Raw genomic sequence first — 201955 nt, forward strand, 5'->3', positions numbered from 1 at the left:
TAAGGAGAGGCCATGTGGTGTTGTGGTTAGAGTGTCGGACTAGGACAAGATGCAAATCTCCCCTCCCCACCACCACCATAAAGCTCACTGGGTATATGACCTTGGGGCAGCCGCTGCCTCTCATATCAATCACAGGGTTGTTGTGGGAATAACATAGGAAGGCGTAGAACTATGCACCGCCACCTTAAGCTCCTTGGAGGAAAGGTGGAATATAAATAAAGTAATGATTATAATTGGATTGACATTTCATGGAAATCAGGGGATTCCCTGTGGGCAGAGCAAGACACAACTTTTCTTTATACAGGGTGAGACTAGTGATCTGTGTATCTCAGTCTTTTCTTCACTGGCAATAGTTCCTTGAGGTCTGTCGGCTGCTCTCTGAGACTATGATTGAAACAGAAACCCTCTGTGCTGCCCCCACACCCTGGCCCAGGTCCAGTCATGGGCAGTGGACTGCGACTGGCTGTGGGGCATTGGTCTGGGACTGGGCATTGGTCTGGGCATGGGCATGGGTTTTGGACTGGGACTGGGACTGGGTACGAGTCACTTTGCTTCGCCTTTCCCCTCTTCAGGCTGCTGTTCAACAGGCAAAGCTGACTCCTGGTCCATCATGCACAGTGAGAAAGAAATGCAGTGTTGCCACCCAAAGCAAAGTAGAAATGAGAGGGCCCTTGTGAGAACAGGAGGCTGGACTGAATGAGCCTGTTGGCTTGATTTGGCACACCTCCGCTTACATCCATCTCCAGCTGCAGCCTGTTTCTGAATCCCAGTTGTTGGGAACAACCGCACAAGAGGGCACTCAGGTCATGTTTGCGGGCTTCCCCGGTCCTACATGGAGATGCCAGAGACTGAACCTGAGGGCTTTCTTAAGAGTATACCACTGAGTTACAGTCTTCTCCCCTCCCCAAAGAAAATAAGATTCCAGTCTTCCTGGTTGTAAATAAAGGTATGATTTTAAAAAAGAAGCAACAAGCTATTGGTCCATCTAGCGCAGTACTGTCTACACTGACTGGCAGCAGCTCTCTAGGGTTTCAGGATGGGAGTTTTACCTGGAGATCCCAGGGGTTGAACCTGGGACCTGCATACAAAAGCAGGTGCTCCACCCCTGAGCTACTTGCCCTTATCCAAAACTTATGCCACAATAAATCTGTTAGTCTTTAAGGGGCCCATGCAACTGTAATAAAACTGTCTCTGTAAAAGAGGTACCAAAGCTGATGACCTCCAAAGGTCATTCATCGCAAAGTATTGGAAGACACAAGAGCTACCCACCCGGGAAGAATGGCAGATGAAACTGATGGACTACATAGAAATGGCGGAAATGACTGGCAGAATCCGAGACCAGGGAGAAGAGTCGATGGAGGAAGACTGGAAAAAATTTAAAGTATATTTACAGAAATATTGTAAAATTAATGAATGTTAGAAGAATATTGGAATGAAGTTATATGGTTTTAGCAGAAGTGTTATTAAGAATTATATGAATATTAATTGTTAATGTGTTAAAGTGAAAAATTTAAAGTTAAATTGTATTAGGATAAATGACAGAACAAAATTGAAGAAGAGGAAAAGGATTTGTTGAATTAGCAAATTTGAATTAGAATACAAAAAAGGGAGGTGCGAGGGAGTCGAGGAAATAAGCAAATGAAAGATATAGATATGAAAATCGGATGTGTCTAAATGTTTTTGTTTTCTTTATGTTGTATTGTTGTATTGTATTTTTTATTGTTGACGTATTGTTTGTTGAATCTATGTATTGTTTTTCTTTATTGTCTTTCCTTTTATAATTATAAAATATCTAATAAATATTATTTAAAAAACAACAACAAAGCTGATGACCTCCAGATGTTGTTAAACTCTAGCTCCCATCAGCCCCGGAAAACATGGCCAAAGGTCAGGGGTAAGGGGAATTGGAAACTGCCCCTAGGAAATCATCAGTTGAAACAGTAGCTTTTGAAGGGCAATCCCATACATGTATACGGAGAAGTTAAGTTTCAAATCAGTAAAGTGGGACTTGCCCCCATGTAAGTAGCTAAAGAACTGCAGCCTAATTAGCATAAACCTATGCTCCTACTTCAAAGTAGGGCCCACTGTGCTCTATAGTTCTTGTATCTACAATCTTGTTGCTGAGTTTGCTTCTTTCCTTCTCCCTCCCAATCCACTTTCCCTTTGGTGCCATGTCTCTAAAGATAATAATACAGTGGTGCCCCGCAAGACGAATGCCTCGGAAGACGAAAAACTTGCAAGACGAAAGAGTTTTCCGTTTTCTGAGTTGCTTTGCAAGACGGATTTTCCTATGGACTTGCTTTGCAAGACAAAACGTCTTGCGCCTTTTTTTTTTTAAACCGCCAATGCATTCCTATGGGAAACCGTCAATACACATTGGTGCTTCGCAAGACGGAAAAACTCGCAGAACGAATTAATTGAATTAATTTCGTCTTGCGAGGGACCACTGTAAGCTGGAGGAGGTTTTTTTAAAGTGACCCTGATAGCCTTTTTGGCTGAAGAGCAAGATAAAATACCAGTTGGTATTTTGGATTTGCTATATTGGATTTGATCTGATGCCTTGTGTGAATATTGTTTACCTTTTTATATAAACAACGTTTTTATACCTACACCTGTTTTACATGAAGTAAGAGAGAGGTTACAGGAGACACCAACAAACTCAATTCCAGTTTGCTTTCAAACTAAACTCTGAATCACAACAATTTATAATAATTGCATCTATTTTTTTCTGATTTTTTTTTGGGGGGGGGGACAGTCAGTGCATAGAGGAGCACCTCTGTCTGCTACGAGGCTATTATTGTCACTCAGAAGAAACCCAGCTACTTCTGCTGGGATGCACCTGCTTGCTTGTGTGATCAAAGGTTTCAGAAACTGATATTCTGGGTCTCTATATAAGGAGCAGGCAACAGATAATGAGCAATGTCTTCCATTTGAGGTTGACCACAAATACAAAGTCTGTCTGAGTATAGGACCTTCTTGTAGTGGCTATTCAACACTGCAGTGGGCATCACTTGGAAACACAGCACAGTGAAGAAGGTGGCATGCATGGTTCCCCCATTTAATTCCCATGTTAACCCTGTAAGGTAGGTGAGTCACTGCCTAGCTGACTATCCTAAGGTCACCCAGCAAGCTCCATGGCCCATTTTAACCCTGCTCTCCCAAGTCCTAATCCAACACTCTAACCACTTCACCACACTTCCTGTGAAGCACCAGGAAGCATTTTGCTATGGCTCATGTGTGTAAAAGGAGGAGGATGATTTGGGGGCTGCAGTGTGCATGCCAAATATTCTCAAATATAGCATTATGGGTGGTGGTCTCTGGGTTCCACCTCCTATCCGTTTACACGTGTCACAGTGAGCCACATTCCAAAACTGCACCATCTAATATTTTTCAAGGCATCTGGAAGTATACTTGATAATGAGATTACATTAATATTCTTTACGTGAAGGCAAAGTTTATTAATGCTCTTCTTTTTATGAGCTGGACTTCATCATTTTAACCCAAATGCAAATGGACTCATTCTACATGCCTATTCTATAGTTTTGTTTTTAATCTTTTCGTTTCCATCTGTAGTTATAACTGGGTTTTTTTCTGCTTTCTGTGCATTACAAAACGAAATAAGAAAACCTGTACCAAATCTGTACCACAGTTGCATCTCTGCTGCAAAGCCTTAGGATGCTGCACTGAGATTTGAGGAGCTTCACTTGACAGCTTGGCTCAATAAAATAAAATAAAATTCCCCTGGAGCATCAGTTGAGCCCACTCTTGGCGCCTGCGCAATCCCAGCACCAGACTACTGAATCCCCCCCTCCTCCTTGCATGCGCCTTACTGCCGGGCGCATGCGCGCTTCCCAGGTGCTGTCAATTCCTCCCTGGGTCTCCTCCCTTTACTACTCTGAGAGCTACTCGCTTGATTTTGCTGCCGCCGCTGCTGCTTTGGCCATTTTGCTCTGGAGGCAGCAATGAGGTGGTAGCAACAATAGCCACGAGAGGAGGCAACCCAGTAAGCAATCAAATCAAGGGCACAAAGCTCTATTATTGTTGCTATATTGTAGTTTTTGCAAGCTTATGCTCTTTTTGCAAGCGGTTTGGAGGGGTGCTGGCCTCGCTTTTGGGGTGGCAGGCGAAGGACGAGGGGGTGTGGACCCCCCGGCGTTGAATATCGCACCCAGGGCCGGCCCCCTAGTCCACCCGTCGCTGGAGCCATGAGTTGGGGCACGGAGCTTTGGGTAAGTAGAAGCAGCAGCAAGAGGAAGAAATGGGTTGGTGGTCGTGGAAGAGAGGCATGGATTTTTGCAGTGTGTGGGTGGGGGCTATTTCTACATGGCTGAGCAGCAGCATGTGGGGGAGAGGGATTGCATTATTCCTGAGCTGGGGTGGGGGGCGACGAGCGCGTCACTTCATGCATGTCTCCCTCTCACTTACTCACACACACAAAATGCTGGGGGTTTGGATCTGCATGGAAAACTGCGATAAGGTTAGATACAGATAGGCATTCTATTAGAGTTCCAAATCTGCACAGGAAAACAGTGCAATAAAGTTAGGTCTTTATTCTATTGGCAATTTAAGTCTTCCTACAAAATGGTGTGAGAAAGTTAACTCCTCCAAAAATAAAAGCCAACCTCCAGGTTTCGGCTAATATCCGACCTCCTAAGAGTAGACCCATTGGAAATAAGGGGTATAGATAGTTTGGGTCTATTCATTTTAGTGGGTACACTCTTGAATAGGGTTTGTTGGAATGCAAAAGCCGGTCTTTCTATGGCTGGAAGCCAAGTAAGTCTTACATAGAGTAGACCCGTTGAAAATCAATGGACTTACGGTAGTGGTGGAGATTGGGTACAACCCCCTAATAACCACAAGGTTGGTTCGGCGCAGAGCAGACCCACTTGAAATCAGTGTGCTTAAATTAGCCATGCTCGTTTTATTTCAAGGGGTCTACTCTTGAGGAGGGCTAACACTGGATACAAATCCTACGCAGTAAGATAACACAGTAGGTACCAGCAGTACACACACCAAAAATATTAAGGCCAGTTACCTTAAGCTTTTGCCATAAATATGTCCCTGAGTGGGGCCGCAAAGGTATAAAAACATAACATTAAATCAGTTAAAACAATTTGCAAGAAGAGGACCAGGGGAAGTATTTAAAACAAACACTAAAATACATTGATTGCAATGAGTCTACTCTGAGTAAGTCCTTAGATCTCAACAGTAGTTATCTCTGCTCGCCTCTCTACACGCCTTATTCTCTGCCGCCTGAAAATAACGGTTCTCTTCCTCGTGTTCCCTCCTCTGCAATGTAGTGTTTACTAGCTCCTTTTTTCTTTTCTTTTTTACAAAAAAACCCCAGATGTTTCCACAGTTGAGAAAGGGGAAGGGAAAAGATAGCCAGCGAATGAGTATGTGCACACATGTCCGTATTAATTATATGCATAATTAATAATTGCCCTTTGGAATGTCATAATGAATACTGTCGTTAAAAGAACCCAAGCGCTGCGCTAGACTATTCGGAGTAGACCCATTGGAATGTAAGGACTTGAGTTGGTCCTATCACGAGAGATTTCAATAGGTCTACTCTGCGTAGGACTAACATTGGCCGCAACCCCCTCCTCCTCCTCCTCTCCTCCCCCCCCCAAAAAAAAAATATTGCAGCGTTGGTGAAGGTTTGTGAGAGGAGCAAGTGACGTTTCCTACTTAAAAAATAATCATTTGTATTTCTCAACTTGAGGAAGGAAATCTGTGTCATTGCTGTGTTCACCCCCAAGACTGCAATGGAGGGGGGGGAGGGAAGAGGAGGTGTGTTTTATGTCCATGATAAAACAGTTTCCTGGGAGAGGAGTCCTGGTGGTCTCAGCGAAGAAAAGGAAATAATGCATTTCTTTTTTAAAGATTTAAGGCTGGGGGAACAAGGTCAGAAATTGGGATCTTCCTTTCTGATGTGTTTTTGCCTTTCTGTTGCAAGGGTTTAGGATAGCTGAGTTGGTTAGAGAGCAAAAAAGGCAGGCAGTGGCTTTCATGTACAAAATGATCCAGCTTCAAGTACCCTTATAAGAGAGAAAACTGGCTGTGAGGAAACTGGTTTGGAATGGGAAGATCAGACTTGCAGGTTTCTATTTACCTGGTTTCTTGGGACTTGGCAGTTGATCTTGGGAAGTTAGATTGCACCCTTTCTTCCTCTCACCCTAGAATCCAAGATTTGTAGAGTTGGAAGGAACCCCAGGGGTCATCTAGGCCAACCCCCCTGCAATGCATTAGCAGCAAAACATCTCTACCCCTAAACAGCCTCTTCACCACTAACACTGCCACCCCCAGTGCCTTTTATCTGCCCTACAATGCGGGTGGAGAGACCCACTGGCCATGGGACTAACTTGAGGCAGTCAGAGCAATTTCTTACTTTGGTCTACCTTGCAAGGTGATGGTGAGGATAGAATGGGGGAGGGGAATCAGATCCCGCTTTGGGGCTTCCCATTGGGTGCATCTGCTTTGCCACTGTGAGAACAGGAGGCTGGACTAGACAGGGCTTTTGGGACCTGAAACAGCAGCTGGGCTCTTTGGAAAAAAACAGGCGTAAATCCTAAAAAACTTAAAAATATGGTGGAAATTGGAGGTTGCGTCCGGCGCAGTCAACCCATTAAAACTGATGGATGTGGTGAATTTAGGGTCGTAAATGTCAGTGGGTCTCCTCTGAGTAGAACTTGGATGGATTAAACCCAGGATTTTTTTAAAAAAGCAATGCTTAGACATGCCGGCCTTCGAAGATTCAGCTGTGGGTGGGTGTGGGCGTGCGCACATGGACGTATGCGTGTTGGGTGTGCCCTGAGGCTACATTCTGAGACCACTGCAAGCCTTTGTATGAATTAAGGCTCAGTTTGCATAATCAGAATAACAAGTAGCCTTAGAATCAAAGAGTTGGAAGGGACTCATAGGGTCATCTAGTCCAACCCCCCTGCAATGCAGGAATAATGGATATTAGTAGCCTTATCAGAGAAATTCACTGAGGATATTTACCCTGGTCTTTGACACCCATGATAAATATTTTTAAGATCCACCGCTGTTCTTGTGATTTGTCTTAAACTGCTTCTTAATTTTATATTTTGTAGCAGCATGCCCTGGGAGTGTATGGGGAAGATAATAATTTGAATTAATAATAACAATACCCCCTTTTTAAAGGCATCTAAGCCAATGGGCCAATTCAGCATTTTGTGGCAGTGAGTTCCATCAGTTAACATTGCAATTTTTTAAAAAAAAATGTGTGTGTGTGGAGGAATACAATTTGTACTGAGTCGCCAACCTTTCAGCTTCACTGTACGACCCTGTTAGGTTCTGATATTGTGCAAAGGGGGGGAGGGGAAGCTTCTCTCTAACAGCTTCCTCCAACACTCTGCAAACCTAGACTCCTGCCCTTGGGAATCTGCTTGCAATGCCCCCCCTCCACTGGCTGCTATCTTTGCAGCACTCCCTATGGCCTATAGCTGACCACAGTTAGCTAGATCAATTGCAGGGTTGGTGTTATCTAGGGCCCAGGTGTGCTTCCTCAGTTTGGACCTTTAACAAGCCATGCTTGAGCTTATCTTGGTTTTTGGAAGACCTGGAGGCAGGTCCCTTAGAGCAGTGTTCTAAAAAAAGGATGAAGAGTTTTGCAACAGGGATGGGGAAGCTCAATCTCAGGGGCCTAGTGCAGCCCCCTGGACCTCTCTGTCTGGCCCTAATAATTTTCACCAAGCCACAGCCCATACCATTTCACCCTCCTTCATTTTATTTTGCCCTTGAACTCTGTCATTGCCTCCTGCTTGGATGGCGGTACATGTCAGAATGAAGGCTGCTATAGAAAGGTGAAATTCACATCCATTGCTCTCTTTGGCCTTGGACTCCACCCACCAACATGTGGCCCCTGGAAGGTTGCCTGAGAAGAAAATGTAGCCCTTGGTCTGACACATGTTTTCTACCCTTGTTTTTGTTTGTTTTTTACACACTGGAAGAACACGGATGTATGAGCTGAGCATTGTGGGGAATGGCAGAGCAGAACTGTATTAAAGCTTCCTCTTTTGACGAGCAGGTTGGGATTTGTGGGTGCAACAAATAGCTTAATGATAGGTGTTTTAGCTGCGGAGAGCTGGCCAAAGGGAATTTGAGCTGGAGGCCGAGGATGGCATGGCGTTAGCGGGCCTTGTGGCTTACGAGACACAGCAGGATTTCGGAGTTGTGGATGAGTGCCACAATTGCTCCTGAGGCGAAAATGCATTTACTGAATAACTCTGGAAATTGGTCGCGGTATCCCTGCGTCCTTAACAGCCATGCAGTTTCAGGGCCGGTCCAAGACATTTTGCTGTTTGAGGCAGATCAGAAAACGGCGCCCACTACTGCTGCCACAGGCAACTGGAGGCATCCGAGGGAAGCCTCAACACACCGAAGCTGGCAGGGGAGAAAAAAGGAGGCCATTGAGGAACAAGGGGCAGCGGCAGAGGAACTGTCCTGGGATGGCGGCTCCTATCAGCAGCCAAAGGAGAAATGAAGGCAGGCGAGGATGCCCTTCTTTTTCCAGTTATGCCGCCCCTCTCAGCTGTCCTCAGCCTGTGCCTGAGGCAAGTACCTCAGTGAAGTTAATGGGTGGGTCGGCCCTAAGTAGGTCTACAGGTTGATTTGACATGTTGCTGCAGGAGAGATGATAGGCTTCATTTTCCAGGTGAAACAGCTAATTACAAACTTGTCTGTCTCTGGAAATTTCTGTGGTGTGATTCTATACACATGGATGATGCTACGTCTGGCTGTCATTATTGGCTGTCGGGTTGCATGGGACAATCTGGGTCTTGGGATGCAGTGAACTCCATGCTTGCCACAAGTAGCTGCTTTTTCTAACAATGTCCCTGGGAGGCAGGACAGACACTTAACCTCTTGGGATGGACTATGGCTCAGTAGGAGAGCATCTGCTTTGTGTGCAGAACCTGCCGGGCTCAATTCTCAGTGGCATCTCTAGGTGACGTTGGGAACGTTCCCTGCATGCAGTCCTCAAGAGCTGCTGCCAGTCAGTGTGGGCAGTACTGAGCTAGACAGCTTCCTACATTTTGGCTCATTTAGAATTTTAATGACAGCCTAGCATAAGACAGCTTCCTGTGTTCCTAAACCAGTTTTGGGAATTGCAGCCCTCCATGAAACTGTCGGGATCTCAGGTTGTGAATTCTTGATGCAGAGCAGTTCTGAAGCTTTGGACAGGCTGGTTCAGCATCAGCAGAGGGCCCAAGCACCTTATGCCTACTACAGAAAAGCTTCAGGCAATATAGGAACAACATCCCTTTCAATGTATCGAGCAAGGCTTTCGCTTTGAGGAATACCCAACATTTGGCAAGAGTCTGTTCTAGTAAAGCTGAGGCAGGGTGGTGGGGCGGGGAGAAGGATGATTGACATGTGCAGGCAGGATTTTGCAAAGCGGGGAGAGGTAAAATAAGCAGCTGTTTGCAAGTGAAAACAAATCTGAGGTGTTTTGTCCTAATTGAGTAGACTTGATAAGCACAATATGGTAGGAGCAGCTGGGAGCTACATATGCCTTGCAGGCAGTGGGTGTTGACTGAGGTACTTATAATGAGAGAATTGTTAAGAGTAGGAAGAGACCACGAGGGTCATCTAGTCCAGCCCCCTGCAATGTTGGAATCTTTTGCCCAGTGTGAGGTTCAAACACATGACCCTGAGATTATGAGCCTCATGCTATACTGACTGAGCAATGTAGGACTTCTGCATAATAATTTCAACATGTACATTTTTTTTAAGTTTCTAGTCCTCAAGGCTGAGGTACTTCTTCTGCAGGGGAATTTCAACTTGTTCAGTAAAAAAAAATAAGTTTTTAGTCCTGAAGCTTTGAACACACAATGGGTATTCCAAACAGTCAGGAATGAAGTAAATGGGCACCTTGTACTGAGAGTGTAAAAGGCTTTGGGCATGCTCAAAGGTGATAGTTTCAAAAAAAGGTTTGTTTGTTTGTTTGTTTATTCACTTAGTAATATTTATATCCCACCCTTCATTGAAAAAGATTTCGAGGTGGATCACATTCTGATAAAACAATACAAATGGACACGGTTTATAATCTCAAAATATTTTAAGAGTTGCCACGATCACAAAAACATATTTACTGTGAGGCTGGTAGCACTGAAATCTATTCTGATGTAGAGCGCTTTGTTCAATCCTTAATGTAAGATGGATCTCAATATTTTCAAAAGATGCTCAGCTTGCCAAAAAGGAAGTCAAGCATGTTTAACAGCAGAGAAACGTGTCTCCTAAAGGTGCTGTCTCTCGTTGCTGCAAAACTGTGACATCATTCTCAATGTCCTGCTTTACTACAGAACCTCTCCTTATTGAAATGCTTTTCAGCGGTTTGCTGGGGCTTCCTGAGATTAGCATTTTCCTCATTTAGATGTAGCCAGGAGGTAACGCATGCTGCTGTTGCAACAGATAAATCCAATATCGTGGAGGTAAACGTTTTGCAGAAAATGATAATCAGGAAGAAAGGCTCAGAGTGCAAGACTTTCTGCTCTCCCCATTTCCTCTTGTGGTGTGCTGGAAACTCACATAGCCAAGCTGAATGCTTAATTCAGCCCAATTCATGCACTTTATGTTCTATATGCTTATGGCTGCAGATTGCTACAAAGCGTATGAATTTAGGGTTGCCAGTCTACCTGGTATTTTACCAGCCCATGGACAGTTTTCTATTTAAGTTACATTATAGTCCAAAGGCTATTCATCAGGAAATAAGGATTTATTTTAAGTGTTTGATGTGTGCTGAAACTCAGTCTAAGTTTGTTTTCTTAAAAAAATGTATAACCACATCAGTTAGCAAACATGGATACATATGCTATAATGGCATTGTTTTAGTTAAATAAATTGTTTAAATTGTTATTTAAGGAAATGATTATTTTTCTCTTTCCAATAAAGTACAGCAGAAAAGTTGTCCAAATATAAACAGTTAACTTATTAAACCTCACAATAATTTCATAATTATCTGTCTATGTATTTCTAATAGTATAACCAAATCAGTAATTTTTGACATGACTGTAAAAACTACTCTGAAAATTTATTACTCCAAAAATTAAACCTTCATCTAGTTGTAAATATTAAGATTATACCAGCAGGAATGTCTTTCTGTAAAAATAAATAAAAATGATTTAAATCAAATCCACCCTGCCTGAGAGGTTTTTCCAGGTGCTGCCCCTGCATTGTGAGCACCTGTTCTGGGTCCATCCAGATCAGACTTCAGCACAGAGTGTATTTGTTTCGAGGAGATGTTTTGAAATAGATATACCAACCATCACAGGCCCTACAATGGGCAGGTAAGGCCTTGGTGGTTGGCACTGAGCTGCCACAGGGCCTTTTCAGTGGTGGTTCCCCGGTAGTTGAATGCCCTCTCTAGTGAGATGCACCTGTCTCCATAATTATTAACTTTTAGGATGGATTTAAAAACATTCCTGGTTACCCAGGCATTTCGTGCCTGAGGAATACTCATCCCTGGCCGCCTTGAGAATACCACCCATTTACCTTGGCTGGAAGGATGTTTTTTTTTTATTTACTGTAATTGAAGTTATAATGTTTTTAGCTGTGACTCCCTTCACAGAGCTACAATTCTCAGAGTTCCCTGGGAAGAGGAATTGGCTGCTACACCACTCTGGGAACTATAGCTCTGGGAAGGGAGTAGGCATCTCCTGTTCAGCACCCTGAACAAACTACAGCTCCCAGGATTCTCTGAGGGAAGCCATGACAGCTTCAAATGATATGATACTGCTTTAAATGTAAACAGCTATGGCTTCCCCCAAAGAATCCTGGGAGCTGTAGTTTGTTAAGGCTGCTGAGAGGTGTTAAGAGACCCTGGTATTAGTCTCACAGAACTACAATTCCTAGAGTTCCCTGGGAAGAGCAATTGATTGTTAAGCCACTCTGGGAACTGTAGCTCTTGGAGGGGTAAAGGAGTCTCCTGACAATTCTCAGCACCCTTAACAAACTACACTTCCCAATATATATATTTGGGGGGGGGGGAGCCATGTCGGTTTAAAGTGGCATCATGATGTTTTTAAATGTACAGTCATACCTCGGGTTACGAACGCTGTGGGTTGTGCATTTTCGGGTTGCAGACCGCGCCGAACCCGGAAGTACCAGAATGGGTTACTTCTGGGTTTTGGTGCTTGGGCATGCGCAGAAGCGCAAAATGACATCACACACATGCGTAGAAGCACCCAAACACATCATGCACATGCGCAGACACAGCACTTCAGGCTGCGAATGCTGCGGGTTGTGAACGTGCCTCCCGCACAGATCACGTTCGCAACCCAAGGTATGACTGTATGGTGTGATTGTGGCTGATGTTTTCATTTCCAAAATGGCAGCACTCCTCTCCCCAATTTTAGCAACAGTTTCATTGCTAACAGCAGGGATAGGCAACCTAAGGCCCGTGGGCCGGATGCGGCCCAATCGCCATCTAAATCCTGTCTGCGGACGGTCTGGGAATCAGCGTGTTTTTACATGAGCAGAATGTGTGCTTTTATTTAAAATGCATCTCTGGGTTATTTGTGGGACATAGGAATTCATTCATTTTTTCCCCCTTCAAAATATAGTCTGGCCCTCCACATGGTCTGAGGGATGGTAGACCAGCCTGGTAGACCAGGCTGAAAAAGGTTGCTGACCCCTGGCTAACAGCTTCATACCTGGGGAGCAAAGCATGCTTCAACCACCCATTAGTGGACCATTTGCTTGTTTGTGTACTGTGGGTGGCATAGCACCCTCTGGTAGTAGCTGGTGCTTTATATAGCACTCCTCCTAATCTAAATTCATAACAGCAAGCATGACAGATTGTGTGTGGATAGACTTTGCTCGGGGTTCATGCGATGCAATGACACATTATGTCGTTGTGTAGCTGGCTTTGGAGCAGGCGGGGGGAAACATAGAATCCTAGAATGGTAGAGCTGGAGAGGACCATGATTGCCATCTAGTCCACCCCCTTGCAATGCAGGAATCTTTTTGCCCACCGTGGAACTTGAATCCATGACCCTGAGATTAAGAGTCTCATGCTCTACCGACTGAGCTAATCCCAACTGAATCAAAATGATGGAATGAGCCAAAACTTGTTCCCATAGTTCCCCCTAGGCTCAGAAGCATGATCACACCTGGGGAACTCCAGATGCCAACACTACTGCAGTCCGGCAGTGGTGAAAACTGATGTGTGGATAATTCCAGTTATGGCCATGGTGGTGGGGCTGATGTAGTCCAAAACATTTGGAGGGCACCAGGTTGGAGAAGCCTAAGGGCCTGCCCATTGAGCCCACTCTGAAGGCTTCAAGAGAAACCTGTTTTGAGAATAGATCTTCAGCATAAAAACCGCAAAATCTGTTAGCCAAAATTCTGGAAATCCAAGAACCTGACATACATTCAGGAATGGTTAGGGGAGAAATATTAGACAGCGTAGAAATGGAAAGTTTGAGATCATTATGTGTGCTTTTAAAGCTGGGCACAGACTATCTTCTCAGTAAATGGATGGTATTCGACAGTAAATCGAATATCAGAAAGCATCTGGTAAAAAAAAGAAAGGCTTGTTGGTCATTTGTTTTGCCAGAGGAATTATATATTTTTTCTCTCCTGCTCAAAAGTCCCTTGTCCTGGCTCCCCCTGGCCAGCAAAGAACTGTAACTCAAAGCTCCAGTTTTTATTTTGGGGTCAGATCGGTATATGAGGCAAGTGACAGGTTTGCAGGAATCCGCGGGTGCCTGAGGAAGTTGTAGTTAAACGTGAGCTAAGGTGTTGAATCAACAGGTGACACCCCACCCCACCCCACAGGGTGGACATAGCATTTAATAAGGCAAACTGCTGGAGTCCGTGCACTGGGCAGTCAAAAGGGTGGTCCTTCGAGTGGGCTGGCAGGGTGAGAACTGAGTGCCCCAGCACTAGGGTTTTCCTGGTGTAGGGGACAGGTGGGGTAAGGCCAGACACAGCATCATGTGTGCTCTTGGCCCTGCTGGAATGGGCATATCTGAGGGTGCATTAGAAGGGAGATCCCGACTACTTGCCTGCTCTCTCACTCAAGACATCACTGGGATCCTCCCCTGGAACAGACATCTTTTGAGGTTCGGTAGATCCTCCTGATCCAGTGCTGGCCCTAATTATAAAGATCAGAATTACTCACCTTCAGAAAAGCTAAACCTCCAGTGTGTCTCTCTCTGCATGAGTCACTATTCTGGGGGCTTTTCCTGACTGGAAGCAAGGAAGGCCCGGAGCCCTGAATTGTGGAGAGATGCAACGGGCAGCCTAACTTGACAGCGGTTGATAATTGTACTGCCATCAGGGCCATGGAATCAGTCCGTTACATCCTACCTGAAGCCACAACATACCAGAGCTACTCATCGCCACAAGGCTGATAAACCTGACAAGGCCAGAGAATAATCTTATAGCAGCCTTTACATTTTAAACTAATTTCTTACACACACTCCCCACATCCGGTTGTCTGACAGCGCCTTCAGTGTTCTCCTTCAAGCAGTTTTGATAATTAACAGTGTTGAATCAATGATAAATGCTTGACGGTAGGCAGAGTGGTTTTTCCGCTGCACCATTCATTTCCTCTTTGACACCTTACTGATATTTGTTGGTGACATTACAGGTTTCGTAGCGAATAAGACATTCTTCACATGCATGGTCTTAAACACTGAAACGTGTTTAGATTCAGCTCGGTGTGGCCATTCTGCACTGCATCTGTCTTGCAGCAACTGCCGTTGGCGTTTTGGCATGTATTGATCTTGACGCTAGCAGTGGAAGCAGAGGCACCTGCTAAGTGCCTGGTTCTTGGCAGCTATCATCAGTTGAAACTGCATCTTTGCCTGCTTGCTTCTCTACTCTGAACGGATCAGCGAGGCAAGATCCTCCCTGAAGTGAAGCGTTGAACTGAGTTCAGATCCTGCACCGGTTTTGCCTTTGTTTCTGCAACAACTTTTAAGAGTTCTGGTCAAATGTCGTTCTGTTTCCTGAGCTGTCGTTGGCTATTACCAACGTGGATCTTTAAAAAGGTAATCGGTCCTTCCTCGTTTGTGACTGTGTCAGGGCGGAATCTCAGGTAACAGTGCAGTCATTAAATCATAGGATTGCAGAGTTAGAAGGGACCACGAGGATCATCTAGTCCAACCCCCTGCAATGCAGCACTCTCTCGCCTGTGTTAAGTCATCTGGCTGCCCTTCTTCAACAGAGTGCCAGCTGGGGATGATAGGAATTATGTTTATTTAGTTATTTTAAATATTTACCAGTATATGCTGCTTTTTGCCATCTGGGTCTCCATATACAAACATAAACATCAAAGTAGCAGTCATTGGTGCAAATTGGTGCCTCCAGGAATCAAAACTGTTTTAAACTCGAAGGCTGAAACTCGGCAGGGACAGTTCCTGTCTGACTTCAAGTGGGAGGGAGTTCCATAGTGTTGTGGCCACTTCACTGAAGGGGTGACTCCTTGTGCTTCTGGTTGTTCATGTGGGAGGGGGCTTGCTAATAATTAGGGATGGAAGAATTGTCAAATATGGTTTGATTCATTTTCCCAGTCTTAAATTCAGTTATTCATACTTTGCAGCAATTTATTTATTTGTTTTAAATAATCATGAAAATTCAACAGTATTTTGGCGCAGATTTGGACTAATGTGCCCATTTTTTAGCCAACTTCCGTAATATAGTTCATTTTTAACTGTTATTTTCACTAATAACTTCATTTTTATGCACACTTTTCCCCAATTTCTGTAAACATTGGTTACAAAATTTGTATAAATGCAAATTTCAAAAGATGTCTTTGCTTCAGTGATCATAAAGTTCTGGAAAGTGCAAATTTGTAAATGTATGCCTGTATAGGGAAGGCACCTGCCTGATGTCAAGAGGCAGGGAGTTCCGAAGTGTAGGTAGAAGATTGATTGATAAATGTGGAATGAATATTACTAATATGGCATCTATAACCGTGCCAGTTCTGCATATTTTAGTGTTCGCCTGATATACTGTACTCATTTTAGGTATGCAATTTCCGCATTATGTACATTTTTGCAAGCAGATTACCTTTATGGCACGCATGGCCTAGGGTGAGTCCTGAGGGCCACATACAGACCTGAGGTTCCAACTCGCGGTGTCGAAAATACTGAGCTGGATGGACCAATGGTCTGACCTCATAAATTCTTCCCAAAGTTTAATTTACCACCTCAGTGGCCTTAGAAGCTTCTGGAAATTGTAATCCTGTATGATTATTTTATTCTGCTTCTGAACCGGGTACCGATTTCAGCTATTGTTACTGGCTCATTTTAAGTGTGGTTATTCTCTGGCCTGGTAACTTTCCTGAGTCAAAAACCTCTTGCAGGCCTCTCAAGTCTTGACATATTCAAATCTCCAGAAACGTCCTCCACCCTTAGCTCGCTGCGGGGAACTGAGGGAGGCAGGAAGTGGTGGCTACCAGAACCCTCTTTTCAAGCTTTTTTTGTATGCAAGGGTGTTTTCAAGAAAGGAAGCTGTTGCTGCTGTTGCCACTGCTGTCTTTGTCCCTCAGCTCATCCCTCCAATTTCTTATGCTCAGGTATGAGAGATGATGCACTTGAAGTCTAAACACTGCAACCCACAGAACAAAATAGCTGAGGAACAGAAAACAACCCTAAGAATTCCTCCCGAAAGGGGAAATTCTTTGTCAAGCATCTTCTTTTTTTTGAGGGGGGGAGGGCAGAGGAGGTAGTCTACTAGCTAAGAGAGGTGTGTAGGTGTTGCATGGCAGCCAGGCAGAGTGGCAGGATGTTTGTCAGAGTAGCATGTGCCATTCTGAGGGAGTTTCCCCGCCACATGGTTGAATGTCTCTCTGCTCTGCACAAGGCCAGAACTAGGAGAGCCAAACCCTCTCTCTTCAAATTTATGTGTTCTTTTTGTTCAGGTTGCTCAGTTGAGTGTTATCCAGACTTTTCTCTCTGGACTGCGTTGCTTGAGTGACTTCTCTGACATGCATATGCCTGGCAACTCCCTGCTTGCTTCTTACCTCTGGCCGTGCCCATCAGTGGCATATGCCAAGGGCAGACTTTGTTAATATGACACCCTGAGCAAGGACAAAATTTGGCGCCCCCCTAAATATTTCTTAATTTCAGGCCCTTCACCCTCTCACCTTCCATTCTGTGAATGCGCAGCAATGCAATCACCCATCTGATTGAGGCCTAACTTTGAGTATGTGTCTGTATAAAAATAGGCATTATTATTATTATTATTATTATTATTATTATTATTATTATTTAACTACATGCTCCCTTGGTTCAGCGCCCTGTGCAGGGGAATCACTTACAATAACCTAACTCCAGCATTGCATTCGTTCCCTCAGTCCAGAATGTTGTTCATGAGGGAAAAGTCTCCCAAACCTTGTGCAATTTATTTATTAGGTTACCCTCAGGTAAATGGGCAGCAGGTTTTATATATAATATCTAAGTCATTGCTTTAATAGATTTTTGAGATGTTAAGTGGTCTATATATGCTTTAGAATTTGATACACACACCCCCCCAGTCATAGACTCGTATAAGGTAGAGTTGGAAAGGAGGTGAAAGTTTGAGAATCCCTGACAGGAGAGAGAGTGTGTGTGCCCGAGAGAGAGAGAGAGAGAGAGAGAGAGAGAGAGAGACCAGTTCTTTCTCTCTCCCCCCCCCCAGCTGTTTTACGTGTATTATTTCATTAAAAATTGCTTTGCGATGTCTCATGGGAAGTGATTCATGAATGTAATCAGTAACAATAATATTTAGGCCTCTGCTGGGTTTGTTCAGAGATTTGGTAAAGGGAAGGATGGACTGACCAGCTTGGCTTATGTCTCCTCCTGGAAAGGCTGGCTCTGCAGTATTAAGGTGCAGGGGAGGGGGTCAAGGAGCAGTTATCTTGGAAGAGGGGGCTTTTCTCTGGGCTCAATTACCATCTTGGGTTAACAGCTCTTGGCTGAGTCTTTGGGCCACCAGCTTCTCTAGCCAGTAATAATCCCTAGGAAATTCCCTGTGGATTAGTCTTGATGTGTTTAAATTACAGTTCTCACATTGATAGGAGCTCAGTTGTTGTTTGGGGGGGGGTGTTGAAGCAGGCTTATTCAGTGTCTGGTTTTTGTCTTGCAAACTTCTTGCAAACTGTGCTTCCTGCATGTAGAAGACTGGTTCAGGAGGAAGGGTGCAGAGGACTACAGTGTTAATTCCTCTCATTCCCATTTTCGGCATGCAGGGATTTGAACAGTGTGGAGGATCATTCGAAGATGGGATTCCCACAAACTGTAATGGCTACAGTCTAGGAAGGATTCTAGCATAAAGGTCATCTCTTAACCCATTTCTAAATATTGTTGATAGTTTGGAATACATTTTCCTTTTGAATCAGGGCCTCTTAGATATGGTGGGGTTTGATGAAACGTGTGTAGGGCCTATTTAGACTATTAGTGGCTGCTTGCAACAATGGCTATGTTCTTCTTCCACTGTCTGAGGCAGTATGGTCTCTGAACACCAGTTCCTGAGATTCGTAAGTGGGGGGAGTGTTGTTATTGAACTCCTATCCTGCTTGCTCTGACCTGCAGGGATCTTCTTAGCCATGCCAGCTAAGAATGGAGCTTCCATGCTCAAATGCAGTCTGAGCAATAACTATTGCATTGATGTCCTACTTGAGAGTTTCGCATTGGGACATCTCATTGGCCACTGTGAGAACAGGGTGCTGGACTATATGGGCTCCCTTTGGCCGGAATCAGCAACCAGACTCCTCTCATGTTCCTTATGGACCTGATTTGAAGGGGTCTGAGGTCTTGCAAGAATGGTCTGCGTAAGCTGTGTTTTTCTTTTAGGCGGACATGTTTTCTTTTGCCTCATGTGCAGTAGGAGAAAATGGTTTCTCTCCCCAGAACTGCATTGGCACTGTACATCTCCAGTTCTTCTTTAAAAACTATAACCTAAACTAAAATCCATTTAGTTTGCCTACACTGCAGGAGTGGCTGGCGACCCTCAGGACTGGCTGATTGAATATATCATTTAATAATATGAATGAATCAGACTGAAGACCTATTAATCCGGTGACGAACCAGATGTCTCCTTGGAAAACCACAAGAAAGTGGATATGTAAGCAAGTAGAGGGTGCCCCCCCCCTTCGTTCCACATACCAACCCCCTTCCCTGTCTCAGTTTTCCTCCCCACAGAATTTCTCTCCCCCTCACTTTGTCTGGGCCCTGCATCTCTGTCCTTCAGAACCTATTTCCTCTCCATGCCTTGCCAGGGCTGCCAGATGGCCCAGCAGCTCATCACGCTATGTAGTTTGCAGCTCCACCTGTCTGTGGGTAAGCAAACTGCAGCATGACAACATCGTTATGATTTTATATATTAGAGAGTGATATCAGGTGCCAAAGAGCATATCAAAGAGGTGCATCTTCAGCATTCAAAGGAAACTGTATAATGAAGGTGCCAGATGTACCTCTGTGGGGAGGGAATTCCACATCTTAGTGGCTGCCCCAGAGAATGCCCTCTCCTGGGCCACCCCGTCCACCGAGCTTCAGAGGATGGTGGAGTGGTCAAAAGGGCCTCCTCTGATGATCTCGACAGAATGATGATGATGATGATGATTGTAATAGCACAGTCTTACGAAAAAATGCCTTGAACTTCCATCTCTTTAGGAAATGGGTGAGCAAAATGATGTGAGACACTCTCCCCCTCCCCCGCCTTCCCCAGTTCTGAAATATTCTCCTTTTATCTGGAAAAACCAAGCCCTGGAGAAACTGATCTGTTGGGGGCAGGGTATGCTCATTCCCATTCAAGCAAAGGGAGTATTAATGTCCCTTAAGGGCATGTTTGTTGCTCCTTAGATCTCTTAGCTGGGGTAGTTTTATTTGTGGGTAGTGTTGCTTCTTTTAATGCCTTTGGTTTACCAAAGTGTGGAGACGATGGCCCTGTGCTGCACCCCACCCTAAGCTTCTCTGAGGTACTGGGGCAACATTAAAATGGTTTGTGCCTTAATGGGCAAGCTGTAATTAACTCCGAGGTTTCACTTGGGTAAAGATGGTGGTGGTGCAGGGCTAGTGTTTAAAAAATAAATGACCCACAAATGAAAGAGGGGGAGAGGGAGGGAAGAAAGCCTGGGGGGTAGGAACAGTTTGTAGGTCATGCTGCATTTTCATCTTTAGAAAAATGAGGGTTAGTGAGAGAAAGGAGAACATATCCACATAATAGCACTTACGTCGATACACCATGGATGTTCTCATTGTTCTGTTTCCCTGTTTTCTGTAGCTGATCCCACAATAACTACTACGCACACAGTTTCTATGTACAAATAAAACAAGTATGAGCTGAGACGAAATCATGCATTTTAATGTGATGTTTTGTTTGATCCAAGTTTCTGGCCCTTATGGCTGCTTAAAAAAGAGTAAAAATGTGTAGGACGCATCTGTTGAGGCCAAGTGGGGTGATTCATCACGAGATGTTCCTCTCCTCATGCAAATAGCACAGTCCAGTGTGTAAAATAATTTCTTCAGGTTGCAGGAGTCAGTTCCTCTACTCTTCTACACCGTGTTGGGATAAAATTAAATGCACAGTTTTCATTTTCTCTTTGCACACGCTGAACTGCACAACAACCCTGTTCTACCTTTCCCTGCACAAGTAAAAACTGTAAAAATATTTCTTCTTTGCTTTGTGAACCACTAGTGCACGTCAGGATCAGGTTATTTAAGGATTTGCTCTGCAAAAGAATAATCTGACAAAGAATGCTTTTGTTCATCTAAATCCTCTGGAGAAGAAAATCTCAGGAAGTTTGTGAAAATACAAACTACAAAGCACCATTTAGTTACTTTTTGTTGGAAAGCAAGACAGGTGTGTACATTGATATGATCCTCATGCGGATCTTCAGGATTTTTAAAAGCATTTTTCATAAAGTCAACAGTCTCTTTTCTTTAGGAATGTTAACTGGAGAAAGTTCAAGGAGGCAAGATGATAATGACCCCCCTTCTAGCATCCTTTTTTGTTGTCCGTTAATTATGATTTGTGCTCCTGGTGTCAGGGCGTTAATATGCGATGCTGTTAGCACCCACAAAAGCTTCTGGGTGAGCATAAGAAGAGCGCTGCTGGATCAGGCCAGCATCATTTTGTCACAGTGACCAGCCCCCAATGAGAAGCCCCAAAACAGGACCACTCTTCCCTCCTGCGGTTTCCAGAGACTAGCTATGACCATCAAGCCATCAAAGTTGGTGGGCATCCCTGCCTCCTGTGGGAGCGAATTTCACTATTTCACTATGCTCTGCATGAAAAAGTCCTTCCCTTTGTCTGGTCTGAATGTTCCAGCGTTCAGCTTCCCTGGCTGTGCACAAATCCCAGAGTTATGAGAGAGGGAGGAAAACTTTTCTCTGCTCCATGCATAATTTTATAAACGCCTTATCTGTCATGTTGCCACTTACTCATCTTTTCTCTAAACTGAACAGTGCCAAATGTGCCAGCCTTTCCTCTCAGGGCAGTCCCTCCGTCCCCTTGATCATTTTTAGCTTCCCAGAACAGAAGCTATTGTCTTACATCCCCATCCTTGAGGGAGGGAAACAGCCTGAAGGTTGGGGAAAAGTTTTGGAAGGAATCGGTCCAGAGGGTTAGGCATCTCTTGTCTTGCTGCTGATGGATTCTCCAGTGCGTTCAGGTTAAACATCAGCAAAATGTGGAGTGGAGAAGTCATGTCAGCTTAGCGCCTGAACTTGTGGTTTCCTGCAAAGATCTGATCTCTTCCCCCTCTGATATTTCCTGTCCACCCTCAGATTTTGTGTGCATTTGTCCTGTTCCGTTCTTGCAGGGGAGCCTGCAGGGCTAGTGTCACAGTCATCAGGCAGTGAGCAACTTCCTCCAACCAAGGTTAGAGAAGGCTATGGCCTTTTGAGGCTCCTCTTCCTCCCCCCTGTTTTTCCTAGGCTCCCCCCCTTTTATAGAACCAGGGTCCTTAAAGGGCCAATCCACCCTTTCCTGCTTGGAGGCAGGTGCATGTTAGGTGTTCCTTGGCCTCCTTCTGGGATCGTTCCCTGCAGAGTTGGACAGCTGAGGGTAGGTTAGGAGGACCCCAGTTCCTCAGGCCCAGGGATAAGATAATAGAATCGTAGAACTGTAGGGTTGAAAGGGGACCCCTAGAGTCATCTAGACCACCCCCTGCAATGCAGGAGTCTCAGATGACATACATGACAGATGGCCATCCAACCTCTACAGTGGTACCTCTAGTTACGAACTTAATTCGTTCCGGAGGTCCGTTCTTAACCTGAAACTGTTCTTAACTAGAGGCGTGCTTTCACTAATGGGGCCTCTTGCTGCTGTGCCGCCGGCACACGATTTCCGTTCTCATCCTGGGGCAAAGTTCTCAACTTGAGGTAACTCTTCTAGGTTAGCAGAGTTTGTAACCTGAAGTGTTTGTAACTTGAGGTACCACTGTACTTTAAAATCTCCCAGGAAGGAGAGTCCACCACCTCCGGAGGGAGTCTGTTCCACTGCCAAACTGCTCTTACTGATGTGCATGAGGATCCTGACTTACAGTCATACCTCGGGTTACAGACGCTTCAGGATGCGTTTTTTCTGTATACGACTCGCCGAAACCCGGAAGTACTGGAACGGGCTACTTCCGGGTTTCGGCGGTCGTGCGTGCATGCATGTGCAGACGTGCTGCTGCAGGTTGCGGATGCTGCGGGTTGCAAACGTGCATCCCGTATGGATCATGTTCGCAACCCGAGCATCGACTGTAGTTGTATGGACCTTGATACTGTGGGATCTGGTCCATCTGCCCTTGATCCCTCATGTCCCCATATTGGCTCTGCATCTTTTGATTCTGTGTCTCCATTGCTGCTGGAGACTGGAGGCCATTCAGACACTAGCGGAGGAAGGGAGGGGGAGCAAACTGCCCCTGACAGTGTGATCCCGGTGGGGTGCCATTGCAGCTAACCCCCACCCCACCCGCACTGGGTGCCACACCCCTGCAGGCGGCATGCCACGCCCCAGGCCCCCCCCCCGGTGCAGGAGCATGAAGCTCCACCACTGCATTCAGACCTTCTTGAACTTCTTTGCTCCAGTTGGTCAATAGAAGGACTTATTAACTGAGAACTTGGATCTGAGTTTGCACATTTCCTCCTCCTTCCTGATCAGTTTTCTTTTTGTGCTGCATCTTTTTCTTTTTTTAAGAGCATAATTCTGACTCTGCAGCCTCTGACTCTGCATCTCTTAGTTTGCTGCTGGCCTCTGGGCTCATGACGACATTAGGGAATGGCTTTTTATACAGGGTTTTTTGTGTGTTTTGTTGTGTTTTCTTGCTTCATCATTTATATTGTACATTGTCCTGTTGCAAACATGGTTGGAAAGAAAAGAGTTTGTTTTTCCATAGAGGCCCATGCTAGAGGCTTCATTAGTACCTCGTTTACACTGCAGTTTTTATAAATGAAAACAAAAACAACAGGTTGTACCCAATTCAGTCCTACACAGAGTAGGCCCACTGAAATTAATGGATTGAATTGAGCAATATTCATTGTTTTCAGTGCGTCTGCTCTGAAAGGTTGTACTGGCTGCAGCCCAAAGTAATTAAGCACACACTTAGGCAGATGGATAAGCATTTTTGCATACCTTTTATTATCCACAAGCTTTCAACACATCCCAAAATTAACCCTTTCTTTTCCTGTGATCAAAAGCCAAGTATTGCTGGGGAATTTCCAAATGGAATGGTTGGCATATTTCCTCCCCAGTCGATTTAAATATAACTCCTATATAGTATGTTGTACAGTATATGGTTTGTCAGGGTCCCCTTCGTATTCCCCCCACCCCCGGTTTTTTACACTGGTGCATGCTGAAGGATACCATATGGCTGTCCTGGATCAACCATCCAAGTTTGACCTTAATCTGCAGTTAATATTTGTTTTTCGACAGATTTAACACAAATCTGGTTTTGACTTGCCGCATACAATAGAAATTTCTTTTTACTGTGCAGGCAGGGCTAGGCTTGGATTAGTACATATTTTTCTGTGTGTCTCCTTTTTGCTCTGCCTCTAAAAGGTTTTTTAGCTTCAGTTGTGTTGGATAGGGCTCTGGTTTTCAAGATAGGAACACTGGAAGCTGTCTTATATCCCATGAGACCATTGGTTTGTCTAGCTCAATATTTTCTAAATTGTATGGAAAGCAGGTGCCACCTTTCCTTTCAAATAAAGTAAGGTTCTAGTCCTCGTTATTCCATATAAAGAGCTCAATTAAACAGGAACACAGTGAGCTGCCTTAGCCTGAGTCAGACCCCTCGTCCATCCAGCTCAGTATTGTCTGCACTGACTGGCAGTGGCTCTCTTGGGTTTGGGGCAGGGTGTTTTGCTCTGACCTACCTGGAGATGCAATTGGGGCATAAACCAGGGGCCTTCTGCATGCAAAGCAGATGCTCTACCGCTGAGCTGTGGTCCGTCCCCTAAATATAAAGTAAGATTCTAGTCTTCATGGTTCTAAGTGATGGGATATTATAAATAAGAAGCTGGCTTGAGTCAAACCCTTGGTCCATGTAGCTCAGTATTGTCTACACTGACTCCCAGTAGCTCTCTGAGGGTTTCTGGAAGGGAGTCTCCCCCACAGTGTTCAAAATTTGCCAGGCACCAGGTGCGTTCTGCACCTGGCTGTCGGCCACTTGTGACCAAGTGAAGATGCCAGGGCACCACCATCTGGAGATGCATGCCTGGGGATCATTGGGTCCTGACTGTTTCCACACACAAACGACACCCCATCCTGTAGAATTCCATCTGCGACATTTTATCTGCACAATCAGAATGGATTTCAGGAAAACAAAAAGTGGCCCCAATTTGGCACCTAGGCATTCCATTTTGGCGACTGGTTTAAGGAGCCATTTGGCGCCTAGCTAATATATCTGAGTTTCTAGCACTGCTGTCCCAGCCCTGCCTGAAGATACCATTGGAGATTGAACCTAGGATTGATATCATTGGGGATTGAATCTGCAGAGCAGATACTCTACCACCGAGCCACAGCCCTTCCGTGTTCTGCCCCCCCCCACGCCCCTGGTGGCACTGAATTCCCTTTCATTGTCATCCCTGGCATGCCAGTTTTTGAGTACAGTGGTACCTCAGGTTAAGAACTTAATTCGTTCTGGAGGCCTGTTCTTAACCTGAAACTGTTCTTAACCTGAAGCACCACTTTAGTTAATGGGGCCTCCTGCTGCCGCCGCACCACCGCTGCGCAATTTCTGTTCTCATCCTGAGGTTCTTAACCCAAGGTACTATTTCTGGATTAGCGGAGTCTGTAACCTGAAGCGTCTGTAACCCGAGGTACCACTGTACTCTGGTTCTTCACAACTGGGGAGAGTTACTCCAGAGAGAGAGAGAATGTGAGTGTTGTGTCTCTATCTGGCTCTGCTCCACAGCGATATAATATTCTTGCCCAGGATTCGGAAACCATTTTTGTCCTGAGGGCCGTATCCCCTTACATGCAACCTTCCAAGGGCCACAGTAGTAATAGACACATCATTGGAATGGGCAGGCTTATTTGGGGGCAAAATATCTTTTTTTGGGGGGTGCTATAGGAAGACAATGCAAGTGAGATCAGGGGCTGGGGCAATTTTTATGACTTGAGGACCACATTCTGTTCTAAGTAACTTTCTTGGAGCCCATCTCAGTGGTGGGCAGGGCCAGAGGCAAAAATGGGCCAAGCTACATATGCCAGTTTTACTCCTGCACAGTAGGCTAGTTTCTGCAGTTAATTGCATGCCCAGGAAGCAGGAGGCATTAATGTCCAGGAACTATGTCCAGGAAGCAGGAGGCATTCATTATCAGGGTTCAATGACACATCCTCGCCAGGCAGAAACACTCACGGAAGATGCGTGAGTTATGGATTTTTACCCTGCCAATATGCATTAGCACTCTGGGCTTAAGTGTTTCTGAGGCATTTAGTTACAAATCTGAACTGATTCTCAGAACTGCTTTTGCTTGCTTCAGTGGTTTATAAAAGACAGCAGATGGGTCATTGCTCAGTGGTAGGACACCTGCCTTGCCTGCCCAAGGTCTTGTGTTCGATCCTTGGCATCTCCAGTTAGAGCTGAGAAAGACCTGTGCTTGAAAACATGAGAGAAAGAGAGCTGCTGCCAGTCAGAGTGGACAACCCTGGGCTAGGTTGCCTGATCTGGTATAAGGTAGATTCCTGTGTTCCAGGTCAACGTGATGTGGTGTGCAAAGGCCTTGTAATTGCCACCTGCTACTTGTAACACGGGTCACGGGTGGCGCTGTGGTCTAAACCACAGAGCCTAGAGCTTGTTGATCAGAAGGTCGGCGGTTTGAATCCCCGCAATGGGGTGAGCTCCCGTTGCTTGGTCCCAACTCCTGCCAACCTAGCAGTTTGAAAGCACATCAAAGTGCAAGTAGATAAATAGGTACCACTCCGGCGAGAAGGTAAACTGCGTTTCCGTGCACTGCTCTGGTTCACTAGAAGCGGCTTAGTCATGCTGGCCACATGACCCGGAAGCTGTATGCCGGCTCCCTCGGCCAATAAAGCGAGATGAGTGCTGCAACCCCAGAGTTGTTCACAACTGGACCTAATGGTCAGGGGTTGCTTTACCTTAATTGGAAGAACACCAGAAGAGCCTGTTGTTTGGGTTAGCTCAAAGGGGGTCCATCAAAGTCCAGCATCCTGTTTTCACACTGGCCAACCAGATGCCCCAGTGGGAAGCCTGCAAGCAAGACCTGACTGCAACAGCAACTTGACGCTCCACCTTGTGATTCCTAGCAGTTGCTACTCACAGGAATACACTCGTGCCAGGATATTTCCCACCCACCCAGAGCAACTTCTCCATTTCATATGCAGTATGTCAACTAGGTTTCTAGGGTGGCAGCAGGAAGGCTTGTCCTGGCATCTAGGAAGCCTTCTGCATAGGGGAGAGCGGTCAGTTTGGAGAGCCTTTGAACCAGCGCTGTGCATTGTGAAGGGAGCCAAAACATCCTTGATTTTATACATGGACAATGAAAACTGCACACAATATGTCATTTGGTTGCATTTTCTATAGCTGCAATAGGAAGCTATGATGAAACATCTCAGCAGGGAGCTGGGGGTGGAAAATAACTTTACAAGGCAAAAAAAAAGTGTGGTTGCTCTTTTCCACAGAGTGTAGTGGAAGGAATTACCTCTAGGAAATAACCTGTTCTCCAGGACAATTTTTTTTAAAAAAACCATTTGTGTGGGTTGGTGGGGAGCTCACTCAATTTACAATACATAGTGGCTTGTAAATATGAAGGCAAGTTTTATGCAATGCACCAGAAGCAACTCTTGACATGCCTGTTTAGTGAGGCTGGCCTGAGATTCTTTTGGAGTGGTGTTTTATCAATGGCTGTGGAAGCTACAACTCTGAAATAAGGCAGAGACTAAAACCTGAAGGTGGTCGAGCAGGATTGCCTGCCCATGCCCAGTGAACATAAGAAGAGCCTTTTTGGATCAGGCTAGTGGACTGTGTAGTCCAGCATCCTATTCTCATAGCAAACAATCAGATGCCTCAATGAGAAGCCTTCAAGGAGGACCTGAGAACAAGAGCAACACTCTCCCCACTTGTGATTCTCAGCAACTTTTATTCAGAAGCACGCTACCTCCAATAGTGGAAGAACACAAACATCATGGCTAGTGGCCATCAGATAGACTTATCCTCCATGAATTTGTCTAATCTTTTAAAGCCATCCAAGTTGGTAGCCTTCACTGCCACCTGTGAAAGAAGTCCTTTATTTCATTTGTCTTCCAACATTCAGCTTCATTGGATGTCTGTGAGTTTGGGTATTAAGAGAGGGGGAGGGGAAAAAACTCTGTCCACTTTCTCTGTGCTTTGTATAATTTTGTAGACTGTCTATCATGCCTCCTCTTACCTTTTCTCTAAACTAAAGCATCCATGGTATAATAATAATAATAATAATAATAATTAATAATAGTTTTATTTATACCCCACCCTCCCCAACCAAGACTGGGCTCAGGGCGGCTAACACCAGGTATAAAAACAATTGACTAAAATACAACTTAAAAACAAGATTAAAATACAACATTAAAATGAAGCCTCATTTTATGAGTGCACACATGTGCTCCAGGGGAAAGATGCACATGAGCTCAGAGCCACAGTGAACAGCACAATGTCTAACTGTGGAATTAATTTTTGAAATTATCACGATCAGGCTGGAATTCTGGATGAATGGAACTGTGGGCGTTGGGCCAGCCTTGCAAATATCCCTACTAAAGTTACTAGCCTGTATAGTTAATTTGATAGTTTGTTAGGAAACTAGTAGCACAGAAATACAGACGGCTGACCGCTTAGCAAGGGCGGTGGAGCATGCAGGATCCACCTCATACCAAGTGTGTGGGCGACAGGGTGACCAGTCCTCCCTTGGGCAGCCTGCTTGTACTAGCCATAGAAGGAGCCAGCCCATTGAACTGACGGTTCCCCTGTGACTACCAGGCAAGTTGTTAAATGCAAGGCTGAAGCTGGAGGAGCCTTCTCACCCTGATCACTATATTGGACACTTTTGGACTGATTCCCACCAGCAAAACGTTGACAATTGCCTCCCAGCAAATTCAGGTTGCAAAATTAAAATGGATTTGTTGCTTGTGTGTGATAAACCCACTTCCAAAAATCAATTTAAAAATTAGTCTCTTTTGCAGTAAGGTGACAGGAAAATGCTCCAGAAAGTGTGGGAATTCCCTGGGAAAACAGTGTGGCACAATGCTTCTGAAGGCAAGTTGCTGGCAACCATAGGAGGGGAGAGTGCACTTGTGCTTGTGTTCTGGTTGAGGGTTTTGAACTGAGTCATCTGGTTGGCCACTGTGAGAAGAGGATGCCGGACTAGATGGGCTACTGGCCTGTTCCATCAGGCTCTTCTTAAGTTCTTAGATGTTTGTAGAAGCTTTCTAGAATTTAAATCAGGATTAATGTTCAATAAACAGGCTGTCTGGAAGAGATCCTGAGATTTCTATCAGCCCCGAACTCACAGATTGTTCCTGTTGAGAGGCTCATTCTGACAGAAATCCAAGCAAAACTTTGAGCCTTTTTTTTTTTTTATCTCACCAGTTTCGATAGAAGAGCCCAAACAGATGCTTTATGAATTCTTCTGTTGAAATCTCTGGGACTTGTTAGTGCTAAGCTCTGGCTGGATCATAACCTTAATTTTTCTTCCCTAGTTATCCCATGAATTATGATGATTTTTTTTTAAAAAAAACCTCTTAGCATGGAAAACTGCCCCCAGCCGACAGGTGCACTAAACAAAAGCATGTATATATATATGGAGCTTTATTGATGATATCATTAAATATTGATGGTGTCCTATAAGCACAATATCACACATCCATTTGGTTGATGGAGAATTAATTTGGATCGGAGGGTAAGCAACTCTTTCAAGAACCTCCGTCAAGAAAATGGATTTCTCTTCGTTAAGCAAAGGAAGATGTCTCTCTCTATAGCTCCCAACTGAATCTGTCGTTCTAGCAGATGAATTTCAAAAGTGCATACTGGTAGCATGTATAATTTACTGCTCCCGCATATATTGAAAAATAGATGTTCTCAGCTCTGTAAAGAATTTAAAAGGCCTTTGCTTTCAAGGGTTCCTGGAAAGCGAGCAGAGTGTGGATTGCAATCTAGGACATACCCTGATTCCTTCACCCCTCACCCTCCACTGTGGATGCCTTTGTCCCTCTAAAGCAGTGTTCTTCAAGCTTGAGTCCCCAGATGCTGTTGAACTACAACTCCCATCGTCATTAACCATTGGCTAAGCTGATTGGGGATGATGGGAACTGTAGCCCAACACCTGGGGCCCAAGGCTGAAGAACACTGCTCTAGACCAAGGCTGGAGAACATCAGGACTGTGGGCCAAATGCGCCTGCCGAATCTCTCCATCTGGTGATTGGTACACTTCCCTCTTTCCAGACTTTGTGCCCTTGTCTCTGGCTTGCTAGCTTTCTGTATGCAGGGAATACGCTGCTTGTATGGAGGAGCCACCAGCCAGGAGCAAGATTTAGGCTAAGTCACTGCCTTAGTATTGCTGCAACATTTCTAAATGAGCCATGCTTAGTAGTGGTCAAAGCCACAGAGTACAAATGAAAGAACTTGGGTCGGGTGGGGGAAGGCTTGCAAAAATTGTGTAAATTTAATGGATGCATGAGTTCCAGTTAAATTATTCATTCCCCTAGTTGAACAAGTGCCTTTGTCTCCTTTTAATGGGTCAGCATTCTTTGCAAATATTTTCACTTTTTTCTTTCTTTCCCCACCTACCACCATGCATTCATGTATTTATTTCTGTGGGGGACTCTTGTTAACTTCTGTGTTGTTTTTTTGTTGGTTTTTTTAAAAAACCTGCCTAGAGACTTATTTTTGTTTTTTAAGGGGGGGAGGATTTTAGGGTCTGGTGCGGTCTGTGAAAATATGGCTTTGTTGGTTTTAAAAAATCTGCTTTTTTTGTCGCCCTCAAATATCCAAATTTCCTTCCATATCTATCTGTCTATCTATTTATCTATCTATGGATAAACATGAGACATTGGGTTTAACTGGATCCAGCATTACACAAACACTCTTGGAAGTCTCCAGCTCTCTCAGAGACACACAAATGTCCATATTAAATGGAGTAGGCATGTTTGGGATGCTGTTCTACATTTCAGATTAGAATACTGACTCATTCTCCACATCATTCGCCTTGAAGAAGGCAGGGAAGTCAGTGAAACTCAGTCAGTGTAGTGGATAGAGTGCCAAACTAGGACCTAGAAGACCAACGTTCAAATCCCTACTTGGCTATGAAGCTTATTGGGTGTGCTCTTCAGCCAATCACTGCCTCTCCACCTAACCTACCTCACAAGGTTGTTGTTGCAGGTAATAAATGAGGAGGAGGAGAACCTTGAACTCCTTGGAGAAGATGGTGATACATGAATGCAATAAATAAATAGGTTTATAACCACCATGGCTTGCTTTAGTGTTATATGCCCCAAACTCAGAGCTAGCACAGCTTACGGTACCATCTTCTCCTCTGCTGTGGATGCAAGGAAGTGCTTGGAAGACTTTCCTTCCTTTTTCAACTAGCTGGGATTCCTTGTTATTGTCTGAACACTGACAAATGGTGCCTTGTGTTCATTATGGCTTACTTACTGTGGGTTTCCCCAAAGGGGTTGATATTGATGCTCTTTGGGATCAATAGGACAGTGCGCAGGGAGTAAACAAAGACCTAGGAGTCTCAAAGGATGTGCAATGATAGTCCTACTCAGAGTAGGTCCAATGAAATTAATGGGCATGACTAACTTATATCTTAGACCAGCTCTGTTCTACACTGACTGGCAGTAGCTTTTCAAGCAGGAGACATTCCCTACTCCATCTGTAGAATCAATTGGGGATTGTACCTGGGACCTTCTGCAAAGCAGGTGCTCTGGTACTGATCTGCAGTTGTTCCCTGGATTCCTAAATGCTGCAGAATAGTTTGTATACCCTGCTGTAGGGACTCACACAAACACACAGGCAGGGTCTATCTTGGCAAGTTTCAGTACTGCTGCAGCCTTCCCAAAACAAAAGTTTACGCTTTTGTTTATTTCTGCTCCCTAGAGATATCATATGATCTTCTGATGCATCGATGGGTGACGTTTTTTAGTAATTAGCCAGCATGTGCCCAAGGGGAAAAGACACGTAGCTGAATTGTAATGCAAATGATGATGATGTTTTAACAGCTGGTGATATAAAAGGATGCGCTTCATGGGGTGAAGAAGAGAGGGAGAGTTCTTGTTGCGATGTAGGGTCAAATTTAAAGGCTGGCGGCAGCTGTGAGCACATGTTTTGCTTCTGTGGGGTCCCAATTCCAATCTGTGGGTTGAGAACTTACGGAGAGTTTAGCTGCTGGATCAGGCCAATTGCCCATCTAGGCCAGCTTCTCACAGTGGCCTCAGTGGAAAACCAGCAAACAGGACCTGAGCACAAGATCTCTCTCCCTTCCTGCAGTTTCCAGCAACTGGTATTCAGAAGCATTGCTGCCTCCCAAATGCAGAGACGGAGCATAGCCATTGTGGCTAGTAGCCTTCGATAGCCCTTTTCTCCATGAATTTGTCTATTCCTCTTTGAAATTCTGTCTCTTACTCACCTCTTACTCACGTTTTCCCTAAACGAAAATGCCCTGCACTTCCTTCCAGTGTAAAGTATTTGAGGTTCTAAACCTGGGAAAGTTGAAGGGAATTTGGAGACCAGCTGTTAGCCAGCAAAGATGGGACTGGGTGGGACAGGGTGACTATTTGAAGCATTTTTACCTTGATTGTTGCACCTCCAAGTTATGTGCTGCATACATATTCAGGTGCTGAAACCATTAATCCCCCTTCCTGATTTCTTTTCCCATATGAATTTCACAAGCAAAACTTGGAAAGGTGCCTGGGTTTCACACTGGGCTTGCCGTCAGCCATATGGATCCAATTGCGGTAAAAATCGCACACTGTCCAAAACCTCAGTATGTGTAAACCTACTTTATGGGAATCTAACTGCTGTTACTTTTTGGCCAAAAAAAAAAAAAAAGGACGCAGGTGGCGCTGTGGTCTAAACCACTGAGCCTCTTGGGCTTGCCGATCAGAAGGTTGGCGGTTCGAATCCCCACGAAGAAGTGAGCTCCCATTGCTCTGTCCCAGCTCCTGCCAACCTAGCAGTTCGAAAGCAGCCAGTGCAAGTAGAAAAATAGGTACTGCTGCAGTGGGAAGGTAAACAGAGTTTCTGTGATTCTGGTTCCATCACGGTGTTCTGTTGCACCAGAAGCAGTTTAGTCATGCTGGCCACATGACCTGGAAAGCTGTCTGTGGACAAACGCTGGCTCCCTCGGCCTGAAAGCGAGATGAGCGCTGCAACCCCAGAGTTGCTTTTGACTGGACTTAACCGTCCAGGGGTTCTTTACATTTACCTTACTATTTGACAGTTCAGCTCTGAACTATTTGTTCAGTTATGCTTGTGTGAGTGTGTCAAGGAGGCAAGCTTGTGTCCGATTACAAAATTGGGCATCAGACGCCTTTCGACACTGCTCTTGAAAATGTTGCGGAATTGGGTTTGGCTCAGGGATAGAACATCTGCCCTTGCATGCAGAAGGCCACAGGTTCAATCCCCAGTGGCATCTTCAGGTAGGGCTGGGAGAGGCCACTGTCTAAAAGCCTGGAGAGCTGCTGCCAGTCAGTGTAGACAGTACTGAACAAGATGGACCAATGATGTGACTCTGTATTATGCAGTTTCCTATATCTGTATTTGATTCAGTCCTTTATTGAGAATTATAAGAATGAGAGTCTTTTTTGAGGTGAGGAAGGGGGATCACAAAAATTGTGGGTGGTTGCAGTTTAGCAACATCTGGAGGGCCTCAGGTTCACTGTTCTGGTTCTACGGGTTGTGAGATTCGCTTCTTCCAACTTCCGCGTTAGACTTGCATGGTGGAACTGTGTTTGGATGATTGGAGCCATCCTATGTTCCTGGGCTGCAAGAATGTGCTCTTTTCAATATGAAAATGAGTAATAAAATCATACAATTAATTATAAGGTCCCTCTGGAGAAGGTGGGTGGGAAGAATTCAGAGGACTTGTCCTGTGTGCTCCAACACTCAGCATTTAGGAACACTGAAAACACAAGTTGCTTCAGTTTCAAGAGAATGGGGTCCAAGTTCTGTACGAAGGAAAGCAGAATTTTAAGGCACTCCGAAAGAAGGTGCTGGAGCACTTCAAATCATTTGCCCATGCATGAGCACAGATAATTAAGTAGAAAGAACTGAAAGGCAGTACAGGGAGATCTCCAATGCATCCCTTAATTATTATTATTATTATTATTAGTAGTAGTAGTAGTATAACATAATTGTAAGGTTATTGTATGATCTTGGAAGGTTATATAACTTTAGAAGGGGGCATGGCTGTGAGGAGGTGTGGCTGTGGTTATCATGAAGGGACCTTCACTTCCGAATCTGCCACTATACTCCTGGTCCTTGGACTCCAAGGGGGATGGAAAAGCCACTGCAGAAGTGGGTACTTGAGGCAAGTGGCTTGTGCATTATCTCAATGCACAACACATGGGGCGGCACTTAATCCACAGGCCCCACCCCATAAGTAAAACTTTTGACTGTGTTTTGAAACCCCAGACCCTTGTATGGGAATCAGCTGGACTGTGGATTTCTGAAGTGGATGGTTGATCTACTCTGGGACATGATCCTCTCAGATCAGATCAGGCACATCTGCTTTGGAATCAGAAAAGGGTAGACTTCTCTTGTGTACACTGATGATGGCATATTATTAATCCTCCAGCTTCTCTTTCTCCCACATCCTTGATTCTGGAATGAAATGATCTAAATGTGTGATATTTTAGTGTATTTTTGGTTTCTATGGAAGCCGCCCAGAGTGGCTGGGGAAACCCAGCTAGATGGGCGGGGTGCAAATAATAAATTATTATTATTATTATTATTATTATTATTATTATTATTATTATTATATTTAAATTGCCAGCCCCGCAAAGGTGCAAACATATTAGCCAAGTGCCAAAGTGTGCCTCCTGCAAAGTTATGCCATGAAGCCTGAAATGCCTGGTATCGCCTGTTTAAATGGGAGGCTGAGTTTCTCTGTCCAAAAATAGGTTGGAAGGATACTTCCACCTGCCAGTGTCGGCCCTGCAGTGGGCATTTCTGGCGCAGTGGGGCTGGTGATTCTCATGGTTGAGTTCTGCTCACAGGCTTCCCATTCTGCATCTGGTTGGCGGATGTCAGAAGAGGATGTTAGACCTGATGGGCTGCTTTTGGCCTCATCCAGGTTCTTTTTATCCTCTACTTCCACTGCCTCACAATATTAGTTGCTGGTGATCTTGCGGTGAGTAATACAAGGGGCTTGGAATTTCACAGGAAGTGAGGAACGTGCTGTGTGGGTGGGTGAATTTCAGTTCAGTTTGCGATTTAACATGGACCCACCTAAACCTTCCTTTCCAAAACAGCCCCATTCTTCGCTTTAGTTGTGTCGGCACTCAACCACCCATGTTTGCCGTTAGTTGGAACATTACCAATAACCGTGTGTGTGTGTTTATCTGTCTGACGCTTAGAAAGATCCAGCCACTCTTCCCCTCCTTCATCTTGTTCCTTTCCAGTGCAGCCAACCGCATGTACTCCCAGGAGGCCCAAATATGCAGCTCTCATTAACTGAGAACTGCCGACTTAATTAACAGACACGGTTTGTGAAGGAGGAAAAGGTCTTATGACATTAGAGGGAGCTGAGTGGGACAGGAAGCTTTTTTAGGCTCCTTGATCTTCCTGAAAAATACTCCACCACCTCCACCCCTACCCCCGGTTAACTCAGATTTTCTAGGTGCTGCTTTTACAGTACAAAACCTGAAACCATTTCGGCCACAAGTTGAAAGGAAAAGACAGAGGTGTGTCCATCCCTCTTTGGCCTCCGAGCTGCAAAGTGGGTGGGGCTGCTCCTTCCACACCATAACGGCTGTGACCAGGTGTTTCTGCTCAGCCTGCTCTCTACCATTGATGGACAACTTGCCCATTAAGCATAAGGAAGAACATTCTGGCAGCAAGAGCTGTTTGACAGTGGAATGGGCAGCCTCAGAAGGTGCTGGCTCTCCTATGTTGGAGACTGGATTCTGTGGTATCCTCAGGGCCCCTTGACAACCCCCTTCTTAGGGTCCTTTGTCTTTAAAATTTGGACCAGACGTCTCATGAAAAGGGAGACAGCCTTCCCTAAAGAAGGACACATGGCCACTTTGTATTAGGATGTCATGTGAACAGAAAGTCTTCAGAGGGAGTGGTGATGTTCCACCTCAGCTCTGGAATTCCCAAGTGGGGAGAGGGGTGTTGCTCTTGTCCAGGTCTTGTTTGAGGGCTTCCTTTTGGGGTATCTGTTTGGCCACTGTGGATACTGGTGTAGATGGGCCTTTGGCCTGATCCAGCAGAGCCCAGCTCTAGTACAACAAAAGTGGTCCATTTTGGGCAGCAGGTGGTGTTAGGAAGCCCCCGGGCAGGGTGTGAACACAACAGCCCTCCATCTGCGTTTGAAGCTGCTGGGAGACACTCCTTCTGGACGTTGTCGGATGCAAGGCACAGTGGTCGCTGTGACCTGCAAAACTGTAAATGAATACTCACAATAAATCTGATAACCTATTAAAGCTGCCACTAAACTCTTTCTGTCCCCCCCCCCCCTTGCAAGGAGCAGCCCTCTGGAAGCAATTGATCCCTAGTAAGGTCACAGAGCACTTATTTCTGAGGGGAAAATCGCAGCGCTGAAGGCTTGTACCTGACTACATAGACTCATAGAATTGTAGAGTAGGAAGGGACCCGAGGGTCATCACCCTGCAATACACGAATTCTGCCCATTGCCACTCCTGGGTGGTCTCGAACCACCAACCTTCTGGTTAACAGCTAGACTCACTGACCCATTGCACCACATTGAGAGCAGGACTTTGTTTACAAGGTGTTAATCTACTTTTCACCAGAACAAGTAAGAGGTTTCATCTCAGCTATATTCTCCCCTTCTAGATTCCTTGAAGGAAATAAGAGCAGAGCTTTTGCCACCTATCTCTGAATATCAAGGATGGAGGACAGTGGAATAGGGGAAGTGCGTGCTTGCAGCATGCCGTGTTCATCAGCTTCCCGGAGCCCTTTGGCTGTCCCCTGGCGGGAACAGACAACTGGGCAGAGATGAACTTCTTTTTTTGGAAGCGAATGGCTTGGTCTCAAGTGGACTGCAGGTTGCAAGATTAACAGATTGCCTTGGTTGGGGGGGGGCAGAAAATGCAGCTCCCTGATTTGAGGAACCATCAACCTTCTTTACCAATGAAACAGCCTCTCCGTAGCTGTGAAGTGGATTCCAATTGGCAGAGTAACATGTGTGTCCCCCCTCCTTCCCCAGGAATGCCAGCACTGTTGCTATGGCAGCATCTTGAAAACTGCCCTCTTTGTAGTTTAACCCCCTCCCGCCTTTCAAACTGCTGGGCTGGGATTTTTTTCCAGTTTTTTTTTTTTCCTTTTCGTTTTAACCTGCCAGGACTTTCTCTCTCTGAAAACAGCAGTGCTGCATGATGTGATTAAATGAAATTTAACGTAACACAAGAAGCAAGGATGCCCACCAGCTTAGATGGTTTTAGAAGAGGGTTGCACAAATTCATGGAGGAGGAGAGGGCTGTCAAAGGCTATTTAGCAGCAGCTTCATGCCTCACAGCCTGGGATCACCGCTCATTCCTCCTGCCTCCACGCTAGCGGCAGCAGGAGCAATGGTAGCAGCATGGTACCCTGGTACCTCATGCGAGTGTCAGTGCTCCCCAGGTGTGGGGCTGATTCTAAGGCTGGGCGATGTATCTTGGCTGCTTCTCCTCACCTTATTTCCTCCTTTCTCCTTATTTCAGACATCATGATGTCCTGCTATATCACCGTGTTTAGCTGGTTGAAATCTTGATATTGTCCAGCCCTAGTTGCAGACTCTTCTCCCTTGGAGGTTTTTGAGCAGATGATGGATAGCCGTCCATGTGGTTTATGATTTAGTTGTATTTCTTGCATTGCAGGGGGTTGGAATAGATGACCCCTGGGGTTCCTGCCAACTCTGCCATTCTATAATTCTAACCTGGATGGCATTAGAAGAGGATTAGACACAATTCATGGAGGAGCAGGCTATAGATGGCTATGATAGCTCTGCTCTGCTCTCTGCAGTTGGAGGCAGCAATTCTTCTGAATACCAGTTGTGAATACCTGTTGGGGGCTTCCAATAATCATGTGGTTGGCCGCTCTGAGAACTAGCTGCTGGACTAGATGGGCTCCCTTTAGCTTGATCCAGCAGGCTCTTCTTCTGTTCTTATGCTTGGTCAAGAAATTGACCCTTGAAGTTTAGCAATGTTATAGTTTAGCAAGGTGGCCACTTCTCCCGTTATGCAAGACAGGGTTTCACTTTACACTGGAGAGAGATCTCTTGCCTGCAGTGACTCCACTTGCTCTGAAATGTTCTTGTTCCAAAACTCATCCTCTTCGCAAGTGTTACGTTTATGCAAGATTCATGCACCGGTTTTCTCAGTAGGCCTTACTTATTTTCTGCGAATCGGAGGAAGTGGTTTATTTCATAAGCAGCCGCTTTTCAGATGGCTTTAAGAACAAGAAATACTCAAGAAATACTTGCCCCTCTCCTCTCAAGCAAACCAGCATGCAACTTCATCTTTTGACACCAGCTTTATAGTCTAGTGAAAAACAGTGTCATATCAGACAACCGGAATCAACTCTCTCTCTCTTGATTAAGCAGTGTAATATGTAGGACACTGCTGCTCAGATCACCCTAGGTCAGAAGTGAGGAGCCTCTGACCCTCCAGATGTTTGCTGTACTACAATTCCCATCGTCACTAACCATTGACTACAACTCCCAGCATCCCGGGCTGTTGGCTGCAACTCTCAGCATCCTTGACTATTGTTCTGAGGCTGGTGGGAGCTGGAATCCAGCAAAATATGGAGGAACAGGTTCTCACAACCCTCGTCTAGAACAAAGACTTAGATAAGGCTCAATATGCAGTAACTAACCAATAATGCTTGTTTTGTTTTTAGGCAGGGCTATGCCACGTGGGTGGCGCTGTGGTCTAAACCACTGAGCCCTAGGGCTTGCTGATCAGAAGGTCGGCGGTTCGAATCCCCGTGACGGGGTGAGCTCCCGTTGCTCGGTCCCTGCTCCTGCCAACCTAGCAGTTTGAAAGCACGTCAAAGTGCAAGTAGAAAAATAGGTACCACTCCGGTGGGAAGGTAAACAGTGTTTCCGTGTGCTGCTCTGGTTCACCAGAAGCGGCTTAGTCATGACCCAGAAGCTGTACGCCGACTCCCTCAGCCAATAAAGTGAGATGAGCGCCACAACCCCAGAGTCGTCTGCGACTAGACTTAATGGTCAGGGGTCCCTTTACCTTTACCTATGCCAAATGTTCTCCAGTTTCAATTTTAGGGTTGGAAATAAAGATTTCAGCAAGTTATAATTTCCCCCTCAAAAAGAGGTTGCACAGATGTTTAGCTTGCTTGATCCCAGATGTTATGTTACCCTCCCGCTCCCCAGGCCGTTCCTGGTACTTTGGTATAATTCTTTCCTAACTCTCCCACAGCATTCCACCCAGCAAAGCTGCTGCTTTCTCCTCCCTAGACCAGTCACATAGGTGATCCTAGCCAATTCAGGATCCCCAGTGCTCTGTTGCAAGAAGGAGCAGAGGCAGGAACCATGGTCGCAGGCCTCCCGGATTCATATAAGAAGTTCTTCTATTTGCAGGATTTATTTGAAGGATTTTGCAAACTAAACTTCCTTCTGCTGCAGAGAAAATAACTGGGGTCATTAAGAGAGTCAAGATGGCTTCCAGATGGTTCTGTGAACTCAAATAAAGAGATTCTTTTTAGGGAGTATTTCCTAAATTTTGAATGATGAAGCATGATTGGTTTTATGTGCACTTTGAAATTCGTGTCACACCACCAAACCTGGATGGGTTTTGAAAGGCAAATGAAGGCAGCCATGAACCTTCTGCTGTCAGCCCCATATTCTAAAACTCAAATCCCCCCCCAAAAAAAAGTGAGAAGAAGGGAATGTTGTTGGTTAGTATAGCTGACAATGTTTGTAAAATGTTTCCAGTGGTTTTGTCCCAGCCTGGATCTGTCTGAATGTTGCACGAGGGTTTGAGTTTCACATCCCTGGGAAGGTTAATTTCAGAGCACCGTGGAAACATTGAAAGAGATTGCACCAAGCTCTACTGCGGAATCATTTCCCCAAATGGCCTAGGGACTACTGATACTGAATGTTAAAAAGGGGATCTCAGCCACCACACTGGAGAAACTGAAAGAGGCTTTGCATGCGGAAGATCCAGGCTCAGCCTTAGGCATTTACAGGTAAAAGGATCTGGTAGCACCAAGGCTGGAAACTCTAGGCCTGGGGATCTGATGTGACCCTCTGGGAATGCCCCATAGCAACTTCCTTGAGTGTTTTGCCTGACTGGGGTGTCTCTTGCTTGCCTAGATGAAAGGTAGAGAGCAGGGTATGTGCAGAAACTGGCCTACAGTACAATGATAAAATGTGCATTCATTCATTCATTCATTATAAATATTGAATATTATTTCATCACATTTATATCCCGCTTCAAAGCAGTTTACTGAAAAACATTGAAATTATCAGCAAGATAAATTAACTATAATCTAAAGCTTTCGAATAAGGGACGCGGGTGGCGCTGTGGGTTAAAGCCTCAGCGCCTAGGGCTTGCTGATTGAAAGGTCGGCGGTTCGAATCCCCGCGGCGGGGTGCGCTCCCGTTGTTCGGTCCCAGCGCCTGCCAACCTAGCAGTTCGAAAGCACTCCCGGGTGCAAGTAGATAAATAGGGACCGCTTACTAGCGGGAAGGTAAACGGCGTTTCTGTGTGCAGCTCTGGCTCGCCAGAGCAGCGATGTCACGCTTGCCACGTGACCCGGAAGTGTCTCTGGACAGCGCTGGCCCTCGGCCTCTTAAGTGAGATGGGCGCACAACCCTAGAGTCTGTCAAGACTGGCCCGTACGGGCAGGGGTACCTTTACCTTTACCTTTAAAGCTTTCGAAAAGTTAAAATAACAATAGACTAAAACAGATAAAAATTCGCAGCAGCTTTCTAAACATAGGCTTGTCTAAACACAAAATGTTTTAGCAATTGTTGAAAAGAGCAAAGTGAAGGCGGCTGTCTGCTATCAATAGGCACAGAGTTTAAGGCGCTGCCACAGTGAAGTACTGTAGTGCTTTCTTACAAATGAAGTATGGAGATTTGTTGCCACACCGACTTTCATCTCTGGTCCCACCCAGCACTGGGTAACTAGCAGTGGGAAAGACCAGGATAATTGCTGCTGGTCAGAGCAGCCGATATTAGTGTAGATCAGCAGAATACTTTGAGTTGTAGGGCAGTTTCCTGTGTATCTTTTCTCAAAAAGGTATGTATATTAGGCAAAACAGTGTACAAGCCTTAGATGGATTTAGAATGCAGGATGCTTGATTGAAAGGCGAGCAGTATTTTGAGACTTGAGTAAATAATGCCTGGAATCCAAGTGCAGTCTCTGAAGAAGTGGGGGGGTTGAAAAGAGGGCAGCTGAGATCACTTGTTTAGACTGAAGAGTTTTCTGCGTGAGAGATCATGCTAGAGGTCTCTCTGAATTTTTTCATTCCATAAGGAAGCATGATGGTTCACAGGAAGTGCTGCACAGGAAAAGGTGGTGTCACTTGTGCTTTGGAAGCAATGCAGCTACATATTTAGAAAGGATACCCTCGGATTAATTGTTATCCATGCCACTATGCATCTTCTTTATATTGCACTTGTGGCATCAAATCTGATTGGCTGCAGTGATACAAAATGTTCAGCAAATGCTACCAGAATGTTTGCAGTGCAGCTTCTGCAAGGGGAGAGGCAGTTGGCACTTTGGCTGGGATTAAAATCTTGCAGAGTCCCCAAGGGACAGGAGTTCTTGTTTATTTTTTTACCTCCTGGGAACAGCTTTAGTATTAGTGAGAAATTCTAGGAGGTAGGGAAGCCATGGGGCAAGGAGCCTGATGAAGAATAAACTTAAGAGTGTGGAGTAGGCAGCAGACTGATATTTCTCACTGAGGTGATGTATTTGTGTCTATGCTATATTACTCCAGATGTGGCTCACATGTCTGAATGTTCCTCCATTAAAACACACAAATCCCTGCACAGAGAAAATATGAGAGAGAAGTCCAGGCCTAAAGTTCTTTTTGCTGACAGGCTAGCTTTCTATGTGCAGGGATTTTTATGTTTAGATTGAAAGTGCATTCAGACAACTCCAACTACAGCCTGAAGTGGTGGTGAAACAGGATAACCACAGTTTCCAGGGGCTTGGAGCTCATCTTCGTAGACACAATATGGTGCATCATATGAACATAAGAAGACTCTGCTGGATCTGGCCAAAGGAGGCCCATGTAGTGCAGCATCCTATTCTCACAGTGGCCAGCTTGATATACCATGGGAAGCTAGAAGGGGGACTCAAGCATTAGAGCCCCTTCTCTTCCTGTGGTTTCCAGCAATTGCTACTCAGAAGCATGGCTGCCTCTGATTGTGGAGCCAGAGCATAGCCATTCTAGCTAGGAGCCATTGAGAGCCGTAAAGATAAAGGGACCCCTGACCAGTAGGCCCAGTCGTGACCGACTCTGGGGTTGTGGCGCTCATCTCGCTTTATTGGCCGAGGGAGTCGGCGTACAGCTGACGGGTCATGTGGCCAGCATGACAAAGCCGCTTCTGGCGAACCAGAGCAGCGCACGGAAATACCGTTTACCTTCGCGCTGGAGCGGTACCTATTTATCTACTTGCACTTTGACATGCTTTCAAACTGCTAGGTTGGCAGGAGCAGGGACCGAGCAATGGGAGCTCACCCCGTCACGGGGATTCGAACCGCCGACCTTCTGATTGGCAAGTCCTAGGCTCTCTAGTTTAACCCACAGCGCCACCCGCATCCCTATTGATAGCCATATCCTCCACAAATTTGACAAGTCCTCTTTTAAAGCCATCTACATTGGTGGCCATCAATGCCTCCTGCAGGAGCGAGTTCCATACTTTATGAACTCTGTGTGTGGGGGGGGGGGGAATTCCACTTCATCTGTCCTCAATCTTAAAAGATGAGTTATAGTGTCAGGAGAGAGAGAGGAAAACTTTTCTCTATCTGCTTTCCCAATGCCTCACATCATTTTATGAGCTTATATCATGCTGCCCTTTACTCACCTTTCACTAAACCTTAAAGTCCCAAACACTGCAGTCTTTTCTCATGGGAGACTCTTTCCATCCCTCCCAAAATTAATCCCCTAAAGTTTTTTATTTTGCCACCAGCCATCAGTTTTGTGATTTTTAGTGCATCCCTCCCCCTCTTGCTGGCCACAAAGACCGGAGGGGGGGAGGAGAATTTGTGGGTGACTATGAGGTCTGCTCTCCCCCACCTGATCTGCTCTTCCTCTCAGTTTGAGAAACTTTATAAGAAGCATCCGCCTTGCAGCTTCCTCTGAAAGCAGGGAGAGGCTGTGAGTCACACCAGTTACCTTCGTCTCACATAGGGATATATCTTCATCACTTACAGGTCATGGTTACTCATGAGATTCCCTGAGAAAGAGGGAGAGAAATTGCTGAAACGTTTGTTAGGATAGCTGGTGCTCATGGTTATTGGCATTGCACCAAAGCCAGAGATTGCACTGCAATCCTAAAAGCACTTACTCAACAGTAAAGCTGTGATCCTGTATATAGGCTCAACTGGAGGCAAGCTGCATTGAGCTCAACCGAACATCCTTCTGTGCTAGGCATGTACAGAATCGTTCTTGTAAGTCAAACAGTGGGGATTGCATCTAAGATGGGACTGGACCCCAGACAGAGTGTTTATTGGTGATTTCCTTCTTAATGACTGAAAATAAGAATGTCAATTGTGATTTGCACCAAGGCTCATAATGAATTCACTTTCCTTTTCTTTTTTGCTCTGCAGGATCAATTTGACAACCTTGAAAAACACACCCAGTGGGGGATCGACGTTCTGGAAAAGTACATCAAATTTGTGAAAGAGAGGACGGAGATAGAGATCAACTATGCAAAGCAACTTAGGTGAGTCTGTTTGCCAGTTTTGGAAGATTGTTTCATTTCTAGGTTTGGTCATAGGCTATCCTTTTAAAGGTAATTTTGGGTGGTAGCTATTTAGAACTTCAAATTATACTCAGAGTAGACCCATTAATATGAATGTATCTGTATTAGTTACATCCCCTAGTTTTTATGGGTTGTAAAAAAAAAAAAAAAAAACCCTTAAGGATCCCACAAGCATGCTGGTTGCATTCCTCTTAGTAAGGGGTCAGCAAACTTTTTCAGCAAGGGACCAGTCCACTGTCCCTCAGACCTTGTGGGGGGCCAGACTATATTTTGGAAAAAATATGAACGAATTCCTATGCCCCACAAATAACCCAGAGATACATTTTAAATAAAAGGACACATTCTACTCATGTAGAAACACACTGATTCCCAGACCGTCCGCAGGCTGGATTTAGAAGGCGATTGGGCTAGATCCAGCCCCTGGGCCTTAGTTTGCCTACCCATGCTCTTACTCATGGTTAATTCTTCCATTGGCACTCAGAGAATTAAGTTTGCTAATACTATGTAAACAGGGATGGGAAATCTGTTGCCTACAGATGTTGTTGAACTACAACTCCTATCTTTCCTGACTGATGGTCATGCTGGTTGAGGATAATGGGGAGTCCAACTGTAGTCCATGCATTGGTAACTTCAAGACTGGATTGCTGCAGTGCGCTGTATGTGGGGCTGCCCATGGGCCCGGTTTGGAAGCTCCAGCCAGCAGGTGCAGAATGCAGGGGCCAAGCTGTTGATGGGGGCACCTCGCTGACAGCATTCAGCACCCTTGTTGAAGCATCTTGCACTGGCTGGCTGCCTACCCACCACCGAAACAGGTTCAGGGTCTTTGTAATAATTTACGAAGCCCATGACAACTTAAGTCCAGGGTACCGCCTGAACACATTCCTCTCTGAGCATGATCAGTGAGAGCATCACTGGTTGTTTCCTGAGTTGGCGAGGCTAATTTAACAGAAACGAGCATCTAAGCCTTTAGTGTCATTGGCCCTGCCCTGTGGAACTATCTGCCCACTGCAGATTATGCAGGCACCTTCTGTGCCAACCTTTTGAATGCCTGCTGATTTTTTTCCCCCTATTCCATCAGACCACTGCAGGCAGCTAAGAGTACATCTTTCCACAATAGTTTGCTGATTTCTGGCTTTAACTTCTTTTATATAGCTTTTATTATATGGCTTTGTGTTTAATTGTAGTAAAATGCTCTTGTGTGTTTGTGTGTGAATGAACCGCAGTATATAAATCTTTTTATAAATGAAACAAACAGATAAATGAGCAGAATACTGTGGGGCAAAGGGTCCTCATCCCATGGGTACGGGATGCCCTTTTGTGTGATCCAACAAAGTTATTCCTGTGCTACAGCCAATGCAGCCCTCTTGACCGCTGGTGACTGGTGTCCATTGAGACTTGGGCAGAAGGCAGGGAGCCCAGGCAGGAGCCAGAGCCAACTCATTCCCGTTTTGTCCCTCCACCCTCCTTCCTGCTGAGCTGTACAATGGACAGCACTAAGAGGGGAAGGTAAATGAAGCTGACAGGCAGGGCCACGACCCGCTGGACTAGTTGTAAGTAAGAAAGGCAGGTGGGTGGAAGCTGGCTGAGGGCAGACAGGTTGGTGGCACAGCCCTTTCTGTTTGTCCAAATGCATCAACTTCCACTGATCTCAGTCTCCTATGTGCACCAGCTATCCTCTCCAAGCAAGGCCTACTGTTATAAATCTTGTGGGCCTTTTTAAAAGCAGTTTTGAAACCCAAAAATGATCTTTGAGGGAGTTCTTTTTCCCCTGGTAACTTTAATCCCATGGCTAATCTTTCTCATACGCCTCCTAATCTCCTGTGTTTGAGGCAAAGGAGAAAGTAACCAGTCTTTTCTGTTCAAGGTGCATCTGACTGAGGAAAGTCCTGCAGGCTCAGAGTTAATAATAATAATAATAATAATAATAATAATAATAATTTTTATTTATACCCTGCCCTCCCCAGCAAAGGCTGGGCTCAGGGCGGCTAACAAGCAATAATAAAAACAAGTTGAATGAATACAACTTAAAAACAAGATTAAAATACAACATTAAAATATTGAAACATTAAAATATTAAAATGAAGCCTCATCACAGGAGGAGAAAGGAAAAAGAAAAAAGAAAGAGGGGAGGGAATCAAATTGGCTCCGAGCCAAAGACCAGGCGGAACAACTCTGTCTTACAGGCCCTGTGGAAAGAAATCAGATCCTTCAGGGCCCTGGTCTCATGAGAAAGAGTGTTCCACCAAGCTGGAGCCAGTGTTGAAAAGGCCCTGGCTCTGGTTGAAGCTAATCTAACTTCCTTAGGGCCCGGGACCACTAGGGTGTTGCTATTTATGGACCTTGAGGCTCTCCATGGGCCATACCGGGAGAGGCGGTCCCGGAGGTACGAGTTAGTGGAGAGCAGTGTGGAAACTGCAACAAAAAGTTGCAGTATACTTTCGCCTCTTCGAAAGAGCACCCCTCAGGGTTCTTGCCCGCTTAGGAAGGGACTGTGGTGCAGTGATGAAGTGCATGCTTTGCACGCAGGAAGCCTCTGGTTCTGTTCCCAGCATGTCCAATAAGTTAGGTCTGGATGAGGGCCCCCCCCCCTGCAGTCTGAAGTCCTGCAGAGCCACAGCAGTCAATGATACTGAGATAGATGGACCCAGTGGTCAGATTCAAATAATTTAGCTTAAATCAGACCCATGAGGTCTAGGATCTTAACTTTATTTCTAGGGGGAAAGGACTGTTGCTCTGTAGCAGAGCAAATGCTTTGCATACAGAAGGTTCCAAGTTCAACCCCTGACCTCTCCACAAAGTGCTGAGAATGTGCTATTAATATTACCATTGCATTTTACTACTACTACTACTACCACTACTATTAATATATTTATACCCGGTCTGTTGTGGCCTATATCGGAGATAAAACTTGACAGAAATTCAGGAGGCGGGGAGCCATCTTCAGACACAGCTGTCACCTTGCAGCTGAAATCTCTGCAGTTATATGTTCCATCGTTAGGCTCAGGTGCCTCTCTTCAGGGGAATGACCTTGCTGTTCTTCCAACTTGTCCCCATTTAGCAAGGAGCACCATAAAGCACAGCTTGGTCTCCTTGCGTGTTGGGAACAAGGTGAAAGCAAATGTGTTACATATTTATCAGACGAGATGAATTCCTGAAGGTTTAGAGCTGTGAGTGCCTAACAGTGATCACAGGCGGGGAGTGCCGGTAGAAAGGGGACTGAACGTGGGACCACTGAGAAAATAAGAGGTTTGCAGGAGTACGTTTTAAAAATAATTAACATTTAAGGGGGCACTGTGTCAAAAAGCAACATGGAATGTTGACTTTTTGTAAGGCAGGATGGCTTGGAGTCTCCTAGAAGAAGACATAGCTAGCTGGCTGGCTGGAACCCTGATCAGGAGCACCTCTGTTTAATAAGTGAGGACACGCTGCAACATTTTCCTGCTAACTCATGCCTTATGGCACATAATAGTCAGGCAGAACCTCCATTTTCAGCCGTTGTATACATCTGTCCAACAGGTGCAGAAAAAAGGAACAGGAGAGAGGACTTCCGGTCTTGTTTGTTGGCTTTCCAGAGGCATATATTGGAAGCAGGAGGCTGGATTAAGCTGGTCCTGAAATCATAGAGCCGGGAGGGACCCAAAGGGTGATCAAATCCTACCCCCTGTAATGCAGAAATTGCAGGTTCTCTTCATCTGTCTTAGCATGTGGCCAATTTGGGGGGAAATGTTCCTTTCCATCTAGGGGTAAACAAACCTGTAAATTTCAATTTCCCTCAGTATCTCACTCCTCCACCCCACAGCCCCACTCGGTTTCAGTTCTGCACGTGTCTCCAGCAATTTGCAAAAAATCCCTGTGAAGATTCCACAGTGTCTTAGTGTATGAATTTCTCTTAATAAATGCATTCATGTATGCACATCTTTGACCAGTACACACCAATATTACATATGATTGCTTAGGCAAGAGGCAGTGTTGCGTAGCGGTTACGATGTCAGACTAGGACCTGAGAAGGACCAGGTTTCAAATCCTCCACTCAGCCATGAAGCTCACTGGGTGTGACCAGTCACTGCCATTCAGTCCAACCTTCCTCACAGGGTTGTTTTGAGGATTAAAAGAGAAAAGGCAGATAATCATGTTTGCCACCTTGGGTTCCTTGGATATTGGATGCAAATACAATATAACTAAATAGTTTGGTGTAGTGGTTAGAGTGTTGGTCTGGAACTAGGGAGGCCTGGGTTCAAGTCCTCACTTGGCCACGAAGCTCACAGAGTGACCTTGGACCAGTGTCTGTCTCTCAGCCCTGCATGGTCCTTGTGGGGATTAAATGGGGGGGGGGGGAGAGAACCATGCACATCACCTTGAGCTCCTTGGAGAAAAATATGTTCTATAAGTGCAATAAATAAATAAAAACAATGCAATGCGTTTTTGCTTGTCATTTCATGAGCGCATCCTTTTTAATGCAAGCTCTGCCCTAATGTACCATATTTTGTACACTTTGTCTGGAGAGCCACACTACAGAATTCAGTGCAGGGCGGATTTTGAAGTATCATTGTGTTTTGGTTCGTAGGTCAGTTTGAGAAGCACAGATCGGGTAGCTTCTCATTAAAATGCAAAGGAAATAGGATTTCTCTCCCGTTTCGTACCTTCAGCATGACAGCGGCCAGATAATAAGCAGATGAAAATGTGTTCCTGAGGCATCTCCTGGGCATCAGCAGGGAGACGTGCGCACGTGTTTTTGTGCATTCTGGATTTGGGCACCCATCTCACTGGCATTCTCTCTGTGCTCCAGGAGAATTCTCAGGCATATCCGACTTCTTTCCGGAGTGATCTGGCGAGAATGAGGAGAGTCAGCCAAGCAGAACATCGGCCATGCAGGCCTTGAAATCCCTGAAGGGGGTGGGGGTGGGGGGACAAGACCATGTTAGCTCTCCATCTCAGATGCAGCTGCTCCAAACTCAGTTGTGGAGAGGGAGGGAGGCAGCCGCAGATTTCACCATGGGCAAGATGCTGATGAAGGATGGGTTGGGGTGGCATACATCTGCATGGAACAAACAGAGGTGGGGTAGGGAACATAAACGGGACCCACTTGACCCACACACCAGAAGAATAACAATTCTGCATTTGGGGTTGCAGATTCCTGCAGCCTCTATAAATTTACGTGAATGGCACCGGTTTGCATGACTTCTGTTTTGAGGATAACTAGGGATGGGAGATAAATTAAATCTGGCTTTCATTTAAAGGCGAACCTGCATATAATTTGCACTTTCCAAAACAATACGTGAAGTGAAATACAGCCATACCCTTGAGATTCACATAGGAAGCTACCTTATACTGTGTCAGACAGTTGGTCCATCTAGCTCAGTATTGTCTACCCTGACAGGCAGTGCCTCTCCTTGGTTTTAGACAGGAGTCTCTCCCAGCCCTACATGGAGACAGGACATTGAACATGGACATCCACTTGCATGCAAAGCAGAAGCTTGTACCTTCGAGGTATGGTGCTTCTGCATCCAAACTAAAATGAGATTCCGGTCCTCAGGATGCTAAAGAAAGTGGTGATTTAAGTAACGAGCCAGTGGTCCATCTAGCTATTTTTTGCACTGACTGGCAGTGACACTTCAGAGTTCCAGACAGCCCTACCTGGAGATGCCATTGGGAATTGAACCTACGACCTTCTTAACACAAGGCTCTGACACTGAGCTGCAGCCCCACCCTACCCCCTTTGCATTTCTCCAAATTCTGCAAGGTGGTTCTCCAGCCAAGCAGTGTATGCTAAGATATATGTAAAGTCTGCATATAATTACATATAATTAGTGAAAGTAGCATACTAATGTGCACTATATTGGGAGAAATTGCTTTGACCAGCTGAACACCCTTCCCAGTTCCTGGGAAGGTTACTCTTCCCTAAAGGAACTAATCATGTATTTGGTAGCAGGATCCAGTTTTATTATGTTTTTATATGTGTTGGAAGCTGCCCAGAGTGGCTAGGGCAACCCAGCTGGATGGGTGAGGAATTCTTCTTCTTCTTCTTCTTCTTCTTCTTCTTCTTCTTCTTCTTCTTCTTCTTCAAGGACTGTACATTAGGAAAAGCAGCATACAAATGTATTTATTAGGAGAAATTCATACTAAGATTCATGCAGATGAATTTTCACGAGACCTTCTTTGAAATAAGTAAATAAATTAGAAACCAATGTGGAAAAGTTGGCTGGAACTAAACTGGAAAATTGGGAGCCTGAAATGGACAGATATCCATAAGGATAACATTCTGCTATATTATTGTATTATATTATATTATATTATATTATATTATATTATATTATATTATATTATATTATATTATTATATTATATTATTTTATATTATATTCTCTCCTCTCTCTCTCTCTCTCTGTTATTTGTTTTGCTATACAGAGGAAAAGGCAAAGAGTTATGTAGAACACTGAAAGCTGCACATTTTTTTCTTTGGTATCTTACTTTTTACAGTATTCTAAATTGGCAAAACTTATACATCTGAAAAAGCAATTCAAAAGTTGCAAGTTAAAATCACGTGGCAGGTGGAATTACAAAATAACTGGAATTACAAAATGACTCAGTATAAGGTTGCTTCCTATATTCCTATGTGAATCTTCCCCCTCTGATTTTGTACCTTAGTTTCAAATTCTTAAGTGGTGTACTTTTAGTTATATTTTGGTCTGCAGTGTTTTGCCCATCCACTCCTCCAAATGTTGGAAGCAGAAGGAGGTTGAATTGGGTTTAATAAAAATGCATCTGTGGAAATTACTTGGACTTTCCCAGAATTCATTTGCTGTGATTTTGCCACAAGTTAGAGAGCCCAGAAAAAGGGGAGGGGAGTTTTGAAACAAAATTCTCTCCAGTGGAAAAACTTGTGATTTTGTTTGGATATCAGAAATCCTATTGCAAAAGGGGAAATAAAGAATACAAGAGATTTAGAAAGAAGGAAGCAATGCCAAAAAACTTGGTATTGACTTGCTGCAGTTTGGGGATAAAACAGACTTGTGAAAGTAAAACACAACAATGCAACAATTTTTTTTGTACTAAACTGCACAATAAATTCTCCTTTGGCCTCTGCTGTCATTCAAGTTCTTCTTTTAGAGTCTTGTGAAAAGAGAGCTTATTTATGAGCTATCCGGTCTGCATATTTATAAGGTTTGCATCAGTTTCTGGGAAAGTAGAGAGAGGTGGGAGAAAGCTCCTGTAACTTAGAAGGCGAATCTCTGTGCTGAGATTTGGCTGCAAGTTTTAACTTTTGTTGTCGCTTCATGTGTGCTTTTGTATTCAGGGATGCAAGGGGGGGGGGAATTTGGGTGAAATTTCAATTTAATGCAAGCCTACAAAATCTGGACTTCCTGCAATGATTTACAAACTGAAACACTGTAATCTTTCAAAATGCACCTTTCTCTGAGTTTTTCAATGTTGTTCTCCAACAAAAAAAGTGTACAAAAATGTGTATATTATGTGGAAGCATAATAACGTACAAAATGCATTAAAATGGGGAAAGTGTGTGTGCAAAATAAAAGAAAGATGCATGTACATTAGGAGAAATGTGTACTAATGATATAGAAAGGTTGCAAAGAAGTTTTAAATTGGAAAAAATGAGAAACAAGAGAGTAAACAAAATTTATTTTATTTATATCCAAGGAGCTCAAGGTGGTATAAAGATTCTCTCCCTCCTCCTTTGATACCTCCAACATCCCTGTGAGGTAGGTTAGGCTGAGAGACAGCAACTTGACCCAAAATCACCTAGTGAGCTTCATGGCTGAGTAGGAGCTAGAATCTGGGTCTTCCAGGTCCTACCAACACTCTAACCACACCATCACATGCTGACAGGTTTGCAAATCCTTGCAAATTGTGCCATGACCACGTTTGCATTCATGCAGCAGTTTATTCCATACCCCCAACATTTCCCTAACTGTTGATTTCCGCATTACAGTCATACCTCGGAAGTCGAACGGAATCCATTCTGGAAGTCCATTTGACTTCTGAAATGTTTGGAAACCAAGGCACAGCCTCCGATTGGTTCCCGATTGCACAGGCACACCGGAAACAATACCGGAAGCCATGCCAGATGTGTTCGGCTTCCCAAAAAAGTTCGAAAACTGGAACACTCACTTCTGGTTTTTGATCGTTCGGGAGCCAGAATGTTCGACTCCCAAGGCGTTCAGGAGTCGAGGTATGAGTGTATATCTGGGCTTTCCCACAATGTAAACTCCGCCTCCAGAAATCTAGTGGAATACAGCAGAATTTGGTGATCATTTCCATGTTAATTTCGGTGTGTGTGTATCTGTTTGCTGTCCCCTTAACCCAGAAAATCACAGGAGTCAACAGCAATACTGTTCTTTCCTGCCCTTTTTGTGTGTGGGGAGGTAGAATCATGGGGGGAACAGAAGCTGAAATCTGCAGGAAGGGCAGGGGAGCAGTGGCGTTGTTCAGTGACGTCTGTCGCTGTGTCACTCTGCGCCCACCAGTGTGTAAATGAAATTTAGTGTGATGTGCCACCATTCCGTAATGAAACAGGTACTGCAGTGTGAAAGGAACATTAGAAAATAGGACAGAAAATGGGATAATCAGGAAAATTAATGCAATATTTGCTACATCTGAATGCACCCTATATAGAGTACCCTCAGAACAGTTGAAGGGCAGCAGAATAGACTGGATAAAGAACTGAAGGTTTTTTGCCTCTACAAAATATTTATAACACTTGTTAGACTCACTCAGCATACACCTATTGGAATTGATTGGCATGACAGACTTAAGCACGTTAATTTCAGTGGCATAAAGTAGAGCTTAATTGGGTACAGCTGGTGGGTAGAAAATTCACTGGCAATCGCAAATTTCATTTTTATTTATTTTGCTTCTTTTTTAATTATTATTATTTTAGGAACCTTTCAAAGAAATACCAACCCAAAAAGAACTCCAAAGAAGAAGATGAGTACAAGTAAGTTTCCAACGAACCTGTGCATATTCAGCCTCTTTCTAGGGAGCAGCTGGTGATAGATAAATCGGTATTCAATTACATTAATTTGCCCACCACTTTCTGTTATGGCCCCGCCCAACCTTGGCATGCAGCCCCCAGAATGTTGCCCAGACGACAATGTGGCCCTTGGGCTGAAAAATGGTTCTGTCTGAATTCTGCCTTATGCTGAGTCACTCCATTGGCCCGCTCTTCCCCAACGGTACCTCAAGTTCTCAGAGACATGTCTTCCCGCTCTGGGAAATGTGCCAGTTACTGAATCTGGGACCTTCTGTCTGCAGAGTTCAATGTTCTGCCTACTGAACTGTAGACTCTCCACAACCCAACCCCATTTATAAATATCCTTTACGGTCCACACCGGCCGTTGTCTTTGCAGAGAACTCTGGAGAACTTGATTATCTCCAAGGGATAAAGGGCAATGTGTCTTTTAAATTTAATTATTTTTTTTCCTCCTCTCCTTTTAAATGAGTGGTTCGCCTTGCGTTGTTCTGTTTTTTTAGGTATTCTTCCTGCCAGGCCTTCTTAGCCACTTTGAATGAGATGAACGACTACGCAGGACAGCATGAGGTCGTTTCGGAGAACATGACCTCCCAGATCACTGCCGAACTGGCCCGCTACGTCCAGGAGTTGAAGCAGGAGAGGAAAATGGTAGATTCAATTTTCTTCAAATCCCTACCCCAATCCCCTCAATTTGTTTGCGGTCCCTTGCTTCCTGATATATGTACAGTGGTGCCTCGCAAGACGAAATTAATCCGTTCCGCGAGTCTCTTCGTCTAGCGGTTTTTTCGTCTTGCGAAGCAAGCACATTAGCGGATTAGCGCTATTAGCGGTTTAGCGGCTATTAGCGGCTATTAAAGGCTTAAGGGATTAGCGGATTAGCTGCTAAAAGGCTATTAGCAGCTTAGTGCCTTAGAAAAAGGGGGTGGGGAGCGGAAAAAAACCCCCAGGAATCGCAAGACATTTTCGTCTTGCGAAGCAAGCCCATAGAGAAATTCGTCCTGCGAAGCACCTCCAAAACGGAAAACCCTTTCGTCTAGCGGGTTTTCCGTCTTGCAAGGCATTCGTCTTGCGGGGCACCACTGTACTTAAGAGCAGGTGCAGGGAACCAGTGGCCCCCTGGATGCCACTGAACTACAGCTGCAGTCATACGTGACCATTGCCCATGCTTGCTGGAGCTGTTGGGAATCCCAACAGCTACCAGAGGGCTAAAACAGATCCCTGCCCCTGATTCAGAATGGTATCCCTTCCTGTCATGAAGGCCTAGGACAGGTAACAAGAAAACCCTGTACCCTCACTTGATGTAAGGCCCCTGACTGAAGCCAGGCCTGGTTTTTTGTGGCCCTCCAGAAGCTGGAGTCCTGCTGTTACTCACTGGGACGACTGAGGAATCCCTCCCTCTTTCATGTCATGTATGAGAGAGAGGGAGGGAGGGAGTGTAGTGCACAGAGAGAGGGGGTGGCGCGCAGTTGGGGGGTGCAGAGAAATGGGGGGTGCTAGATGGAACCGGCCCTGTGACTTGGCGCAAGGCTGCATACTCTGGCGGCTGGTGCCCACAGCAGCAGCAGCTGGTTTTACAAGGATGCTTAAAGGCTGTAAAGGACTTGCCTCGCCTGGCTTTGGCTGTGGCACTCGAGCTGGTGAATGCTAAAGCAAGCCGTGCTCTCTCTGCTCTTCCAATTCCCACCCCCACCCCCGCACCTTCCCACCCTGCTGCAGCCCTTTTGAGACATAGGCTCTCAGTTGTTCCTTTGCTGTAAGGCATAAATAATGCAGTGGCTCACGCCTTGAGGGCGCCGTGGGAGACAGAGGCTTTTGGTTATGATCTGGATCAGAGGGGGGTTGAGGCAATGAGTGGTTTCAGGTTTCCAGGCAGGATTCTCCTGCCTCTCCTTTCTTTCTTTTTCCTCCTCCTCCATGTAAACGTGCAATTAGCTCGCGGTAGGGTAAAAGGGATGATTACAGGCTGAAATAATAAACCAACTCCGCTACGTAATGCAATATGACACACATATTCTCTCTCAAGTAAACAGTGGCTGGCAGCCGGTAACGATCCAAGGAATCGGATTCTTAGCTGACTTGGATTCCAGTATTTGCCCATCAGTGATACCTTGCAAAGTCCACATTTTTGAATCATAGAATTGTGTATTTGGAAGGGTCACCCGTGGGTCATCCAGTCCACTTTCCATGCAATGCAGGAACCACAGCTAAAGAATCCTGAAAAGATAGCTATCCAACCTCCCTTCACAAACTTCCAATGGAGAAGAGTCCTTACCTTCAGAGGTCATAGAATCATAGAACTAGAGTTGGAAGGCACCCCCTAGCAGTCATCTAGTCCAATCCCTAGTAATGCGGGAACCAAAGCTATTTGTTATCTTCATCTGATTCCTCCTGGCTTCTGGGTGAAGCCAGAAAAGCAACTTTGAAAGGTTTGTGCACCTCTTAGTGGCTGGTTGGGACTGACACAGAGCCCAAATATGGATGGTGAGCACCAGGTGCATTCCCAAGGGTCAACATTTCAGTACCTTTCTCCAGGACAACAGCATCACACGATCCTGGGGACAGATCTCATTCTTCAGCAGCGACAACTGTTGGGGGTCAAACTGTGTACCGACTTCATCCGGAAAGTGAAGGCTCATAGAATGGAATGTTCTTCCGTTTCAAAATAATAAAAAAAATCCCCGCACATAGGAAGAGTAGCATCCCAGGCAGAAGTGGCATCTTGTTGGCCACTGGCCTCATCCAGTGGCCAGACTCTTATGTTCTTCTTGAAAGACTAGGACAATGGTGCAATGATGGGAATGGGTGTGTCCCCCCCCCAAAAAAAATTTTTTGTTGGACTCCAATTCCCATTGGCCCCAGCAAGTATGGTCAGTGGTTAGGAATAATGGGAGTTGTAGTCTAGCAACATCTGAAGGGCCATGCCTTTGCCTCTTCTGGGCTAGACTAAGACCAGAGGTTTGGAGGGCCAGACTCAAATGGTGTGATCTCAGGCAGGCAGGCAAGTTCCAAAGCAAATGAGCTTTAGTCTTCCAGGAACCTATTGCAGCAAGGCAAGTTGCTCAGACCGAAGCCTCTGGTCCCAAAGCTTGCCTTTATAGGGCCTGGTGGATTGCTCAAGTCAAGTTGCTGGACTTGGCTTGCAGCCTAGATGGCACCCTTGAGAAACACAGATTTTCAGCAGAAAAAAATATACCCCAAATAGCACTGGAGGAAAGGCACTGGCATCTAGATCACCACTAGAATCTCTGGTCGAGTCAAAACAGTACCACCCACCTTGTGACGTTTGAATTTGAGTGTGATGCCCTTGCTCATTGCCAGTATATCTGTTGAGTGGGTGGATTGTTGAATCTCTTGCTTTCTGGCTCAGGAATCCACCTTAGGAATTTCATGATAGCAGGCTAATCTCTCCTGCTTTTACTCACACGGGGTTGTACGTATCCAACAAACTTCTCCTCAGAGGAAGTTGAAAGTCAGGGAATCAAGTCCACTGCTTTCAGCCGGGCTGCTCTGAATATGACTGATGTTGGGTTCAGTCCGTGGCACTGTGAGCACTTAACATCATGTCCATGAGAGATGCATGTGGGTGGAGCCAGATATAAAGTGGGTGGGGCAGATTTGAAAAGTGGGCGGGGCAGCCTCTTTTCTCTCTTGCATTCTTACCAACCCCCCTTTCTCTCTCCATCCACACCTGATTTTTCTCTCCTTGTTGCCTACATGGAACTAGGCCTCGGCCTGCCTGAAATTAAGCTCAGGCTAGTCCACCCTGGTTCTAGAATGCCCATCCCAGTGGTCCGAATTCCACCTTGACTACAGCACATGACCCAGTATAACATTTTTTAACGCGTCCCAAGTCTGACCCCGCTGACATAAACAGCACTGGGTTATTAACAACAGAGCAACCGATAGAAAACGTGCCATTGAACATTGTGTCGAGGCCTCATCTGACTGGAAACAGTCAAACGACTAAAATCAAAGGGGCCTTTCTTGAAGACAATAACGTGGAATTCAGCACAGGCCCACAGCTGGGGTGGGGGTGGGGGAGATCTGCGCCATTAGCTTCTTCCCTCTGACGTCTGAGGCCTGCCTGGATTATTGTTCTGACAGGTTTCTTTCCCACATTGCTGGACCAGTTGAGAGAATGGGACAGGAATGCAGAAAATTGTCATTTTTAAAATCATAGCAGCAATTCCAAAAGCTCTTGTGTGGGGACACATTAAAGATTTCAACATCATCATCATTATTATTTATAATAACAAGTGAGCAGAGCATTGCTGTTGAGCCCATGTCCTGCTTGCTGACTTCCTCTTCGAGGCAACTAGTTGGCCACTGTGAGAACAGGGTGCTGGACTAGATGGCCTTTTGTGCTGATCCCACAGAGCTCTTCTTCACTATGGTAGTTAAGAAAGGAGCCTCCATCTTCAAAGTTAGTCTATCTCTGAATACAGTGGTACCTCAGGTTACATACGCTTCAGGTTACAGACTCCGCTAACCCAGAAATAGTGCTTCAGGTTAAGAACTTTGCTTCAGGATGAGAACAGAAATCGTGCTTTGGCGGCGCGGCTGCGGCAGGAGGCCCCATTAGCTAAAGTGGTGCTTCAGGTTAAGAACAGTTTCAGGTTAAGAACAGACCTCTGGAATGAATTAAGTTCTTAACCCGAGGTACCACTGTACTGAAATGAAACCCCCATGTCCAGAGGCAGTCTACCTCAGCAAGAAGGGCAGCCCTACCTGGAGATGCTACCAGGGATTGAACCTGGGACTTCCTTCATGCAAAGCAGACCCTTTACTCTTGAGGTACAGCCTAAAATTAATAACCTAGTCCTCATGGTTCTGAACACAGTGGTACCTCGGGTTAAATACTTAATTCGTTCTGGAGGTCCGTTCTTAACCTGAAACTGTTCTTAACCTGAAGCACCACTTTAGCTAATGGGGCCTCCCGCTGCCGCCGTGCTGCTGGAGCACGATTTCTGTTCTTATCCTGAAGTTCTTAACCTGAAGCAAAGTTCTTAACCTGAAGCAATATTTCTAGGTTAGCGGAGTCTGTAACCTGAAGCGTATGTAACCCGAGATACCACTGTACTGAGCAACAACCATTCACTCAGTCTCTTGCTTGGGGACTTCCCACAATGGTTGACCACTGTGAGAACAGGATTCTGGACTGGATGGTACCTTTTTGACCTGATCCAGTGGCCAAGTCATATTACCTGTGGTTAATACCTGTGGTTAATGAAAGTGAAAGACCCTTTTCAGATGGACCAGAGTGTTTGATCTATTCATCTGTCTGCCGTTGCTGCAGAGGAAGGAGAAACATGGTGAAGGTTATTTCTTAACTGGCTCAAGTCCCAGCGAATCCATTACATGATGAGCAAGTGTCTGTGGAGAAAAGTGTCTCCCCGCCCCACCCCTTTGCGTGCATGGATTGTTCTGAAGACCTTGTACCTGTGATCCCTTTTGCACTGTTGTGTGAAGGGCTTTGATCCAAAAATAGGGAGAATTATAGATGTGGCTGATGAAGAGTAGGCTCAAATGGACCTCAGCTCGTGTGTGTGCATGTAAGGGGAGAGGCAGATGTCATTCCTGTCCCCAGGTAGTTGTCCTTTGCCTATATGACATGGCTACCAGCCACGATGCCTATGCTCTGCCTCCATGGTTAGAGACAGTATTGCTTCTGAAGTAAGAAAACTGGAAACTGCGGGGCGTGGGGAGGGTGCTCTTGTGCTTGAATCCTGGTACTGGCTTTTCCATAATGGGCACCTGGTTGGCCATAGTTAGAACAGGATGCTGGACTTGGTGGACCGCTGGCCTGATCCTGCAGGGTTCTTGTTATCGTCGCATCTCGGTATCCACATTTCCATGAGTGCTGCTGCATATTACCTTCAGGGCTGCCTTGTCCTGTACGTCCCGAGTTGATCAATGAGCTCATTTGTGAAGCAACTATTAGTGACCCCACTTGGGCCAGAAGCGTAACTTGTGCCAACGATAAAGCATGCCCTTCAGTGTCATGGGTCTGACTCTGTGGAACTCCCTCCCACTGGAAGTCAGCCAAGCACCATCCCTGCTAAGTTTGAGGTTAAAAGTTTTTGATTGCAATCCAGTGTGGAGATATGAAGAGCTGCTGCATTTAAGATTAACAGACAAACGATCAGAAACTGAAATTGACAGTCACGACCCATTGACTGGAAAATGCAGGGGTGCTTTGCTTAATTTTGTTTTTCATTTTGATTTTCAAAGAGGTTTGCAGGAAATGTCCATAAATAATCAGCCAAAGTGTTTGCTCCAGCTCCAGCCAAGATTATTCCTCTGTTGACTAGTAAATCCAAACAGTGCCTTGTGGGGACAATTAACCAATTGTTTCTTCAATACAAATGAGGCTTTTTCATTTTTATTTTTTTAATGGGACCTTTCATGAGCAAAATATTTCACATGATCCTTGCTCAATACAGCAGCAGAAGCTGCTCGGTCCTGCCTCACACTCAACCCCCCCCCCCCTGCTTGTTTTGGGATGCATCTATTGCAGTGCTTTATGTTTTGATTTTTTAAAACATCTGCTCCTGTCCAAGGCGGCTCCATCGTTGGGATTGCACCGTGAGTCATTGTGTTTTGCACACGCAGAGAGAGCTCAGCTGATGTCATGCTGGCAGCCGTTATCCTTTTGTGAGACATTGAGTTTGGAGCGGCTTCCTTGTGGGTGCAAAGAAGGACAGAGGGCCTTCTCTGATTGCCTCACTGAAAAGAATTATCATGGAGATTGGAAAGGTTCAGAAAGGGGCAACTGAAATGACGATGGGGATGGTGTGACTTCCCTGTGAGGAAGGGTTGCAGCATTTGGGACTTTTCTGTTTGGAGAAAAGGTGAATAAGAGGCGACATGATAGAAGTTTATGAAATCATGTGTGGACTGGAGAAAGGGGATGGAGAAAAGTTTTTCTTCCTCTGTTATAGCACTTGAACTCATGGGCATTCAATGAAGGTGGGTGTTGGAAGATTCAGGACAGATGCAAGAAAGAACTCATTCACACAGTGCAGTTAAACTATGGAAGACAATGATGGCCGCCAACTGGAGTGGCTCTAAATGAGCATTGAACAGATTCATGGAGAAAATGGTTATCAATGGCTACTTGCCACAGTGGCTACACTCTGCCTCCATAGAGGCAGCTATACTTCTGAATTACCAGGTGCTGGAAAGCATAGGAGGGTAGAGTCCTCTTGTGCTCAAGTCCTGCTTGCAGGCTTCCCATTGGGGCATCTGGTTGGCCATTGTAAGAACAGGATGCTGGACTAGATGGTCAACTGGCCTGATTAAGCAGGCTCTTCTTATGTTTCCTCTCTCTGTGTGTGTGGTCTGCTGGTCCTGAACATGATATACAAAGTTTGGGTGTACATTGCAATTCTGCATGAAGTATAGAATGTAGAACTTTGCTTCCTGACTTCCACTTTTAAAACACTCAAACCCAAGTTTCTGGTGAGCTGCGTAATTTTTCTAGTGATCAAGAGAAGAGCTACACTGACATAGTTTCCATGACTACCAAAGTCAGAGTTATTATTTCCGTCCTCTAAGGAACTCAGTGTGATGGACATAGTTCCTCGCATTCTATTTTATTCTTCACAACAACTCTTAGATGTTGGTTAGGTGGAGAGTGTGCAGTCTAAAGTCCCCTAGTGAACTTCATGGCTGAATGAGGATTTCAACCAAGGTATCTCTTAGGCCTGGGAGATATATCAATATATCGCCCAGGACTGGTATGAGGAGCAGACTGCAATGTTGGCTTCACGCAGCAGTATATCGCTGGTGAAACTACCACCGCTCCTGAGTCCCTCTGCTAGCCAGTTCCTCTACCCCTTTCTGCCCTCATACTGTGCAGAGGGAGAAAAAAGGTGCATCAGTGAGGTACTGATACAACTTGTTCCTCCCTCTGCATCTTTAAACTGCTTGGCTGAGGAGTGTGTGGTTGTCACTCCCCTCAGCTGAGCAGTTAAAGGATCCCCCAGCCTGGCACTGGCTCCCGCTCAGGGCGGTGGGAATGACAATACCAGGGATGGCTCAGCTGGGGATCAGGAGCCTTGTCGCACCCCAGCTGAGCTGTACAAACAAGCCACCTTGTCCCAGCCCACTAGGTGCTAGGGTGAAACCGCCTCAGCTCCCACAGTGAGAGCTGCAGCAATTTCACCCGGTGCCTCACAGGCTGAGGCCAGTGCAGCTTGTCTTTCCAACTTCATGGTATATCGCCAGACCGTGATGTTTGGCTGGTGATATACCGCGATGTTGAAAAGCTGATACTGCCAAGCCCTAGTCTCTCTGGTCCAAATGCAACATTCAAACCACTACACCACACTTCCTTTCAAATGATCATATGCTACCTAGTGGAAACGTTAAATGATAATCCCTTGTCGTGATGGCTTGGCTGGTTAGAGGATAGAGAGAGGTATGAACAAACGGGCCTATTGCACAGAGGTAAAAATTATATTTACTGCTCTGGCCACTTCTGCCTCTGATTGACATGTTGCCTTCAGAATGTGGTCCTGAAGGAACTGTTGCCCTGAGGTTGGAAAAGTGCTTTTTCTCTATGGCAGCAGTCATATTGCCCCACTTTACAGATAGAAAGAAACTGGAAAGTATAAGATCGAAAGGGAGGTGTGTGTCCAACCAGGACTTTCATGGGGTATGAACCACGGATCTTCAAAGTCTGACACACTCAGTGTTTTGGACTACGTTGATATGGAGAGAGCTGATGTCAAGTTTCCAAAATCTGTCATTGTGAGAAACAAACACATTAGTTGCTTACCAACTGATTTTAAACACACTTTACAGTGACTCAACTGAAGAAATCTCTCTGAATATTTAGCAAGGATCTTGGGTATCTGTCGGCTTCCTCTTTGCATTTGAGGCATAAAATAGATTCATCCCTTGAAGGGGATGCTTGATGCAGTTAAAATAAATTCCTTTTAAATGTCCTGTTTGTCTTGAAGCCTCACGAGTGAAGAAATTAGGGCTGTGCACCAGATTTGGCTGAAGGCCAAAGCCCAAACTCGGGCCAGTTTGCAGAGATCCAGGCTTTGGCCAAGTGTTGTGAAAACCCACTGCAGAACCGTTATTGAGCATTACAGTGGTACCTCGGGTTACAAACACCTTGGGTTACAAACACTTTGGGTTACAGACTCCACTAACCTGGAAGTAGTACCTCAGGTTAAGAACTTTACCTCAGGATGAGAACAGAAATCGCACGGTGGCGGCAGCAGCGGGAGGCTCCATTAGCTTAAAGTGGTACCTCAGGTTAAGAAGGGTTTCAGGTTAAGAACAGACCTCTGGAACGAATTGAGTTCGTAACCAGAGGTATACTGTATTGTGCAAGGCATGGAAGAGGTGGAAAGAGAAAATATTTTCTCCATCATAAGAACTCATGGACTAGAATCCATGAAGATGGAGGTTGGAAGATTTCAGGAGACATAAAAGGAAGGATTCTTCACACAGTGCAGAGTTAAACTGTGGAATTCCGAAAGGACACAGTGAAAGCCATCAACTTGGATGGCTTTAAAGAAGGATTGGGCAAATTCATGGAGGAGGAGGAGGAGGAGGCTATGCATGGCTACTAACCATGGTGGCTATGCTCTCCCTTCATTGTTAGAGGAGAAATGCTTCTGAATATGAGTTGCTGGAAACAACAGGAGGGGAAAGGGTTGCTCTTTCACTCAGGTCTGCTTGTGGGTTTCCATTGGGGCATCTGTGATAACAGGATGTTGGGCTAGATGGGTCACTGGCCTGATCCAGAAGGCTCTTCTTATGCTATCTTGGGTTGGAAGTAGAAGCTTGTGCTGAGCACACCTGTTTCCAGCAGAGAAATATGGGTGCACTCAAAATTGATAAGGATTGACCTCTCCACTCACCAGCTCACCACAGGGAGTGCCCTGGAGAGGCAGCATTCAGCAGGATTGGATCACCAGCTGGTGAGCAGAGGGCTCAATCCTGCAGGTTTCCAGGGAGGTGGAGGCACAGCATCTCCTTCCCCTTCCCAATCACATTAATTAGGAGTTTAAAAACCCTGATTAAGCATTAGCCTTGCGAGGGAATGATTTCAGGACTGGATCCAGGTAGATTTGGGTGTTCCCTTGGTCAGGGCAATTTGGGAACCTGGATCGAGTTGGATGGACTGTGCACCATCCGGGGGGGGGAATTGTACCCTTTATTCCTTTCCAAGTGCTTGAAATAATAGCAGTATAGTTTAAACTCTTTAAAGCTTACTATTCCCATCCCTGGGTTTCATCCCCCACTAATCTTTGGTTTTAGTACCTTGTTGCACCATTATTATGATATTGTTTTTAAAAAGCTTTTCTGTGCGGCCACAGAGAAGACTTTCTCTGTGCCCAGACTGGGATTAATCTCTTGTCTCTTACGTATTTCGCAACCTGGAAAAATGAGAATTACAGATCACACTGAATTAAAATATCTTTTGTTTTAGCCAGGCAGCTATTTTAGCTGTGGAAAATGTGAAGTTGCTGGCTCCACTACTCCCACCCCCCGCAGTTGCCTGGAAGGTTTGATATCCAGGAAATTAAGTACAGTAAAACAAAACAGAAGCAAAGGCCCCTGGGATGGTTCATCCACCATTCTGCCCTCATTGCTCCCAGTAACATTTTTGGGAGGTCAGGTTTAAAAGCTGGATACAAGGCGAGGTGGAATGAGGTTGGGCTGGATCTGAGGCTGTGCTTTGGGGAATACCGAGCTCTGAATATGCTTCTTTAAGAAGGATATTGATAAGCTGGAAGGTGTGCAGAGGCGGGCAGCCAAGATGATAAAGGGTATAGAAACCAAGCCTTATGAGGAATGGTTGCAGGAGCTGGATATGTTTAGCCTGGAAAATAGGAAACTGAGAGGAGATGTGATAGCCATCTTACATACATACATCCACGCAACATTTTATTTTTATGCTGCCTTTCCATAGTTGAGGCATGTTCAAGGTGGCTTACAACATGAAAAAACTCTTAAAAGTTGTCATAAATAAAACATACAAACCAAATCAAACAATTTCCACATAAATCATAATAAGATCTAAAATAAAGGTGCAAAAAATTAATAGCAATAATAGCAACAACCCTCCCAACTAAAGCCCCTTAAGTCTGTTCAGCAGCCTCAGCTTTTGTAGCTGGAGTCATTCTGGGCCCCGCCAGGCCAGGTGGGAAAAGGTCTACAAGGCAGGAAGCTGGTCTTCCAAGACTTGGTCTTCCAAGACCAAGTGATATATATCTGAGGGGCCATCACTCGGAAGTCAGAGCAAGCTTTCCCCCCTGCTGCTCCAGAGGGTAGGACCTGAACCAATGGATTCAAATGACAAGAAAGGAGGTTCCAGCTAAACATCAGGAAGAACTAAGTGCTGTTCCACAGTGGAACAGATGGCCCCTGAAGCTGGTGGACTTTGGATATTTTTTCCACAGAGGTTGGGTGACTATGTGCCAGGGATTCGTTAGCTATGCATTGCAGGGGGTTGGACTGAGTGGCCCTTGGGGTCCTTCCAATGCTGCGATTCTAAGTTGCTCCAGCCAAGAACAAGCCGGAGCTGAGACCTTTCTATAGTAGTAGCACCAGTTGCAGCCTGGTTCCTAGCAGTACCCATGTCACAATATGATGCTCCAATTAAAGGGACCCAGTTTTCTCTTGTCATTGCCTACTGGACGCGGGTGGGTTAAACCACAGAGCCTAGGGCTTGCCGATCAGAAGGTCGGCGGTTCGAATCCCCACGACGGGGTGCGCTCCCATTTTTTTTTGGTGCCTGCTCCTGCCAACCTAGCAGTTCGAAAGCACGTCAAAGTGCACGTAGATAAATAGGTACTGCTCTGGCGGGAAGGTAAATGGCGTTTCCGTGCGCTGCTCTGGTTCGCCAGAAGCGGCTTAGTCATGCTGGCCACATGACTCGGAAGCTGTATGCCGGCTCCCTCGGCCAATAAAGCAAGATGAGCACCGCAACCCCAGAGTCGGCCACGACTGGACCTAATGGTCAGGGGTCCCTTTACCTTTTACTGTTACAAAACAGGACAGATAAATGGAAGTCATTCTTTACACCGTGCATAGTTAAACTGTGGAATTTGCTCCTGCAAGAAGCAGTGATGGCCACCAATAGAACATCCTTTTATCATGAAAGCAAGCGTCACATCCACCCCATTTCCCTTGTGTTGGTTCCCCACAAGGGAACCAACACAAGCGAAATCTCGCTTCATAAAACATAGTAATCAGCTAAGCGAATATCCTCCTAAACGTAAGGAAATAAAAAATTACAACTTAAACTCAACTAAAAAGGGGGGGGGGAGTTGTATCCAGTACTAGACCTACTCAGAGTAGACCCATTGAATTCAATGGGCATGACTAGCTTAAGCCTGTTAGTTCCAATGGATATACTCTAACAGGGCTAAGTTAGTCACACCCATTAAATTCTGTAGATCTGAATAGGGCTAGCACCGGATGCAACCCATTAATTCCACATTTATAAATAATGTGATTCCTGCATTGCAGGGGGTTGGACTAGATTATCATTGGGCTCTTGCAATTCTGTGATTGTCAACCAGGCAATGTCCAGGTAAATAAACACGTATATTTCTCTTTCCCATTCTGGGTCTATCTGGAACAGGCCCTTGAGCCTTAGTGTGCTTTGAAAGAAACATTAGCCCTGGAGGAGAGTAGGCGAGCGTGTATTGCAATCCCCCCAGGAGTTGCAGGCGGTGTAAGCTGCCTTACTTTTATCTGCTTAGCAGGTATTAAAATATCCCACAGGTTGATGTGACAGTGAAGCAGCTCCATAGAAGAGGAATTCATATTCAGAATGTATTTTTTCTAATGCTGTATTGGATGTTGGATTTTCCTTTTTTTAAAAAGGAGATAATTATTCTCCATGTGGTAGAAAAGATTGGCACAGGACGGGTGTCATCAGAGTTAATGGGAAACGATGACTTTTTCAGCTCTGCCTGTAATCCAGCTGCATTGCCTTTTATGGCTTCAGCTGGCCTTTAATTGAGTATGGTAACCTGGCTAAGATACTCTGAGTAGATCTACCAAAAATTATGGGCATGACTTAACTGAGACCCAGAAATATCAGAGCACAAGTTAGACAACCCAAAAAATGTTCCCCTTTCCAGTTAGGGCTGGGGTGGCCAATGTGGTGCAACTCCCATCATTCCAGGCTAACATCTGGAGGCAGAGGTGTAGTGGTCTAGGGTCGTAGACCCATTGCTGTTTCTGAAGCTAGGTCCCTGCCTCCTAGAGCTTTCCAATTAATATGTCATTGGAGCCCATCAGAATTGAAAGGAGGCGAGTCAGCCACTGAGTTTGGGCTCCTAGGGTCGCTCTGGAAAAGGTGGGTAGAAAGGACACTTGAGGAGTTGTGTTTGCTCTAAAGCTAAGCGTTTAGGGACATTGAAAACATAAGGGGCTCCAGTTTCAACAGAATGGGGTGCAAGTTCTGTTACATACAATGGAACTTCAGAAGATGGAACTTCATAATATTTCATTTTCCATAATGAAAGTGTTGAAAGAATGAAATACCATGGCCATTAGGTTACCAGTTAAGGTCCTTTTAAACAAATTCTCAGGTTAAAAATAAAGCCATGAGACAATTAAAAATATATGAAAATATATTTGTTCAAGAAAATATAATGACAAAAGGATTAATGTCATATTTGTATAAATCTATTATAGAGGTTCCATTTTGCTCTCAGCAAAATTTGGGAAGCTGTGGGAATTGAACAGGAATTTAAAAATCGAAGAAGAGGCTATGGGTAAAAGCACTATATAAATCTATATGGTCAACAACAAAACAAAGAGCACTTAAAATTTTGCACAACTGGTACAGTGGTATCTTGGTTTTCAAACTTAATCCGTTCCAGTAGTCCATTCGACTCCCGAAACCATTCGAAAACCAAGGCGTAGCTTCTGATTGGCTGCAGGAGCTTCCTGCACTCCATTGGGAGCTGCGGAAGCCGTGTCAGAAATTTGGTTTCCGAAAAACGTTCGCAAGCCGATTTGTTTGGGAGCCAAGCCATTCAAGTACCAAGGTATCACTGTACTTTACATCAAGACGCATATTCTATATAAAACCGAATAGTTATCCCATGTGTTCGAGAGGATGTCCCATTATAAGGACATAGCATATGTGGTGATAGTGTCCAAAAATATAAATATTTTGGTAAAGTGTATTTACAGAAATGTCTTTAATTAAAAGCATTTCCGATTACTTCAGGACTAACTCTACTTCATTTGTATAGTCATGATATGCTGCAAATTAGAAATAAGGAGCTCATAACACATTTATTAACCGCTACAAGAACAACCATTGCCAGGACATGGAAATCATTGCAATTATTAACGGTGGACCAATAGTATAATGCAATTTGGTTAACAGCATTATTGGAAAAACTGACACAAAAATTAAAATTAGCAAGAGGCCAAAAGAAACATGACTGTTTTTATGCAGTTTGGTATTATTTTATTGATTATACGAACAATGAGGCATACAGCAGAACAGTACCTATAGTTTACACTGTAGTTTGACTTGCATGAAGCATGTTTTAATTTTCTTCCTTACTCCCTATAAATTCCTATAAACCCCTATAACTTAACATTGTTATTGATTCAAAAAACCTTTTATTAATGATCAAAAATCTAAGCATATACATTATTAAACATCATTTAACACAACTTGATAACATATTGAGAAACGTTTATCTGAGGGTATACAGTTTTATTTTAAATCTCATTTTGTGTAAGTGTTGCATATCATATGTCTAAATGTGATAAATAAATATAGAGCAAACAGGTGTACATACGTTTTTGTCTCAGTACAGTTCCTTAATAACTCTTTGCTATGGTTTTACAACAGCACTTTCATGACGGCAGAAAAGCTCAGCAGCATATCGAAACTTGCTGGAAGCAGCTTGAATCGGTGAGTTAAAAAAAACAAACCCTCCTGACATTGGTGGGTCTCACACAGGGGTTTCACACAAGGGAGGGTCTCAGACAATCTCCATGAGGTCCAGGAACATTCTTTCCAGAAGAGGCAAGTCAAGTGGATTAGGTGTTGTGCTCCTGAGCCATATCTTATTTTATTAATTCTTTATTTCACTACATTTATATACTGCTTGATTGCAGTTTATGTGAGGAGCAAAACATCAAAATCATAACTGAAAGCCCATTTCAAGCATTCCAAAGATAATTAGTGAAAAGAGATTAAAACGCATAGCTTTCTACATAAGCTTGCTTAAACAAAACATTTTTTTTGAAAAGGGTACAGCAATGCCTGATGTCAAGAGACAGAGAATTCCTTGCTCAAACCTTATTCCCTCCCATTATTGTTATTGTTATTTACATTTGTATCCCACCTTTCCTCCAAGCAGCTCAAGGTGGCTTAGATAGTTTTCCTCCTCCCCATTTAATCCCCACAATCACCCTGCGATGTATGTTAGACTGAGAGGTCACACCCAGCTGGCCCAAACTTCATGGCCTAGTAGACTGGATTCGAACCCTGATCTCCCAGGTTCTAGTCTGGCCACTCTAACCGCTATGCAACACTGCCTTTCCCTTAACAGAGTAAAAGAAGATTTGAAAGGGACTGCAAAGAAGCGGACAGGGCACAGCAGTATTTCGAAAAGATGGACGCCGATATCAATGTAACAAAAGCAGACGTCGAAAAGGTAAACAAAAAAAAAAAATGGAGGCAGGAGATTTTGGAACTTTCTGCGAAGAGGGATTACATGTTATAAACCACTTGGGAGTCGTAGTTCTGTGAGGGAAATACGGGTGCCTCCTATCAACTATCTGCGCCCAGGATTCTTTGGGGGAAGCCATGACTGTTGAAAGTTGTATGATACTGCTGTAAATTGGAATCATGACAACTGTTAGTATATTTTATTGATTGATTGAGATCAAGGTGACGTAAATGCTCTCCCCCTTCTTAATTGATTCCCACAACAACCCTATAAGGTAGGTCAGGCTGAGAGGCAGTGACTGTCCCAGGGTCACCCAGTAAGCTGAACCCTGGTCTTTCCCAACCACTACACCGTACTGGCTGTCAGAACAGAGGTCTTAGCTATCATCTCACTGTCCTCACAGAGACAGAAGTTGCCCCAATGCTGTTTTAAAAGAAAGTCACACACAAGCTTCAAAGCTAACTGAGCTCCCAAACGGACTGAGCACTTGCAAAACAGATAACTTCCAGTATGTGTTGGTTACTGCTGATTTTGAGAAAGCCAGGTCCGTTTCTGGTGATTGCATCCATAGCGCTCCTCTGGGAATTTCGATATTTCAGACATGGCTTGCTAAAAATAGCCAGGGTGCTCTTCTCAGCTAGAAATAAACTGCAACAAGGGCTAATCTCCATAACTTTTCTGGAGGAGCAAATTCCAGAAGGCATGTAGCTGCATTTGTCCCCCTATTAGGAAAGCTTGCAGCATTTGGGACTTATTCATGCAGCAATTAATTAAACTGTGAAGCCTGCTGCCACAGGAGCAAGCATTACTGCCACAGGAGGCAGTAATGGGCACAACTTGGATGGCTTTAAAAGGGGTTGGGCAACCTCATGGAGGAGAGGGCTGTCGATGGACAACCTCCATGGTCAAAGCGGGTGTTGGGGTGCATATGCCTATGTTTTTGTTCAAATTATTCAGAACCATGAGGACTAGGTTATTAATTTTAGGATGTACCTCAAGAGTAAAGGGTCTGCTTTGCATGAAGGAAGTCCCAGGTTCAATCCCTGGTAGCATCTCCAGGTAGGGCTGCCCTTCTTGCTGAGGTAGACTGCCTCTGGACATGGGGGTTTCATTTCAGTACAGTGGTACCTCGGGTTAAGAACTTAATTCATTCCGGAGGTCCGTTCTTAACCTGAAACTGTTCTTAACCTGAAGCACCACTTTAGCTAATGGGGCCTCCTGCTGCCGCTGCGCCACCAGAGCACGATTTCTGTTCTCATCCTGAAGCAAAGTTCTTAACCCGAGGTACTATTTCTGGGTTAGCGGAGTCTGTAACCTGAAGCGTTTGTAACCTGAAGCGTCTGTAACCCAAGGTACCACTGTATTGTGGTTCAATGACCTTCACTAAGGCCCACATTACTTCCCACTGACCATGGAATTTTGACCCCAAAATGGCCAAAAAGAAATATGGAAAACCCTCTGCAAAAGGCAAACAGGGAGGGGGGAAATGCTCTCTCCTCTGTCTGACCTCCCCACCCCCAGTGGTATCTGGTGAAACAGCTGCCACAAACCAGCAAAACATGAAAAAGTAAGGCTTGTTTAAGGCTGCTTATGAGTTTACAGTACTACATGCAGGTCTGCCTGTTTGGATATCTGAATCTGCGATCTATAGGGAGGTTTGGGTACTAATTCCTTGTGTTTGGATATGCGAATTTTCATATAACAAGTGTTTGGATAGCGAGAGCTGCCTGTACATCCCAATATGGACATGCCTTTCCCTTTGTTAAATTCTTGGCTTGCTTGGGATCCAGCAACTAGATACAAACCAGTCTCCTCCTATCTCACCGCATTTCTTTGAAATGCAAAGCGGGGGGGGGGGCACTTTTGCTCCCCACACCCTAAATGTAAGCCTGTGCTGTTCGCTGCCAGCTTTAAACTTGCCAGAATCTCTCCCACCCCCAAATACAAAGCTGGACCACATCAGATTGTCATTCCAAGGAGCATCACAGCTATCAAAACAGTGGCCTGTGTTTGGGCATTTAATTTTGTCAGAAATTATAAATAATGCCAAAGAAACAATTGCTCGTTGTCCAAAATTTCACTGAATATTTTCTAAGATACCAATGAATTGGTCTTATGTATCATCTTGGCAGCTCAAATAGTAATAGCAACTGAATGGAAAGCAGCCCAAAACCTTACACTGACTGCTTGGTGCCACTCAATCTGGAATGTAGCAATAATGGAGAAAACTCTGCATATTTTGAGATTTTGACAAGGACTAGAACCTCCAGGTGCTTTCCACAGGATTTGACATTCCTTTACAACATAGGCAACAGAGCCATTATTTTCAAGGCAGCCCTCGTCAGAAGCCAGGCAAATCTGGAACTAGACTTTCATAATATTTTGTTATGGTTTTTTGCATAATACAATAAAAAATAAACTAAATGAAAACATAAACTGAAAAAAGAAAGGAAAATGCAGAGTCCTCTCTCAAAGGTAGTGCTGAACCCTTGTCACCCACAGAAAGGGGTGGACCTTCCCATATCTCACCTGGGAGCTTTCTTCTCCCAGCCAGTCATCACCTTCATGTGTGTATAATCCCAATAATGGCTCAAAGCAGAGGAAACCAAGGAAAATAAAAGAGAAGAAGGAAGATAAAAATCTGGAACTTAACTTGATAATTTGATAACGCTGGTGTTCTTTACCTAGACTTGGTTATTAACCCCACATGCAACGGACTGTATTCACTCCGCAAGCCTATATTATAGGTTTTTCCATCTTTTAATTAGCATTAAAAAATAAGCACTCTACTTCATTTGAGGTTTCTAAGCAGAGGACCAGGTGGTCACTTGCCATGGATTCTTTAGCTGTGATTCCTTTGTTGTACTAGATAACCCTTGGGCATCCCTTCCAACTCTGCAGTTCTATGATTCCGTGATTTATCTGCTGTTATAACTCTTCTCTGTGTCCTATGTACAGTATAAAATGAAATAAAAATATTATCTATCTATCTATCTATCTATCTATCTATCATCTATCACTGGGGTTCTCCAGGCTTGTGCAACTAGTCATGCCAGTAGCCACTTCTGAATGCTGGGCCAATAAAATAGGAACTACACACAGAGAGAGCTGTATTTGCCTGCCTCCCTTTGGGTGCTTTGCCGTAAGCATGTGATGTGGGGCTCATCCTTACATAATTTGCAAGTGCAGAATAGGACATTGTTTAATCAAGGGACTGCTGTGATAGTTTGGGGGAAGAGGGGGAGGCAAGCAGGAGGAGGGAAGCTTGGAGGGGGTAGTTTAGCAATAACCCAGAAGCCGCTCAGTTTCCAGAGGATGATGCAACAGAATCATTCTCTCTCTCTCTCTCTCTCTCTCTCTCTCTCTCTCGTGTTTATTTAGGAAGTTTTTAGACAGTTGGGAAAAAAGTAGTTCCTTTTTTCTTTTTTTTTTAGGAAGCTGCCTTGAACAGAGTCAGACTGTTGGTTCATCTAGCTCAGTATTCTCTACACTGACGGGCAGCAACTGTCCAGGGTTTCAGGCAGGGGACATTCTCATCTCTCCTGGGACCGTCTGCATGCAAAGGAGATGCACTGCCATTGCCCTATAGTGCTGGAAGGTTCTAGTCCTCATGGTTCTAAAATAATTTTGTTGTCGTTTAGTCGTGTCTGACTCTTCATGACCCCATGGACCAGAGCACAGCAGGCACTCCAGTCTTCCATTGCCTCCCGCAGTTTGATCAAGCTCATGCTGGTAGCTTTGAGAGCACTGTCCAACCATCTCGTCCTCTGTCGTCCCCTTCTCCTTGTGCCCTCCATCTTTCCCAACATCAGGGTCTTTTCCAGGGAGTCTTCTCTTCTCATGAGGTGGCCAGAGTATTGGAGCCTCAGCTTCAGGATCTGTCCTTCCAGAGAGCACTCAGGGCTGATTTCCTTCAGAATGGATGGGTTTGATCTTCTTGCAGTCCATGGGACTCTCAAGAGTCTCCTACAGCACCATAATTCAAAAGCATCAATTCTTCGGTGATCAGCCTTCTTTATGGTGTCTAGCTCAGTACAGATTTTATTTGCTTGGCTCTCTCACCCTCCACATTCCCAAATTCTTCCTGGCCCTGAGACCAGATCTCTTGCTGGCTTCATTCAGAGACGGCTGCTGTTTTTCTCCACCGGCTTGATGACCTACTTTGCGTATTGTCTGAGCCCATTTTTGGAAGTGACACCCTAGCTTGCTTCTCCATGTGTCTGATTACTTTAGTAGAGCGTATATTGTTCCCTTAGGTGTGCAGACACATATTTCTTTGCATCTCTGGGGAGCGCCAACATTGTCCAAAAGTGATGTGTTTGTTTGAATTATATATTTGTTTCTTCTTTTTTGCTTAATTAAGAGCTGTGAGTCATTCCACCTGCCCGAGTGGGTGAATTAAGCGGGGGCGGGGCAAGTTTTTCCTGTGTACATCATCACTCAGTTCATAGTTATAAACTATGGGACTCACTCCCGCCAACCAAGATGGCTTTAAAAGAGCATTGGACAAATTCATGGAGGAAGATAAGACTGTCAGTAGCTGCTAGCCCTGATGGCTATGCTTTGCCTACACAGTTGAAGGCAGTATAATTAATTTAATTAATTGTGTAAACTGCCCTTCACCCAAATATCACAGGGCAGTTCAATAAAAACAAGAACTATGACAGAAACAAACCAATAACCCGCCTCCCGCAAATATATTTAAAATGTTAATCAGCATTCCCCAAACAGGGAGCCACCACAGAAAAGGCCTATTCTCGTGTTGCTTCCCTTCATATATCACATGGAGGAGGTACGCTAAGAAGGGCCTTAGATGTTGATTGCAGGGTCCAGGTCAGTTCATATGGGGAGAGGTGGTCCTTGAGGTATTGCGGTCCTGAACCATTTAAGGCTTTATAGGTCAAAACCAGCACTTTGAATTGGGCTCAGAAACTAATTGGCAGTCAGGGCAGTTGGGCAAGGATCGGTATCATATACTCAAACTATCTTGGCCCAGCGAGCAACCTGACCACCAAATTCTGCACCAGCTAAAGTTTCCCAGCCTCCTTCAGAGGCAGTCCTAAGTATAGCGTGTTGCAATGAATGCTCCTGAGTTGCTTATTTCCCAACGACGCCTCTGATCACCAGGTGCTGGAAGCCAGTGGCAGGCAAATTCTGTTTCCAGTTTTGCCCTTCCTCTGAGTTCTCCAAGGGTATCTGGCTAGACATTGACAGGAGACAGATGGGGGAAGTAGAAGAACGTTTGATCTAACCCAGTATTTAAATTTGCATTTACAGATGAATCTTAACAAAATCACTGTCTCCAAAACAGTAAACCCTGCCTGCAGGTGTCTGGGAATGAACCTGGGACCTTCTGCATGCAAAGCAGATGCTCTGACCCTGAGCTGTCAGCGGGGAGCACACAGCTTCCAAATTGTTGGGGCTGGTGCTTCTCAGGAATCTGCACAGCCCACTTCCTGGCCTTTACGATGGGTGTCTTGGGAAATGTTCCCATCCACCTTAACGCCTCCTCCCCCACATCTGCACTTGGTAAAGTTGAAAGTGCAAACATTTAACTCCAAGAAGTTTGCTTCCTAAACTCTGCTGGAGCGGCAAAAGCTGGCTGGCGGCAGTTTGGGGATATGAGCCTCTCAGCCGTTCTCCTTTTCAAGACCACAGGTTTCAGTTTTGCGTTTCAATTCTTTGCCCATTTTGGGGAAACAGCCTCTCTCTCCCCGGCTCACGAGACTCTCAGAACCTGCCCCCATTTATCTTCCCTTTTTTTCCCTTCGTCACTAGCTCAAAAGCTGCTCCTGAGCTTTGGATATCCTTATTGGGTCACTTGGTTCTTGAAGTTTTTAGAAAGCTGGGGGGTGGGAAGGAAATCTTGCAGGAAGCTGCCTTGAACTGAGTCAGACCATTGGTCCATTTAGCTCAGTATTGTCTGCACTGACTGGCAGCAGCTCTCCAGGGTTTCAGGCAGGAGACCTTCCTAGCCGTTGGGGATTGAACCCAGGGCCTGATGCATGCAAAACAGGTGCTCTGAGCTACGGCTTTCCCCCTGAATGAAGATCTCTGTGCCCCACCTTGAGCTCCTTGGACGAGAGGTGGCGCAAATGGGAGTTAATAAATAAAGCCAAGTCTCTGCTTGCACTGACATTTTAAAAGGGGCGCTCTTAGAAACACAAAGCAGAGTTTGCAATTGAACAGTGAGAAGAACAAGACGGTATTTATAGGAAAGGATGGTTCCTAACAGGAGTTACAGGAAAGGGTGGCTGTTTTTTCTCTCATCAAGCCTCAGTTGGTTAGAGCATGGTGTTTTGATAATGCCAAGGTTGCAGGTTTGATTCCTGCAATGCAGGGAGTTGGACTAGATGATCCTCAGGGTCCCTTCCAATGCTATGATTCTTTGATCACAATCTATGATCACATAGGGAGAGGCTGTAGCTCAGGGGCTGAGCCTCTGCTCTGCATGCAGAAGGTCCAGGTTTAAATCTGCAGCCCTGAAGAACCACTGCCAGCCAGCCCAAACAATCTTGAGTTAGATGAACCAATGGTCTGACTTGGTATTTGGCAGCTTTTTATTTATATCATTAGAAGCCAGCAGCAGTTCTGGGAGCTCCTGACCAGGCATTTAGTGGGTGAGTTTGAGGAGAGGCTCAGAGTGTTTTTCCTCTATTCCAGGGGTCAGCAGACTTTTTCAGCAGGGGGTCGGTCCACTGTCCCTCAGACCTTGTGGGGAGCCAGACTATATTTGGGGGAGGGAATGAATGAATTCCTATGCCTCACAAATAACCCAGAGATGCATTTTAAATAAAAGCACACATTCTACTCATGTAAAAACACCAGGCAGACCCCACAAATAGCCCAGAGATGCATTTTAAATAAAAGGACACATTCTACTCATTTGAAAACATGCTGATTCCCAGACCGTCCGTGGGTCGGATTGAGAAGGCGATTGGGCAGCATGCGGCCCCTGGGCCTTGGTTTGCCTAGCCATGTCTAATCAGACAACAAATATTGAAACTAAACCTCAGGAATAACTTTGTGACGTTCAAAAGTGCCATTCAAAAGTGGAATGGACTACCTTAGAAGGTGGTGGGCTCTCCTTCTTTGGAGGTTTTTAAGCAGGGGTTGATCTGTCATGGAAGTTTTAGTTGAGATTCTTGCACTGCAAGGGTTTGGATTAGATGACTCTTGGTGTCCCAACTCTACGACCATGTGATTCCACTCTGAAACTCAGGCTAAATAGCCTTTCCCTTTTTATGCCCCCCCCCCCCGACTTTACTGACCTGAAAGACATTAAATTGGACTGTCCCCCCCCCCCCTTTTTTTTTTTGTTCCAACACCTTTAAAATGGATCCAAGTCCAGCTAAATATCAGTTTGGCGCTTTCTTCTTGCACTCCCTTTAACAGCAAACTCAAGTTGTGAGGTGCCAATGGAAATAGAGGCAAAACACGATTGGCAAATAAATTTTGGGGTGGAGGGAAGTGTTGTCAGCATGTTCAGGAAAACAAAAGTCTTTACGGAGGAGGAGCACCAAAATTCTCCTCCATGGATTTTGATGGTGAAAAGGTCAAATGCAGTGGGAAGGAACTGCCTTATACTTGTCTGTCTCTAGCTTAGTATTCTCCACACTGTCTGGCAGCAGCTCCCCAGGGTTTCAAGCAGGAGCAATGAGTCACACAGAGCAGCAACAGGGCTGCCTCCCTCTCTCCACCCCTTGCTAGTATTTCTTCAGCATCAATTGAAGCCCAGAGGCAGAGACTGTGCGGAAAAGACAAGGAAGGCCCGGGGCAGGTCCGATGCAGAGAGGCAGCAGGGAACCTCTTCTCTCTGGCTGGTATTTCTGCAATATCAGGAAGCATCTGAATAGTCAAAGAATCACATCCTCTGAAGCCCAGAGACAGGCTGTGTGAGAAAGGCACAGAAGGTACAGGGCAGGGTCCCACGCAAGAGGCAACAGAGAGTGCCTCCTCTGCAGGAAGGCTCCTACTGAGTCGATCCATTCCATGTGATTCAAATGGCTGCTGTCAGCCCGTGCAGAAAATCTTTGCAAAATATTTTCCCCTATCTATCCCTTTTGTTTTAGCATTACCCGAACTCCTGCCTTGGCTAGGATTTTTACACCCTGGAGCCTCCTGTCTTTCTTTTTGTGCAACCTACTTAATGTTTTCTCCCCAGCTCTTCTCCCATCTGTTTCATTTTGGCTCTCTTTCCCTGCTCGCCGCCGGCATCTGAGCTGGGTTTTTCTCCTCCCGCCTGTGGCCCAGATGCCCTCTCTTCCTGTCTCTGCCACAGAGGCCTTTCACCAGAGCCAAAAACGCGTGAGGATAAAGGTGAAGGGAGTGCCTCTGAGCACCTACAGAATTATCAGTTAGAGGCTGCTCCATCGGAGTATGTTGTGCACTGCCCCCCCCCCCCGCCCTCAGCCAGCCCTTATCTACTTGTCTTCTTACAACCACTTAGATACAGCCTTTCTCAACCTGTGGGTCCCCAGATGTTTTTGAACTACAACTCCCATCACCCCTACCTGGAAGGCCAGAGCACAGGGATGATGGGAGTTGTAGTCCAACAACATCTGGGGACCCACAGGTTGGCTTAGAAGGTGACTCTGCCTGCCATTGGCTCTGGCGCCACCTACTGGTGGCCTCCTTGCTTTCTGCACCACCAGCCCCAAGGAGGCTAAAAGTGGGGAGGGCACAAAAGTGAGGAGTGTATGTGTAATTATTAGCATCAGCTAGAGTCTAGGTCCAATAGGGCAGTAGCTGGCTGCAGATTGTAACAGAAACATTTTGCAGCGGCTGGGTTGCCCTCCTCCTTTTCTCTCTCCCAGTTAACCTCCTTCTCTAGGCAGTTAACCTCCCCTGTGACATCCCCAGAGGGCTCCCCTAGGTCTCAGGTTTGGCCCTGAAATCTCAATGCTCCTGACCTGGCAACCCTATGCCCCACCACCCTCAGCCGACCCCCACCTGCCTGCTTTCTTACTTACAACCAAACAGATACATTAGTACCTCGGGTTACAGACTCCGCTAACCCAGAAATAATACCTCGGGTTAAGAACTTTACCTCACGATGAGAACAGAAAGCGTGCGGCGGGGGGCCCCATTAGCTTAAATGGTACCTCCGGTTAAGAACAGTTTCAGGTTAAGAACGGACCTCCAGAACAAATTAAGTTCTTAACCGGAGGTACCACTGTAGCGGCTTTGCCTGTCATTGCCTATGGCTCCACCTACTGGAGGTCTTCCTGCCTTCTGCCCCACCAGCCCAATGAGAGCCAGTCAGTGTTGATAATTATAGTCAACTACCATTTTGCGTGGGGGTTCCGTTCCCCTGCCCCTGTGTGTCGACAGTGCATATAAGCGCCCCTCGTTCCCTCCACCCCCATTCCTCCCTTTTCGTGATATGTTGAGTGACGTTTTGAGTCACTTCCAGGTGTAGCAGACATGTATGATTCTGCATCTTTTGGATGCATATTAATCGGTTTTTGTATTAGATTAATTATCTGGTTGCTACAGTGCTTGTTGTTTGTCTAAGCCACCTTTTTCTCCAGGGAGCTCAAGGTGGCATACGTTGTTCTCCCGCTGCTAGAAAGGGATGTGTGTGTGAATGTGTTCAAATGAACCTACAGTATGGAGGTAAAATTTGCAGCCATTGCTCTACCCACTCTTCCTTCTGGACCCACCCACCACCGGCATGCAGCCCCTGAGCGGGCCGAGCGGGGGCGGTTGCCCAGAAGAGAATGGAAAAGGTTCTCCACCCTGGCTCTCAGGAGTGAGGCTTCTCAAAGGCATCTCAGCAGCAATTCAGAAATTCAGAAATTTGATTTCCAAGCTCAAAGTTAGCTGGACTTTTCCTCCTCCCACTTTTCCAGCAAAAGACTGTGTTGTTGTACCTCAACCAAAAGGCAGCCTGCCAAAACTGTAGTTCCGCCTCCGAGTAGATAAACAAGACAGGGACCGGGAGAGGCAGACACACAGGGAGGCTTCATAAATAAACTAATGATAAAAACAGGCAGGGAGTGGGGGGGAGGAGAGGGTTTCTCCACTCCCGCTGAATCACTCTCTCGGCATCTTTTCCTTTCAGCGTTTGCCCAAAGGTTCTTGGCCCAGCGGCAGAGCACCTGCCTTGCATGCAGAAGGCCCCAGGCTCAATCCCCAGCATCTCCCAAGTACTACTGGCTGAAACCCCTGGAGAACCATTGCCAGGCAGTCTAGATAACACTGAACCTGATGGACCTAAGGCGGCTTCCAATGTTCTGTGCATATTATTGCAACAGTAATAAACAATAGGATAATGAAAACATTTCATATTAATAAAAATGCAATCAAATTGAACATACCACTGGTAATCTATAACAAGGACTAACAATAAAGGGGGACTCACTCTTTGCAGGAGGAATTCCATCACATACCAGCAAATTCAGGTTGCTCAATCAAAGCAGATTAGTTGGTTGCCTTAAAAAATGATTGTTTTATTTTATCTTTAACACTGTTTACAGGAGGTACATGGAACACAACTATGGCAATCCTCCAAAATGTGCACTGTATCCGGCAATCATCATGCACCATGCCAGTGGTATGATACAGGATTAATTCCCCAGGTCACCCAAGTCTCTGAGACTTTTTTCTTTTTATTTTTCCTCCAGGCACGGCAGCAAGCTCAGCTCCGCCATCAGATGGCTGAAGAGAGCAAAGCGGAATACTCCTCCACATTGCAGAGATTCAACCATGAGCAGCATGACCATTATCATACCCACATCCCTAACATCTTCCAGGTGAGAGCCCCTCTAGCGACCCACTTTCTCCATCTCTTAGGTTATGCCCACATCGTGCATTTAAAGCACACAGTTTTCCCCTCACAGAGCTATAGTTCCCAGTGCTCTCAACAAACTACAGTTCCCGAGGGTACCCATGTGTTTTAAGTGTAAGGTGCAGATGTGAACTCAGTGACTTACACTTGGTTTTGCTCTGTAATTGCCTTCTGAGCCGCCACCTCATCAGGGCAATTTATATCTAAGATAATTTAACACACACACACACACATTTTAAAGCAAGACTAAAACCTTAATGAGCAGACACTTATGGTAAAACCCGATTTATCCAGCTGGAAAAGCCTGCGTCCAGCTGAGCCCTACTCAGAGTATACCCACTGAAGCAAATGAACTGGAGCTAGCCATGCCCATTAGTTCCAGTGGGCTTACTCTAAGGAGAATCGACATTGGATCTGTCCCAGTGCAAATGGGCTAACCTAATTGAACGGATTGTCCTTGCAAGGGCTGATGGGAGTTGTAGTCCAACAATGCCCAGCGGGCACCATGTTGGCTATCATTATATATTCAGTTCTATGTGTTGCTTTGCCTGCCACACTCCATGATATTGGCTGTGAGCTGTGGGGTGGGACAGTCCTGGAAGTCTACTGCCTTGAAACATCTAGCCAAGGCCACAGTGGCATGGATATCTGCTGCTGCCCCCTCTAGGGCTCAAGTAGCCCCTTGGTGGTGGTGGAGATCACAGGGTGGCTAGATGAGCCCATAGCTATTGTTCAAGGGAGCTGGATGGTGACATCACCGTTTCTCGTTCCATTGCCACCTCTGTTCTGCAGCTGTGAGATGAGCAAAAAAATTTTTTGCATTGTTATGGGGTGGGTTGGTGTCAGCTGAAAACAGGAACAACACCCCACCCCCACCCCAAAGCATGTGCTCAAATTTGATTTTTCAAGTCTCAGGCCTCAGTGATGTATGAACTGCATCAGATGCATTATCCTTCAAGGCTGAATGTTCGCTGCTGGTGGTTGTTTTTAATTTCACAGACTTAATTCTGTTTGTGAATGCTACCTAATGGCCAGGCTGCAGTGCCTAGCCTGGGAAATATGCTTCTGGGCATGTACAGAAAGGATGCCTTGCAGTCACCTCAGGATGTTGGGCTGCCCAGCTGCCTTTGTTACAGCTGAAATGAGCAATTGTTTTCCCCATTTACAAATAGATTGTTTGCTTGTTTTCCCAACAGTGTGTCATGAAATGATTAAGAACAGCAGAAATGTAAAGTAGGGGCAAGGGGGAACCAAGCAGCTGCATGGAAATCTTCAGAATAAAAGTATTTTCTGAGCTTAAAGATGGACAGATCAATCACCCTTAAATACAGATAAATTTTTATGAGGACTTTTCATTTTTTAATTGCAAACTGATACAAAAATGTGGAAGACTGAACTTAAGACTGGAAGAATGAATGGAACTTTTGTTGTGTATTGAAAAATGATAAACTGAATTGATAGATTCTCCTATCCTAAGTTGATTATTGCCCACTTTGTACAATGGGTTAGATAAATGTAGAAGGGATTAGTTTAGTGTAATGTCTGAGCAGGGAAACCTGGGGCTTATCCTTTTGCCCCACCTTTTGCCCCGTTTTTTTCCAGAGAGAGGTCCGCAATGTAATGCTCTGTGTCTGAGTGTTTGTTTGCCCAGAGCTTTCCCTGCGGAAACCCACTCTTTAAAGCTGAATCAGAGCAAACGCCAATTCTAGTTTCCAGCAGATTGATGTTTGCTCCAATTGAGCTTTAAAGAGCGGGTTTGCGTGGGGAAAGCTCTGGAGCCCAAAAATGGGGATGCACACAGCAGTGCTTTAAATTGCAGACTGCCTGAAAAGAGCAGAGGAAAGTTGTGTGGGTAAGCCCCTGGCTTGCTTCCCCCTAGCAAGGCACGATTGCTAGTCAGCTTTAACATCTATTCGGTTTCAGCAGCATTTCCTTCACCTCTGCAAGAACCAGGCATATTTATTATTTATTCATTTGATTATTTATTTAGAGCATTTGTACCCCCTCTTCAGCCAAAAGGGCTCCCAGGAGTGGCTTATGCACAGTCAATTAAAACAAGACCACCTCTTTCCTCAGGCTTATAATGTATTAAAAAAAAAATGACACAGAAGGGAATGGGCAGGGAGGTCAGAGGAGAAGATCATACCCAAGCACCAGTTCTTAAACACCTGTTCTGACAGTAATCACTTGGCACAGGCTGTAATGTGAGCAAGCTGCCCCACCTCCTGGCTGGGAACCTTAAAAGGAGGAGCTGCTATTTAAGTACCTATTCTTGCTCCCTCTTAACATTTTTGTGCAAAACAATTTGTTGCCTTTAGGGGAGGAAATCGTATGCATTTTAATACTTTTGAAATATTAGTTCAATTTGTATTGTACAGTATTGTATTTGCATGGCTATGTTTGTGTCTGTATTTGTGTTGGGATGCTTGTTTTGGCCAAAAGGTGGCATAGTAATAAATAGTAACATAACATAAGGGACGCGGGTGGCGCTGTGGGTTAAACCCACTTGCTAATCAGAAGGTCGGCAGTTCAAATCTCCGCAACAGGCTGAGCTCCTGTTGCTCGGTCCCTGCTCATGCCAACCTAGCAGTTTGAAAGCACGTCAAAGTGCACGTAGATAAATAGGTATTGCTCTGGCGGGAAGGTAAACGGTGTTTCCGTGCGCTGCTCTAGTTCGCCAGAAGCGAACCACATGACCCGGAAGCTGTACGCCGGCTCCCTCTGCCAGTAAAGTGAGATGAGCGCCGCAACCCCAGAGTCGGCCACAACTGGACCTAATGGTCAGGGGTCCCTTTACTTTTTACCTTTAACATAACATCACAGTTCTGGGGCAGGAGGTGGAGCTGGGCTTGGCTAACGAAATGAGCCCTTCTGAGGTAATCTGATGGGGTGGCTGAGGGAGAAGAGGCCTGGTGCAGCTAGTTCTCCAGCTTATTGTTTAGACAACCAGAAGAAAACCATTGAGTGGGCATTATTATTATTATTATTATTATTATTATTGGAAATCTGGAAAATCTATATAGAAAATCTATCTGTGGCTCCTTCTGGGAATTATGTCATTGCCCTGACTCCAACCCTCTGATGGGTTGAAGTTCAAAAAGAAACATGTTTTTTTGAGTTGGCACTGAGCAACTCAGTGTCCTGATCAGGCTGCAGGTCATAGTCATGGAAATATGTGGCTTTGATTGGCTTCCCCATGCTTTTTCTGCATCCTGTTTTGCTGTGGGGTTAACCCTTTTTTGTTTTTAATTGTCCTGCAAAAGGTATCACCCTTGTTTCTCCTTTTTGCCTCAAATCCTATCGGCAGTCATCACTTGAGTTTGCTATTTTGAGGGAGCGATGACAATGTTGGCCGACCTTGCAGGATTGTTAGGAGGGTTGCAAGCGAGATAACGTACATGAAAAGCTTTTCACGCGTTGAAGCGCTGTATTAATGCCGATTCTTATACTTGCAGAAAATTCAAGAAATGGAGGAGCGGAGGATAATCAGGATAGGCGAATCCATGAAGACCTTTGCGGAGGTGGACCGGCAGGTGATCCCTATCATTGGGAAATGCCTGGATGAGATAACAAAAGCAGCTGAATCCATTGATCAGAAGCATGTGAGTTCAACGTTCAATGTTTCTTTTTAAGAAACACGGCTGCTGAATTCTCTGCCAAATTGGTTTTCAGGGATGCTTGACGGAGAATGGTGATCGGTCTGGACCTGGTTGGCTTTTTCTTTTGTTTTCCCCTATTACTTACATTTTGAAATAAAAACACAGCAGCGGTAAGGTATGACCAGCTTAAAATTAGTGCTTTGCCCTATCCCCAAGTGGAAAATAGGTCTGCCACCAAATTTGATCACTTGCCTCTAGCCTTATACTACTTAAGTCACATACTACCCAACCTACACTCCCTCCCCCCCTTTCTGGCCTCTGCTTCCCCCCTTGTAGCATCTCCAACAAGATGGAGAGGATGACACAGCTGACGAGGACCCCTCCCAGCAGTGACCACCAAGTGAACCTGTGTGGGATCTGCCCCCACCCTCCCCGTTATGCCAGGGGCAGACAAAGATCAATTTGTTCTGGGTTTCTGACTTCCTGTTTTTGACATCTATCCCTTTCTGCTGCAGAAAAGGGACTGGCTATTTTTAGCTCCATTGTAGTGGAAGGATGTTTGGATTGTTGTGGGAAGTATGTAATATGGATTTAAGGGAGGGGGGGAGAGCAATTAAAAAGGAGTTCTAAAGGTTGGGGAATCAGAGGAGGAAGACACCACTGCCCCCAAAACCTCAGAATGTGATTATCATTTGACATGTTTACTCTTTCAGTTTTGATCTCTGACTTTCTCTCTTCCTCTCTCCACCTCTTCCTCCCCCCATGGGTGCCACATGTGGGTGCCACAACTAGCATGCTTGTGGCTGTAGCTCTGCCCTCCACATCCTACTGGGAACAGGATGAAGGAAAAAATAAGATACCCTTGCTTTCCGCGGGGCGGGGGCGCTAAGCAGGAAAACGGTTGTGCCATTCCCTGCCTTTCTGGGAAATTATAACACCTGTGGTTGGGGTGGAGTGGGAGGAAATTCAGTTCAGGACCAGGTTGCATTTAAAAAGTGAATTTTCCTAATTCATACTTTTTGAAAGAGTAAGCAGACTGAAATGCAGTTTTCCCAACCAAGGTTTGTGTGCAAAAATGTAGATATATATACTTGGCAACCTTGCATACAGAAATGTGTATATGAAAATAATTTGCACTAAAATGCTGAAGAATTTTCACAAGGACTTTAAGGAAACAGATGTGGAAATATGGAGAATAAGATTGGAAAAATGAAAAACTGAAAGAAACTGAAAATGACAGATTCACCCGTCCCTAGTAATCAAACTAGTGTCAAACAGCTTTTCAGAATCTCAGGCAGAGGCCTTCAGGTCCATTTACCTGAGGATTACACATGGGACTATGTGCATGCAAAGCATATCCAACAGTTTGGGTCCAGAATATCTCCATCTGATCCCTTATATCCCTGTCTGGTCCCTGAGGTCTTTTGGGTAGTTTTTGTGGTTCAGATTCGCACCTGGTATTCACCAGGACCCGTGCTGCGTTCAGTATTGTGAGCCAAATTTTGTGGACACCCCCCCCCCCCCGAAATGAGAAAAGCTCCCTCGTTGTTAAACTTCCAGTACCTACGGGATATTTTTCTCTTTTTTATTCCTGCAGACATTTGAATGGAATTCTAATGTTTTCACTCATTTTACACTTTCATTGTATTGAGTGTTCTTCACTTAGAGATGTCTGTAACTAATTGGTATGTAAATTGCAGAAATAATTCAAAAATACCACTAAGCCATGAAGCCCTTTTATTGAAACTCATCTTTCTGGGGAATTCAAGGGCTGTGAGATTTCCAAGACAGACAATCCCAGGAGCTTTGAGTTTCCATCAGAGGAGTTTCACGTCACAAACTTTTTTCAAAAAAAGTGAGTAATACTGCATTCTGGCAACTACAATCCTCTGTGCATCATTGGGCTGGTTTGCCAGAAGGTGCTGCTGCTGAGCTGGTCTTCTCTGCTTGAGCACCACTAGTGGCTGGAGTGTGGTACTGCATCATCTAGTCCAGTAGCCATCATGACACAAGTAGACCAATAGGACTCCACCTGGATGTACATAAGCACTCAGACCGGCTCCTCACTTTGAGTTTTTATGAAGGCTGACCTGCTTTCAGTCTGTGAACCTACCGGCCAGCTCTGCCTCCATATTGACTGTGTACAGCGTACTTACTAGTTCTGTCTGGTACACCACTTATCAATGGCATCTTAAAAAAACAAAAAACAAATTATTAGCATTGTTTTCTGTGTTGTCCTGATCGTTTCAGGATTCCAAGTTGGTGGTAGAAGCCTTCAAATCTGGGTTTGAGCCTCCAGGCGATGTAGATTTTGAGGACTTCACCCAGCCAATCAAGCGCACCGTCTCCGACTCCAGCCTTTCAAACTCCAAAGATGGGAAGCCGGAGTCCAGATTCAGCAGCAAGTCCAAGGGCAAGTTGTGGCCGTTCATCAAGAAAAACAAGGTACCGGATTATTTTTTCCCAGATTTCGGCTTAGTTGTGTCAGTAGCTTTGTCGTTTGCTACTCGTGTGTTACTTTGTAATCCCAGCAGTGAAGACTTTTTTCTTCTCTCTTTTCTCTTTCTTTTTCATTAGAAATTAGTTTCTAAGAACTAATAGCTGATGTCTTGTAATTTATTGTAATATTTTTAATTTATTGGATTTTGCTTTAATTTGTAAAGTTTTTTTATGATTTCTATGTACTTCTTAAAAAATATTGTGTTGCTCTTTATTGTTTTTAAAGCTGTTTTCTTCAGCTTGGTTTTGTTTGAGTTGTCATGTCTTTGCCATGGTGGTTTTTAGTTTCCCGTTCAATCCCAAAGAGTTGCTCTCTGCTTTCATTGTCTCATGCTTGCCTGTTGCCCTCTGATCACATCGCTCATCCCTTTCCAGCTAATTAACAACATGCCTGTCTCCTTTACTGCATCCCTGATGCCTGTCTCTCTGTTGCCTTTCCACAACATAACTGAACTCATGGGATGCAACCTTCTTTTTCTTTTTAAAAACCCTCTTGATGAGGTCTTATTATTCCAAACATCTGCTCCAACGTATGTACCAACAATGGCTGTGTGATGCAGTTAGGCCGCTCGCATTTTGCCATGCTACACATCCTTGTGGACAAGGATACGAAAGTTACTAGTCTATAATCTGTTCTTAGCTCATCTGCCCACATGTGTCTGTTAACTCATTGGTTCCACATAAGTGCTAGTTTGCCAGAGCTTTCCTAAATAGCCACGTCTTCCTTGCTCATGGCAGTTGACTTGGGCAATAAGTGTTGGCACACAAGGGCATCAGGCCCCTCCATCTGTGGCCTGGGCAGCAAATGTTTTGGATTACCCTTTGCAACTCATTCCCCATTCATTTACATTTCCTGCCGGCCTTTGTAACTTTATCCCCATTTGTATTTACTGTTTCTCTTTTTTCCCATCGATGCATGAAGGCATGCTGTCCTGAAGTCCCATTGCATTCAGGGGGTGTGTGACTAACAGGATCCTTCTGTCTGATCAGATTCCTTTCCTCCTACCAAGTCCCCTGAAGTTCAAGAGTGGGTTAGAGAGTACGCATTTCTGTCTCCTTGATCCTCCCAGCTTTAGGCTATTAGTCGCAAACAGTGCTATTTCAAACTCCCAGTCTTCAGGGAACCTTTCCCCATGCCAGGGTGTCTGTTTAGAGAAAAGGCAAGTAAGAGGTAACACGATGCAGAAATTAATAAAATTATACGCATGGCACAGAGAAAATGGAGGGAAGGGAAAAAAAATTCTCCTAACACTAGAACTTGTGAGCATCCAATGTAGCTGAATGCTGGAAGATTCAGGACAGATGGAAGAAAGTCCTCCTTCAGGCCGCATAGAGTTAAACTGTGGAACTCCCTTCCACTGGAGGCAGTGATGGCCAACCTGGATGGCTTTAAAAGAGGTTTCCCATGGGAATCTGGTTGACCGCTGTGAGAACAAGAGGCTGGGCTAGATGGGTTCCCTTTAGGCTCTTCTTATATTGGTGAACTTGTGGATATATGTCACAGAATTCCCACTAAGGACTCTGGGAAGTAGTCTAGGGCACACTGTTCACACAGAGCCCTGCCCAGGCCCTTGTGGATGGAGATCACAGCTTCCAGAACACATCCAGCCCCTCTCCTTCCTCCCAGATCTCTTCGAGTGAAGAAGTGTGTGATATTTAGGAATCCCTATTAAGCTTCTAATGGGACGTGGGTGGCGCTGTAGGTTAAAGCCTCAGTGCCTAGGGCTTGCCGGTCGTAAGGTCGACGGTTCGAATCCCCGTGGCGGGGTGCGCTCCCGCTGTTCGGTCCCAGCGCCTGCCAACCTAGCAGTTTGAAAGCACTCCCGGGTGCAAGTAGATAAATAGGGACCGCTTACTAGCGGGAAGGTAAACAGTGTTTCCGTGTGCGGCTCTGGCTTGCCAGAGCAGCGATGTCACGCTGGCCACGTGACCCGGAAGTGTCTTCGGACAGCGCTGGCCCCCGGCCTCTTTGAGTGAGATGGGCGCACAACCCTAGAGTCTGTCAAGACTGGCCCGTACAGGCAGGGGTACCTTTACCTTTACCTTTATTAAGCTTCTAAGAACCAACCTGGGTTTCCTGATGTCGACTGATCCAGCTGGCAGATAACTCCCTCCACACCCACATGGAAACGTGAGCCAAGGAATGGGGGATGAATTCAGTCCTCGTTTTAAATGCAAACTATCAAAAGTTGAGCTTTCTAAAGCAGTATCCAAATGCAGCCATCGTCCGAAATTCATGCCTGCAAATTTTGTGATGTAGTTCTCTGGCTCAAGTAACATGTGTAAAAATGTGTGTGCAGTGGTAAAGTGTGCACGAAAATGCATCAGTCGGTGAAAGTAACATGCGAAGATGCATTATATTAGAATCATAAAGTTGTAGGGTTGGAAGGGGCCCAAAGTGTCATCTAGTCCAACCCCCTGCAATGTAGGAATCACAGCTAAAGGATCCCTGGCAGATTAGGGCAAATTGCTTTGCAAAAAAAAAAAGTATTGTCAGAGAAAATTGCCTTAAAAACCATGTGTGTTAGGATAAATTGAAACTAAAATACTGATGAATTGTCATGACGACCCATTATTATTATTATTATTATTATGATGATGAAAGAAAAAAGTCACAAACTGATTTGGAAATGTACGGAAATGAAAAGATAGCCCCCCCCCCAAAAAAAAACAGAGAAAAGAGAAACACAAAGCAACCAGAATTGACAGATCCACCCATCCCTGCTTGCCCCATCCTCATCTGCCTGCCAGAATTTGATGTAAAGAAATGCACTGAATTATTATTATTTAATCCTTTGAGAAGAAGGGTGGGGTACAAATTTATTTATTTATTTCATTTCATTTATCTCGCACCTTTTCCTCCCAGGAGCTCAAGGGTGCTCTTACATGGTCCTCCCCCTCCTTGTTTAATCCCCATAACAACCCTGTTGGGTAGCTTGGGCTCAGCGGCAGTGACTGGCCCATGGTCACACCCAGTGGGCTTCTTGGCTAGGTGTAGGATTCGAACCATCGTCAACACAGGTCCCAGTCTAGCACTCTTAACCACTGTGACATTCTGGCTCTCGAATAACAAATGAATTAAATAAAATATGAGCTTTCCACAGTTTCATCTTGCCCGCCATCTAAGAATCTCAGCGTCCTGTCATGGCACGTGGGTTTATCCTGTTTGTACCTTTGAGGTGGAGAGAGCTGAGAGGGAGAGGGTGTGTCATTTGCCAAGGCCTCATGGTGAACTTCATAGCTGTATGAGAGATTTGAAAGTGGGGGCCCCTGGTAGCTTTGCCGTATGACTCATCGTGTTTTCCATAGAGGGAATTCGCTTGTACTCCGAGATAACAAGTTCCTGATGAATCCAGTTGTATAATCAGGGCTAGGGAAATGGGCTGTGGAAGGGAATCTCCCAATTTTCTTCGCTTCACCCTCTCATCTTGTTTGCATGTGGCATGATGAGGATTTCTGGCAGCGCAGGGTGGGGGTAGGGAATGCCGTGCATTAACTCTTTGCATTGACCACTTACTAAAACTCATTCCCCCCCCCCCATCACATGCTCCTTTAATAACACAAATCTTTTTTTATTGTTAAAAACAATCACATTCCCAACCCTTGATCCTTCCCTTTATGCAATATATATATATAAATTTTATTTGGGGGCGGGGAGGCGGGGAAACCATGGCTTTTTTTATTTAAAATAAAATGCTTTTGAAACGTTGCTTTTTTGCACTTTTGGGTTCATTTCTGTTTGGTTTTCTTTTGCGGACGTGCTTTCTTTTTCTGGGTTTGTTTTGTAACCGTTTTTTTCCCCTTTTTTAATTCTATCACTTCTCCATCTCTTATACGTAGTTTATGTCCCTTTTAACATCCCCCCATCAGCCCCCTCCTCCGCCCCCTTCTTCTTCTGCCTCACCTTCCGCTGTTCCTAATGGCCCCCAGTCTCCCAAGCAGCAAAAGGAGCCCCTCTCCCACCGCTTCAACGAGTTCATGACCTCCAAACCCAAAATCCACTGCTTCCGGAGCCTAAAACGCGGGGTAAGTTTGCCTCTGGGTGTGTCTCTGTCTGTCTCTTTCTTGGGTACCTAAACTGCACATCCAATCATGACTTCTTTGAGTAACTGAATCTGTTTTTCCTACTGCATCCATCCCCCCCCCCCTTTCTTCCCTGTGCGTCTGTCTATATGTTTTTAATGAATACCATACAAGTTCTCGTCACACACAACCTGCACATTTAAAGCACATGGCTCACCCCCTCTTAAGAATCCTGGGAACTGTACTTTTCCCCTCAACAGGGCCCAGCACCTTCAACAAACTACAATTCCCATGATTTTTTGCGGGGAAGTGCACATTGTATGTACGGAGTGGATGTGACCTCTGAGAAATTTTAAAAAGCTGCTGTCAAAAACCCCCACAATGAAACCACAATGCAAATACGTAGCTCTGGACTGCAGTTGAGTCAACAATCCAAGTGCAGCCAATTTGGAGGGACAACAGAAGGCATGGCATCATGCAGTGATGCAGCCTTTGCACGTCCAGGAGCATTTTTTATTTCTCGTAACACCCTGAACCTTTAATTGGCAGGACTCTGCCATAGAAAATTCCCCAAAGAAGAGTTTGCATGACTTAAAGGCCACATCTTCAGCCAGGCATTTAGAGCACTCCAAACTACCGTATTTTTGCGTGTATAACACGGCCCTGTGTATAAGATGCCCCTTGTTTTGGGGGACTCAAAATTTAAAAAATGGGGGGAGATTGCCCCTGTGAATAAGGACCCCCCCCTTTTAACATTATTTTTTAGTAAAAAAAAGCCTAGTCTTATACATGGCAAAGTACGGTACTTTACGTCATGGCTTCTTCCACTAAAGGATCCTGGGAACTGCAGTTTTTTAAGGGTGCTGCGATTTGTTAGGAGGCTCCTATTCCCCTCCAAAAGCTACAATTCCCAGAGTGGTTTAACAATCCCACTGGGAACTCTGGGAATTGTAGCTCTGGGAGGGAAAATAGGGGTCTTCTAACAACTCTCAGCACCCTTAATAGACCGGTTCCTAGCAGAGACACCACCTTGAATAAAACATTTTGAGGACCCAAATGAGCCTGCCCCCAATCCTAGCAACAGATGGGGTGGAAGGTGCCCACCCACCCCACATTTTATCTCCAAAACAGCTCTGTGAGATTGGTCTCAGAAACAACGACTGGTCCAGGGATATTCTGAATTCTTAAAGTTAAAAAGGGACTTGAACCCAACTCTCCTCAAGCCCAAATTTCTAGGCCTCTGGTTGCCTCCTTGCAGGTGCCCAAAATCAACAAGGGCTGGCTGCAAAATTATGCATTTGCCTGCTTGGGCATTCTTTTAAGACTCGCCTTATTTCTGTGACAGTAAGTTGCTTTTCAATATTGTGTGTTAATGGTTGTAACCTCCCCTGGAAGCCTTGGTGTAAAGGGCAGATTAACAATAACAACAACAACAGGTGGGTAGCTTTTCTCTCCTACTCATCTGAATTAGGTGATTCTAGGTTTTTTGGGTTTTTTTAATGATCAGCTACAGCCGCTTCCTCACTCATTCCGGCAGAGCTCCGGGAACCTGCAGTTTCCATTCTCTCTTTCTCTCTCTGCTCCATTCACAAGGGCCGTAAGAAATGATGTCAGAGGGTTTTGCCCAGTCCCAGTTCCCTTGCCATCCAGCAACCCGTTTACAAGTTTACAAGTTGGGAAACAAAGTCCAAATGTGGAAAAGAAAGAAAAGCAGCAATACCCATCACCGGGGAGGGGGGCTGCCCCCTCAAATATTTTATTGGGGTGAGGGACACAAAGGAGTTGGCAGCTATGTTTCCCAGCATCCTTTGGGAGAAGCCATCGCTGTTTAAAGTGGTATGGTAATGCTTCAAATGTGCAGATATTGCTTTAATGCACCACTTCATTCTTTGGTTTACACCTGATGGACTTCCCCCCCTCCTTTTGACTTGACGTGAGTCAGATCATTCCTGTACTGAGTGGGTGGATTCCTTTGCCACCATGAAAGCAAATTGCCATGAGCCAGACTCTGCCAGTGAACAAAACTGACTCTTCATTTGAATTTTTGTGGTTTTCATTCCGTGGAAGTTCTTGATGTGATTTCCCTTTCCTTCTCACTGTGTAATTAACTCTTCACTTCACACCAGGAATGTTACTTGATCATCACCTTGTTTCATTTTATATATGTGTGTGTGTGCATATAGCCATTAGTAGCCTTTAGTATGTGTAGATATTCCACCGTAATACTCTTGCAATCTAGCTGTAGTGATTCTTTCATCTGTGTTTGTGTACAGTCGGTATATAAGATATATAAATCAAAGTGTTTAGCCTGTGAAATTTTATTTTATGTCCTGGTTTGAATTATTGCAGTTAAATTTCGGTGGGGGAGGGGTTGCCGTTCATACTGTGTACATACTCACTGTTCTTATAAATGGAATGATTTTGCTGATTCATGGGGCTAACTGGGTTCAAAGGGCTGACTTTCCATATTGTGATCTAACAACTCCACAGCACACTCTTGAGTCCCATCCGTGCTGGAAAATATATCCTGGAAATCATGTTCCATCTGGAAAATCATGTAGTCATTCTACTTCAGACCACAAACCCATAATTGAATGTCCTACTGCATCGAAGACTCCCTGCCTGTAGAAAGCTAACAGGGAAGACATTTTTTAATAGGTTTATGCTGGCGTGATAGATGTGTGGATTTTTTGGTATTTAAAAATATATTTATTTACATGGACTTCTCCCTTCTGTGTCTCAGAGTTCTTCTTGACATGCCAAATGGTGAGCTGAATGTACCCTGATGCCTCAGACAAGCTCCAAATTTATGGCTTGCTGTTTCTTAGGAACCTTACGAACAGATGAGCTGTGGAGCATGTGCAGAGGGCGACTTCAGAACAGAGTAGCAGAAAAGGAACCCAGCACGACTTTCCTAACATGTCACAGTACATCAAAGCTGCTTAGAGCTGATTGGGGAACATATCCCTGACTGTTCTCTATACCTCCCCCCCCCCCAAAAAAAAAACCTCTTCAGCACAGAGCTGAGGGTTTATTGGTCTGCTCTGAGTAGGACTAACATTGGCTGCATCCATACATTGTGGGTCATCTGACTCTTTTGCCCCAAGCAGAACCTGGATGGTTGAACACTTGAAGATGCTTTCAACCGCATGCATAATTTCAGGATCTGCTTGCAGCAAAGTCTCTTAACTAGAGCAGAAACACCCCCCCTCCCCACAGTTTTCTTTTGTTTGATGACAAAAAAAAAATCCTGCATGTTACCATGCAGGGAAGATTTGATATTCTATATCCACAGTGGAGTTCTGATTATTTATTACCCCCCCAAGTGATTTGACAATTCTGAGGCTGGAGAGGTGTTTTGGGGATTTTGCACTAACTTCAGTCTTACGTTTCACCCACCAGGAAGGCATTAGAGCTGAGTGGTTAGGTTTTCAGTGTCGATTTTTGGAAATCCAAATCACCAGAATGCGAAAATGCATCAGATTCCTCGCCTGCAAAAAATAAAAGTTTGGTTTGGTTCTACAGCTTCCCCATTTCCCACAAAGATAAAGCACTGTGAGGCCCCAGGCAGAGACATCCTCACAGCTTAGCAAAATGATCTTCTGATCTGTCCATCTCCAGGCACCTGAATTTCCTGCTTTATCTTTTCCAATAACAGGTGTGGCTTTCTGGGTGTCCCTCTGTGGGGTCAGATCCAGGGTAGTCAATGTGGTGCCTTCCAAATGTCCCTGTGGTGTAACCACTGGTCATAGTGGGTTGTATTGAAAGCGGTGCTAAGTCAACCTCCCCCCAACACAACAATTCCCGCTGACTCAATTGGTCTCCCTCTGCACACACTCTGAAACTGATTCTGTCTTTTGCTGGGGGTGGGAATCCTTGTGTTTTTGGGGTGCACAAGTTGGGTTCCACCTGACAGCTGGGAACTGATGGGAGCTGTAGTGCAAACATCTGGAGGGCAGCACATTGGGTACCTCTGCTGTGTTAGATGATAATGTGGACGTCAGACCTAAGCAGAGCTATCTGTTTATTTTTGCTGTAGAAGCAGTAAATGCAGAAGTCTATTTTTCCCCCTTTCCCCTCAACCCCTTTTAATCCATGTGTTTTTCTCTTGCTGACTCAGCAACAGTCACAGTCTTTGTATTTTCACAAAGAGCTCATGAAGAGGACTTTAGGCAAACCCACCTATGCGCTTGAGGCTAGGGAATATGTTGTAAGTCTGTGTTGACAATGTGGCCAGGCTGTACAGTCGCTGCTCCAGTCACCGACCTCATTTACAACATTGCAAGAGGCGGGTAGAAAAGGCGGGCTGTCACTTTGCGGAAAGCTGGCATGTGCAGAATCAAAAAATTTAACTCAAAAACCCCCTCCAAAATAACAAAGCCTTTTTGCAGGCATTGCAGGGACCACGTGAAAGAAGGCTTGCTTTTTATTTTTAGGGTCAGAAGCAGCTCCCTTTGCTTGAACAAAACGGGAGCAAGAATTGGGTGCCAGAAGTGGGGCAGGAAAACCAGGCAGGCAAAAATTGCGTTGCCAGTGGAACTCCATTCAGGTGTGGGAGAGGACAAGCTGGGAGAATAGGCGTGGACTGCAAATCAAGTTTGCAAATTTATGGTGTTGGAAGGCCATGAAGACTATGCTGTTTAGACTTAGGAGCTAAGAATGCTTTTTCAGCCCAGGGGCTGCATTCCCTCATTGGCTGGTGGCTGCAAGCTGCATGCCAGTGGTGGGTGGGGGCCAGGTACAAAAGTAGGTGGAGCAACAGGTGTGATGCATAACTTAATGCAGTCAGCTGTATCAGAGGGTTTCCACGCACCTGTGCCTTCTCCATCCTTTCAAGGACACATTCCAGGCAGGCAAAAGCAGGGCAGGGCCAGTAAGGGGTGTGGCCTGAGGACAGTTCCAAGGGCCAAATAGAAAAGCATAGAGGGCCGTATTCGACCCAACAGCCATCCATTCCTGACTGTGAAGTGTATTCCAGTAGCGCTAAACTATGGTTTAGCATTCATTGCGTGCAAAATGGACCATTGCAACTCTTAAGGTCGCAATCTCCTATACTCTTAAGTTTCAGTGGAGGGGAGGTTGAACTGAACTTGGGTTTACTCAAAAGACATAGTTAGATGGGAATACAAAAATGTAAAATTCTTCTAAATGTTATAGGAAAATGAACTAAACTGCACAGATAACACAGATCAGGTGAAGATTTTGGTCAGGCTTTGACCTGAATAGGCAAGTTGATTTGTTATTATACCATGGTTGCAATTTTATCTATTTTGACAACCGGTGTTTAGCCAATTTTGTTGTTATCTGTAAACTCTGTAAGGATTTTGGTCAGGCTTTGACCTGAATAGATAAATCAATGAGATTCCCCAGTGGGAAGCCCACAAGCAGGACCTCATAGCAGCAGCAACACTCTCCCCGGCCGCGATTCCCAGCAAATGGGTATTTTGAAACATCCTGCCTCCAGCAGTGGCAGTAGAACATAAGAGCAGCCCTGCAGCTGGTTCAAGCCAACGGCCTACCTAGACCAGCATCACAGTGGCCAACCGGGTGTCCCAAAGGAAAACCTACAAGCAGGACCCAGGCATAACAGCAACTCCCACCTCCTGCAGTTTCCAGCAATTGGCATTCAGAAGCATTGTGAATGCTCCAACACTGGACAGTATTATCTTTGTAATTTTATCCATTTTGATTGCATTTTCTTTCTTTCTTTTTTACTTTGGATTAAAATTCTACTTCAATTTCCTATAACGTTTTGAAGCCTTTTACATATTTTTTTAAAAAATCCTACCCAATTAGTCTTTAATTTTAGTTTGGCAAGTGGAAGGTAGCACATCTTTCCTTCCTTCCTTGTTTATTTCTGAGTAGGCATGCCTTGGGTTGATTCCATTAAAAGACAACATATCCATGTCATTTTTTTAAAAAAAAATTAACCTTGACCTAAAGTTTTAAAATACTGTTCTAAAGATGATTGTCCCTAGAGAAAGCAACTTTCTTGTTATTGGTGGGTGTCAGTCTGGGACAGCTTCTTTGAACATGTACATGGCAGTACTAAGCAACTAAGGCCATTATTATTAACACTACTATTAGCAATTTATTACCCTCCCCTGACCCTAAGGTCCCAGGGTGGATTACAACAAATAAAACAACATTTTAAATCAGTTTAAAAACAACTTACAAAGATTATTACAAACAAATTAATCCGGCCACTTCATCAGCTTCTTCTGCTAGGTTCTAAACCTTGCTGGATATGGAATCGCAGGCCTGGAAGGGACCCACAGATACTGACAAACTCCCCCCCCCCCAAAAAAAAAAAACAAAAAAAAAACACAACACCAGTTGTGACAATGAAGAGGGTTCCAGCGTGGTTGGGAGGTCCTTGTGGCTTCCTGTTGCAAACTGCCAATACTGTATATTTGCAACTGGAGATGCTTCACAGGAGGATAAGGACAAGCCTTATAAAGCTAAAAACATTCTGTATTGTTATTATTATTATTATATCAGTGGGCCTCATTTCTTTGAGCTACACTTTAAACTTGGAAAGGGTTCAGAGAGATTTGTCCGAGGCTCTCAAAAGGAACTGTTGCATTGGCAAAACCAGAGACTTGGGGTTGGGGGGGGGCGGGGTAAGGCCTGTTTTGCCCGTTGTAAGTGAGAGTCATCGTTTGTGACTTATCCAATAACACATAGAACTTGCTGGCTTTTTCATGCGCTCTTGTGTGTTATTGACGCTTGTGGCTCTTAGGCTTCCTCCATCTGCTCACCGCAAATGGCTACCTTAGAATCATCCCCAGGATGCGCGCCTGAAAACGATTGACTCCTTTCCCCCTCTTCTGTTCTTTTTTTACATTTCCTAGAAATGTAATTAACTAGTAATCACCACCTCATCAGCTCCCCTGCGCTCCAGAGTCTCCAAAATTGGCTGAGTGAATATCTCAAGGTGTTGTTTTTTAATGACATCCTAAATAATGTTGTAGGGCCTACTGGTCGAAAGGCAGAGTTGAAAGGAAGGACGTATGCTTAACTGATTAATTAACAAAGCCCACCCAATGCAGCAGAAAATTAGGAACAGATGAAATTGACACATGTTACTTCCATAGTGCAGCCTTTTAACAAGGCCTCATAAATTACTACATGCCATATTGGTCCGAATATAAGCTGCACCCCCCCTCCATATAAGCTACATCCTTAAAATGAGATCTCTTAAATCTCATCTTCTTTACTGATGGGAGTGTGATTATAGGCCACACTCAGGTTTTATACAAGCCAGATTGGGGTGGCCTATACTCAGCCCAAATACTATATATGTTGTTTGATTTGAAGGATACATAAGCTTGCCTTTTCCCATCTTCTTTTCACGACATTGTAACTAGACCACCATTGTGCCTATTTTATCAACCGGGATCACCTGAAACAAGGAGTTAGTAGCTTTTTTGCCTAAGGGCGAGAGTCTAGACTGGCTGGTGATCTGAACCAAGAACTCTGAAGATCCAGTATTATATTCTCTATTCTATTCCAGATGTTGTTGGACTCCAACTCCCTGCAGCTCCAGTCACTGTGACCAATGGTTAGGGATGATGGGAGTTGTAGTCCAACATCTGAAGGGCCCTAGATTCTTCACCTCTGGTCTAAGCAGTGGGTTCCTGTTGATCTTTCAAGGAATCACAACGTTCTGCAATATATTTCAGTAGTCACTGCTCTGTCCACATCAGTGTCCTTTGAACTTGGGCTCCCAGAAGTTGTAAGACTACAACTTCCATCGTCCACCCCTACCTTAGCCCAGTGGTTAGGGATGATGGGAGATAAGAGTCCAACAACTAGGAGCCTCAGTTCAAAGAACACTGGTCTATACTGTATTGAGCCCTGACATGTAGACAGTTTTGTTTTTAACCTGGGAATTGGTGAATCATAACAGCTAAGAGACTGACTTCCAAATCTGAAAGTCCCCTTGGTCAAATCTCACGGAGAGCTTATTATTTCTTTATTTCATAAAATCTATATACTGCTTGATTGTTGTTGTTTTCTAAAAAAAACTTCAGTGGTTTACAAAAAAAGGATAAAACAATAAAATTATCACTAATAAAAATTGACAACCATATTTTAAGTCTTTCAAAAAGTTAAAATAACAGTAGACTAGAAACAGATTAAAACTTGCAAGCCGTGCTCTCGCTCTCTCTTTAGCATCAATTTTCCCATCTGCAATATGGGCATAATCATTCTCCATTCCCTTTCAGAGTTTCTATAAAGATTTACAACAAAATAATGTGTGGGGAACATTTAAAAGCTCTATGCAATCTAGTTTTGGTTTTTAAAACGTGCCATAGATTCAGAAGATCAGAAAACAAAAAACATCCCCCTGAGTCATTTGAGGCTTAATATGTTTACCTCGCTGCCCATTTTGGGGGGGGGGGCGCACGTTTTCACCAATTAGCGAATCATGCTGCTTCTGTGGCCATTTGACAAGGCTTGGGTGAGCTTTCCATTAGGCGCTTGGTTGCTGTAGTATCTAGAAACAGACCCAGTCGAAAAGCTCCTCACCTTGATCCCTCCCGTCCCTTAAAAAGCTATAGGCATGCTCTGTGCTGTGTGGCTTCCCATTTGCTGGATTTACAGCAAAATGATAGATAGTGTTTGGTTGGCTGGCCATTGTCTGGCCTTGTGGTAGTCTTGCCTCTAGAAACTCGTTCTTCCGTTGGCGCACGTAACGTTGGCATCCCCGTGCCTTATATCTGACGTAGACTGCTTTTTTTGTAGGCAAGCCGGTTTTCTCCCCTCTCTCGTTACCGCCACTGCCGTCTGTAAAATATGTACGAAATCCTCTCGACTTGTGTCATATGTGGCTCTGCTGAAGTTCACAGGGATGCTAGCATTCTGGCTGGGTGGGTGGGGTGTTAAAAGGTCTGCCAAAATTTTATGGGGCAGGGGTGGAGTAGAGGGAGGAAGCAAGCAGGTGGGTTGGGATCGTGACACTCCCTGCTTCTGCAAAGAGGGCCCTGGATTGTTTCCAGCACAGGCCCATCAAAATGGCATTGCCTCCCCATGATTTCGGGGGGAGGGGGGATTGGTTCTTTTGTGTGTTTCGAATCAATTTGATGGTCCTTTCATGATCCACCCAGGTTCTAATTCCTGGACTGGTGGATTTGTCCTCTCTGTAAGCCTGCCCCATGCCTCTGTATCTATAGTTTTGAGGGACAGGGCCGTAGCTCGGTGAGGACTAGAATCTTACTTCGTTTTAGGGGAGCCACTGTTGTGCAGTGGTGGAGTACATGCTTTGCATGCAGAAGGTCCCAGGTTCGGTCCCTAGCATCTCCAGGTAAATCTTGGAGAGGCTCCTGTCTGAAAACCAAGGGAGTCACTACTGGTCAGTGTAGACAATATTGAGCTAAATGGACCGATGGTCTGACCAAGTTTAAGGCAGGTTTCTATCCTAGCTGATCCTTTTAACTGCAGGTGTCAAGGGATTGAATCTGGGACCTTCTACATGCAAAGCATGCACAACAGTGGTTCACCTAAAATGAAACAAGATTCTAGTCCTCGTCGTTCTGAATTAAGGGCTGATTTAAACAGAAACATAGGAAGCTGCCTTACCCAGAGCCAGACCATTGATCTGTCTACCTGCAGGTTCCAGAAATTAAACCTGGGACCTTCTGCACGCCAGGCAGCTGCTCTTCCGCTGAACTACGGCTCTCCTCTAATAACTGTAGTAGCAGAAACATTTAAAAATGCATCATGTTAGGAAGAGCTGCCCTTTGAAAAGGTGTATATTAGGGGAGTTTGCTTTCCCAAAACCATATATTAGGAGAAATTTGCAGACTAATTTTCTCGAGGACATTTTTTTAAAATTGCAAACGGGTCTAGAATTGTGGAGCATTGAACTTAAGTTTGGATAAACGAGAAACAAAGATATCCTAAAATTCACCAATTTGTCCATCCATACTTGAGACACTTCCTTGTGCTCCCACTCCACCCTCTGATAATGCAGTTAGAATCATAGAATTGGAAGGAACCTCAAGTGTCATCTAGTCCAACTCTCCAATGCAGGAATTGCTTAGCAATCCACTCCAGAATAAGAGGCAAACACTTTTAGAAACGGGCAATAGACGTTTCCCTTGTTCTCAGCAAAACAGCTAAAAGCAATATGTAGTCACTTTTTCACTGTGCACAGCCAAAAGTCAAGCACTTAAAAAATAAAAAATAAAAATTACTTATCCGAGCCTGCAGACAAAACAGCAGGCCGTTGGTAACGTTTCTTACCCAGCTCTCGTGAACTTTTGCACAGATGTGCGACAAACGCAGTGTCCCATTTTCACAAGCCGTGTGAGGAGTGTGTGTGACTGTGTGTATAGACGTGCATCATTTGATTATAACCTTGGAACAGGTCGAAGTTCCACTCCTTCTGATATGCCTTTGTGTTTTTTCCCCCTCTTTCTCTTTCTCCTCCTCTACTTCTCCGTTCTTACATGAAGCTTTCTCTCAAGCTGGTAAGCACAACCGCAGCAAATGTTCTTTCGCGTCTGTGTTTTGCAATCACAATTTTTTGTCCGCGTCAGTTGCAGCCCATCTTGAGCGAGCACCCCTGAAATTAACTCAGATTTTCTGTTGTCTCTTTTCTGTGTGTGTTTTTGTTGTTGTTTTGCTTTGATATTTTATCAGATAACTCTGAATATGCAGGTCTGGAATCTAATGGAGGTGATCCGGTTTTAATGATTATACTGAGCTGCTAAAAAATAATAACTCTTTAATTTTAGTAGTTTAGTACTTTAATTATTAGGTGTGCGGTTTTAAAAAATGCAATCTGAGGTTGTAAAAATGTAGTAGGATTTTTTTTATAAAAAAATATATTTTTCATTGGGTTATCAAAATAGAATGATTTTCAGTGTAACAAGCAATCACATAGCATTATAATTATTTATCTATGATAAAATCAAATGAAGTAAAGATGATTCCTGCTTTGATCTGTTGCTGCATCTGATATAATGCATGAAATATTCATTTAGCCTTGGTTGCAAAGATATTTGGTATCAAAGTAAAAAAAAGAAAGTGTTGGTGGTTCAGTAAATTACAGACAAGAACCCAGATAATTCAAATGGTGTAGTGTGTGTGTGTGTGTGTGTGTGTGTGTATTTTTGTGTGTGTGAAAGAGAGAGATCTCACACTTTCTATGTCAAGTCACAAAGATCCTAAGGTGGAAAGTCTAGATCAATGGATCCCAAACTTTTTCATCCCTCCTCCTTTGGTTCCATGCCCTCATTCCCATGCCCCCTACCCTATAAAAAGCATTATTCAGAATAGTGGTTGGCACAACATGCAATAATAATTAATTGCACATTTATTCAAAATCCAGTTAAAACTGTTTGGTTTAATTAATTCAACACAGCAGATGAACTTTTTTTCAATGATACTAGCTTTTCAAAGTCTGGTAATCATTTAGCAAGGGTCTTAGGTACAACACTTATTTAATTAAGGTATTTCACTTTTCAGTAAATTCTTAACACAATGGGTGGGCTTGATGAAGTGATACCAGTTTCCCAATGTCTGGTTGCAAGTCGCTTAGCAGGAGTCTTAAATCACTAGCTCCAGCTGCCCCTTTGCCTCTTCACATTCCCTAGATAACCCCACTGTTCCCCCAACCAGGGGCAGTACTGCACACCACGGGAACCACTGGTCTAGATTCAAGAACACGCAGCACATATGGATCCTGATCCCAACATGTATTTCTAGCCCCCAGGCCGTTGTGTGGGGAATGGTCAGCCAGCCCTGATACTGAATTTTTTGGGATCCTTGTCTGTTCTTCACTGAGATCAGCTTCAACCACCGCTCTGATAATTCCAGTGACTGGCCACAAAGCATTTCCGTGTTTGGGTGTTGATATTCATTGGTCAGTGGCAAACTACGTTTTTCAGCCTTTACACAATCGTACCTCAGAACAACTAACGCCTTGTAATCAAACACCCATCGATCCCAACTAAAAACGTTAACTCCATTTAATTTCAAAACTAGTAGTGATAGTGGAATGAAGTTTCTTACAGATATTAATCTGAAATCCTGAATCAGATAACAAAGGGTGGGGTTTGCTTCAAGATACGGTGCTGGAGAACCCATAAGCTTGGGGAATACAAAGGTTTTGATCACCATACTATTTATGAGGTTGTTCATTGGATTTTATGCCCTGGCTTTAACCTTGTTCACGACCTTTTCAGCTTGGCCAGAGTCTGGTCATTTAATAATATTAATTGGAATAAAGGCATCTTAGTGGATTAATCCCATGAGCTTTAGTTGCCAATAAATTTGTCTCAACTGAAACTGGTATGATTAAGCAATTAAGCAATTAAATTTGCTTATGAATGAAACTGATGGAGTATTGCCAGCTATTGCATTACTTAGAGCAGACCCACTAAAATGAATGGAGCCGAGTTTGCCGTGTTTATTAATTTCAGTAGGTTTACTCTGAGTAGAACTAAAATAGGATATGAACCAATAGTTCTGATGCAAAGCATGCTTCCCTGGTCCATGCGTCTGCCATCGATGGCATCACCTCAGAAGAGGCACCCACTGCTGATTGCCTCTCAAGAAGCTGATTAGTCTCTCCAGATTACTCTCTCTAGTATTATTATTTTCTTTCTCTCTGTCCTTTTAATAGCAAACTCAAGTGGTGAGGGATGACAGGACGGGAGCCAAAACAGGCCTTCAGGTGGCTCAGGGGAATTCCCCTAGTGTCTCCATACGCACCCTCCAAAAAAAGAAGGAACAAAAATCTTTTAAAACTATATTGTCCTGGATTATCTCTGGATAGACAGGCAAATTAGTCGAAAAGGAGCTGGTGGATTATTTACAGCTAAATAAAAGTACATCCAAACGAACTGGGAGTTATAATCCAAAACATCCAGAGGCTGCCAGGCTGAGGAAGGCAAAAGCAAGTATGTAAAATCAAGAGGTGTTATCACCCCCCTCACACCCCTCCAAGAGGCATTCCTACAGGTCAGGGGCCTGCTCCAGTCCAGCAGAAGGACTGGAGAATGGGGTGGCACAGGGGCAGTGAGAGGCACGGCCTGCAAGGAGTCCCGTGGGCCAGTTGGAGACGACCATAGGGCCAGAGATTCGGCCCACGCACCAGAGATTCCTCACCCTTCGCGTTTACTGTGGGGAACAATGCCCCTGTCACACCGCCTTCATTCTCTGAAAGAAACAACAACAATTGTCTGCCTCCAGCCAGTGGCAGGGCTAAGTGGGCTGTTGTTCTGATGCCAAACTAGAGCAGCGCCTCATCATGAGAGGGTTTCTGTTTTCTTGCCCTAAACAGAGCCACCATTTAAATCAATTTCAGGCTAGGCTATAGCAAGAACGTGCCTGATCACTTCCATCCTTGACGAAACCCTTGCAAGGGGCTGTCCTTCACCCCTTAGACTAGTGAGGACCCTCTGGGTCTCCAAAAACTGGGATATTCCTTGATGGGCCGAAATTTACAGACCTCTCTTTCTCCCTCTCCCCCCATCCCACCTTGCTCCCTCCTCTTTGACCGCTACTCTGGCATGTCTAGGGTGGCGGACCAGAGGACTTCAGCAATCTGCCCCCTGAGCAAAGAAGAAAGAAGCTGCAGCAAAAGGTGGACGAGCTGAACAGGGACATCCAAAAGGAAATGGATCAAAGGTATGTTTGGCAGGAACACAGAAAGAAGAACTTGTGGCTCAGTGGCACTTGGTTTACAATCAGGAGGTCCCAGGACAAAGTGCAGAGGACTGTCCTTGAATCTCCCATTTCTTGGACCCCAGAGCAGGGGAATAAAACAGTTTCAGCCCTGGAGTGGTTCACTTGGCAAGCAAGAGGCATCTGGCAGGGCCGTGGCTGTCTGGGCAGCTTGGTCTTCTGTTCCAGGAACTTCCCTTCTTCAGATGCCCATCCTGCACCCTGGTCACTAGCACACACTCTGTAGAAATGTGCAAGCAGGATTTCTGCCCCCCAGCAAGCTGGGAGATTTCAGAAAGGTGCCAGAAAGCCAGGCCAGTCGCTATCATTTGCCCTAACCTACCTCACTAGGTTGTTGAAGGAAAGGGACCAGCCAAATGCATCTCTGATTATGCTTTGCATTCAGAAGATCCTGGGTTAAATCTCCAGTGGCATCTCCAGGTATGCCCGGGAATGTCCCCTTCATGAAAACTTGGAGAGCCTCAGCTACCAGTCAGTGTAGACAATGCTGAGCTAGATAGACCACCAATGGTATAAGTCGAAATATATTAAAAAATTTAAAAATTGTCCAGTAGCACCTTAGAGACCAACTAAGTTTGTTCTTGGTATAAGCTTTCGTGTGCATGCACACTTCTTCAGATACCATGTACACCATGCACCATCCACGTACACCATGCACATGAAAGCTTATACCCAGAACAAACTTAGTTGGTCTCTAAGGTGCTACTGGACAATTTTTTTTTATTTTTTTTATATATTTCGACTGCGTCAGACCAACACGGCTACCTACCTGAATCGGTATAAGTCAACTTCCTGTGTTCCTGTTTCTTTGAGCCTTTTATTCAGAACCATGAGGACTAGCATCTATCTTTATTTTTAAGAGAAAGGGCCATAATTCAGGGATCAGAGCACCTGTTGTGAAGAGGAATATAAGATAGGAAACTACCTGCTAGCGAAGATGTATCTTTGGGGGCATATCTTGAGCAGACTGGATCTCGCAACACCTCATGATCCCAGCTTTTGGTAGTGGGGGAGTATGCAATTTAATTATTTACTTACATGCTATTTTTATTGCATTTCCATCCCACCTTTTTCTCCAAGGAGTTCAAGGTGGCCTACATGATTCTCTCCCTCATTTAATCCCCACAACAACCCTGTGAGGTGGGCTAGGCTGAGAGGCAGTAACTGACCCAAGGTCACCCAGTGAGCTTCATGGCCAAGTGGGCGCAGAATTTGAACCCTGGTCTTCCAGGTCCTAGTCTGACACACTCTTAATCGCCACATCACCCTGGCTTTCACGCAGATGTGCTCTTTAAATTTTTGTTTTTTGAGGAGCGGGGCGCACTCTAGCCTCCCAGTCCCTGATATGCTTTCTTTGTTCCTTGCAGAGATGCCTTAACGAAAATGAAAGACGTCTACATCAAGAACCCGCAGATGGGAGATGCAGCCAGTGTGGATCTCAAGCTGGCCGAGCTGGCCCAAAACCTGGAGAAGCTGCGTCTGGAAGCCCAGAAATTCGAGGTATGGGAAACAGCTTTGAATTTGAAGACAGCAAAGGGAACAATGATACTTTAGGACAGTGAAGGGAAAACCTGTGACCCCGGGATATTGCTGAACTACATCTCTCATCATCCCTGGACCATTGGGCATGCTGGCTGCAGGGGCTGATGAGAGATGGGGTCCAACAAATGTATAGGGGCGACCAGACCCCTGATCCAAGAAGAGGCATCCTCCTCTCTCATAATGGAATGCCTCATTAGGGACTGGCATTCTTCCACCCCTTGCCTTCCCATTCCCAGTGGGGAACCATGATCCAAGAAGAGGGATTTCCCCTGGAGAGAGGGCCCTAGCTCAGTGGCTAGAGCATCTGTCTGAAACACTGGAGAGTCAATGTGGACAGTAGTGATCTAGAAGCACAAGTGGTCTGAGTATAAGGCAGTTTGCTTTGTTCCTGTGTTACTAGGAACAGTTCACTGTCAGTAAGCCTGTTTGAAGCTGCCTGTTTCTAGCTGGTGCTTGGATTCAAACTGCACCTGTAGACAGGCATTTGCAAATGGAAAGCTTTGGGGTGTCTGCATAAGGAAAACAAGTGTCCAAACTGCTCTTGCAAATAGCAAAGCAGTGCTTGCTGTCAGTCCCACCCACCTGGCCCATGAGTGAGGTCAGAATCCAGCCTAGATGCTGCCATCAACAAGGCCACTTCCCCCTTCAATCTCTGACCTGCCCTGTTAGAAGGAGATCTTAACTATCAGGCTTTCTTTAAAAAACAAAACAAAACATTTTTTATATTAACTTTTCAAATTCTGCAAATTCTTTTAAACAACCGCCAGAACAAATCTCTTACCTCCATTGACTTCCCATCCACCCACGATGTTCTTTTCTTACCTTATAAAGCAGCTATATTACTTACATTTTACCCTTAACTGAGTGTCAGGATTATGTAGGATAAGCTGGCCCCAACCCATTGTGGACTGAGATTTAGTTTCACTCCTTTCCCACCACAGGGCTGGCTAGCTGAGGTAGAAGGCCGGTTGCCTGCACGTACTGAGCCAGCACGCCGCCAAAGCGGGATGTATGAGCCTCAGAACACCTTGACTGTCAACAACTGCGCCCAGGATCGCGAGAGGTACAGTATCTGTATTACACGGTGTCCGTTCAGCAACCTTGGGCTGCCATTTTTGCTCGAGACCCTCTCAGGTTACTTCTGTGCTAAGAATTCGTACCTACACTACCCTCGCATCCCTCGAATCTCAAAAGACACCTAAACACTCATCTCATGAACAATTGCTTGCTTTTATGTGCAGGGAGAATCCAGATGCGATTTCTGCCATTTCCCACACAGCTAGACTGGGGTAGAGGCTCTGCCTGTCCATTTAGAGAGCCAATGGCCACTAGGCTAGCTAGACCACTAAACTGAGCTGATGGTATGAACCAGCCGTGCCAGTTCACTATGGAAAAACATACCACCCCTCCTTTCTGCCCCTCCATTTCTCATGCACAAATTAGGCGTCCCAGAGTAGGGGTAAGAGAGCCTATTGGAGGAGAAGGGCAGCTAGCCCTAATGGCTATGCTCTGCCTCCTCAGTTGGAGCCAGTGATGCTTCTGAATACCAGTTGTTGGAAGGCATAGGAAGGAAGAGTCCTCCTGCGCTCGGGTTCTGGGTTTCCCTTTGTGTCATCTGGCCGGCCACTGTGAGAATAGGATGCTGGATTCAGTGGGCCACTGGCCTGGTGCAGCCCGGCTCTTCTGCTCTTCTGCCCCCCCTGCTTCCAGATACCAGGTGCTGGAACCCCAGGAGGGGAGAGTGCTGCTCTTGTGCCCAAATCCTGCTTGCTGGTTTCCCACAGGGACCTGGTCAGCAGCTGCTGTGAGAACAGGGTGCTTGGCTAGATAGGCCAGTGGTCTGATCCAGCAGGCGCTCCTTATATTCTTACGGGTTGGTAGGACACAGTAGCCCTGTGTGTACCTTAACTTATGTGTATCATGTTCACGGCATCAAGCCAGCTTCAGCAACTGCACTTCCACCAGTTATCAAGCAGACATGATCCTGAGCACAGCAGCTCACTCTCACAGCTCCCAGGAAAACTTCCCAGCAGCTAGTGGCCCTTGGAGGGGAACTCTGGGGCTCTTTTCTCCCCCCATACACCCTGCCCTGAATCTGTTGCCCAAGCAAGACAATTCCCTTCCCTCTCTAGCTTCTGCTACTGCTGTTTCAGCCAGTGCTGGTTCTTACTACACAGCTCCCCCCTCTGGCTCTAGGTGGGAAAGCAGCAGCAGAGTACTAGAGCTTCTTGGCCAATCTTTATATGAGGGATGGGTGGACAAATAAATCTGTCCCTCCCAAGTTATTCATTCTGCAACAATTTCTGCATTCTTTTTTTAAAAAGAAAAAAAAGCTTTTCGTAAATTGAATCGGTATTTTCTTGGGGATTTTTCTTAATAAATCATATTGTTGCATGCCGTTTCAACCAGTATATGTGTTTTTTTGCAAGTGATTTTCCCTGGCGAATTACGTTTTTTGTGTTGCTTTTATCTGCTCTGCTAAATGGTGTACCTGCAAAATACGATTCAGGAAAGGTCGATCATACACGTGACAGGGCGGCAGCCTTGCATGTGGAAGATCCTGGAAGCATCGATCCTAGAAGGATCCCCTGGAAGAACAGGGGAGAGACTCTTTCCTGAAACCATGGCGAACTGCTGCCAATCAGTGTTAGGCAGCACTGAGCCAGATGGATCAATAGTCTCACTAAGTGCAAGGCAGCTTCCAGTACAATTCAACCTTTTATTCTGAACTATGAGGACTAGAATCTTGCCTCGCTGTAGCTCAGCGGTAGTGCAACTGCTTTGCATGCAGAAGGTTCCACCTTCAGTCCCTGGCATCTTCAGATACGGCCGGGGATTACTTTGGGCTGAAATCTGAAGAGCCATTGCTAGTCAGTGTCAAACAATGCTGAGATGGATGGGCCTGTGCCGTCCTTCTTGGTGTAAGGCAACTTCCAAGTCTGCTATATAATGACGCTGGCAGACCAGCGTCGCCTCCTCCCTCCCTGGCCCTCTAAGCCTGTCGCTATAGTTGCTGTGTTTCTTTTCCTGTGTTGAGCAGTCCAGATGGCAGTTACACAGAGGAGCCGAGCCAGGAAAGTGAGGTGAAAGTGCCGGCACCGGAGTTTGACGATGAGTTTGACGATGAGGAACCGCTTCCCACGATCGGGACGTGCAAAGCTCTGTATACCTTTGAAGGTACGTCCCAGATCCCTCAGGGCCAGGTGCAGTTTGTGGCCAAGGGGTCCCACTGTGGCCAGGTGCAGTTCCTGAATGTGGCCAAGGGGTTGCACCGTGGCACGTGCAAACAGACGTGAGGGGGAACCCAGGGACCACCACCCATACCTTTATATTTGAGGATCTTTGGCACATACACAACAGCCCCCAAGTCACACATGTGCCATTGCAAAAAGGCTTCCAGATGCTTCATAGGAAGTGTGGTGTAGTGGTTAGAGTGTTGGATTAGGACCTGGGAGACCAGGGTTCAATGAAGCTGAGTCACTGCCCCACCTCACAGGGCTGTTTTGGGGATTAAATGAGGAGGGAGGGGACCACGTTTGCCATCTTGAACTCCTTGGAAGGAAAGGTGGGATAGAATTGAAATAGATGGTAGATAAATAAATAAATGTTGTGGGTGCTTTTATCGTTTTAAAGAAAAGAAAAAGAGAGAGAGAGAGAGAGAGAAATCCGCGGGAAACACTAGTCCTAATCTGTCAGGGGTTTTGCTTTGTTTTTTTTATCCCCTGTCTCTCAGGTCAGAACGAAGGGACGATCTCAGTCTCTGAAGGAGAAACGCTGTTCGTCATCGAGGAGGACAAAGGCGATGGCTGGACGCGGATCCGGAGGAACGAGGACGAGGAAGGTTACGTCCCAACCTCCTACGTCGAAGTCTTTTTGGAAAAGAATGCCAAAGGTGCAATGACTTACATTTAGCTCGCCTGCCTGGGTCGCTTTCTTTGCTTCTGCAGGGGCTGCCGCGGGCGCTTTTCCTCCACTGCTGTGACGAAAGCCTTTTTGCACCAGGAAAGTGCATTACTCCCTATTCCGAAAGGAGCAGACTTGGGCTTCTCCAAGAACTATGAAAGCTTGGTCAGATGAGAGGGTGTCACAGGGAGAGAGGGGGGAGAGAGAGAAAAAGTATGGGAGATAATTGAGGGATATGCCCCCCCTCAAAACTTTCCTTTCCTGACACAAGAGTTGAAATTGCTCAGAGTTTCGCTCCCTCAAGGCACAGAATGCACGGCTAATTATAGCAGACAGTCACTTGCACTTCTACTTGAGAGTACGCATCATTGTCTGTTTAATGGGGCTTACTCCCTAGTAGGCATGATTAGGGTTGCGGCCTTAATGAATATTTCCGTTCATATCTTCTGCAAGTAGGAAGGTGACATTTGTTTGTTGATTTCATAGTATCGTCTTGGACACAATTGACATACAACTTGTAGGATTTCATCTAAGCTAGCAAAATGTGGCCTATTAAGCCTTTTTCTTTTCTAAATTTTTTTTTGCTTTGGGGGGAGAAGCCTTAGATTCAAGGTCATACATCTTCTGTTCACCTTGCAATCCTGCCATTCAAGTGTGCAGCATCTGAGGATCTCACTTTTTCCTTTTTTTGAGACACAGTTTCTAGCCCTCGTGACCACGGGGGATGCATTTGAAAGCAAGGGAATGGTGTCTTAGGAGAAATGCAGAGGCAGATTGCTGCTGCTAGACAGAGGGGTGGTGGGATGGGGCAAGGGGCTGGACCCCTTCCCTTCTCCACCACTAGCAAAGGTAGGAAAAATTGTGAGCTTCACTGGCTCTTTCTCTGGGAGCTGCTTTTCACCCCACCACAAGAGCACTTAGCTCAGAGATATGGAAAAATGATCTGCCCTGGCAGCAGCATTGTGAATATAAAGTCCGAACGTAGGGTTGTTGCTGTTTTCATTGTTCAACACACACAAAGATGTGTGTCTTTCTTTAATGCACACCGTGGTGACCCGGATGTGTGTTTTTATTTTATTTTATTATTTTATTATTGTGTTGCTGTGGAAAATCATGGGGTTTCTCAGAAGCTTTTACAGCAGTTCCCAAATGGTAAGACTATTTCCTGCCTCCCAGGAAGACAAGCTTGCTCACACCGCTAAGCGATCTTCCCTTGCAGCTTGTAAGAGAACGCCAACCTGTCTTTTCGGTAGAGGGAGTGGCAAGGCCTGGAAAGCCTTGCTGGTGCTCTGTGTGAAAGGGATGTGTGCCCCAGGAATCTTCTACGGCATGTGGCGTTCCACCTGTCATTGGGTTCCTCACACACACTCACCGAATGGAAGAAGGTCCCTGAAGGCAAAGATCCTGAACCCACACCAATCCCTGTAAGTTTGGCTCTGTGCACCTGCAGAAATGGGCACCAGGCAACAGCTTCCTCTGCCACCTCAGCTTCCACTGTTTTGAAATCAGGCGTTAGCTTCTAGCCCTTAAAACTGCAGAGGAAATAGTCAGCAGCAGGAGAGATTTCCAGCAGGTAGGGCATTGTGTGTCCCACATAGGCGTTTTAAACCCTCTGTTGTTCCTAGCTGGAAACAGAACAAAACATGGAAAACAAACGGGTATTTGCAATTTAGTGCAAGATCAGGTTTTTGTGGGGGGGAGCAGAGCTCTTGTATTATTTTGGAGGATGCTTGCAACCTTGACTGATGGAGATCAGAAGTGCTGGAGCAGCACACAGGTGCTGTCTCCGACACTCAAGCCGGCTGGGGAAGTTCTCCGGTTTTGCCACGGAGGGCACCCTGCTCCATGACTCACTGCTAACACGTGTCAACTCCAGAGAGGTGCTCGTGCATCAAGCATCATTGTGCCATACTGTAACCCACCCACCACCACCAAATGGACACCTGGGCCTTTTGCCATAATAACCATGAAGTATTACACCTGCTGATCTAAAGAGGGGACATCTGTCTGAGTCTTATCTGCTTGTCACTGGGGCAGCATTATATGGCCAGGTAGTGGGGAAAGGAGATCCAGCTCCTGCAAAGAGGCTTTTTCCCCAGCCCACCATAAGGCAGGCAAGTGGAATTGGCTGGAGAAGAGTGTTGCATTGCCTCATCTTCAACATTTTAGGGCGAGGGTGGGGGTTTGCTTTCATCCCAGTCTGTGTGCAGATTATGTCTTGTGCAAACTCACTCACCTGCTGTACAGTATTATTGTTGCAAGGCAGACACAGATTTGGAAATGCATCTTTGCCCAAGGTATTATCCTGACCGGGGCAAGTTTTTTCTCAAGGAAACGCCGTCCGCTTTGGGTCTCCTGGAATGTAGATCAGTCTTCCCAGGGAGAAGCCCAGAGACCTTGTAGTACAACCATCACAGTTTGCAGGCATTTTCCCAACAAGTCAGACTCTCCCACTGTTTAAAGGATGCCGATGCACTTTCGAATCTAGGGTGATTTTTTTTAAGTGATTATTTTCATGTTTGCCAAATTATTTTTTTAGATGTTCCTGAGAGCAACTCAATGGCAATTATGTAAAAAGCAACAAGGGCCATTAAGTAGATGAGCCATAGTGTGTATATGATGTAACTTAAACAGATAAAAAAACCTGTTTATGATGTTGAAGTTTCTTTCCTTCTTTTCTGTGTTTTTCCATACTTCCTGCTTCAGAATCAGCATTGTAGGAAAGTCCACCTTCTGAGGTTTGTTAACTCTAGAACTGTTTTTTTATTATAATTATCATTATTCTATTGAGTTCCTTCTCTTAATTATTTCACTATCATTTCCAGCAATAAAAGAAAAAGAACCTTGTTTTTTCTCAGACTTGTGAGATTTTCTTTACGTTATCTGGCCACAGAAATAATTTGTTTACTTTGCCCATAGCTGCTGGAGACCATGGCATGACGCTAGATCACATCACTGCTTGTTCCTCCATAAAGCTGTTCATAGACAGTTGCCAGTTGCTTCCGTTTAAAAGTCGCTTTTCATCTGCCTTAAGAGCTCTCCATTTGCTTCTATCTGCTGGTGCAGAAACCATAGATCGCTTGCTTAAAAAAAAAAAAAAGTTATTTGTGCATGCCACCTTCTTGAATTCAGAATAATTTTCCTTTCAGTGCTTGCTTTAAGACAGTCATTTTATTCGGGGGGGGGGGGGTCCTTCATTTCACACATCCAGAAAATGATCTGTTGATGTTTGAGAGTCTGATTCTTGTCACAAATGTCCCCTGCCTGGAACCCTAGAGTTGCTGCTAGCTAGCATTTCGGACATCACTGAACTGGATGGACTGATGATCTGACTCATTGCGCAAGAGGGCTTTTTAGAATTGCCCACAGAGAGGCTGGCTCCTCTGCAGATGTAACGCATTGCGCCAGAATCAGCAAATCAAGAGGAATCTAAGGTCACATCCATACCACGTTTAAAGTACTCAGATCACTTGGACAGTCATGACTTTCCTCCAAAGAAAACCTGAGAATTGTAGTTTTCTAAGGGTGCTGGGACTTGTAGCTCTGTAAGGGGTCTCCTTACAACTCTTAATCACCCAGAATTCTTTGAGGAAAGCCATGGCTGTTAAAGTGGTATAAGAGCGCTGTAAATGTTGCTAGTAGATGTGACCTAGGACAAATGATAGCGTGATCATTGCCTGAAACTACACCCATCCATTTATTCTACCCCACCACTGATCTATCATTTGCATCAGTGTTGGAATAATAATATGAGGTTCTGTAATAAATAAGAGTATGTCATCAGCAGCAAATAAAACCCAGTTCATAATCAACTGAGTTAGGACTGCACATCTGTACCTTCATGAGAATCTTCCTAAAAAGGATCCCTGGGGAGACAATAATAATAATAATAATGTATTTGTTTTGTTTTCTTAATCCATTTCTGCTTTAGCTCTTCAAGGTACAGTGCCCCTGGGTCTTTGCTTTTTTGAACACCTCCTTCCCCCAAACGTCTCCCAACTTGTGTGTATCTAACGAAATCTCTCTTTTCTTTCTCTCTCTCTCTCTGTTTAGATTCCTAAATGTGTTGGCTGCTGGTAACAAGAGCATCGGGGCGAGCAGGGGCACAGGAGAAACAAATGGTCTGATTTTTTTTTAAGCACCCTGTTTGCACCAGGGTTTTTTTGTGGGTTCCCCTCCCTTTTTTTTTTAAACAACAGCAACAACCCTCCCTCATGTTAGGCTCCCCTCCCTTGAAACGGAGCTATCATTTGCAGAGGAGGAATAAAACTCTTGCCCCAATAGTGGGTGCATTCCATGACTCCCAACATCATCACCCAGTTGCTTGCTAAAACTCTCCAGCATGCCACCTGCTGCATCAAACTAACCCATCCCTCCTCTTCCTCTTACACCATGTGGAGGTTCCACCAGAGTCTCATTTAAATGGAGGACGTAACCAAAAAGCTTCCGTCATGTCCGTGTTGCCCTCTGGTAGAGGCAACAGCAATTTGCTTTGGCTAGCTGACCGCCATTATGTGCCATCTTTGCTCATTCATCCTGACTCTGTTGCTGATAGTTTCTAAAAGGGGGTTTGCAAGGCAAGCTGCCTTTGTTCCCATTTTGTAGATGAGAAACCGAGGCTGAGAAAACACCAAGGTTCTGCTTTCCTCGCAGCCACACACAGGCAAACCCACTTAAGCACAGGGCTTCTAAACCAGGTGTGGGGATACCTTTGGATTTTGTTGAACTACAATTCCCATCATCCCTAGCTACTGACAGTGCTTGCTGGGGGCCTGATAGGCATTGAGTCGTCTTTCAGCAACATCTGGAGGGCCAAAGATTCCCAGCATGCCTGCTCTAGACAGCGGTGATCAGCGCTGAATAGTGAATCAAAACCAGTTTAAAAGTCTTGCATTCAGTTCTGGTTAGGGAGCTTGGCAAGTAGATTGCTGATTTTAATCAGGCCTAAACACTGAAGTAGTTCAATTGAAACCCAGCAGTAACATTATGGGTTGTATCCAATGTCTGCTCTGCTCAGAGTAGACACATTGAAATTAATGAGCGTGGCTAACTTGGATCTATTCATTTCAGCGTGACTTTACCCTAAGTCTGGAGGATCTAACAAGATGGCCCTGGTGGGCCCTATAAGAACAGGATGCTGAACTAGATGCTGACCCAGCAGGCACTTCATATGCTATTACTGCTTCATAACCGGACCTCAGCTAGGAACTCAGGAGGCAGCCGTTGAGGCTAGCTGCCTTCTCTGACTCAGCCTGCCTTGTGCAGAATGGGAATAATAAGTGCTTCCTTAGGGCAAGTTTGGAAGGTCTACGAAGTGCCTATGAGAAAAGGACTGCAGAGATACCACATAATAGTATTTTCATTTTTTAAAAAATTAGAACTTATTTAAATAATATTTAGTGCCACTCACTTCTGTTTCTAATCTTAAGATTGGCAATGTGGGAACAGGGTAGGGGAACTTGTGCCTTCCCATGCTCTGATACATTGTGGTTGGACTCCAGCTCCCATCAGTCCCTGCAGCCACCGTGGCCGATAGGAATGATGGGAGGTGGAGTCCGACAGCATCTGGAAGGTCACATGTCTCCCCATCCCTGATCTAAGCAGCAGAATTCCCTAGTGCATGAGGGGTATGGAAGGGTGTCTCTGTTGAAGAGAGAGAGGGAAGGATGCCTGTTCTTAGATCAGGAGCAAGGAACCTGTGGTCCTCCACATATCTGTTGGACTCCAACTCACATCAGCCCCAGCCAAGGATGGTGGGAGTTGGAGTCCAGGGAAATCCAATGGGTCACTAGCTAGCCATGCTTGCTGTAGATGTTTATGTGGAAGCAAGCCCCATTGTGTTTAATGGGGCTTTTCTTCTAGTTGATATGTCCAGGGTTGTGGCCCTGGTCCTGCAAACAACACCAGGCTGCTGCAAATAAGTGCCAAATCCTGCATGTTAATACTGCAGCGCACTGAGAACACACAGCAGCAAGCACAGCATTGTTCTGTTTTCCCCATTATGCTGTGCTCACTTGTCCTGTCCAGGCGTTGTGTTTCATTAAGCACACATGAAAATATGTGTAGGAAAGAACGTAATGTGTGAAGGGAAGCCCCCACCCACCAAGAAACAAATAAGAAATAGATGGGTTGAGTTGGTATGTGCCAATTGTTCAGATATCTTTTTTTGGGGGGGGGCGGGTTGGAGAAACTGAACACTTCCTAGCATCTTCACAGAGTTCAAGAGAAGTCAGCCCTTGTTCTGAAGGCCTTCCTGAGGTCTAGCCTCTTTCCTTAGTTTTTGCCCTTAGGGACTACATTCCTCACCCTCAACTGCATCCGCAGTGAGTAGGCCATTTCCTCTCATCCCAAGTTTAAATTTTGTCCACATTGTGGTTTTGCCCACTGTCAAGGATTTACTGGAGAGCCCTGAGAGGTGCTTGTTGGGAGGGGCCGGAGTGTGCTCTTGCTCAGCTGACGCTGGAAACCTCGCCATGCACCCCTTTGCAAAACGCCCGCCTACCTGTGCGCCCAAAACCAACACCCACCCCCTGCACGCTTCCAGCCAGTTTTCTGCAGACCTCCGTTTCCACTGCCTCTGGGCCCGCATGCTCGCCCCCTGCTGCCTTGCCTGCACCTGCCTGCCTTTTTTTAAGGTGCCCAGATTTAAACTCTCTGCTGCTGTTCTTAATTTATTTGGTCCTTAGCATCTCAAGAGCTTCCTTTCTGCCCTTCTGCATGCTGTCTCTGCCTGCTCTTGCCTTTATTCTGCTTATATTCCCATACCATGTCGAAACAAAATCGCACTCTTGATTTATCCTTCCCTGCCACCTCAACCCGAACTGGAAGGTCATAGCCCAGCACTTTGGCAATGTAGGTGTTCTGTCTTCAATTCCCTTTTTGGCAATGTGACCGGGTTGATTAACTGAGCAGTAGTTTCATCTGTGTTCACGCTGGACAGCACACCATCATGGGCGGCTGACTGGAAGTGGCTTTCTTGCTGCGTGAAAGATAAAATACTTTGGGTTTTGAGCTCATGCCTTCGTCTCCCAAACACCTGCATTTTGACAGCGGGTGACGGATCACAGATCACACTGAAAGAGCCTGGCCCAGTTCTCATTTAAAAGACCCACGTGCACACACTTGTTACAGAGTGTCTGCCATACATATGAATGGATCGTTGCAGTTAAGATCGTCAGCGCTGGAACTTCCGCGGTGTGGTGCTCATCGATAGAGGCAGTTCGAGACAAACAAGTGTGGCCCGTTCCAGGTAGCGCAAAGAGAAGGTTTCAGACTGAGATTAGGGGACAGATTGATTTCCAAAAGCAACCTATTGTTGGTTGTATTACAGCTGGTCACCTGCAAAATGGGGGAGGGTCTTTGGCTCAGTAGCAGGGCATCTGCTTTGTATGCAGGATGGTCCTAGCTCAATTCCCAGGGTCTCCAGGTAAGACTGGGAAAGATTTCGTTTTGACACCCCGGAGATCCACTGCCAGTCAATGTAAGAAAGAGCAGGGCTAGAGGACCTGGGTCTCCAGCTCCCACCAGTCCCAGCATGGCCAAGGAGCAAGGACAATGAGAAGGCCAACATTCGAAGGGCCAGATGTTCCCCACCCACTGGCAAACTGTTGTATGTGTTCACCCAGCATTGGATGACAAGCGGAAAGGATGAATCAAGTCTGAAGGGGATAAAGCTCTTGTCTACTCTTTCCATGGCAGTGGAAGGGCTGGTGTGTTGGAAAGTTGCATTTGTGGTCCATGTGTGTGCATAGCTGGCCATTTGAACATCATCATAGCATGGGGACAAAAGCCACCAGAAAGTGTGTCATGTTGCTGGAGTAATGTATAGGATGGGCCACACTAAGTGACACCCAGAACCTTTTTTATCTTCCAATATTGTCAGCTGCCCACTACTGTGGGATAGTCAGGGCTGTCCTCACATTGAGATAGACGTGTCATCAGTGGGGAGCAGGAGGCAAAAAGAGTGCAGAAAGTAAAAAAAAGGGGGGGACCCTGTTCACTAGGCTGAATTTCTGGGTGAGGAATGCCCTTGAGCACCAGCGTTCCTGTTCAGGAGGGACGCAGAATACAGATCTCAGCTGCCATAGCATCTGCTTCAACTATATTAATCCAGAGGCCAGCGTCCTGAAAAGCAGCCAAGCTGTGCTGTTTAGTCATGAAATTAAAAAAATGTAGAGTTGGAAGGCACCCAAAGGGTCATCTAGTCCGACTCCCTGCACTGCAGGAATCACAACTAAAGAATCCTGTACGCTCCTCCTTCCCGAGATCTGCAGGAAGACAAAGTGGATATGAAACTTACAGCACCTACAGCTATTTCTGTTGGCAAAGTCTGTAACATCCCTGATCGTCCAAACATGTAAATAAGATGAAGGGATCTTCTTCCCAATTTATGGTGCCACTAATGTAAGAGAAAGTCTGCTTTTCAATAAACAGACATTAGATATAGATAGATATATATATGTTAGGTGGACAGTATATTATTGTCACCCTGTACCAACAATGTCCAAATGATTGCTGTGTCCATGTGGCTACATCACAAGCTGGGGGGAGAATCATTTCTGCCTTTATAACTAGGCTGTGAAAATATGGTTTCCTTGAGTTTCTACAAAGTTGGCAGCTTCTTGGCAAATCTTTGCTACTCTTAAGAACCAAACAGGTAGAAAAAGAAAACATCGAGCCACCTTTGACTAAAGGGTCCTCTCTCTGTTCTACTAGGTGGACATTTCAGGAAATAATTTAGCAGAGGCACTTTTCTCCTGCCTAGGCACAGAATTGGAAGTCAAGAGAGCACCCATGTGGGTTAAGATTTTTCAGACAGCAGCACTAGTTTGTAAACACTATGACCCTGTTCCATGAAGTGTCAACCCCATCCAACTGGGAAATTTGAGGTTTGATACAGCACCAACCATTTTAAAGTAAGGGAACATCACCTAGGGGGAGGTCACCTATTGGCTAGCACCTGTAGCATCCCTACCACATCTCCTGCCTCAACACCTTGCCAGAGAAATTGTGTGTGTGTGATCTGGAGATAAAAATGAAAGCACAGCACACAAAGAAGTAGATGGGACACTTTATTTTAAAAAACTTTTAAAAATTAGATAGCTCTCAAAGGGACAACTGATCCACCCTTTGATTCATTTCAGAACATATCCATAAAGCAAGTTGCAAAGGCAGGGGGGTGATGTATTTGCAAGGGGCTGCTCTTAAAATCATTCCAAAAAGTGCTTATGTCTTCTGTACATCCATGTCAAGACTTCTGGTCCATGCTGCAGGCTGCCACGTGGGTCACTTTGTGACTTTTTCTTTTATGTAGCAAAATAAAAATGTGCAGAGACATTCAGGCCTTAGGTGTCTCCCAGATCCAGAATGGCCCTGGGCTCCTGGAAACCCCAAAGAATATGGGCTTCAGTAGCCAGAACAGCTTTACACAGAAAAGGATTGAGACACTTTGCTAAGATGAAATGAGTGTATTGGTGCTCCACACACACATAAGGAGTTCAAAAGGCACTCTGGAGCACGTACAGAGCTCTGAGGCAGAGCCTCCAAACTTAACCTGAAGCAGATTAATCTAGTTTGCAAAAACTTGTGACCGTCTCATGATTCTATTGAAGAGGAAAAGTTATGATCCTTGCCTCTAAGAAAACAAATCAGCCTTCTCCGCCCTCTGCTCCCATCTCTCTCTTACTCTCCCTTAACATCTGTAAATATACAAAGAGAAAAGAAACATATTTACTGAAAAGTTGTGTTTTAATGCTGAATATTTTTCAAAGTTTCCTGCTGCATATTGACTCCATCGCTCCCTGCCCCCTCATGCTTGAAGTGTCAAAAAAAGATTTTTTTAAAAAAGTAAGCCAAATTATATTTTAACATATAATGTCAAGCACTTTTTTATTATTAAAAAAGAAATGATTTCTGTGTGAGTTTTTAGGCACTGGATTATTTTGCGTAGGTTTCAACAGCATCTTAATGTATGTGTGTGTGTTGTCTCATAACCCCCAAAAGTGTGTAAAAAAAAACCCGACAACAAAAAGGTTCTGGTGTTTGACCCATTTGTTTCTTGATGAAAGAATTCTATCAAATAAAGTGCTTCCATTTGAGAGCAAACACAGGACTTGTTAACTGTGATTTGGGGAAACAAAACACTTTCATCAACGTTTGGCTCTTGGTCCTGCAACACCATCAAGAGATTATCTCTAGCTTTTAGTTAAGCACTGAGCCCCCATTTCAAACTCGGAAGGAGGAGGTCTTCTCAGCCATCAAAGGGGATGGTGATACAGCACACTCTGAATACTGGAAGGTGAAAGCCAGACAAAAGGAATTAACACCTTCACACTGCATTATAGTTGAACTGAACTTCCCGCAAGACACAGTGATGGCCACTGACTTTGGATGGATTTAAAAGAGGACTGGCCCATTTCATGCAGGAGATAAGGCTAGCTATGGCAGCTCAGCTCTGCCTCCCTGATCAAAGGCAGCCATTCTTCTGAATGCCAGTTGCTGGAAACCTCAGGAGGGGAAAGGGCTCTTGTGCCTGGGTCCTGCTTGTAGGCTTTTCACTGGGGCATCTGGTTGGCCACTGAGAACAGGCTACTCAGCTGGAGCCAAGCTAGTAAGGTTTGCAACGGGCAGCTTGCAGCAAAATTTCATGACGGGAAATGATGCCAACTGGGCATGCAGACATAGGCAGTTAAAAGCGAAGGGAGAAAGGGAATAGAGGTGACAACAGAAACCACGTATCTGATGGCCCCCACTTAAAACTCTTTCCCCTCCCTTTCCAGGTGAATGCTTGCTTGTTCCATCAGGCAGGATGCAGAAGTTTGTTTAAAGGGCGGTGAGGGGGTTTGGCCTTGGGGAGGGGGGGTCCCAAAGTCCAGGTGGCAAGGCCTTGGGGCGGGGTACATTTGGCCATTAGAGCCTGATGTTCAGCACCTATCCAGGCAGAGGATAAAGCAAAACCAGAGTGTCCCTCCTGAGGCCAACCTCAGCATTTGGGGGGGGGGGCACTGTGATAGAGAATAAACACATGGACAAGCAAAGCAATATTTACACAGCTTCTGAATGCAAGCGTTTTTTATTGGCTCAACAGTCTTAGCACAAAAGGAAGGAATTTGAGCACAAGAGTTTGACACTCCATAAAGTACTCGGTCTCTTTTAAGGCACCACCCACAGAGCACAAACAGAGGCTGCCCTCGAAAAGGGCATTCCATGGTAAGAGCAGGAATGACACCCCCCACAGCAAGTCATCTCCCCACACGCTCCTCAGGTGCCTAGGAGGATGCTCTTTTAGGCATGTACAGATCCAGGTCAACAGGGAAAGCAGCAACAAAAAGATGGAGAAACTTCTGCAAGAGGGTTCTCTTTAAAAAGAGGCCGAAGTGGTTGCTGTTTGCAGCAGAGGATTTCGTGCTTCCAGAAGGCCACATCTCACTAAAGAGATCTTCATGCTTCTCCCTCCGTTATCTGCTCTTATCCATTCCCATAAACAAAAAATGGTTGGTTTGGAGCAACCCCATTAAAGCCTGGGAGTGGCCAGAGAGGCAAAGAGGTGTGGGGAGGTGAGACTGCACTTGACCAATTACCAACAAAAAACGATGTTGAGGGTACATGTGGCTGGACAGAAACAGAGACTGTGCAAAGCAACCTGAGACAGGACCTCCCTCAAAAAGGTATCTCTCGTCAGCTGCTGAGCAGAAAAATGCAGTAGTGGTTCCTGGAATTGGGGGGGGGGGGCTCTATCTTCACAAGTGTGCCAGACTTGTTGGGCTACATGGTTTTCCCTCAGAAACTGTCCAATCTGTCACCACAGATCAGAACTGTTCTAACGCTGGCCCTCCAGCAGTCTGGATGCAGGAGGCATTTCAGAAAGACAGACACACCCCTGTTCTCCCACAGGAGGAGGGTGGGGCTGCTGGGTTAGGTGGGACAATCCGTCTTCCTTGGTTTCGCAGGCAGCTGCACCCAAACATCAAGTATTGCCCACCTCCCTAGGAAGATGCTTCCAGTGTTCCTGGCTGCACATGCAATCAGGAGTGGGTCGTGCTGTTGTGTGGGTGCGACAAGATTAGTATGGGGTCATCAGGGGCTAATTCATGGGTACCCATTTCCTCAAAATTCCTTCCTTCCACACACCCATTTTCAGGGAGGCCACAGTCAATGGGATGAGAAGAAGCTGATCAGCTGCACTTGTTCTTTATGTGAATGGGATTGTGTTCAAGGAAGGGGTGGGGGACAGGCATCCTGAATCGGAAGGTGGAGTTTTGCATCCTTACAAATAAATAAATAAATCACAATGATGGGATCCACTTTGTGGTTTGAAAGCTCCCCGCCGCCAATACACACCAGAAAGGGGGGGGGGGATTATGTGCAATAGTAGGGGGAATTTTTGTCACTCTAATGCCTCTGGCTGAGAGAGAACATGAGCAACTCCCGACATTACTCTGCTCTGAAAGGTCATCCACCCCACAAACATCTTCTGTGTCTGACTCCAGCAGAACTGCTACATCAACTACTGAAATGGTAGAAATCCAAGAGGAGGGAGGCGGGCAAATTAACAAGAAGAGGGGTGTGGCTATGCTTGGTGCCCAAGGAGCGGGCTAAAAGGTCAGGGCTGCTGAAGGGCCACAAGGCTCGCCAAAGGGAAAAGGACAAATGGGGAGGCCAGCAGAAAGCAGGAAAACTAGTTCTCCAAGCTTCCTCCGAGATCACACCAAGCAGAATGCAGACCTATCCAGTCAGGGACTAGGAAGGAAGGAAGCAAAAACCAGACAAATGCAAATCTGGCAAAGGTGTCTTCCTCTTTCACAGCCGGGCAAAGGCAAGACTTGCAGGGCACTCTCTGGCCTGTGAAGCTGCAAGTGGACACTTGCGAAGCCTCATTGGTGCTAGGCTAGGCATCAAATTTGTGGGGAATTGCAGTCAAATATAGCTAGAAAAACATAGGGCTAGTTAATGCATGAAGCGGTTATTATCATACTACTTTGTTCCTAGACTCAGCTAGGTCACGCCCCTCACCTGGAAGTAAGTTAAGTTTCCTCCTTTGTGAGTTTGCACGGTGAAAGAGAATGAACAGAAATAGGACATGCCTGAGCTTGCTTGCTACAAGCTCAGACTGTGTGCTTTAAGCTATTTCTGTATTTTGTAAACACCCTGTGTTCTTCTTGCTGCTGCATGGAATAACACATGAATCTAACCTTTGGTGTTTTGTAAGTAAAGCATTTATACTTAGTAATGCTGTTTTCTGTCCATTGCAAAGGAGTAGAGAAGGGAAGTGCTGTACATGGCTATAACAGGATATTTAAAAGGTCTAAAAACTTACATCCCTCATGCTTCACTGTGCTGCATGATTCTGTGGTTTTAAACCCAGGGAGGTGTTTCTCTTGCTAAAGTGTGTTAAGTCCTGTGCTTTGGATCTAGGGACCCAGCCAAGTCTTTTATTAATTACTCCGCACAGGTGATCTATATCTATTTTCCCCACAAAATTAACATCGCTTCCTACAAGTGTTAATCACTGTGAACAGGACAAGGTGACAGGTGGCGGGAGCTGTGTTGTATGCTTTTTCAGTTCCAAAACATGAGAGAAAGGGGAACAAAGAAATGCAGAGAGTGTTTGGACTCACTCCCAAGAATGTCCACTTCCCCAAGGGGAAGTCAGGGCTAGCCCAACCTGTCAAGAGCACAGGAAAGAGATCAGAGCTGTGCTTCTTTTTAGAACACAGCTGGGGAACCTTTTTCAGCCTCGGAGCCAAGCTTCCTTCTGGGCATCCTCCTGCCAGCCACTTCCCAGAGATGGGTGAGGCAAATCATTAGGAAGAACTTTTTGAAGGTGAGTTGTTCAACGCTGGGATGGACTACCTTGGAAGGCGGTGGAATCTTCCTTTGTTGGATGTTTTTAAACAGGTTGGATGGCCACCTGTCTGGGATTCATCAGCTGTGATTCCTGCATTGCTGGGGGTTGGACTAGATGACCCTTGGGAACTTTCTAAGTCTACAATTCTATGATTCTATTAAAAGTGGGTGGAGCAATGGGTGCAGAATTTACCTTTGCACAGTAGGCTAATTTCTACAAATGCCCACACACCTCTCTCTATCCTCTGTGCAGGCAAGCAGAAAACCACAGTCAGGCAGTGTTGTACGAAGATGGCTTGATGTGCTGTATGCTGAGGGGGCATAGAGACTATCAATCCATGGTAGTGAACACACTTTGCATGCTCATGGTCCCAGGTTCAATCCCTGGTACCTGAGGTGAACAAAAGGGTCTTAGGTAGCAGGGCTGAGCACCCTGAGCCAGAAGAGTGGATCACGGAGGGGGAACTTGGTAGCCCAACAAGACTCGTAGAATGTAGCTCAGCAGTACAGCATCCGTTTTGTGTGCCGAAGGTCCCGGCTTCAATCCCCAATGGCATCTCCAAGTAGAGCTAGGAATGTCCCCTGCCTGAAACCCTGGAGACCCACTGCCAGTCAGTGTCGGCTATACTGAGCTAGATGGACCAATGGTCTGACATGTTATAAGTAATCTTCCTAAGTTCTTATTCAGTTCAAACCATACAGAACCATGAGGACTTTTATTTTTAGGTAAAATACAATAGCTCCATGGTAGAGCACCTGCTTTGTACACAGGTCTGAGTTCCCAGCTTCTCCATGTAAGTCTCTCCTAGACTCCCTGCCTGAAATTCCCGAGAGCTGCTGCCCATCACTGTAGATCATACTGAGCTAAATGGACCAATGATCTGGCTCGATATAAAAGAAACTTTCTATCTTCCCACTTAATTACTTCATGCTGACTGAACAATTGCACTAGAATCTTTATAGGGGGGTGCAGCTCAGTGGCAGAGCACCAGATTTGCTTGCAGAGGGTCCCAGGTTCAATCCGCAGCAGTATCTCCAAATACGGCTGGGAAAGGGATCCTGCCTGAAACCCCTGGAGAGTCCCTGCCAGTCAGTGTAGACAATAAGGAGCTAGATAGAACAATGGTCTGACTCACTACAAGGCAGCTTTTTATGCTGTGTTTTTTAAAAAAAACTGTTGAAAGGTTTTGGAACAGAGGGGTTTGTTTAAAGAAACTCTTCAGGATTCAGAAACATTCTAAAGGCAGCTTCTTAACTCCCATCATCCATTGACCACTGGAGCATGCTAGCTGGGGCTGATGGGAGTTGTAGTTCAAGAGATGGGGGGCACAGTTGCCCCATCCCTGGAGTAGACTGTAATGGGTCTAGATGGGTAAATGGTGTGACAGAAGGTAAAGCAACTATCCACATGAGCCTAACCTCAGGGGCTCTGGGTGCCCCTGTGCCTCTCCAGTGTACCTTCCCCACATGGTCCATTGTCTCTCAGGCCGCCCGGGTCTCAGCCTCAATCTTCTGCTCCCCGTGCATGTTCTCCACCTCCTGCACCTGGGCCACATTCTGCCGGATGGCAATCTCGGGGCCTCCGCTGTAGATTGTGCTTAAGTAAGTCCACGTCTCCTCGGAAATCTGCCCGTAATCGGCTCCTGCCAAAAAAGCATAGGTAGCGGTAGAGAAAACTCTGATGTGGGCAGGGCAGATCCAAACGGCTTCTGTCAACAGCAAAATTTTCTCACAGCTTTGCTCAAAGCAGTAAAAGCATTATTAAACAGTGGGGAGAATTACTGCTATTTTAACAGACAACTTAAGAGCATTGCAAAAGAGTGTTTATAGTGCTGTACAGGAAGCCTGTGAGGTAGGCTACTACTCTTTCCATGCTGCAAGTTGCAGAAGAGAAGCCCAGAGGGAACTAAGAACACAAGAAGAGCCTGGCTGCTAGAGAAGACCAAAGGCCTGTCTAGTGAAGCACAGCGACCAGCCAGATGCCCCCATGGGAAGCCTGTAGACAGGATCCAACTGCAACACCAACTCTGCCCACTTGTGGTTCCCAGCACCTGGCATTCAGAGGCATCCAGCCTCACTGCTGGATCAGACAAGTGGCCCATCTAGTCCAGCTTCCTGCTCTCACAGAAGTCAACCAGATGCCCCAAAGGGAAGCCCTTATGTAGGACCTCAGTGCCACACTCTTATATGTGTTCCCCAGCAACTGGTATCCAGGAACATACTGGAGGGCTGAACACATCCATCCTGGCTAATAGACACTGATAGCCTTACCCCTCCATGAATTTGTCTAGTCCTCTTTCTAAAGCCACTCAAGGTCCTCTCCCAAGCCCCAGAATTTTCTCCTTTGCTTCAGCTTCACTAAGATCCTGTTTCTTGAGGGAGGCAGACAGAATGGAAAACAGGAAAGGAAGGGGGGAAAGGCTGAAATAGCTGCTGTGAGGAGCCTTACCCTGCTTGACCTGCATGTGACCACTGCCTTTTGCCACAGCAATCTTGCTGTTGTCGATAGGTCCAGGCGGTTCTATGGGAAAAGAAGGAATACTAGTTATCAGGTAGTACAGTTTAAAATTAAATTTGCCATAAAAGGTAAAGGTACCCCTGCCCGTACGGGCCAGTCTTGACAGACTCTAAGGTTGTGCGCCCATCTCACTCAAGAGGCCGGGGGCCAGCGCTGTCCGGAGACACTTCCGGGTCACATGGCCAGCGTGACAAGCTGCATCTGACGAGCCAGCGCAGCACACGGAAACGCCGTTTACCTTCCCGCCAGTAAGCGGTCCCTATTTATCTACTTGCACCCGGGGGTGCTTTCGAACTGCTAGGTTGGCAGGCGCTGTGACCGAACAACGGGAACGCACCCCGCCGCAGGGATTCGAACCGCTGACCTTTCGATCGGCAAGCCCTAGGCACTGAGGCTTTTACCCACAGCGCCACCCACGTCCTAAATTTGCCATAGTTCCATTTATTTATTCATAGCCCACTTTTCCTCCAAGTAGCTCAAGGTAGTGTATACACAGTTCTCCGCCTCTCCCCATTTCATCCTCACAACAACCCTGTGGAGTAGGTTATGCTGAAAGACAGAGGCAGGTTTAGACTGCCAGGCTAGGATATGGCAGACCGGGACTCAAGTGCCATGAAGTTCACGGAGGACCTTGGGCCTAGTCTCCAACTGTCTGCCAAACCATTCCCATCACCTTACATTCATATAAAAGTTTTGTCGTACTGTGACTTTGCCAGAACCACCATACTTGGGCCAGGGGCAGACGGGCTTGCCGGCCTGCCAGTTGGCCATCCCTACTGAATGAGAGAAACCCTCTCCCCTTCTGAGTCACTTCCAAGGCACTTGGTGACAAGCCTGTTCTCTCCCCATCCCTCCTTTTCCACTGCCAACTCTCCTCCCTGCCAGTCTTTACCGTTGTCCTTTCCTTTGACGAACGCCTCCCACTCGCGGAACCACTGCATGCTTATGCAATAGATGACTCCAGGAGACTCTTCAGCCTGGAAGGCCTTGTTCAGCTGATGGGCAGAGGGCAAAGAGGGAATTACTGCTATCGTCATTTGTTTTATGATGGCAGCTAAAGGCAGTGGTGGGTAGAAAAGACCAACACTGCCACCAGCCACCAGCTTTTGTAGGTTAGTTTTCAAATCTTCCTTTTATGCTGAACTGTATTTTTAAGGGCTGGCATAAGCTTCCTTGCAAGCCTCTGGAGCTGAAAGGTTTCTAAGGTTTGTGTCTCCTGCATTTTATGGATTGTATTTTACTGAGCTTGCAGAGATACGGAGCGGATCATTTGCTCTGTCGAAAGTTGGATGTAGACAAGGACAGTGTCAAGGGTGGCTGCAGTTAGACTGTTCCCTCCCCAACCACCAAAGAAGCCCTGGCAGAAGGAGAGTCTGACACCAGCTGCCTGGCCACTCAGTTTTGATTTGTGAGCATATCGCTCCTGGTGTATCTGTTGTGTTTTATGAACGTCCTCAGCTGCTTTGAGGACTTGTCAGAAAGTGGGGTATAAATCTACCAAGCAAACACATGAAATCAAACTGCAGCCACCTTTGGGAAGGAATCCGTTGCTTGCAGCAAATTAACGTGCTGATTCTGAATGACATAAAAAGAGATTGTGTCCGCTGCCAGTCAGCAGAATCCATAACTGAGCCGGAACATTGTTTCGTTTGTTTATTTAATAAAATTTATATACTGCCTGACTACAAAAAAACCCCCTCAAAGCAGTTCACAAAAAATATAAAACGATAAAGTTATCACACACAAAAATTTGCAACAATAATTGGAAAAATTAAAATAACAATAGACTAAAAACAGATTTAAGACTCACATCAACTTTCTAAATATCTGGGCAGGCTTGATTTTAGCAGAGAAGAGCACAGCTTGATATCAATAGGCAGTTGAGTTCTAAAGTTTAGGTGCTGCCACACTAAAGGATTTAGTTGTTACAAATGCAGAATGGGTCTTATGTGGCAGCTTCCAGATCAAGCATAAGGGAAGCCCCACATAAGGTGCAGTAGATGGAATGACACTGACAGCTAGTGGTACTACTTTGTACTCCCACTATGTTTCCCCACCCCAGCAGGCCTATCTGCTGTGGGAGTACCTTGATGAAAGTGTCGATTTCGATCTTCCTCCTCTTGGCCAGGGCTTCGATCTCCACCTGGCACACTGAACACACGTAGAGGTGGTTGACAGCTGGGCCGCCACCGAACCTGAACACAAGAGGAGACTGAAGCATAACCACAGAGGCAATGGGGGAGAAAGACCAAGCACACCAGCACCACATGCCCAAATACTCCAAGTATTTGTGATGCAGACCGCTTTTTAAAAAATAAGAAGACATTCCTTGGGTTCATCCAGGTTTAGTGGAATGTGTGGACCTCCAGAGGCTGTTGGACTCCAATTACTACTAGCCCCAGCCAGCACAACCCAATGGTCAGGGGTCAGGGGAGCCACTAGAGCAGTGTTGAGTCTCTAGAAGTGGGTGGACTTCAACTCCCATCAACCTCAACCAGTATAAGCCAATGATCAGGTTTGATGGGAGCTATAGTCCAGCAACATCTGGAAGGCCAGCAACATCTGGAAGTTTCCCCATTGCTGGCAATCAATTCTGAGGCCATCAGCCACAGAACTGCTATGCGGGTGTAGTACAGCTTTGCAGACCTTTATTTCTCTTATGTTGTGCCTTCTAGTGGCACTTCCCGGAGGGGAAAAGACTAGGCACCTGCCCTATTTGGATTACAATCAGCAGTTCAACATATGAGAGGTTATACTGGAGGAAAGGGAGACAAAAGCAAAAGGGAGAAAAATAGAAACCAGATGACAAAAGCTTCACAGAAAAAATGGGCACCGAGAAGGAATTTGAAGGGACAGAAAGCCTGCATTGTGCTTGTGCTCTTGCCCCAAATGTAAGTTTTCAACTTGCTCTCCACTTACCCTAGGGACTAGGTACTTGATTTTACTAAAACAAAATGAAACAAAACACCCCCACCCCCAAACTTACTCCCCTTACCTGTTGTAGAGATACTCCCAGACGTTCTGGGGTAGAATCACCACCAGGTCATCGATATAATGATATTTATTTGGAGGGATGCCTGCGAGTAAATGAAACAGAGAAGAGGTAATGAAAAACAAGGTAGCTTCTGGGTAGTTGCTAACACACCTGCAGGACACAAGGAACCACACAGGCTGTGCATGTCTGCCACCAGACATTTCAATCGTGTGGCTTCTGAGAGGAAAACTGGCTAGCTACAAGCAGAAGCCAAGCAGATCCCTGCCTCTCAGCACAGCACCAAGTAACATTCCCTCAAGTGCAGCCCTCCCTCCCCCCCCCTCACCTCCATGGGAGCAGAGGAAGGTATGGTTGGTGATGGGGCCTGGCTCCGCAAAGGTGTTGAATTTGTTGAGCCACTCCCGAGAGATGTAGAACTGGAGCAGCCCAGGTTCCTTCATGGTCGCCAGCGAGACCACTTTCTGCCGTTCCCGCACAGCCTCCTCGCTGCTCTTCCTGGAGGAAGATTATGAGGAAAGCGCAGAGGGTGGAGGCGTCAGTATGAAGCAGCAGGAGCCACCACCATGCAGATGATGGGGCTGTTCCATGTTTAATTGCAAATCACGGGGATTCTTTCCTACAATGCTGCCTCATCATAATTATTACTATTATTTAATTACCTGTCCTTCATGCTAGGGTCCAAGGCTGGGTTGCAACAATTAAAATAATACATTAAAAACAGCTGGCAATCATAGAAATAAGCTGGATCCTAGAAACTGAGCCAGACTCTTGGTTCATCTAGCTCAGTATTGTCTACAATGACCAGCAGCAGCTATCCAGGTTTTCAAACAGGAAGTTCTTCTCGGTCCTACAAGAGAGGCCATTGGAGACTGAACCTGGGAATTTCTGCATGCAAAGTAGATGCTCTGCCAGTGAACTATGGTCCTTCTCCTATAAATAAAGTTAAGATTCTAGTCCTCGTGGTTCTAAATAAAGAGCTTATTTAAACAGGAAGCTGCACTATACCAAGTCAGCCCATTGGTCCACCTAACTCATGGTTATCTACAGTGGCTGGAAGCAGCTCTTCAGGATTTCAGACAGGAAGGGAGTCCCCAGGCCAACCTAGAGTTGTTGGGACTGAACCTGGAGCCTTCTGCATGCAGGGCAGGTACTCTGCCCCTTCGCCACTCCACTTTAAGGGGAAAGTGGAATTCACCAAGGAAATTCAAACTTCTAAGTTGGTTTCCATTGCAGATCACTTGCATCCAAGTTAATTTCTATTTCTGCTACCTTGTTCTACTTCTGCATTGTTAAACTTTGTTTTGTAAGTGTCTAAGGACTAGAATTAAATAAATTTGAATCTTCCTCCCAGGGAAACACTCTCTCATCAAGCTCTTCAGACATTTCTAAAAATGCTAGTTTCCCCAGCAAGGGCCAATTACTTTTGAACATCTTACCTGTAGAACAAAACATAGGCCTCTGCATTCTGTACAACTGTTTCGTGGACCTCCGTGACATACTGATCATCAAATTCGTACCATTGGCCATTGATTACGTTCTGGCAATACGCGATGTAGTGCCCACCTTTTAAGAAAGCAAGATTGGAAAGAGTTCCAAGTGAATGACCTTGAATATTGGTATCAAAAAATCATGGCATGTGAAAACAGCACCAAATCTTACATTGGATGTAAGATGCACCACTTACTCTAGATTAGAATATAACTGTAATAGAATATATTTTTTGCACGATTTGAGATTTCAGCCTCAGCTAGAACCTCCAGACACTTTTCAGATAATTTAGCATTCTGTTATTACATATACAACAAAAGCATTTTCAAGACAACCTTCAGAAAAAGCCTGGCAAATCTGGAACTATACTTGATAATCAGATAATGGTAATATTCTTTAGGTGGAGACAACTTTTATTCTCACTTTTTTGTTTCATAACTTGAACTTTGTTATTTTAACCCATGTGTACCTATTTTGGTTTTGTTTTTCATCTTTTAACTATCATCTGTTTTTTAAAAAATAATTCTTATTAAAGATTTTCTTGATTTACCAAAATACGTGCATTGTCTCTTTTTCAGGTTGTAAAGTCTTTTCTACAGATAGGTTACATCTGATATGAGACACTTGTGTTGTATACTGTATAAGGTCAGGGAAAAGGAGGAGAGAGGAGAGGTGGGGTGGTGAACCTTGTATTCTTTTCCATAGTGTACGTGTGGGGTTTTGTGTCAGCATCAAATGGGTAGATTATCCTTCTATTCACTTATTACATTTCCTTGGGAGTAAGAGGGATTAGGAGGTCCCAGGGTGTGGTTGGTTGTCTGTAGTTGGCTGCGGTGAAGTTTGTTTGCACTTGTGAGTGGGGGAGGGATTGTTGAGTCAAGTAAGTCATATTTATTTGTATGCTGTCAGTGGGTTCTTGTTGTCTTGTTGGGCTGTGTATGTGATCATGTCAGTTTCAGTCTGAGTAAGGCTATTTCCCATACGATTTGGTATCAGTGGTCCATGTTCACTCCTGACAATTCTCTCCGCTATCCGGCTATGATGCTTCTGGCTGCTGAGAGTAGGTGGGTTATAAGCTTTTTATAATGTGAGTGGACATTATTATCTTGGCAAATGTTCAGAAGGGCCAGTTCTGGGGTGACTTCTAATACCTGTTCTGTTATTTTGCATATTTCTTGTATGACTGCTGTCCCAAAGGGTTGGATTTTGGGACATTCTTACCACATGTGGAGGTACAGTCATACCTCGGGTTGAAGTAGCTTTGGGATGAATATTTTCGGGTTGCACTCCGTGGCGAACCAGAAGTAAAATGATGTCATGCGCATGCGCAGAAGTGGCGAAATGCGACCCGCGCACGCACAGTCATGTCTTATGTTTACCACAGGATGCAAACGGGGCTCCAGAACGGAACCCGTTTGTATCCAGAGGTACCACTGTATGTGCCTGTAGAAGCACAGTCTCTCCAGCATTTTGGTGAGGTTCCTGGGTGTATCATGGTATTAGGTACTACCTGTAAGTAAGTTTCAGAGTGAGTTCTTTTGGCTGAGATGGATTCAAAGGGAGGTTTAGACCACATTCTAGTCCATTGGGTGGGGTTAATTTCATTGTTGTGCTCCATTGTTCTTTGATTGCATCAAGGCGGGTTGTGGGATTTTGGAGCAGTATTTTGTATATTGTGGATACCATCCCCTTGCTGTGTTCTTCTGCTGTCCAGAGAAGGTTTTCAAAGGTAGACAAGGGCCTAGTGGCTGCTGAGTCTATGGATTGTTTAAGAAGGCATTTACTGTAGTTGGTGATTAGCTAGGGTATTTGTCTTGTATTTCTTGTGTCAATATGAGTTTGTTATTTTGGTAGAAGTCTGCTAGGCAGTGGAGGCCTTTGGTTTGCCTGTTTTTTATCTGGAGGTTGCATGTTGGAATAGTGGGTTGTTATAACTGTTCTCTTTGCTTTATATATATTATAAAATGAAATAGAAAATATTTGCCCCCCCCCAAAAAAAAATCATGGCACATTGCTTTACTAGAAAAGCTCACGAAAAAGGGGGAATGGCCAGGGATCAAAAGCATGCAGGCTAAGTCTGTAGCTACATAGCATTGTTTTATTGAGGATACAAGTCAATGGAAATAGCTGCCCCACACCTGCAGCAAATTATCATTTATGGTTACAGTCATAACTTTTGGTTTGGGAGAAGGGTAGCCTGGAACCTGCTAGGAAGATGCTTATGAATTTGAAATTGTCAACAAGTTAAGGCTTTATTTATCTGCCTGCTCAGTTCTTCCAGGTGATTCTGCAATAGGAGGTGATTTATTTGCAGTGATTCTTGACCTGCCTTTATGTTTTGTAAATTGTTTTGTACTGATTGAAATGGCTCATTTTCACATTTTCAATTTATAAATATTATTTTGGAGGGGGGGGGAGAAAGGGAGATTAACTCACAGGCACTTTTAATAACATAAGAGCCCTGATAGATCAAACCAATCACCCATCTAGTCCAGCAACCTGTTCTCACAGTGGCCAAACAGATCCCCAATTGGAAACCTGCAAGCAGAACCAGAGCCCAAGAGCCTTCTCATCTACTGCAGTTTCCAGCAACTGGCTTTCAGAAGCACTGCTGCCTCCAACTGTGGAGGCAGAGCATAGCCATATTGGCTAGCAGCCATTGATAGCCCCCATCCTCCATGAATTTGTCTAGTCCTCTTTTAAAACCATCCAAGTTGGTGGCCATTACTATCTTCTGAAGGAGCAAGTTCCACAGTTTAACTCCATAATTATCTGGCTAATCTTTATTTACGAGAAGTGCTCATCATACATAACACATAAGTCATTCCAGGCTGCAAGCTCCCTCCAGGGAAAGAAGAATGGGAGGAGGGACAGACAACTCACTGCCAGCTGTGCCATGGTGGCAAATCACAGAGAGGAGGTCATAGGTGGTGATCTGCGAGATGCTCTCCTTGGCCAAGAAAGGCCGGAGGTCCAGCCCCTCCAAAGGGAAAGAGACGTGACTGTTGATTTTGAAGGAGTACATGACCTCATGTCGGAAACGCTTCAGGTGAATGCACAAGATCTAGGAGAAAAGGCATCAGAGCTTAGAAAGGGACTTGAGGATGGGCAAGTTCAAACCCCTCCAGACTGCCCTCATAGGTAAAACAATCAACTGGGCTTATCCTAAGACACATTCAGCCAGGGCTGTTTGTGCATGGCATCATAAAGCCATCATAAACTAAAGCCCTGGGGTAAAAAGCCTAAGAAGATAAAAACAGTCCTGCTGGATCAGGCCAGTGGTCCATAATAATAATAATCATAATAATAATTTTATTATTTATACCCTGCCCATCTGGCTGGGTTTCCCCAGCCACCCTAGGCGGCTTCCAGTAGGATACTAAAATACAATGATTCATCAAATATTAAAAGCTTCCCTAAACAGGGCTGCCTTCAGATGTCTTCTAAAAGTCCGATAGTTGTTCATTTCTTTGACATCTGATGGGAGGGCGGTCCACAGGGCGGGCGCCACCACCGAGAAGGCCCTCTGCCATCTAATTCAGAATCCTGTTCTCACAGTTGTCAACACCCCAAACTCATGGAAACATGAAATGCAATCTGCTGCCATGAGGTTGGGACTCTCTGCCTCCTTTTTTGTGGCACAGGGTTTTGAGATAGCTAAAGAATTAATACTTCAAAGGCTTAGAGCATGGGTAGGCAAACTAAGGCTCAGGGGCCAGATCCTTCTAAATCCAGCCCGCGGATGGTCCGGGGTTGAATGTGTCCTTTTATTTAAAATGCATCTTTGGGTCATTTGTGGGGCCTGCCTGGTGTTTTTACATGAGTAGAATGTGTGCTTTTATTTAAAATGCATCTCTGGGTTATTTGTGGGGCATAGGAATTCATTCATTTCCCCCCCTCCAAAATACAGTCTGGTCCCCCACAAGGTCCCCCTGGCTGAGACACACTGAGATACTATCACAAACTGCTGAGATCAAGATCTGTCAATCCAACAGACTGTATGCTTTTTTCCCATTGTATCCATCCTTGCAAAGATATCTGGTTGATTTAAAGGTAAAGGGACCCCTGACCATTAGGTCCAGTCGTGACTGACTCTGGGGTTGCGGCACTCATCTCGCTTTATTGGCCGAGTGAGCCGGTGTACAGTTTCCAGGTCGTGTGGCCAGCATGACTAAGCCGCTTCTGGAGAACCATAGCAGCACACGGAAACGCCGTTTACCTTCCCGCAGGACCAGTACCTATTTATCTACTTGCACTTTGACATGCTTTTGAACTGCTAGGTTGGCAGGAGCAGGGACCGAGCAACGGGAACCCACCCTGCTGCAGGAATTCGAACTGCCTACCTTCTGATCGGTAAGTCCTAGGCTCTGTGGTTTAACCCACACCACCACCCGCGTCCCACATCAGACAACAAAAAGCAGGTCTTTACAAGAGATGTCCTTCCCTTCTGCGATCTTAACAATGGGTGGATATAATTGTTTCTAAGATCGTTATAAAAAGAGCATTCAAGGAATACATCAGCTATATCTTCAATAGACAAAGTGTTGCAGCTGAAAGCTCTATCCTTAGGAACTCCTTTATGTCAGCCCATCCAGTCTTCTAACAGAAGGAACATTTAGTTGTCTAAAGGATAGAGCTTTCAACTGCAACACTGTGTCAATTGAAGATATAGCTGATGTATTCCTTGAATGCTCTTTTTATAACGATCTTAGAAAGAATTACATCCACCCATTGTTTTGTTTTGCTTTATTAAAGATTTTGTTAATTTACAAAAGTGTGCAATGCCTCTCTCGTGTTCCCCCCCCCCCATGTAACATTTTTACAAATAATTTTCATTTCTTGAGACATTAGGAAGAAAAGGGGGAAAGAGGTGGAGGCGGGGAGAGATGGGTGAGAGTGGGGTCGGGTGGCGATGTTTCTATTTCGCTTACTGTATGTAGGGTTTGGTGTCAGCGTTGCTTGTGCAGGTTCTTTGCTGTTCGCTTGTGTTCCTTTGGTGGTGAGAGAGGTTGGGGTTGGCCTAGGGTGTGGTTATTCATTTGTGGTTGGCTGTGGTGGTCTTTGTTTTCATGTGTGAGTGGGGTGGGTGATCCACCCATTGTTAAGATCGCAGAAGGGAAGGACGTCTCTTGCAAAGACCTGCTTTTTGTTGTCTGATGTAGAGAGGTATATATCCTTTAGAACATCCAAATTTATTGCCAAAAGGCTTTACAAATTTGTGTAATAAAACTTAAAGAGGGAATGGGAAATGATTTAGCCTGTAAAGGTCAGGGAGAAGAAATGTAAACCACTATTATTAGCAGTATTGTTATTATTATTTTTATGTGTATAATGGCTGCTCACTAAACACAATACATCGAACTGAACTTGAACAGTGGCCAGCCAGATGCCCCAGTGGGAAACACACAAGCAGAACCCAAATGCTACAGCAATTTCCCCACCTGTGGTTCTCAGCTACTAGCACTCAGAGGCTTATTACCTCCAAATAATATCCTCCAGCTATATTATTATGATTATTTATTAAAGTTGTATACCGCCCTTCATCCGAAGATACCAGGGTGGTTCACAACGGAAAAATACAAAACAAGAATACAAAATGCATAATAACAAAACAAAAGCAAAAACAAACCAATAAATCTCTTCCCATAGATGCATTTAAAAAGCCATAGAATGTTAACACAATTCCTTTTATTAAAAACCAAGACCTTCTGAATTCAATGTGCGTGCACTCAACCAATTAGCTATAACTATGCTGGATGAAGAAGTGAATAAAGGACTATTCTCTCTTTTCAAAAGTGAAAAATAAGGGCCACATCAGAATGCCTTTCTTCTCCAATTTGCTCATTGTGCAGAATGAAGAGGTTGCTGTCTCAGGTTATAAACCAACATGGCTTTATCTGCTTACCTCAGGGAGCCGGAGAACTTTGCAGTACTTGACTCCATTCCGCAACCTGGGGAAGAAAAAGGGGGGGAAATGAAGAGTGAATTGGCCACTTGGAATATTTATTAAACTGCAAATCCCAATAAGGACCACCTCTCCCCATATAAACCAACCCACTGCAACTAGGCCTTTGGCTGATTAACAGTCTATGGCCCTTTTATGGGAGGGGGCGTGTTATTGGTTGGTTTTTGTTTTTGCTTTGTTATGTATTTTGTGTTCTGAGTTTGTATTTTTAGGTTTGAACCACCTTGTGAGCTTCAGATTGATACGGAAGGGGGGGGCATGTCTTCTTCACCTCCTTCTTCGCTACAATATATCCATTTATTTCCAATTGTCAATGTCAAAAGGGACTAAAATCTATAAAATTCATAGAAAATCAACGTGCCAATTTGCTCAATTTCTCTAGGACTCCATGACACCTTCCCTGTCCTCCATAATCCCTCAAGCAAGGTGTCAAGACCCTAATCCTGTCAAATCACTCTGCCTGGCCTTTCCTCTGGGCAATGCCAGGTGGCAGACTATGCATACATGGACCATTGTCTTCTCATCACCGGTACTCAGGATGTGCTTATCTGCGCATATCTCCAGCTCTGCATATTCCCCCCTCCCTCCTCCATATGTTAATTCTGTGTAACCCAACCTCTTCTTAATGTATTCATGATGTAACTGGGATGTATTTTGCACTGTATTCTGGGACATGGAGGGAAGTTTCAAAAGTTCATGTCACCCCTTTCTCGCTGTTCAATCTCGCCTTGAACCTGTTGCGCAAAAAACTTGGATCTTCTGCAGTCTGTCTCCGGCTGAACTCATTTTCCTCCACAGGGACCCGCGGACTTAGTCCGACAAGCTGAGTGGCAGAGCAGCCTCGCACCCAGATTTTACCGTAACAAGATGAAGGGCAGTACAGGAATTTAATAAACAAATAAAATAAAAGGCAGAGTAGGGTGGTATTCAAAACACTAAAAAAGGAGCCAGAGACTTACTTTTTACAACGTTCGCAACTGTACATGTTGTCACCTACAGAAAGAAAAATAAAAGAGGGTGGAGGGAAGCACTTTATCCAATCTGTTGCACAGAGCAAGGAAGCAGAAATGAATATAAGAAGCTGCCTTATGCTGACTCTGGCCATTGGTCCATCTAACTGAGTATTATCTACACTGACAGCCATCCAGGGTTCCAGAGTTGGAATGAACCAGGTGTGGGAGATTTGCACTCAAACCTAATGATTCTATTAGTATATAAAGGGGTTAAGGACCACAGAGTTCTAATTTCAAGAGCAGGCTCGGTGCCTCAGGCACCCTCTTCTCCTGAGAGGAAGGAAAGCCTGTTTCTTGTTCCTTGCTCTCTCTGTGTGCAATGGAGGCGGACATACCTCAGCTTCGCTCCCAGCCTCAGGCACACTTCTGAAGCTGCTTTGCTGCATTTCTAATGTAAGGAAAAACCCTGCTCTTTTATCCCTTATGGGGTATCCAAGAGCCTGTATAGAGTCCTTATGTAGGTTCTCTATCGGTAGAAGAAAATAACAGAGGCCAACCAGAGAATTCTGAGAAGCAAAGCAGCTAGTAAGCTTGATCTTTGTTAAACAGTTCCAACAGGGTCCCCACTCACCACATAGGAGGTGAGTAAGCCCTTATATAGACTCTTGAAATTGCCCACCCTGTAGCTCAAGACCATCCCCCAAAACATCATACATACATCACAGGAGGCAGCGGTCTACAGCAGAAATACATCACTTGGGCGGTCTACCACAGAAATCTTGTCTGGCAGGATACTGATAATGGTCACTTGATTGCTTTACCTAGGAAGTCCCGCCATTCCTTTTGAGATGCTAAATACTTAGTTCCTGAATCCAGGTCACAGGCTCACCCTATTCATTCACAAATACACCCTTAAGACAGGATTTGTGAACAAAGAGACAATGGGGAGGTTTTCCCCATTTCCTTCCTCATTGCAGAGAATATCTGAGGTCACTGGAAGAGCCAAAATGGCTTCAGGATTGCTCTCCTGTACTATTTCAGACATGTGGTTTGCCTTGTAGATTTATGAACGTATGATTTATATATATGAGACCTTAGAATTCCTATAACACAAAGAATATCATTAGCTGAGTTATTTTATTGTTCTTGCATAAGGAAAGATGCATGTCGGAGGCCTAGTAAAGCTTTTTAAACTTCCTTTGCAGTCCATTGTCTATTTCACCGAAAAGGGGGTAAATGGGGGTGAGGTGTTACATGCAGCTGAACAGAAGGAAAGAAGGTTTAATAGCCTATTCCTATGCATCATTAATCTGCCTAATGATTGGATTTAATACTCTTGTTTGCTGGCCCTGTGTTTTAAAAACAAGCACCAGCCTTTTTTTCCTTTGTTCATTAACCCACACATGTGGGTCTGTTAGTAGAGGATTAACTATAATTAATATATCCTTTTATCAACTCCCATCACCAGGGACCCTTCTGCATGCAAAGCAGATACTCTACCACTGATCTACGGCCTTTCAGATATGAAGATAGGAAGACTACTGGCCCATCTAGCCCAGTATTGCCTGCCTCAGGGACAGCCAAATGCCGTGCCCTCCGAATGAAGTTGGACAACTACTCCCCTAATCCCTGGCTGCTGGCCATGCTGGCTGAGGCTGATGGGAGTTGTGGTTTTAAATTTTGATGGCTATTTTAAAATTTCACATACTCTTAAGCTTGATTTTTAGTCAGCTCAAGACTGCTCAGTGTTAGACAACTAGTAAGTGATATAAAACAAAGTAAAATAAAATAACCCTGTTTAGACAGCCTCACATCCAAACAGGATTTGAACCTGAAATCTCCCTCTGCCCTTGCCCCAGCCCTACTTTAGACCTGGAATTCCCTTCATTCAGCTCATCAGCTGATCAGCCTGGACCACAAAGAAACTCCCTTTGCTAGTCCTTAGAGACCAAGAACAGGCAAGATGAAGAAGGTTCTGAATGAATTCATCCGAGGCACCACTCTTTGCAATTCCCTCCCATTAGAGGCACCATCACGGTTGTTGTTTTCGACGGCTGCAGAAGGCCTTCCTCTTTTCAAGAAGCACTTTAAGTAGAATCTGCATTCAGTCTATATGGGAGCTGCATTTGCACTCTTATATACAGAACGGCTTTTCTTTCTTTTTTTAATACATGGAACTGCCTTTAATGGCTTTTATACTTTTCCTTGTTTTGCGGTTGTTAACAGTCTTAGGGGCAAAGGGCAAGACATTTAATAAAAAGAAACAAACATCTTGGCCTCCTTCCTGACCAACACACCTTTCAGCTCATCTGCAGCAAAGAAGGCAGCAAGACAGTCCTCCAGGGTGACCACCGGGCCCCAAAACCAGCTGGGGATGCAGGACACCACAAACCTGTAGGAGGAGCAAGGAGGGTATTACTCAGGGCTGACTCACAGGGAGTTATTGACTCCAAAAAGCTTAACAAATAAAATAGTAAATGTTTATATAACATATAGAACATTATACTATTACATGTCTCTATAGTGGTGAGCCTCATACTATTTGCTTCTCTCTCAGCCTTTACACTCTTCACAGGTAAAACATGGGCATTACAATTACCGGCTCCTCTAGCCAGTTCTATCATGGAATGGGCCAAAGCTCAGTAGCAAAGCAAACACTTTGCATGCAGAAGGATCCCTGGCACCTGCAGGCAGGGCTGAGAAAACCCCTGCCAGAAAACCCTGGAGTGCTGCTGCCACTCAATGTTACCAATAGTGAACTGGGGGAACTGATGGTTTGGACCCTGCCCAAGGCAGCTTCCTATGTCCCTACATCCAGGGAGTCAGACACAGATTTGCTCTTGTTACCTGCAGGACATTCCAGTGTGTGGTTCACGGGGGTGCTGTCGGCATTTGGCTCTGCCCCCAAGCAAGCATTTTGCATCTGGCTTCACCCCAGGCATTTTGGGAGGACACAGATTATTTAGATCCATTCCAATGTGGATTCAGGCCTGGCAGTCAGAACTGAGGTGATCTTGGTTGCCCTGAATGGATGATCTTTGTAAAGAGCAGGACAGGGGGAGTATGACTTTGCTCCTGCTTCTTGATCTTTCATTGACTTTTGACACCATCCACCACTGTATTCTCCTGGACCAGCTCCGGGAACGGTAATTGAGGGCACTGTATTACAGTGGTTCCAATCCTACCTTCAGGAGTGAGTCCAGAAAGCAGCATTGGAAGAGTGTATTTCAGCCCCTGGCTGTGTTATGGAGTGTTGTAGTGGACTGTCTTATCCCCTGTGCTATTTAATATCTACATGAAGCTGTTGCAAGCGGTTCTCGGGAGTTTAGGGGTGAGGTGCCATCAGTGTGCTGACAACACTCAACTCTCATTCTCCATAAGATCTGAATCAGGAGGGGATGTGTGGTCCCATTTCCTGAACACAGTGGTGGAATGGACGAGGAACAACAAGCTGAGCTTGAATTCTGGCAAGACGGAGGCACTTTAGGTGAGTAGCTCCCTTGTCAAGAAATTGGTCAGCTGCCTCCCCTGGATGGAGTTGCACGCCCCTCAAACGAGCAAGTTTGCAGTTTGGAGATGTTCTGGATCCAGCTCTGTCACTGGAGGCTCAGGTAGCCTCAGTGACTAGAAGTGACTTATACCAACTGCAGCTGGTTCAACAGCTACAGCCATTCCTGGTCTGGATTGAAAATTTTTCACAGTTTTATGGTTTACCTTTGGTAAACTGCTTTGAGGGTTGTTGTTTTTTTACAATCAAGCAGGGTATAAATTTTATGAAATAAATGAGACATGCTTTCCCCTCATTTTCATCTTGAACGCACCTGGCTGAACTTTGTCCCTCCCACAACTCCAGTACCTGAAAAGGTGCTTCTGCAGCCTGCTCACCTCCGGATATACTCCATGATGAAGGCGATCCAGCCCTGCGAGGCAGCATAGTTATCCCCACAGGCTCCTGTCTTGGCTGGCACATTCTGGTAAATGGCAGAGTGCAGCTTGGCCAAGTCCTCCTTCCCAGGGATGGGAAGCGACAAGTCCTGGAATGTCTCCACAGTGGTGGACACCTGGAGGCACCACAGGAGGAAAACGGAGGATGTCAGTGGCTGGTGGCCACTATCTCAGAGGCAGTACCCTCCTGAAAACCAGCTGCTGGTGTAACTGGAAGTTTGGAGGTGTGGTTGGGCTCGTGTTCTGTTTGCAGGCTTCGCTAAAAACCTTAAACAGAACAGTATCGGAAGAGCCCTGCTGGATCAGACCAATGGCCCACCTAGTCCAGCATCCTGTTCTCACAGGGGCCAACTAGGTGCCCCAATGCAAAGCCTGCAAACAGGATCTAAGCGCAACAGCAGAGCTCTCCCCACCTGCAATTCCAAGCAACTGGTATTCAGAGGCATACAGACATTGACAGTGAAGGGAGAAAACTTGAGCTTTGCTAGATCAGCCCAGCAGCTCATCTATTCCAGCATTCCATTCTAACAGTAGCCAACCAGATGCCTCTGGGAAGACAGCAAGCAGGGAATGGGTGGGAAAGCTCTCTTCCCACGTGTGATTCCTAAAAGATTGTGGATAGCAAGACTGGGACATTTCCAGGGGTTCTGGAGAATACACAAATGAACAGACTAGGGACTCAGCTACATTAGTAAAGAAACAGCAATCTGAATGTGTTATAAATGTGCAACACCTGATGACGCCAGAGAGCAGGAAATTTTAAAATGCGGTTTTCCATAGGGATTTCTTTTGTTATAACGATCTAATTTCTGACTTATTTATAGCGGGTTTTTCCTGTGTTTAGATCCACCCTAGGAGTGGGGAGCCTTTTTCAGCATGGGGGCTATATACTCTCATAGGCGACCTTCCGAGGGCCACATGCCAGCAGTGGGCAGGGCCAGATGCAAAAGCAAGTAAAGGGACAGAAGCCACTGCCCATGGTCTTTTAGCTGGAGATCAGCATGTGAGCTGGACCGATTAGCTGCGATCCATCTCCTCCTTATGCGGTCAGGTGGTTGGGGCTGTATAAAAGGAGTTGCAGGAGAGCCTTCAAAACACAACCAGGCTAAGATATTGAAGGAACCTCTGGGAGAAAAGGGGATTTCATGGTTCTTCCTTGTGGAGCAGGCCACATCAAAAAAAGAGAGATTTCTACACACATCTCTCTCTTTCTCTCAGACATGCAGAAGAACTCGAGGAGGCTAATGAGAGAAGGAATGGTCTAAGGGTGTGTGGCCTGAGGTGAGTCTTGAGGGCCAGGTGGGCAGGTGGGGGGCACACTGGGCCCCTGGGCCTGAGCCTCCCCACTCCTGGAGCAGGCACTGCTTTGCTAAAAGGGGCCAATGATCTGACTTGGCACAGATGCTCAAACCAAAGGCTCCCCCACCCCCCACCAGAGGAGGAGGAGGGGATTTGGAAAGTGTGGGCCTCTTGCCATTTTCCCTGGATCAGCAGCAGTAAGGGAACGCACTCGGTCACAGGTGAGGCACTGGACCAGGCTGAGGATGGAGCCGTCAAAGATGTCAGAGATGACGCTGCGGTAACGGACCTCCTTCTTCTTCTTGCTGGAAGTCAACATCTGAGCTGAGGAAGGAGATTGTATTTTTACTACTATTATTATTACATTTACTGCCCACCCTTTACCAGCAGGTCCCAGGGCAGGTTACAACAATTCAAAATTCAGGATTGAGAACAGTTAAAAGAGATTACAATATAGAGGAACAGAGTGGGTCCCCAAAACACACATCTCAAATGTGTCTTAATGGACCTCACATCCCTGATTCAGGGCCAGCTCTGCTGTTTGCCAGGATGTGGCCCCTCTCAGACGGAAGTTGGGTTTGTTAAGGGCAGTGTGGTGCAAATTATAATTTATCATAATCAACAACAACAAATTTATATCACACACCCTTTCACCAGCAGGTCCCAGGACTGGTTATAATTTAAAATTCAGAATTGAGAACAGTTAAAACACATCACATTCACAGAAACAGGGTGGGTCCTGAAAACACACATCTTGGGTGTCAAAAGCCAGGGTAAAGAGGTGTGTCTTTGCTGAAAGCTGTATAGCAAAGAAGCCAGACCCACCTCTGTGCGGAAGGAATTCCTCAATTTAGGGGCTGCCACAAAGAAGGCCCTCACCCCGGATGCCACTACTACCCCACACTTCTGAAGGAGGTGGAACTACCAAGAAGCACAGAATTAGAGAAATGAATCTGACCAAACTGCGGGTGGCAGTGGAAGACAGGAGTGCCTGGCGTGCTCTGGTCCATGGGGTCACGAAGAGTCAGACACGACTGAACGACTAAACAACAACAACAACAGAGCTGGAAGGGACCTCAAGAGTCATCTAGTCCAACCCCTTGCAAGGATTTCAACTAAAGCATCCATTATAGATGACCATCCAAACTTTGCCTAAAAGCCTCCAATGAAGGAGAGTCCACAACCTCCTGAGGGAGTCTGTTCCACCGTCAAACTGCTATTACTGTCAGAAAGTTCTTCCTGATGGAAGATGAAAGGGCCCCCAGGAGGTTCTGTAAGGAAAGGAGGCAGTCTCTCAGATAATATGGGCCTGGGTCTTTTAGAACTTTGAACACTGGAGTGAGTACTTTGTACTCAGAAATGAACTGGCAGCCAAACAGTTTTATAGGTTTGCTAATCTTCTCTCGGTAGAATTACGGATCTGGTGTAGGATACTTTACTATTGGCTTTGCCTAAACTCAAATCCCCCCGGTCTAATATCCCCAGTGCTACAAGATTATCACAAGAGCCCCTGGACTAAAATTGTCTATCAAAAACTTCAGTCTTTTGGTTTATAACTACAACAACTACTCACTCTGGGTTTTAGTAAAGCAAACAGTTTAATTTGTCAGCGCGTAAATGATATCGAGTGTCAGAACAACTTGGCCACAATAAGGAAATTTTGCCCATGGTATGACTATTTTCTACCATCCCATTTCAACTCTCTGGCACCCTATCTGCATAACCTAGCAATTCTAAAAGATAAACGCGCTTTTACTCTCGCAAGATTGAATGTATTGCCCTTGGCTGTACTTGAGGGACGATTCCAACAGATTCCACACGACAAACACTTATGTTCCTGTGGAGATGGAGGTACTGAATCAGTGGCTTGCACTGATAAAGTGGCTTGCACTTATAAAGACTTGAGGAATAAGATTATCACCCCTCTTTAATTGTCCATTCCAGGTCACGCAACCACTGCCACAGTGTCCTTTCTCTTGGCAGATCAAGATGAGCAGGTGACAGCAAAGGTTGTAAGGGTTTTAGCTGGGGCAATCAGAATAAGATCCACTATTTGACTATTGATTCAAAGCCCTTGCGCACACCTGCGCCTCCGGAGGGCGCCCAGTGCTTTGGGCTGCAGGCTGCCGCCCCAAGCCTTGCGCGCCCGGCGGGACCTCCCGCCGGGAGCACAAGGCTTGAGGACACCTGCCCGAAGCACAGTGCGCGTTCCGGAGGGCGCCCCGTGCTTCGGGCTGCAGGCTGCTGCCCGCAAGCCTTGTGAGCCCGCGGGAACTCCTGCCGGGCTTGCAAGGCTTGCCCACGGTAGCTCCAGCCGGGCTTGCAAGGCTTGCGGATAGCTTCCTGAAGCCTGGGGAGCGAGAGGGGTCGGTGCGCACCGATGCCTCTCGCTCTCCAGGCTTCAGCAAAAGCCTGCTTTCGCCCCATAGGACGCACACACATTTCCCCTTCATTTTTGGAGGGGAAAAAGTGCGTCCTATGGGGCGAAAAATACGGTATGTCACTCCCTCCCATAGGAGGCAGTGATGGCCACCAGATTAGATGGCTTTGACAGAGGATTGGACAAATTCATGGAGGAGATGGAGGAGGAGACTAGTGATGGCCATGCTTTGCCTCCAGTAATGCTTCTGAAAACTAGGTGAGGGCTTTAGTGCTGGGTTCCTGCTTGAGGGAGTTCCACGGGCATCTGGTTGGCCGCAGTGAGAACAGGATGCTAGACTATGTGGGCCCACTGGTCTGGTCCAGGAGGGATCTTCTTATGTTCTTATACAGAAAACAGCTACCACAGAAGCAGCTCAACCCGGAAGCTTCCTGGACTTACCCTTTTTCAGCACATAGGAGGATCCCAGCCGCACAGGGCTTGAGCGTGGGGGGCTGCTCGAGAGCTTGGAATGCACTTCGTGATGAACGGGGCTACAGGGCCGAGAGGAGCAGCGTGTGTAGGCATCATTGTCTGGTTCTGTTTCAAGAAATGGAAACAAATTGCCTGTGGAGAGGACTGGAACACAAGTTTTGTCTGACAAGCTCAGCCAGCCAATCCCTCATCTCTGGGCACCAACTCAGCCCCAATTGTTTTTTATTTCATTTACTTCTCAGATTGGCTACCAAGCACTTGAGCACCTTCTACTCATGGCAGAAGGTGAGGATATTATGGCTTTAGCAAGATAGGCATAGTTCTTCCAGCCTGACCCTCTAGTTCAGGGGTCGTCATGTGGTGCCTCTGGGTACCATGGTATTGTTGAGGTCCTTTCCTGGTGTCTAAAAGGCCTCTGGGCTTCCCCATTTACTGCCCATTTGGGCATGAAGTGGTGGGACAATTAACCTTCTTCTCCCTGGGAAAGTATATAGAGCTGAAGGAAGAAATGGGGAAGGGTGACACTCTTTTCCACTTCCTATTTCAGCTCTATAGGCTTCAAAGGCTCAGGTTAATTCTTCCGGATCTAACTTTCAACCAGATCCCTGGGAAAAGGTGCACGCATTTTCTCTCTTTCTCTGGGGTTAGGGACTGATCTGGGTGCAAGGAGTAAGAAGCAACTAGAAAGAGTAGTGGCCATGGTGCTCATACTGGGGTGGTAGTGGTTAAGAGGGTCAGCCTAGCACCTGAGAGACGAGAGTACAAATCCCCACTTGGCCATGAAGCACACTGGGTGACCTAGAGCTAGGCACTTCCACTCAGCCTAACCTACGTCACAATTCTAGTTACAGGTAGGTAGCCATGTTGGTCTGCCGTAGTTGAAACAAAATAAAAAAAATTCCTTCCAGTAGCACCTTAGAGACCAACTAAGTTTGTTATTGGTATGAGCTTTCGTGTGCATTCATGCGCATATCTGAAGAAGTGTTGTGGGGTTTAAAGAAGGAGGGAGAGAAGTATGTATGCTACCTTGAACTCTTTGGAGAAAAAGGCAGGATGCAAGTGCAACAAACAAACAAATTTCCAAATGTAGCCACAGTCTGCTTCAGCTATGAGATTCCTCATCAAGGGAGGACCAGGAGGCCACAGCCTTACTCCTAGCCCTGAGCCAAGCTCCATATGGGGGTAAGGAGCAGAGATCCTGCAACGAGGCCACAGCAGGGTGGGCTGTCTGCACCCAGAGTTAGTTCTGCCTCCGGCGTCAAGGCCAATCATGTCCCAAGTCCAAGGGAAAGCAGGCGCTTCAAATGCAAAATCCAGTGTCCTACTACACACAAGGACTCCTCAGGAGTAAAATTCTCCTAGGGAGGTTAGACCCCCTTTCAATGAGAGATGCTCTACCACTGAGCTATGGCCCTTCCCTTAAAACTAGTGAAAAAATATGAATAAAGGTGCGTATGAGAGATGAGGCTTCCAAGGTTCAGGCACAGGTGCCAAGAGCATTTCGCACTGAACCTGTTGTGGAGTACCTGGGGTCCTAGTGGGGCTGGCTGGATGAGGTGTGGAAGGAGGGAGCGCTTCTGGGGAAGCCCTGCCATCCACTGCTGTCACAGAGGTGTCAACATCAGCATCTTCATCCACTTGCTCCGAGTTGCTCCGCCGGTGGCTGCACGAGAACTTCCGGTCCTTCATCCGCTCCTTTTCAGAAATCCCCCGCCCAGCCTCGTCCTGGATCAGCAGCTCAGCCTCTGCCAGGGAGCTCCCAGTTTTGCTCTGCCCATCCCCTTCGCCCCGGTCACTGCTTGAGTCACAGGAGAGGAACTCGTCCTCCGAGGGGCTGCGGTCACACTCCCGCTTGTCTTCCATGTCGCTTAAGTCGGAGTCCCGGGTCTCAGCCATGACTGGCTCCTTCAACTCTTCATGGAGCTGATCCATCAAGCAGCGTAGGAATTCTTGGGTGTCCTGGGGTGGGTGCGCAGAGAAGAAAATATTGTATGGGGCACTTCAGGCCTGGGGGCCAAATGCAGCCCTCTAGGGTGCTCTATTCAACCTCTTTCTAGGTCACACCCCCTCTCCCCAGAACTTGCCTTCCAACAGCCCTGCTCTGCCCCCTCTTCTTGTGCTTCCCCCTGGGTGGAAGATGGATGGAAGATGTGGGGAGAGAGGAGGAGTATAGAAAGCTTTGGCTTCTATCTGTGGTTGGAGTGTAACCTACTGTACAAAAGTAAGAATCACACCTGTTGCTCTGCCCACCACTGGCATATGCCCCCAGAAGGTCCCCATGTGAAAATGCAACACTCAGGGTGAAAAAGATTCCCTACTCTGACTCTGCAGGCAGCAGATCTCCAGACAGAGGCTCCTTTAAGCTGTACCTGAAGATGGTGGGGATTGAGCAAGAGACCTTGTGCATGCAATGTGTTATGGCCCTTTTCCTTAAAAAAAAAAGGGTAAGATTCTAGTCCCCATAGTTCTGAATGAAAGGAAGAATTAAATAAAAAGCTGCCTATGCTGTTGAACTGTTAGTCCATCAAGCTCAGTATTGTCTACACTGACTGGCAATAGTTCTCCAAGGATCTATCACATCTGTACTTGGAGATGCCAGGGACTGAGACTGGGGCCTTTTCTTCAGGCAAAGTAGATGCTGTACAATCCTCCCACAAAAAGTTTTGTGATTACTGGGGGGAGGGGCAGACAAAATTGCATGTGGCCCCCAGATGTTTGCCCAGAAAGTAATATGGCTCTCAAGCTTAAAAAGATTCCCCACCCCTGCGCTATTATACTTCATGGCAAATGGAATCCCCTGCTTCTGGAAGGCTACATGTTGTATCAGTAACTCAGTCTCTGCCTTGGCTCCCTAACTGAAACAGATGCTGTTTAACTTCTCACAGCCCATGAGAATATAATTTTCTTACTGCAGCAGGAAGAGGGAATCAGAAACATCTGGGATTGCCCCTTTGCCATCCGCCTCACCTGTTGTGCGTACCCTCGAAACATGGGGTTGACCAGCTTGATTCCATGCGACAGGCTGCTGGGGACAACATAACTTGGGCTGGTTTTAGGGAAGAAAAAGCAAAGTTGAAAATGTATAGAATCTCTGGAGATGTGCAAGATAAATTTCAAGTTCAAGGTGTTACAGGTAGTACATAGAGCCCCTAATAGCTTGGGGCCCTGATGAGTTTATTTAAACAAACAAACCTAATTACTTTAATTACATTGTCTATCTAGCTTAGTATTGTCTATAGTATCAGCTCTCCAGGGTTTCAGGCAGGAATTCTTTTCTCAGCCCTACCTAGATATTATATTTCATAAAATTAGATGGCCACTGGGAACTGAACCCGAGTCAGAAGATTGGGAAAGTATCGCCTAACAGAATGTAGATCAGTTGGGTGTCATTCTACAGTGAATATTCTGAATAATGTCTGTTATATAACTGACAGATGGAAAATCAGTACAGTCATACCTTGGGTTACAGATGCTTCAGGCTGCATGTTTTCAGGTTGCGCACCGCACCAAACCCAGAAGTACCGGAACAGGTTACTTCTGGGTTTTGGCACTCGCGCATGAGCAAAAACACTAAATCGCGACCTGTGCGGGCACAGATGCGGCGCTGGGGGTTGCGAACACTGCGGGTTGTGAACGTGCCTCCCACATGGATCACATTCGCAACCTTAGCGTCCACTGTAGTTCTTATTATTTTTCTTCTCTTCTCTTATTTTTCTTTTCTTCTATTTTTTGTTTTCCTTCATTGTTTTCTTTTTTCTTTCTTGCTTTGCTTTTGTTTTAATTTAGATTAGTTTCTCTTATGTTACTGTATCGTGAAAAAACTTTAATAAAATCTTATTTTTTAAACAAAAAACAACACCAGGACCTTCTTCATGCAAAGCAAGTGCTCTACCAGTGAACTGTGGTCCCTACAGCCGCAGTGTCCTAGATTTACTCACCGCTTCTTATGCCACACTTCGGAAATCAGCTTATGGTAACTTTTGCAAAGTGCTGGCTTCTTGTCAGTGCGCACGAGACCGCCACACTCAAGGAAGAATTGAGTGAGTGGGGGACTGATAGGAAGACAAGAAAGAAATGTGGGTTATGATTTATCCAACAACTTCAATTGGGGGCAGAGAGAAAGGGGAAACATTGATGCCTTTAATAAAAGGTGGAAGAGACCAAGCGGCTAAAAAAAAAATCTGCCTGGCCCCAAAGAAGCCACCAGATCTGGCCTTCAAGCAGCCTTTGCCAAGCTGGTGCAACATCCAGATGCTTTGGACGACAACGTGCTGGCTTGGGGGTTGATTGGCTTTGTCGTGCCAAACATACTAATAGGGGGCTGATGGGAGTTATAGTGCAACACATACTGGTTGGGGGTTGAGGGGTGTTATAGTGCCGTATATGCTGGCTGGGGGATAATGGGAATTGTAGTGCCAAACATACGGACTGGAGGGTGATGAAGGTCTGAAACATCTGGAGGGCACCAACCTGGCAGTCTGTAAATAGCAATTATCTGAAAATGACTCTGAAAACCCACCAGTTTGAGAGAGCCTGGAGTGCAGCGTTCATGTAGCAGGAGTTCCCAAGATTTTTCATTCCAGTAAGGCCTAGAAAAGGAATGAAAAAGGAGAGGGGATTGGAGGCTTGTTCATTATGCCCACTGCTACGTTTTTATTTTCTGTGTTCAAGCAAAAAGGAAAGGGGTATTTTCACACTCTAAGACCTTTGGATTTACCTCTTGGTTTCAGGTCATCATCTTCCGACTCGGACTCCCCTTCATCAGCAACTGCGATGGGGACGGCTTTTAGGGAATGGGTGGGTGGAGGAGGATCCTGGAAGTGAAAGTTGGGGAGTAAATATCAAAGGCAATTCTGCTTTGCCACACAGTATATTTCTCCAAACTAAGAAACAACAGCTGAATTTTCTTTTTTCCTCCTGTCTCCTAATCCCTTCTCTTTTCATGCCATGTATTTTAGACTGTCAGGCCTGAGGGCAGGGACTGTCTCATCACTGACATTTGTAAGCTTCCAGTCATTTGGGGGCCAGAGAACGAGATTAAAATGCTTTTAATAAGTAAAAAAGAGAGCAATTTTATTATAATTTATTAAATGTGTATACCACTGTTCATCCAAAGATGCCAGGGTGGTTCACAACAGAAAAATACAAAATGAGAATATAAAAAACAAAAGCAAAACAAACCAATAGATATCCTCCTACAAACACATTTAAAAAGCCATAGAATGTTAATCGGTCGAATGTCTGGTTGAAGAGAAATGTTCTAGACTAAAGATAAGTAATGAAGGTACCATACTGTGTTGTAGATCCCACTGGTCCTGACACTTCTCTACTACATTCCAAGTTGGGATAGTCTTACACACTGACCACATGAGCTAAGAAAAAAGAGTAACTCAAAGCATCCAGCTTTGCCACAAAACACTAACCTGGTCCATGAATTTTGATGGAGGGACTGGTGTGTGGGAGGACAACCGCTGGTCCAAGAAAACCTCCTTCTCACAGGCATAGCACCATACCCGGAACGTTGTCAGGTTTACCGTCAGGTTGTGCTTTTTGGCCTAGCAATTTAAAAACACACAAACACAGATAGCACACCAATCAATCTGGGTTGCATCCAGCTATGTGGTGCAGACCCATCGAAATTAATGGGCCGAAGTCAGTCATGTCCATCAGTTTCAATGATGGGCTGCTGCTCTATGTAGCAGTAACACTGACTAACAATCTTATTTTTCTGATCTATGGTACCCAAAAAGTGGGACTGTGAAATTGCACAGGCAAGATCCAACTGATCTTGAATTCTACTGCAATGCAGTCAGGGCAGAAGCAGAAGACAGAACCTCAGGTTCAATAAGAATGTAAGCATAGCTCTGCTGGATGAGGCCAAAGGAGTGCTAGGAAGTCCAGCATCCTGCTTTCCTAGCGGCCAAGCAGATGCCCCAATGGGAAATCCAAAAGCAGCACCTGAGGGCAACAGCAATTCTCCTCACATGCAATTCAGAGCACCTGGTATTAAGATACATATCACCTTAGAGGTTTGGTATAACATCCCTATAAGAGAAGGTTGCAGCATTTGGGACTTTTTAGTTTAGAGAAAGACGAGTAAGAAGTCTTTCTTACATTCTGGGCTTTCTAGAAGTTTATAAAATTATGCATGATGTGAAGAAAGTGAATAGAGAGGCATTTTTCTCCCTCTCTTCAACAAAGCTGGATGTTGGAATATTTAGGACAGGCAGTGCATAGTTAAGCTATAGAACTCACCCCCACAGGATGAAGTGATGGCCACAAACATAGATGGCTTTAAAAGAGGAGTGGACAAATTCATGTAGAAGAAGGCTATCTACAAGTCATAATGGCTATGCTCTCCAGGTAGCAGTAATCCTGACTAACAATTTTATATTTCTGATTGGAGGCAGAAATTTAATGCTACTTGGAGGTAGTAATGCGCCTGAATGCCAGCTGCTGGAAACCGCAGGAGTGGGGAGTGCTCTTGTGCTGGAATCTTGCTTGTAAGTATCCCACACGTATCTGGTTGGCCACTGTGAGAAGAAGATGCTGGACTAGGTGGGCTATCAGCCTGATCCAGCATGCCTCTTCTTACATTCTTATGCCTCAACAGGAAGCCCAAAAGCAGGACCTGAGTGAAACAGCAACTCTCCCCACTTGTGATTCTGAGCAACTGGTATTCAGAGGCAGATTGCCTCCAACAGTGCAGGGCAAAGATAGGCACAAGAATTGGCCACAACAGTGTGTTACGTTTCCAAAATATGTCCCTCAACAAGTACAAAAAATTAGAGGACCTAAGATTTAGACAATACTTGTGTGTTTTCAAAGCAACATGGCTGAGAGAAGTGTTGAATGCTAAACATTGGGGGGGGGGGGCGTTGTTACAATTAAGTTCCAAGGAAATTTTCCTGGCTGCTCACTTGCTTTCTGGGGAAACTAGATCTCTTACCTGTGCATGAATGGTGCTGTGGTCAGCAAAGGATTCCCCGCAACCAACATAAGGGCAGGAAACCTGAAGTGAAACAAAGCCGATTGACAGTCACAGTGGAAACATGGCAAAAGATATTGAGAGCAATAAAAAGGTTGGTGCGTGGGTGGGTGGGTGTGGATACACACACAATGCACAGAAAATAGTACTACTTCACACCCCAAAGGTGAAAAGTCTACCTGGTACAGTTCAGTAACTTGCTGTGAATGACATTTTACAACAGGAAAAATAAAAGTCATGCGTGCAGGAAAATGTATTTGAAAAGAATGTCTTTACCTGAAGACAGGCCCACAGGTTTGGTCCCCCTGCTCCACAAGACTGGCAAGTACCCTGTTTTCATATGAGGAGAAATAATTATCAGTGGCCTATCATCCTCAGAGACAGACTCATCATCAGACAAAGGAGTGGGGAAATGATGGACCTGCAGATGCTGAACTCGTATCAGCTCCAGCCAGTGTGGCCAATGAAGCTTGGATGATGGGAATTGGAAGTCCACCAATATCTGGAGGGCCCCTCCATCCCTGATCTAAGGAGGAACATTCCCCATGGCATGCACAAAGATGAGAGAATGCCTCTGTTCAAAAGATGTATTCCTTCATGAAAGAAGAAATGCCTCTTCTTCAATCAAGTGTGGGGAAACTATGACCCTCCCTACATTGTTGGACTTGGATCTCCCATCAGCCCCAACCTGCATGCCCAGTAGTCTGGGGTGATGGGAGCTGAAGTCCAACAATACAACTTGGTGTCCTCCTCTGGAGTTTGCAGGGCTCCAACTCTCATCAGCCTCAGCCAGCATGGTCACGGATGATATAAGTTGCAGTCCAGCAAGCATGTGGGTGGTCAAAGCTTCCCCACCCTGATGCTACGTATAACTTTTCCTCTTAGGAATGAGCTTCAGACATGTAGGGAATATTTAAAGTCAGACTTGCACTGGTTTAGTAGTCCTATCTTCTCCCCAAGGATATTCTCATGGTACTGAGGATCTCCTCAATCCCAGTCTTAAAATATATATTGTTTATGGATTGGGTAATTTTTTTTGCAAATGAATTTTTCCTTACTTTGGATTTAAGAAGCAGATCATCTTTAGTGACTTCACCTATGGAATCCAGGTGAGGACAAATGTCTCTGGGATCACCCATTTTGCACCTGGGTTCACCTGTGTGGATCAAGAGAGAGAAAGAGGGACAGCAAAACAGGTCAGATTGTTTTCACATTCAGCTTGCTCATCTGTTCACGATTTAAATGAGAGGAGCTGAACCACAAGCCTGTCTTGTTCTATTTATTTATTTATTGCATTCATATATGTCAGGAGTGCTCTGATGGTGTTTCCTGCTTGGCAGGGGGTTGGACTAAATGGCCCTTGTGGTCTCTTCCAACTCTATGATTCTATGATTCTATGATTTTTCACCAAGGAGCTCAATGTAGTATACATGGTTCTCCCCACTGTTCTTTAATCCCCACAACAACCCTGTGAGGAAGGTTAGGCTGAGAGGCATTGGAAAACTGAAGATCACCCAGTGAGCTTCATATATGTATCAGTCTGTCACATTCCAGTGCAGAGTTGACCTCTAGCTAGCATGGCCTTAGCTTGGCATAACCTGGAGCTGACTTCAGGTCACTGGAGGAAAAAACGGTTACTGACAAGGAAATCTACCTGGACTTGAAAACTCTGGGCCTTGTACGGACTGAAACACACTTCTGTGTCCTATGATTCAAAGGATGGTTTAGTACATGTCTGATGACCCATGAAACAAAGCATTCAGAAACTGGAAAAACTGCATACAACATTAGGGATATGTGGGGAGTTGTAGTCAAAACCAGCTGGAAGACACTAGTTTGTGGAGGAAAGTTGCAATAGAGTGAATAATAAAGTGGAACCATGACTTCTCATGACTTGGATGTCCATACTACATTGCATAAACAGACCCTAGTCTTGAACCAACTGCCACTTTGGTATGAATCAACAGGGATGGCCCATCCCAACACAGAATAGCCATCATGGCTAGTAGCCCTCAATAGCCTTCTCCTCCATGAATTTGTCCAGTCCTTTTTTAAAGTCATCAAAGTCCTTGGCCATCCTATGGGAGTGAGGCCACACTATCCATTTAAAACGCAAAGCTTCCCCCAAAGAATCCTAGCAAATGTAGTTTGCCCTGGACACAGTCACAATTCACTGCACCCTTAACAATATAATTCCTAGAATTCTTTCTTTCTTTTTTTGCGGGGTGGTGGTGGAAGCCATGTGCTTTAAATGTGTATGTGCAGCTGGTATCTCTGCCACTTGAGGGTGCTGGCACTAGCAAGGAGACAAAATCTTAGGCTCTGCTAAATCAACCAAAAATGGTTGTTACTGTAGGGATTAATTTTCCCCTAGGCAGCGATTCCCAGCTACTGTGGAAAAGGAACAGATCGTTATTCTGAGTACTGGCAGAAGAGGGCAAAAACAAATGAACCTCCAAGCAACAATGACAGGAACAGAAAGCTCCAAAGAGCACTCGCAAGAACGAGCAGCCAATTGTCCTTCCAGTGAGCGAATGACGCATTACTCATCATTTTTTCCCCTTCAACAGCTGGAGCTGCTGCATCATCCAACCTGACATTTCTCTCCCTCCATTTCTCACAGATGCCTGCACCCACCCACCCATTCCTGCAGCCATGGACAGCCAGACACAGACAGTCCCATTCTTTTATTTTCTTTGTCCAATATTCAGAAGTCCACCATATTTCTACAGGGTTCTCTTTGGGGCAAAAAACAATTCCCAGAATTAAATGCAGATCAAACCAGAGACTTTGGAAACAATTGAGAATGAAAGAAAATCAGGGTCACATTTGGCCCTCGGTCCTGAGGTTTCACACCCCTACGCAAACAATTTACTGGGGATAACACAAGCCTTGAACGGATTAATGATTCAACTTTTTCTAGCAATCCAAGTATGCTGAAAGTCCGGAAATCATATCACTCCAAGCTAGCAAAGGCAATGAAAAGGTTTGCCATTCTTCTGGCTATCATTTCCTCGATCATATTGTAGAGTGTCGTGAGCCATGGTGGAAGGGAAAGCCTCCATTCTACCAAATAGTTACTGACCTGCCATTTTAAAAGGCACAAGTGCATTTTGTTAAATCCTACATGCACCAAACCTTACTGTGACATTCACAGCTTTATCTGGGTGCAGGCACACAAGTCTGCCTACACAACACAAAGCTGCAGTTTTTCCAGCGTGCCCTCAAACTACCCAAATTTAAAACAAAAAGATACAGCATCAGAAACCTAATTTCCATTGAATTTTTGCATCCCTGAGATTTCCAAGGAAAGAGTGGGCCAACTCCCAACACAAGCCCTCTGTTGCCACCCAAAGGGCATAACTGACATCCTGTCAGGGCATATTCTGCCCTAATTAAGAAACATCAAGTCCACCTTGACCGCACGGTCCAGCTGTCACATCAACACTCTGGCGTATTATCCCAAAGCAATGCTTTCCACCATCAAGTTTCCTATATTTAAAATAAGGTTAGACAAACTCCTGGAGAATAAGGCTACATCATTGGGTACTAGTGACAATGCCTATTTGCTGGGAATCACAAATAGGAAGAGTATTATTGCATGGCAGGCTTCCTATAAACCAATGGTGGGGCGCTTGTGGCCCTCCAGATGTTACTAAGCGACAACTCCCACATGTGCTGGGGCTGATGGGAGTTGGAGTCCCAACAACATATGGAGGGCCACAGGGTCCCCATCACTGTCAAAGGCATCTGGTTGGCCACTGAGAGAACAGGATGCTCAACTAGATGGGCCTTTAACCTTATCCTGCCGCCAGGCTGCTCTTATTTGTGATCCAGACATGTTCCTATGATTGCCCTTGTGTCAGTGTCACCGAAGACAAATAGATATTGCAGAATATATGTATTATTATTTTTAAAGGACATATTCTATCTACATTATAGTTTAATGCTGAAATACCATCACTATCCCAGTTCAATGCTGTCAGTCAAATTCAATGTACATAATTATAGACAATTGAGGGGTGTAAATTTCAGACCACTCTGCAGAAAAGGGACATAAAAATCATGTTAAACAGTAACTAATATTAGGTGATCAGAACTTTGAAACAAACTCTTCCTTTCAGAGTAACTCATTAAACAACAATGCACACACAAATCCACAACCAAAGATCTCCCCCTTTCAAGAGGAAACATCTGAAGAAAATATTTTAAAATCCATCTTCATACCCCACTTCCCAAAAAGTAATATCACATTACAAAGCTGGGTGAGACGGGGAGAATCATGAACTTGTCTGGAGCTGTTCCCCCCAATTAGATTTTCCACTAAAAATAATGAACGGGCACAGCTGGCTGCCCCACCCCAAATTCAGCACATGTGACAGATTCTCCCCACACAAACTCAAATGTAATAGCGTTAATAAAATTATAAAGGCATCTACCTCTCCCAGTATCTCCACATAGTAATAATGGGGGACTGATGCATTAATAATGCCCCCCATAGGAATAAACAGCAGTTAATGCATTAAGGTTCCCCATAATATTAAAGGGAGGCAGGTTGAAACATTAATGAGCGCTTTTTAAAAAAATCAACTTGGACCTCCTCTTCCCACCGCTCAAGCAAACGGTGGTGTGCATTAAAAGGGCTGCCCCCTCCCTTCATTTCCTCCTTGGGTCAACATCAGAAAGCATTTTATTAAAACCCCAACTTTCAAGTGGCTGATGGCTCCCCCATACCGATTTTTTTTGGGGGGTGACCCAATTTGCATCTGCCCAGCTCCAAAATCGCCACCTACCTCCCCGTTCCCTCCTGGAACGCTCTTCTCCGGGGCGACGGGCCAGGCGAGGCCGGTGCTTCGGGTACCCCAACTAGGCCCAAGGCTGCCGCCGCCCCGCGCTCATCGTCCTCTCTGCAAGCCTAAGAGGCTCGGGGTGTCCAAGGCCAAATGCGGGGGAAGGTTTTCCCTTTCTCAGGTAGGTCGCTGTTTACCTGCTCAGGCCTCCTCGGGAGGAGGAAAGGCGGCTGCCTGACAGCAGCTCGGATGAGATGGGCGGTTTTGACAGGAGAAGGAGCAGGCGGAGGAAGAGGAGGAGGAGGTGGTACCAGCAGCCGGGCTGGGAGGGAACAGAGGCGGGCCTGGAGGCGGGGATAGGGAGCGAAGGAGGCCGTTGCCACTACCGAACAGTAGCACGAAAATGCGAATTCCTCAGAAACCAGGGACATTCTACTCATGTAGAATAGAATGTCCGTGCTTTCTGAGGAATGTTGGGCTGCGCTCGAGCGAGCACACCCTGTTCTGTCAATGCCCCCCCAAGAGAAAAAGCAGTGGTGATACGTGTGCCCCACATGGGGGTAGCCGGGGCTGAGGCGGGGGAAGACAGTGGGGCAGCTGCCCCCCAAATCTAGTAAATCAATTAAAAAAAAACCTAACTGAGGTTCTGCCCCTTCCCTAACATGAAGCCTGCCTCCCTTAACATAAATCCTGGGTTACACCCCTGGTGCCCCACTAGTATGGGATCTGACGTGAAGAGCCTCCTGATCAGTTTGTGACTCTCCATAAAGCACCCTACAGTTCCTGTGTCCCCACCCCCACGAAAAAAAAATCATCTGCCAAGAATAGTATCCACCCCATATGTTACCAGAAGAGAAAAATTGTGCCCCCAAAATATAGGGTTTAAAGGAAAGAACCTCCTGCTCGGAATATGTGTCGCCTCCTCCAGCACAACCCACCCCCCCCCCCGAAAAAAATCTGTCAGCAATAACTATGGCTTTTTAGAATATGGTCTCCGCTTCCTTGACAGCGTTTGTTGCCCCTGCAGATTAGAGGCTGGCAAATGTTGCCCTCATCTTCAAAAGGGGGGGGGAGAAGAAGTCCCTGGTAACTACAGAAGGGTCAGCTTGATATCAAACCAGGAAAGGTCTTAGAACAGATAACTAAACAGAAAAGAATGCTGTGATTATTAAGACCCAGCTTGGGTTTCTCAAAAACAAATCTTGCCGGATGAATCTTGTCTTCTATGAAGGCTTTTAAGCAGAGGTTGGATGGTCATCTGCCATAGATTATTTAGTTGAGACTCGTGCATTGCAGGGGGCTGGACTAGATGACCCTCAGGATCCCTTCCAACTTCACAATTCTGTGATTCTTTGTGCAACACATTGAGCCCCTTGGAGGAAAAGGTGGGGCACAAATTGAGTACTCAACCACTAGCGAGGGATGAGGGGTTATGAATGCTTCACAAGCTTGGGAATAAAAATTAAGATATTTGGTTATACTGTATATATTAATCTGTACAGAGCCATGCACACTGATGTCGCTATGTAAATAAATAGATGATGATGATGATGATGATGATGATGATGATGAATGTTTTGAAGAACATACAAGTTTCCTGTAAAACCCCCAACTGCTTTCTAGGGGAACAAACACAGAGACACTCACGCACTCTCAGCCAAGGTCACCCCTCTCTTTTGCGCCCCCTACCGCGTGTTTGCACGTAGGGGAATCAGAACTAACATCAACCCTGCCGACCTCCCAAACCGCTGGACAGCGCCACACTCTTGCCCACACATTCTAAGGGCAAAGAGACGCGGAAGCGGCTTCGGCGTGTCACTCTAACAGCGCGAGGAGCAAGGCGGAGACACGGAAGCGGCCATTGTTCCTCCCGCAAGCGACGGGGGGGAAGAGGGTTCGCCGCCAACACAGCCGGGGACATGCCTGCGGGGAAGGCTTTCCGTCGGAGGAAGGTGGACTCTGACGAGGATGACGAGGATGCGCAGGTCACCGAGGAGGTCCGGTAGGTGCTGGCGGAGTGCACGACACAAACACCCCACCTTAGGTAAACTTCGGGGGGAGTGCGGTTGGAAAGTGGTTTGGGGATCGGGTTCTCTTGCAAAGTGGTTGGTACGTTTATTTTAATGACGACTGTTGTTGTTGTCCTCCAAAAAGCTCCAGGAAAGGTTCATGGTTCACTTTCCTCCGTGCTGTATTGTACCTTCACAGCAGCTTTGTAAAGTAGGTTAGGCTGAGAGATTGGCCCAGCTTCATAAAGTAAGCCCTTCATAGACTGAGCAGGATCTGTTCTCAGACGTCCCTGGTTTAATTAACCATTACATCACGCTGGCTCTTAGTAGGAGAGATATATTTTTCTATATATTTTTCTACAACAGGGGACAGGAGGCAACATGTCCTTGAAATCATCTCCTGGTACCTGTGAAGCTTCTGAATCTGCCCCTTCAGTGGACATGAGCTGGTGCGGGTGGTTACCTTTTCCCCTTTGTATTATTTCTATGCTGCTTTTCCACTCACAAAAAAAGCATGCTCACTGTGGCTTACAACAAAGAAACAGGGGTGCATTTCAAACATACACCACAAAAACAATTTCATAATAACATACCAGAACCATGGGCTGGGAAATGGTTGCTGTGTAGCTGGGCCTGCTGTGGTCCTGCCTTGTACCAGCTAGGCTGAACTTGCCCTAGATGAAAACCTGGCACACTTCTTTCTAGGGTCTGCCCTGCGCAGTAACAGGTGTGAGCATTCTAGCAGCAGCTTGATGGTCATGTATAATACTGCATACAGATCTGCTGCGACATGCAGAGAAAACCCAGACTGTGTTCTGTACTGTCACTGACAGACTTAGATATGGCAATATCTGGATTGAAAGACAGGCATAGGCCATAGGTTCAGGCTACAAGGGGTAAGTTGCCCAGTTTAATGCTTTTTAACTTTCGTAGACGTAGTTGTAGATTTGCAAAATTCACTTGTTATGCTGATTAAACTTTGCCCCTGTTTTTCAGATTGCCTCTGGGCAACATATTACTCAATATTACCATTTTATTCAAGACTGCCTATTTATTATACTGAATAAATTATTTGGTATATGCAAAGAGATTTGAGGAGGAATGTGAGCCCTTCAAAGTGTTTTTGGAATTTGAAACAGAATTAAAATTGGTAATCCTTTAAAAAAAAACACCAAAATATAATAATATACCAAAACCCACATTTCAGTACTATAAATATAATAAGATTACTTAAAACAACATGCAGCATCCAATAGCAACAATAACAAGGGAGCTTCACAGTTTCACCTTAGTCCTAGAACCACCCTTCCCATGATGTTGCTCACAGTCCCCTTTCCTGCAACAGCTTCTTATAAGGTTTCCAAGGGCAAAGGGTGGGGCAGCTGGAAACACCCCTCCCATGATAAGCATAAGGTCATAACAGATTCCTCACTGGCCTTGCAGACAACTTCATTGTCCAGAAAGTGGGAGAAGCAACAAGAGGAACAGCCATTTTAGATCTGGTCCTAACCAATGTCGATGACCTGGTTAATGGGGTAGAAGTGGAAGGATCATTAGGCGCAAGTGATCATGCTCTTCTGAAGTTTACTATACAACGGAAAGGAGCAGCCAAGCATACTAGGACTCAATTTCTTGACTTTAAGAAAGCCGACTTCATAAAACTTAGGGAAGTGCTGGGTGAGATCCCATGGACAGTAATACTAAAAGGAAAGGGAGTTCATGATGGCTGGGAGTTTGTTAAGAGGGAGATAGTAAAAGCACAACTTCAGGCAATACCAATGAGACGGAAACATGGAAGGTGCCTAAAGAAGCCAGGGTGGCTATCTAAAGAACTTTTAACTGAGTTAAGATTAAAAAAGGATGTGTACAAAAAATGGAAAAGGGGGGAAACCACCAAAGAGGAATTCAAACAAATAGCCAGCACGTGTAGACACAAAGTCAGAAAAGCTAAAGCACAGAATGAACTCAGGCTTGCTAGAGCGGTTAAAAGCAACAAAAAAGGCTTCTATGGGTATGTTCGTAGCAAAAGGAAGAACAAAGAAACAGTGGGGTCACTCAGAGGAGAAGATGGTGAAATGCAAACAGGGGACACAGAAAGGGCTGAACTCCTCAATGCCTTCTTTGCCTCAGTCTTCTCTGATAAAGAAAACAATGCCCGACCTGAAGAATTTGGAGCAAATGATTCAGCAGAGAAAACACAGCCCAGAATAACTAAGGAGATAGTACAAGAATACTTGGCTAGTTTAGATGTATTCAAGTCTCCAGGGCCAGATGAACTGCATCCAAGAGTATTAAAAGAACTGGCAGATGTGATCTCAGAACCACTGGCAATCATCTTTGAGAATTCCTGGAGAACAGGCGAAGTCCCGGCAGACTGGAGGAGGGCAAATGTTGTCCCTATTTTCAAAAAGGGGGAAAGAGAGGACCCAAATAATTACCGCCCAGTCAGTCTGACATCAATACCAGGGAAGATTCTGGAGCAGATCATTAAGCGAACAGTCTGTGAGCACCTAGAAAGGAATGCTGTGATCACCAATAGTCAGCATGGATTTCTGAAAAATAAGTCATGTCAGACGAACCTGATCTCATTTTTTGACAGAATTACAAGCCTGGTAGATGAAGGCAACGCAGTGGATGTAGTCTACCTTGATTTCAGCAAGGCATTTGACAAGGTGCCCCATGATATTCTTGTAAAGAAGCTGGTAAAATGCGGTCTTGACTCTGCTACCACTCAATGGATTTGTAACTGGCTGACTGACCGGACCCAAAGGGTGCTCATCAATGGTTCCTCTTCATCCTGGAGAAGAGTGACTAGTGGGGTGCCACAGGGTTCTGTCTTGGGCCCAGTCTTATTCAACATCTTTATCAACGACTTGGATGATGGACTCAAGGGCATCCTGATCAAATTTGCAGATGACACCAAACTGGGAGGGGTGGCTAACACCCCAGAGGACAGGATCTCACTTCAAAATGACCTTGACAGATTAGAGAACTGGGCCAAAACAAACAAGATGAATTTTAACAGGGAGAAATGTAAAGTATTGCACTTGGGCAAAAAAAATGAGAGGCACAAATACAAGATGGGTGACACCTGGCTTGAGAGCAGTACATGTGAAAAGGATCTAGGAGTCTTGGTTGACCACAAACTTGACATGAGCCAACAGTGTGACGCGGCAGCTAAAAAAGCCAATGCAATTCTGGGCTGCATCAATAGGAGTATAGCATCTAGATCAAGGGAAGTTATAGTGCCACTGTATTCTGCTCTGGTCAGACCTCACCTGGAGTACTGTGTCCAGTTCTGGGCACCACAGTTCAAGAAGGACACTGACAAACTGGAACGTGTCCAGAGGAGGGCAACCAAAATGGTCAAAGGCCTGGAAACGATGCCTTATGAGGAACGGCTAAGGGAGCTGGGCATGTTTAGCCTGGAGAAGAGGAGGTTAAGGGGTGATATGATAGCCATGTTCAAATATATAAAAGGATGTCACATAGAGGAGGGAGAAAGGTTGTTTTCTGCTGCTCCAGAGAAGCGGACACGGAGCAATGGATCCAAACTACAAGAAAGAAGATTCCACCTAAACATTAGGAAGAACTTCCTGACAGTAAGAGCTGTTCGACAGTGGAATTTGCTGCCAAGGAGTGTGGTGGAGTCTCCTTCTTTGGAGGTCTTTAAGCAGAGGCTTGACAACCATATGTCAGGAGTGCTCTGATGGTGTTTCCTGCTTGGCAGGGGGTTGGACTCGATGGCCCTTGTGGTCTCTTCCAACTCTATGATTCTATGATTCTATGATTCTATGATATCGCTCCATAGAGCGGAGGGCAGAAGTAAGGAAGAGAAATAGAGCTAAAGGGGGAAGAGTATTTAGTTCTACTGAATCTTAACTTTTATCCAGACCCCTTGAGAAAGAGATGTGTGCATGAGTACACGTTTTCTGTCTCTCGTGAGGGTATGGGCTTGTCTGGAAGAGACAAGTGCCTGGGGTAGTGAGTGCTCACAACACATTATCAAAAATTCAAACGTGCCCATAGGCCCCAAAATGTTGATAATTCCCAAGGAATAATTTATTTCATTTTGATTTAATATTTATGTGCTTTTTCCAGCAGCAGGGTATCTAGAGGGGGTGGGCGGCAGGACACACTGGGCACTACTTGCACTTACCATGGGGCCTGCAGTGCACCTGAGCCACGCATCTCTCCTAGGAGTGACAAGGTGGCTCTGGTGCCTGCAGTCACCACACCACCTGGAAGGGTAGTGTAAGGCTCATGGCCACCTGCAACCACCACACCACTTGAAAATGGTTTCCCATACTATTGTGTGTTTATGTGTTGTGTCTCCCACCCCACCCCCCACAGGCTAAAACTAGAGGAAGCAAAAGAAGTGCAGAGTCTAAGGAGGAGGCCAAATGGAGTCAGGTAAGTGGTGTACAGGAGTTCTTCTAACTGTAAAGATCCTCAGACTTCAGAGACACTGTGGCCATGGATGTCTTTGATCTGTTGTGGGAAATTGACTTCCTAACTTCCTAGCTTCTCTCACAACAACTCTGCAGCATAGATTGGACAGAGAAAGAGTGACCGGCCTGAGGTCACCCAGTCAGTTTCATGGCTGCGTGAGGATTGGAACCCAAGCCTTTACCCAACCTGATGCCCTCCAGATGTTTTGGACTACAGATCTCATCTGTTCCAATATCATATGATTGTGTTGACTAGAGCTAATGGAAGTTGTAGTCCAAAAACATCTGGAGGTCATCAGGTTAAGGAAAGTTACTCTAACCAGTACTCCTACATCACACTGGCTCTGAATACTGTTCATTCAGGTGCCACTGGTTGCTGCAGATTGCCATGCAATGTCAAACCTGAGAGCACACTGGGAGCATTGCTGCTGAATGACTTGAATTTCTTTTGTGTATTGAAGTGCGGCTGCTCTGCTCGTGGGGGAGAAATTACAAGAAGAAACCACCCTGGCGGTAAGATTGAACTTCTGTCATTTATCTTACCTAGATAGAACCAAGATCCTTAGGCACAGTTCATCACCTTTTCTTCTTTTCCCCCTTTGCCTGTCCTAAACAAGGCTGACAGAAACATTTCCGATTCCTAGCTAATGGTGTTACGTTTTCTCTGCACAATATTGACAAGGGCTCTGTCTGATCTGCTTTAGCAGTTCTTATGGGATCCAGTTGACCTCAGCAAAGTTAGGACTTCATTACTTACAAATAGATTGCCTTAAATGTTGTTTTAGATGTGAATGTGATCTTATACAGTGGAACCTTGGTTCTCAAATGGCCTAGTTGCCGAACAAACCGGCTCCCACACATTGCAAGCCCGGAAGTAAGTGTTCTGGTTTGCAAATGTTTTTCAGAAGCCAAATGTCCAACGCAGCTTCCACTTGAGTCCTGGAATGTTCCTGCAGCCAATCGAAAGCTGCGCCTTGGTTTTCGAACGGTTTCGGGAGTTGAATGGAATCCTGGAACAGATTAAGTTCGAGAACCAAAGCACCACTGTATTAAACTTGATCTCTTTTACTCTGCTTCTATTGTGTGCGATAGATGGATACCAGATGAAAGAAAGTAGGGTGAATTAAATATGTGTGTTGTTATCAGCTCGACCCCTAGTAAGTGCAGAACTGTTACAGAATTCTTTACCCTTAAATAAATAAATAAATTCATAGAAGTACAGCCTTACAGTGCAATCCTGACTGGGTCTACACAGAAGTAAGTTCCACTGAATTCAGTGGGACTTAATCCAAGGGACGTGAGTATGTATGATTGCAGCTATCCTGTGTACACCCATCTGAGAGTGAGACCTATCGAGCACAGCAAGAACATGCCCTATGACATTTGTGAGATGGAAATGTAGCCCAATGATGTACTCCTCTGGCCCCACCCACCACTGGAACGTGTCCCCCATGAAGGCATACAGCCCTCCAGCTGGAAAAAAAATCCCCACCTCTGTTATACTGCAATAAGTAGGATCAGATCATGGACTGTCTTCCTTCCTCTTCCCACCAGGATGATCCCTTTAAAATAAAGACCGGTGGAATGGTGGACATGAAGAAACTGAAAGAACGGGGCAAGGAGAGGTATGGAGAAACATTCCATACTCAGATAATAAACAAAGAATACTCCCACCCAATAATTAGCAGATAAACAACTATTTCCCCCCTTTAACCACCCCACCCCACCCAAAAATATGTTATCAGACTAGCTGTTGCAAATCATTGGTGAGTGGGTCCAGCATCCTCCTCCAGGGATGGTCCAGCATCTCTCCTCTCCCTTTGGGGCAAGGAAAAGCAGGAAGACTATAGCAAAAGTTCTACCTGCTTTGCTGTTGGTATGGCTACTGCTAGCACTGGTATCAATCTATCACCCAGGACCAGTATCGGGGCGGAGGAGACCGCAATGACAGCTTCACTCAGCAGTATATTGTTGGTGATACCATCACCACTCTTGAGTCCCTCTGTCTCCAGTGCCCATTGTGCTGAGGAAGAAAAAAATCTAGCCAGGAGCTAGAGGCAGAGGGACTCAAGCGACAGCAGTTTCTCCAGTGATATACCGCTGGTGAAACTTCCATTGCACTCTGCCTTGGCATTGCTGATACAGCTTGTTCCTCCCTCCACTTCTTTAAACTGTTTGGCTAATGAACATACTGCTGCCGTCCCCTCAGCAAAGCAGTTCTATGGAGCCCCCAACCCGCCACCAGCTTGCAGGAGCCAGCGGTGGGATGGGGGCACCGTTAAAATTCTCCCCCTCTACAGCTGAGAGAGCCCCTACCCCGCTCCTCCTTGCATGCGAGTAGGAACGAGAGCGGGGCTGCTCAGCTGGGAAGTGCAAAGCCTGCCCTTCCCTGGTGATAGAGCCCCACCCCCACTCCTGCTTGCGCTCAAGTAGGAACGGGATCGGGGCTGCAGCCTTGGTTTGGCTACCGCCAGGCTGCCTTCATCTGGGAGAGTGTGCTGCACCTTTCCTTCCAGAAAGACAGAGTCCACCCTCCCAGTGGAAGGCAGTCAGGTGGTGTAAGGATTATTTGATGCTGCTTGCAGGCCCAGCCCTTGCCAGCAGCCCTTCTCCCCAAGTCACGGATAGGGTGGCTTCACACCTCGTGCCTTGCAGACTTTGCCCGGGAGGGTGGACTGCATCTTTCCTCCTGGGGTGAACAACCCCCAGAGGAAAGAGGCAGTGCACCCACACAGGCTAAGGCTAAGGCTGTCAAAAGCACGAAACCTGAAACGCACTTACCCACCCCCCACACCAGCAAAGGCGGAGGCAGCCTGGCCAAGGAGCCCCAGGGTCCTTGCTGCTCAGGCATGAGTGGCAGGGACACCGGACTGGCTCTGCTGGGGGCAGGCACCCTCCTGCCCCCAGCAGAGCCTGGCCGAGGAGCCCTGATTCCCTTCTTGGTCATGACAAGTGGCAGGGGACTCTGGGCTCACTTAGCTGGAGGCAGGAGCCTTTCCGCACCCCCAGCTGAGCAGCAGGCTGGAACCAGCTGTATTGGCCACAGCCCGCAAGGCACCAAGGTGAAAGTGCCTCAGCTCCCATGGTGAGAGCTGCAGCAGGTTCACCCGGCACCTCGCCAACTGGGGCCAGTGCAGCTTTTTACAACATCACAATTTATCGCCAAACCACAATGTTTGGCTGGTGATAAACTGTGATGTTGAAAACCCAACAGCACCCAGCCCTAGCTACTGCTCTCCTGCTGCTGGTGGTGTTGGCCACTACAACATCTTGTGGGGGTGAATTTCACAGTTTAATTATGTACTATGTAAATAAGTACATTCTTTCGTCCCATCTTCCAACATTCAGCTTCACTGGATGGTCCCAAATTCTAGTATTACTGGAGAAGGTGAAACAGTTCTCTATCTGTCAAAATAAATGAAACTTTAAAATGCTTATCTTTGACTACATCAGAATCATGGTGTGGTATACATTTGCTAGCTCAAGCTGTAGTTTAGAGGAAACCATGTTTTGGCTTAACATCTCAAATGAGACATTGACATTTTAACAAATTATTTGTTACTGGTTAAAATAGCTCCCCACCTCCCTGCCTCTTTTTTCCAGGATCAGCGAAGAAGAGGACCTCAACCTTGGGACTTCTTTTTCCGCAGAGACCAACAGGAGGGATGAAGATGCTGATATGTAAGAATCTTGTCACATCCTATTTAGTAGACTAATTTGGCAGGAGTAAGGACTCCTTTATTGTCCATAGTGCACACTTATCATTCTTACCCTCCAAATGTTCCTATTGGCACTTCCTATTGTTCTGTGCTTAAGAACATAAGAAGAGCTTGACTGCTGGATGATTCCAAAGCCCACCTCAATCCAACATCTTGTTTTGTACAGTAGCCAATCAGATACCTTCCGGAAGCTCACAAGAAGGGCAAAAGACCAATAGCCTACCCATATCATTTTTTGTCATCATCCCTCCACCCCACCCCAGCAATTGGTCTTCAGTGGTACAAGTAGGATCTGCAATAAAATACTGCCAAAAATCAATATGGTCCCAGAGTCAGCCCAGTGACAATGGGCAGTCAGCAAGCCCATGGGAGGACCCTACCACCTACTCTGCTACCAACCAAAAATGCTGACCACAGCCTGCCACCAGGGCCCTGCATGAAGGCCTGGTGTTCTGACACCTGAAACTTAGCAGGGATGTGCAGCCCCACATAGATTGAGTGTGTTGTTGACTCCTGCTCTTCTGACTCCCTGTTCAGGATGAAATATATTGAAACTGAGCTGAAGAAAAGGAAGGGAATTGTGGAAAATGAGGAGCAGAAAGTGAAGCAGAAGAACGCCGAAGACTGTCTGTATGAGCTGCCTGAGAGCATTCGGGTCTCTTCAGCTAAGAAGACTGAGGAGATGCTGTCCAATCAGATGCTGAGTGGCATTCCAGAGGTGGACCTTGGAATTGAGTAGGTGACTTGGGTGGTACTTGTTTATTTCAAGCATTTTTACCCTTAAAAAAGGCTCTCAGAGCAGCCTGCAAATATTGGTAACAAGACAGTCTCAGAGCAATCCATAACCTCAACAAAATACCCATCAAATGGACTTGCCTGATTTAGGAACTTCATGCAAAACTCCAAGCTGGTGAGAAGTTTTAGGCATGTAGTCTATCTGGAGGTTCCACTGCGTCAAAGGCCTAAAAGAGAATCCCCTGTGGCCTTCACCCATTAATAAGCCAGGTTTTGTTTCCTAGCTGAATAGGGGTCTCCTAACAAATTTTCAGCACCCTGAACAAACTACAGCTCCCAGGATTGTTTGGGAAAGCCATGCCTCCTTAAAGGGGTATGATAGTGCTTTATGTGTATAGTGCTAGTGATGCTTGGGTTGCCTTACCCCACCAAATCTGGGGTGATCGTCTCTACTTTGTATGAAGAGAACCTCATATATTTATTTTCCTTTCAGAGCTAAGATCAAAAACATCATTTCCACCGAGGAGGCCAAAGCACGATTGCTGGCTGAGCAGCAGAACAAAAAGAAAGACAGCGAAACCTCCTTTGTCCCAACAAACATGGCCGTCAACTACGTCCAGCACAACAGATGTGAGTCTCGGGCATGGCTGTGTTGTCCTCTTTGCATAAGGGCTGGTTGGGCAGACGCTGATCCAAACACTGGTCTAGTCCTCTTTGCCTGTGCTTTGGATAACCTGTTCTTTTTGAGGGACTGCAGAGCATAGGTATTGCCAGATAGAAGAGAAACCACACACAAACATGCCTGCTGTGATGTGAGCAGGAACTAAATTGATTAAGAAATTGTTGCATGGAGGAATCAGTTCTGAGTAATCCTAGTAGGGAAAGGAAGCTAAGAAGGCCTGACTAGTTTTGATTTTGTATAGAATTTGGTAGCAGCACATTGCTAAGTAAAGCTTGTTCCTTCTAATCCAGTCACAGTGGCTCATTTGTAATCTTTCAAATTCGACTCCTGGTACTGTGGTTACTGTCTTCTAGATGTTGGTTAAACTCTGGCCTGTTTTCTAGGGATCTGAATACTACTACCAGATTAGCTGGAATCCTGAACTGATTGGGTAGACACTGAAACATTGTTTTGTAGGTCCCACTTATGTAACTTGCACTGTTATAATTTCTGTAGAATGCCTTGAGAGCATTGTTTTGAAGTGGTAGATAACCTATTAATGAATAAACTTACAAATGGTATTATCATCAGCATTACCACCATCATTTCTATACAGCTTCATATTCAGTGCTTTAAACATTTTCAGAACTTGGTAAAAAATATTGGCTCAAATCACAGAGAGCACTGTATTCTCAGAACAGATGTTTAGGTGCTTCTGGAAATGCTTTCATCCCTGATGTAAACAAAAGTACTGGTTCAGACATAATGCTAAACCCTGGCTTGGAGCTATGTAAATGAGCCTTTAAGGACCTTATGGTCCGCCAGCTACCCTTTCCTCATTCTTCCTTCCTTCATGCATCATGATTCCCTCCCTTCCTGGTTTCAAAACTGTAGTGTGCTGCTCTGACTGAACTAGGTTTGCACTCATTACACCAGGATTGGAAACTATTGTTTCGAGAACAAGGCAAGCCATAGTTGCTGGTTCAGATGCCATGGCAAACTGTGGTTTGATGAAACCAGGACAGAAATCTGAATTGAAGCAAACCAAATGTGGAGAAGAGAAGGAATCTTGGAACCCCAAAGACATAAAAGGCTCATTCACAAAGCCCAATACCATGATTTGGTGCTGGATCTGAATTGGCCATTGTCTTAAGCTCTGCTGCCCTGCATTATTGTAATATTCTGAATCCTTCCAGTTTATCATGAAGAGCTGAATGCACCAGTACGGAGAAACAAAGAAGAACCCAAAGCCCGTCCCCTCAGGGTGGGAGATACCGAGAAACCAGAACCTGAGAGTAAGTTCCTGCAAAACATCAGTATGTGGATATCTGGAATGCCTGCGTGTGTCCACAGCTTGCATACATAAGCTGCCTTTGTCTTCTGACTCTCAGCTCTGATGCGGTTAACATGCAGGTGGGGCATGAATCTCAGAGGGTCTTAAGTTTTACTCACAGTGGATGGATCCATTAAAAATTAACGACCATGACAAAGTTAGGTCCATTAATTTCAGTGGATCTAATCTGAACAAAACTTAAATACCATTCAGAGGCTTAACTATATATGGCCTTCATGCAGGTGCTCTGCCACTGAGCTGCGTCCCTTCTCCATGCCTACGCTGCTATAGTTCTCCTGCTCCAGGAAATATGTTCTTATATTCTCTTTCATAATAATAATCAGTTCCCAGCATAATAATTGCTTGTAGTGCTGTGGATTCAGAAATAGAACCTGGAGATTCTCTTTAGCTATCCTGGCTAATTTGGTAGATCTTTCCTACCACTGATAGACATATCCTCCACCAAGGAAAATAGAATCTTTCATAGCAGCATGGACATTTTTTGGGTTTTTTAGCTTTGTTTATTTCACCCCTGAATGACAAGTTGAAATATGTTCCTCTATGCAACTGTTTAAAAATACATAGGAGCCCCTGCCTCTTTTTTGCTTGTGTGCACCCTAAAGGAAGAAAAAAATAGGCATATATGATGTTTCCCATTTTTAAAAAAAACAAACAAACAACAAGTTACATTTGGGACTAATTCTGGTTTAGGTCTGGAAAGGTTGAAGGCTACCTCCTGGCATCACATAGGCTTTTATCTAAATCTCATTGCTTATCATCTCTTTATAAAAGTTGATTTAATTAAGGTTCCCTCTTTCTTTATAACATAGGGTCCCCACCAAATCGCAAACGCCCCCCAAATGAGAAAGCAACCGACGACTATCACTATGAGAAGTTCAAGAAGATGAACCGGCGGTACTGAAGCTGCTTTTCCAGAACGCAAAAATTCCTCTTCAGACATTAAGGGCCAATACACAGGAGACTTTGAGAAGGCGGGGGTTCGCTTAGAATCATCGATGCAACTGGGAACTGTTTTTGTAAACAGCTTTGTTGTTGTTTTTTGTTTTTGTTTTGCACTCAAGCAGTGTTTTGTGAAATAAAATAAATAAAATCAACTCTTGATAAAAGGTGGGGTATAAATAAATAAATGATGATAATAATTACAGTGGAATCTCAAGCAAAGGGAAGATTCTAAGTGCATTTACCTAAGCCATGGGTAGGCAAACTAAGGCCCGGGGGGCAAGATCCGGCCCAATCACCTTCTAAATCTGGCCCACAGACAGTCCGGGAATCAGCGTGTTTTTACATGTGTAGAATGTGCCCTTTTATTTCAAATGCATCTCTGGGTTATTTGTGGGGCATACGATTTCATTCATTATTATTCCCCCCCCCCAAAAAAAAATAGTCCAGTCCCCCCCCCCCCCAGGGTCTGAAGGACAGTGGACCACCCCCCTGCTGAAAAAGTTTGCTGACCCCTGACCTAAGCCTACTTAAATACCCCCTCCCTGCTAGATATGGGAATGTTTGAGATCAAGCTAACACATGGGGTGGAGTGGGGGGAGGGACAGATCTGAGATGCAACTTGTGTGCATATGGGATGTGCCCAATCTCACTTCCCCTCATTAAGCCACACCCCATAAGCTTGATTAAAGTTGCTGAAAGAGTAGATTGTCTGGATGTTGGCAGCTTCCATTGTCCAAAGGAAGAAGTGTAAATAGCTCTCTGCAAGTGTGAATATTCCTTATGACTTCTGGGTGAAGAAGAGTAGAAGAGTTTGGATTTGATATCCCACTTTATCACTACCCAAAGGAGTCTCAAAGCGGCTAACAATCTCCTCTCCCCTCCCCCCCCACAATAAACACTCTGTGAGGTGAGTGGGGCTGAGAGACTTCAGGCAAGTGTGACTAGCCCAAAGTCACCCAGCAGCTGCATGTGGAGGAGCAGGGAAGCGAACCCAGTTCATCAGATTACGACTCTACCGCTCTTAACCACTACACCACGCTGGTGTTAGTTCTGTCTAAGCATCCTCCATAGGCCTGCTTATACAGCAGTTCCTGATTTGCCCTTCTCATGTTTATAATGTGTGTGTGTTTTCAATAAAACTTTCTATTTTAAAACACAGTTGGAGTATCTTTATTTCCCTCCCGCCTTTTTAATGCTTCACTCAGAAACTGGAGATTCAGAAGTTTGTGTCTTTTTTTTTACAGGTTGCTGCCTCTGCTCACATTGCGTCCCAAACCCACCACCCCCATTTCCAGTCCCCCACCCTCCTCCCTTTACAACTCACCCAAACCCCCCATATCTACACAGGTCCTCTCATGTCCCTCTGTCCCTGTTTTATTCAGTTATCTGCTGTTGTTTAAAACCTGCCTCTTTTGTTCCTCTCCTGCACCTTAATTGTGCACAATCCATAATTGTGATGTGGCACTGCAAATCCTCCAATTAAACGCAATGACAGCTTTACATTCTTACGTATATAGAAAGAAATTCCACCTTTCCTTGAATGAGCTCAAGGTGTACATGAAATGATGATGATGATGATGATGATGATGATGATGTGTATGTGGTTCTCTCCCCTCAAATTTATTTGCACAACAACCCAAGCATTTAAAAAATAATAATATCTTCCTCCTTCCAGACCATCAGCTCTGCATTCTATCAAGCTGCTCACATGAACTGTCCTATGTAAGTGCCAAAATCTTTGGATTGCATCCAACTAAGTTTTATTCTGAGCAGACTGATAGAAAATAATGGTCCCAAGTTAATTTTTTAATTCATATTGCCGCCCTTCCTCCTGAATAAACCCTATGTAACAATGAAGAAATAAAACACTAAAACATCTTGAACTGTCCAATGCAGATCCACACTGGGAAAGATCTCAAAAGGCTTGTTGAAAGAGGAAAGATTGCAGTAGGCCCCCAAAATATCTATAATACCTGGTGAAGGATTTTCCCATGAGTGTTGGGTGGATTCTTGCTACAGTCTGAACAGTTTATGTATTAAATAAACATTTGCCATATGTTATAAAAGCAATAGGGATTTTGCTTGCCCCTTTTCTTCTCTGGCCATACTCTGGTATACCAAGAATCAGTGTTCAGCCCAACACCAGTTTTCCAGCATCTGGCTATCTCCATACAGGCAACTGTCAATAGAAAGGCTAAGAGGTCATAATTAGGGTAATCTTCACCTAAGTAGTGCTAGTGCAAGAGACATTTCAATGGTTTTGTCATATAGCAAGCTTATTTCTTTGAAGACGGCACTCTTAAAAAGTTTCAGCAGTCACTTGGACTACAAAAGCCATCCATTTTTTATTTGGTATGTTGGTTTAACAAGCATTTTAACAGCTGGTTTAAATGGTACCATGACCATTTAAGGTTTGGTATGTTAGCTATGAATAGTTCTTTTTGTAGAGAAATACCATTTTCATAAAAGTCTCTTAGTCTCTAAAAGTCCACCTGTTCCAACCATTCCCAACCATTCCAGTCTAAGCATTCGCCTGCTTTTTAAAAGGATTGGTGGAAGCAAAGGGGAGATACTGTAAGAGCCTATTTTTTAAATATTTTCCAAACATTCAGTGTGGTGAGGAGGAAAGGGTTTATAATGGTATGGTTTTTAGTGAGTGAAGAGGTAGAAAAGATATTCTCAATACAGTATACTGGATATGAAATTTCTATATCTACCCATGGTTTACCCTTTCGTCCATAGATGAATGACATCTAATGCTTTGTAATCAGTTTGGAGGTGTGGGATTCTGAACCCTCCACTTCCATACATACCGTATTTTTTGCTCTATAAGACTCACTTCTTCCCTCCTAAAAAGTAAGGGGAAATGTGTGTGCGTCTTATGAAGCGAATGCAGGCTGCGCAGCTATCCCAGAAGCCAAAACAGCAAGAGGAATTGCTGCTTTCACTGCGCAGCGATCCCTCTTGCTGTTCTGGCTTCTGAGATTCAGAATATTTTTTTTCTTGTTTTCCTCCTCCAAAAACTAGGTGCGTCTTGTGGTCTGATGCATCTTATAGAGTGAAAAATATGGGTAATTCTGGAGCCTAGTTGTGCTTTCCCCCTTCCTGTATGAAGTTTATTGAGTACTGCCAAATTTTAATTGAGTGTTTATTGAGCGCTGCCAAATTGTTTAGGTGTTATCATTCTTGGCAGCACGTGAGGAAAATTTTTTTTTGGGAAGGATAGCCATATTTACAGCAGCTATATATCCTGACCATGATCTAATTCCAAAATCTAAGATCCCATCATACCTGTAAAAAATAATGGTGTAAAGTTTGCTTTCTTTGAGCTGATAAGATTTTTTGCACTCCCAAATATTTTATTACCTTGCGGCAGATTTTACAGCTCATCTGTTTTTGAATGATTGACTGTTCAGATGGAATAATACCCATATAGATTAAATTCCGATTTGGATTTGTTGTTTTTTAATCTGGCCATTTTACCAGAATTGCTTAGTTCTTTCATTAATACAAGTATTGCAGCTTTAATAAAAAATGCAGCAATGCTAGAGAAGAAAGAAGGGGAAGAAATGGGCTCTTTCCTCTTTCTACAACTTCTTGGTCATTCCAGCAAAGGCTATTGCTCTACGCAGTGTAGCTGTGGCTTCAGCTGTATTCTAGCAAACTGCTGTAAAAATCACAGTGGGCTCTCAGTTTTGCGACAAGTTCCCTGAAACAAACCACGGAAGTCAACAATGAAACTAAAGGCAATGCATTTTGTTCTCCCTCAACAGCACATGCAGATACTGTTGTCTTGACCATTGGATCTGTTATTGGTCTTGTCCGCTCAGTCCGCCTGAGCCTGTCTTTACATGCAGGGGAAGTCTCTAATTCACTGAGGCTTAGAGAGCCATCAGCTGCTCTCACCTGGCTTAGCCAGCCAACCAAAGTGGTTTTCAGATGTGGCTGCTGTCGCATGCTGACAGCTTCTAGGAGCCACAGGTAAGAGTGTAGTGCAGGGTGAGGACCAAAAGTGACAAACTACTCCAGAAGGAGCATGACATGTCCCCACCAGAGGTATTGCCGTACTGTCCTGAATATAAACCTCAGGGTTTTTTTCAAATTCCAGCTGTGAAAAGTTAAGTGCAGTTTATATTCGGAACCAAGCGCTGTGTGCCCGCCTCCCGACACTACCGCCCTGAATGGGGGACGCAGAGGCGGCCGGCTATGCCTTGGGGAGATCATGCTGGGAGGCGGTAGTACCAAGAGGTGGGTGCGCAGTGTGCTTGGAACCGAGCGCCAGCGTTGGCCGCCCCCCATTCAGGGCAATAGTACCGGGAGGCGGGAGGCACCTGCAAATAAGCCTTCAATGTTAAAGGTGCAGCTTATTTGTGGGTGTGTCTTATATTCGGGCCAATACAGTACCTCTCCTGTAACAGCACACACACCCCTTGTATATCACGATTGCATAATATTTCGTGATATCACACAGTCGTGATATACAATCAAGAAAGCATGATACCATGATTTCGTGCCACGATGCCACAGAATCATGATTTCACGAATCGTGGCCACACAATAATGATATCTTGATCTCACACTATGATATGAAATGTGGTTTCACGAATTCATTACTTCATGCAATCATGATTGCATGATATTACAAAATCATGATTTCATGAAGCCTATACAGTGGTACCTCGGGTTACATACGCTTCGGGTTACATACGCTTCAGGTTACAGACTCTGCTAACCCAGAAATAGTACCTCAGGTTAAGAACTTTGCTTCAGGATGAGAACAGAAATCGTGCTCTGGCAGCGCGGCGGCAGCTACAGCAGGCCCCATTAGCTAAAGTGGTGCTTCAGGTTAAGAACAGTTTCAGGTTAAGAACAAACCTCCGGAACAAATTAAGTACTTAACCCAAGGTACCATTGTATCATGATTGCTTGTGGAATGATATGATTGCATGATACCGTCTTGGCCAGAATATAAGCCACACTCCCCCCCCCCCCAATTCTGGCTGTGAAAAGTTAAAATGCAGCTTATATTTGGAACCAAGCACTGCACACCCGCCTCCCGGCACTACTGCTCTGAATGGGGGGGGGGGCGCCGCCAGCTTGGGAAGGTAGTGCCGGGAGGCAGGCCACGCCCACAAATAAGCCTTCAATTTTAAAGGTGTGGCTTATTTGCGGATGTGTGTTATATTCGGGCCAATACATTATTAGAATATTATGATTGTATTACAGTGGTGCCTCGCAAGATGAAATTAATTCGTTCTGCGAGTCTCTTCGTCTAGCGGTTTTTTCATCTTGCGAAGCAACCCTATTAGCGGCTTAGCGGCTTAGCGCTATTAGCGGTTTAGCGGCTATTAAAGGCTTAAAGGATTAGCGGATTAGCTGCTAAAAGGCTATTAGCGGTTTAGCGGCTTAGAAAAAGGGGGTGGGGAGCGGAAAAAAATCTCAAGACTCGCAAGACATTTTCGTCTTGCAAAGCAAGCCCATAGGGAAATTCGTCCTGCGAAGCGCATCGAAAAACGGAAAACCCTTTCGTCTAGCGGGTTTTCCGTCTTGCGAGGCAGTCGTCTTCTGGGGTACCACTGTATTTGTTTTCGTTCTTTGTGCCTCTTTAGAACAATACATGTTGCACTTTAATGTCGCCTTCTACAAAGATCCATTGACTTGCTAGGAATGCCACCCAGAATGCCTGCACTCTCGTTCTTTTGCAATGGCTTTGTGAAATGATGATGGTAATAATAATTAAATATTGCCAAAATTCCCCCCAAAATATCAACTTTTGTTTTTGCTTTGTCCCTTAACATGAAGCTGAAGAGGAGGATTTAAAGGCTGCTTGCAGACAAGCAATTTTCAAACATATTTTAGTTTATTTGCTTCTCTTAAAATTGCAGCCTGCAAAAGAATGCAAGCTTCTCCCAGAGAGCAGAGGGAACTGGACAGGGGGCCAGAGGAGGCTGCCTTGTAGCAAGTCAAACCTCAGATTCATCTCATTCAGTCCTGCCAGCCCTGACTGCAATATGCCCCTCTTGCCCCCCTCGCCAGCCAAGTGGCTGCTCCAGCCCTGCCAAACTGCCCTTCCCTCCTCGAGAAGCCACAAAGGTCTTCCTCCTTGAGGACCCCTGACATCCAGAGCCAACCAGATGCCCCCAAAGCGCTGCCACCCAAGCTGGGGCAAGAAGCCAGATAACTCTGGAGTTGCCCACTGTCAGAAACTCACCTACCCTGGGACTTCTTGGGAGGAGGAGGTGAGGCAGTGCGCAGGGCCAAATTTAAGTTTGATGTGGCCCTAAGCTACTGAAGGTAATGGGGCCCTTTATATGTCCAGCTGTTCTTTGTCAACAACAAATTGTTGCTGGGTTTTTTGTGTGTTGAATATATGCTCTATGGTAATTGATGGACCTCATAGGTATCTCAAGTCATTTGCACATCACAAAAGATGTATTTTATCAAAGTCATTGTTGAACTGAAAAACAATTTTGAAGAAGTATATTCATAGTGAAATAATTATTCGGCTCTAACTTGAAATGATTTTTCATTCATAAACTTAATACTGCAAACACATTGGCATTGGGCAAGAACAAAAGTTCCTTTAGGAACACAGTTTACAAAGACTAATCATCTAGTCTCTAGAAACTTGCTATAACATGAAATAATGATAGGTGTAAATACGTGATGCAAACGACCTATAATGATAAATAGCTTTATTCATATGAAATTAAGTGTTATAACCTGTACAATGCAACTGTAGTTCATACAATGCATTTTTTAAATATAATATCAATATCACCATTGTAGTCTACACTGTTCATTGGGACAGAAGACCTTTGTTCCCTGTTACACTTAGTGAGTGTAAAAGACGGTATTTCTAGTAATATGTCACATTCATAAATAATACAAATACTATACATGCCTGTACATCAAAAAAATATTTAACAGGTCTGATTTTATAAATGCATCTACCCAATACCCATTCAAGTGTATAATTTTATCATGATTCATTGTTGAATTGCTGTTTTAAGGGTTGTTCTTAAAAGTCTGGAACGGAGTAATCTGTTTTGCATTCCTTTCTATGGGAAAGCACGCTTTGGTTTTGGAACGCTTTGGTTTTGGAATAGACTTCTGGAAGGGATTAAGTTTGAGAACCAAGGTACCACTATATATAGAAATGAGCAAACCAGTGATATTTTAGGGAGCAGGCTAGCAGGCGGGGCCCATTCCTTATATCATAGGAGCCTATACAACAGAAAACACTGTTGCTTTATGTAGGTTTTATTTTATTTATTTTTTATCTTATATTTTGGAAATGTACATCCAGGGGTTTTTTCCTTTAATTTTTTTTAGGGCCCCAAGACAGTGGGGCTTAAGCTATAGCTCAGGGGTCAGCAACCTAAGGCCCATGGGCCGGAAGCAGCCCTCAGAGGTTGTTTGACTGACTCATGAGCTGCCCCTGAACCGAGTTGCCTGCTCGCGTGCTGCGCTAAACTGCAACAGCGCAGCTTCCGCAGTGCCGAAAATTGCGTCTGCGCAGATACAGACATTGAAAATTGCAGGCTCGGGCGCAATCCAACCCATGGAGGGATATCCATTGGACCAATCCAGCCCAGGCAAGATAAACCTTGCTGACCCCTGCTAGAAGAAGAAGAGTTTGGATTTGATATCCCGCTTTATTACTACCCGAAGGAGTCTCAAAGTGGCTAACATTCTCCTTTCCCTTCCTCCCCCACAACAAACACTCTGTGAGGTGAATGGGGCTAAGAGACTTCAGAGAAGTGTGACTAGCCCAAGGTCACCCAGCAGCTGCATGTGGAGGAGCAGAGACGTGAACCCGGTTGAACCAGATTAGGAGTCTACCGCTCTTAACCACTACACCACACTGGCTCTCTTATTGCTATAGCTTGTTTAGCTTATACCTAAATCCGGCACTGGAATGGTTCAATAAGATGGGTGATAGATACCATCCATGTCGCACCTACTCCCCTTGCAGTGGAGAAAGCTTTAGAATCTATGCCACTCATCCTGATTTGAGCATATGAGTTTTTGTATAATCTCATGATAGAAGCCATGAAATACTGTCCCATGTTCATTTTTTACATCAACACTTATAGGAACTGCCAGTTGATTCATTTTGGCAATTTTACATACATCAAGCAATACAACTACTAGTGGTAAATTTTTGCTTTTGCTGTCACGGATGATATTTAGTAGCCTGGGGATTGGATCAGTTGTGATGCAGGAAGAAATAAATATGTTAAGCCTTGCAGTAAAGATTGCTGTAAATATTTTAGCATCTTGATTTAAAAAGCCTATTGGCATATATCAGTGATTCGCAACTAGTTGTTCGCAGGGGGTCTGCGTAACCCACCAAGGGGGTCTGTGGCACCATTCACATAACAAAAACTACCACAGATCTATCTAAATGTTCAAAAGTAGGGGGTCCATGGCTTGGTTTTTGAAAAACAGGAGGTCCATAGTACTTAGTGAATTGGGAAGCAGTAGTCTATATGATTTACCAACTCAGGATGACAAGCTAGCAGTGACTTAATAATGTACAGTGGTACCTTGGGTTAAGAACTTTATTCGTTCTGGAGGTCCGTTCTTAACCTGAAACTGTTCTTAACCTGAGGTACCACTTTAGCTAATGGGGCCTCCTGCTGCCGCCGTACGATTTCTGTTCTCATCCTGAAGCAAAGTTAGTACCTGAGGTACTATTTCTGGGTTAGTGGAGTCTGTAACATGAAGCATCTGTAACCTGAAGCATCTGTAACCCAAGGTACCACTGTACAGCTGCTTTTTCTCCAAGAATGAAATTTAAGTATACTTTTGGTGAGTAAGTGTGCTTATTGCAGTGTGTGGCTTGACCCTAAGACAGCAGAAGGGACCTACATCCTCCAGGAAAACAGGTGAAGAGGATGTTATTTTCAGGCTACGGTGTGTACCGAAAGCGGGAGTTTGTCCCTTTCAGCATTTTGGGTTTTTCCCTTTTAAGCATAACTGGTAGAGGACTGGTTGTTTTTCCCCCCTGCAGCATGTCATTACTGAAATAGTGCATCCAGCTTGATATAATAAAAATTTGGGGTTAGTATTTACAGCCCAACTCCCCATCAAGTGACCCAGTATCCCCTAAGTTAATTATCAGACAGAGAAGAAAGAGTAGAGGCAGGAAGCAGCCAAAGCAAGGCAGATCTTTAAAGTCTGTTTCAAAAGAGTTCCTCTCCCTCCCCGCCTTGCAAGGAGGTGAGGACCCAGATGTATGTACAGTGGTACCTTGGTTCTCAAACATAATCCGTTCCAGAAGACTGTTCGAGTTCTGAAATATTCCAAGGCGCAAATGCAAAAATTGAAAAACACGCAGCGAAAGCCATTCGACTTACAAGGCACGTTCAAAAACAGAAGCATTTACTTATGGGTTTTCATCGTTCGGGTTCCAAAACATTTATCAACAGAGACATCTGAGAACCGAGGTACCCCTGTAACAACTTTTAAATTGCCCAGCCCCTTAGTCAAAGATCATCCAAAAGCATCAAACAGAAAGAGACACATTGTCACTGGATAATATTTCTGACTCCCTTCTCCCAGAAACTGGCATTTCTTAAGAGTACAGGAACAAAGGACTCAGAGACAATTGACCATGAGTGGCCACTATAAGGGGAAATGCTGTTGCCAGAGAGGAGGGAGGAGTAGCTCAGTTGGAACAACGTCATTACGTCATTATCAGGGCATACTGCATTCTTGTCTCTCGCTATTATGAATGAATAAACTCATTAAAAAGGACTCTCTGCTTTCTCTACTTCTTGCTGCCAAGGGATGGGGGTGGGGGTGGGGAGGAGAATTCCCGAGCCTGACAGTGTGACCTGTCTCCTGTCTGTCAAGACACCTGATAGTGTTTGCTGATTGCCTTATTCTGATAATATTTATTACTTTTTGAACAATTTGCACAAAACCAAACATAAACAGAAAAATAAAAAGCAATACAATACAATATAAAGACACTACATAACACTAGACACATTAAACTAACAAAAACCAAACAAAAACAATTTAAAACACTCAAACAATTTCAGTATCTTATCTTTCATTCACTTATTTCACCGACCTCCTCACACCTCCCTTTTTGTATTCCACTTCTGTCAAATGTTTCAGCAATTCCTTTCCATCTTCCTCTGTTATCTGTCCTAAAATTATCCTAGCACATTCTAACCTTATTTTACCTTTAAAATTCCATTAATCTATTTATACTTAAATCCTTATAACATTTCTACTAAAGCCATATATGTTCATTCCAATAATCTTTTAACATTCATTAATTTTACAATATTTCTGTAAATAATCTTTAAACTTTTTCCAGTCTTCTTCCACCGACTCCTCTCCCTGGTCTCGGATTCTGCCAGTCATTTCCGCCAGTTCCATGTAGTCTATCAACTTCATCTGCCATTCTTCCCGGGTGGGTAGATCTTGTGTCTTCCAATACTTTGCAATAAGTATTCTAGCTGCTGTTGTTGCATACATAAAAAAAGTTCTATCCTTCTTTAGCACCAATTGGCCAACCATGCCCAGGAGAAAGGCCTCTGGTTTCTTCAGAAAGGTATATTTGAATACCTTTTTCATTTCATTATAAATCATCTCCCAGAATGTCTTAATCCTTGGGCATGTCCACCAAAGGTGAAAGAATGTACCTTCAGTCTCTTTACATTTCCAACATTTATTGTCGGGCAGATGATAAATTTTTTCAAGCTTGACTGGTGTCATGTACCACCTATAAATCATTTTCATTAGGTTTTCTCTTAGGGCATTACATGCCGTAAATTTCATACCTGTGGTCCATAACTGTTCCCAGTCAGCCAGCTGATTGCCTTATTCTGGACAGTCTAGGCCATTATTTGGAAATGGTAATACCTCAGTTCTTGAGTCTATTGTTATAGACCTCCCCTATTCATGAGAGATGTTTTATGTATTTGGAGGAGTTTGCAAATGAAAAGAACTGTTGAGAAAGGTTTTTCCAATATACTTCCTTCTACAGCAGAGAACATCTTTGGGGACATGAAGAGAGTCAAGATGAGCTTCAGAGTTGCCCTGTGAACCCAAAAGTCATTTTATTTTCAGGGAATTTTTTTTTGAAGGGTGAAGGATTGGTTTTCTGTGGAGCATGTGTCCGCTATGTGTGCACCTTAAAATTTGTGTCACAAGCTCTATTTGTTCTGTTGGTCTTGGCTAGATTAAAAACAGCCATTGTAGAGCTTTCAATTCAGTCCCCCTCAATTTTCCCTGCTAAAGTCCAGCAAGACATTGCACCTATCCGTTTTCAGACTGCTGACTATCAGCCATCATGCATGCAGGGGGAACAATGTGACTGGTTATTAAAAAAATATTTATTTTTTTAAGATTGTTTTCCTTATCACACCTGGGAAAACAGGATGATTTCCTTGTGTACACCCCGAGCATCTCTCTTCCTCCCTTATTTTCTTTCCTCTTAGTAGTTTCCAACTTGTTTTTCAAATTGGTGGCCATTTTGTGAACCTCTGCCACTTCACATTCTACCTCAACTAATTGGCTCGCCATCACTAACATTAGTATTTCATTAATTACAGTGGTACCTCGGGTTTACAGATACTTCAGGTTACAGATGCTTCAGGTTACAGACTCCACTAACCCAGAAATAGTACCTCGGGTTAAGAACTTTGCTTCTGGATGAGAATAGAAATTGTGCGGCGGCACAGCAGCAGCAGGAGGCTACATTACGGTGCTAAAGTGGTGCTTCAGGTTAAGAACAGTTTCAGGTTAAGAACGGACCACCAGAACAAATTAAGTTCTTAACCCGAGGTACCACTGTACTTTATGCTGAAATCCGTGTCTTTATCCTACTTTTAAGTAAATTTTAACCCTGTTTATTCAAAGGTTCCCTGTCACAGTTAGCATTGAGGGAGCTATTTTAGGCCCAACCTGAGGTAAATGATTGGCGAGCTTCCTCTGTAGTGATGAGGACATCATCACTGTTACAACACCTGTATTACTTACAAAAATGACCATGAAAGACAATTGTAAAACAATCTTAAAATGCTTGCCGTTAATATACAAAATAAATGTTTTTCACCTTCACTGTTGGGTTGCTAGTTTTATGGTTTTTTTTCACTTACGAGTAAACCTGCTTAAATTAATGGACCTACTTTAGTCATGCCCATTAAATTCAATTGGTCTACTCTGAGTAGGTCTAACATAGACTGCAGCCTTTTAATTAACCTTAAGTTTTTTAAATTTTTAGCTGTTTTAATTGATCATTTTTATATTTTTAATACACCACTTAAGAGGCTTTACTACAATTAATCAGTATTTACATTTTGTTAAATAAAATGAAATGGAAAAAAATAGCATTCAGTTGGCTGTGCACATTCTGCAATACTTTGCTCCTTGAGGTTCAAACAGCTATTCTGTGCCCGTTTGGGGTTAGTGAAGATTTTTCTATTTATGCAGACTTTTGCTACACCAAGTAAGAAAGGGGTCTGTGTTGAGGATTGGTTTATCTGACACTCTTTCCTTTGTTTGCTTGGGGGGTTGGATTTATATAATATTTATTTTTTATTATTTGTTTACCATTTAATACCCTACCTTTCCTCCATGGTAGCATGCACACTTCTCATTTCCTCATCCTCACCACAGCCCTGTGAGACAGGTGAGGCAGAGAGATAATCAATGATCCAGTGAACTTCATGGCTGAGTAGAAATTTGAACCCTTGTCTCCCAAGGTCCCAGTCCAACACTTGAAGCACTACACCACACATTTTGATGATATTTGAGAAAGTGATTTTAGATATAAGATTTAGATGTAACATACCATAAGCATATTTTATATGATGGCTCCTGAGATCAAAGGATAGTATAGTCCGTATAGTAAAAGCTATGGTTTTCCCAGTAGTGATGTATGGAAGTGAGAGCTGGACCATAAAGAAGGCTGATCGCCGAAGAATTGACGCTTTTGAATTATGGTGCTGGAGGAGACTCTTGAGAGTCCCATGGACTGCAAGAAGATCAAACGCATCCATTCTTAAGGAAACCAGCCCTGAGTGCTCACTGGAAGGACAGATCCTGAGGCTGAGGCTCCAATACTTTGGCCACCTCATGAGAAGAGAAGACTCACTGGAAAAGACCCTGATGTTGGGAAAGATGGAGGGCACTAGGAGAAGGGGACGACAGAGGACGAGATGGTTAGACAGTGTTCTCGAAGCTACAAACATGAATCTGACCAAACTGCGGGTGGCAGTGGAAGACAAGAGTGCCTGGCGTGCTTTGGTCCATGGGGTCACGAAGAGTCGGACACGACTGAACGACTAAACAACAACAACGAGATCAAAGGACAGTTTTATGTCTTTGTTTGGATACAACTGGGTGCCATTTTGAATCAAGACTAAATCTTCCAAAACTGCAATGATTTTAACAAATTTTTGCATGATGATTCTTGAGATCAAATAGCAGGGTTTTCTTGGTCTATATTTAGATACAACTGGATGCCGTTTTGAATCAAGATAGTGGACTGAACCTGTCTAAACTGCATGGATTTTAACCACTGTATTCAAAACTGCACTGATTTTGTTGTTATTTATTTGATTATTAGCAATGCTGGATAAGAGGCTGCTGGTTGTTAAAGATAAAGCAAATGGCAAAAGAAACATCCCATAAGTGTGGAACTACCACTAAGAAGGCCCTCCCAGGAGTGCCCATGCATTGAACTTCAGCAGAAGATGGAACTGCAAATAGGGCCTGTTTTACAAATCTCAGTTCCCGGATTGGTATGGAAGGAGGCATTCTTTCATATATCTGAAGGATACGAAAGAGATCTTGCTACTCATCACTGCTCAAGAGTGAAATTTAGGGGTAAGAAGCAATATTTTCATTACATTGCTGTTATAAGGGGGGGAAAAATGCTCATTTTCCCTTATGGGGTATCCTAGAGCCCATATAGAGTCCTTAGGAGAAAATAACAGAAGACAACCAGAGTATATTGAGAAGCAAAGTGGCTAGTAAGCCTGATATTTATTAAACGGTTGCAACAGGGTCCCCACTCACCACATGCAGGAGGGAGGCGAACCCTGAACAATGGTGTGCAAACCCTTACATAGACTTTTGAAATTATCCACCCTGTAGCTCAAGACCACCCCCCAAAACATCATACATACATCACAGGAGGCTTACATACATACATCTACAGCAGAAATCCTATCTGCCAGGATACTTGTTAATGGGTTTACCTGGACAGCCTGGCCATTCTTTTGTGATGATAAATATTTAATTCCTGAGTCCTGGTCACAGTGTCACCCTATTCATACACAAATGTGCCCTTAAGGCAGGATTTGTGAGCACAGAGACAATGGGGAGGCTTTTCCTATTTCCATCCAAACTGCAGAGGAATATTTGAGGTCACTGAAAGACTCAAAATGGCTTTAGGACTGTTTTCCTGCAGTTTATATATTTATGTATGTGTTTGCCTGGTACATTTATGAACATTTATTTTATATCTTAGACCTTATAATTCTCATAACAATTATAATAGTGTTTCTCAAGTCTAAATCATCTTGACATGGTGATTCATTGATTTATTGTCACATGGATTTGGCTGCCATCAGTTTCGTGCACTTTAACTGCAAGTTTTACAATTACATGAGGAATCAAAGCATAAGTTGTAAAGCCCATGACCACTTGCACAGGATTTGCAACCCACTTGCAGGTTGTGACCCACAGGCTGGGAAATGCCAATTTGTAAAACATTTAGCGCAAGCTGTCCTCAGGCTTTCCCTGCCTGTTTCTGCATGCTTGAAACCTCTGAATTTGTTTTATGTACCGGTTATTATTAGAAGGACAGGAGGAGGAGCCTACACTGAAAAAATATGAAGAAATTAATGGGCATTTAACAGATTGGCTGCAATATTTTCAAATACATCAAAGATTAATCATTGATAAGAAAGCAGGACTTGCAAAAGAAACATCAAAATTTGAAAAAGAATTGATACAAAGTAAAGGGAAATATATCTCGTGGGTATACGACCTCCTATTAGAATGGGAGGTAAAGGAAGAACAAGTGGAAACCGTAATGGTGAGATGGGCACAAGATCTGGGTTATAATATTTACATGGAACAATGGGAAAAATTATGGCGGGAAGACGCAAAATTAATGGCCTGTTATAATCTCAGGAAAAACACAATGAAGGTGATGTACAGATGGCACCAAACTCCAGAAAAACTTGCTAAAATGTATAAGAATAGATTGCCTATATGTTGGAGATGTAACAGAGAAATTGGGTCTTATTTGCATATGTGGTTTAAGTGTACAGACATTTGTGTATTTTGGAATAATATATATGAAGAACTTTAAAAATTATTTAAATTTACATTTAAAAAAGGCCAGAAATATTTTTATTAAGCATCCTGCTAAAAGAAATAGGGAAATCAAAAAGAACATTGTTCATGTACGGGATAACGGCAGCCAAAATTTTAGTAGCAAGAAATTGGAAAAATACAACAATACCCAATACAGCAGACTGGCAAAACCTAATGGTAGAATATCTGCAGCTAGCGAAGGTGACAGGAAGGATAAGAGGCCAACCAAAGCAAAAAGTCTACAACGAGTGGAGAATCTTTAAAAACTATGGTATAAAAGGAAACATCTTGGCAGAACTAAATATAAGATAGTAGGGAGATAAAAAGACTATATAAGAAATATGCAACTGTGCGGTATAAGGTAATTGATAGATAAAGTACAGTTAGATTAATTGGAAGACATTTTTAATTTCTTTCTTTATAAGTTTTATAATTGATTTCAGTATCGGGAGTATAAATGACGTTATGAAGGGAGAGGGGAACGGTTAATCATTAATATTATCTACACATAGTAAATTCCGGCACTCTGCTAGGATGGTTACACAAGCTCAAACCCAAAAATGCAGTTATTTGCAAAGTCTAAATCAGACAGGTCAGGAGGCCGTTTCCTGTCTAACCAGCTACTTGAAACTGCTGATGCTAGCTACAGGTCAGAAGGTCGCTTCCTGCCTAGCCAAAAACTGCTGTCAACTAAAAACCACTAGCAAGATGTTTCCTGCTTTGCTTCTGCTTTAAGTAATGCAAGATAAGAAGAGATACGAAGGGAATGTTTAGCAAGCAATAAAATGTGTTAAGCAAACAATATTTGCTAGCCGATTGGGGAAGTCTGGGGGTATAAGAAAGTCTGCTGAAGTGTCTTGCTTTACAGCCAGTGTATTTCTAGGAACTAACCAGCAGGCTGTCTCTGAGTACAGACCTTGACTCTGTGCTCAGATCTCAATAAACTCTTTTTCTCCAAAGAAGATTTTGCTTTCCTGGTACTTTTGTTCCCTCCGAGGTCCAGGGGATGGCGTGGCTAATGGATCCCTAGGTAAATAAGGCTTCATTTCTTTGGGGGCTCGTCCGGGATCAGCCCCCTCCCCAAATACGGACCGGAGGGCCAGGCTCAACTAAGGTGAACAGCTCCAATCGGCGTTCGCATTTCCGGTGCACACCCTGCCAGTTTGTAGGGGGAGATTGCCACACCGTCCTGGAGCGGAGACATCTAGTTGAGGGAGAACAAGAGGACAGAACGGCGCCGAGGGGACAGGTCCGCAGCGGAGAAAGGTAAGCCCGAGGGAAAGGGCTAGGGGCCCGAGGGAAAGGGCCAGAGGCCTGATCAGCCTCACCTGGTAGTTGGCAGTAGAGTGCCCGGCAGTAAGAATGCCACCAGGAAAGGAATTGGTAAAGGTTTGGGAAAGGGAATGGGGCAGAGGGAATTGAGTGTTTTGTTGACATGTTGTGTGTCAGATACTCCAGTGGATGAATTGTTGAATGAGGGCCAAGCTTAGTGTCCCCTTGGCCGAGCGATTGTAGGGTTGTGCATTTTCTGACAAACTGTAGCATGTGAAGTGTGAGAGAATTTTGAAAACCCAGTTAGGAGGGGAGTATCTGAAAAGAAAAAAAAAAAAAAAATAGGGTCTGGAGCAAGCCAATGTATTCCTCTGGAATGTTTTTTTAATAACTGGAAAACAGCCACGAAGAGTGATGATTCACATTGAAAAAACAGAGACTCAAAACTTTATGTGAGGTGGACTTGCCAACCCAGAGAACTGCGTGGCTTTGATTTGCAATTAATCAACCCCCTGTGGCAAATCAACCCCCTGTGGCAAAATATATTAAATGTCCACCCAGACCAGATCCCCTATATCTCTACATGGAAGACCAATGTAAAGAAAAGAATCTACCATGGCTAAAGTCTTGCTGTGACAGCAACACACAGAACAGGATTTGTACAGTGAAGCCTCTGGTGTTAGAAGACCCAGAAGATGAGGAGGGGGAGTGATTAAGCCACCACCTTACACTCCACCAACAGCCCCTCCAAACCCCCCCCCCCCCAGGCCAAGATCAAGAAGCACAGGGAGGTGCTGGTGTAGGGGGGAGGAGGACCTGCGAAGGAGGATAGTGAGACGGAAGAAGAGGAAGATGAGGAAGATAACGAAGAGTTTAGGAAGACACTAGATGATATGAATCAAGGAAAGAAAATGTGGACAGAAAGACAGAAAAAGAGACTAAAGGAGTTTGTAAAGCCATTTGAGGAAGAAGTTGGATGTAAGCCCCTTGTTAGTTGAGGCAGCAGAATGCTGCACCCCTGAAAAGAGGAAGAGATGGCAACGTAAGTGGGGACAGGCGGCGAAGAGAGTTATGTCTCACAGATAGTATGAGAAAACCAGGAAGGATCAGGCAACTGGAGAAATGCCCCTTCAGGGGGTTTATGATCCACCAGCCCCTGTCCCAGCTGAACAAGCGAAGGCACCACAGACCTACACGGTCCAGCATATACCCTTTTCAAGTGCAGATGTTTGTAATTGGAGAAATCAGAACCCCTCTTTTGAGGAGAATCCAGCAAAGATCGTAAAATTGTTTGAAGGGATTTTTTTTTAAACCTATAATCCCACTTATGATGATGAACAATATCTCCTGGACTCACTACTAATTACAGAAGCATTGCTTGGCCCCTGCATGAGTCAACTAGGGAATAGAGAAGGATCCTTTTATATGGGGCAGGGAACAGCAGCAGGCTTTTCAGGATCTCAAAGTGACAACAAGCCCCAGTGCTTGGCATCCAAACCCCAAGAAGCCTTTTACGCTGTTCATAGATGAAGACCAGGGGGTAGCCAAGGGAGTCTTATGCCAGAAACTGAAAAATTGGCAGCAACCCGTCGCATACTTGTCAGAGAAGCTAACCCCAACAGAACAGAGATTGCCCCCCCCCCTGTATGAAAGCGATTGTGGCAGTGGCCACCCTACTCACGAAGGCAGATAAAATTCACGTTTGGACAGGACACCACCTGTGTGACTCCACATGCAGTCCCAGCCTTACTTGACATGAAAGGCACCTATTTCCTATCACAAGCGAAAATGAGGAAGTGCCAGATGCTGTTATTACATTCACGCCTGAAGTTTCAGGTTACCACAGCCCTTAACCTAGCTACCTTATTACAGGTAGGAGAAGGTGAACAAGGGAGCTGCCCACTCAGTCTTACCTGTGCCTGTAACAAAACCCACAAACCAAGTGGTTAATATAATTGGGGCCACAGGTAAATCACAAAAGGCCCCGTTTTTTGCAGTCTGTTACCTGCTGCCTAGGTGGCCAAGTAGTCCAGCACAATTTTTTTGTATATACCAGAGTGTCCCATTCCTTTATTGGGCCAAGACTTGTTAACAAAATTACAAGCCCAGATTTCCTTCCAACCAATGGGGGAAGTAATGATGACAACTGGACCAGCAGGAGAGTTTTCTTTAGAAATGCCCCTGAGAGACCATTGGTGCTTGATGATGGTAAAAGAAGAGGAGGGAATCCTCCCTGTTAGCCTGCCTCATGATGTTGACCCTGGACTATGGGCGAAAGATAAAAACCAATACCCCATCCCACGACAGGCAGCTGAAGGAGTGTGGGTGCATTTGAAGCGATTGCTTCAACATGGAATCTTGAAACAATGCCAATCACAGTGAAACACCCCACTGTTGCCAGTGAAGAAGGAAGATGGTGGGTACCGCATATAGGCCCCAAAGTTCTGGAAAAGAGGAAAGGATGAACAGGACTTTGAAAAAAAACCATTGACCCAAGAAACAGGGTCTAATTGGGTGTCCATGTTGCCCTTGGCTTTGCTTAGAGTCTGTAGCCTCCCATTGAAACGTATTCACTTGTCACCCTTTTGAAGTGATGTTTGGGAGACCGGTTCCTTATGTGTGCATGCTTTCACCTATCCCTGCTCAAGATGTGGAATTGAACAATTATGTACAGTCTCTCTCTCGAGATTTTCTCTCTCAACCCAGGCCCGAACTTCTTGCATGACCAGTTTGAGCCAGGTGACGAGGTGTGGATGAGACTGGTCCCAGGCACCACTGCCGCCGTGCTGGAAGGGCCCATCTGCTCTCCACACCCACAGCTGTGAAGGTCGCTGGCACCACCCCTTGGGTCCACCACATAAGAAAGCTGCTTCAGATTGGACTGTGTCTCAGCATCCTGAAGATCCCCTCCAGTGACGACCGCCTTGCTGATATCTCTACGCACGGTGAAGAATTGGATGGGAGGGGCGCCCGCAGGCAGCGCCCCCAACGTAGACATTTGTTCTCCAGCCAATTTAGAGGCACCACCGGGACTTTTGATATTGGTACCAGAACTCACTCCAGACGATGTGGAACCACGTTACACCCTTGATGAACAGCAGTGGACCAGCCAAGAAGGAGCAACGCTCCAGGAAGGACCGGACAGCCGTGTTTTTGTGCCCCAACATCTGGCCAGCACAATTGTAAAGAATTACCACGAGTCCACCCATTTGGGAGGCCCAGCTGCTAAGGCGCACCTTGGGAGAATATTCTACCTCAACTAACTGCTGCTATAACTAACTGCTGCTATATCCCAAAATGTGCCCTGTGCGCCAACCAAGAGACTGAGAACTATCACCCTTTGAACTTCTATATGGCAGGCCAACCCCTTTCGTCCGAGGCATCCCCGCCGGTTTGGGCAGATGGGAGATCACATCACCCAAGAACAAGTGCAATCCCTGTGTTTGTTGTGTGTGTTTGCTTTCTTTCCAGGTATTCCCTCAAGCGTACACCTGCAGTCCCGTGGCAGTCTCGCTGAGCCGGTTCACCAGTCCCTCTGAGTGACAGCGTCTGGCGACCCCCTCATCCCTAACTGCAGTGAAAGTAGTCGAGGTGATCCCCTGGGTACATCACACGCATCTGAAGAAGGGTGTCTGGACTTGCAAAAGAAATCCCGCTGACCCTCTGAAGTTGATCATCACCTTGTGTCTGACGCTACCAGGAAAAAGCGTTAGGCCACGGGCAACGAGATCCTGCGACTAATCATCACAAGGACAGTTACAAAGACTTTCTCTTTTCTCTCTTATTTTCTTTATTGACTTGCTCTATGTCTTATTGCCCTGACCCTACCGAACCATACCAACCCTATTGGCCTGCTGGCCTCTGCTACGACTGGTTCGTCTTGCCGGTGGTAAGAGATGGCGTGCTCCTTGGCTATTGGAAACTGGGGTTTGATGAGATTACCGTATTGAGACACCCCACTGCCCCGTTGTGGCTCCTCTCCCACACCACTGACCAGCATGCGTGGACAGTGCTCTTACGGGAAGCTGTAGAGACGATCGAAATCTATCTAGTTCTGTACCGCTCTTGCTGTTGTGGGAGGGTAGTCAACTGTTATCTGGAAGGTAGAGCACTGTACCAACCTCATTTGATAGACCAGGTCCTACTCTTAACCCAGGTGATAGATGGGAGCCTGAGCCAGGTGTGTATTGAAATTACTAAACAAGTGCCAGTAAGAATTGCCACCCCAGGATTTCAGCTTCCATATGCTCTGGTCACTAGGGAGGCAGCACGAGAGTTCAATCCACCCAACAGGGCTAATAGAAAAATTGACCCACATAGTGGGAGCATCAGCTCACCGGTGGGCTCTCATCCTTGAGGCTCAACAGGTAGTCGGGCACAAATATCAGTGGGCTCTTCAACAATGAGCACACCCCCTGAATATTGGTGGGAGGAACCATGGAGATATTGGGTTTGGTGGGTAGGAGTGATATGTACCGCCCTTGTCATATGGATGCTCTCGTATTTCTGTTGGCATGAACGGTATCGTATTTGTGGGGAGAATAGGCCCAATAATGCTTCTATTGCTTTTCTGCTTCTGTATACCCTGCTTAATGCAATGCCTGCAACATATGATGAAAAAGATGATGTCTCGCATGATGGGACCTCGCGTGATTGCTGTAATGAGAGAATATAGACCCCTACCCCAGAACGAATCTAAGTAATAGATTGTTCAAAAGAAGAGGACGGAGTGAAGGGAGAGGGGAACGGTTAATCATTAATATTATCTACACATAGTAAATTCCGGCACTCTGCTAGGATGGTTACACAAGCTCAAACCCAAAAATGCAGTTATTTGCAAAGTCTAAATCAGACAGGTCAGGAGGCCGTTTCCTGTCTAACCAGCTACTTGAAACTGCTGATGCTAGCTACAGGTCAGAAGGTCGCTTCCTGCCTAGCCAAAAACTGCTGTCAACTAAAAACCACTAGCAAGATGTTTCCTGCTTTGCTTCTGCTTTAAGTAATGCAAGATAAGAAGAGATACGAAGGGAATGTTTAGCAAGCAATAAAATGTGTTAAGCAAACAATATTTGCTAGCCGATTGGGGAAGTCTGGGGGTATAAGAAAGTCTGCTGAAGTGTCTTGCTTTACAGCCAGTGTATTTCTAGGAACTAACCAGCAGGCTGTCTCTGAGTACAGACCTTGACTCTGTGCTCAGATCTCAATAAACTCTTTTTCTCCAAAGAAGATTTTGCTTTCCTGGTACTTTTGTTCCCTCCGAGGTCCAGGGGATGGCGTGGCTAATGGATCCCTAGGTAAATAAGGCTTCATTTCGTTATACTAATTTTGTTGTTTCTTATATTGTGGTTGGTTGTTTGATTTCTTCATTATTTGTTTGTTTGATTACAGTAGGTTTATTTGTGCGTTTGTCTGTTTTCCCATAAATGTATTTATTTTAAATTAATAAAGATATACTTTTAAAAAAGTATTACTGTATATTAGGTTTTAGGGTTTTTTATTTTAATGACAGCTTGTTTAGACTGTACACCACTTTAGAGATTTCTTAAATCAAGTTGTATATTTATTGCTTTATTGGTTTTAGGCAGTGTTTTCATTTTCAGGATGTATTATTTTGTTTCACAGTATGCCACTTAAGAGATTTTTGAAATGTTAAGCAGTATATTTATTTAGTTCACTTTTGGAGATATGGCATCCCTGTTAAAACGCTTTTAAATAAATAAAAAGTTGAACTTCTGGGAGAAAAGGCAGGATTTCAGTATAAGGTGGGGAAGGCAAACAAAAAAGTAGTTGCAATATAGCCTATATTATTACACTGCTAGGAAAATTCCTTGGAGAGCGCATGGCTCTCTTTTGGGCGCCAGTCAGTGCTTAGAAAAATAAAAATTTTATGTGACATGTCTGTGCATGCGCAGGGACCACCGTTCTATTTTCGCTTCTCTAACATAACTCCATTCAAGGCCGCGCCCACTCCTATTTAGACATATGCAAATATTAACTTATAGACGCACATCCATGGCGACCAAGCAGCATCCGAAGAGGAGGCGGGATTAAAGCCGACACATCCGCCCCTGCGTTTAAGTTGTTGCCCATCTTTTAAAACCTGTGCCTATAGAGGAGGGTATTTCTGCGCCTGCGCTTTGTCATCCCTCTCCTGCTATCCGTAGCCCCTCCGTGGGCAGTTATCCTCTGTACGTCCCATGCACAGAGAGCGTATGCGCTTGCGCAAGAGAATTATTTCGCTACCTGATAGGGAGGAGGGAGCTACATCCTTACGTTCTTTTCTATTATGAAGGTGGGGTAAAGGCGCCTGCGCAGTAAGCTCGGTTTTCTCTCACCCGTTGGGGGAAAAGCAACATTGGAGCTTCTGCGCATGTGCCTTTGGCTCACCCGCGTTCTCTAGGCGCAGGGACGCGTCTGCGCTTGCGCGGCCACTCACACACGCGCACAGGAGTAAGCGAAGGGGCGGGAGGAAGAAAAAGTCCCCAGTGCGCATGCGTATTTCGATTCTACTATCCCTCTGGTGGCGGCCGCGGGAAAGGAGATATAAAAACCAATCTGCGCGCCTGCGCGCAACTCGCTTTCCCCTCGCCAGAACCAGGAGGAGGCGGCAGAGGAGGAGGAGGAGGCGGAGGCTCTCGCTGTGTGGAGATAGCGTGAGGGGAGCCCAGGCTCTGCCGCCACCCCGTCTTCTCCCACGCATAGGAAGACCCAGGAGAAGGAGGAGGAGCAGAGGCAGCTCCAGCTAAGCCCGGTCTGAGGCGAGGCTGCGCTGCTGCTCTGCTCTCTCAGTCCTTGCCTGCCTGTCTTTCCCCTCTCTTTCCCCGCCTCTTCTCGCTCCCAACATGTCGGCGACGCCGGCCAAAGTCAGCAAGAAGGAGCTCAACTCCAACCACGATGGGGCCGACGAGATCTCAGGTGCGGGTGCCGGAGACGGGGGCGAAAGGGGGTCTTGTGTGGAGCGCGGGAATGGCGGGCGGGACCCGGAGGTGGGAGGGAAGAGATGCACACGCCGAGGCTCTTCTCCTTTGCCCCCTCCGCAGCCGCCATCTTCTCCAGCAGCAGCAGCGGCCGCCACCGGAGGCGGGAAGGGAAGCGCGCCTTCGAGCGGAGGGGGGCCTCGCTCGTGTGGGCCGGATGTGCAGGCCGCGGCGGCGGCTGAGTCCAAGCGAGGGAGGGAGGCCATGTTAAAGCGCCCCTTTTGTCTCCCGCGCGGCGCGCTCTCGCCCGCTCGCTCTCCTTGCGCCCTTGGCTGCTTTCTTCTTCCCGCCTCTCTGGCGGCGGCAACAGCAGCAGCGGGGCTCGCTCTTCGCTTCCGATCCCTTTTATATCGCTTCCTCGCACACAGAGAATATATCCTCCCCGGCCGCGCTCCAACCGTGCTTTCTTTCTTTCCCGCCCCCCGCTTTTGCTTGCCGCCATGATTGCCTTCCCTGCAACGCATGGCTTTTGCCTGCAACAGCTCGGAAGGTTTTGTACTTTGGAGGAGGAGAGGGGCGCGTTTTGTGGGTGTCCTTTTTACTACAAAGCCGCGGCTTCCCTCCTGCAGTTTGAGGGGGTCGCAACTTCCCACCACGTGCAGCTGTGCCATGGCTTCGGCGGCTCAGATCAAACCCGAAACTCGTGGCTTGATCTCCGCCCCCAAATCATTTATACTGTATATGTATATACGCACCTACAGATGCCCAACGGCAGATTTCTTTAAAAAATGAATTCATGTTTTCATTGTATTTGAGACTAACAGGGCACTCCCCACCCTTTAAACGATGCTGCTTGTAAAAAGGAAACCCACAATTGTCTGTAAGGGACCAACCCTCAAAAGAGTGCCCAGCGTCCGTTACTCTGCGCACGTGTTGCTTTTACCGCCGTCTGTAGCCGCCTTTTTTTAAAAAAAAGATTTTCTTGCTGGGATGAGTTTTAAGGTGATCCTGCTTTCATTGCCTGCAGCTGCACGCCAGCAAGCCACGCTGCACATAGAGCATGTCGTGCAGAATTCATTGTGCCATGTTCCCAAAGAAAGGGGCCTGGAATAGCAGGCTTCCTTATGCCAAGGGGAGGAGGGGGTTCCCCTCATCCCAGGTTTTGGAAAGCCCATTTGTCTCCAAATAATGCAGGCTAGACTAAGAGGTCCGTGGAATCCCGCCTTCTGGGTTTTTAAATAGGCTGCTTCCCACTCTTTCAGCTGTCTGAAAGCACACTAGACAATAAGTATTGTTTCTTTAAAAGGAAACATAGTGTAGCGTGTTCACTTGCTCAACAGGGGTTTTTTATTGCCTTAAAAATGCTGATCCAGGAAATTAATGTGTTCTCAGGTGTGCTCTTTATTACATAGCTTTTTTCAGCTAAATGAAACTGATGGGTTGATTAGTTCAACAACTTGTGGCTCTATATAAAAGTGCCATGAACGTTCTTAAAGTCTATTGGCTGTATGATGGGCCAGATGAGAGATGTAGAAGCAAAGTAACCAATCTCATGGGTCCCACCAGGTGAGAATAGTTGCAAGATTAGAAGTATAGATTGAAAACAATCTTGTGAATACATGAGAGCAGTTCTTTTCACCCACAGACCCTGTGGGGCTCAGATTTTGGATCAGTTTCTTTCAGCACAGTACTGTGTGAATTTATACTTAGGAATAGGTTTGTCTGATTTGTTTATTTTTAAAACCATCTTCTCAACTTCCTATTTAAGTGTGCATAGGTTTGGAGCCTAAGAACGGAAATGGAATGTTTTCTTGTTAAAATGTATGTTCAGTGTATGGGGGGAAAGCATGTGCAAATGAATACACAGTCAAAAGCAAAGCAGATCGAGAAACAATATAGATCAAAATTCCATCCACAATATTGAGAACAAGTATTACATGTGTTTATTGTGTTGCTAATTAGAATCTGACTTGAGGCACATTTTTTTTCCAGACAAAGAGCAGCAGGAAGCAATTGAACATATTGATGAAGTACAGAATGAAATAGACAGGTAACCCAGATGGTGTTATATGTTTATTCAGAATACATTAACAAGCACATCAATGCTTATGTTATATAATAATGTCGGTTTACCAAACAACATAGCTGATAAAAGCTTTTTGTCTGCTATTTAGTAATTAGCTTACAAAGAGTTATAATATAAGGCAGCTGGAATGTACTTCGAAACTTGAAAACATGAGCTGTGCTTATTTGAATTTCATCTGTTAAATACAAAAGTTGAAAAGGAAACTGCTGGTAGCAGTAAGAAGTTTGTATATTTTGGACAGAGATTTTCATAAGTGATGTGAGCCAATGCTGCTTAATAAGATGCCAGCTATGGGTGTGGAAGGGGAAGGAAATCAAGCCCCCCACTCACCCCAGCAGCCAGAGATGCAACTTGCAAATTGCACACGTTATTGCTCCTCCTTTCTGTGGATTTTACAAAGACTATTCATGGTATTTCTTAAGTGTGAAACAATGCACCTGGTTCATAGGGGTTGAAAAACGAATGAACGTTGATTTGTTTCATTTTTCATTCCTTGCGTGCATACCTACTGTCAGCAATCACATGTGGGGCAAACTGAGTTTTCTGAGCTAGCGGCCTTTCTGAACCTTGGGTCCCCAGATGTTAATGAACTACAACTCATATCATCCTTGATCACAGGCCGTGATGGCTAGGAATGATGGGAGTTGTAGTCCAAGCACATCTATGAACCAGACTTAAAACAGAGATCTATATATGGGAGATGCTGTGCAATATGGTAATAGGGTGCATTTGACTCAATTAATGCCACTTGAGAATGTTTACTGCTCTACAATTAGGACTGAATTCATCATCATTCAGATACAGTGGTTCCTCTGGTTACAAACTTAATTCATTCTGGAGGTCCTTTCTTAAGCTGAAAGCATTCTTAACATGAGGCACGCTTACAATAATGGGGTCTCTTGCTGGTGCTGTGCCGCCAGCGCACAACTTCGCTCACATCTCGGGGCAAAGTTTGCAACTAGAGGCATCTACTTCCAGGTTAGTGGAGCTCGTTACCCGAAGCATTTGTAAGGAGGGTGGTATGTAACACGAGGTTCTGTATTGAGCTCTGATCTGGAAGGATAGATAGTTTGTTGCTTATTTGGGCAAAAAAGTCACCCTTATTTAACAGTGCATCAATGACCTGGTCCCATTGGTTTCAGATTAAACTTTCAGGTTGTTAGAGATTGAAATAAACTAATCCTTCTACTTAGTGTTCTATTCCCCCCCCCCCCAACCTGCTGTGAAATGTCATGCTGCTTTGATCCTTCTTCTACACTTTGGATTTCCCATTTTGTTTGGATCTTGTCTTTGCTATAGACTGAATGAACAGGCCAGTGAGGAAATTTTGAAAGTAGAACAGAAGTACAACAAACTCCGCCAACCATTCTTCCAGAAGAGGTCAGAATTGATCGCCAAAATCCCGAACTTTTGGGTAACAACATTTGTCAACCACCCACAAGGTACATTAAAGTGCTAATGAACCTTTTTCTATTTTTATCAGTGTTTACTTAGATTTTATTAATTGTCTTTTCTATGTTTTTAGCTTGTTCTGTTTTTGTAAGCCACCTTGAGTCCTGGACTGGGAAAAAGGCAGATATAACTAAAGATAATAACAGTAACAACAAGATGAGAGTCTATGAAAAACAATGCAAATGTACTCTCTCTAATACAAAACCTTTTATTCAGATTCCTAAACATTGGCTTTCTTTTGTATTATTCCATAAGTGGAATCTCTGAAGACGTTCCTGGTGGGGAGGGGACTGTGGCAGGGAGAAGTTTGTTGTCAGATGCAGCCCACTTCACTTTAGCTTCAGGCCTCAGATTTCTATAAAAACAAGTCAGAAATAATTTATTAGAACTGAGTTTATATTAGTTGATTTCCATTATGTGGATGAAGTTGAAGAACCCAGCAGCAATATATGTTTCAGAGCAGGTTAGGAAATAAAATTCTGTAAGGTGGTGATGCTTCTGCTGATGAATATGTAAAACGCACATGTGATGGAAACTTTGTAATTCTCTGATAGTATCTGCACTGTTGGGAGAAGAAGATGAAGAAGCGCTGCATTATTTGACCAGGGTGGAAGTGACAGAGTTTGAAGACATCAAATCAGGTTACAGAATAGATTTTGTAAGTAAAGGTGTGCTGCACCTTCCTTACCACGTTTGTGGATGGCTGGGAGAACAGCCTAGTGCTCCCTGAGGCCGTGCTTTGAAATATCTATGCTGTGTAGTGGTATTGACGTTCTTATATTTTCTTGACTGCAGTATTTTGATGAGAATCCATATTTTGAAAACAAGATGCTCTCCAAAGAGTTTCATCTGAATGAGAGTGGGGACCCATCATCAAAATCAAGTGAAATCAAATGGAAATCTGGAAAGGTACGTAGCTGCAGATTTCTTTGGATCCCTGTTGGTTTTGTGGGATTTCCAGACACTAGCAGCGTCTTCTCCAAACTCTCTTTCCTCCTTGCATGGGTGAAACAAAGCACGGTTGTATCTGATGGATTTTATGTGATCTGGTGTTTCAGAGGATGGAATTTATGAGCTTCTGAGATTGCTGTGAGAACTTTTGGAAGCAAATAATACATGTGGACGCCAACCTATAGGTTATATCCAGTATTAGTTATACTTTAAGTAGACCCATTGAAATGAATGAACACGATTCAGTTAGGTGCATTCCATGGGGCTACTGTGAGTACAAGTTGGTTGGGCACAACCCTTTTGTGTAATGTGAAGGAAGGTGGTTAATTTGCAAAACAGCATGGTACTGCTGGGAGGTGGAAAAGGGACAAGCATATAAAGATATTAAAAACTAATTGTTTTAGTTTATTCATTTACTCCATCCTTATCCTGCTCTTCCTCCAGGGAGCACAGTGACATACATGGTTTCTCCCCTCTGTCTTCACAACAACCTTGTGAAGAAGGTTAGGATGTGAGAGTGACTGACCTAAGGTCACCCATTCAGTGTCATGACTCAGGATCTGAACCTGAATGTAATCAGGTTGGCTCCGAGCAACTCCATAAAGATGCTTGAGGAGGCTTAGAAGTCGGATTTTAGTAATTCATTTGTTATGTCTTCTACTTCTGTGGCCTAAAATTGTCTGAAGAATCATATTAGATGCAAATCTGTTGGAATCTTTCCTCTCTCCCCATCCCACCCAGCCAATGCTTTAATGGAGAGAACCAGAAATAACACTAAAGAAACTGGAATGGCCTAATTCACCTGCTGCTTTAGCATGGCAGCCTGGGATGTTTCCCTGAGCTACGATTCCACTTGCTTGCCTGAAGGGAAAGGGAGGTGTGTTTGTAGAAACCTCTAATTTTTGTGTTGCTGGGATGTGACCTGCTGTGTCTAGGTTGTCCGCAAGGGGATGTGTCCCTGCTGAAAAAGTACAGTTGTAGCCGTGGGATATTCCTGATGAAAAGGTCTGTTTCATTCAACAATCTGGAATTCTCTGCCACGTGAGAGTGTTGCACCACAGCTACACCATGTAAAGAACCCTTAAGGGTGCTGAGAGTTGGGAGATCCTTAACCAACTACAGTTCTCAGGGTTCTTTATGAGGAAGCCTTGACTGTTAAAGTGCTGTGGAAGTAGAATTACTTTAGAATGGACAGTTCATCTGTACCATCTGAGGGCCCTTAATCTTGTGCTCCTAAATTATGTTTTCCCTGAATTTGGTGGGGAATATCAAAAGCAGTTTGTTGCTGCTGCTGCTCCATAATCTTGTTCAGTAAGTGGTCCAGTGCTCCAGTTTCTGAATAAAGAAGACAGATTAGCAATCTGAGTATCTTTTCAGGGGGGAAACTCACTTTCAGAAGGAAGTTTTGATATTTCTGTTGCCTTTTTTTTTTGGTAAGGATTTGACAAAGCGCTCCAGTCAGTCACAAAACAAGGCCAGTAGAAAGAGGCAGCATGAAGAACCGGAGAGCTTCTTCACCTGGTTCACTGACCATTCTGATGCTGGTGCCGATGAACTAGGCGAGGTCATTAAAGATGACATCTGGCCGAACCCATTACAGTACTACTTGGTAAGAGTCTTTAAATGAGTTTGCATCATGCTTCTAGGAGGGGGGGGGGAGTTGAGTAATTTAACATAAACATGCTAACGTTTTAATTGTTCTTCAAATAAGGTTCCTGATATGGATGATGAAGAAGGTGAGGGAGAGGAAGATGACGATGATGAGGAGGAGGAAGAAGGCTTGGAGGACATTGATGAGGAAGGTGACGAAGATGAGGGCGAAGAAGATGAAGATGATGACGAGGGAGAAGAAGGAGAGGTTGGAATGACACTTGCCATTTAGCAATGGCTTGTAAATAGGCTTAGGAAGAGCAGAACCAGTCATCTTTGCCATGGCATCTTCTCTGCATGCCGTAGTCTTGAGTGACTTGGGTTAAGTAGCTGTAATTTGAAGGATCTCCCCTTCATGTGGAAGATCAGTGTTTTGAACAGTACAGGAGCAGAAGCTTGTTCAGTGTGTTTATTAGGACAGGCCCCTTAGCAGGCATCGTCAGGATAGCAGTTTCGCCTTGTGATGTAGAAGTAGAGCAGAAAAGAGTGTGGTAGAGCCTCTCCTGAAAAGTAAAAGTGGGGAGGGAATGGATGGTATGAAATTTGGATTCTTATGGTGATTACTTAACAGTGTGTTTAAATGTTGCATTTCTTTCAACAGGAGGATGAAGGAGAAGATGACTGAACACTGACAGATTCCAACCACCCTCTTTCCTCCCCGTTTCCCCCATCTCCAGTCCCTGGGAGCAAGTTGCTGTCTATTCCGCCCCCCGCCCCCCAATCCTTTTCGTGCTCAGTCGCCTTGTTCTCCTGAGGTCTTTTTTTCCTCTCCTCTTCACCATGGTTCACAAATAATTTTGCAGAAAATATCAAGCAGCATTTGGTGGAAATGAAATCTTTACTCATTTTGTTACCCTCCCCACTCCCTCTTTCTAAACAAAACAAAACAAAAACTTTTAATAAAATCAACACACTGTGTTCTGTGGGGAAGAAAGAACCTTCTCCTCCCTTCACTCTGCTGGAAGCTGAAGAGTGCTAGGCCCCTGTGTAGTAGTGCATAGAATCTAGCTTTTTCCTCCTTTCTCTGTATATTGGGCTCAGAGATTACACTGTGTCTCTATGTGAATATGGACAGCATTTACCAACATGTATCTGTCTACTCTTGTTTTTTAATTAAAAAAAGCTTAAAAAAGGAGGGGGTTATAGACAATGTAAGCAAGGGTGGGTTTCAGATGTTGGGGTGGGTTAAAGGGGCATTTGAACAAAACAATACGTCTCCTTTGGCATGTTTAATCCCAATAAACATCCTTGCAGTTTAAAATATGACACTTAGGAGATTTTTTTTTAATTACAGTTGAGCCCTGCCACTTGATGGAGAATCAGCAGAACCTGTAGGACTTTATTTGGATTTCACATTCTCTATTGTAATTTTGTTCTTTGTTTTGTTTTTTCAAAAGAATTTTGTTTTACTGGAAAAAGAAAGTTGCTCAGTTCTGAATGTTCAAAAGTGTACAAGTTGCTTTGTTACAATAAAACTTAATGTGTACACAAGGGGGCTAATAGTCTTCACTGGAAAAATGAAATAAAAACATGTTCGACCCCACCCCTTTAGTTTGCTTTCTCAATATGGAAGTTAGTACCATTAGGACTAATCAATATTACGTTGATGGGAAGAAAACTTAAAAGTAACTTATATGATTAGCAACATAGCAGTTTTCCTTTTCGTGAAACAAGCCCCTCGTGCACACTTAATTCTTGAAAGCATGATTAGAGGACATCAAAAAACTAAGAGTAAAGTGGGTAGAAGAATGAAAAATAGAAAGGACTTCCAATTCTCCGTCTGTCAATTATGTATACTGTATAAAGATTATTCAAAATATTAAAAGTATTCACGCCAGGATGATCTGCAGCTGTTCCTCAATCTACTAGACAGCGTTTTCCCAATCTTCAACTTCTGACATCTCAAGTTCATTCATTTTCCTTTCCACACAATTAAAAAAAAATGTCCAAAGTTTTTTTTTGGATGTTGCTAAATGTCAATAATAAGTCTTTCCTCTGGTACTCTATGATGAATTTCTCTCCAAAGAAATTCCAGCACCCATTATTAGAATAATCCATAATTATTTATTGTGTGTTCATTAATTTGTACCCAGTTCAATATCTTCCAATCCCATTTCCCAGCTTAATTTAGGGGGGGAAAGTTCTTTCCACTCTTCTTCCAGAAGAATTGCCAGAGGCTTGGTAGCTTTTTCCGCTGAGTTCACTCCAATTTGCACACGATCCTTTCTCTGCTATCTCAGTATGTTTCTTGATGTGCCAATGGTTTCATTCTACTCCAGCAGCATAATTTGATTGTTCGTTTCACTCCTCCAGGCACCTGTGTGGAGGTCGTCTCCCATCATCATCTGCCTCCCACATTCTTAACAGTTTATAATCTTTCTTAATCACAAATAATTAAGACAGGCTATCTGTTTTATTTTCCAGCCTGTTAGTTAGTGCCTTCTTATGCCGGCAATCAGTTCGCATTCTGGGT

The 201955-nt window shown here is 45.0% G+C and overlaps 4 protein-coding genes across 37 annotated transcripts; 3 read left to right on the forward strand and 1 right to left on the reverse strand.

The window, feature by feature from the left end:
• Positions 1–3830: 3830 nt before the first annotated feature.
• FNBP1 (formin binding protein 1) lies at positions 3831–118390 on the forward strand. 25 transcript variants are annotated; one of them, XM_083423670.1, is made up of 20 exons: positions 14872–15023; positions 43405–43520; positions 52452–52508; positions 53045–53192; positions 67402–67464; positions 68108–68212; positions 78856–78984; positions 82475–82621; positions 84869–85063; positions 88958–89143; positions 93261–93350; positions 99604–99618; positions 99791–99826; positions 102675–102784; positions 104209–104341; positions 105325–105446; positions 107421–107560; positions 108117–108275; positions 110993–111024; positions 112340–118390. In XM_083423670.1, exons 1-19 carry the CDS (start codon positions 14967–14969, stop codon positions 111004–111006), a joined length of 2022 nt encoding a protein of 673 aa, XP_083279796.1. In that variant the 5' UTR covers positions 14872–14966; the 3' UTR covers positions 111007–111024; positions 112340–118390. The 25 variants fall into 25 exon arrangements, 23 of the variants coding, with proteins under 23 accessions (XP_083279800.1, XP_083279802.1, XP_083279795.1 ...); XR_014507206.1 differs by lacking the exon at positions 110993–111024 and having other exon boundaries at positions 14858–15023; positions 108122–108275; XR_014507207.1 differs by lacking the exon at positions 110993–111024 and having other exon boundaries at positions 14873–15023; positions 107424–107560; positions 108122–108275.
• USP20 (ubiquitin specific peptidase 20) lies at positions 117345–156425 on the reverse strand. Of its 6 annotated transcripts, none has more exons than XM_083423514.1 (25): positions 155930–156425; positions 152195–152292; positions 151413–151466; positions 151098–151160; positions 149572–149703; positions 148866–148962; positions 148668–148737; positions 148087–148200; positions 147116–147194; positions 145675–146107; positions 144116–144253; positions 141470–141618; positions 139936–140111; positions 138348–138442; positions 136057–136090; positions 135038–135083; positions 132016–132196; positions 129081–129207; positions 127970–128139; positions 127645–127726; positions 126736–126844; positions 125542–125644; positions 124581–124652; positions 123590–123774; positions 117345–117984 (listed from the first exon to the last, which is right to left on the reverse strand). In XM_083423514.1, exons 2-24 carry the CDS (start codon positions 152273–152275, stop codon positions 123614–123616), a joined length of 2766 nt encoding a protein of 921 aa, XP_083279640.1. In that variant the 5' UTR covers positions 152276–152292; positions 155930–156425; the 3' UTR covers positions 117345–117984; positions 123590–123613. The 6 variants fall into 6 exon arrangements, with proteins under 6 accessions (XP_083279640.1, XP_083279643.1, XP_083279642.1 ...); XM_083423517.1 differs by having other exon boundaries at positions 141506–141618; positions 156124–156423; XM_083423516.1 differs by having other exon boundaries at positions 141506–141618; positions 155930–156423.
• A 1139-nt stretch (positions 156426–157564) lies between these two features.
• Positions 157565–170951, forward strand: LOC310669617 (splicing factor C9orf78). 2 transcript variants are annotated; one of them, XM_083424012.1, is made up of 9 exons: positions 157565–157928; positions 162289–162348; positions 162848–162899; positions 163941–164011; positions 165990–166067; positions 166643–166840; positions 167334–167470; positions 168698–168796; positions 169665–170951. In XM_083424012.1, exons 1-9 carry the CDS (start codon positions 157846–157848, stop codon positions 169754–169756), a joined length of 870 nt encoding a protein of 289 aa, XP_083280138.1. In that variant the 5' UTR covers positions 157565–157845; the 3' UTR covers positions 169757–170951. The 2 variants fall into 2 exon arrangements, with proteins under 2 accessions (XP_083280138.1, XP_083280139.1); XM_083424013.1 differs by having other exon boundaries at positions 157757–157923.
• An 8645-nt stretch (positions 170952–179596) lies between these two features.
• SET (SET nuclear proto-oncogene) lies at positions 179597–200973 on the forward strand. 4 transcript variants are annotated; one of them, XM_083423997.1, is made up of 10 exons: positions 179597–179677; positions 180634–180677; positions 183395–183654; positions 195336–195393; positions 196729–196871; positions 197436–197539; positions 197677–197790; positions 199271–199441; positions 199544–199690; positions 200084–200973. In XM_083423997.1, exons 3-10 carry the CDS (start codon positions 183522–183524, stop codon positions 200105–200107), a joined length of 894 nt encoding a protein of 297 aa, XP_083280123.1. In that variant the 5' UTR covers positions 179597–179677; positions 180634–180677; positions 183395–183521; the 3' UTR covers positions 200108–200973. The 4 variants fall into 4 exon arrangements, with proteins under 4 accessions (XP_083280123.1, XP_083280125.1, XP_083280124.1 ...); XM_083423999.1 differs by having other exon boundaries at positions 179605–179677; positions 199544–199634; XM_083423998.1 differs by lacking the exons at positions 179597–179677; positions 180634–180677; positions 183395–183654 and adding an exon at positions 192660–193341.
• The last annotated feature ends 982 nt before the right edge of the window (positions 200974–201955 follow it).

This window comes from Podarcis tiliguerta, assembly GCF_965153285.1.
Source record: "Podarcis tiliguerta genome assembly, chromosome: Z".
NCBI lineage: Eukaryota > Metazoa > Chordata > Lepidosauria > Squamata > Lacertidae > Podarcis > Podarcis tiliguerta.

Bases quoted from the DNA above. Each gene is read 5' to 3' on its own strand.
- FNBP1 (XM_083423654.1), top strand. From the start codon at position 14,967: ATGTCGTTCTGTTTCCTGAGCTGTCGTTGGCTATTACCAACGTGGATC. The intron at 53,193-67,401 runs GTAGATTCAATT...GTTTTACAACAG, and splicing joins TGAAGCAGGAGAGGAAAATG to CACTTTCATGACGGCAGAAA. The intron at 67,465-68,107 runs GTGAGTTAAAAA...TTCCCTTAACAG, and splicing joins GCTGGAAGCAGCTTGAATCG to AGTAAAAGAAGATTTGAAAG.
- USP20 (XM_083423514.1), bottom strand. From the start codon at position 152,275: ATGGGTGATCCCAGAGACATTTGTCCTCACCTGGATTCCATAGGTGAA. The intron at 149,704-151,097 runs GTAAGAGATCTA...TTAAATTGCTAG, and splicing joins ACAGCACCATTCATGCACAG to GCCAAAAAGCACAACCTGAC. The intron at 148,963-149,571 runs GTTAGTGTTTTG...TTTCACTTCCAG, and splicing joins CATCAAAATTCATGGACCAG to GATCCTCCTCCACCCACCCA.
- LOC310669617 (XM_083424012.1), top strand. From the start codon at position 157,846: ATGCCTGCGGGGAAGGCTTTCCGTCGGAGGAAGGTGGACTCTGACGAG. The intron at 164,012-165,989 runs GTATGGAGAAAC...TCTTTTTTCCAG, and splicing joins AAAGAACGGGGCAAGGAGAG to GATCAGCGAAGAAGAGGACC. The intron at 167,471-168,697 runs GTGAGTCTCGGG...GAATCCTTCCAG, and splicing joins CTACGTCCAGCACAACAGAT to TTTATCATGAAGAGCTGAAT.
- SET (XM_083423997.1), top strand. From the start codon at position 183,522: ATGGAACTGCAAATAGGGCCTGTTTTACAAATCTCAGTTCCCGGATTG. The intron at 197,540-197,676 runs GTAAGTAAAGGT...TCTTGACTGCAG, and splicing joins CAGGTTACAGAATAGATTTT to TATTTTGATGAGAATCCATA. The intron at 199,691-200,083 runs GTTGGAATGACA...TTCTTTCAACAG, and splicing joins ACGAGGGAGAAGAAGGAGAG to GAGGATGAAGGAGAAGATGA.